This window comes from Leguminivora glycinivorella, chromosome 15 (assembly GCF_023078275.1).
Source record: "Leguminivora glycinivorella isolate SPB_JAAS2020 chromosome 15, LegGlyc_1.1, whole genome shotgun sequence".
Lineage (NCBI taxonomy): Eukaryota > Metazoa > Arthropoda > Insecta > Lepidoptera > Tortricidae > Leguminivora > Leguminivora glycinivorella.
In genome coordinates this window covers 7,921,192-8,209,549 of record NC_062985.1, presented here as the reverse complement: position 1 = coordinate 8,209,549, position 288,358 = coordinate 7,921,192, and the positions used below count along the sequence as shown (strand labels likewise).

At 36.5% G+C, this 288,358-nt stretch overlaps 1 protein-coding gene across 1 annotated transcript; it reads left to right on the top strand.

Annotated features, from left to right (window-relative positions):
* The first annotated feature begins 136,405 nt into the window (after nt 1-136,405).
* LOC125234182 lies at nt 136,406-258,631 on the top strand. The gene is made up of 3 exons (XM_048140389.1): nt 136,406-136,535; nt 253,080-253,755; nt 258,577-258,631. Exons 1-3 carry the CDS (start codon nt 136,406-136,408, stop codon nt 258,629-258,631), a joined length of 861 nt encoding a protein of 286 aa, XP_047996346.1.
* The last annotated feature ends 29,727 nt before the right edge of the window (nt 258,632-288,358 follow it).

Here is a 288,358-nt window from a genome sequence, read left to right as displayed (position 1 = left end):
CTGAGTCCCATTTCTCAAAACTGAAAGTTACAAGTTACAAGCGGAAGTCTCTTTCCAACTTGTCATATTAGACATTGAAAACCACTTGTAAATTGTAACTTGTAGCTTCGAGAAATGGGCCCCTGGTACACTGTGCGCAGTATATGCTGATAGGCAGCCTCTGAAGGAGGTATGTTCTCCAATTGTCGATCTTTTCTGGTACCTAAAGAGATAGGTACTTCGACCACTCATTCACCGTTGCGCAACGACTTGGTCTGAAACAATATGTGCATTATCATTTTAGATTCTACAACTATCAAATTACAACTTTTTGGTGGATCACGTAACCTTCAGTATTACCCACTTACGTTACGTATCATACAAAATTATGGCACGTATTTAACCGGGCGACTGAATAACCATAGAAATGGGTATCAAAAATAATAGTTTGGCGACTAAAATGGGGCCTCAAAAATAACTTCCCGTTTAATATTTTAGTTGCCCGGTTAATTATATGCCCAAAATTATTACAAACTTTAGTAGAATCTGATTTGCCTCTGATATTGCTCCATCTTGTAATAGTTTGACACCTTGGGTGGCCTGGCTAAGCTACAAAGCGAAAAGAAAAAGTTTCTAGATTAGACATAGTATGGGATAGGTACGATAAACGCAGCTTGAAACGATCAACAAGGGAGAAACATGGCCACCCAAGGCTTCAAACTATTACGAGATGGAGCAATATCATAGATAGGCTAATCAGATTCTACTAAAGTTTGTAATTATTTTGTATGATAGGTAAGTGTGTAATAGTGAAGGTTAGGTACGTGATCCACCAAAATGTTGTAATTTGATAGTTGCAGAATCTGTTTAAATAAAATGACAATGCACATATTGTTTCAGATCAAGGGTCCTTACGCAACAGTGAATGAGTGCCGGAAGAACCTCTTTACTAGAAAAGATCGACACTTGGAGAACATACCTCCTTCCGAGGCTGCCTTACTTCATCATATACTGCCATTTGTCTAAGACTGGGGCTAAAGACATGCCAACCACACCCTTGTTGCCGACGCTTTAGGACACCACGGACTCCACTGCCAGTCTAGTGCTGGCCGAATTTTGTGACACGCTGCACTTAACGATTTAATCCGCAAGGCTCTCGGCACATCGAACATACCGACAACCCTCGAACCTGTCGGCTTGTCAGCAGCAGACGGTAAGCGGCCTGATGGTTGCTCGCTTTTGCCTTGGTTTCTGGGACGACCCTTGGCGTGGGGCGTGACCTGTGTGGATACCTTGGCTCCGTCCAACGTCTAACGCTCGACCCAGAAACCAGGGACTGCTACTGCAAAACGCCCAGTTTAAACGCGCAAATATGCATTTTTAAAAAACAACTACATATTTGCGGCAATTGCATTTGAAACATTTGGACCATGGTCATCAGACACCAAGCAGTTCGTGAAGAAAGTTTCCACCAAACTTGTCTTGGTGTTTGGTGACATACGCATAGGCTTTTACATCATATTTTTTATTTAAAGAAAAAGCAAACAGTTGACATTTTTGTTGACTTGAGTTTGCAAATCATAAATGAATATTTTTTTTTTAATTTACCATTTAATTATAATTATAGTACCAAAAATAAATTCTTTGTTATTAATTTACTCGAAAACTATATCAAACATGACCTAATAGCAAAACGGGGTCTAATAGAGTTTTTAAAATAGAGGCATTTTAAAATTACGCTCGCGGCGTCCCGACGCCGCGCGTCTTAAAGTAATTTTTTTGTGGAACTTAACGTTTGTAAATGTGGATAAAAGTTATATTTTTTATAATCTATATTAAATAAGCTTTCATATCATATTTTTTATTTATAGAAAAAGCAAACAGTTTGTCATTTATGATGACTTGAATTTGTAAATCATGGATGAAAATTTCATTTTTTTTATTTTATTTTATTTTATTTACCATTAAATTATAATTTTAGTACTAAAAACGAATTCTACGTTATTGATTTACTCGAAAACGATACCAAACATGACCTATTAACTAAACAGGTTAAGTTAGAATTTTTCAAACCAAGCCGGGTGAAGCGGTACTTTGACCCCCCCTCCCGGGCCCCAGGGGGGAGGCTCCCGAAGGCTCCCGATCTTAATCGGCTTATTTTGATATAAGGAACAACTGTGCCAAGTTTCATGCTTTGGTCAAAAAATTTTAGGTTTTGCAATAAACTCCCCAACTATTTTACGTCAAATATTAAGAAATGGATCGGATATGTGAGTGTCAAAAACGAGGTTTCTGTCAAATAATAGGCAATTTGACTGTAAGTACTTAAAATAAAATATTTTATACCATGCATGAAATAAAGCATCAGATACTTAATTATAAGAAAAACAGCAACAGAAGTTATTTTTACTCCAATTTCAATTTTATAAATCAGATAGAAATATTTAAAGTAAATCAGTTGACCGTGACGTCACTCAATTCGATTTCATATTAATTCCACATTAGCAAGTCGTTTTGACAGTTCTTAAAAAGAAGCTGATTTGACTAGGAGGCAAGTAGCCTATTGTCAATTTTGTCCGTGACTTGACTGTCGGTATCAATGTGACAAATCTGATCAACTGTGAGATTCTTAGATTAGAACATTTGTACAAATGACTGTTTGTATCATTTTTCAAAAACATTACCTCCAATGTTTTAAAAGCAGTCTAAGTAGGCATAGCTGATCAAACAACCTCTTCAGAAGAAATTCAGTAACTATCATAATCACAGTAGGTACAGATTAACAAATCTATGTACATTCAGAAAAGTTATTCAGGCTGTCAGACTACTTTTGGTGCTTTATTTCATTTGTTCTGTCAATTTGATATCAGGCATTTTCAGTTACCTTTCAAATACACAAAATATCAGAGAAGACTTTATACAGGGTGTAACAAAAATGGTGGTGATCCGTTTAAGGGCGTATTCAGTATCGTATTCTCATCAGGAAAAAGTAGGATAAAAATTTTTTTTCGCAAAAAAATTTTTTAACTTTGTATGGAGATTCGACCGATTCGCGCGGCCCGGCTCATACAAAAGTGAAAATTTTTTTTAGCGAAAAAAAAATTTTCTACTTTTTCCTGGTAAGAATACGATACTGAGTACGCCCTTAAACGGATCACCACCATTTTTGTTACACTCTGTATTACTTTAATAGCGTCAGAACAACCTGAATTGTAAACGATTCCGGTAGTCCCGTCTGCGCAAGGGTTAAAAGTGAACGTCGTAATTTCATAGAAGTTTGATGTTTAAAATAAGAAATGTCTGTGAAAATATCTGCCAACTTAGCTTGGAAAGTCTCAGCTCTAGTATTTGATTTATCAATTTATCTTGCACCTACAAACCATTATATTACGTGAACCCTCAGCGAAGCCGCTACACACTGATAAGAATGCATTAGTGGTGTGCGGCGTATCACTTTTTCTATTACACGCCCTGGCGTTTGTGCGGTGACACGAACAGCGAGTACTGTGGAGTAGCCTTGTTATTACTTTCATACCAAACTTGCCACAAATTGATAAGAATGACAATAATGCTAAGTGACTGAGGTGAGCGGCATGACTTTTTCTCTAACATTTACACGAAGACACATTTGACGCGTGTACATACAGTGTAATGAATGAAATGAATGAAATTATTTCCGTAAATACATTCCATAGATTATTATTAATATTAACATAATAAATAAATAAATTTAAAATTAAAATTACAATTAATAAAACTAAAATTAATTAATCTAGTAGGACCTGCAGTTAATGCGTAGTTAATACTAAATGCTAAAGTTACAAGCCGTTAAGTATGCATTAGAAGTACATTACGGGCAGTGTATCACTTTTTCTATTAGATACATGCCCTCGCAATGTCTGCTGAAACAAACAGCGTGAAATTATAGGGCCGCTATGATATTGTTTATGATATATTTTTCCTAATAACATGTGATGCCTATAAAATAACAAGAATTGATTTTTAATTAATATTACAATTTTATAATTTAAGCTTTCTATAATATATAATTTAAGCTGAAAGTATTACCTACCAAGTATGATTTCACAGAATAAATAATTGTTATGCGAATAAAAGGAAATTCAATCGTACAGGTATAGTTTTCCGTATGCCATTCGTTTCGAAAAGTATAGAAACAATTTCAAGAGACAAATAAATAGTTATTGACATTTTCAAAGTATTAATCAAGTTACTATCTAATATAGGTAATAAAATAAATACGAAGGGAGAATGCGTTAAAAAAATGTTGATTTTCTTAAATATTTTTTAAGAAAATCAACATTTCTTTAACGCATTCAATAATATATTTTTTTCTTTTCCACACAACGACTCCACGCATTCCCCAGTGGGCAGTGTGAGGCCATCCGCGCAGAAGATTGTGCAAGCGTTTTGTGTGGCCACAGACCGAGACATATACATATTTATGAGAACACTTTAATATACAATTTCTATGTATTATCTCTTGTAATGCAGGAAGTACCTCCATGATTGTCTTAACGGTCACCAACTTGGAGATTTTGGTGATATCACCTAATTGCTATTCTTTTTTTTATTTCAAATTTGAAAGGCTTGTTTACATCGGATGCCGCGTTTTAATTTATTGTTTAGTTTTATGAGCATGACGTAGGAATTTCTATTGTTCTTTATGTTTCTGCTAATTTTATACACGATTCTGCTAGTTAATATTTTGGAACCTGAGAGTTCCTAACATTTTAGTGCTAGTAGGTAAGGTACTTAGTATAGTTTTTCTTTTAGATCACTAACTGTAGTGTGAGTGTCAGCAACCTAAACGTAGTAGTAATGTATAATAAGATCAATGAAATCTATTTGGAGACTTTTAGACAGGTATTTACAGTTTAAATCAATATAACGAATGTAATATACGTGTGTATATGTAGGTAGGTTATGAGATACCTAAGTACCTACTTTTTGAAAAATCGATGTCCCATTTTTATTTTTGACGCGCAATGTAAAAAGCTATGTAAAGTTGAAATCGATTTAATTAATATCTTATTTATCGTCTGGTACCTACACATTGGGAACGTCACTTAGACGACACACGTACCTATTTATGATATGACAAGATCCATGATACGGCGGCCACGCCTTAAGAAGTTAGTGTCACGAGTTATCAACATAAGTAATCAAAAAAAGTCCAGTAAAAGCTTCACACCGCCTCTCACCTTAAAATCTCACTTCCATCATAAAAACCGATGACTTGACACAACAATTAAACCTTAGCCATTATATTAAGTAACAGTCATCGGACCGACAAAGTGTTTGATTTGACAGCCGATTCCTTCCAAACTAATTAATAAGCAGATACAGCCACTTAAGATAAGTAAAAATATTTTCATCCCGAAACTGCACCGGATATAGATCGTATCGACATGACAAAGCGTGGCGCCAAGAAAGTTCTTATTACGCCCCTAGCAAATACAACTGTAACTTCATAGCTTTACAGACTAATTTTCAATCTACATATTCACAATCCATGGCATTGTGACTAACCGGGAGCCCTTCCAATCTTATTACAAGCAGTACTAAGTCTAAATTGGGAGAATTTAATAGTTTATATCGATGAAGAAGCTTCGTAAGCTATGTCACAGTGACAGTCAAACTTGAGTTCAATTTTACTTGTTCATAAAATTGAATTTTGTATGAGTTTGTATTTGAAGTGCTACAATAATCTATGGGTGCTTCCTAAAAGCCATCGAGTGCAGGTGTATGACTACAGTCTCCAAAAATAAATGGATTGGTCATTGTTAGATAAAATCATGCTTTTGAGACATAAACTTTTAATCTAAGAACGTTACTTAAAATGCACTTGAAGTACTTGAGAGACTTTAAAGTAAAGTTAGCTGTTAAAGAAACTGTGACAAGAATCGTTTAGTAATCGTTTGTAATGTGCTCCTAGTTCGCACTAGTATGTTAAACACCTTGCAGAATATTATGTCTGAACGCTGTTAAAAACCATGTTAATTAGGCAATTTTCTTAAGAATGTCATTCATTACTTTTAAGTAGTGACGGTGACATTTATTATAGTTATTGTAATGAAATGACAAAAAATAATGGAATGAGACATACTCGTAAAGATGATATGTATTAATGTTGTCACTTATAGTGTTATTGCCTAGTTCGTAAAAATAAAAACTCCCCGTTTTTATTGCCAAAGGTGTATGAAAACCTGGCAATGATGACGCACGTGGGTAGTTTTTTAATACATTACAATCATACATTATATACGTCGGTGCAAACACACAAACGGAATACGTGACCTGACAGTGTCTAATGGACGCCTCCAACTCTAGAAGTGTTATCAAAGCTGCAGACCTTAACAATTTTACCACAGTTTTTTGAATTTAGATCCTTTAGTTACTCAATAAAAGTTCAAAATAAATTCCAGAACATGTACAAAAAATTGTACACGACGACTGAGGAGGTTAAGGATGTACCAGGGTCATCTTACACAATTCAATGTAGAAAAGCCTACAAAAAGAGTAAGTAGAGTATCCTTCGTGAACGAATAACAGAGAGTGACCTTAATTAAAGAGCCGGGTATAATCGGCGTTTGCGGGCAGATTGGAGATTACCCGCGCGATCGGGCGGTAATGTCGTGTCAATCAAGGGCTAAGGACAGAACTGCTAAGGGCCGGTAAGTATTAGGGGCTTTATTTTACATGAGCATTTAGTCAAGCGCTATTTCTGCATATTTTTAGTTAGAAATGATGTGGTTTGTATTACTTTTTACATAGTTATAAGATTTTTATTAATTTACTGTAAATATTACCACGTTAGTAACACAGATACTCACTAGGTGTCGCTACGTGACAACAGATGGTGTTTTTTTTACGCACTAGTACGAGAAGTGGTTCATTATATGCCAGGTCGAAACTTCGAAGGCTCATCTGTACTGAAAAACGCGTACGATACACGTGCTAAAAGGAAATTCGTAACTCGTGTCGATTTAAAACACTCCCTTCGGTCGTGTTTTAATTTATCGCCACTCGTTTCGAACTTCCTTTTTTACGCACTTGTATCGTAATGTACTATTTCAGTACAGATGGTGTTTTTTACGCACTAGTGCGAGATTGTTCATTATATGTCAGGTCGAAACTTCGGCCGGCCATCTGTACTGAAAAACGTAAGAAAAGGAAATTCGTAACCCTTTCACTTCATTTTAATATAAGCACTAAATGCTCTGTAACACGCAAAATTTAAAGATATTTCTTAACATTTTTAATTCATCAACGCCAATTCCATTAATTGATATGTATTTAAACTGCACCGACTCACTTTTTATATATATTTAAACGTTACAGTAAATAAGCTGTTTGCAAATAACTTGTCGTCCCTTAATGAAGGCGATGTCAATTAATTTCTAATTTACGTCAATAAAATAAATTTGCCACCGACAGTTTAATTAAACGCTCACCTGCTCATTATCCTATGACAAGTACTTAAAGTCACATTTTAGAGGATCGTAAAGGGTTATACGGTAAATTGACTAGGGGACTACAAGATGCAAATCATGCACTGGAAAACGTCAACTTAAGACGCTACAGGAGCGAAAATGATAAAATGGAAAGGAGCCCCCCTTTCAATTTGGAAATTTTAGTTAAATATACTAGTGTTATTAACTAGATTTATCGAAAAAAAATTGTCCATTCAGAACAACTCAGTTAAAAGATATAGCGAAAAAAATCATTAAAATCTAGGTTCCACTCTCGAGAGCTGCTGTTTTCTCCTTCAAAACTTAATCAATCGTAAGGAAATTTGAGAATTGGCTAATTGTTACCAATTTTGAATAAGTACCACACCTTTTTTTGCACCATAATCAATAAAGCCGTTTTTGGAAATTTTTGATGGGTCTTTAAAAATAATAATATCAAAAAAATCAAAACGGTCCGACACAGATAAAATTAATAATAAATCTGTGTTGAAAAAATCATTGCTCTATCTTCAAAAACCAGGGAGGAAATAGTCGAGAACGTTTGTATGGAGAATTGACCCCTACCGTATCGTCTTAAGGCTGATTTACACGGTGCGAGAACTCGAGAGGTTCATTTCAATAATAGCACATTTGATCAGGGGGGTTACCGTGACGTACTAAAGACGTTCAGTTTAGGTTGAGAGAAAGGGACACAGCTATAGCAGTTACATAGCTCCGTCCCTCTCTCTCAATCTAAACTGAACGGCTTTAGCACGTCATGGTAACCCCCCAGCAAGCAGAACTGGGCGTAACGTCAACAGTTATCAAACTGAATGAGATTTCGCGCGTCGTGGAAATGGGCCTTTAGTCTTTTAAATATTGTACCTACTAGGTACAAATGTAGTGCGAAGATTTGCCTTCCTATTATTACGGAAACGTACGAACGTGTCATGCTATTTCAGTGATTCTCAGTACAAGATGTACTGACATTGACTGAACTAGCATGACAAAATACGAACGTTTCCAGTAAACTACGAAGGAAACCCTTTTCGCACTACATCTGTAAAATTGTCACGCAATTTTTCATCATCTGTCTACCCGACTTATTTAAAATGACTTTCTGTGCTTTTGTCGTTGTATGGTTGTCATCTTGGCTAGACCTCTGGTAAAGGTACACGTGAAGGCAGCTTGTCGGTCCGATTCTTACTTGTGCTATTTAGGATTTGGATCGGACTTGTCTGTGAATAATGTGACACGTACGAAAGATGAAACGTACCATCTTTAACCCAACCTACACCGAGAGAAATTTGCATTGTGAATTTAACAAGTTCGATTTGTTGCGGTTTATCCGTTTGAATCAGCCAAACGCATGTTTAAAACAATATGTGTCAGGTTGTTTTTATAAAATCAACTTGTTGATTCAAATATATTGCCGATTCAAATGACAAGTAGCTTGTTGTTTGAACCAAAGAGCACGTAGGCGCTATTTTAACCAAAAAAACTTGTTGAACGAACATGAAAACTGGTTGTATTTTCTCTCAGTGTACGGACGTATTACCCGTGACACTCGTTGTGAGAGACCGCCCTTAACTTCGCTATGTTATCTAAGCAATCGCGATGGAACGCAATTTCTCGGTGTCGGGTAAAGGGCAAGGCTGCTCGCCTTTTACTCGCCGCTGGACTCTGTGAGATTCAAATTCTATGATAAATGAATTCACAACGAATTATAATGAAGTACTATTGTAAAAACGGTCTGTTGTAACTAACGTACAACTAGGTGTATTTATTGCCTGTGAAGTACCTAATTTAAAATTATAATTATGATAAAAAAATGGGATAACAAAGCCAGGGTCTGGGGTCAACGCAAACTGGCAATGATTTCGACCAATCGACCTGTAATGTATGCTAAGAAAAGTACCTACCGAATCAGAGGAAATGGCCATCTCATCTTTCAAAATATTTGCCAAGAATTTTCAGAGATCAATACGCGTGTAAGATAGAGAGGGCAATGTCCCAGCAGTGCGACACAACCGGCTAACAAAGAAAATAAATATTTAAATTACCGCACAACAGGATAGAAAATAAAATAAACCAATAGGAGCTACAAACTCTTCTGTTTTCAAAACAATTCTCACAAAACATTCAAGTTAAAAGTTGTAAAGTTTGATACGTATTCGAGACTTGGTTCCGGCGGCGCCATATATCACGTCGTACGGGGCTCCAGGTGCTCATTTGTTCAGTATTCAGGTCATTTCCACTGATGTATTGTTCCGACGGTCTACATGTTTGTTTCTATCTGAATGTAGGTATCAAGGTGCAGGGAGTTCATTGCATGGAGAAATTATGAATGACTTCATATTGATTTAAACTAACACGATCTTCACTCATATTATTAAATTAAAACGGGACTTAATCGCGTAAAACTTACGTTTTATATTTAACCCGACGTTTCGGACATGACATTACAGTTCAGTTTTTAAAATTAAATGGCTTCAGTCCATTGGGACTATTTCGCCAGTGTCAAGGTGATATGAGCTAATTATTAGTAATTTTTGTACGGTAAGTACGACATTGTACGGTGAGTTAGCACTTGTAAATTGATAGCTAGATTTTACAAGAGCACGTGGACTACCGGCCGTTTACGACAAAGAAAAGGCTAAACGCGTTTCGAGAACAATTCTTCATCAGCTTCTCACTACAACATTAGTTTACTGCATAATAAGCTATCAATATTACACTTTAAACATCATTAATGAGTAAAAGAAAAATAAATTATTCACGACACGAAACCGCTAAGATGGCGTCCCAACCGGAAGTCACACATGACATTACGTCCGTGGTCACGGGTAGACTGGCTGGGAGTTGTATCAACATCTTCTAGCTGTACGAGTTTTTCGAACTACCCGCACTTGATTGTCATCAGTCACTTTTACGCTAGGGTTGCCACTCTGCCTACATACAACACTCACGACATCCGATGGTATGAGACGGGAAGTTTTCTCACGTTTACACTTGCTAATCACTGGATTCCACGAAGATGAAATCCCTTGCCCTTCATTTTGATTGAAATTACGATGTTTCCTGATTTCAATCGCTTCACGTACTTTCCTGCTATAGTAAAGACGTTCAGTTGAAAGGACTTTGGGATTATGCAGTTCAATCCAGTGGTTCGGTCCTGACTCTAGCAAATGCTCGGCAACCGCAGACTTATTTATTTGTCGTATCAAAATGAAGGGCAAGGGATTTCATCTTCGTGGAATCCAGTGATTAGCAAGTGTAAACGTGAGAAAACTTCCCGTCTCATACCATCGGATGTCGTGAGTGTTGTATGTGGGCAGAGTGGCAACCCTAGCGTAAAAGTGACTGATGACAATCAAGTGCGGGTAGTTCGAAAAACTCGTACAGCTAGAAGATGTTGATACAACTCCCAGCCAGTCTACCCGTGACCACGGACGTAATATCATGTCCGAAACGTCGGGTTAAATATAAAACGTAAGTTTTACGCGATTAAGTCCCGTTTTAATTTAATAATATGAATGACTTCATTGATAAATTCGCCATGCACTTTAAGTCTCATTCGTAGAACATTTAAAAGTTTATGTACTACAGGAAAAAGCCAACCAGAAAAAGGAGCAGAAATTCAAAGGAAAGCAGTATTTAAATGATACTTTGTTGCACTTTTTGTCATGTTTTTGAATCTGAACTAACTATGTTTTAACGCAATGGTTCCCAGTTTCATATAAAGACGATTACTGATCCTAAAAACGATAAAAAATCGATAAACTTGTCATCTAAAGTAGGTATATTGAGCGGTAGTTTAGATAACCTTTTGCATTCTTGTGCACCATTTTTATATACTACCTTACCTACTTCTGGACTAAGGTTATCCCCATTTACATCCAATCATTCCAATTAACAACAAAAATAACAAATAACAAAGGAATTATTAAGATCCTTCCAGACCGCCAAATCAATAGCGGTCCGAACACCGAGAGACCAGCCAAATCCGATACTCCATAATAATAAATTAGGCACTTACCACACCGACCGGCATCAACGTCGCGTGGCACGTGACGTGCCCTGCGTAATATCTGCGACAGGCAGGGAAAATCATGTGTAAGAAACAATTGCATCTATACTATACATAATAATTATATTTCCCGTAGTGTGGTGACGGGTTAAGGATTTTACCACCCTCTTTCCGTTGGTGTCGACTAGGAGAAGACTCGACTGTGTTCTATGATAGAAAGCAACTGTGGGATGTTGATGCCATTGTGGCGTGGAATGGGCTAGCACCTGCAATATCACGTTTCGTTATCTTTCAACCTTATAATTGCTAAGAGTCTTTGAAATTGCTTTGAGTGTTTTTGGATCTTGAGCAGTTTCATGTGCCATACCCTTTTTAAGAATACAGGCGTGAGATTAAGTATGTTTGTCTGTTTATTTTCATTACTAAGAGAACACTGTGAACCATCACCTAGTCCACTTCATCTTCACTTCAGCTATATACTCGTATTCTCTCCCAAGGCGTATTTTTGCAGCCTGATGTAGGCTACCATCCATGCTGTAGGCCAGGAGACATGTAACTAACCATCGTTATTTTTTTGTTGTAAATGTTGTAATATTTGCGTTTGTACTTCAAAGCCAAAGGAGGATACTTTAAAGACGATTCGATTTATTTAGTCAATAATTATCAAGGTTTCACATTTTAATTCATTCGTGTAAGGACAGAAAAATAGTTATACAAACGTTTGTCAACGTATTTTTGGGCCACCCTGTATAAGGACACTGTGAACAGTGTGAACTGCCACCTGTCGACTTGATCAGATAGTGTTTATTAAATGGAACTGCTTTATATCGTGAAGTGTCCAATGTCGACATTGTGTAATCTGTCGATAAGCCGTTATTATGCAGCGGCATCATTAGGTTTGATAGGATAGGTCTTTTGATTGCCACTTGCGGTGGAAAACAATGTTAGTTTTAGTGTTTTTCCAGGGGGTTATCTACACATGAACTACACATTGACTATAGCAAAGACATATGTATAATCGATCCTCTTTGGTAGTAGATATGAACCACTAAGTAACTTTTACATAAAAGTGAAAAGGATAAAATTCGATTTGAAGAAAATTAGTCAGAATCCAACCAAAAAACGTTGTCGTAATGAATTTTCGTACAATATTCTTGGCCTAAACCTCGAATATGACCCACCTTGACTGATCCAAAAGCGTTTTCTTAAAGGCTGGTGTTAGTGTCACGCGGACCGTCCGCGCGGAGCGATCTGCGCGACCAATTTGTATGAAGTTGATGTTGCCGTGCGCGCCACTCTAAAACGCTCCCTGAAATTAGTCCAGTGCGGATCGCTCCGCGCGGTCGGCCAAATAAAGAAAAAACACTAATTAATAAATAAAAATGTTTATAACTCATGAAATACTTTTGTAGGATTAGGAGCGCGGCACAAATTCGACACTTCCAAATCTTATAAGCACTGATAAGAACAGTAGTTAATCAAAAATACGACTTTCCCTGAAACAAACAATGGGCCAAGATAAAAACCAACAAAACATTATGCAAATCTCATGACAAATAACCCGGGTCCATTTGCATAACAAAATCTCGGTTTTAAACAATACTACATTATAAAACTGTAACCGTATCAGCACTTGCGACGGGATCGGGGACGAGTTAGTGATAAAGACTGGTTATGTCAATCTCAATTCCATTTTACAATTTTATTATTAGACGCAGTACCCGTAAGGAGACATCTCGCTCGTAAGTACCTATTCGAGTTTTTTTTGGCAACCAAAACTAATTTAGAGTTATTTGCTGTCGCCCCGATTAGGTAAAGTCCTAATTACACTCTTACATTACATTACGTCAATTATTAGCTCTAATAAGATATGAACCGGATACTACAGTATCACAAATGACGTTTTTGTTTGAGGAAGTGAAACTTATTTGGCTTTCAGGACATTTCCGTCAAAAAAGATTAACCTTTCATTTTTATTAATCGGCTTTTTCTACTAACAAATTCGTGAGTGTGTCTAGTAAAACGTCCCACTTTGTCGGTTACCATTAAGGCGAGATTTAGAGAATGCGGCTTTATAGCAATCGAGAAAGTGGGACGTTTTCCCGTGCACACTCACATTTGTTTGACCAGCAGGCTATATTTATCTCAATCGCACTATTATGCTGCCATGAGCTGCATATCATACAAAGTGTATACGCGAATATGTCATTGGTCTATAGCGCCATTGACAGCTACAGAAAAGTGTACATACCAGTAGGTAGGTATCAACCCGGAAAAGTATATACACAATTATCAAGTCAACGTAGTGACAGGCCTTATTCTCTATCGTTCTCTCGCCGGAATCAACGAAATCTAAAATGTCGTAAGGCCGTGAGAATCGCGCGTTGCCTCACAGAGAAAAAAACGTCCGATAATTCACTTTGGCCCTATTAAGAGACGAGTAAGCCATTTGTAAAATTGTCCGCTCGAGGCTGGACAGTTATGAAATTGGACGATTGCGTCACTCGGACACTTTTTGACGACCTCTCTAATTTGGGACCGATTTAGTGCGACATATTGTAAAAGGGAAAGGCGACAGTGTGATGGGAATTTGTGTCACATGCTGTTTAAAAAAAGAACTTTCAACTGAGCGTCGGGTCGCACAGAATGTTCTTTCAATTTAATAAAATGCCGATAAAAACTTGATTCTGTTAAGACAGGGATATAAATTGTTTGAAGTAATCAAACTGCAATATGTAAGCAATGTATATGAAACAAAACAAATGAAAGTCAAAAAAGAACGCCATGAAAGTAATTTGATAGTTCAAATCAGCCAGTCACATTTTCAAAAACAAATGACATGTGAATCACGAACGAGATCGCATTCCAAATCCAAATAACAGGTGATCAAATAAAATTGGATATCATCAGACTACAGCAATCTTAACTGCCATTTTTTCTACCTTAAGCCTTTGGATTAAGTTTTATAATAGGTTAATGAATGTCAATGATAAGATTGGATCGAAATGTCGTCTTATGAGATGGTAATAGGTGATTGTATTTTTTTTTACTGTGCATTGCATGGCGCCAGTAACTTTGTTACCATGTGGTAAGTGCTATTTTTACTGGAATAATATAGGTATTATTGTGGGTACTGGAATTTGTTGATAATTGTGATACGGATAGTTCAATAGGTTGACTGACAGATTGATAACTAGTATGATTTTATTTGGATGATCATTTATAGGATTCTTGGCGTTTATTATTTTTAAAACGTGAAACAAAATGTACAATTGATCTGTTAATCGCCATCATCAACATTGTGCTAAAGTATACAGTAGGTATACGTAGTCTACCCACTTTTCTACGATCAAATACGTCATAGTAAGTGTATTATATAGCGAACTTGATCTTAGAAAACGGAGTGGCACTACAAAAACCCTAAACAAAATAGTATGTAATTTGGTAAATGACTTGGCAATAACTCGCTCTTCTGCTTAGATATCAGATATTGCGATGATTCTGTAGCGGCATTGTACTAATATTATGAAATAAGTTTACCAAACCATATTATAACCGCATTACATCAAATTGCAATGTCACCGCTTTTGAAACTGAATTTGTACGACCAGCGGTGTCGAGCAAACTGTACCGTCCGATTAGATTAAATGAAAATAGGCAGATTCGTGTCTGGCTTTATTAATCATGAATTGTTTAGAATGCATTCATTACTTGCTTACTTAATAAGAGTTTTCAGAATCAGCGGGCAGACTGTATAACGATATATTTTAGGGTTTGTTCCAGGAATCTATCAAACAGTCTGCTGCGGCGGTAGAACAAAAGGCTCCGCTATCGTGGCGGCTATGCCTACTGCCATAGAGTCTTACGCCGTGTTTTGCGTGGGCGACGGTCGCCGTCACGTCTCATACTTCCATATCGATAAGGTTTGATTTCGTATGCGTCGCATCGCCGTCGCGCGACCATCGCGCGACCGTCGCCCACGCAAGCCACGGCGTTATTTATGGCAGGGAAATTTATTTTATGTTCTTTAAAATAAAATATTATATTTCATACGGTAAAGTCCGACTGTTCATTTTGAATGCGGACCACCGTATCTTTTATTAGCTTTATTCCATACTTCCATGGAAAAACATAAGGCTTACATTGCAGTGTTGGCCCGCTAAAACCATGCAACCTATATGGTCGCATGTACTATGTACTTGATTCAGGCTTGCAAAAGGTAATGTTTGGTTGTTATTTTGAGAATTTTTTATCGTCTGCTTTTTCATTCTATCGGTGCAATTTTGCGGCGACGGACACACAAAAGGATTTTAGGTACTACTTGACACTCTCGACACGCTCATCTAATACTACCGTATCTACCTTACTTCTTTATTCGGTCTTCCATACTACCACGGAAGAGCTATTCAATATGCAGCATAAGACATTGTCTCGGTGCAATCTTGCGGCGGCGGCCCCACAAAAGGGTCCACTGTTTATTTGCGGCCCATACGATACTTGCGGTTTCGGGAAATTGCTGCGGCATGTAAGTAATTTTCTAAGTCGGACCGGCGACCGTTTTCTAAAGGATTCTGCGGGGGTTAAGATTAGCTGGAAGTGGAGTGATAGGTGTTTTATGGTAAAAATAGTTTTTTTTTTTTACTGTATTCCCGTTCCATCACCGGACAACCAGGCGCGGGGAGCGGTTTCACCCTTACGTTTTCGTCCTGCCTTTCATCCGCACGAAGAGGTTTGCCTCTTCTTTCCTAATGCGAACTGCTAAGGAATGGAACATGCTCCCCTCGTCTGTATTCCCGGGCGAATACAATCTGGGTGTGTTCAAGTCAAGAGTGAATAGGCTATTACTGAACCAGTGAGCTACAACCTCGGCCTTGTCGTCACTTTCCATCAGGTGCGACTAAGGTCAATCACTGGCCAGTTTATAATAAAAAAATAAAATAAAAAAACGCCCCTGATGAGGAACAACAGGATATAATCATCATCGTCATCATCATAATATTGTCATCATCATAATTAAAACTGGATTTAGAATTAATATAAAACTTGTCAACGCAATTAGAATAAGATGTTTTGCAGTGTCATACAATACATCACAGCTGGACACAATCATGACCAAGATTTTTATCTCCATGATGACTACTTTAAAAATATATTGCCAATAAAAGCTTCATCATAATTATTAAATGAATGTCTTAGCCTTAACACAATTAAAAAAAAACGGATAAAATACAGTCAATCAATTGGAACCCTAAGCCACCCTACAACCATGTCAAAATGACAAGAAGTAAGAGATTTCATACCATCTGATTTATAACGTCATCGGTTCCAATTGGTTGACTGTACAGTTCAGTACTGTACCTTTTGCAAACTGAATAAGTACATGTTCGTTATTTGTTGCTGTCATTTGCGTCGTAATCGTTCTTTTTTATTTCAGCCTTGTTTTGAACCAAAAGTGTTTAAAATCTGGTTCTTCAATAAAACCTAACTCCTTTTACCCCATCCTATAACCCGTCCAAATGAAATTCCCCAAGCCTGCTGACTCGGGCGACCCCGGCCAACTCCAGGAGCGTCGGGGATAGCTTTTTCATCGTTATTTTCTGATCGTTGAGGTTAGATTAGACTCTTAGAGGTTTCGTAATTCTATTACAGTCGCCATTTCGATATTGGCTTGGCTCGGAGCACGTAATGTTTAAGTAGCGTGGTTTGTTAGGAGGGCATTCACACCTGATGATGCTGATTATACTCAATTTGTGCCTGGGTATGTGTTTCAATTCCTATTCTGTTTTCTTATAGATGCCCAATAGGGTCTCGGAAAAGGTAGCTGAGATTTGGCTGATAATTATATAGGTACGTATTAAGATTTAATGTCATGCTTATTATCTCATGTCTTCGTTAGTGCGTTTTCACATTATTTGATCCGATATCGGATGTAGGACCGATATCCCATACATTACAGGCGCCATCTTGGATTTTTTCGATTGGAATCCTTCCGACATCCGATATCGGATCGGATAATGTGAAAACGGACTTACCTACTTACGTCCATAACATAAAAAAACTTAGATATTATTATGGTATTGCCAAAACCTCTCTTCAAGTACAGCACTTTTCTTGTTACGGATCCAAATCTCATCTTGAAAATTGAACCGATTTTTTTCGAATGGCGTCCACTCAACGAGTCAACATATGTAGGGTATGACTGCATAAGTATGACACCAATCATTCCAATTAACCTTTTTCTACCGAACAGGAAACCGGTTTTCTTAGAAAATTAAGAAGGATAATATATTGGTTCATGGTTGATAGGTTTTTCCGATATAAGACGGACGGGCAATTATGTTTTGCAAATCGTGACGGGAGTCAAATGAGTTTGTATTAATGGCAAATCAATTATACGCTTACTATAGTATTATGTTAAAATAGATCTGGCAAGTTGTTAAGTTAAGGCTTGACAAATTAAATAAATATTTTATTCACGACGTGGAAGTATAGACTACTTAAACGAAGGCATTTTTAGGGTTCCGTAGTTAACTAGGAACCCTTATAGTTTCGCCATGTATGTCTGTCCGTCCGTCCGTCCGCGGATAATCTCAGTGACCGTTTCATATTTTTGGAAATAATCGCTTCTAAAGTAAAAAAAAAATGTGTCCCCCCCTCTAACTTTTGAACCATAAGTTTAAAAAATATGAAAAAAATCACAAAAATAGAACTTTATAAAGACTTCCTAGGAAAATTGTTTTGAACTTGATAGGTTCAGTAGTTTTTGAGAAAAATACGGAAAACTACGGAACCCTACACTGAGCGTGGCCCGACACTTTATAAACGCCATCGGCCGTTTGAAACGCCAAACCGTACGCTTCCTATAGATAAAAGCCATCGTGGTCCTCTAAAGGTCAACATTGGCGTCTACACTTCGTACCAAGTTACCAGCAATGACGCTAAGGTCAGACCTCGCGCACGACATTAAATAGGGGACCGTCCGTAGCGTTTGCATAATAGGAAATAAGTAGGTATTTTAAGCTCTGCTTCAAATTCTGTTATTTCAACTTCAGAGGTTAGGATATCGATACATTTTTTTTTTCAATAATAAAAATTCACTTTAAATGAGAAATCAGCATTATCTTTCTTAATTCAAACAATTTTTTTCTTCATTTCATGTCAGACACATACAAAACTGGTTAAATCACTTTTACATTTGCCACCTCTATGCAATTATAAGCCGTGTCCAAAATCACACGGCACGAAGGTCAGCACCCATGATGTCACATCGTACATGATGTTAGTGATTTCTCACGATGAGTTCGTGACCTAACTGGACTTGACAGTTTGTAGGAAGCCTTCCTTGTCTAAGGTATAGTCAGGTTGAACTGAAAGTTACTTACATTAGGAATGGAGTACCTATCTATGTTACCCAAAAATTGTAAGACCATTTTAATATGTACAACTTACATAAACCGTGTCCAAAATACACGATGTCACATCGTACATGATGTTAGTGATTTTTCACGATGAGTTCGTGACCTAACTGGACTTGCCAGTTTATTCGAAGCCTTCCTTGTCTAAGATATAGTCAGGTTGAACTGAAAGTTACTTACATTAGGAATGGAGTACCTATCTATGTTACCCAAAAATTGTAACCCCATTTTAATATGTGCAACTTACATAAACCGTGTCCAAAATACACGATGTCACATCGTACATGATGTTAGTGATTTCTCACGATGAGTTCGTGACCTAAGTGGACTTGACAGTTTGTAGGAAGCCTTCCTTGTCTAAGGTATAGTCAGGTTGAACTGAAAGTTACTTACATTAGGAATGGAGCACCTATCTATGTTACCCAAAAATTGTAACCCCATTTTAATATGTGCAATATACATAAAGCGTGTCAAAAATTCATGATGTCACATCGTACATGATGTTAGTGATTTCTCACGATGAGTTCGTAACTTAACTGGACTTGACAGTTTATAGGTAGCGCCGGTCTTGTCTAATGGATAGGTAGAATTCACATAGATATAAGAATGTTGACGTCACCCAGATACAATAATGTGACTGCGTTTTACCTTTTCCGTATCTGTACTGGTTACAAAATCCATGAGTTCGTGACCTAACTGGACTTGGCAGTTTATGTTGGGAAGCACGGAAGCGGAAATCTTATCTAATTGTAAGTATAGGTAGAACTGCCATACATATGTTACTGTAAAAGCCCGAAGAATGGTAAAACCTAGGATTTACCTGTAATACCTGGGTTTTATCGATGCCTGTCGGTAAAAGCCCGAAATGTCAAATAATTATAGTAATCAGTTAGACAGTCTGCAGTCAGCTATAAAATCACAAATGATTGATGAGTCAGCTATTAAATCAAAATTTGTATAGTTACATTCTAAAAAAATCGAAAACCATCTAAAAAGTTGTATAGTAGACCCAACAACATTTTATTAAAAGTACTACTAATTTAAAATGTTAAGCTCATCATGCACATTTTTATCACGATTCTCTAATGGTACATCATAATAATTTAACAACAGGGCCCATAGACAAGTGGTCAATCGCTCACTTCGTGGCAAACGACACGCTCGTCACTCTATCGCTCTTTTATATATAAGTGCAAACTTGCAAAGACAGTTGGGTATCGTTCCCCACGGAACATTAGCGATTGCCGACTTATCAACAACGGCCCTACTGACCTATCCAAATTCACAATCGCTATCGCTTCGACAACGAAATGCATTATGTCCTTTCTAATACTAAATTGAAAAAAAAATCTTCTACCTACCTATATTAACGCGACAGACATTTTTTTTGCGTTTCTTCCGCCAAGTGTAAGTGATTGGCTACTTGTCTATGGTCTTTGGTGATTTATCACAGACTTTGGCTCGCGGCGACGATGTCATGGCGATAGACCCTCTACCATAAAGAATTGGTGTCAAGATCACTTATAACTATTTATAGACTCTTCATTACGTTTCTAATCAGATTCGTGGGCCCATTTATCTATTTTGGGTTTAACAGTTACAATTCGTTAAAGTTTATTGTAAAGCGTTTGTTTGGAAAATTATTTTACCAATATTTTATTTTATCAAAAGATTTGTAAAGTCATTGAACCACAGTTATTTATTTTTTTATTTAAACTTTTAACCTTAGTTTATTACTATTTACTTTTCTACTGCTATTTAAATTTTAGGTGTAATTCTTCACAAAAAATTAGGCTAACCCCAAACTAAATGTAAAAAATGTTATCAAATTTAAGTGTAACTGTGTTACATAATACATTGTTGGCTCTTATTTCGACAAAACCAAAGATGGTATCAACAAAAGCCAAAGAATTGGGTAATGCAATTTCCAAATAAATGAACCTCTTTGTTACAAGTCCGTCCATCGCATTAGACTATGTCAAATCTAATTGAAGAGCTTGTACCTATTTTGACCCCGTCAAAGAAAAATTTTCGTCAAGATTTTATCTCTAAAACATGACATCTCGAATCAAACTACAAGTATTGTCTAAAGGCCTCACCGCTCGTTTTAACCTACCACATATGACATAATGGGTCTGCCAGACTAAGCAATACCAAACTTTATTTCAAAACACTAAGGTTATTGTTATCGGTAGCGTTATGTTTGTGAAATCGGCGTCAGAATAGTAGCCATTATCTGAGAGAACATACGTTCGGAAATGGTAGAAAAAAGGCCGAAATATGATTAATAGGGCGGCGCTGGCGCAGTCGTGTGTGATTCTCTCGTTTGACAGATTGTCTCGGCTCTCTGACCTGAGCGCCCCGCGGAGGCACTGATGACGATGCTCCGAACACTTTTTTTACCGATATCGATAATTTTGTAATAATATTTTTCAATACGGTTCGATTTTTTAACAGGAGAATATACTCTGTTGTGCACAAAATAAATACACTGATTTCTAAAAATCTAAACCATGCCAGTTTTAACATCAATTGTAGACAGTTAGTGGGTTACTTTTACATTTATCTAGTCACAGGTAACTGTCAGTCATGCGCCCTTTTCATTTTTAATTAGGTGCCCTTACAAAGTTACTTGTGCCATTTCATTTATTTATCATTACAAGTGTTACAATAGGGTGCTAAATAATGCATTAAGAACTGTCAATTAGAAGGTACTTAAGATTAATTTTAACATATCTTTACGTGTTAGTAAATTATCAACGAGACATGATACTAATGTACAACTTCACTTAAATTGACGTATAACTAATGTCCATCCTGTCAATGAATTTAAAAGACGTTTACTAGACAGGTGATAAGTAAACTTGAGCTACTTTGTTAATGTCATGCTCGCATTGTCTTAGTCACATTATTACTTAAACATCTTTAATAGCGAATTTACATAACCAGTCTCTAAGGTAAACATCTTTTATTACAACGTTGAGTCGAGTAACTGGCACCTCTCTGTGACACTTACTTGACCTACTGTTAGACAGAACTTATTCAAAGTATGCTTCGGGATATAAGCTATTCGGTAAGACTAATGAAATTATTGGTTAATTTAAAGCCCAATAATGCATGTATCGAGTGACAAATTATCGAGTACATTTTTAATACAATAAATATTCCAATATGAATGTGCATCGCATTATTTTTTGAAGCATTTTTATCGATACTTACATCTCCATAAGTTCATCACTAGTCGCCGGTGAACTTAGATTACTCTCAGCACGAGACGGTCCCGCGTCCGCGCTCGTTCGCAACGCTTTGACATCCCGACATCTACCACCACACTACGTTTTCATACCACATCACCGTCTCACCACGCAACAAGGTTCAAAGAACAAGTTCCGAGTAGTATTCGATGCATTTGTATTTCAGTACGTCATACGTTGATAGACGGCTTGCCCAGGTCGGTGTGAGAGCGTAACTTTTTTTCTTCACTCGAATGCAATATGAAGATATTGAACGATTATTTTTCATCAACATTTATTTTGTTTTTAAAACGCATTACGTTTTGACATCAAATAAAATGTGTTCTGAAGCGACAGCCCGTGATGTTTACGTTTATCATTTAAATTAAGTGAAGTCATTTTTCGTGTCTTTGTATTTATATGGCACCACTCGACGCAACATACGTAGGTATACAAGAAAGTGACCCAGTGGTTAGCTCTAAATATTTTACTTAATTTGCTTTCATAGCATTCTATTCATAATTTTGAGGGACCTTATGGCAGCATAGAAACAAAATTATTTTTTATTACTTGTAGAATTTTATGCCTATTTAGAGTTACATAAACGTTGATGATAAGACGATAAATTCGTATTCGTAAATAGGAGGCTTTATTTATACGAGCAACTTTATCCGTCTGTGTACAGCACGGCAATTTTTCACGCGTCATTTATTTCATATGACAGTTGACAGTTGGACATTGACAGAGACAGTCGCTGCCAGAGTTGCTGGAAAACCGTATCGGAATGTATGAGTACAAGCGGTATTCGACTTTTTTGGTGACCGCTTGTAATATGGTATACGAGCTAAGGGAATGTGCCTTAATTTATATTTGTGTTTGAGACATAGAAATCTCATATTATTTGCCATGCTGGCTAACTATTATTTGTTACTCAAGCAGAGCCTTATAAATCTAGACCATAAATTCGTAAGAACCAATTAATCACCCCTGTAAAGACGACAAATTGCAGTTCTCTGCCTTAAACGCCTGTCTCAATCTAATCTAATCAGGATTACACATAGGCTAGGTCAGCACATACCTAACTACTTTTTCTGCAAAATGCATGGTGTATTGTTTTATTATCATTTCACAGGTCATCATCTTCCTTCGACTTCCAACGCTAAGGGTAACTAGGCCTTATTGGGATTAGTCCGGTTTCCTTACGAAAAGCGACGAAAAGCGACTGGCAAATATCAAATGACATTTCGAACATAAGTTCCGAAAAACTCATTGGTCACGGCACGGCATGAGCCTGGATTCGATCCCGTGACCTTTGGATTGAAAGTCGAACGCTCTTACCGCTAGGCCACCAGCGCTCCAGTATCATTTCACAGGTATTTCCTGCAATCTAGACCTACCACTAACCTAAGCAGCAAAAATCAATCAATCTATCCATCATCCCTGTAAACACCATTAAAAAGGCACTTAATTCCCCGGCATTATACATCAATCTGATCGGGATGAGGCGCACGTATTGGTTAATGAAGTGCCGCTGTGACCCGCTTAATGATGCGATTGACAGTACAGTGGGGGCCCCGTCACACCGCGATTGTTTCTGGACTGGGCGCTGGGCCATGAAAGCAGCGGGTATACAATGTATGAAGTAAAACTAGTATTGGTGTAGGTTTAAATCAATTTTTTCAGTAGTATTTAGTGAGTTTCATGTGCTCTGACTATTTCTCTATATTCCCTTTCGGGAAATACAGACTTGAATTTCTGTAGGTATGTGTGTGAGTATTGGTGAACTTATTTTTTGATAATAAATGTCTGAAACTTCGAAATATTAATTAAAATTCGAACATTTGCAGAAAATAATGTCTGTAATAGGAAACATTTAACATAAAACATAGTCCGAAAACGCGATAGTAGTATGTAACCCTTTTTTTAAATTTGTGCACTTATATAGGTTTACAAAAAAACTAAAAGTAAAATAACTATTATAAATCGCTAGTGGCGTGGCCCTATCGGACGTTGTATTTAAATCGCTACGTGTCTGTCCTGGAAGACAGTTTGATGATAATGGCGCCTCGCTGAAGGCTGTATATCGCTCCAGAATACTGGACCTGTGGGAACCAGCTATCTAGCTAGAGTTATTATACTCGTATTATTAATACTATTTAAAACTCTGCTAAAGAAATACCTAAATATTATGTTAAATACCAAAATTTTTCCTTAGAAATTTGGCTATTAAAGTTATTTTAAGTTTTAGAAAGAATATATGGTTCTCATATAATCTTAACGTTGTCTAAATTATATGAAATAAGAAACTGACTGACTGACATATCAACGCACAGTCGAAGCCGCTGGTCCTAGAAATTCCAAGTTTGGCACGTTAACCCACCATTTTATATGGAATTTGACAGATGACATTGACAGCCCACTAGTCCTGAGTGGTTGGTGCAAGTGAGCCTAAAAGGTTAAGGCTAGATTCTTAAAGAAGCCGGATTCAACTTCACTACTCAAATGAATCAAACAATTTTGTCGCACATTCTATAGACAGGAGGTAATCAATCAGCTACTAGAAAATAACTGAGAACAATACAAAAATAAACAAATCTACAAATGATAAATGATTCATAGCCAGTGACCGCAACCTTGAAAATAAAGTAAATGCAATTTAAATTTAATTTCAAGCAACAATAAATTAGGACCAAATAAATTGAGTGTTGTCGGTTCCATAGTAATTTGTCAAATTTAATCACTGGGAACTTTTGAGCACGGTGTTTGGGCAGCAACATAATAATCTACTTTGACTATTTATTGTATGATAGAAAACTGGTGTATTTCTTACAATTTTTGACTTATTTTATTAGTATTTGACTTATCTATATTTATCGTGATATCTTTAAAATAGGGCCCTCGTATTTTTAAGTCCAGATGTCCTAGACAAAAAAGCTCTTTCTTATACAAGAAAATGTATATCTGACAAACAATACGAAACCTATAGGAGATATTGAATACAATGATTGTGGTATTTCAGGTATAGGGATAAAGTTTCCGTGCCAGAAAAATAGTTGCCCTCCCGAAATTCTCATACGACCTCACATGACCATTTTAGTGAATATCCAAAAACCGGCTTTCAGAAACTGTTCTCAGTCTAACCGCGGGGACGTTTGATATTTTTTTGTTCCATCCAATTTAAAAACTAATTACGGGCCAACGATGACTAGGCTCCCATAACTGAGCACCCCACAAAGAATATAATTTCGTCATGTTAGCAAGATGTGACAAAAAAGGATGATTAATGGTGGTCATTCCACAAAAGACCTGTCACGGCATCTTTATTTGTAAGTCACAGATTAAATAAATTCGGTTTGCACGATTGTCGAGCTTCGGATACTGCGTTAGGTGCAAAGGGTTATTTATTTGTTGTGATTGTTTGAATACTGTTTAATTTTTAGCCATGACCTTTTCGGTCGTGATTCTAGCGAGCATCGGTCGTGACATCTAAATAGGAGTTCCGATCCGATCGTACGAAGCGTAAGCGAATTAAAAGCTCCGTTGAACTAGTATAAGCAGTCGTCGAGTTGGCGTAGTTATTGTGTATTTTGAGGTTATTTTAGGTTGGTTCTTTTGATAGCTAATTCTCGATAGCAAAAATAATGCAGAGCGTTCTGAGGTCGCAATCAATGACGGAAGTCGCTCGGACCGAATGACGGAAAACGTGCATTGAAACGTTTTCAATGATAGCCGCCTAATGGGCACGATTCGGTGCATGCCGATTTATCATCATTGATTTCTGAAGGTGTGAGAATATTTTAGATAAGCGTGGAATTTTAATCGGAAGTAGGTGTAAATTGTTTGTTCAACGTTATATTTATGACGTGATGTAATGTTGTGACGTACAGATGTCAACTGCAACCAAGTTGCAAGTTGCTGGCACTATGTGTATGTATTTCCTTTATAATGACGAGTAACGAAATTAATAAAAATATTGCGCATGCGACTGCAAATGTCATAAGTTGCATTTTATTGATAAATCCAGTGACGGCAACAAAAACAAAGCATAATGTAACATTGACACCCGAAATATGATTCTTATACCAAAGTACATGAACTGAATAAGAAAGAGGCTTTACTTTGGGGTAAATAGTTTTTACTTATAAAGGGTAAATAGTTTGGGGTAAATAGATGTTTCGCCTTTCGCAACAGGGTTGAAATACCTCACCTTGAATTCTAATCTAGTCATCCTTTTCAATAGAAACTCTAAGCCTGAACCAGTCTAGTTATGTCTTCTGTCTCCTATAATTATTACCGACGACTTTTTTGCCTATAGAGACATTAATTGCTACATATTTGAATAGATAAGACGGCGGGCGATGATAATTATTGCCAATCAGTGGGAGGCATCGCGCTCTGTATAGACAAGGTGCCGCGGCAAGTCATAATCTTTTTTTGGATTGACAAGATGTTATAGTTAAAACAATAGAACATGGAGGTAACTAAGGAACTAAGGAGGCTAAAAGCTTTAGAAAATTGTAATTTTTGCTTCGTAATTTTTCGGTAGACTTTAATTGATTGAAAAAAAAACATTCAAATTAATGATTTGAATAATTTATGTCTAAAATATCTGGGTTATATTGTTTAGGAAATTCACAAGAAAATCGCAAAGGCTAAACTTATCATGACTACGTACACGTAGGTATGTAGGTATAATGTGTAGTGTAACTGGTTGAGCTGTCCATGTAAACGCTTGACAGTCATATAGGTAATTAATTGGACACTCGTGCACAGTTATGAAATCAGGGGTTCTAAACTTTCAATTCACTGATTTCCACATATGTATTTAATTAATTTCGAGGCGAGGATCCCCAATTTAGGGATGTTCGTTTAAAATTATGACTATTTATTTGCGATATAGAGCCATGTCACGTGAAGATTCTCAACGTTAACCAGGTGCTCCCACACTGGCTGTTATATAACATGGTGTGACAGGGACAGCATGATGGTGCGAGCTAAATGTCACATAGCTTTTCTTTACCAATAGCCTCCAAGAAAAGGTATTTTTTATGTTTCCAGATTCAAATGAAAACTTCGGTAATTATTAATTACGCCACCATTGGCCACCTCTGACTTAACATCTTAACATGCTAATGTTTGTCACGTTACGGAAAATCACGGACATTTCCCACAAGTATAAAACACCCATTGGATCACAATGACATCAGCGGTCAAGGCTAGGTGCATCCTCTTCATGTTTTTGCGATCTTATCAGTGTTGATTTGACAATTGTCGGCAAAAAATTAAGTAAGTACTTAACGTTGTGTTATTGGCGTGTGAGCTTGTATTGAATATGATTTGTTCTTTTCATATTAGTTGGTTTTGCTATTTGTGGACTTCGAAACGTTTGGGTTTTTACCTTGTAGGGTTGTTTGATCCTACTAAGAACCCTACACAGGGCTTGACACTGGCGGAGTTGAGTTGGTTTTGCTATTTAAGTGCCTGGTCACCCATTGCAGTAGTTCCGATTTGTCCAACGATACGAGTATTAGACTTATATTTTTTTTCAATTAGTGTGCTATTGAGTAACAGTAGGCAATAGTTATTTGTTATACAAGGGTGCAAAGTTGTATTTTAACGCCGAGTGTGGAATTGAAAAACGAGCAAGTGAAAGGATCCTATAGTTGAACCACGAGCGAAGCGAGTGGTTCGAGAATAGAATCCTGAACTTGCGAGTTTTTTAACACACGAGAAGTAAAATACGTTTGCACCCGAGTGTAACACAAAACTTTTCCCCTCACTATAGCGAGGAAAGTAAAACACAAAAAAACGCGGTTATCACTGCTTTCAGTAGTTCCACAGGTGGTAAAACATAGTCATCACTAGATTCACTCATTTTTATCAATTTTAAAGCAGTAAAAATGGCTATATTCAAGATCAAATTACTTTATCCACTAGTGGATAAAATGCGTTTTTACCCGCTGGTATTAAAGGACAAAACACGTGTTTCCGAGCTAGTGAGGGGAAAAATTAATGTCTATTTTCTGTCACTACCCACATTTTAAGGTATCTTGAGATCGAGTGTTGATTTGTGGACGTTTAACTATCTCAACAACTTCTCAGCGATGCTTTTCTTCATAGCGCAAGCTATTTAGACGCAGACGTCGCCAACACTCAAAAGACACTACAGCTAAAAGGAAAAATTCCCTCGATTTTTAAACTATGGTGTCGTCGGTAGCTTTCGGGACTTCATCGACTCCCTACTACTTATGTCGTTCCATTACCTTTTCTCTGGGGGGCCACCATGAAGTGCTAAAGCCGTTCAGTTTGGGTTGAGAGAGAGGGATGGAGCTATGGAACTGCTATAGCTTTGTCCCTTTCTCTCAACCTAAACTGAACGGCTTTAGCACTTCATGGTAACCCCCCAGCTCTCTACTAATTATGATAGGTGATGTCACAACATGCAACTGCATCGTCGAGTTTTAAGTTTTTTAAATTTTTTTGTCACTATAAGTACTTATACTATTAGTTTGTAAAGTGCCTCCGGGTTAACGAGCCTTAAATTAAATGCCTTGAAGTTGATATTTCATTTTATAATCCCGGTAAGGGCATTTATTAGTGTGATGAGCACAGATATTTGTTCCTGAGTCATGGATGTTTTTTATGTATATAAGTATTTATATATTATATATATCGTTGTCTGAGTACCCACAACACAAGCCTTCTTGAGCTTACCGTGGGCCTCAGTCAATCTGTGTAAGAATGTCCTATAATATTTATTTATAATATTTATTTTATTTATTTATTTATCTTATTGTTAAGCACAATAGTTTAACTCCCTTATTCATAAACGTACTCTAAGTTTTAAAGCCGATAAAGTTCGTTTGTCCCTTTCTATCACACCAATACGTCGGAAAGGGACAAACGAACTTTATCGGCTTGATAACTTTAGTGAACGTTTATGAATAAGGCGGTAAATCTTTAAATATCTACTGATCCACTTCTCAACCACTTATTGAGCGGCCGAGACAATCGCGGATCACCCGCGACAGTTGACTTTACCCAGTCATGGTTTGTCAATTACGGGCACTGTGCGATGCTATCTCGCGACAAAAAAGACGCCAGTGTGATGGCGGCTTTATTTTATTATTATTTTTTTATTATAAAAGTACATCCACATCATAGGTCATGCGTCTTTCGTTCCGAAGGTCGCGGGTTCGAACCCCGGCTCGCACCAATGAGTTTTTCGGAATTTATGTGCGGAATGTCATTTGAAATTTGCCAGTCGCTTTTCGGTGAAGGAAAACATCGTAAGGAAACCAGACTAATTCCAATAAGGACTAGTTTACCCTTCGGGTTGGAGGGTCAGATGGCAGTCGCTTTCGTAATCTTGGGATTAGTTGTCAAAGCGGACCCCAGGCTCTCATGAGCCGTGGCAAAATGCCGGGATAACGCAAGGAGGATGATGATCCACATCATAGGTATAAATTATAAATTACATAACAAATATTCATATTATATGGTATTAAGTATAATATGTTTGATGACCAGTCTGGCTTAGCGTGTAGTGACCCTGCCTGCTACGCCGCGGTCCTGGGTTCGAATCTCGGCAAGTGCATTTATTTGTGTGATGAGCACAAATAACTATCTGTTCCTGAGTCATGGATGTTTTCTATGTATATAAGTATTATATATATCGTTGTCTGAGTACCTGCAACACAAGCCATCTTGAGCTTACCGTGTTAACTCAGTCAGACTGTCCTATAATATTTATTTATTTATGTATATCATTAAGTGCTTAATACCTGTTATTCTTAATACTGTTACGGAGTACATAAAATTATGTCATAATTATAATGCAGCGAGCTCCAACTAATACTAATACTATTACGGCTTTATTGTCAATCCAGGGAGGATATAATTATATGAGGGCTATTTTTGTACTAAAAGGCGTCTACTATATATCTTATGATTATCATTTTTATAGGTTTGTAACTTTGTAATGCATTTTTTATGGGTCTCAGTTCCCTAAAAATATGTGCTGTATCATACATTTTATTGTTGTCTCAGTACCAACACCACAAGCCTTCATGAGCTACTGCTGTGGTAAGAATAATCTTCTTTGCATGGTACTGAATTTAAAGATTTCCTTAAGATCTTTCATATTTATATGTTTAAACAATTGAAACATAGCTTACTTACCCAGTCATGGTTTGTCAATTACGGGCATTGTGCGATGCCATCGCGCGACAAAAAACGACACCAGTGTGGAGCCAGCATTATGTTTTAGAAATGCGTAAAATGTTTAAATAGAATAGAATAGAACAGAATTTTATTGTATAACTATCTATTCTATTTTATTGTTGAATAGAATTTTATTGTAAATAATAATAAATAAATAAATATTATAGGACATTCTTACACAGATTGACTGAGGCCCACGGTAAGCTCATGAAGGCTTGTGTTGTGGGTACTCAAACAACGATATATATAATATATACATAGAAAACATCCATGACTCAGGAACAAATATCTGTGCTCATCACACAAATAAATGCCCTTACCGGGATTCGAACCCGGGACCGCGGCGCAGCAGGCAGGGTCACTACCGACTGCGCCAGACCGGTCGTCAAAATATAACGTGCCTAGTGTATTCGTTATAGTTAAATTGCATAGAGACATTATGAATGAATTCATTGATTTTTGCATGTCCTTTTGCAGTTAGTAAATGTCATAACGAATTGTATGATTCACTTGGTGTAAATTGAATCAGCGGTTTGTGTATAATTTGTCCCCGTTGCAGAACTTTTGGAGGTGACAAAAACTGAGTTTTGATAAAGAAAAAATCTAGAGGAAAATCAATACTTTAAACTTAACACTTTCGAAACCGGGCTCTACGCGGCGCTACGACATTTTCGCTACATACGGGGAAACCCATGTAATCGGCTACGCTTCTACGAGCGGTGTGCCCGACAGTCGGGTTCTTGGTAGCGAAAGTGTTAATACCAACTGACATGTGATACTTGAAACATGCACGACAAAATCTTTGGGTATGGGTATTTACCCGTTGATACTGTCGACTTTATAGTTATGTTTTCAAGGAAAAATAATTCAATTAAATCTGTTTTATTTATTTATTCGTATGGCTTAATTTTTCAGTCGTTTACAAAGGTATTCTAAGGTTCTAGATCCATTGTATTACGTCATTATGCAGGGTGAACAAGTCCGGTGAAGGGTTTCCACTGTATTTGCTGATAGGGCAGTGCTGAACGATGTGCTCGATGTCCTGCGCGGGAGCCTTTATTATTAAATCTGATTGTAATGGTATTACCCTTTTTTTTTTAATTAACTGTCGTGTTAATGATGAAAGGCCCTCGCTAGGAATACGGGCGACCATTCACCTTGATGCTGTGGTACATTACTCTTTAGGTGTTATTGAACTTTTTTAGACTATTGATAATTTTGTTGATATGTTTTGTGAACGATTCTTTTGTAATGGGTTTCATATGATTACCTATTGAGATTCTTGTTAGGTGTACACTAAACATTTAATGATAGATTTTTAAAGAGCGCAGTAACATAATTTAAGTCCAATTTGATTTTGCCAGTTTGAATTTAAGCGTCTTTTCAGTAACAAGCTACCTAATTTAAGTGTTCAGATAGTTATGATAACTCCGTCCGTATACTAACTTCTGCTAAATGGTCAACGACCTTAAAGGTCTCAGAGAACGTGTACTAAACAGCTGCCGCTCGATGACGTCACATCACGACGATAATCAGAGACCTAGTGACAGTTCCCTGACTTATAGCCACGATCGTAGACTGGTGACTAAGTGGGAAACGCTAAAGATTAGCTCATGTTGTACAGTCACTATCAGATATATCTAAGCGGCCAAGGTGATCACAAATATCTAATCATGCCTTTATTCCTAAGGCGATTCAGATATTTTGCGCGCCCCGGTCGCTCAGATATATATGATGGTGACTCTACACGATTCGTAGTGATCTGGAATTTAATGAGTCAATGTACTGTTCTGGGAACTGTTGGGTTGACGTAGTAAGATATCTTTGATCTAGCTAGACCAAGGACTAGTAATGATATGAGCAATTGATAACCGTACTTCGACAAATGTAAAACTTAACGAAACACTATTATATCGGGATGATATTATGTATATGATACGAAAAGTAACGTGATTATAATAGTTCCTGTTGGAGTGATGGCAGGTGAACTAAAATTTTGACAGAATGGTGGCCGCTTTCGGATGTAAGAAGCGCCGTTGCATCCATTGGCTCGTTGGGTGGATTGGCATGGACAGGCATTCGAAAGACTGCGGGCATCCCTGGATGAGACTAGCCCAGGACCGGGATAAGTGACGTACACGAAGGGAGGCCTATGCTCAGCAGTTGCCGGTTAACGGCTGAAATGATGATCATGCCACGATTACGAAGATTTCTCAAATCATTAAGTCTATGGCTATGCAGGCAAGATGCCGATTATTAAAGATCCAATTAGAAATTCAACTGGCGCTAGTTAATACGAAAGAGCGACAGAGAAAGATATGCTTATAGAGCATGAACGTTTGACATCTTGCTTACGTGCCATGCAAACGCGCGTTTCGGAATCAAATTAATATAATATACATTTAGATGCACTAACGATTGCTATCTTAGGTAACTATGCCACCTGCAAACATTTTCATTAAAATAATTGGAGAACAAATGGCAACAAATGTCAACGAGTATTATGGTGAATGGATTTGCTTGATTAGGTACATATTAATTATAAGGGCGCCGACAAATCAGCGTTTGTCTATTTCTTGCACCTGTTAAGCTCTAATTGATATGTGTTTGGCCCAAAGGTTAGAAGAGAATGCTTTCTGGCATTAAGTGCGCCTTTTATACATTTTTTACTGAGCAATAAAGTTTAAATACCTAAATAAAGTCACTAATAATTGATAAATGTTTATTGATTTCGACTACTCAAGGGCTAAAGTAATTAATTCACTACCAATCATTATTTCCATGCATGCAGTTACATTGCGTACGCGTGCATTTTCACGCAATTTATTTTAGTTGAACACGCCCATACTAGTTCAATGTAATCGCAACAAATTGTCCCGGTCAATCAATGAATTAGCGGAAAAGAAGAATTATCTTCATCATTTTTGTTTTAATAAGAACTGCTTGAAATAACGAAACTGCAATTATGTACCAATTAAAGGTTTATACTGCCCTGCTATTTAAGCCGAGTGGCGCTACCTCAAAACCAAATGATTTTGAAAATGGAACTGTCAGCTAGCAAAGAGGATCGAGTATTATAGAGAGTTACTGTCGAAGTAAAATGTGTAATCACAACCTCATCAGTTTTGACAATTTGGCCCACATCCTTAGCTTGATATGTGTTAAAATGTCAAAAATTAATATTAGCGCCATCTAGCTGAGCGTACCCCAAAAGTGTAATGCCATCTAGGCCACCGTACCTTTTTCTGTATGGTACTGTGGTACGATTTTTTCTTAGACTTTATCTGTCTATACGGAGTTATATATGTCTTTGGTACAAGTTAGCTATTTTTGTTTGAGATAGCGCTTTTCGGCTGAGGATATTTAGGATGGCCAACAGGACCGCGCCGTCCATTTGAACGATCCAAATAGGCCCTCTTGACTGCCCGATCCTGACCCATGTACAGTCAACCAATTTGAATTAGGCATATAATTAACCGGGCAACTAAAATATTAAACGGGAAGTTAAGTCGGGCATACAATAATATAATTTGGTTGTGTTTTAATATTGTGGCGACAAAAAAATATATGAGCCTCAAATATTAAGCATCATTATTATTGAAAAAACGGCAGCAAATTTCAAGCGACAAAAATATTTCCGAGGAACATTAAACAATACTTTGGCGACTAAAATAATTCCCAATTATTATTGGCACCTAGTATTGTAAAGCGTAAGATTTTTAATATTTGTAGTCATATAGATGTTAGCACCTAAATAATTATACTTAGCTCATCGTTTAAAGTAGTATTTAAATTGCGAAGGCAACTAAAAAAATTAATGGGAAGTATGTTTTTTTAAAAACACATATAAAATCGTTTTTTTTTTATGAAAACGGGTTGATGATGAAATGAAATACAGTCCCAGAGGCACCGTTAGGTACGACGACGAGCGAAGCGAGGAGGAGTGTTAGGTATCTTGCATCCCCAACACACAAGACTCATTATCAAAACAGAAATAGGAAGAAGATGGACAACTTTTTACTGCCTAAATATTATGCAAACAAAAATGGTAATACTCTTAATTTAGAAGATTATTTTGCTCATTAACATTATGCCAGCATTAGATTCGATATTATAAAATCTGCGGAACGATTTATGAAAAGGTATATTCTGAGTAAGGTTTTCCTGCCAAAAAAATGAATCTTTCAGAGTGATGTTAAGACTGCGTAAGACCGGCCTTAGATTCGATAGAGTAAACGTCATGAAAAGTTAAATTCATTGTATAGAGTCGAAGTTGCCAACACTCCCAAACACCTACAGTACCGGTCAAAAGTTTGAGTTCACCCTTTGATTTCGGTACAAATGAGTACTTTTGTACGATAATTATCTTCGGTTTGGTAGTCGAAATATGTTTTCAACTTATATTTATTGTTTTGTGGAGATTTGTTTTACTAGTTAGACACAATTCACGTACCTTTCTTTCACTAAAATCTAATAAACATGCATGACGGCAAAATGTTAGTTATATTTATGGCCTTGCCTTTGCCACTAATTGAGACACATCTTTACACGAAACACAGTTTTAGCCAGATAATATAGGCCAAATAATTATTTAGCCTAAGATTTGAGGGAAACAGATGTTAAAAAATATACTTAAATTGTTTACGAAACAAATTTTGACGTCTGAACTACAAAAAACTATCTCTCTAAAGCAGTCAATTGTACTGAAAACAAGGAGTGAACTTAAATTTTTGACCGGTACTGTAATTTCTTACCCATAAGTATAATATTTTGTCGACCATTATATTTTATAAGAATTCTTTTTTTTATTAAAATGACAGCTCAGGTGATGAGTGCCGATGTATAAATTTTAAATGTACTTTTTATGTTAATTTGCTATATAAATATTTTAAAAGAACTGTATATTTTATATTAATAGATAGCCGTTTTCCGATTAAACTGTATCTCTTAAATTGTTTCCAATATAATAATTCAGTTGCCAAATAAATAGTTGGTACTCGCGTCTGAATAAACCGTAGCCGTAATGACATTAAAATGCCACCTCATATTGAAATAATTTGAGGCCCCATTTTAGTCGCCAAACTATTATTTTTGATACCCATTTCTATGGTTATTTAGTCGCCCGGTTAAATACGTGCCTTTGAATTATAGGCCACTGTAGAACCTTTGCACAGTAAACGTCAATGTGACTTCTTATGGCAAATAGAACACGGTTTAAATGAGACAGGGTTCTAGAGTGGCCTAAGATTCAAATTTGTTTGTTGACTGTACCTACTATACCTGTATACCTATGTGCTAAAATAGTAATCATCGATAGAGCAATCGCAGCGGTAACATAAGGCTATGTCGCCAATTAGCCGGTATTGACTCAGCCGAAACCGAGCTCCCACCATTTGCATAATAACACCTTGCTCGTACGCAGGTGTTCGGTCTGGCGGACGAGCGGTAGCGGATCTGGCCCCGTAGCCGAATGGCATTTCTACGACGCGAAACGAAAACGAAACGCCGCGAAAGGAAGTCCGGCTCTGTCGCGCCAATACGCAAGAGCGATAGAGATAGAGTATACGCACACTGGGTATGGTTCCGTAGCTATCTATCTCTATCGCTCGTGCGTATTGGCGCGACAGAGGCCGACTGCGTTTCTATCGGCGTCTGGCGTCGACGTTTGCCATTCGGCTACGCTGGCTGCTATGTGTAACGTACATTACAAAATATTCTAGAAGATTCTGTAAACTTCTAACAGTTCTAACTTAATCTCGATAGCTTGGAAACTTTTATTTTAAGTTATTTGACACCAGACACTGATGGATACACATTTAAAATTATATCAATACTTTATTTATAAGTAACTTCTATATGGCCAATAATGTGTCGTGTCAATAAGACAGGGTTCTAGAGTGGCCTATATTTAAAAAAGACTGATCAACGGTAAAGGGCGATTTAATATGAATCTGTACAATAAAAGTTAGCGAAGATTATAACGGTGACAGTACAGATGATTTAGTGCTATTGATTTTGTCTCATGGCCACCCTATCGGCCTAAGTGGATTTTTTTCTCTAAGTCGAATCTCTTCATTTTCGGACAAAGGGAACTTAATATTCCTAGTCACATTACATGTCAGACAAAGTGATCGGATCACGCAGCCGAAGTTATTAAAAATTAAAAACATTTTTATATTTCCTCCCGCGGACGCTCCGGCTGTGGAATGAGCTCGGTATTCCATCGAGGTGTGGAACTGCCGAGGTATTCCCGATGAACTACAATATGGGGTTCTTCAAAAAAGGAGTATACAAGTTTCTAATGGGTCGGCAACGCGCATGTGACACCCCTTGAGTTGCAGGCGCGTACATAGGTTACGGTGACCGCTTTCCATCAGGCGGACCGTATACCTGTTTGCCACCGACGTGGTATAAAATTATCTTCAATCGCTATATTCGATGTCTTGGACAGCATCTGACTAATTTCGTCCGTAGTTTCCCTCCACGATAGCCGAAATATTCAAAGTGCGAGACTGATCGTCCGATAGCGTTTTATTGTTACCAATGTTATTGTACGGTTCCTGTGAAATAATTTATTTACAACTGCTTAAATAATAGCCAGTTTCCGTGAAGACAGTTAGTGACCCTGCCTATAAAAGGCCTTCTATTTTAAAGGTTAAAATGTTCGAAAGATTTGGTTTAAAATAGGGAAAATACAATTACATTTATCACTTTTGTAGGGTTTTGGCTGCGCTAGATTGTAGATCTAGGTAGACAGAAACAACATCCTATAGGATTTTTAACGCTGGGAATCGAGCCAGGTTAATTACTGTCCTTACTCCCACAGCTATAGGCTGTGAAGAAGAGATCACCCAAACAGGGCAGGCAACCCTTTCAGGACCCGTTTGCATTCAGACTATAACGAAACCGATATTGCTGCATGGATTTTTGACATTTGTGGCAGCAACGCAGTCAACAGCGATAAGACGCAGAAATGCTGTGACCACAGTGAAAATGACACCTGACAGTGACACTGACAATTTTGTGCCTATTTCTGGATTGATAACAGGTGATGAATGGCGAAGTGTCACTGTCGGGCCACAATTGTTAATGTGATGAAACAGGCCACTGGTGTAGATTTAATGCGATACTAATATGTATAGATAGGTAGGTAAGTATTCTACATAAGTAACTTCAGTATACATGTCTTTTCATATTAGCTGCCACTATTGCGTCGTTACACTTCAGGACAATGCCACACCGTCTCGCCCCGTTTATATCGTTTCTACACCGTCATTAAACACAGCGGTACATAATTATACATATAGCGTGGACATAACGCGTAACAGCGTATCGTCACCGTGTGTCGAAATGGACACTGGTCGTTAAATCTTGCCGGTCTGTTACCACCGTAGCGGCACCTATAACTGGACTGTGATGGGCGCATTCGTATCTGTCGAGGTGAGGGCTTTTATATTCTACGACTTATGCGCGCCTGGTACAATTACTTATGACCGCATTTGAACAATGCTGCTGATGTTCGTATCGTACGCATCGGACGCATCGCATCGCATTCGTGCACTGAGGTTGCGGTGCGTACGCGTCTACTTGTGTCCATAGAATAGGTACCTACTAACTAAATGCGATGCGTACGATGCGGGTCGGTGAACGCTTACTTTTGGATGATACTACGATACGATAACGATGGGCCATTTTTTTTTCAAAGTTGTCCACCCCACTTTTTTTGTAACAAGGGTATTTTTACGCGATTAATACTCAGAATCGCGAGCTCTTTCGATCCTGAGAGGAGAAAAAAAAATGTCCCAAGATTTCCATACATTTTTTTGAACCTTCCATTCCGTTACCTCCATACAAAATGTATGAAAAAATGGTAACGGAATGGGAAAAAAACCTTGGGACACTTTTTTCTTCTATTAGAATTGAAAGAGCTCGCAATTCTGAGTAGAAACCACATAAAAATTTCCAAATCCAAACAAAAAGTGGGGTGGAAAACTTTGAAAATAATTTTTAAGAAAAAAAAAACCGCCTTCCTTTGGGGTTCTGGTGATAAATACTTTCAAATGTTGGATTATGTTATCAATTCGTCTGTATATTTTTTAATGTTTGTTATTCGATATCTCCGTCATTTCTGAACCAATTTTGAAATTTGGATGATTCTGAAGTACTTACAGATGAGAATGATTATCAGAACGGAACTCTAACCAGGGGCGGCTCACTCTTCATCAGCAGTTCCACTGCACCAAATGTCACTGTTCTGGACGTAAGTGCATACTGTTCTTAAAAAAATACCAAAGTCACTATAAGTGTGCCGTTCAGATTTGAGGAGTTCCGTTCTGACCATCATCAGCAGTTCCACTGCACCAAATGTCACTGTTCTGGACGTAAGTGCATGCTGTTCTTATAAAAATACCAAAGTCACTATAAGTGTGCCGTTCAGATTTGAGGAGTTCCATTCTGACCATCATCAGGAGTTCCACTGCACCAAATGTCACTGTTCCGTACGTAAATGCATGCTGTTCCTTTAAAAACACAAAAATCACCATATGTATGCCTTTCAGATTTGAGGAGTTCCCTCGATTTCTCCAGGATCCCACCACCAGAACTGGGTTCTGAGAAAAATGGGACCAATCTGTATGCATATACATTCAATCAAAAAAAAATTTTCAAAATCGGTCCAGTAACGACGGAGATATCGAGGAACAAAGAAACAAAAAAAAAACAAAACAGACGAATTGAGAACCCCTTCCCTTGAGATTTGGAAGGCGGTTAAAAATGGCCATATATCAGTGTCGAAAATGTCATTTTTAAACCTAAAACGTCTATTTGACATTGACAGATAGGTATCATATTTCTGTGACATCTTATAGGCTAGGTACGCAGTACCTACTACGCGGCTGGACGCAAGCGGTCAGCCACACAGGGGTTGAAATGAAACTGCACGCGGCTAGCCGCTTAGTGCGTAATAGCCTTTTTATACTCCACTTTGCTTGACCAAGAACCTTCTGAGACACGAAATCGTACAGTCTAAAAACCTCAGTAATTACCAGTGTTAAGATCGTCGGCGCATGCGTCTTCGCCATCAATAACAAATTAGTTTTGTTACCATTTCAATACAATACACTTTTTCTTATCTCCACAACCCTTTAAGAATGACGGAAGTATCATTCAAATTCTCACTCTTAAGTCCTTTTGAAATGAGTAGCTCCAATAAATTATATCTACCAAACAATAAATGTTATTTTTCATGGAGTCTTCACTAGGGGCAGTGTTGTGGAAATGTTTTGAGGTCCAATTAGAACTGGGTTTTGAATGTCATTTGTGTGAGTCTCTGTACAGTAGATGTTGATAATTTAGTAACATTCACATCAGGTTTCATTATTTCTTTTGGCGTTAATGACATCAATGGATCAATCTCATTTTAAGAGTCTTGTATAGATGGGTAACCAAGATAGAGGTATGTATGTAGAATATGTTTAAAGCTGAGTTAGCTTTCCAATGATTTTGTATGAGGTTTATTTTTTGGATTGCAGTATATGGAAAAGTTCAGAAAATCCTGTCCCACCGAAGTTTCGTTTTTGGTTTCAGAATCCATCGTCAGTCGAAATCATGAGAGGCACTGAGGACAACCGAACTTTATGTGAATAATGAAAATGAAAAATGAAAAATATTTATTTCAGATAAGTAGGTATAAAACTAAACTTTAGTATTACATTTGTACGGACTACAGTTTATGTTAATATCTAACTTATCTCAAAGTGAAATGCAACCAATGGTTTCATTGGTCCCCGAACTAGGCAGGCCTGTATCGCGGAGGCCAGTTCTATAGGTGGTACAGTAGGCCTAGCACATGATGGCCGCGGGAGTATGTCGCCGCGAGGTAGATGACACGTCTTTGTCTAATTGTATTAATGACATAAGGACAGGTAGTCTATCTCACGGCGACATACTCCCGCGGCCATCATGTGCTAGGCCTGCAGATAAGATAGGGTCGGTCGGTTGTTACACTTGTTACATTACATTTTAGTCAATACAGTCGTTTACTATTATTTAACTTAAGCATTTATTAAAATTTTACATGTTAAAAGAAAACTATAGTAATATATTAATATAAAAATTTAAAGTACCAAACCTACTTCAAATTTTAGCTGGAGACTGATTACTTTGCATATACTTACGCAAAAGGTTAAGGAATGAAATTCTTAAACAAAAACATTATTAAAAACATGCGATAACCAACGTGAGAACTCCATTTCAGTGATTTACTTTAGCAACTCCTCTGTTTCGTCATACGAAAGTCCGGTCAGCCAGTTTTTCAAAAGCTGTTTCACCTCATGAACTGAGCTATCCTTAATATGACATTTTTTTACTACCCTGTTATAAATAAAACTTGAGATGTAGGGGTCAAAACGACCAGCAAAAGCACTGTTTATTTCGGGCATTTGTGTACGATACACTATATGTAATATGCTAGTGCTGACAAACTGGTGTAACTTGTTACTTGACAGACTTTCAGTTCTTATCTAAGTAACCACAGTAAAGTTGTAACCGTACACACATTACAGATAAACTTTAAATCATTTTCCCGTAAGATTTTATACGAGTACAACAACTCACCTTCATTGCAGTATTTCACCTGTCTGCCATCGAATAAGGAAGCCTAAACTCAAGGGGCAGAAACAATTAGTTTATTAACACGCTTTTATTAGGTCGTCGTGTATGTAACTAACTATGTAATGGAATCTGCGGAGGCTAATTTAACCATCTTCCAGGAGTCGTAGCGTAATGAAAATTGGCAGCTATATGTAGTTCCGATGACAATACAATAATATGGTACTGTTGAGCTGATCTGATGATGGAGTCGGAAGATATGAACTGGAACTACATGATGGAACATCGTATCATAGCCGTTTTTGGGTTTCTTAGAAAAGTCTTGTAATGAACTTTGACTACAATTAGGTTTCAAGGTCTGATGATGAAGCCGAAAGATATGAACTGGAACTACATGATGGAACATCGTATCATAGCTGTTTTTGGGTTTCTTAGAAAAGTCTTGTAATGAACTTTGACTACGATTAGGTTTCAAGGTCTGATGATGGAGCCGGAAGATATGAACTGGAACTACATGATGGAACATCGTATCATAGCTGTTTTTGGGCTTCTTAGGAAAGTCTTGTAATGAACTTTGACTACAATTAGGTTTCAGGGTCTGATGATGGAGCCGGAAGATATGAACTGGAACTACATGATGGAACATCGTATCATAGCTGTTTTTGGGCTTCTTAGAAAAGTCTTGTAATGAACTTTGACTACGATTAGGTTTCAAGGTCTGATGATGGAGCCGGAAGATATGAACTGGAACTACATGATGGAACATAGTATCATAGCTGTTTTTGGGCTTCTTAGAAAAGTCTTGTAATGAACTTTGACTACGATTAGGTTTCAAGGTCTGATGATAGAGCCGGAAGATATGAACTGGAACTACATGATGGAACATCGTATCATAGCTGTTTTTGGGCTTCTTAGAAAAGCCTTGTAATGAACTATGACTACGATTAGGTTTCAAGGCCTGATGATGGTGCCGGACGATATGAACAGAAAAAGGGGGGTGGGGGGTGGGGCTCGAGGGGGAAGCATGAAAGAAAGATCAACGTAGTATTTAAAATAAGTTGGGTTAGCGTTTTCTTGTGACCTTTCAGAGCAAACAAAGGGGGGCTCGGGGGGCGAAGCCCCCCGCATAAAAGAAAGATCAACGTAGTATTTAGAATAAGTTGGGTTAGCGTTTTCTTGTGACCTTTAAGAGCAAACGAAGGGGGGCTCGGGGGGCGAAGCCCCCCGCATGAAAGAAAGATCAACGTAGTATTTCAGATAAGTTGGGTTAGCGTCTTCTTGTGACCTTTAAGAGCAAACAAAGGGGGGATCAGGGGGCGAAAGAAAGATAAACGTTGTATTTAAAATAAGTTGGGTTAGGGTTTTCTTGTTACCCTTAAGAGTAACGAAAAGGGGGGCTCGGGGGGCGAAGCCCCCCGCATAAAAGAAAGATTAACGTAGTATTTAAAATAAGTTGGGTTAGCGTTTTCTTGTGACCTTTCAGAGCAAACAAAGGGGGGCTCGGGGGGCGAAGCCCCGCGCATGAAAGAAAGATCAACGTTGTATTTAAAATAAGTTGGTTTAGGGTTTTCTTGTGACCTTTCAGAGCAAACAAAGGGGGGCTCGGGGGGTCAAGCCCCGCGCATGAAAGAAAGATCAACGTAGTATTTAGAATAAGTTGGGTTAGCGTTTTCTTGTGACCTTTAAGAGCAAACAAAGGGGGGCTCGGGGGGCGAAGTCCCCCGCATGAAAGAAAGATAAACGTTGTATTTAAAATAAGTTGGGTTGAGGTTTTCCTGTTACCCTTAAGAGTAACGAAAAGAGGGGCTCGGGGGGCGAAGCCCCCCGCATAAAAGAAAGATAAACGTTGTATTTAAAATAAGTTGGGTTGAGGTTTTCCTGTTACCCTTAAGAGTAACGAAAAGAGGGGCTCGGGGGGCGAAGCCCCCCGCATAAAAGAAAGATTAACGTAGTATTTAAAATAAGTTAGGTTAGCGTTTTCTTCTGACCTTTCAGAGCAAACAAAGGGGGGCTCGGGGGGCGAAGCCCCCGCATGAAAGAAAGAACAACGTAGTATTTAGAATAAGTTGGGTTAAGGTTTTCTTGTGATCCTTAAGGGTAAAGAAAAGGGGGGCTCGCATAAAAGAAAGATAAACGTTGTATTTAAAATAAGTTGGGTTAGGGTTTTCTTGTTACCCTTAAGAGTAACGAAAAGGGGGGCTCGGGGGGCGAAGCCCCCGCATAAAAGAAAGGTTAACGTAGTATTTAGAATAAGTTGGGTTAGCGTTTTCTTGTGACCTTTAAGAGCAAACAAAGGGGGGCTCGGGGGGCGAAGCCGGGCATAAAAGAAAGATAAACGTTGTATTTAAAATAAGTTGGGTTAGGGTTTTCCTGTTACCCTTGAGAGTAACGAAAAGGGGGGCTCGTGGGGTGAAGCCCCCCGCATAAAAGAAAGATTAACGTAGTATTTAAAATAAGTTGGGTTAGCGTTTTCTTGTGACCTTTCAGAGCAAACAAAGGGGGGCTCGGGGGGCGAAGCCCCCGCATGAAAGAAAGAACAACGTAGTATTTAGAATAAGTTGGGTTAGCGTTTTCTTGTGACCTTTTAGAGCAAACAAAGGGGGGCTCGGGGGGCGAAGCCCCCGCATGAAAGAAAGATCAACGTTGTATTTAAAATAAGTTGGTTCAGGGTTTTCTTGTGACCTTTCAGAGCAAACAAAGGGGGGCTCGGGGGGCCAAGCCCCCCGCATGAAAGAAAGATCAACGTAGTATTTAAGATAAGTTAGGTTAGCGTTTTCTTGTGACCTTTAAGAGCAAACAAAGGGGGCTCGGGGGCGAAGCCGGGCATAAAAGAAAGATAAACGTAGTATTTAAAATAAGTTGGGTTAGCGTTTTCTTGTGACCTTTCAGAGCAAACAAAGGGGGCTCGGGGGCGAAGCCCCCGCATGAAAGAAAGAACAACGTAGTATTTAGAATAAGTTGGTTTAAGGTTTTCTTGTGATCCTTAAGGGTAAAGAAAAGGGGGGCTCGGGGGGCGAAGCCCCCCGCATAAAAGAAAGATAAACGTTGTATTTAAAATAAGTTGGGTTAGGGTTTTCTTGTTACCCTTAAGAGTAACGAAAAGGGGGGCTCGGGGGGCGAAGCCCCCGCATAAAAGAAAGATTAACGTAGTTTTTAAAATAAGTTGGGTTAGCGTTTTCTTGTGACCTTTAAGAGCAAACAAAGGGGGGCTCGGGGGGCGAAGCCCCCCGCATAAAAGAAAGATCAACGTTGTATTTAAAATAAGTTGGGTTAGCGTTTTCTTGTGACCTTTAAGAGCAAACAAAGGGGGGCTCGGGGGGCGAAGCCCCCGCATGAAAGAAAGATCAACGTTGTATTTAAAATAAGTTGGTTTAGGGTTTTCTTGTGACCTTTCAGAGCAAACAAAGGGGGAGTCGGGGGGTCAAGCCCCCCGCATGAAAGAAAGATCAACGTAGTATTTAGAATAAGTTGGGTTAGCGTTTTCTTGTGACCTTTAAGAGCAAACAAAGGGGGGCTCGGGGGGCGAAGCCCCCGCATGAAAGAAAGTTCAACGTAGTATTTAAGATAAGTTGGGTTAGCGTTTTCTTGTGACCTTTAAGAGCAAACAAAGGGGGGCTCGGGGGCGAAGCCCCCGCATAAAAGAAAGATAAACGTTGTATTTAAAATAAGTTGGATTAGGGTTTTCCTGTTACCCTTAAGAGTAACGAAAAGGGGGCTCGGGGGCGAAGCCCCCGCATAAAAGAAAGATTAACGTAGTATTTAAAATAAGTTGGGTTAGCGTTTTCTTGTGACCTTTCAGAGCAAGCAAAGGGGGCTCGGGGGCGAAGCCCCCGCATGAAAGAAAGAACAACGTAGTATTTAGAATAAGTTGGGTTAAGGTTTTCTTGTGATCCTTAAGGGTAAAGAAAAGGGGGCTCGGGGGCGAAGCCCCCTCATGAAAGAAAGATCAACGTAGTATTTAGAATAAGTTGGGTTAGCGTTTTCTTGTGACCTTTCAGAGCAAACAAAGGGGGGCTCGGGGGGCTAAGCCCCCCACATGAAAGAAAGAACAACGTAGTATGTAGAATAAGTTGGGTTAGCGTTTTCTTGTGACCTTTAAGAGCAAACAAAGGGGGGCTCGGGGGGCGAAGCCCCCGCATGAAAGAAAAATCAACGTAGTATTTAAGATAAGGGGGGCTCGTGGGGTGAAGCCCCCCGCATAAAAGAAAGATTAACGTAGTATTTAAAATAAGTTGGGTTAGCGTTTTCTTGTGACCTTTCAGAGCAAACAAAGGGGGGCTCGGGGGGCGAAGCCCCCGCATGAAAGAAAGATCAACGTCGTATTTAAAATAAGTTGGTTCAGGGTTTTCTTGTGACCTTTCAGAGCAAACAAAGGGGGGCTCGGGGGGCCAAGCCCCCCGCATGAAAGAAAGATCAACGTTGTATTTAAAATAAGTTGGGTTAGCGTTTTCTTGTGACCTTTAAGAGCAAACAAAGGGGGCTCGGGGGCGAAGCCCCCGCATGAAAGAAAGATCAACGTTGTATTTAAAATAAGTTGGTTTAGGGTTTTCTTGTGACCTTTCAGAGCAAACAAAGGGGGAGTCGGGGGTCAAGCCCCCGCATGAAAGAAAGATCAACGTAGTATTTAGAATAAGTTGGGTTAGCGTTTTCTTGTGACCTTTAAGAGCAAACAAAGGGGGGCTCGGGGGGCGAAGCCCCCGCATGAAAGAAAGATCAACGTAGTATTTAAGATAAGTTGGGTTAGCGTTTTCTTGTGACCTTTAAGAGCAAACAAAGGGGGGCTCGGGGGGCGAAGCCCCCGCATAAAAGAAAGATAAACGTTGTATTTAAAATAAGTTGGATTAGGGTTTTCCTGTTACCCTTAAGAGTAACGAAAAGGGGGCTCGGGGGCGAAGCCCCCGCATAAAAGAAAGATTAACGTAGTATTTAAAATAAGTTGGGTTAGCGTTTTCTTGTGACCTTTCAGAGCAAGCAAAGGGGGCTCGGGGGCGAAGCCCCCGCATGAAAGAAAGAACAACGTAGTATTTAGAATAAGTTGGGTTAAGGTTTTCTTGTGATCCTTAAGGGTAAAGAAAAGGGGGGCTCGGGGGGCGAAGCCCCCCGCATGAAAGAAAGATCAACGTAGTATTTAGAATAAGTTGGGTTAGCGTTTTCTTGTGACCTTTCAGAGCAAACAAAGGGGGGCTCGGGGGGCTAAGCCCCCCACATGAAAGAAAGAACAACGTAGTATGTAGAATAAGTTGGGTTAGCGTTTTCTTGTGACCTTTAAGAGCAAACAAAGGGGGGCTCGGGGGGCGAAGCCCCCCGCATGAAAGAAAAATCAACGTAGTATTTAAGATAAGTTGGGTTAGCGTTTTCTTGTGACCTTAAAGAGCAAACAAAGGGGGGCTCGGAGGGCGAAGCCCCCCGCATAAAAGAAAGATCAACGTTGTATTTAAAATAAGTTGGGTTAGCGTTTTCTTGTGATCTTTAAGAGCAAACAAAGGGGGGCTCGGGGGGCGAAGCCCTCCGCATGAAAGAAAGATCAACGTTGTATTTAGAATAAGTTGGGTTAGCGTTTTCTTGTGACCTTTAAGAGCAAACAAAGGGGGGCTCGGGGGCGAAGCCCCCCGCATGAAAGAAAAATCAACGTAGTATTTAAGATAAGTTGGGTTAGCGTTTTCTTGTGACCTTAAAGAGCAAACAAAGGGGGGCTCGGGGGGCGAAGCCCCCCGCATAAAAGAAAGATCAACGTTGTATTTAAAATAAGTTGGGTTAGCGTTTTCTTGTGATCTTTAAGAGCAAACAAAGGGGGGCTCGGGGGGCGAAGCCCTCCGCATGAAAGAAAGATCAACGTTGTATTTAAAATAAGTTGGTTTAGGGTTTTCTTGTGACCTTTCAGAGCAAACAAAAGGGGGCTCGGGGGGCCAAGCCCCCCGCATGAAAGAAAGATCAACGTAGTATTTAGAATAAGTTGGGTTAGCGTTTTCTTGTGACCTTTAAGAGCAAACAAAGGGGGGCTCGGGGGCGAAGCCCCCGCATGAAAGATAGATCAACGTAGTATTTAAGATAAGTTGGGTTAGCGTTTTTTTGTGACCTTTAAGAGCAAACAAAGGGGGCTCGGGGGGCGAAGCCTCCGCATAAAAGAAAGATCAACGTTGTATTTAAAATAAGTTGGGTAATGGTTTTCCTGTGACCCTTAAGAGCAAATAAAGGGGGCTCGGCAAAAAAGAAATACTTAAATTTTGTTTGAATTAGTTGAAATGTGACAATATTTTCTAATCGAGTCAAACAAAATCCCACTAGCTGAGAGCTTCAAAACAATGTATGGCGAAAGTATGTCTCTCTAATGTCTTCAAAAAGTCCGCGATGGCACATGACTATATTGTCTATCTTTTACGGATAACTTACTAGGTATAAACATTTTTATGATAATACCGTAATAAGAAGGTAGCCGCTAGTTATTATTAAGTAGCAATTAGCAATAAGTACACGTTAAGCCACAAATGGCATGTAAAATCCGCCTACTTGAAATAAATTTATGTATAAATGTTAAAAGTATTTCATTATTAATGACTAAAAAGTATAAAATAAATTAATAGTTTAAAAAACACTATAAAACACGCTTTTATAAATGCACGTAAAAGCCAAAAATAAATTATGGATCGTTCAAGTTGTCTCTATTTGTGAGCTGAAGTTTAAAAACTATGTGCTTTTAATTATAATATTTGATTGTAAAAGCGTGGGGCGCTGGAACAGGAAAGACTTTCTTGAAAACAAATACTAATCCGAACTTCCTGGCGAATGAAGTTGCATAAGAACATAACGTTTACATATGCCGCCTAAGGGTTACCAAAGAGAACCAAAGATATCTTGTCCACGAATAAGAACTCTGCATCCTGTCACTGTAGACACTTTCCCCATTTGTACTTTGATTACCGGAAAAAAGCGGCGTTCTAAGTGTCGGTGACTGTCGACTCTCCTCGCTACTAGCGCATATTTTGTCTGAGTTCGACAAACTGGTACCTACTTTGAACACTGACTTTTAATTGATTTGACTGTTTAATGTAGAACCTACTAGTGATGCTGCAACTCCAGTTAGCGCGTCAATCTGAGTAACCTCCTTCCCGTAACATAGCATAATTTGATTTACCAGCAAGTTATACAAAAAGTCTTTCCTGTTCCAGCGCCCCACGCTTTTACAATCAAATATTATAATTAAAAGCACATAGTTTTTAAACTTCAGCTCACAAATAGAGACAACTTGAACGATCCATAATTTATTTTTGGCTTTTACGTGCATTTATAAAAGCGTGTTTTATAGTGTTTTTTAAACTATTAATTTATTTTAGAGCTAAGTGCAGGGTTGAGCCGTCGCGTGGCATACGGCACTATATCACCCTGCCCATTTTTCACCGCTGTCTCCTGCGAGAATCGACCGCCCAGCTGAACTAGGTCTGTCCTGACATCAGAATTCTGATCGCTTAAAGCATGAACGAAAGATTAGATGCAGGTGATACAAACCTTCAAGCTACTAAAAGGAGTAAAGAGACAGTTTTTAGTGTCTCTCCCGTTCAGGTAAGATTGACTTCGTGAGCCATCTTTGACTGCTAGAGAGTCGAAATAGCTAGTAGTCGAAGTGGTTGCCTTGATCGGTCGGAAAGATCATACACGATCACATGTGGGAGTGCGATAAATCGACCCAGAGTTGTAACAAGGTACGAGTTTTAAGTAAGTCATATAAAATTATCCTAAAACGCAATGGAGAGAGTGACTCTTCCACACCGTACACTTTTCGATGTTGACTCGAGAGTTGAGGCATAGGTACGAGCACCTGAGCAGCTGAGGTGAGGCCTCCCTTTGCAGTGTATGTATGTGCCAATTCTAAAGGCATTAGATGATCTGATGTCGAAGAAACGGTCGCCCACGTCATCCTGGAATGCGAAGGAGTAGATACACAACGAGCGCGTCCAATCTTCAAAACGACGAGGTCACTCCGAGAATCCTGTGGAGACACCAGGAGGATCCTGCGCTTCTGGGCGGAGTTAGGCTGGCTAGACCCCTAGCCGGCCAACACAAGCACGCACAATGGCTTCTCTTTATGCGGCTAGGTGCGAAAATTGGAGCCCATAATCATAACCATATATAATCCGATGTCAGTCAACAATTACTCGTATTCCGTTCCATGATTCTATAAAAGTTTGTTTCAGATTTTGAAAAGCTTTTCCTGTGTAAGCATTTATAATAACTTCCAAAGTAGACACAGTTTAAAAGGAGGCCCAGGAGCTCCCAACAAACTGGTTTGATAATTCATAGCTTCAAGAGGTCGTTATTAGCGTCATGTCGTGATTTTAGTCGTCCGAGTCATTTTGCGTAATCCGTCGCGTCGTGATCTCGTTTTGCGAAATTACAGGGCAACTATGAGAGTGATATTTTACAACAATTAACATTTTAAAGGCACCCATCGATCGTCCTTTGTTGGGTGGTCATGGATGGTATCTTTACGACCTGGGTCTGTTGCAATAGTTTCTGAGCGATTGGTCTTAGAATAAAGGTTTGAGGTTTACCTGTTTATTACATTACTGGGTTAGTGTTTCAGGCCACAAATGATGATGATACAAACGTCTATGGGTGTTGTGTACAGAATTTCAAATGAAACACGTTTTATATGGATTTTAAGTTTGTGTGTGTTTAATTAATATCAAAAGAGAATTTTATATTCAATAAAAATAATATTTTAGGATATTTAAAAAGTTTAGATAGTTGTCAATTCCCAAAAACATTGCGTTTCAAATCAGCAGATGTCAAATTGAAACAACGTCAAATAAATTGCCGGTAACGGTTAGCCTGTCATTTTATTCCTAATTCAAATTAAATCTAACAAAAACGAACGGCCGATAAACTTTGACAAGTCAAATGTCAAAAAACGTCACGATCTCCGTCAGATCGGCGATGAACATCACGAAACGTCATCTGTCAACTTTAAATGTTTGCACGTCGAAAACACTTAACTCATCCATCAGTATAAAGCACCTGTCTTGTTCATTAAGCGAGTCACAAACGTTTGGCCAACATGCAAGATTTTTTAGCAATGTTTGGCATAATAAAGAAACCTACTTATAAACAATCCATCGGACGGCAACTGCCTGTCTGTTAAAAACTAAAGGTGACAGCGCAAAAGCAGAAACTGACTGTTGCCGTGCGGCGGACTGATTTTGAGCGGGCCTCTTAAGAGTTGATCGTGTGGATCTACGTCCGACTTTCGTTTGGGGGTCGTGGGTTCAAATCCTGATTCGTACCAATAGCATTTGACTGTCAGAGCTTTTCACGGTCTGACATCGACATACTAACTACCTATTACTAAATTTAAAATTCAGAGTCAACACGACGCGACGTGACCAAAAATGACTTCTGCTCAAGACAGTCGGAAGAAACGAAGACGACGACTAATTAATTCTTTTGACCATTAGTTTTTGTGCGAAGAATAAATAAAAAATAAAAGAACGACATCGTGATGAAACTGAATCCACGAGGAGTACTACGTTCTTTACCTGTCTCTAAAATGCATGGGGTCAGCTTGTGTCAATAATCACTATAATCAGCCCTCCTCATCATCAAATCCTCCAATTAATCCAATTTATATGTAATCTTTCTTTTCATACATACATACAATCACGCCTGTATTCCATAAAGGGGTAGGCAGAGCACATGAAACTACTAGAGTCTCAGTGCCACTCTTGGCAATTAAGGGGTTAAAAGAAAACGAAAATTGTGAGATTGCAGTGACAGGTTGCCAGCCTCTCGCCTACGCCACAATTTTAACCCAAATCCCACAGTCGACTTCTACGACACCCACAGGAAGACAGGGGGTGGTGACATTCTTAACCCGTCACCACACAGGCAATCTTTCTTTTCATGTTTATAAATTCATAGTATCGCATGCATACTTTGTATACAACTTTGAATAATGTTTATTTATGCAAGCAAATGTAACTGCAATGGCTCATTATAGTACTTCGTAGTAACCTTGACTTTTGCGCGGTCGTGAGGACAGAATCGCAGCCTAGATCCAACTGTTTATCTGAGAATGGCCGCAATTGTATGTATTTGACAATGACACTATTTTCAATAAATGTTTTTCGTGCTTCAGCATTTTGTGGCGTATTAGAATTCAGCAGCATCAGCTCTGATAGAAGTGAAAGTGCTATATTTTCTTCGATAAAAACATGACATGTAAGTATTGATCCATATTTGGAATAGTATATCAGTGATAATATGTAGATTTTTAAAAGCCTTGAACAGTAGGTACTTTCAAGAAATACAATGTATTATCCTTCAAAGTTGATGCTAGACTAGAAGTAATAATGCTCGTGATTCAACCAATCAAAGATACAATACAAAATACTGTTTTCAGTACAGATGGTGTGCTTTTTACGCACTAGTGCGAGAAGTGGTTCATTTCTTGTCAGGTCGAAACTTCGGAGGGCCATCTGTACTAAAAAACGTCGTACGATACACGTGCGAAAAGGAAATTCTTAACACGTGGTGATTAAAACACTCCCTTCGATCGTGTTTTAATATATCGCCACTCGTTTCGAACTTCCTTTTTTTTTCGCACTTGTATCGTAGGTAATGTACTATTATTTATTGCACACCTCAATACGGGAAATAACGTAATAGTAAGTATAAACAACAATTTAAGACGTAAAACAAGAGGCGGTCTTATCGCTAAAGAGCTATCTCTTCCAGACAACCTGGGCTTTTGTTCCAATATATTTACTGTCATCCGCCAGCCTAGCCGAAATGAAACACAGTCTGGCTCAGTTGCGCCCATACAGAAGCTATCGACGATAACGATAGGTATTCATAATGTGCATACGTGCATTTGGCTGCAGAGAAACCTGGCCTTAAACATAGAAACCCTTACATAGAAGTTTGTATACAAAGTGCTAAGCGAATAGTATAAATTATACTTCCTATCCAAATCCGAGACAACAAATATTATTTACTATGCAGCACACGGAATCGTACCGTCCAAAGTCACACATTTCAGAGATATAAAATTTAAAAAACAAGTTCTCGCCATGCATACCTACTACCTTCAACATAGCCCAGCGCCCTGCGGCGTAAACCCATCATTACATGTTTTTGTGTCGTCCGAGTCACACGTAATTTCGTCAAAATAAGTGTTCCTCTAAAAGTGTAAATGTTGTGAATTTATGAAGTTCGGTAAGTGATTTAATACCTACTTATGTACCTATAGTGCGCTAAATGGTGATTATAGAATTCAAACCATATTTGAACAACTGCCGACCGCCGTATAGTACCGGCGAGTTTAGTCTAGTTATCGGCGAGTGTATAATAGTTTCGTTTTTCATTCGATCGTAGCTACGAGCTAATGTGATTTTACACATTAACACACAATTGTACTATCATTTAAGTAGCTTGCCTCACTTGCCTATTGATAATTAGAACTAAGAAGTTAACGAAATACTAAACTTATTTGCGGTCATATTTGGTCATACGATAGGATTTTCTACGACTACCTTCTTTTTGAAACAAAAGGCTTTCGGTATGAATACTTAAGTTGCAGTAGGAAAGTAATACGATGTAGTGTTACCTTATTACTAGTATATGTGTTTAAGTAATACGTAAATCACAGATTACTAACAGTAATATGTAACTATTAAACTACCTACTGACAATCGATGTGATCTCTGACTTCAATATTTACGAATATGATTTTACTCGTATATATCGTAGGCGTATAGAACAGTATATTATACTTTAACAACATGTCTGATCTATAAACATATTTTTTCTGGTTGGTGATAAAGCGCCTTTTATAAAAAGTTTAAAAGAAAAACGCATCGTTATGTAAATTGTAACAACATTCAACAATATTTATAAGTCAAACGAGCAATAGTTGTAGCAATATTTACAATTACTGGAACCAATAATTAAACTATATTTTTTCTGTTGATTCATTCAATAATGTATTAATAAATATAATGACCGACTGCACATTGCCAGTAACTGATGCATTTATTTAAACAGGACGCGCTTGCACGATCTTACCTAAGGCGCCTTAACTAATACCGAATCCATGCATGGCACAAACAGCAACACCTTTAACTGACTATCGTTAGACTTTATGCCGTGGTAATAGGGATCACAAATGTGTTGACAGTGTTGCCTGTTGCTTGCTGTTGTATATAGTACGGGCCGTACTTCGATGCCGACGAAAGGATTTATGCGAACATTACGGGTTTCTAGCTCGGCATCATGATCACATCAAAATTTTTTCTATCAGTTTTGTGTGAAGACAAGTACCCTATGTGAGCAAGTCTCTTTTTGTAAGTAATTACCTACTATTTGGATGACATTGTGTCTATGTCCGGCAATTAAATCATTAAGAAATAAAAATAAAGACATTAGAACATTAGATATTGTTTGACATTGTTAAGACATTAGAGATTATAATTATAAGAGCTTATTGTAAATAAAGATTTACTTGTGTCAATAATAAATATTGTAAGCATGTCTTGAAATAGTACTCCGATAGTATAATAGCGTCAAGGATGATTGGTTGAGTATCGGGTAGAAAAGAAATAAAACCCTGATGAGTGATGAAAATTGAAATTACAATGTTGGGAAAAAAAAAAAAAAAAAAAAAAAAAAAAAACTTATAATAATAATAAAAATGTCGAGAAAGCTCCGCTAAATGCTTTGTAACTATATGTACCAAATTTTAATAGTGGCGTGGCTATTTTTCTCCACAAATAGTGTCGCGGGCTCCGCTAAATGCGTTGTAGCCATTTGTGAATGAATTGAATGAATTACTTTATTGCGATAAACATGGTATACATTAGTTGGTACATTACTATTTTTGAGTAGCAATACATGTTTAGCCAAAAATGGCATGCAAAATTATATCTGAACCTATAGTAAAATGCCCTTCTTTATTAGTAGCGTGACTATTTTTTCTCCACGAATTGTGTCGAGGGCTCCGCTAAATGCGTTGTAGCCATATGTGCCCCACTTTAATAGTGGCGTGGCTATTTTTTCTCCACAAATTGTGTCGAGTGCTCCGCTAAATGCGTTGTAGCTATATGTGCCCCACTTTAATAGTGTCGCGGCTATTTTTCTCAACAAATTGTGTCGAGGGCTCCGCTAAATGCGTTGTAGCTATATGTGCCCCACTTTAACAGTGTCGTGGCTATTTTTCTTCATGAATTGTGTCGAGGGCTCCGCTAAATGCGTTGTAGCTATATGTGCCCTACTTTAACAGTAACGTTGCTATCTTTGTTCACAATTTGTATCGAAGGCTCCGCTTAAGGCGTAGTAGCTGTTTGTGGCACATTTTAACAGTGATAGGCTATCCATTCAACTCAATTCAAAACCTTTAATGGCATAAACAAAACATGTCAAAAATACAAAAATAATAATACAATAAATAAGGAATTAAAATAATCTTAAACAACTTAGTCAAAAAATAATGATAAATTTAAATACTAACCATAATATATATATATAAAACACATAATATATATATATATAATATATATATATATATATATATATATAAAACACAAGAAATTAAAATAAAATGTTATCATTTTAAATTAAACTTACTATGTAATTCTCCACGAATGAAGTCAAGATCTCCGCTCTCTGACTGTTGAAACTTTGTGGGCTCCACTTTATAAATAAATAAAATAAACATTAATAGTGTGATCTTTGCTTCAAAACTGTATCGATGGCTCCACTTTTATAGATACATTTTATAGAGAACATTGTATTTATAGCGTTCTAGCTATATGCACATCAAGTCAACCTTAAAATGACTATATTTTCTCCACAAATTGTCTCAGGAGCTCTTCTTTCGTTCAAACTACATTGAGAATTCCGGTCTCACAGTGCATTGTCCACTATGTTTTTAAAATTGGTTTACGCTTCGGTGGATTCACGCTTCTGTCGCTACGTTCATCGGTCACTTCGCTCTTCGCTCGCAACTCCAACGTTCTTCGATTGCTTCTCTCCTCGCTGTATTCAATCTGTTTATTCTTCGGCCGCTCCGCTCCTTGGTCTCTCACAAATTAAAGATAGTAACATTACTCCGCTTTAAAAGCGTTAATGTTAATGAGATTTACATTATCTCGAGACTTGTTAATCAGATTTAATAGTGTTGTTATATAACTTATGTATGTAACCTACCTACTTAACGCACATTATACAGAAAGAATATAAGAACACTTTCGTCTAAGGATTGAACTAATGAACCAATGATTGAACAGTAAACAAAAATGTAAATCTTATTTTTCTTAAAATTGCTAATACTATTGCTCTGACAAGACATACAATATAATGTTGCTACACCATATGAGCATCATGCATACACTAAAATAATAAAATATACGCCGTATTAACCCTTCAGTCATAGCTCTATGACCTATACCACAGCCTATACCTACACAAATCACTTTACAATGCTTAGTACGTGTCATCATTAATTACTCGCTGTTATAATAGTTATAATGATGAAAATAAATAATCAAGGCGCAATAAATCCCTTTCAGGCGAGCAACGACTATACCTGTACGTTGCCACATACTCATTAACTACCTACATCCTACACTTTAATTAATATACCTCGATTGAAAGAGAAATCTAATACAATATTTAGAGCTCTAAACTATAGGGGAATTGTGGTACGGAAAACAGGGGCTGACTCTTGGGTGGTGCACATTATCTAGGCCTATATACCCGGGGCGTAAAATCGCCGATGGAAACTAATACACACAATATAGTTGTGAAGTTATGCAGAGTTATTGCAGCCGTGAACAGCTAGATTAATAAATCCAATTAGAAAATAAAGTTTCCAATGAAATTAATATTTAAATTTGAAATCCCTGATGACATACTGTCTCGCTTAATAACTCGAAAGTTTAAATAGTTATGATAGTTGATTGTATAACACAACTACCTATTTTCTTTCTTGTTAATTGTAGTTTTGTATCACAATACATAGTACAGCTTTACTGTAACGTTATTTTATTTTATTAGTATGTATGTTTGTTGTTTGTTAATTACTCCCTCAATTAATTAATAAAGGAAACTGTGGCAAGTGTGGAATAAGCAGAACTGTCTTCTGAAGGATTACCGGACAAACACACCTTTAAAAAACTTCTAATGCTTCAGGTTTTTGGTGTTCATGGGTGACAGCGATCTGTCTGCTCATTTGCCTTCTTTACAACTTTACAATCAGATGTTAAAATTGAATGTTGTATAGTTTGTCCTCAAAACATCGGCAATAATTACATAATACTTGTTTAAGTATTAAACTAGTAACTAGCTAAGTTTACTTCTTCCTTTTTAAGTATAGGAGCCTTTTTTGTTGGCATCTATATAAATTAATATAATACTTACCAGGTTACTTATGTTATATGAACAAAGTGATATGACGTTTTAAAACAATATTTAGAAAGTAGTATACTAAGGCATTGTATGGACTTACTTTTTAATTGCATAGTAATTGAATTTGACTTTTAATTCACCTTGGAATATAAATAAAACATTGTAACTGCGTATACTTATTGCTTGCATTGCCAATGCACAAAAGGGAATTTGTTGCTACGCATAATTTTACATGAGATTTCTTGTACATCAGAAAAACCTTAAATGAAAACTGATGAAACTATAATGACCTTGACTTTAAAACGTAATTAATACTAATTTAAAAACATTTCATTAAAAGCCAAAAAGCGCCGTTCTAAGACCTTAGAAATTGCAAACTAATCAGTGTTACCATAACCAGGGAATATCAAAAACATTCATAAGTTAAAGCTTAATATAATTATAACATTTTCAATAGGTTATTATATAAAATAATAGGAATAACTTAACTTTAAATAATAGGAATAACTTTTAATTTGCTTGATGACGTCATCATGACGTCACATCATCAGATACTTAATACCTACCATTAAGTAGGTACTCATACGAAACTTAACACTATATCATATTTTGATGTCCATACTTTATTTTATTTTCGCATTCAGTATTTGTATTGACATGCAAGGCTCTGAACATCTGCATAGTAAATAATATTTGTTGTCTCGGATTTGGATAGGAAGTATAATTAATAATCAAACGAACTTACCTGTGAAGTTTGATTACAATTATACGAGTATCCAAATCCGAGACAACAAAGTCCCGCCCCCCATCCCCGAAAATAACAATAAAATGGTTTCACGACACAAAAAGATCTACTCTAAAATAATGATGGGTTTACGCCGCAGGGCGCTGGGCTATGTTGAAGGTAGTAGGTATGCATGGCGAGAACTTGTTTTTTAAATTTTATATCTCTGAAATGTGTGACTTTGGACGGTACGATTCCGTGTGCTGCATAGTAAATAATATTTGTTGTCTCGGATTTGGATACTCGTATAATTGTAATCAAACTTCACAGGTAAGTTCGTTTGATTATTAAATATACCCTGTACCTATCGCTACTTAGTATTGCCTTTTCGCCAACGTGGCCAATATTGGCCCAAGCAGCCCAACCATCGGAACCAATTAAGCAATACAAACAAACCCTAACACGTCTTTAATCACCTGTTTTTTGGACATAAACGGACATAAATGGACATTAAAGAAGCCGCGCTACTAGACAAATGTCGCATAGTTGTACGTACGAATTTAATTATTATAATAGTCGGTGTTCTTTGAGGGCTGATCAAAGGCGCCGCGGTGAAATGTCACCACGGTCCGTCAATTAAGAGTTGTTGCGGTAATGCGTTATTGATATCGAACGTCGGTGAGGACGGGTTGGAATGAGCGTGGCTTATTTGTGGGGTGTGGTGCAAGTGTTAGCGGGTAGCGATTTTGTTAGAGGGCTGCTAGCTGGGAACAGTTGTCAATTAAGAGTTGTTGCGGTAATACGTTATTGATATCGAACGTCGGTGAGGACGGGTCGGAATGAGCGTGGCTTATTTGTGGGGTGTGGTGCAAATGTTAGCGAGCAGCGATTTTATTTTAGAACTGCAGCAATTTTGTCTGTCAAATAAGAGTGGTTGTGGTACGAGTAATGCACTATTTATATCGAACGTTAGCGAGGATGGATCGGAATGAGAGTGACGTATTTGTGGAGTGTGGTACAAGAGAAAGCGTACGTAAATTTGCTTTATCTTACGTAATTGAAGTATTTTTTTTTTTAAATTAAAGCTTTGAAATAATGTGGAAACTATCAAATTAAGATTTTTATTAAGATTTTTTTTTTCTCTTGTAAAATACCTATTTAAAAGTTTTCTTTAAGTCAACCATGGGCTAAACTGAACGTTCACTGCTGCATCTTGACCCTATGTTGCGCTTAACAAGTTTCTCTGCCACTGTAATCTGACTCCGTACAGTCAGCCGTCGTCGTAGATCCTCCTTCAACATGTATATCCAGAGGACATATTCCTAAATCGACTGTTTGGTATAATTGTAAATTGTTAATCTAATGATATTTAGATTATCATTAGTTACTATGAGTACATAATTTTGAAACCAATAGCTTTTCAGGATGCTCCTCAAATTTTTCCATAGATGACTCAAAATGAATGGGAATAGAAACCCATCTTGAGCACATTCACAGGACATTGATTAGCACCTTGTCACCTTAATTTAAAACTGTAGTGTCTGGTCTCCAGCGATTAATTATGAAATCACAAAACTCCCAGATTATTTCAACTGGTCTATTGCCATGACATTCTCAATAAGTATTGAGAATCGCTGGAGACCAGACACTACAGAAAAAACGTGCTATTTTTTTTTCTGAATCGCCACCGCTTATGATTTGTACCAACCTGCACATTCAGTCTTATATCGAGGAAACTGCTCAGTCGGCCTCTATTCTACAAATTACCCTAACTAATTGTCGAACGTCGAAGGCGGCAATATAAATAATTTGATTCGAATCGACTGGTATCCAAACCCGTTTGATGACATGAGATTTGAAAAAATATAGTTTTTTGGGCTACAATATGCATCACAGGGCTATACAAAGATTTGTTGAATTTCCGTTGCCTATTTAAGAGGCCGTCAATGTCAAAAAGTAGAAAATCGCAAAATTGGTAGTTTTCTACGTCTGGTTTTAGTCTCAGGATATACTTATTGATAAGATCAGTACTTGTTTTAAATTGCGCGTCTTCTTATCTACAAAATCAGTAGTTGACATCAAGGAAAAGTTACTCCCTGAATTAATTATGAGTGTTTTCCTGACGCTCGTTTAAGAAAACCCGCAAATAGTGGTCACGTCTGAGTTAGCTCATCTCAATTGTGTATGCTTTAGACTGCTAGAATTGATGTTGTCGCATTATTTATATCCTAAACTAAAAATTTAGTAGTTTACATGTGTAATATCATGCTACTAAAATACAGTAAATGGAAGTTAAACGAAATCAATTTCTGTCTGAAAATACTTCGAATCAAATGGCAATTACTTCGAAAACCTTTTAGGCAAACAAAAGGCTTTCTTGATCATTATAAACTTTAAGTATGTGTATGCAAAATAGTGTGTAATACAAATCAGGAAACACTTCCAATTTTAGATACATACTTACTTAAAGTTGTAACTAAAATGCGGTCGGCCCCTGTCGGCATCTTCATAAATTTGAATATGTACGACCGTGTTTTAGTTTTAAAATAATGTTATTTTATAAGCTAGATAACTGGACTACAGAATTATTACCTTTTCGTATTTTTCCTTACAAAGAGAACGAATAAAATCAATGTTGAATATAAACTTTCGTAAATTTTCCATACAAACGTCAAAACTGCGAACAGATTCTGTGGAGTCAGACGCTCGTTCGAGCTCGTTCGGAGCGGACGTGTCGCCAAATTTGCTCCAATGACATTTGTTTTTGACACTAGAAGTTGTATACGGATACGAAAAGATTGCCAGTGCTTTAAATGTGTTCAAAAGTAATAAGGTAAATAAATACGTGACATGTAAAAGAGTCTCAATTTAAAATTGTCTTCTTTTGTTGTTTACGACTTATTATTGTTGAAATATTCAAAAATATATGTTACTTTAATAGAATTATAAGCAAATTAGGTATTTTTTGTCTTCTAAACTTTATTAAAATGAAAAAGTTTTAAAATTAATTTTAACTCGTTGGACTTTATTTTCATTATACTGGTCACACTATTTAGTGTGTCAGTGTGTGTGACATTCTTCCGCGAAGAGACATTCAGTGTGGCGTGTGAAAAAACTAACAGAACTAATCATTATAATTATATTCTATAAACGATTATTTACGTAAATGGCGATTTTATTATAATAATACATTCTCTTATCACAAAATTGTTCTGTCAAGTAGTAATAAATGCTTTCGTTTGATATTTTTTTAAATAATTGATGTTTGTTTAGATTTTCTGTTCGAGTAATTATTTTATATTATATATCTCTGCTTTGACAGAAATGCATTAAAAAAGTAATACGTAGTGTATTACATTTTTAACCGACTTCAAAAAAGGAGGAGGTTCTCAATTCGACTGAATTTTTTTTTTTTTTTTTTTTTTTTTTTTTTGTATGTATGTTACTCGATATCTCCGAGAATCGTGGACCGATTTTCAAAATTTTTTTTTTGATCGAACGGGTATAACCCCGAGATGGTCCCATTGGCACCAAGTCAGGGTCTGATGATGGGATCTTGGAGAAATCGAGGGAACTCTTCAAATGTTATAGGCACATGTAATGTTTTTAGTGTATTTTTCAAAGGTACACCAGTATTTACGCCTGACGGTAGTAATTTTATGTGGCTGAGCTGATGATGGAAGGTCAACTCCTCAATGGTTAGGAGTTAAAGGATAATTCTTTCACTACTGTACATATATTCGGACTGATACATATAATATCACTAGGAACCACTAAAAATCAACAAATAAATTAACTTTTTAACAAAAAATAAAACCGCCTTCAAAAATAAGCGCGTTACAAAACACGGAGAAACTAAAAAGCAAAAAATAATAAACCTTTGAATTCAGATTTCTTATCGTATTGCAATAATCTAAACATCCAAATTATAAACAAATCAATTATTTTTGGAGTCGGTACCTGCCTGTGTATGGTTGGGTGGGGCAAACAGGCAATAGCAAGGCGACGAACAGGTCTGGTACCGACCACAAAAATAATTGATTTGTTTATAATTTGGATGTTTAGATTATTGCAATACGATAAGAAATCTGAATTCAAAGGTTTATTATTTTTTGCTTTTTAGTTTCTCCGTGTTTTGTAACGCGCTTATTTTTGAAGGCGGTTTTATTTTTTGTTAAAAAGTTAATTTTTCTTATGTCCAACATAATTTTTAAATAGTGTTTGCACACGATACACGTAACCTTAGATTCAGACAACTTTAACTAAATTTCGAAAATTATTATTTTAATTTTAATAAAATAGGCTTTATAATTAGAATAAATAAAGCACTTTTTTTTAGACCAGAGTTATACTCTGTCAAACAAGTCTGTCAGTAAATAAGAACAAAGAAAACTATATGCGTCCTTTTCTTTAGGGTGCTAGAGAAAAGGATACCTATAGTTTTATTTGTTCTTATTTACTGACAGACTTGTTGGACAGAATACATTTTGATTTTATATGGTGTTTGCACAAATAAATTTTGAAAAAGAATCGGAGTGAATTCGTGTGATATAGTAACACTAGATTGACACTGTTCGCAGTCTAAACACGCGGCAGCGTGTCAAGCCAAGTTCAAGTAACCGAACTGGCAGACAGCATCGTGTGTAATATTACACGAACCATTTGGAGCCTCTTTGGGCGCCCTCACAACTCAAAACTATTTCACATAAATGTCAAATTTGGCTCTTAAGTATATTGATATTTGCGACATACATAATTATTATGTGCATATATAACATTAGGTGAATATAAAGGAAACAATCTGAAACTGGTATTTCTTTATACCTTTAGTAGAATTTTTCACGTAACTGGTTCTATTAGGACATTTTACTTATACTTAGTGCCAGTAACGGGTCCATATCGGGTCGCATACCTATGTTTTAGTTATATCTTCCATGCGCATACCAACTTGCGGCATAATCATCAGTGCGCACTGCGCATACATATGGAAGATCATATTTTTTTAGCCCTAGTAATTAGTTTCATACTCAATAGATGTCATTTGGAAAATGCATGTGCGCGCTACTGTTTCAATATTCCATTGAGAGCCCACGTGACTCCCTTCCTTAATCAGCATAATTTACTCAAAATGCTGCATCGTCGTAAGCTTCATTTGGCTTGTCTACTCTTCGGAGTCTTGAAGTATAAATCGCCTGCATATCTTTTTAATAAGTTATCTTGTATTAAGCTTAGCGACCGCCGTCAATGTTGAATCCATTTGCTGACGCCACGCCACGCTTCGGCAGCTTTCTGAGGAAGTTATAAATACCAAAGTTCGAAGTGTTGGAATAACATTCCGCCGCCCTTGAGGAATCTGCAAAGTATTCACACTTTCAAAACAAAGCTTAAATAATACTTGCACAGCCACCAACTTAACCAGGAAACCTGTATACATGACACAAGTTGCCTGTAGATTACCTACTTATATTTCTACTTGCCACTTAGGTCAAGTTCCATTCGCATTATCTTAGCTCTTCTTGTAATTCTCGCCCTTTATGATTCTTCCTATAAATAAAATATAAATAAAATAAATATAAATATACATAAATATTATAGGACATTCTTAATACACAGAGTGACGGTAAGCTCAAGAAGGCTTGTGTTGTGGGTACTCAGACAACGATATATATAATATATAAATACTTATACGTGGAAACTGTATAAGTGGAATCGCAAGGGACCGGCTGTTTAGTTTCGCTTATCCAGGTTTTCCATTTATCCAGTTTTCCACTTAACCAGGTTCAAATAAAACGTTTTCTCACTTACAGAGGCTCTCGCTTATAGAGGTTGTCGGTGCTAGTAATGTCGCTTATAGAGGTCAAATGAATATGTATCTTTTATTTAATATGCATGTAGATATAAATAAACAAAAAATGGTTTTGTGATCCTGACTTCAAAAAGCAATACTGTAAATAACCTACAATACTGTTATACAAAACAATATTTTTCCTTTGTTTTGAAGTAACTTATACATAAAATCACTCCTAATATATTTTATTTATTCAAGAGAAACCAGTATGGTTGAATAAATCAATATACCGTAGCGATTGTACTTTAATGAAAAAATCAGATTTTTTTTAATTTATCCCGAAGAGATAAATACTTGATTGTGTGCTTAGGCATTGCTTATCCAACAGCACGGTACCGCACCGCAGATAAAACTAAACTGAACGATGTGTAATCTCAAACAAAATATATTATAGTTTAAACACAAACCATAATGTTAACGAAATAAACTACCCTCCTTGTGGCGGTTTATTGAAAAAAAAAATTATAACGCCAAGCTTTTCCACTCATAGAGGTTTCGGAGACGACTGCTTCCAGTTGCAGAGGTAAAAATAAGAAATGTACGAAAAAATGGATTCCGCTTATAGAGGTCCCAAAATTACTCTTATAGAGGTAATTCGGTCCTGAGGGACTGGGACCGAGAACTTGGGTCCACTTAAAGAGGTTTTCCACTTACCCAGGTTCCACTTATCCAGTTTCCACTGTAATACATAAATATACATAGAAAACATCCATGACTCAGGAACAAATATCTGTGCTCATCACACAAATAAATGCCCTTACCCGTATTCGAACCCGGGACCGCGGCGCAGCAGGCAGGGTCACTACCGACTGCCCTATGTAGCTATGCTGCTCCTATGTAGTTAAATGTATAATTTTGTGTGTAATTTGATAAAATCCATTTTAGTTTTGCAAGAATTTCACCACCTCCTTTCTTCCCGTGTGTGTTGTAGAAGTCGACTGTGGGATACGGGTGAAATTGTGGCGTAGGCGAGAGGCTGGCAACCTGTCACTGAAATATCACAATTTTCGTTTTCTTTCAACCCCTTTTTGCCAAGAGTGGCACTGAAATTTGAGGAGTTCATGTGCTCTGCCTACCCCTTTATGGGATACAGGCGTGATTGTATGTGTGAATGTGTGTACATAGTTTCGGTTGCTGGAAACCACTGGTCCCGTCTGGCTCAAAATAGAAGCTGGCACGAGATGGAGGAGGCCTTCGTCCAGAAATGAATGCTCCCCAATTAAAATTAGGTTTAAGCTTACTTATATTCTAAGTCTTAAATTAATATAAATTTTTATGGCTATTTTTATTTTTTATTTTATTTTTATGTGTGTATTAGTTTTGCAGTTCTTTCGACTTGTTTTGTTTGTCACGTTAATGCACGTAGCTACCGCATTACACTGTGGCGCAGCACGGGAAGCATGGTCGCGCGATAAATGATAAAACATCTGGCCGTCCCTATCGCACTTACTGATAGTGCGATAGGGACGGCCTGATATTTTATCGTCTATCGCGGGACCATGCTTCCCGTGCTGGTTGCAATGGCTGGTTTAATGTTCAGCCAAGCGGTGTCTGACTCGATATGATGGTACGATACAAGTGGTAATATTTTTAATACCAGTTTTAGGTTAAAAAGCCTATAGTACTATTTAGTATAATTAGTGTTTTTGTTTTTTTTTATATATAATGTAACTTGCTTCTATAATCTATATGCTTCTGTAATTTTCTATAATGTATGTTTTCTATAATTTTTGTGACCTATCGCGATTGTTTCACCGGATGGTCTGATCGGAAGATTAGACCATTAGCATCGTCTTCTTGTTTACGTCTTCTTATTGTAACGTTTATTTTGTGTGTGTGTGTTAACGAATGAATGCATAAGAAATAATATTTTATGTTATAAATTGTTATAAAAAAAATTGAGGACTGGCCATTGAACTGGGCACCCTTTAGATCTCAATGATTTTGTCGTTTACGTCAACATTATCAACAACCAAGGCATACTTATATAATATTGAACTTGGCTCACATTTCACATTAATGTTTTTGATGGGATTGTAACGTTACAACTGATCTTCAGTAAAACTATAGACCTGTCTTAAGTTCCTCTATGAGGGTCACTGACCTCTTCCAGTAAATTGCGGTAGTGTGCGAAAAGTATGTTGGTGAGTGTGACGTGCGTTAGTGTGTGTAAATGGGGTAATTTGACAGATACTGAATTTTTACCCATCGAACCGGCCTCTTAATTGGTAACCCTTTTCATAATAAAAATTCGATACGTATGAATAATACATACATACATACATACATACAATCACGCCTGTATCCCATATAGGGGTAGGCAGAACACATGAAACTACTAAAGTTTCAGTGCCACTCTTGGCAAATAAGGGGTTGAAAGAAAACGAAACTGTGACATTGCAGTGACAGGTTGCCAACCTCTCGTCTACACCACAATTTAACCCATATCCCATAGTCGCCTTCTACGACACCCACGGGAAGAAAGGGGGTGGTGAAATTCTTAATCCGTCACCACACAGGCAATAATATGATTTAGATAGTACAGCTTCGATTATAGATAGGGACATAACCATCACCTACATAACTTTAATAATCTTAAACTAGGTAATTAATATTCAGAGAGAAAAGATGGGACTACGTTGGTTTAAAAAAGTAGGAATCATAAAACATATAATTTCAATTAAAACAATACATTTATTACCATGACACAAAAATAGTACATCAATGGAAAAAGAAATAACAAAAACAAAATAAAAATATACCTAATATGCAAATTCGCTTAAGCTAAGTACAATTCCACTATTTTTCATAATCTAATGTAAATATTATTACATAATTAAAGGAACAGATTGCCAACAGGGTTAGCACATGATTGCCGCGAGAGTATGTCGCCGTGAGATAGACTACCCGTCCTTATGTAATTAATACAGTTAGAAGAAGACGTGTCATTTATCTCGCAGCGACATGCTCTCGCAGCAATCATGTGCTAGGCCCACAGCTGCGAATTTTTAGGTATATAAGGTATTTTTAGGTATTTTTAGGTATAATTTTTAGGTTTTTAGGTATTTTTAGGTAGGTAGGCGACATGCTCTCGCAGCAATCATGTGCTAGGCCCACAGCTGCGAATTTTTAGGTATATAAGGTATTTTTAGGTATTTTTAGGTACAATTTTTAGGTATAAGTCAACACCATGTAATGTTTTTATTTCGAGTTTATGGCACACTATAAAAATAATATACACATAGATGTAACGTACCGTACCGAAAGGCATTCTATATAAGTCAGTCATTATGCTATAAATTAAAGTATGTGCCTAATTTATATTCCTTTGATTGTTGTTTTCATATAATTGATGCCATTGATTACAAGTAGGTAATAAATATGTTTTTAGGGTTCCGTAGTCAACTAGGAACCCTTATAGTTTCGCCATGTCTGTCTGTCCGTCCGTCCGTCCGTCCGTCCGTCCGTCCGTCCGTCCGTCCGTCCGTCCGTCCGTCCGTCCGTCCGTCCGTCCGTCCGCGGATAATCTCAGTAACTGTTAGCACTAGAAAGCTGAAATTTGGTACCAATATGTATATCAATCACGCCAACAAAGTGCAAAAATAAGAAATCGAAAAAAATGTTTTATTAGGGTACCCCCCCTACATGTAAAGTGGGGGCTGATATTTTTTTTCATTCCAACCCCAACGTGTGATATATTGTTGGATAGGTATTAAAAAATGAATAAGGGTTTACTAAGATCGTTTTTTGATAATATTAATATTTTCGGAAATAATCACTCCTAAAGAAAAAAAAAGTGCGTCCCCCCCCTCTAACTTTTGAACCATATGTTTAAAAAATATGAAAAAAATCACGTAAGTAGAACTTTATAAATACTTTCTAGGAAAATTGTTTTGAACTTGATAGGTTCAGTAGTTTTTGAGAAAAATACGGAAAACTACGGAACCCTACACTGAGCGTGGCCCGACACGCTCTTGGCCGGTTTTTCCGAATGACTTATTTCCCTACAATAACGGTCCGCACTCCAATACTGCAAATCGGCGGAAGTGGTTAGGAAATTATATTTATCAATTACAGAATAGTATTTTCTAACACATAAAAAGCAACCTTGAGAATTTAAGGAAAGTTTTTTTAAACTACTGGCTACAGTCAAGAAATGGCCGGTTAGCCAAACTAGCAAATATGCAGATATTAAACTTCGATAGGTAATACTTACTCTACAATTATCCGATTTGTTTCATCCTTAACCTTGTGCCTACATTAAGAAAATTGGGAAGGTCTGGCTCTGGGCTCTTGCTCTTAAAGTATATCTAGAAACTAAAACGTTAAAAATAATAAATAACAATAAATAATAAATATTGGGGACACCTAAACTTACACAGATCAACTTAGCCCCAAACTAATAAGCAAAGCTTGTACTATGGGTGCTAAGCGACGATATACTTATTTAAATGGATAAATATATACATACTTATATACATAGAAAACATCCATGACTCAGGTACAAATATCTGTGCTCATCACACAAATAAATGCCCTTACCGGGATTCGAACCCACACAGATAGAAAATATCTCTTCAACCAAAGAAACCTATTTGAACCAAGAGATATCCAGTTTCCCATATCAGGAAGATTTTAATTACTTGATATAAAACATAAAATGTCTCGATGTTTATTACTTGCACTAACCATTTTATATCTTAACATGATTAGCAAAACAATCTTTTTTTAAAAACTTAATCATTTATTCCAAGAGCGTAAACGTTTTGTTCAGTGATAATTATTACTCAGAAGCAAATCAGCAAGTTCTTAAAAACAAGTATAATATTTCTTGGTTCTAAGTAATAAAATTGTTGTATTAAGAGTTATGACGGTTTTCGGTTAAGAGTTATGCATAATTAAAGTAAAAGTTAATGTTTCTTGGGGTGAAACAATTAGTTACTTACCAAATATAATTATGACCAAATATATACATTTTTCATTTTAAAAGTTCTGACGGTATTAGATGAAGATTTACGTGTTTGAAGTTAGATTTAATGTTTCTTGGGGTGAAACAGTAAGTATCTTAAACCAAATATACTTACTTCTTGGATGTAATTTATCTTATTTCATTTAAAATATATAATTTCTTGAAATGAAATTTTATATTTCTTAGATTGAGTAAATAATGTTTGTAACGGGGGTGCGCGCGGGGAGAGAAGGGAAAGCCGAAATGACGTGAGAGGTGTGTATTATGTTCAATAACCCGTACGTTACAAGCTTATAACTCAGAACGAAGACGAGTTCCCCAGCCAGTTAGAGAGAGAGAGAGAACTGGAGCGGAAGCACGTTTAGGATAGAAGAGCCACGGCCCGCCAGACCTTCCTCAAATTCTCAAGGATGAAACTTTGGGACAATGTAGAGTTCACATCGGCGTTTAATGTGTGCATATTTTCTAGTTCGGCCCATCGGCCAATTTTTTGCTATCAAGTGATGAAGGTGAAAAAAAAAAGTGCTTACTTTCCTTAAATTCTCAAGGCTGATTTTTATATATGTGTTAGAGCACGTTGTTAGAAATTGGTTATCATCAATGCCAGACCGTTTCCGTCGGCCATAACTTTTACCAGACGCGACAAAGTTGGCAAAAAACGACTCTTACTTACCTCATTTTCTCAAGCCTGATTTTGATATATGATACGCAGGGACCTATAACTAGACCGTTTGTAAGCAGCCAGACCAATCGGATGGACCCAACCATCCGCCAGACCGACTTAAAGTTTCGATATGAGCATTAGTAGAATTGAAATATTCCGGGTCTATAAAAGCTAAAAACTTGAATTTTCTACATTAAGCTACGTGTATATTGTATACTTGACGTAATAAGCGACTTTCAAAAATTTTACTTCTAAGGAAATAAAAAAAATGAAAGTTTATATGTGGTGCAAGATTAATTTTAAGCTATGTGTATTTTATTATAAATATAACTTTTACCAGACGCGACAAAGTTGGCAAAAAACGACTCTAACTTACCTCATTTTCTCAAGCCTGATTTTGATATATGATACGCAGGGACCTGTAACTAGACCATTTGTAAGCAGCCAGACCAATCGGATGGACCCAACCATCCGCCAGACCGACTTAAAGTTTCGATATGAGCATTAGTAGAATTGAAATATACCGGGTCTATAAAGCTAAAAACTTGAATTTTCTACATTAAGCTACGTGTATATTGTATACTTGACGTAATAAGCGACTTTCAAAAATTTTGCTTCTAAGGAAATAAAAAAAATGAAAGTTTATATGTGGTGCAAGATTAATTTTAAGCTATGTGTATTTTATTATAAATATAACTTTTACCAGACGCGACAAAGTTGGCAAAAAACGACTCTAACTTACCTCATTTTCTCAAGCCTGATTTTGGTATATGATACGCAGGGACCTGTAACCAGACCGTTTGTAAGCAGCCAGACCAATCGGATGGACCCAACCATCCGCCAGACCGACTTAAAGTTTCGATATGAGCATTAGTAGAATTGAAATATTCTGGGTCTATAAAAGCTAAAAACTTGAATTTTCTACATTAAGCTACGTGTATATTGTATACTTGACGTAATAAGCGACTTTCAAAAATTTTACTTCTAAGGAAATAAAAAAATGTAAGTTTATATGTGGTGCAAGACTAATTTTAAGCTATGAATTTTATTTACACTGCGTAACTACATGTGTATTTTATTATAAATAAAAGAAGAAAAGTAAATTAAACTTTTCGGTCGTCGAACAAGGTAGCTTAATGTAGAAAATTCAAGTTTTTAGCTTTTATAGACCCGGAATATTTCAATTCTACTAATGCTCATATCGAAACTTTAAGTCGGTCTGGCGGATGGTTGGGTCCATCCGATTGGTCTGGCTGCTTACAAACGGTCTGGTTACAGGTCCCTGCGTATCATACACCAAAATCAGGCTTGAGAAAATGAGGTAAGTTAGAGTCGTTTTTTGCCAACTTTGTCGCGTCTGGTAAAAGTTATATTTATAATAAAATACACATGTACTTACGCAGTGTAAATAAAATTCATAGCTTAAAATTAATCTTGCACCACATATAAACTTTCATTTTTTTATTTCCTTAGAAGTAAAATTTTTGAAAGTCGCTTATTACGTCAAGTATACAATATACACGTAGCTTAATGTAGAAAATTCAAGTTTTTAGCTTTTATAGACCCAGAATATTTCAATTCTACTAATGCTCATATCGAAACTTTAAGTCGGTCTGGCGGATGGTTGGGTCCATCCGATTGGTCTGGCTGCTTACAAACGGTCTGGTTACAGGTCCCTGCGTATCATATACCAAAATCAGGCTTGAGAAAATGAGGTAAGTTAGAGTCGTTTTTTGCCAACTTTGTCGCGTCTGGTAAAAGTTATATTTATAATAAAATACACATGTACTTACGCAGTGTAAATAAAATTCATAGCTTACAATTAATCTTGCACCACATATAAACTTTCATTTTTTTATTTCCTTAGAAGTAAAATTTTTGAAAGTCGCTTATTACGTCAAGTATACAATATACACGTAGCTTAATGTAGAAAATTCAAGTTTTTGGTTTTTATAGACCCGGAATATTTCAATTCTACGAATGCTCATATCGAAACTTTAAGTCGGTCTAGCGGATATTTGGGTCCATCCGATTGGTCTGGCTGCTTACAAACGGTCTAGTTACAGGTCCCTGCGTATCATATATCAAAATCAGGCTTGAGAAAATGAGGTAAGTTAGAGTCGTTTTTTGCCAACTTTGTCGCGTCTGGTAAAAGTTATGGCCGGCGGAAACGGTCTGGCATTGATGATAACCAATTTCTAACAACGTGCTCTAACACATATAAAAATCAGCCTTGAGAATTTAAGGAAAGTAAGCACTTTTTTTTTCACCTTCATCACTTGATAGCAAAAAATTGGCCGATGGGTCGAACTAGAAAATATGCACACATTAACCGCCGATATGAACTCTACATTGTCCCAAAGTTTCATCCTTGAGAATTTGAGGAAGGTCTGGCGGGCCTGGGCTCTGGGTCTATAATAGCGCGTAGTTCCCAGAGGGAAGCAGGGGGCTATTATGTCGGAATTTGTATTCCTATGATTCGATACATATCAAGTTCCAACCGGCGAGCCTAACCAAATCGGGAAAAATCTTAACACCGCGATGTACGAATTCTATGGGCTGGGGTCAGCGCCATCTAGCGGGTTTTTTGGTAACTAAACCGGTGTCGCCGCTCGGCGCGCGAACTAAATCTTGAAGCAAAACTTTATTATTTTTCGATCTAAACGTGTTGATTCTCAAATGGAACTTGTAGGCATTAAATCAAGAATTTGTGATATGAAGCCAAGAATGTAATAAATCTTGACCTAAGTCCGTGTTGATTTTTTATTTAAAACCTGCTCGAATTATGAATGAAGTCTATAAGCATCAAACCAAGAATTATTATAATCAAGCCAAGATTGTTCTAAACCTTGAAGTAAAACCTTGATATTTTTTGATTTGAACTTGTTGATTCTCAAATGGAGCTTGTAGACATTAAATCAAGAATTTGTGACACAAAGCCAAGAACTTAATAAATCTTGACATAAATCTGTGTTTATTTTTGTTTTAAGTTATTCTGGAACTTTGAATGGAGTTGCAAAGCATCAAATCAAGAACTATTAAAATCAAGCCAAGATTGAACTAAATCTTGACGTAAAACCGTGTATTTTTTTTATTTAAACTTTTATGTCTTGACTGTAGAACGTAAAAGTTAAATTAAGAAATTATGATTTCCTATTAAAAACGCAGAATTCTTGTAGTTAAATTGTGGTGAATCTTCTTTTAACAGGTTTTTATTTTTGCTTTGATAAAGGTTACTTGAACCAAAGACGTTTTTTAAGAACTAGCATATTCATACTAAAACTTCTTTGATTCAAATCTGTCCTATTTGTACCAAATGTATATAAAGTTACGACTGAACAATTTTGATTCTTCTTTGAAAAAGGAATATCCCTTTAGGTTAAGACCATGTTATTAGATGAAGAATTATATTATTCCTTTTAAATAACAGTGTTTGAGAGAGTTTTCCGTCTTAAATTAAAATATCTTTTCTATCTGTGCAGGACCGCGGCTTAGCAGGCAGGGTCACTACCGACTGAGCCAGACCGGTCGTCGAAAAAACTTTATGTTCCAATTTCCCCATGTTTGTCGTAACAAATGCCAGATGCAAATGAAACTGTCTTAAATTAGCGTTATTCCACAGGGCAGCACTGTCACTGCTTTTCAACTAAAAAATGTTACTTTTACAACGAACAATTTTAGATTCAAACTCTTCAAGTATGAAGTAAGGTTTAAATTTTAGTACAGTTTTAATAGACTTGAGACTTTGTTGGTTTGTAAGTTTGTTTAACAGCAATTAAAGCAGGTTCAGCGGAGTGAAAACAACAGACTCACGAGCCGTGACGTCACTGGAAAAACAACTGAATAGTGTTTTATCTTTAATTAAATCTGGAAGAAATTGTTAAAAGTAAGCACCTACTTAAAAAGTTAATGTTTATTTAGTGTGCAGAATTGAAAATATTAGATAGGTCCTAAGTAGGTAGGTAGTTATAGTGAGCTACAAAATTTTCATTGATAAATTGTTCATGCACTTTTGCAACATCAATGATCCGAGCCGTAGCATTATCTTCAATTAAAATATGGCTGATTTTTTGATTATTAATCATCCATATTTCTAGAGAATCTGCACAGACTGAAATACTGTGTCTTTTGATATAAAACAGTAAACAAATCACAAATATAAAGATCTAAAATACACTTGCTATTAGTGTGAAAATTGTTTTTTAATACGACAATATCACGACAGGGAACTTTTCGATATTAACTTTTCATTGAACATACTAAAAACAAAGATATCTACGTTTTTAGGGTTCCGTACCTTAAAACGGAACCCTTATAGCGTTCCCAATCATGCGTCTGTCTGTCCGTCTGTCACAGTCCATTTTCTCCAAAACTACTGAACCGATTAACTTGAAATTTGGCACACATCATGTTAACTTGTGATCCAAAGACCGACATGTAATTTTAATTAGGAAAATTTAATTATAGGGGCAGGGTATTAAGTATTTCAAAAATATTTTTTTAAACCATTTTTAGTTAAGGAATTTAAGAAAATAGGCAAAAATAAATACAAGTATTACTGGGACAATTGGGACATAATATGTAGGTACATAATTCCTTCCCATTCCCATTCCATTTTGTCCTGCGGAAAGCTCAAAAAAGCTAATGACATCGTAAACGCCATAAAATTATATTTGTTGCAAATTTATTTAATTTAAAACGTGTCCACTGACCATAACAGTGCAGTCCACGTAAGTCATTATACGGTCTCAATTAGTCCACTTTGGGCGCAGTGGCCATTATACTGATAACATCACAATACGAACCTGCAAACCATGAATGTCACTTTCGTCTTGTTAATTTGTGTAAAAGTTTAAATAATGTCTCAAAGAATTGGCTTCTATATAAGAATTATCGACTTATAGATGCTTAAAAACGTATTATACGAACTTTGAACGTATGTAGTTCTAACTTAGAACATAAACAAGAAGAGAAACTAACGTTGTTTATTTTTAAAGGAAAAATTGAAAAATTCATACCTCCGGCAGGCTTCAAACCTGCGACCTCTGGCCTTGCCGGGGCCTTCCTTTAATTTAAAAATATGTAATATCGCTCGCAGACGTTTCTGCATGATAAAAAACAAATTTAATGTTGTGTTGTTTGACATTTTGTGTTAAATGGAAAAATGCCAGGACAAAGTCAGGAAGAAGAAATGTGTTTTTTTTGCAATTAATACATTTAATTTAAAACGCGTCCACTGACCGTAACAATAAAGTCCACGTAAGTCATTATACGGTCTCAATTAGACCACTTTGGACGCAGTGGGCAACATTAGGCAGGCCACCATTATACAGATAACATCACAGGGGCTAATACAGTACCGTGAATGTCGCTTTCGCATTGTTAATTTGAGATACAATTTAAACAAAACAGCACTGCAGTGATATCCACACCACAGGTTTACGTTTTGAGTTATGTTTATCACTCCCCTTTCGATCAATATTTTGAAGAAATGTTACATGACAGATAAAATGTTTTACCCCTCACTACCTCGAACCTCGAAACACGTGTTTTATCCTTTAATGTCAGCGGGTAATAACGCATTTTATCCACTAGTGGGTAAAGTAATTTGACCTTGAATATAGTCAAATTATTTGCTTTAAAATTTATAAAAGTAGGTTAATCTAGTAATGAAGATGATTTACCACCTGTGGTGGAACTACTGGAAGCAGTGATAAACGCATTTTTTTGCGTTGTAGTTTCCTCGCTATAGTGAGGGGAAAAGTTTAGTGTTACACACGGGTGCAAATGTATTTTACTTCTCGTGTATTGAAAAACTCGCTAAGTTCAGGATTCTCTTCTCGAACTATAGAATCCTTTCACTTGCTCGTTTTTCAATTACACACTAAAATACAACTTTGCCCCCTTGTATAACAAATAACTATTATAGAAAGGGCTGAATTATCTCCAACAAATGAATGAGTGAAAGAAGTAGGTATATCTACAGATAGAAAACTGGTTCCGTACTCTTCTCTTACTCTTCTAAAAAATCTAAATATGGTCACTTTAATCTATATTAAGTATTCCTAATTCCAGTTTTCGCAACGCAAACATTGTCACCCTACAGCCCTACAGTAGGTATCCTATTAACGACAGACGTCCGGTGGCCACACGCGCGACTTCCGCGGACAAGTCTCACTTTATTGGGAATCCTAGATTCACTGAAACGTCGCGAGTGAATGAATGGTTTTACTGGGAACGACAGTTCTGAATGGTGAATGGGACTTGTCGTAAATGTCCACCTGAGAGACTTATTCATGAAGATATTGTGACTCGTTTTAATGAGGTCTTTTTACATGTCATAGCAGATTATATTTATGTGAAAGAATGTCACCCAAGAACGGAGTTACAGTTTTTGCTAAAAAATTACACTCTTATGGTATCTACTTGTGAAATTTCATAGTTACAGTCAACCAATTGGAACCCTATGTCACTGTAGAACTATGTCATAATGACGTTATAAATCAGATTGTAAGAAATGTCTTACTGCTTATCATTTTGACATGGTTGTAGATTGGCCTAGGGCACATCTCGGACACTGGCGATCAAATATATGAAAGAGGCGCGTTCCTAGCACACATTCTAAGCTCGTGTAGGTGAACGCGTACCTTGCTTGTATGAGTGAGATATGACAGGTCGACTGTTCGCGTTTTTGACAGGCGGTAACTGTGAGGTAACCGAGAGGGGGTGGGCGGCGCTTTCAGCGGGGAGCGGGAGTGGCCATACTGTACAATAGTACTCTTTATTATACTGTGCCTAGGGTTCCAATTGATTGACTGTATACTTATGTAACGGTCCGATTCTAACTTTTATTTCTTAGATACATCGAAAATTAGATCTAGGTACAGTCAACCAATTGGAACCCTGGGCCACTCTACAACCATGTCAAAATGACAAGCAGTAAGAGATTTCTTACAATCTGATTTATAACGTCACTATGACATAGTTCTACAGTGGCCTAATAGGGTTCCAAATGTTCCAATTGGTTGACTGTACAGTACTAATCGTATATGGTTAGTGTCAATGATGACATTTATTCAAACAAACCGTCACTTTTGACACTCTTTTATCCAATCTTTATTATCATATCCATCCTGAAAAATTTTTTTGAACAGGGTCATTCATACATATATAATGTAATGTGGTCGTTCTTTCGTTGTATTTTAAGTATGTTCATAGAAATATCGACTACAACCAACAAAACTAGTGCAAACGTATTGCAATTTGAATAATTATTCAATTAAATTCTACAAATGGCGGAATCAGAAGGTAATCTTCCTTCTAATTTGTCTGCCCTCGGAAAAACACAACCATGACAGATATTAATAACCCGGACATCGAAAGACAATCTCACTAAAACGATTTATCACTAAATAGTTTTACTCATCAGCAATTATCTCTAATTACACCCTAAACTTTCTGACACGTAACGTTTTGGAATGTTTGTCCATTTCAAATGTGGGCACAGAATACCAACTTATCGCTGCATATAAACATGGCGCCACTGTCTATGTGCAAACATAATATAGTAAGCCGCTAACATTAGTTACGATTTTAGCCGATAGCAGATAATTTTGGTTTCGGGAAGTCATATGCAAAGTTATTATTACATATGAGGGCGGCGCCACTGTCTTTATATTTAATCTACGTAAATACGAACTAAAGTTAGTTTTAGTTTTAGCCGTCGAAGTAAAATTTGGCTAGGGAAAGTCATTCATCACTCGGCGAGAGCAGACGTTGTACGAGATTCGAATTTGTATGTTTTAAACTTCCTTGTTTATGTTTGCTCTAGTCGCCGTTCGGATTCATATTCATAATAAAATAATATATTCAACGCGCATACTAGCTTATCTAATCTGTAAACTTATCGGACTATTCGTGAATATTTATCCCATCATAGTAAAATAAACTTCTTAGTGGTATTTAGAACAATCTTATTTTATAATTTTAGAGATAAGTTTTGAGGGTAAAACATGAAGGTAATTTTCTAGGCAAAGTGTTATGCTATAAGTATGTAGCTAGGATGAGTCAGTTTGAGAAAAAATCTCTATCACAGAACTTAAAGCAATTACTGCGATCGATGTGGAAAAAACCAAAACCCAACCAAACCAAATAAGTGTCACAGCTACCAAGAAATATCATTACAATTTACAATTTTGGTATCCAATTTGGGGGTAAACGAAATAAATATACCTCACTATGTTGAGAAGTAGGTAATGCCAAAAAAAATCTCAGCATGAGACCTCACAGTTTACATTACACCAAAATAATGTATCTGCCTTATCTCCCGCATTTACGTAAACAATACCAAATGACATATGTCAACCGTGTAAAAATAAGTAAACTTAACCGAGTTACAACATAGTTTATCCTTAGTGCGTTCTTAGTAGTTGGCGGCTTTTCAATTCGGCGGTATTACCGGCCACCCGAGCGTGAGAGTATGTGTTTGTTTACTTGAATTTTTTACAGCGGCCACGACACTAACCAGAGCAAGAAGTTATTACTAATACAAGCGAGATATTCTCTCTCGAATTTACCAGTGTAACTTGACCTGACTGTCCCTTACGACTTTAAGGAATCAGAGAAGCACGCGAACGTATGAAGCTGAAGTCTTCGACTTGCGTATGTTCAGAAGGTGATTGGAATAGCATACCAGAGCATGATTACCGCTTCATTCTAAAACGTCGTAACTCCTCAAGTTTTGTAAGAGTTTTCCATCGTTTTATTAAACAGGCTAATTATAGACGTTTTCTTAACACGTGAGGTCGTTGACGCTGTAAGTGTTTGATAGTGCTGGTTATAAGTATATCCGGTGTCCAGATCGGAATTTGACATGCGTCATTTGAATACTTTGAAATCGATGCGGTTGAAACAGATTGAAAATATTTTCATTGCAGATGACTCATTGAGGTTTCAGGAATTTCAAACAGGAAAAGTTATCAAAATCAGAACTCTTTTTACATGCAGATTTTTTAATGAGTAAGCAACTGGACGAAGATGAAGACAATTTAATAATTAGTCACATATGAATCATATGATCCAGTCTTTTTACTTGAGTGACACCTCATCTACTTGTGCAAAGTGGAGAACCATCACAATACATAACTATACGTATTTATTGATAGTTTTATCAAAATTATTTTATAATAAATAAAGAGTTTTTATGGACAAAGGCATGTTTTAGGTACTTATAAATATTCAATTATCCACACGGATGAAGATTCTTAAAAGTTATATGATAAAAGGTTAAATCGTCAACTTCAACAATGATCACAGAAAAATGCCGGTTTTGCCAAATAATTTTCACCTAGCAGTGTTAACAGCCATTTTTTGCTACGTCAATATGCGATTTCATGTTGCTAATCAAATTAGGTTAAATGTCTTAACTCGCCTCGCTTTCTTAACCGTGAACTATGTACTTCCAGTGCGGAAGGAAAACGGGTAACGTACGTAATTCGGTTCATGTCCGATGGGCACAGAAGAAAGCTGTTACATCGCTGCGTGCGGCGAAACTGTCCGTCAAGCACTGGCCATGTTATGTTTTAGGTACTTGTGATATGCGTGTTAGTAACTGGGAATATAGTCAAGAGTACAATTGTACTTTTGGCTGCTTTGAAGGCACTGGAGGCACTCTCTATTAACGCCAAAATGAAACGAATTCAAACCCCGGTACGACGAAAAAAAAATGCAATTGTCTCTCATCAGGAGAGAGATCAAGGGTCAGGAGGCGGTGATCTTGGACACGGTGCGCATAGTCCGACGGTTCCTCTCTGCAGCCCTAACCACCGGCAGTTTGGTACCTACCCCGCTGCTGGTGGCACCCTAGGTTAGGTTGCTGAAATTAGTTCCTTCGTGGAATTCGTAAATTACCATAGGACATAAGCAGAACGAAGACATCAGTATTATTTTGTCATTAACTAAATTACATACGTAAAACTTATGTCAGTTTGTTAAATCAAAGCCTAAATCTCAAACAAAAGCCCACAAACAATAGCCAATTTATTTGTCAAGAAAGTAGGTGATAGAAACATTACAGAATTAGACCGAGACGAATCTGATGTGTTGAACTCTGGACAAGAGATATAAGTGGCGAACAATGTTGTACCAACTAGGTAAGAGGAAAGGAAAACCGATGAAAAGATGAGTAGACTGTGTCAGTGAAGTAAACCAAAGTGGGAAGATAGGCAACAGAGAGGTATGTAAGACAAATATGTATTCATTGCCTAAGTGAATGGTGACAATTCTGTATCAACCCTACCTACCTACCCTACCCAAGCCTTGGAAAAGCTCAACCTTCACAAGCCGCTTTCCAAAAAACCTAAATACTCCGTATAATAAAATGATTTAAATTACCATTGTAGTTATTATGAAATAGTACGTTACGATACAAGTGCGTAAAAAAGGAAGTTCGAAACGAGTGGCGATAAATTAAAACACGACCGAAGGGAGTCTTTAAATTGACACGAGTTACGAATTTCGTTTTTTCACGTGTATCGTACGACGTTTTTCAGTACAGATGGTCCTCCGAAGTTTCGATCTGACATATAATGAACCACTTCTCGCACTAGTGTGTAAAAAAAAACACAATCTGTACTGTTGTTAAAAAAAAATGTTAGAGATTAACACAATTTCATCAATATAAAATGGCTACCAATCAACACAATGTGATGAGTCGACATGCAGCGATGTGACGATGTCACAGATGTCTTAATAAACACCCAAATAAAGTGTAAAATGTGTTAAACGTCCCATTACACGCCAACGAGCTAATTGACACCCAATTTAAACTGTCGTGTTGCCGGGGAGTACGAGGAACAGAAATGCGTAATTCGAAACAAATGACGTTGAAGCAAAGTATCCAATATTATGGAAGAAATTCTGTTTTTTTTGGTGATTTACCTACTTACTGTGATTTTGATTGGGTATACACGTATATAATTAGTGACTGCCGATATTTGGGATTTAAGTGTCAATTAATATTTGTTAACGATGAGTTTTCTCCTGAGTTTCATTTATTTTGTGCATAGTTTTCGTAGAGGTAATAAGTAGGTATCGTATCAGTGCATAATTAACTATTGTATGATATAACTATATGTAGTTGAATATGATTTGAATACCTACGATTCTGTCAAAAATCCCACTTTGTCGCTTATATCTTCTGCTTGTAGGAATCTTTTCTTTACAAATAACTTTTCCCCTCACTAGCTCGGAAACACGTGTTTTGTCCTTTAATACCAGCGGGTAAAAACGCATTTTATCCACTAGTGGGTAAAGTAATTTGACCTTGAATAAAGTCAAATTAACTGCTTTAAAATTGATATAAGTAGGTGAATCTAGTAATAAAGATGATTTACCACCTGTGGAACTACTGGAAGCAGTTATAAACTCATTTTTTGCGTTGTAGTTTCCTCGCTATAGTGAGGGGAAAAGTTTTGTGTTACACTCGGGTGCAAATGTATTTTTCCCCTCACTAGCTCGGAAACACGTGTTTTGTCCTTTAATACCAGCGGGTAAAAACGCATTTTATCCACTAGTGGGTAAAGTAATTTGACCTTGAATAAAGTCAAATTAACTGCTTTAAAATTGATAAAAGTAGGTGAATCTAGTAATAAAGATGATTTACCACCTGTGGAACTACTGGAAGCAGTGATAAACGCATTTTTTGCGTTGTAATTTCCTCGCTGTAGTGAGGGGAAAAGTTTTGTGTTACACTCGGGTGCAAATGTATTTTACTTCTCGTATGTTAAAAAGCTCGCAAGTTCAGGATTCTATTCTCGAACCACTCGCTTCGCTCGTGGTTCAACTATAGAATCCTTTCACTTGCTCGTTTTTCAATTCCACACTCGGCGTTAAAATACAACTTTGCCCCCTTGTATAACAAATAACTATTACTTCTCGTGTGTTAAAAAACTCGCAAGTTCAGGATTCTATTCTCGAACCACTCGCTTCGCTCGTGGTTCAACTATAGAATCCTTTCACTTGCTCGTTTTTCAATTCCACACTCGGCGTTAAAATACAACTTTGCCCCCTTGTATAACAAATAACTATAATCAAACCTTCTTAACGCAAGCGAAGCGAAAACCACTCAAATAAAATAAGTAGTGACGATGGTGGCCTATAAAGTTTTTTGATCGGTTGTTTTTCTAGGTTATCATTATTTAAAGTTTTAATGCCATGAACAAAACATGTAGGAGCAAATAGATTAAAAACAGCATTAAAACAGGAGTCAGCTGCAGTAATTACCCATGTAATTAACCAAACAAACGGGACGTCTTCTAACTACCCAAATAATCAGTACAATTTATTTTAAGCTCCAACATACGCCAAAACAATGACATGGGGGCCTATTCTATAATACAGATTTGATAAGAATTTCAGCTTATTTTGACAGGACCTGTGAATTTTGAATAACACAGCGTTATCTACCTTTTCACTAGATGGATGATGCCGCATGATTAGTCCATTAGAAATTGAATCAGTTGTTTCATATGGGATATCGCGAGAGATGCCTAAAAGCCTAGCTGTTAGGTATAAATACTTGACGTATTCATCGAAGTTGTTCAGTATTGATAGTTTGTTTGCAAGTCGCTAAGACCTATTTTGAAAAATAATTCGAGGAATGTGTTTTTACCGTATTTTTACTATTCAAAGTGATTTTTCTAAGTATAATTAGCTACAGACGTACAAAACTGACTAACATTACAAAAGAAACGTTGTCATAATTATCATCCTTTGATCGTCATATCAAAAAGAAATTGACATCGATAAACAAGACCAACCATAAATGATGGATGCTACAAAAAGTCGCGTGAGTATTTACATATACATGGGTACTTAATATTATTTTTTTAATTTTACGCTATCGTTTTCAACCAATGATTATCAAAACAAATAGAAAATAAGACACAAGTTCGTATCAAAATTAAATAAAAATTAAATCAAACAGAATCCACCTCTACGACTATAAAAAGTGTAACAATCCAGCAGCGATTGTCTTGCAGACTTGTCATTAAATCTAAATTGGTGGCAGTAAACGGGGATTCGTCTGGACTTTTACAACGGAACATGTGTTCCTGTCACCGCGGCAAACGACCTATCGTGGGTAGTGATGGGCTGTTCTCGAGAATTTTCGGAAACAAGAGAATATTGGGAGAAACTTCTCGAGAAATTTCTCTTGTAAAGAAATTTCCGAGAAACTGTTTTTAATAAACATATATTTAGGTTGTTTGTTTTTTGTGTGTTATGATATTAGTAATTAATATGTATTCGCAATATATTTGAGATCTTCCAAATACTATAAAGGCAAAATTCTCTTCGTTCTCGAGAAATTTCAGAGAAATTTTCTTGAAAGTGTTCTCCGGAGAAATTTCTTGGGTACATCACGGGGCATTGAATTGGTAAATATAAACAGTCAAGCAAATCTTAACACTAAAAAATGCGGCAAATTTGAAAAATGCAGATTTACCCGCGCAGAGCCCACAGAAAATTTTAATTACGCGCCTTTTTTAGTGTCACAATTTGCTTGACCGTCTATAGTTAATAAATAAAACAAATATTTATTGATTTTCATCAGGTTCATATAATATAAAAGTAAAAACAAATCAAACACATAAGTAAAAAATCTGATTTACAATGAAAACAAAAAAATAAAGGTAAACTTATAAACCTGTAGATAACAATAATTATAAGGGTTACATTTATATGCTTATATGTTAACTGACTACTGTTTTTTACACAAATTACCTTGCATTCAGTCTTACTTAAATATGTATACCTTCACGTTGCTAGAATAGTCAAATTAAAAATAGAAATCACAAAATCAAATCAACAGAGTCAAAGAATAGGCTAAGCAAGTACTTTAATTTAATACTAAGATACTTAACATGGGATTATTATAATAAGCGTAACGATTGAGAAAATTAACTTACATAATGAATGTAACAAAATCGACTAGAGGCTTACGACTCTCAAAAGTATTGGAATTTAAATGTAATAAATATATCAAAAATACAATCAACAAAATAGTAATTAAATAAATGTAAATAGTTTGTAAAATATAAATCAAGCTTATAATCCAATAAAATCAACTATGATTAAATAACACTAAGCAATCAACTTACGGCATAAAACCTATACTAGTTACAAATTATTTACGTCGAAATCTTCTGTTTCATTATCTTGATCTGTAACAGACCTAAAATCAATATCCTCTATTTCTGACATCTCTGAAGATAAATCCCAAGAAATTTCATCATCAAAATTGGGACTGTAGGTCACAAAACCGTCGCTACTGTTGCTGATATGAGATCTTGCATTTTCACCTTGCGGCGTCTGTACAGTTTTGTTCATCAACTTCCAGTTATGAGCAATGAAACAAAGTTTTGCTGCTCTTTCATTTTTTAACTTGTTACGTTTATTGGTGTGTATGCTCCCATACGTCGAAAAACTTTTTTCGACTGATGCTGATGTTGAGGGTATTGACAAGATTTTTCGTGCCGTTTTTGCTAATTCTGTTTTTGGGAATAGAGTCTCCCACCAAGAGATTGGATCGACGTCTCCTGCTATTTGCCAAACAAACGATCTCTCCCAAATTCCTTTGCGACATTTATAGTCTGATAGTTCTTGAATCAAAGTAGCGTCACATTGTGCAATAGTCATTATAGTGGAGCAGCCATCCAGATTTTCATCATGGCTCAGAGTACTACCCTGATTTCTTGGATCCAAAATAACGGCAGCAAGGTGGACTGGTTTCACACAATTTCCCTTTCTGGTTTGGAATTTGATTTTCAAATTGGCCAGGGCAAGGTCGTCAATAACATCTGCTGAATGTTCACTGTCCAACATGTCTTCTATTTCTCTGAGAGCTCGGTGCACTAAATGTATTGTACAGCTGTCGCCTTCTAAAATTGTTATCCATTTCACAATTGGTGTAAAGAATTTTATTTGTTTTTCGACATCTTGCCATGTATTCTCATTCAATATTTTTGTTCTGTGTTTTTGTAGATCTCTATTTTCTTCGTTGACGACCATTGTTTGCAATATACTTTTTGATTTCATAAAATTCTCTAAGCAATGTAAATAGCTGCCCCATCTTGTCTTAACCGGAAACAGCAACGACACGTTCAAAGATTTTTCGGCTGCAATTTTTTTAAACTCGGCACTGAAGATGTTCGAATGCAAAATAGATTTTACTGTCGCTACAACGGACGAGAAGGTTTCCTGAATGGCCTCTATTTTTAATACATCGCTTATCAGCAGATTCAAAGTATGAGCGAGGCATCCTACCCACGTGGTGTTTTCATATTGCTCATTTAGCAGTTTTCCGCATTTTTTCATATTGGCAGCGTTATCAGTAATAATGCCCAGAAACTTTTCGGATCCGATTTCGTTCATAGTTTGTCCTATTTTTTCAGACAAGTACTCTGCCGTGTCCCTGTTATTTCTTGTTTCAATCGACGAATGAAAATATGGCTTCGGTGTATAGATAATTATGTTGATAATAGAATCCTTTCTAACATTTGTCCAACCGTCTGCGGCTAAGTGCAAAACGTTAGCTTCTTCAATTTTTTCCGTAACTTTTTGTTTCACATCTGCATATTCTTCATCTAAAAGCACTGTTGACAATACTTTCCGTGAAGGTGGGTTGTAACCAGGCCTTAACAATTGAAGCGCCCGTTTCCATAAAGGGTGTTCTAAGATTGAAAGCGGCTGGCCAGTTACGTATATTGCTCTAGCTAATGCTTTATCCGCTTCTTTCTGTAACAATATACAAAATACACGTTATTCTCCATCCAAAATATTATTGACTTGTAGAACTGGCTTTAGTCATATTTTAAATCCAAATTATCACTAGTGTAGTAATTTACAACTCGTGTCAATTTGAAACAGTCTCTTTGGCCGTGTTTTAATTTACCACCACTCATTGCAAATTACTCATATTATCTACTTCTAGCACTTACCTTCTAAAATTATCTAATTGTTACATATAAGCTACTGAAAAAACATATATAAAAGCTTACCTCATTAAATGTGTTATCTGTCACGCTCTCAACCATTACGGGCTCATCAGAAACCACAGGCTGATTTATGATTTCAGGTCCTTTCTGTCGTAACTGTCGTTTTACTTCAACTGGACTTTTTTCGCAATTTATCATATGCCGCACAAATCTGGTGACATTTTTGCATGTATACACTGTAATGTTCTTCAATAAAACACTTGATGAGGTCTTCAACGATGTGTTTATTAATTGGAAAACTAACTTATTTTAATTATAATTAATACATTTCGTGAGGAGTGACATGTTATCTGTATGACGGTCTAGATCCAAGAGGCGGGGTAAGATGTCATGATTGACAGCTAGAGATTCTTAAGGGCGCGTTACACACCACGTCTTAAGGCGGATACACACTCTGCTACACCTTCCCCTTTTAAATTGAAATTTCTTTATCTTACAATGAAACAGAATGATTACTTATAATTCGTTATACAAAATTGCTGTTATACTTTCTAAATGAATAAAGTTAGCTCTATCTTATTAATACTACAGTTAAACATCTCTATACACAAATCAGTCTTCAAACAATTAAACAGAATTACTTTATTTCTATATATTTGTACTTTCACTATTTTCAGTCTCTATGGTAATATTTATAAATTGTTTCACAACATTGTAATATACTTTCTAAAATTAATAACGTTAACTATATTTTCTTAATACTACTAGTACATATGAATCACTTTTCTCCCCCTTTTACATTAAAAATAAAAATAACCATGAATGTTGCGCCTTCAGCCAACAGTACAGACTCCGGTGGAACACAAAGCTGCGCTACGCGACACGAGGTCGAATATGAAATGATGTTCGTGTGTATTCCACATTGTTCATATCTAAAATATTGTAAGACCTAAAGCCGTTACATTTACAAATCTTCCCTTTTAACCATATATTAGTATTAGGCTCTTTTTTAAACCACACATCTTGTCCCATATAAAAACTCTTTTTAAATTTACTCGTACTATTGTAATACTTAATGTTTCTATTAAGTGACTTTTGGAATTGATAGTCTACATTACTATTCAGCGTTGGCTCTAAATATTTATGATTAACAATAGCTTTAGTTTTAATATTCCTATTCATCATCAGCTGACTCGGGGAGAAACTTGTTCCCGAGACGGGTGATGCCCTGTACTGTAACAACGCTAACCTAAAGTCAGACTTATCTTCGTGACATTTTAATAACATTCTCTTGGCAATCTGTACCCCCATCTCTGCGAACCCGTTTGACTGAGCGTATCTAGGGCTAGAATATGTGAATGTGAAGCCCCACTCTCGAGCAAATTGCAGGCATTCTCTGGAGTCAAATGGCACATGGTCTGACACTACTTCGCTAGGGATGCCCCAATTACAAAAAACATCTGTCAGGCTATTGATTATACATTTGGCACTTTTATTCGATAATAATTTAATATCTAACCATTTAGAATAGTAATCATAAATTATTAAATAACTTTTACTCTTGAATTCCATTATATCAGTAGCTATTTTTTTAAAGGGTAATTTAGGTACTTCATGAGGCAATAAGGGCTCTTTCACATTATTTTTTTGATATGTCTGACATATAAAGCATCTTCTTACAAATGTATCCAAGTGTTCATCAATTTTTGGCCAATAGTACATATTCCTGGCAATTTGTTTCATTTTAGTTGTGCCGAGGTGCCCTTCATGTAATATTTTCATAAATTTTAAACGCAATGTGTTAGGTATTATTATTCTATGATTTAAAAACACTATGCCTTCGTCTACTGTTATTTCAGATCTTAATTTAAAGTAATATTGCAAATTATCTGACACATGCTTTTTGTCGGGCCATCCATTCTTAGTATATTCAATTAATTTGGATAATTCAATATCATTATTCGTTTCAGTAATTAATTCTTGTTTTTGCTCCGTAGTACACTGCAAGTGACTCGCGAGCCCTACGCAGTGAACCATTTCATTAATATATGGATCGTCTGAGTTATCACACTTAATATATGCACGAGATAATAAATCTGCTATGTACATGTATTTACCTTTCAAATATTTATATTCTATGTTGTATCTTAGTAATCTTAACTTCATTCGTTGGAGCCTAGGGGACGGTACTTCATGAATATGTTTTTTAAGCAAGGACTCTAGTGGTTTATGGTCATTTAATATTGTACATTTTTGTCCATATATGTAGTAGTGATATTTTTGAGTGGACCAGCACACACTAAGCAATTCTTTTTCGATTTGAGAAAAATTTTGTTCAGACGGAGTTAAGCTCCTTGATGCATAAGCCACTGGCTTTCCCTCTTGCATAAGGCAACATCCCAAACCATCCTTAGACGCATCACACTGTATTACTATAGGTATTTTATGATTAAAATTTTGTAAAGTAGGAGCTTCTGTTAATTTATTTTTAATATTTTTGAAAACATCTTCATGAATGTCCGTCCATAACCAGGTCACATCTTTTTTTAACAATAACTGGAGCGGTGATGCAATACTAGCCAAATTCGAAATAAACTTTCTTAGATAATTAACCATTCCGAGGAATATTTGCAACTCTTTTTTATTGGAGGGGCTCTTCATATTAGTAATGGCAAGAATCCTTTCCGGATCAATTTTCATGCCTTCCTCGGAAAAAATGTGTCCAAAGTATCTTACTTCTTTTAATTTGTACTGAAATTTCTTTTTATTGAAACGAACATTGTGTTCCTTGGCCCTTTCAAACACTTTGTTCAGTATTGCATCATGCTCTTCCTCTGTGACACCACATATTAATAAATCGTCACAGTACACAATTACACCTGGGATGTCACCAAAGGCAGTTTCACTGTACCTTTGAAAGACCTCCGGGGCTACCGAGATGCCAAAAGGACACCTTAGAAATTTATAACAACCAAATGGGCTGTTAAAAGTGCACAAATCGCTGGAATTTTCAGATAATTTAATATTATAGAACCCATCTGATAAGTCTAAAACTGAAAAGTATTTTTTGTTACACAATTTTGAAACTATTTCATCTAATGTTAGTATCAAGCGATGTTCTCTTATTAAAACTTTATTTAGATCTTTGGGGTCGAGACAAATCCTAAGCGAGCCATCTTTCTTTTCAACAATAACAAGGTTGCTTACGAAACTCCTAGGGTGTGCGACTTCAGCTATTACTTTGTGTTCCACCAGCGTCTTCAGTTTCTCAGCAAGGCGGCCCATCAATGCCTGCGGCACTCGTCGCGGGGGCCGAACTACTGGCTGGACTCCTGGCTGAATTCGCAACTCCAATGGCTCCTTAAACTCCCCGACACCCTGGAATAATTCACCATTCAAATTAACAATATTATCTTTGTTTGAGCACACGGCTCCATTCGTCACAGTATTAATTTCTTGTATTTTTAATAATCCTACTGTTACCAGGGACTTGAAACCCAAGATAGGACGGAAATTTTCTTTAATAATTACAAATTCAACATCAAAACTTTTTTCATCATTTTTAGAATATGTCTTTAAAGTAATGGTGCCCAGTGGGAAGATTTTGCCACCATTGTAGACCTCAATAACTGACCTTGTCTCAGACAACCTGTTTTGAATATCATCATTGACAATTAATTTGAGATCCCTTAATGACAGGACATTAATGCCTGCACCTGTATCACATTTAAATGATACCCTTTTATTTTCAACTCTTAATTTTTCCGTCCACTCATTCTTGGAAAAATCAATGGAATATACTAGTCATAATTCATGTATTTTATTATTAGTATTTGTGTCATTTGTGTTCATTTCATGAACTTGTTTGTTAGGCATATGGCACCCTACACTGAAATGGTTAAATTTCTTACATTTTGAGCACATTTTTCCGAAAGCTGGGCAATTCCTAGGTCCATGCTCAGTCTTACATTTTCTACATAGGTAAAAATTTTTGCTGTACTGATTAGTATTATTGAAAGTCCTATTATTGTTAGTATCAGAATACTTATCTTTGTTATCCGAAGACCGGTGCACTGTGTACTTCGCCTGTACTGCATGCACCTCCGGGTTCTTCAGTGTCTTCATGTGTTCTCTGGAGAGTTCAGCAGAGCGGCATATGTCTACCGCCTTTTCCATGGTCAGTTCTTTTACTTCGAGCAGCTTCTGCTGAGTCCGTTGGTCCTTGATTCCGATGACTATTCTGTCTCGCAGCATCCTGTCCTTTTCTTTGTAGTTACAATTTTCAGCAATTTTCCTGATGGCTGTGTAAAATGCATCAAACGTTTCTCCGTCTTCTTGGTCCCGTTTGTTGAAATTGTAGCTATTAATAACTTCGTTTTGTTTTGGCTTAAAATGTTCGTCAAATAATAGTATTATTTCTTCTAGCTTCGTTTTCTCTTCTGTTTGCAATACATTAAAATACAGTTCTTGCGCTTGTTGCCCGATGCAATTGAGGAGTATAGCCGCTTTTCTCGTTTCTGTCAGTCTTTCGAAGCCCGCAGCGAGTAGAAATATGCGGAAAGATTGTTTAAACCTTAACCATTGTGGCCAACAATTGCTGATGTCATCGAGGTTAAGGCCCTGCGGCATTTTATATTCCACCGCGCATGTCATGCTGTCTACCTCGGCTGCGTCCATTTTCGTAGTTTTCTTTTCGTTATCTTCGTCGTCTGACATTTTTAGTTTCGTACCTTAATATTTTCGTATTCATACAGGACGGTGTCCGCCATGTGACTTCGATCTTAATCGAATTTAATCTTCGTAATTGTTCTTCTCCGACTGCGCCATGTAATGTTCTTCAATAAAACACTTGATGAGGTCTTCAACGATGTGTTTATTAATTGGAAAACTAACTTATTTTAATTATAATTAATACATTTCGTGAGGAGTGACATGTTATCTGTATGACGGTCTAGATCCAAGAGGCGGGGTAAGATGTCATGATTGACAGCTAGAGATTCTTAAGGGCGCGTTACACACCACGTCTTAAGGCGGATACACACTCTGCTACATACACTGCATCACAGAATAAACAAACGTATTTGGTACGTCCATCGTCCGACAAAGTTCTAAAATACTCAAACACTTTATTTTTTTTCATTATGGTCACGTCACAACCATCCACTTTCTTAGCATTGATGACACTGAGAAGATAAAAGCCTTACCTCTTACCCTTTCCAACATCCTATTCAATAAATTACCAGAACGACAAAAATCGCACGTGCAAGTAAAACAATGGTGTCGTTTTAGATATTCTGATAAGAGTGATAAGCGTTAGCTGACCAGGTGCAGGAGCGTTTGGCGGTTTACTTTTGTTTTAAGAAATACCAGAGATAGTTTTATGACATGATCATAAATATTAAATTATGTGTTAAATATTTATAGTAATCATTTATTTCAAATGTAACATAGATAACTGATCGAAATTACTAATATTATATGAATGTCATATACTAATATAACTGTAAAATAGTTAATTACCCATTTTTTTACAAGATTATTTTAGTTTTTATTGCGTAGTTGGCCGTTTGACATGAATGGCAAATGTAGTCGAGAACAACTTTAAGAAAATTCTCGGGAATAAAAGTAAGATCTCTATTAAAATGTTTGTAATATTTAGTAGAAACCAACTTATCAAGCCAAAACCTATAAATAACATAACTTGAGACTACTTTAACGTCCAAACAATAATATTCAAAACGGCCAATATTATTTCTCAAATATACCAATCGGAAAATTTCTTCTAGAAATTCTTATAGAGAAATTTTTGGAGAAATTTCTCGGAAATTTCTCGAGAACAAAGAGAATTTGTCATTTGGAATCATCTAAATGAGTCTAAAACTATACGAATAGCTTTGAATCACTTAAGATAATGAATTAAAAAAATATAACTTTTAATTTTGTTTTAATTTTATGTACTTTCTTGGAAATTTCCACGTAAGAGAAATTTCTCGAGAATTAGTGAGAATTTCTAGGGGAAGGAATTCTCGAGAATGAGAAAATTCTCATCGGCACATCACTAATCGTGGGTAAAGCTGTGTCTCCACCTGGTAAGGGAACCAATGTAGTGTTTGAAAACATATTTAAATGGAAGGTAAAGACAAGACAAAAGACGCCACCCCAGTCCTTGCCTTTATTTCTAGGACCAACGAATTTCGGCTCGGCCTTGGGTGGAGTTATGGAGTGTCGCAGGGTCACTAAGCATTCGACCACGTACAAAGTTAGGACATGCCTGCTCCGGACTACTTAGCCGGCGTACCAGGGGACGTAATTTTTCGAGAAGTGACGTGCTCCAGTGCCGTAGCCGAATGGCATTTCTGCGACGTAAAACGAAAACGAAACGCCGTGACAGGTAGTCTGGCTCTGTCGCGCCAATACGCAAGAGCGATAGAGATAGATATCTACGAGCGTTTCGTTTCGTGAGCGTTTGTGCCATTCGGCTACGTACCCAGGGATGAGGAAGGATAGTTATAATCAAGTGGCCTATTTCACCACAGTGACATTGACACTTGAAATTGACAATTTTGTGCCAATTTTTGGGTCGATGCGTAAGATTGTTACTCAGCGTCAATATTTCCTTGTAGAACAGGCAGCAAACGGCGAAGTGTCACTGTCGGGCGACAATTGTCACTGTGGTGAAAAGGGCCACAGTACTTCTAGCACTTTGTCTATATCCAAAACAGATACCGTATACGGGCGATACACCTATTCCTAAAACACGTTTTGCATCAAAGCGTTTTAAAAACATAACTTACAGGTAATACAGGTTACAGGTTCAAATCAAGAGTGAACAGGCATCTTCTGGGCGAGCTCACTCCATCGTAGGCCACGTCTTTGCCTTTGGCTAGTCTGTGGTCAAGAGTAAGCCCATTTATAATAAAAAAAAAAAAAAATATTTTGTAAATATTTAACAAAGCACTACAGAATTCTTTCTAACTATAAAGTTGATTCTACGGACAGTTTAGCATAGCACCAATCATAAAAATAGGTTTATGACAGTATAGCGGTTGGATTTCTCGAAATGTCAAGAGGAATACTTTACAGCCGATCGTAAAATAAAACAATGGTGGAGCTTTGATTAGTAGATGGTAATAGAAAATGGTGTAGATCATGAAAGAATCAAGCGACTGCTTTTATAGACTGTGAACGTCATTACAATAGGTTTTTCCATTGTCTTGTAAATAAGTGTGACATGTAACGATACAATGTTATGAAAATAGAACTTACGAGTTATATATTTTAGTAAATAAATTGGATTTCTGGGCCATTTGATATCATTTTAGAGTCATTCTGAGATAATATTTCACCGGTGCGGTGTAATATTTGCCTGTGGGGTGACGGGTTAAGAATTTCACCACCCCCTTTCTTCCCGTGGGTGTCGTAGAAGGCGACTGTGGGATTGGGTTAAATTGTGGCGTAGGCGAGAGGCTGGCAACCTGTCACTGCAATGTCACAGTTTCGTTTTCTTTCAACCCCTATTTGCCAAGAGTGACAATGAAGCTTTAGTAGTTTCATGTGCTCTGCCTACCCCTTTATGGGATACAGGCGTGATTGTATGTATGTATTTCACCGGTTTGAATAAACGAAAGTGAGAAAGTGAATAATATTGATGATGATGTTATCATGGATGGCAGATATAAACGTGAAAAGGTCTAATTCTTGTCCATACACAAGTTTGCTGCATCCGAATAAAAATTTAAGGAATCAAACGATACCAAAAGACCAATACAGGGTGAAATAAAAAGGATCGTTCAAACTTTGCATAGTGACTTTTGAGATCATAATGAACAACTATTATTATGGGATCAATGCTGAAAACGCGAAAAAAAATTTGGCTGTTTCATACCTTTCGACTTAATTTCTGTAGAACAGTCAATCCTTTATTTTCGCGATTTCAGCATTGGTCCCATAATAAAAGTTGTTTTCCCCTCACTAGCTCGGAAACACGTGTTTTGTCCTTTAATATCAGCGGGTAAAAACGCATTTTATCCACTAGTGGGTAAAGTAATTTGACCTTGAATAAAGTCAAATTAACTGCTTTAAAATTGATAAAAGTAGGTGAATCTAGTAATAAACATGATACTGGAAGCTGTGATAAACGCATATTTTGCATTGTAGTTTCCTCGCTATAGTGAGGGGAAAAGTTTTGTGTCATTTTGTGTGACCTCAAAAGTCACTATGCAAAGTTTGAAATCCTTTTTATTTCACCGTGTATAAGCCACCCTTATTTACCATCAATTAATTCAAAAATACACTTTTAAAGTGAAAAACTCTACCTCAGATCCTACAGCATGTATTTTCATCACCTATTAACTCTTCCAGATGCAATATAAAGTCCCCCTTACTTCCCGACCACGGCCCGTTGTCACGCTGCCAACTATCCCGATCTGTCATTCGCCTCATTTGTTTACTAATTGCTTGGCGGCGGCATTAATGGATTTTGTCAATGGAATAGCTTGTCAGACCAAAAGTCATAAGCTTGAATTCAAAGCATCCCTACAGTGTTGTGAATGCTGTTTTAAGGGCACAAGGTTTAGTTTGATTTTCTTGGATCTTGCTTTATGCCTTTTTGTTTTAAATGTTGTAGCTGTCGCCAGTAAACGCCTCGTTTGATGTTTATTCCATGTTTACTTTGGACAAGACAAATTGCTTATAGGCATTAATGTGGACGTCGCGTTTTATTCGTTAACGTCATTTGATTAAATGCGTTGAATTTGTGTAGACGACGAAACGTTAATCTGAAATTGAATAGTTTGGGAAAAGTTGTAATATTCATAAGTGACTGTTATTTAATATTTATAAATTGTGTATATGATAAACTATTTCAGAAAGTTCTAATTACTATCAGTGTCGCCAATGTGAATAGCTAGATCTAATGAATCTACAGTATATTTCTGGTTAGTAGTTTAAGAATGAATGTTGTACCTATTTGTAAACCTAAGTTTAAACGCTACATCAAAGTGCCAAGTTACAAAGGTACTATTCATCAAATGTGGTTGCTTAACGTTCTATTTTCAGCGCATCCTTATCTAGTGACATATTCATATCTCATCTACTATTAAACACACTATTAAACATAGCTCATCTACTATTAAACGCTATATTTTCGGACCAATGTTTAATCAATGTTCCAACACCCTCCCGAAATCCCAAATTACTCAGGTACATTTCATCAAAGGTGTTTGTTTAAAGTTCTATTTTCGGCGCGTCGTCATCCAGTGACATCTGCGTCCGCGCAGTCTAAACAAACCTGTCCTCAATCGGGTTCTGGGAAACTTTTACACTTTTAACTTTTACTTTTTTCTCGGAGACACTTTGCTTTTTAGTATCGTGTGTCGTGGAAATAGTTAAAGTAAACAGCAACAATTGTTTTGTTAGTTTTGTCGGTAGTATAAAGTAATGTGACTGTTCAGTTTACAGCGCCATTTTCTATGTTATAAATAGTCAATCTTACTTTATTTAAATATAGACTACCTTTTAATACACTATTTGAAATAACAGCTAACAGAATTATGAACATTTATTTGGTTTAATTTCAATTACGAGTTGAATTAGTGTGAACGACAGAAAAATCGGGGAAGAAATCATAAGTAACTATGTACTATCTATCGAAAGCTTTATAACAGTTAAGAAATAGTAGTACAACATAAAATAAACATTACAAAACGATTGATTAGATGTCTTCCCACTTTTTCCACAATCTGGCAAGCGTTAACCCCTCAAAATGTTGGCGTTCTCCAGCATTCCTAGCGTCACATAAATATCGTCGAAGCCATCAATAAGCCGCCATTTGTACTACAAGACGTATTTGTTTCTACATCGCGTTCCACGGATATAATTAGAGGTGCAAGTGTTAAGCATCCTTCCTCGACACGGCTCGCTTGTTTGTTCGGTGGCGTCCCGACGACGTCGCCGGCGCCGCCTGTTCGATTTACACCGTCCACCTTCCAAATTATCTCATCTTCTTTCCCAATAACACTCTTAGTTAAACCATCGACCTTTAAACATAAAGTTTCTTTTAGGTTTTCGGAGAAATCGCCATTATTATCATCAGTTTCTGAGGTATTTTCAAAGACACGATCAGGAAATTAGACTTTGTTTACGTTACGTCAGAAGACATACTCCTTTGTTCCATTTGACAGTCACAGATGGTTGGTCCCGAACGACGCGGAGACGCCTCTGTCGCTAGACTCATGCGCACATGTTGACGCATGACTGCGACGCGCGAGGAAGGAAGAAACCGCATGTAGGACGCCAGGAACGTAAATCGCGGCTGAGTGACAAGTTAAACTTTATAGCGTTGTAAATTAGTAAATGTATAACGTACAAAAATAGAGCGCCTATTGGCATTGATAGCGATACCTAGCTGTAAAACGTGAGCTGTCGCAGGCGGCGGGTTGCGAAGGCAAAAGGATTATTTGTAGCATTTACACAAAGTGAGCAAACCACTGTGCTCACTATGTGCGCTTTCATTTGGCAACTTTGCTCCAAAAATATAATTTTTAAGCCAGTCAACTTAAATTTTAATTCAAAATCTTGGTCTTTCTTTAACACCTGATGCTGAAAAAGGGATGTTACAATGCATGTCCAATATAAATGTACTTACTATCCTATGGAATCGTGGTTTCCAAATATGAAGAACCTTTTAAAGCAATTATTTTTAAAAATATGTTTTCAAATTATATGTAGTGTTTTTCAATTTACTCATCAAAGATTCTTGCATAGATAGGTAAGAATCTACGTACCTACGTAGATTCTTACCTATCTATGTAAGAATCTTTACGGATTCGTATACGGATGTTGAATGATACAAGAAAAGATGTACTTACCTACAACCGATTTTCTTCGCCATATTTGTACCTAACTATATCGTCAATATGGAAATGCAATTCTTTAATGACGTGACGTGTATTAAAACTTTATATTTAATTATGGACTGCAAATTTTATAGCTACTCATTTTTCACTCATGTAAAGTAATATGACACGGTTGTGTTGTTTTAATGAACTTTTTTAATACTTCCTTGAATGCTTTCTTCCTAAGTACTTACTACATTAGATCTTAACTTCTATCCTCATGAAGATTTTTTCCGCATATTTATTTGTATTAACTTTCTTCAGCTGCAATTACGGCATTTTAATTATCCCATTCCTATGCGAAGTCTTAAACCACGGGTGTTTATGGAAGTTATTGATTGTAATTTCAGCATAATTTGATGCAGCACAAATTCAAGAATTATGTAGGTACAAAGATGATTCGTAAAATATATTTGTTTGAATCGAAGCAACAGGTACATCGTCAAACACCACTATACTAAAGACGATCAAGCAAATCTTGTCACCAAATAAAGGCGCGAAATTATGTTTTCTACTGAGGATATACCTGCGCCCCTACATTTTCAATATTTTTTAAGTGTTATGACTCGTCGATGATTTCGTTAACGTCAAGGTTTAGGAAGGCTCGCGCTTTTGAGAATCGGCCGGTGGACCCTGCATTTTTCAAATTTGACGTCTTTTATTAGTGACGAGTTGCTTGACCGTCTTTAACTTACCTTGTTTTAGATCCAGAATTAATTGACCCATTTATTTCTTCTTATTTATTTAATCCCCAAGCTATAAAGGTAAAATATTTGACTATTTAAGTATGAAAAGCCATTTAACATATCAGTGACTCGCGTTTCGCCTCGTACTAATGCAGAGCGATGAGTGATCCCAATTCGGTGTCGTCGTAAAAGAGACAGTCATGTTTATGAGTGTTTTGTTTTAGCTGGCGTGAATCAGATGGATGGTGGGGTATTTTTGGATCAATAATCTATGTTTATTTCTATGTTGACGTCAATTTAAAATATACGGGAGCTGCGGATTTGCAGTAATCGCTCTCTGATGCTTAAGTCAATGAAATAAAATTATATGTATAAGGATACATCGCTTGATGCCAAAGGGTGATGATATTAGGTATACAATGTAATTTTTCTTCAGCCCTTTGACCACGAAAGTGCTAATCGCCGGGATGTATTATAAAATTCATTATAGTAACCCGTTTTCATAGTTGTGTCACAGTATAATAAAGAGTACTATCGTACAGTATGGCCACTTCCGCTCCCCGCTGAAAGTGCCGCCCACCCCCTCTCGGTGACCTCACAGTTACCGCCTGTCAAAAACGCGAACAGTCGACCTGTCATATTTATGTCACTCATACAAGCATGGTACGCGTTCACCTACACGAGCTTAGAATGTGTGCTAGGAACGCGCCTCTTTCATATATTTGATCGCCAGTGTCCGAGATGTGGTTGTGTGTTTTGTTGTTTCGGACTGTGCAATGTACCCAGAATGCTAATTGGACTAAGTTGTAAGTTATCCATATCTTACAGGATGGATTTAGCAGCACAGGCCTATTTAATAAGGATATGATGTGTCTGGATAGCGGTGTGCTTCAGGGACTTTAACTAGGACCTCTAAGAGCGGAAAAGAAAGGTACTAAGTTTATCCAAAGAAAATTTCGTTGCTGCATAATTTTAGACCAGGGTACGAAGCCGAATGGCACAAACTCTGACGAAACGAAACGGTCGTAGATAATATCTATCTCTATCCCTCTTGCGTATTGGCGTGACAGAGCCAGACTACCTTTCGCGGTGTTTCGTTTTCGTTTCGCGTCGGAAAAATACCATTCGGCTACGGCACCAGATCAAAATGCTGGGTTTTATTTTTAAAGGTACTTCAATACTGTTGATGAAAAGTTGATTCATGGCGCGAATAAAAAAGACACAAGTCAAAGTGCGTTTTCACATTATCGCGATCCGATATCGGATGTCGGACCTATATCCTGGATCTTGGATTTTTTCCATTGAAATCCTTCCGACATCCGATATCGGATCGGATAATGTGAAAACGGGCAAAGGGGCAATTTTACTAGTTGTATATTGTTCACTTTTCACGTCTTTTCTTCAACGCAACAGAAAATCATCTGACGTCAAATTTAAAAATACTGCCTGGCCCTAATTTCAGTAACGACTCGCTTTTTATTGTTGTTTAGCTTGCCTGTGACACGGCGCTCGTTTCGCTTTACGACGCAATCAACTTTTTGTCAAAGACGTTTCGACGCACGACAAGCGCCCGCCATTACTCTATTTTCATAATTCAATTTTGATACATTCCATCTCACTGTCATAACAACTATTAAAACATTCTTACATGCCTAATGTTACACGTGTTCCTATCAAAAAAGTGTGAAAAACATATAAAAGTTGATCGTAAAATGTCTTCTAGTAAAAGTCACAAATAATATATACCGGAGATATTATTTGCTTTCCGTCGACTGGCATTGCCTTCGTCTTTATGTCGACTACTTAGGTATTAAAATCTCGAAATCTGTGTGTAAAGTGTTAGTTGTTGAAGTCTGGTATTTATTAGAAGATAAATAGTCTGTCGTCGGATGTCTTTTCGATCGTAACATATACAAAGTGACGGATCGAGTTGGAAATATCTTGAAAACCTTCAGCGGTCAAGATTTACAGGAACAGAGAGGAGCCGAGACGTTTTTATTAATCAGTCGACTTTCCGAAAGGAAATGCAGTTACCTAATAAAAATTATTACCGGTGTATATGTCGTTTTTATGTTCTAATAAATGTTTTCTTGACATTGTACAAATTGGAGACAAAATAACAAATCAAATTTTAAAGATATACCTAATAAAATATGGGAAGTGGAGCTAGTGTCGTTTTTACATTATCCGATCCGATATGTAGGAAGAATGTAAAAGGCAAAAATCACAGCATCACGGTCCTACAGCCGATATCGGATCGGATAATGTGAAAATGCACTTTTAAAGGTTGTCAATACTATGGACGCATTGAACTTAGAAAAAAAATTCCCCTCAATTTTACAACGCATCAGTACACCGTTTCAGTTTTCTATATTTTTATGACCTGTTAAAATCTCGTTTACGCTCAGCAATGATTTTTAAACCATCTCTGTTGTTTACTTGAAGCATCAAAGTGACCAGGGCCACACACGGCGCAAGTAACCATTGAGGCTGTTCTGAAGTTTATTTTTGGGAGCATTGTTACAATTTATAAGCGGTTTTGTAAAGGAAGTTATAGATACTTTGAAAGTACCTACCGCACAATAAAAAGTAGGAGTTTCAACCAAAAGATAAGGTAGTCTATTTATGTTGGACAATTTGTTTGAAGTTCGTGTTAATTCGTAATTTTATTAATTTCCTAAAAAAACGTATCCTCCTAAGTCCTTCTTCATATGATTTGATATAATATCCCTTATATTGATTTAGACTAACACGATTTGCACTCATAATTTTAGAACAAAACGGGACCAAATATTTGTAAGTGTTTACGCGATTAAGTCCCGTTTTGTTCTAAAATTATAATATCCCTTACTTTTCAGATGGAAAAACATGACTTCCTCGTCCGTGGGCACACCCAACCGCTACCAAAATAGTTTTACTGTCATATTCTATTTGTATCATAAGCGATACAGCGATTGATCAGTTGCTCTTTATGGGACCACCCAAACGTCAATTGCCTTGCCTAGATTACAAAATCTGAAACAGATATTTTACTGTTTAAACAACTAAGGTAGGCTTTTCTTAGTTACTTAGTGTGTATAAAAAAAGCTGGAAATTTTATAAAATGTAGGTGCACTAACTAGTTATCAGACAGGCTAGCTGGTTATCATAAAAAAATAAAATTTTACACCTTATTCTTTCTGTTGGCATATCAGATGTGTTTCAGTTTGTTTACTATTATATTCTATTAATTACAGTCACTTGCCTTACGTAGATCACGTAAGTTGAAACGTTTAATGTTACTTTGAGAAATAACACTCTCTAAAAATCAGGAAATTATTACGTTTAAAAAATCAGGCGTTAGCCGACGAGTTACAAAAAAATGGGAACAATAGTAAATATTTCACATAAAAAGTAGGCGCCACCATTAGTACATATAGTTATTAAAAAATCACCTTTATGATAATTTCTTATCTAGGTAACACATTATAGTCGTAACAACTTATCTTCTATGATTAACTTGCAGTTTGTGCTGGTGCTGGGCTTTGGTGGCAGAGCCTTCAGCCTTTTGTTTCGAATACTGGTGTATCTGCACCCATGTTATGTAATCTGCGACACAGTCGTTAAAATATAACAAGCGGGATATTTAGTCCACTCGCGCGTTATACGTTTCGGGTATATATTCTTCTAGTTATGGTAATTTCTTAATCCATGGTTAAAGTATCAGATTTCCTTCTATCAGTAGTTAATTCTTTCAGTTCAGTTTCAATTCAGTTGGTAAGTTACATCTAATATTCAGTTTATTTAAAACTAGCTTTATTCCACGGCATCGCTCGTGTTAGAAAGAGACAAAAAGTAACCTATGTCACTCTCCATCCCTCCAACTAAATAAATAATAATAAAAAATAAATATTATAGGACATTCTTACACAGATTGACTGAGGCCCACGGTAAGCTCAAGAAGGCTTGTGTTGTGGATACTCAGACAACGATATATATAATATATAAATACTTATATACATAGAAAATATCCGTGACTCAGGAACAAATATCTGTGCTCATCACACAAATAAATGCCCTTACCGGGATTCGAACCCGGGACCGCGGCGCAACAGGCATGGTCACTACCGACTACGCTAGACCGGTCGTCGAACCACTTGAAAAATCACGCCAATTCTTTGCTCCGTTTTTCTGTAAAAGACGGGCAAACAAACAGACACACACTTTTCCATTGATATTATTAGTATGGATAGACGAGTTTTTTGTAAGATCAGTAAAACATCTTTATTAGTATGTACATTGCAGGTTAGATTAGATGAGTAGGTAGGTAAGCAATAGTGATAACGACTACATAAAAAATGGCATTCTGTTTCTTAGTCCGTCAGTTAGATCGCCCAAAAATACTGAACACGTATTTTTCGCTTTTTCTAATTAATGAAAAAATACAAAGATATAGAGCATCAAAGTTCCGGAGTGGGGGCTTGTGACGTCACTTCTAAGTAAAAATTGTACCTAGGCGTGACGTCACGCGAAACTTCAACGCACTGTACCGTCATCATTATTCGTTTACGAGAAAAAAGAAAAACTACGTTTCTAAAATTCTTTGATAATCTAACTGACGAATAATTGTTTTTTTTAGTCATCTCGCCTATTACGCCCAAGTACCTACCTATGTAGTATTTTACTGCCATACCTAGATACTAAAATCAACGTATGTGTTAAGCTCAGAATATATCAGGGAATTAGTCAGTTATATACTGATAAAAAAAATCTTCAGAGCAGTAATATAATATGTAAATCGTTTATCTACAACCGCTAATCGATTAATCAAATGATAATTTCCATTTTCGAATTTCGAATGGTATTTTCCATTTTCGAATGGTATTTTATATCAAAGCTAGAAGTACCTACACAGTCTATCGTACTCGACCAATGCTTCAAAGAGATTTCCATGATACGGTATCAATCTGTCACTGTCAAGTGACATTTTTTTTTTAAACTAGTGGTGCATTTAGGATAGTTAATCTCCATACTTTTTGCTCCTACGTTACGAAAAGATTAGAAACTGTATAGTTATAATTTTTGTTTTTAATAAATTAAAAAAAAATAGTTTTCTGTTGTCTAAGTTAAGATATGAAGAAACATCCCACCGCACATAGGGGTATTTGACTAAAAATCAGGCCAAAATTATTTATATACATTTTTATAAGTAGTTCCATTGTGTCCAATATGCTATTTTAATTTATTTTATTTTTTCTTATTTGTATCGAGTAACGGCCAGCTTTTTTAGTGAAACTCCTATGTGCACCGTCAATACCGTCATCTGTCAAGCTGCGTGTATTACGCACGTGCCGTGCAAGTGCGGGTCAATGACCGGGCTAATTCGGCCTAATGCAATCTATTTCCGATGCCATTCGACAAGTGTATCGATGGGTTATCTAGTTTGATTAGGGGAGATGGAAGAATATTAAGCGCTCTATTAGGTACTCCAATGCATTTGATAAAAGTAAAAATTGTATTAGAATTGTTTTCATCTTCATACTTTTTATTTAATTCATTATTATCATTTATTTCAGGCAACTTTAGTCCATAGGTACATATATTCACAAATGTGAGTGTGTTTAGTAAAACGCCCCACTTTGTCGGTTACCATTAAGGCGAGATTTACTTGTATCTTTATATGAATAAACTGACAAAGCGGCTTTATAGCAAACGACAAAGTGGGACGTTTACCCGTGCGAACTCACAAATAAAGAAAATGACAACGAAAACTTAGGTATATCAAATTAAATTAAATTAAATCAAGGTTAGTCATTTAAATCAATTTCACTGAGCATTGGTTGATTAAACAATTCGATGACTCAATAATTCTAATAATTTAAAATAAAATACGACAAAAACGACATCTATTCATTAAATTTCGTACCTCCATACATCGTTGAATTTTCATTGGCTAAAATGTTTTACCGAGCTGTATGACACACTAGGGCAAGAAGAATGTTAATTGCGCTCTTTGAAACAACTCATAAAGAGGGGCAGAGGGACGGTTGAAAAGTATTTTCATTATAAATTTAATGTTTTTTTTTTTGATGTCGCAAATATAAGGCGAGCTTCAACATATGTAAGTAAGTACTTATACAAAAGTTTTGCGTATTTTTTGGGCTTGGGATAAACGGAAGAAATACTTTTGATATTATCAGTGTTATTTTTTAAATATAACTGTTGAAACTTTAAAATAACCTCAAAATTCCCTCAGGTTTCTCAAAGTTACTTCAAAGATCGATTGGAACTTTGATATTCCCACCTATTAACTTGGATATGATAGGTTTATGTTTGATGAATCTTATATTAGAAATCGAATCGGGCTATGACTTATTTTTGACTTGACTTACTTGACTTAATGTCCTGTGTCCCCTAGATGGGGCAGAGGGCATCCACAGTGCGTCGCCATCCCGAGCGGTTTTGAGCTTCGCGCTTTACTTCGCTTCAGGTCATCCTTATCGCCTTCGCTTCTGCAGTGATCGTCCTCCGCCAGGACTGCTTAGGGCGGGCACGTCTTCGCTTTCCTTGGGGATTCCAGTCTAGGGCTTGCCTCGGTATGTGGTCGGGGTCCCTTCGGAGCGTATGGCCAATCCAGTTCCATTTGCGGCGTTTGATCTGCTGGTTGACCGGCGTCTCACCGCAGCGTTCCCACAGAGCTGTGTTGGAGATTTTCTCGGGCCAGTATATTTCGAGAATGCGGCGAAGACAGCGGTTGACAAAGACCTGGATCCGTTGCGAGATGTCCTTAGTGACCTTCCACGTCTCACATCCGTACAGCAACACGGGTTTCACGTTGGACCGAAGCGAAGGTTGCTCTCGCCTTGGCGATCCTCGAAGCGATGTCCTCTTCGGTCCCTCCAGTTTCTGACACTACACTACCAAGGTACGTAAATTTGTGGACTGTCTCCACAGTTCCACACCCTCTGTGCCGATGAGCAACGGTACCGAACTGGTTGCTCTGCACCTCATGTCTTGGGTCTTCCTGGTGTTGATTTTGAGTCCCGTCTCCAAAGCCTCTCGCCGTAGGTCGTCCAATTTGGCTTGCATGTCGGCGCGTGTGTGGCTCAATAGGCATAGATCATCGGCATAGTCTAAATCTTCCAGCACGTTGGACAGCCCCCACTCTATGCCGCGGCGCTTTCTATTGGTCTTTAACCCTATATTTCTTTCTCGTTAGCCTCCAAGATCATTCATAGTTAAGAAATATTTTAAATATCAATAATTTTATCTTAATCTGATTCGATTTGAATAGGTCTATTCTCTTCTCTTAGTCTCATAATAAAAGTTTATATAGGTTCATTATGACCTCAAAAATCACTATGCAAAATTTGAACGATTTTTTATTTCACCCTATATATAATAAAAAGGTATAAGTAGCAGAGCAATTTTTGATCATACATAGAAATTCATTGAATTCACTGACAGTGACCTTCCAGTCGAACCAAATTTAGTATTAAAATGCACCACTGGGCAGTCAATGGTGAAGAAAAACCCTAAAAAGGAATTTCATAACTCAATAAAGTCGGGTAGGTATGGTGATACACACAATTACAAACAAAAACATACTGTTTACAAAATCAGTTATGATCTCTATAAGCAAAGTGATATGATTTAGTTTTGAATATGTTTTTATTAACGAGATTATAAAACTTTTAATTTGGTTAAGTTGTAAAAGGCTTTGACAGTTCGCGGTAAGGTCGGCGAAACGGTAGATCGGACGATTTTGATCTTTGAGATAGCCCGTTTTTGTCAAATGTCAACTTCTGTGGTCGCCTCCGTTTTTTAATTAAATGCCACACGCCTAGTTTCTTCTTCGATGGGTTTGCGAACGATTCGCGGAAAATGTTGGATTTGGGTTGCAAAATTAAGTACAAAAAGACTATAACTGTTTGATATTTTGTACTTTGTCGCTATCCGTCGATTTATATTTAGTCGCTGGGTCTATTTTTAGTTTGACCTTATCAAATTTCATACGCCAAATGGGTTACCTTTTCCGCGTATTCGTGGAACATCAGTGTAACTAATTTCTGATTAGTATACTTTGTTTATTTCCAGGGTTTTTGGAACCCTTGCTGGGACTGCATTATCTATCGGGGAATAAGAGACGAAATACATCTGGTGCCGTAGCCGAATGGCATCGTGTGGCCGAATGGCATCGTGTGGAATGGTTTCGTGAGCGTTTGTGCTATTCAGCTACGTACCCAGACATGACCCGGCTGCTTATTATTAACATTTTAGAAGGATTCAAGTGAAAAGGTGCAGATGAAATATATCAGCCAAGTGAACGAAAATGCGACTTCTGGGTCATAAAGAGAGTACTGTTAGCGATCTAACCTTTTTGTAACCTTAACATTCAAGAAGAATATGTCATTCAAGAAGAAAATAATATATTTTTTTGTTTGTCAATGTCAAATGTACTATTCTAAATATAATATATGTCTTAATTTTACAAAATGCTAATTTTATTACAATAATGCAATAATTAATACTAATAAGCAAGTTCATGCACCACAAGTCTACTACTGGCGTGAACAAGTACTAACTTAAATAATTGAAATAAGTAAGGAAATGCACCTATATTATAATACTCACTTACCTACCTACATACGACTGCGAGATAAGAGCTAACCATTTATGTTGGACATTCCTTATACATATTGTATATGTATCGTCATACGAGGAAATTTCCACGAAATTAGTAGTAGCGAGCATGAAGAAACGGATTTATTATGCAAGGCGAAGAGGAGATTTCAGGAAGTTATGATGATGAACCCACGCAGCGTTAGGATACACGCGTTCGTGATCCGCACCTGTCACAGTTACGCAAGCTCGCGTGCGGTAGTCGCGCGTTTTTGCCGCGGTTCCGTCCGCGGTGGCCGACGCGCCCGGTCGCGCGCATGCATTATGCAGTGCAAGTGCGGGCTTGTTGCGCTGAATTTTACGCTGCGTATAGAGACTCGGCGAATATTCGTGATGACGTCTCTTTTTCCCTTGGACAGCGAGAGATGGCAGTCATAAATATTCGACGAATCTCTAGGTGTTTGGATCTGGTCTTAAGTTTGTTCTTTTCGTCGCACGCCCTTGATATACTTAAGATTGAGAAGGTTTTTACTAGATAATTCAATGAGCGCTCATATGAACCAAGATTTATAGAACTAAGAACGTCAATTCTGTAATGGTGAACATGAGAGCGCTCTCATATCACCCGCTGTTCTATAATAATTTCAATATTTTTTACACTTTATTTCTAAGCTACCTACTTAATCGTGCATATTTTCAAACTTCAATAAACGTGAAATATTAGTTCTAAATACGATGTGGATACACTGAGAGAAAATACAACCAGTTTTCATGTTCTTTCAACAAGTTTTTTGGTTAAAATAGCGCCTACGTGCTCTTTGGTTCAAACAACAAGCTACTTGTCATTTGAATCGGCAATATATTTGAATCAACAGGTCGATTTTATAAAAACAACCTGACACATATTGTTTTAAACATATGTTTGGCTGATTCAAACGGATAAACCGCAGCAAGTCGAACTTGTTAAATTCACAATGCAAATTTTTCTCAGTGTATTATCGATCGGATAAGTCCCATATGATGACGTACGTTATTGTTTAATGTTACGGCATTTTATAACGGTATCAAAGCTGTGATAGTATTACTGCGCGGCGGTCGACCAGTACCTTCATAAAAAACAATTTACTAAAGATAAAAAAGACCATACCTACTACATATAATAATATCATGATTTCTAACACATAAAATAATAACTCTTGCGTTTTTATTTTTCTCTCGAATTTAATATTTTTAAATATTCGTCGCATAGAGTCGGCACTTGCTGTTGAAAGATACTCTTGAAGAAGTGCGGTTACTTGCGTGCGATCGGTCCACTGTAGCGGCAGGGTTGTCACCATGGATTACGTAATAGATAAATCAACTTTTCCTCGTCACTTGTTGTTATGGTTACCATCACATCTTGAAATATTGGCAATGGGTAACAATTTCAAACTTAGATTTCCATGACTCTTTATTTTATTACGAGAATGTAGTTTACCTATTTGTTTTACTGGTACTGAATTCAAATGATGATTTTGAATTATAAATACATATTTAATGACTGACGTTCATTTGCATTAAATTTCGTTTTCCAGTAACCTACTATTTTGCTCCGGTAGTAGCGAGTACTTATATAATTTTTTCAGCCTTTTCAACTTATAAAACAAATGAATAATTAGGTGGGCATTTTTAGGTATTTTTTACGCGATTAATACTTAGAATCGCGAGGTCTTTCGATCCTAATAGGAGAAAAAAATGTCCAAAGATTTCCATACATTTTTTCGAACCTTCCATTCCGACATAGAAAATGTATAAAAAAAATGGTAACGGAATGGGAAAAAACCTTGGGACACTTTTTTTCTCCTATTTGAATTGAAAGAGCTCGCGATGCTGAATGGAAACCACATAAAAAATTCCAAATTAAAAAAAAAGTGGGGTGGACACCTTTGAAAAAAAATGGCCCAGGTAACCTTGCAATTGCAATTTAGCTGGTGCGATGATGGGCAGCCCTAAGAGTTTTCCCGTCAATTGTCATAGACCGTGACAGAGCGCACGCGCCGCGCCGGCGCTCACCCTCAACGTCTGCAGTACAGTCAGCATCACAGCAGAGCTGATGAGAGTACGTACAGTCAGCATCAATAGTAGCGGGTGAAACAGACAATTTCCAACATCATCCGAGACAAATTCTTCAGTCTTCGTCGGAGTAGTGCTTATTCCTATATTAGATGGACCTGGACTGATGGATCCCATGCAGGTGAGGTGGTGGCGGTCGTAGACGAAAGGCCTTGTCTTATAGTTTAGATATTTCTTGATATTGAACAAACGCTAACGTTAAACAGTAAAATAAGGCAAGGCCATTTTATCAACGACTTTTAAATGTTGACGAACAATTATTAAACGCACCGTAAAGTTTTATATTTTTCACTTTGCAGTCAAGTATTAGGTAGGTACCTACCTACATTAAAATTAAAACTAACTCTCTCCTCTGCAATTACGGTTGATGGACTTGACACCAAACGGATCTCATAAAATAAAACTTAACTACATAGGATACTGCCACAAGAGCCGCTACCATGTTTCTATATACGTTAGTCGATGGCGTCAAACGTCAAGGAAAATGAATGTCTTTATATAATAATTATGGAAAAAGTGTATAACAGCGCCCCCAAACGGTTACTTTATGGAACCAAAAATTACATGCATTTTCTGTATCCTAAACTGTAATACTTATCTTAGTACTTAGCTTAGTATATAATTGTTATGTTAATTTTCTTCTGTGTGTTATCTATATTTTGTATTCGTTACCTGTCGTGATTGTTTCACTGGGTGGTTTAATCGGAACACCAGCTCTGGAAGTCGCAAGAAATAAGCTGAAATTAAACTATTTCGTGGCACCTTATGATTTTATGTGTTTTTGCTTGTAGGTAAGTTATAGCGGGACAAATCCCGACTGGGGGGGGCAATTGTAACTGATCCATTTTTTCCATTATTACACTATTAAGTTGAGTTCCACATGTATCCACAGAACACGTGTGCCATATAGAACTAGTGGACACTCTAATTAATAAAATAAACACTGTAAAACATGGTAAAAATGGATCAATTGCATTTGGCCCCCAGTCGAAATTGGCCCGCTGTATCTTACTTATGAGTTTCTTTTTTTTTTAAAGTCTGCGAATAAATGAAATCTATTCTATTCTAAAGCGTCAAAAGCTTATGGTAAAGGCTACGATGCCAGTTTTGATGACATCTGGTTACTGGCACTTCAATCAGAAGAGCTGTAAAACTTAGCACATAAAATAATAATCACCCGTATTCATTAACACTGGTATTTAAAAACAAGTGGGTAGCAAATAAACGCCGAATTTAAACTGGTCCTGGGTGGGTGGTCTTATTCAGAATTTAGATATTTAGTTACTGAACTAGTATTTTTTTTATTTTTTGGTATTCTTATATGTATCAGTACCAACACCGCCGTCATTTTAAAATTTATCAGAAATGAAACATACGAATTTTAAATGGTAATTGACTCACTTTAATTCGGTAATTTTATCAAAACAATGCTCAGAAACTCATTCGTTACTACCTAATTACTTATTCCATGAAATTTTATAAAAATAAAAGTAAAGTATGATTTGTCTCTTAAGACGACAATGAAAAACGAACCTTCAAATTACATTTGTTTAGTCTTCAAATTTCATTTGATTACATTTGTTTTTAGTTAATTAAACCAGGTTATTATAGATTTCAGTAAATTAGGTTTCTACATTAATAGGTGGTGACTGAAATATATTTCAAGGGTCATATTTAAGTACAGATATTTATACCTAAATTAAGAGCCATCATCGATGATTAAAACTAAAATCATACAACAGTTTTTTGCCCCGCTATTTATATCATTCTGTTCAATATTCATCAAAAAACCTTTGACCATTTTTCGAGCCGAATCCGCCATTTTATTAACCTTTATAGGGCTTTTTGTATGAAAGGGAGACATGAAAGGACCAATTGGCTAAGTAGCCTCTAAAGGGTCAATCGACCAAAGGGATCCGCGTATGTTTTCAATCAATTTCATTACTTTGATCTTGATATTAAAAACGATCTTTTATTTGATGATATTTTACCTAAAATACATTCTTTACGTATATCATAAATGCGAAAGTAACTATCTATCTGCCTGTCTCTCTACACGCAAAACACTGAACAAATTTACCTCGTTTAAATTCTGTGTGGAGTTACATAGTTTGAGAACCGGGAAAGTACAATGTTTTTATCAATCTTCATCATATCACCTAAACGATAGCTATTAAAGTAAAGTCACTAAGTAGGTACACGAATAGAAAATAATGTAAGAAGGGGGCTTCTTTTAATAAACGCACAGTTGAGAACTGCCAACTAAGTGCTGTGCTGAAGACGTAAAAATGACGGAAAGAGGTAACACATGTAAGTGGCCACTATAATATCAACTTGATAATGAAAATACAATCATACCATATACCTACCTATAGCAAACACAATTAAAATGCACACCTAATCGTAGCAATTTTCAGCACGACAGCCAACATCTAAACGCCGTAAGCACCATTTATATCAGAATATTTATCCGAATTATCCGCCATTTTGGATTCGCGCGACAGTGTGATGTCGCGTGCAGCAAGCCTGCAATTTCCGGCGTTGTCGTACTGACGAGTCGCGGACAGGAATATTCCCATAGCTAACTATTCCAGCAGTATATTTAGTAGTAGCGTAGCAGTAACTAAAACCCTTGGAACATATTACCAGTTTACCGGAAGATGCCAGCCTGCAATCGCAAAAGGTGACACAGTGGCGACACCTAAATATGTAGTCGTACCTAACAACTAAATAGCCTAGTATGTAATTAGTTGCCTTGAACCATAAAAGCAACGACAATAGCATAAACTTGGTAGGACTTGGAACTTTATCAGGAAAAACGTGGAAATGATAATTGGACTAGCGATTCTTAATGATGATGACGTAGAAATAAAGTACCACTCCTAGTTTGGCAATTTGAAAAAATAACTTTGATTTTGTAAGTATTTTCTTGCAATTAGTATTACAGATACTAAAATTTAAATTAAGTTTATTGATGAAATTCAGTAGCCAAGAGTAAAGTAATTATGCACAGTAACTTTATAAATCTAAAAGTGCTCCTAGCCTCACCAAAATAGATCAAAACCCTTCAAAAATTTACATATCCCTTTACGAGGCTCGAAAAATCGCGTGAACCCTCCAATATAAATAGTGGTCAATTTATTTGAAAGAATGACCGTCGTAAAAAGAGTAAGAAATTTGGCCGTTGCCGGTGGCACATGAGTTTTGTTATTCATAAAGGAAGGATATTTATGCGTTATCGTCAAAATATTTATTATTGTGTCCGGTAGCCCCTTAGCCTTTTGTGCGACGTACGAAAAAATTGGGGGTGTGAACGTGTAGGGATTGGTAGTCAATAGTTTGGGTGAAAATATCGATACAAACAAGTATATGAAAGAGACAAAGGAAAGGACAAGTGGCGTACTAGAAGAGAGGCCTATGCACAGCAGTGGGCGATAAAGGGCTGATATGATGATGATGATGATATGAAAGAGTGGCGACAATTTCTAGCTCAATATAATTTTCTTAGATCTTGAAAGCTTTAATGAAAATTTTATTTAAAAAATAAAGAAGTTCACAACAGTGCAACCAATTCAATCGCAAATCAAGGACTGATAATGTTATCGAGAACAAAGATATACATCAAGACCACAAAGAAAAAAATCGATGGTGGCACAACCGGATAGATCATTAAGATAGCTTAAGAGCCAGCATTAATTAGTGTCATTTCTGATATTTGGTGACGAAAACCACAATAGGTACATTTTAGACACTTCATTTCGGAACAAAAAAAATATAAGTGTAAAAGTTTAAATAACCAACACGAGTTGATGAGTTGGTCCAACGACCTTTCTGTTCAAACCAAACAAAAGTCTTTTCAATGACACGTTGTCAAGATAGAAGCAATAATCTTCACGCCCCATCCATGATCTGAAACAGAAACCACCTATAAGGCTATAGAAAAAAAGATGAGTATAGAAAATCTAATTCCAACACTTTATTGATATCGATACTTCACACTACCCCATCCCTAACCCCAGTTATGAAATATGTGATTCCTTAGCAGTCTTTTATGCATCTCTAGGGACGCACTGGTCAAGTGGGTTATCACACGCGCCCGCCGGCGAATGAAAAATTTATGTCTCAATACGCGCCTTGCATTACGCTAGGATTATGGATGGGGTAAGGAAATTCTTTGTTTTGTGGTCTTTGAGTTTCTTGGAGATTATGAAAATTTCCTATCAAGCGAAATTGAGTTTTCTGACTCAGGTTATCATATTGCCGTATCATGTAGATTTCCGATTGGTGATCAGAGTAAACATTTCGATGCTATCTTTAATATTATGTCTTGATCTTGATAAATTTAATATGATCCATTTATAAAGGACAAGACAAACGACTTGTTGTTTTAGCTAAGTAGCCAATAACAAGTTTCATCAATATATTTATGCAATTAAAAAGAGTATTTTATCCCGTTTTCCGGAACACAATTATCCGGAACATGGTATGTAAGTTGAGAAAGAATATATCAATCAAATGACACTTAGTGTAAATGAACAGCGAATATATTTCACCTACAAATTTCAAGAAGTGATGATAAAGCACTAAACGAACGTGATGAAAAAAAAACATGAAATACGCCGAGACAAAATGCAACAAATGAAATATCCATCAAGCTAAAAAGCAAAGTCACGAGAAATAGATCATCGGAATCAAAACTCAAAGTCAGATCTTTCGTCGCGAAGGCTTTCAAGAGATTGCTTTCTGAGACAACATTAATATTATCATTAGCAGTAGGAGTATGCGACAGAAGAATTGCAAGTCATGACACCGGCCAGAGTATCTTGGTCTGTATCGATAGCACTTGAGGTGACTGAAGCTCTAAAAGTGCATAAGAACTCTTTAAAGCAACAATGACTCAAGAAGATATAGAAGCTGCTTCAAATGTAGATTCTGTTGAAGCGATATATAACAATTTCTTTAATGTAATTGCTGCTGAAGTTAATGTGTTTTGGAATTAAGAAGGTGATGTCATACGTGTTGAGAGCTCAGTATATGCTGGTGGGATTAATAATAGAAGATACCAAGGGGCCACGTTGACATTTGACGTTGATTTACCATTGTCCCCTTTTGCCGACGTCACTGATCTCGATAGTAGTAATTATAGAGGGACGTCACTTTTGTCTATGCCGATCGTAATTGCTTTTCTATCAAATGGAGGGTAATGAAGTGCTTTTTGAAGTTCTGTTTTGATTTACTTTTTAAAGGCGTTTTGTCATTCTGTCTTTGTAAATGAGTAGGTAGTATTTTTATCAGTTGCATCATACCCAATACGGGATTATTTGAAATAAATTGAAAGTGCCGTAATTAAAATGTTTATCACACATTTTGTGCGTTCATTTAATTTTGTCGAGTTAGGCCGGTTTCACATTATCTGATCCGATATCGGATGTAGGACCGATATCCCATACATTGAAGCCGCCATCTTTGATTTTTGCCTTTGAAATCCTTCCGACTTCCGATATCGGATCGGATAATGTAAAAGCGCACTTTTACTGGTGTGAGAATATTAAAGCGCAGTTGCAGTATTTGTTTAATTTGTTACAAACAAAATTTTTGGACTACATAATTAAAAAACCATTTAGCGTAACAATGAAATTAATTCTTGTTATAGGATGTATTCTGTGCTATAGGTATTGTTTTAAAACGATAGGTTTTAATTTTCCTAGGTATAAGTATGATTACTATAATTATAGCTCTTAATATACTGTAGAAAACACGCCTTAAAGTGTGACTAACCTGAATTTTCAAAGTCGCTCTAGCATTTTTGAGCAAACTTATTTCAATTTTTTTTTTAACAACAAAAACTTCTTAAATACCGTCATAAGTATTTATGACATGGCATGTTAAGCACCCAAAATCCGCCATTTCTTAAGAAACATGTGAGTTTATTTAACACATTTACAGCGGATCCAAAATAAATAATGTCTTCAAAATATCCGATGTCACCTGTCACCGGCGACAGACTGTGATAACAACTTTATGCTGTTGTATAGTTACGTTTCACTCACAAAGACGAATACATTGCATCGTATTTTCATGAAATTAAAGGTAACTTTGTATAATTCTTCGCGTCATCATGTATGACACGGTCTATAGGTAATGAGGTATTCAATGTATTGGGTGGTCCTGACAATTGTGAGGCGATTGACAACTGTTGAATAAGCTAATTTTATTAAGGAGGAGGAAAAAAGGAGGTGTGAGTGCGACGCCCCGCCGTTAATGAAATAATCATGAGGTTGATGTACCAAATCATGAATGAATGATTTTTATATGAGTAGCTAATATGTAATACGTTTTAACAAAAAATGTTGTTCAAAACCTGAATCTCACAAATACTGGTGCAGATTCAATCCTGGTGATAAAGACAATTTCAAAAATTATTAGGAACTAAATTGTAATTTCCATTATATCACACGCATACAACTCAAAAAAACTTTTGACTAAAACTTGACTTCCAAACGTGGAACTGAAAATACGAGTATAGGACATTTTTTTTAAATGTTGGGTCTGAGTAGAACGAGCTAAAACACACCATTTGTGTGAATCAAGTTTTAAATTACGTTTAGTGAAAAATGTGAAAACACCCACTAATGTATGTGTATCTACCATTATCCTATATATTTATAGCCTAGAAAAATGGGCCTTGTAGGGTAGGGTAGGGCCTTTGATACAGAGAAATAATATCTAAACTAGATTTCTTCTATTTAAACTTCCGAATCCAATCGCATCAACGTAACTTACTCGTACATTGATCGATTGAGAAATGTACAATCAGTTGTCATCGTCAATTGTCAGTCACGGAAATAGGGTTCCTTCTCATAAAAATGGATTGTCACCCCGTCAATCTCGATTGTATTAATTTCCTCCCTATTAATACAGAAAGGTTTCAGAGCTAATATTTCATCCCCGAGTGCAAGGGTTGCCACAGGTGCTCAATCCATCAACGTCCCAAGTGACGTATGGGACAATCTTACCCTGATAAGCAAAAACGCCGTAACTCCACATATTTTATTATTACTTACGGCATTCTGGTTGACAGACCGCGCATGCAAAATGTGGCGGGTTTATATTGAGAGACAGGAGTGCAGTTTTTACAAGATTTCAATTTACTCGTGGGTATGTTGCTCAATTAACTACGTTGTGGGGATGAAAGGCAAGTCCTATGCCTTATTAAAGTATTTATATTCATGCTTTCTCCCTCCCCGTATTTTCCGCGTTTATAAAAAGTAAACATTTGTGTATATGTATATATTTTTTTCTTGTTTCTCGTTAGCTACTCGCGATAGACGTGAATGACCAGGCTTTCAAATTACAAATTAGTTTGGATACTTTATCAGCAGATGTGTAAGAATGTCTTATAATATTTATTTATTTCTTTAATACTTAGAGTGTAACTGTAACGGAATGTTCCGTAACTATATCTAATTTTCGCTTAATTTAATAATGTCGTCTCTTATTTTTCGTATTTAAAATCTATCGTAAAAAATATAGATTTTACTTGACAGCTATCATCAAAAATACGGCCTTTCAAGACCTCACGAGCAATCAAGCGCAATTGAATTCACGAGCATATCACATATCATTTATTCCCCCTAACTTTAAATTCTCCATATCAGCCTCAGCTTTGACAATTTACATCCCAAATAGAGAGGTGTCAAGTGGTCTATCAAAATTTCAAATAGACAGTGTAATGGGATTTTTGGGGTAACCGCCAAGGGTGTAAGTGCCTAAATTGATGCTGTCAAACGGGGCTTATCCAATTTGAGGATTAATCGGCGCCATTTCAAAGAAGCAGATGGACTTGGGAAAGTATTTAATAGGTTTTAATTGTTTCTAATAGGAGCTGTAACACTTTTAGGTATTTTGAATATCGTTAAGAATTTATTAGCGATTTTTTTTCCTTTGAACAGTTACGTGAAAGTTACTTCAGTTTTTGACAGTAACATTAAAATTGTGCTCAGATTTTTTTTTTGCATTGTATATTCGTTACATGCAAATTGTAGTAATTGTTGTATTGTGTGTTGTAGGTAATTAAAAGAAGCATTATACAAAAAAGTGAATATTTAACTTTGTCCTTCCTAGCATTTTAACTACCTACTATAAAACTAGTATTGCAACAATTGTATGTAACATTGTTATACGTTACCTAATATGGGGTCATAAAATACTACTAAATCAATTTATTGAGATTTCAAGTTTCTTTAATAAAATGCTTTGTCATCACTATTTCACTTACGTATTAATCATAATTCGCATTATATTATAGCATCACAAGTGATATTTTTATCCTGGTTCATTATTTTTAGTTCCGACATTTTGACCTCACAAAAACCCAATAACCGTCGCGTCGTGTCATCAAGCCCCGAACCAATTTACTCGATTGGCATTATTATGTATAATGACGTTCCAAAGACGGTCAAATCGAATTGTCATCGTATCGAATTATGCAATCTCAATGTCGTATCGGACATTAAAGTAAAAAGTCTTAAGGAACATTGAAACTAACCCCAAAAATATCACATGAATTTTATACACGTTCCAAAAAAAATAGCTACTTAGTCAATATTTGAATTTGTTGTAAATGTATGTCAGTTACGACATTTTGAACAAGGAATAAATCGATCGATTCGATTACACCGGGCGACAGATGTCTTCGAACGTGACGAATTTCGACTAACCAGAATGTAACTGACAGCTCTAACCCCCAAATAATTACACATTGTATTTGAAACTTTATTTTGTTAGTGTTAGAGTTGAGTGTTCGTGTGGGTTTGGTTTGATAGTTTTGGTTTTGGCTCCGTATTGGTAATCAGGCGGTGACCGCAAATTGTTGTCCCTCGATCAGACGTTGCCAGGAAATTACAATTTCGATTTTTATTTCACGACTTTGTGTAGTATATTTAAATTTGTACTATAATACCGGGCCACATTTTATTTACCAATAACTGCATACTTCAATGTCTAGCCTAACGACCGCAAAGCAGCAACAAGAACCTAGTTTGGTAAAAGTAACGAAAAAATCGATCAAATCCTCACATACAAGTCTTCGTATTTTTTACCTAGTCACATATTAGAGAGTAAAGTATAAATTATTTGTGATTGTGCAATCAACACAGGAGCAATCCTGCCGTGATAAATAATTAAACGGTACCTACTTACAGTTTTTGTATTTATTCGTTTTCATTTTGGCCTTAAATGTTGTTGGCCTTGTTAAACTTCCATAATACTATAATGTGGTGACAGCTGTAAAAACTCATACTTTGACAATCATTTTTAACCAATTTCCGCGAGGTTTTTATGATAAAGCAGTTCGTATCTGTATATTCGCCGTATACTGTACAAAGTATTGTTTTTGTGAATGTCATCCTGCGCAATGACGAGCGCGCCGCAAACGATCGCGGTTCGCTTTGTGTAGCGTAGCCGTTGAGAGCGGCGTAAGTGACAAGTGAACGCGTAGAACAACACACCTACAGCGTAGAGTAGCGGTGTACAAGGGGAGTGGAGACCTAACTTCATTTCTAGAACATAGCTACAGCATATTAGGCATTGCGCTGCAAACCATGAACGTTTCGCTTTATGTAGCGTAGACTTTGGAGCGAGCGGAGTAAGTGACAAGCGGACGCTGATTTATGTAATACAGTGTAACAGTTGTGACAAGTGGACGCGAAAAATAATATATGCAGAAGATATTTGCAGCGTAGCGACGAACAGGATGATCATAACGCTTAGTGTAGCACTGCAGTGACTTAAGAAACACCCAGAAGCATAAGCATAGAACATGTTGTTTGTTAAAATTGTTACTTTCTGAACAAATAAATGCTTAAAATCTGAATACTGCTCCTGAAATTGTGGCATGAACTGAAACTTTTTACCGTATGGCTCATTTTATTCTAATTAATTCCAATACACTAGCTACCAACTAATTCAATTCGAATCCATTCGTCCGGTAGCCGATTTATCAAAAAAAAACCTAATGACATCCCGCGGTACGCACAAAAGAGTCAAATCGACATTGAACCATTACTCACCGACATACCTCCCGGATGTCACATCACTATTTAAGCTAACGTTGCCGACCATTGTCGTCCCCCTAAAAAAAGAATTTAAAAAGAACACAAATGTATCTAAGATTTGGAATATCATCGGTGGATATATTTCATCTTGTCATAACATGGTGGGTCAAAGGAACGGATCAGAGCTTGATAAATTGCAGTTCAAATTTGGAATAATGTCTTTTTCACTATTCACCGCGGTGGAGTGATGACGGAACAAGATCTCATTCTAATGGGGTACTATTACATGTTAGTGAATGGTTGTAAGTGCTTAAGGATTTTCTATTACATACGCTATTTTGACAGGCGGTCAAATGACGTAAGTTTACTTACGATACGACTATATTTTATTCTTGGAAAATGCCAACTGTAGGTACATAGAATTGAGAGCAATCAACGTTTTCATTCACGCATTAAAAAAGGATATGGTATCATTTTGATGATACAATAAGATTTCATTATTTTATAAAAATATAAGCAGATACTTATGAAATTGTTCAGTGTATACTGTAGGCACATTATTTTAGGACAGGAATCAAATTCGGATATTATAACTTTGTAATGGTTTTGACACGACATTGACGATCATTTTCTACCATCTCACCTTACTACTTCTCATCCACCAATCAGCGTAAGCGACCTTCAAAAGCACTATCAAAAGTCAGATCGGAACCCACTACTCACAGTTTTGCATCCACCAAGTAACATAGTATTGCTAGCAGAATGCTATTACGTATGCGGCACCGCGACATAATATATTCGGTAGATACAGACTGAGAGCAGCAGACGAACTCAAAGATGTGCTGATACTGCTGATGTTCTGTAAGAAAACAAGAAGAATCAAAGAGAGACGTGTCGTGTGGGTGTTTTGTCGGAACAGTAACCTAAAGTTCCAACTTCAGGGAACAGGCCCCGTAGCCAAATGGCATTTCTGCGACGCGAAATGAAATCGAAACGCCGCAGATAGTTAGTCTGGCTCTGTCGCGGCAATACGCAAGAGCGATAGAGATAGATAGCTACGAAAGAGATATTATCGCGAGTGTTTCGTGAGCGTTTGTTCATTCGGCTACGCACACGGGGCTGAATGAACATGACAACAGCACGCCTGCTTCCGGAAGTGTCCCTACACTACATCTACAAATAACATCGTACACCAAAATGGAATCAAAGCTGTAACAAGTCTTTATATTTGAATCGGCCCAGGATTACGGTATCTGTATTCGACGCTTGTGAGTGATATATACAGGGTGAGCATTCGGCAACTTTTTCCGTTCCCGATGTCTGCCCCTCATTACGAGCCGCACATACATCATCGTCATTGGAACGCAAGTCATTGGGTCTGGACCACGGTGTGGCAGTGTGGAAACAGCTTTACTTTTCATACAATATTATGTTCAAGTGAATGATCAAAAATAGAACGATGCTTTGAAGTTTGGTGGGTCAATTGGATGAAATGGTAAAGGTGACCCAGATTTGAGTGTTTAAATCTCCTCCGATGCGCGGCATTTCTGATTTTTGACCTAAGTAATTGAACGAAAAAAATAAGGTCACTATTGTCCCGGATTTGTAAGTTCACATTTTTGACACATTTGTTTTGAAGTATGTTGCGATGTGGCTAAGACGTATCGTTTGCCAAATCTAACGATTAATTTCGAATTGGTTGAATCGATTAGGCCATATGTACAAGGAGGCGCTTAAACAAATATACGATTTCTATCAACTTGCTGAAATGTCATTTGAATCGAAAAGACAGACTCTGCCACAGCACTAGTTTAAAAATAAAAATGAATGATAAATGTCATAATAAGTAAATCCTGCGTGATAAATTAATATCGTAAAATACTCACTAACGAAGATCCGCAAAAATGTAACATGTGCTAGATTATGTTTAAAGTAAGCGAAATACTGTTTTTAAGTACTTGATTTTTTTAAATATTATTACATGATTTTATTTAAAATTTCATTAGGTTGCGCGAGTTTACGTATCGTGGACGCTGTCATGTGTCAAAAAGAGGTTCTTACAAATCTGGGACAATAAGTACCTATTTCTTGTGTTTACTGTGGTCACAATATTGACATTAATATTTTCTTACACATCAGCTAAGGGGGGAAGGAGGGTCGTTTAAAAATCTTGCTATCCAATTAATATACTCAAGTCAAGAAATGTACAAAACAACTACCAAGGCATTGTAAATGCAATGTATTATTTTTTTTTTTTTAATTTAATAACTAAAGAATGAGGACAAAACAAAGCCTCTTCCACACTAGTTACCGCAAATGACAACGGCAGTACCAAAGCGGTAGCTTTTACGGAATTACCATAACTATCACTGCGGTCTCTCTGCCGCGTAATTAAAAACTTGCCAAGAGTGAGCGTGTTTAGTGTTTTAGGGCTCTTTGGACTGAATGTTCCGTTTACAATAGATTCTTCATTTATAACATTTTACATAGATTATTTTCCTAAAATGGGAAAACAGTAGCTTTAGCAGAAAACCATGTAGGTATAGTGGACAGGAAAAATATTCAATTAGTATTAGTACCTTAGGTCAATTGAATATTTTTATTTCCAAATGAAGATTCAATACAAAATACAACGTTTTGTTAATATGGCCAAAACAAACCAAATTCAGTCTTTGGATTGGTATCATTCCATCTTCAACAATTCCGTTTTACAGGTTACAAAATTACAAGAAGTTTTTTATACACATAATATATTATTATCATAGTCGTAGTTATCGAATTAAAACCTATCTATAGATACGGCGCTCTCTGTTCCTCTAATTTTACCAAAATATTTAACATGAGCTTATTTATTGGCCCCTTCCGATGACTTTAAAGAGGTTTTTTTCTGCTATGCCTGCGACGGAACCCTAAAAATGACAATAATATAAGTTCGATCAAAAGTATCAAAACCACCACATCATCCTGTCATGAAATATGTATCTATTCGGAACAAATGTAAAGGGATAGCTGACAGGAGCTGATGACTGTTTGATGGTATTCTTAAGGTTTGAAGGCTTGTATTGAATGCCATTAGGCTCAGGTGCTTACGGGGAGCAGTGATACAGTCAAATATGAAACCAGTCTAATTGCTATAGGGATGTATGACTTTTGATCCTTAGGGTATATTATGTGGAAGACTCCTGTGTGTAATTTTCTCTTCAAAAAAATTAATAAAATTACATTTATTTTGGAAAGGGGTATAAACACTTATAAAGGCGACGTCACTCGATAAGAATGATCTAAGGTCTGATCTCTGATCTGTCTATCTGTCTGTTTAGTGGGATTATGGTAAGAAAATGGACTCAGTCTAAGTATAGCGTTAACACGAGTTTGCACTGACATAATTATTAGCGTATACTTTCTACTTTCTATCTGGCAAATCTGTTCAAGAAAAAAATGTGTGGATTTGTGACACTGTTAAGGCGCCCACGAACGTGTGACTGACAATCAGGCAAGGGTCTGTCATTTAGAAGTGCATAGTGACCGCGCCGAAAAATTGCCAGGCCGTTACGTAGTCGTCCAGCGGACTGAACTTGGCTTCAGTTTACTGCCCTGCTAGCCTAGAGGCGCTAAATAATTTTTAAAATGGAACTGTCAGCTGTAGATACTTAAGTATATTTTAGCTATGGATTTTTGTTTGAGATAGGATTTTTCGGGCAGTTTAGTTGTCTGAAGTGAGTCAAAAAAAGTTATCAATGGCACATCGGCATCAGCAACAACCACAGATCAATACAACAAGATGGCCCTTACAGGGCGACTCGCGGTCACCAAGCATACGACAAATCAGGTTTATAAAAGTTTGAACGCGTGCGACACCGATCAGTAGCGCCCAAGTATACGACCCGCTAACAGTGTCCGTGTCCGCTGGGGAAAAAATCTTAAATAATCAATTTTGGTTGCAAACAATGGTCTCTTACAGCATAAAGTGGTGTGGCAAGTCTTCTAACACTTCTACATGTAAAAAAGATGGAACAACATTCCACAGTTAAGTCAAATTAATTATTTTGTTGAATATTGTTTATTGTCCGCGGAGTTCATTTATACTGGTCAATATGGTTGTGCTGAGCGGCGCCGAGGCGCGTCCATCCCTCTTTACCGAGTTAACAATGTGATATGCTATCCCTTTCACGTAAACGACTAGGCATGGGGCCATGTTAGTTTATGTCTGTTGCGGGAACTTCGTACTGCCGTGTACCATGTGCTACCATTTTATGAAATATAAAAGAAAGCAGATTTGTAATAGTGAATAATTATCTAGAATCTGTAGAGTCTGTAGTGGTATTTAGTTCATTGATTAGTTTAGAATATTTAGTTGGTTATTTAACTTAGTAAACGTAAGTAAAAATGCACAGTTTAGTTATTAGTTACTAGAATGATTTTTATTGAGATGCTATCACAATTATCATCCTCCTTGCGTTATCCCGGCATCGGAATTCGCCACGGCTCATGGGAGCCTGGGGTCCGCTTTGGAAACTACTACCAAGATTTGGCGTAGGCACTAGTTTTATGAAAGCGACTGCCATCTGACCTTCCAACCCGAAGGGTAACTAGGCCTTATTATAATTTAATTATAATATTATAATTTTTTGCAAAACAAATTCACCACAGTACTGGTACCGGTACCATTGTCTATAATAGACATGTCCCATTCCCATCCCTACTGCTAATCATAAAGGCGCGCCATTATTTGAAACGACCAATGGCAGCACCGTGCGCGCCCGCCTCACCCCGCAAGGATTGGTGATTTGCGTCTCGAACAATATCGCTTGCATTTGGCTTCTAGTGGGGTGTTCTGTGGCAACAACACTTCTTTAGACATCCGAATGCAACGTTTACGTTTATGCATTTCACCTCGCTACTAATATACTTACGTGCCGTTATTCCATGTATTGTGTGACGTCCACACCTTTTAACGTGTCTTCACGTCACTCTGGTGCCATTAAGATCACTTGATGCGCCGATAACGAATCTGATTGGTATTGATATGTGCTTCCATCTAGGAGTTCATTAGGGACTGACTGACTGGAACAGAGAATGTATAGAGAGGATTTAAGTAAGAAAGATGTTTATACTTCAGGAGACATTTTTGATATTTGAACTTCTAAGAGATAGTTACTCGTAGCATCTAAAATACCTACATATCTTTCAAGCGCGCTGTAATAACAAAATGCTTTCCTACATTGTCTCGGTCGACTATTAATACTTGCATCAGGCTGCATTTGACCTGAGACTTTCTTATTTACAATAGGTAAGCAGTGGCCGATGTGTGCATACATTTTTTTTGTTCGTTCGTCTGAAAGTTGACGCTTACAGGCTCAAAGGAAACATATCTAACCGTCTAGACTTAAACCAGCCCGAATTGAGCAAGTGTTCTGCTGTTTCTTTTAATGTGCGTATTTAGTCAAACACCCAGTTGAACTCCGAACGGAGAAGCTTGCAAATCTTAAAGCTAGATTTTAGCTAGTTAGTAAATTCCATATGTGTAACCCTACGAGTTGGAAGCTCAGAAGGCAGTTGCTTTCGTAAAACTAGTGCCTACGCCAAATCTTGGAAGTAGTTGTCAAAGCGGACCACAGGCTCCCGTGAGCCGCGGCAATTGCCGGTATAACACAAGGATGGATGGAACACAAATTCCATATATAAATGTTGTCATGCAAGTATAACAGATTCTCCATAGGTTTTGTAGCCTCCGTCTGTGTCGCTAATGGCGCCGCACACGCCGGTCATCGCGATCAAACGCGCCGCCTCCCCGCTACCTCGGCAGCCGGTGAAAACTCTTTCAGTGACACAACCAAACTTTTATTGGAGGGAATATTCTATATTATGTATTCTATATTATGTATGTGTTTCGGAGAGTCAAAAGAGATGTGCTTCCAGTACCGCTTTTGTTTAAGTGTCGAAAACTGCAGAAAAACTTTTACGAACGGATCGTGGCAATTGTATATTGATTTAAGATTCATACTTAGTTAAGAAATGTTGAATAAAATTATTACATTTTAAGTTCCGTAAAAAGGCTACTTTTCTAACTTTTCTATTTGATACATTTTTGATATGTGTTTGAGGGTGCATTTTGGTTTTTAAGGCAATCAAATCTTATTTAAAGGTGGTGCAAAGTACTCATTATACGGTATGTATATTATACTTTTATGACCTACTTTAATTTTTGAATTCATGAAGACAGTAATTGAGCTCGAAACGTTTCTAAATTTACTGTAGGTAATTAGGTATATAATAGTCTCAAATATACTCAAATACGGTACATGTCATCTCTCGTCTACATTACCATAGATTTGACATCATTATTCACCCGCGACGACATTCATGACATGCAAATTTTATTCTACTTATATAAGCCCGTAGCAAAATGACTGACTGACAAGCAAAGGTTTAGACCACAGAGAGAATTCAAGCTAATAAAACCTTTTTGCATAGTGAAGAAGAACACACTGTAAGATTTTCGAGTTTAGCTTTATTAAAATTTGATGTTGACCTTCTGAACTGTGTGACAAGTTTTTTGATGGATTGGATGTTGCTTGGATGGTCGGTTTAGAAAATGAGTGTGCGTTTTTTGGGTTCTGCAGATTTTAGGATATTTTTTAAACAGGTCTCTTAGCGGTAGACATTTTAATCTCCTTCTATTCTTTTTTCCAATATCACTATTCCTTCAGCCTTTGAACAACTTAGAGTTTAAAAAGTCCATAACACGAGAGTCACAGTGCAAAGGATATTAGTTAAGGCTGCTTTCAAAAAAAACGTCAAAAGAATGTAAAATTGATAGTTTTAGTCGGTGAAATACTACACTTTCCGTTATCCAATAGATTTATTTAATTCAAGTTCCAGTTAGAGCATCTTATTATCTTGATTTTTATAAGACTGTATTTTTGAAAACTAACTCACTAAATTAATTATGAATTTTTCTCTAATGCATGTTTAGAAAAACGCACGTATAGAGCTGAGCTGAATCAGTCGATCTTATTTGTAAAATTTGGACAATTTTGAATATTAAAACGGGTAAATTTATAATTCGTATATCATGTACCACAATCATTTCAGACTAGATTTTTATTTTAAGTTTTTGAAAAAGAGTAAACTAGCCTAAGGCGAATTCAATTTTTTTCAGAAATTACCTAAAATTAAGTGACAATTTCTTTGAAAATCTACATCACATCGAAGTAAGTTTTGTACTAAATTAATCTGCAACGTTTACATAAATTGCTGTTATGCCTTAGTGATTATAAATTGCTATTATTGATTTTTGCCAATTTGATATATATTTATAAACTACTCGCAAAGCCCTTTAATTTGATACCACACCCCATATAACCATAATCGGTCGCCGTTCCTACGCAAATCCTCCTATTTTGTGTACACACAGGTCTTCGGGTCTCAATGCTTAGTCGCAGTACGGTCGACGTTTAGTCGCGGCGACCCAAATGGGGACGATTGGTAACAGGCACAAATGGTCACAGAAGTGACAGAAGTGTGCACTACGCGTGCACACATTGTTACCGTTTGGCGACTACTTTCCCAAAATCATTCGTTCATTTCATTCTTTTCAAATGGCGACTGTCAGAGACGTCAAAGTAAAAAAGAAATAAAATCATTTGACATTAAAATGTAATGGCGTAAGAATTTGTTAAAGATAAAATATTGTTTGCATTTGTAATATAATGTGGGCTAATTACCATGGCCAATTAAATTGCTCGAGTGATTTCATAAAATAAGTCTAAATTTATCAACGCGCCATCAATTTACCTCAGTTTAACCAGTAATAATATTATTGACTACTCGGTGTTTGCGTGTTATGTATATTGATTGGTGAAGTTTTAGTGCTCCGGTGCATATACTATACTGAAATAATAAAAATAATGCCTAGAAAACCAATAAAGTTGTTAAAATATGGATTAAGACGGTAATATTCCATGTAAAAAACAGTCGCCAAACGGTCACCAAACGGTCGACAAACGGTCGCAAAATGGTCGCAGCGCACACGCGTGACCGAAAGCAAAATGGCTTCTTGTATTAATTTTTTCCAGGTATCCTCAAACTTTATAAACAATTAAATATGCCGTCGTACTCAGTTGCCCTCACTAAAGAAGATTAAAAAAAATTGTAACGTGCGTACCGAGCTGCTGGGTTGTAAAGGATCGGGGATCATATTATTATGGTCTTCTATAGAGCAACTAGTATTTTGCGGCATTTCACAATTGACACTTGTTGAAGTAGTCGTCATTAATATTACTATCAACATTAATTTCAGCGATCTGTACTTCTTTTGTCAAGATTTTTGTATAAATAAGTGTCTACAAATTTGTAATGTTAAAGAGACATAAATAAAACGTAGTAGAGTAAATAATGTGTGTTTTTTGTAACCCAAACAAAATACTTGTAGATACGAGTGCGGAAAAGAGGAAAATCGATACGAGTAGCGATAAATTAATACACGAACGAAGGGAGTGTTTTAAATCGACACGAGTTGTGAATGTCCTTTTCGCACGTGTATCGTACGACGATTTTCAGTACCTAAATCTAAGCTAAGAGTTTCGACCAGACAAGAAAAGAATCATTGCTTGATTTGCTCGCACTACTGCGTTAAAAAAAGCAGCATCTGTACTGAAAAAAACTATCATTGCGCTACAGAAATTCTATTAATATCACAGTAAATACTCTATTTCATTTGATTCCTACTTTTATTGTGTAAAGCAACACTATACTTCATTTTTATCAATAAGAATTAAAAATTATATATTTAATACATTAAGTAACTATAAAGTGCTTATCTATTTGTATTATCATTCTGCACTTTTCTTAACTTTCCCACATTTCTATAAAATGTCGAAGAGTGCTTAAATGGTCGTCGTCGTTTATTATTATTTAATTCGCTCATATTTAAATGATTCAAAGCAACCAGTCCACAACTTCACAAGACAGTTTGAGAAACCTTCGTATTTCAGATTGTCATTTGCGGATACAGTGGTTTAGGAGCAGTTCGGTAATCAGACCTACACATGTGTGTACAAATTCTGTCAATGTCACTGTCAGAAACCGTTCTGACAGTGACAATGACAGCCACAAATTCGTCCACATGTTGTTACCGTTATGTGTGCAAACGTCGACTAATAAAGTGTCGTTAAAAGTCATTCTGACAGTGACATTGACAGCCACAAATTCGTACACATTTTGTTACCGTAACGAGTGCACACGACGACTACATTTTGTTATTGTATCAATACGGTCGCATTGTTTGCACGACGTTACCACGCGTTATGTCACATTTGACAGTTAGTTACTGATTTGAAGATTTTGCGACTGAAATGGTTGTATGGGACACGATATGATCGAGCGCTCGGTTGCGATTTCACTATTTTTAACACGAAAGCCCTCTTAAACGATTTGCTTGATTTCTGATAAGTTTTACGAGAAGTATATGTCTAATCATTTAGCTTGTCTACTATAACCAAGTTAATATTCTATTCTATTTAAATAAAGTTTCTTTATTAATACAAACATATCTACAGCAACAAAACAAACAATGACTTGTATATAGCACTTATAAATAAATAAATAAATATTGGGGACATCTTACACAGATCAACTTAGCCCCAAACTAAGCAAAACTTGTACTATGGGTGCTAAGCGACGATATACATACTTAAATAGATAAATACATGTTTATATATATACATAGAAAATATCCATGACAGGAACAAAAAAAATATCTGTGCTCATCAAACAAATGCCCTTACCGGGATTCGAACCCAGGACCGCGGCATAGCAGGCAGGGTCACTACCGACTGAGCCAGACCGGTCGTCACCGGTCACCATTAATACCTATAAATATTAACAAATAAAAAAATGCTCCCCAGATCATCTTCGGAGGTAATGGTGCCTAGTAGGCTGGCAGCGGTGCCTTAGTCCGTTTTCACACTATCCGATCCGATATCGGATGTCGGAAGGATTTCAATGGAAAAAATCCAAGATGGCGCCTGTAATTATGGGATGTCGGTCCGACATCCGATATCGGATCGGATAATGTGAAAACGGACTTATTGAATGGCCAGACTTATTCGCTGGCCAAAGTAGCTGCCAGCCCTCTGGTCACCGGATACGTCAACCATCAGGCGAGATATTTCATTAAATATTTTTATTTAAATAAAACAATATGTAACATTCTTGTATGTGGATTCAATCAAAGATGACTTATGACCACGGAATCCTAGATATCCTTACATAAATAATCCAATCACCAACTTTCGAAACTGTCAATACCGTCAAAGTTCACCTAGTAAACGTGTTTATTTTTTGTTGATAAAGCTTTCAACATACAATTATCTATTGGGCCATGCCGTATTTTATATTAATTAACATCCTTTGGTGTATACCTACATATAATTTCCTAAATGATATTTGTACTGTACAACTTTTGTGTTGTACAGTTTTTTTTTTTGCCACTCGCTGTCATAGTTTGTGGTCTTTTGGGTCGCTCTTGAAACCGCCCAGGTTTTATACTGCAGCAGTACTGTTAATACAGAGACTTATCGATAACATGGACTTGATTTTTTTGCAGCAATCAACTTGCCTTCACTACTGCAATAGTAACGTCGGGCTGCGGCTCTGCAGTAGTCATACATGTGCAGACTAAATGTAAACGCCACATACCTTACTCACATATATTTCAAATAAGTTCGCCCCTTGTTTGATTTTAAAAGTTGACCTATCATATATACCTATATCTATATCTACAGATTGTGCATAGTGCGCTGTGCACACTGCCCGGAGCAACACTCGCTTATTCACAAAGGCAGGTGTTGAATCGAGCGCGAATTTAATGGCCGTTGCCTTTCGCGCGTTCGCAGTGACCGATATGAAAATAAAATAAATATTTCGTATATTGGCTGGTACAATAAAGTTTTTGTATTCATTTGATATCTTTGCTAGTCAAAACTATTCGTTGATACAATTTAACAAGGACTATGTTCCACTCTCTTATATATTTTATTTAAATACTTATAAGGTATCCGGGAATTTAACTTTATTCAGTAATTTATTGATTGATATAGTTTCAGATAGTTCACACTAGACAGCCTACTATAGGATGGACAACCTGAGCTGAACTGTCTTTATAGCTGCGAAGGGCGTCGATAAACGATATACACGTTCAGGGCATTAAGGCATAGGATAGGAGAGTAGTTTTAAAGAGTGGTTACATTCAGATAGTTCACATAAGACTCGGTTCACTTATAGGACTGAAAACCTTGTCTGGACTGTCTTTAAAGTTGCGATGGCCGTCATTATATACCTACGCTTGAGGCATAAAAGCATGGGTATTTTTTGGAGAGTACACGTGACTTAAATAATTTCTTCTATTTAGCAACCTCATGTTGCCAGGTAGGATCGTAAAGGAGCTGGGGTGGTACACTCGTACTCACCAACGCTACATGATTTTCACGTTAAGAAGACACAATTAAATTGTTGTCGCTTCCCAGAAAATGACCAGGCCCCGTAGCCGAATGGCATTTCTGCGACGCGAAACGCCACCGAAAGGTCGCAAAAAGGTAGTCTGTCTCTGTCGCCCCAATACGCAAGATTAGAGCGATAGAGATAGATAGATACGAAAGAGATATCATCGAGAGCGTTTCGTAGGTTTTTTTAAACCATCCGTAGAGTAGTGACCAATCTGCAAACAAGTATGTATGTACTCTACCCCATCGCTTCTCACAAATGATACTCGTGCCATAATTATAAACGCATCAATCCTGCGCCCGAGGCACTGCGCGAGTAAACGGTCATTACAGGAATTTTAATATTTCTGCCGAGTGCCAAGTAACGAGCCGTGACAATTTTCATCGCTTGTTTTGTGAAATAAGAAAAGCAAGAGAAAGGACGTTGGCTTTGCTCCAGATTTTATTGGGACCGTCAAATCTATCGAAGTCAGTTTACTGTGAGAGGGATTATTTAAAGTTGTTGTCTACTCCTTCTAAGATAAGAAGAACTTGAACTTGAATTTTATTCGAAAGAAAACATGAAAAATTCCAAAAAAAATCACAAGAGTTACTATAGATACAGCTGGCCCTGTTTTACCTGCAAGTTTAGTTCAATTTAGACCACTACGTTATGACTGTTGGGGTCTTTACCTTACCGATTTGTGTGGTTCACGGTCACCATTCGAAAGAAAACATGAAAAATTCAAAAAAAAATCACAAGAGTTACTATAGATACAGCTGGCCCTGTTTTACCTGCAAGTTTAGTGCAATTTAGACCACTACGTTATGACTGTTGGGGTCTTTACCTTACCGATTTGTGTGGTTCACGGTCACCATTCGAAAGAAAACATGAAAAATTCAAAAAAAAATCACAAGAGTTACTATAGATACAGCTGGCCCTGTTTTACCTGCAAGTTTAGTGCAATTTAGACCACTACGTTATGACTGTTGGGGTCTTTACCTTACCACTTTGTGTGGACCGCAACGCAAGAAGTTTTTTACGTACCTAGTTCTCAAAATTTTAATTCCAAATGAGGAACACTCCAAAAACATATTTTCTATTATTATCATATAGCCGAGCGGTCCCACAAAAATGTTCGTGTTGGATGTATATTTTAAATAGCCGTCATTGGAAACGCACTAACGACTCCAATATTGGAATGAAAGTTACTTAAATGTACTTACCTCAAAGTCACGCATTAACTTTCACGTCGCTACACATATTAATTGGACCTGTACATCATTCACAATTTACACTAATCTTAACACTGCTAATGCTAAGTCCAGTTGGCAATACCTTAACACAACTATAACTTTGCTTTTTAACTAACTGATAACTTGCCACTTTGGATGTTACTCCCTTAAAATAAGGTTGTACTTTTTTTATTTGTATTTGTTCAAGTGCAAATCAATAAATAGGTGATCTCATAATAGAGACGTGACGTTAATTTTGATGAATGTATTGTATTATTTGTGTTGAAGTGTGACGGACTGATTCGACATGGTTCGATTCGAATTTGATAATTGTGTAACTAGTGTTTGTGGAAAGTGGACAAAAAATTAGAATTCATACTAGTAATACGAACTTGGCTTTGGTTGGACCGGCGAACTTGGTTCGGCCGGCGTATCATGCTTCCAATTTCAGAGGCAGCTTATGACATAGCATTATAAATAGCCCAAATAACATTTAAGTATTCGGAATACTCGTACCGCGTACATACTATACATACATTGTTGACGAACTTTGGTGTCGTCTTAACATACATTTATTACCAACGATAGTGTTAGTTTTCAGAAAATTTACCAATTATAACGTACACTATTTAATCCTTTAGTCCCAAAAAAGACCGCCTCGTAAGTCTTTTTGTATTTTTTTCTTGCACATAATTTTTTGGATTATAAGATAGCGATGAATTTTGAATTCACGATTTTTTTTAGTCTTACCCGTTAAAGGGTTAAATCTACTAGACGTATTTACGAATACAGATAAATATAACAAATGCGTTTAGAAAGTATATAATAGTTTAAATAAATTTTGTCAAAGTAACTCCAGGTCAGATATCTGAATTCCAATTCTTATCAAAGACATCAGTAGTGCTAGTAATATTACTATAATCTGTCAATTACATCTATCTTTACGATGTCATTACACTGTCCTAGATAGCGCCACCGAGCTATCAGTACACGTTCACAATAAATCGATTGAAAATTACTTTGACATTTCTACAAAGATATCTTACCAAACCTCCTATGTTATGCAAATCACTGATAGTAAAAACAACCTTAGATTCTTTGAACTACAGTTGAAATGCGAATGTGGTGATAAGGAGGGATAAGTAGTAGTGTGTGATAGTTCAAAATGTCACGCCTATTTTGCGACACGGGCGACTGGTATAGTTCAATGTTGTTCATTATTGAGGTTTTGAAATCGAGAGACTATTTTTGACGCGAAAGGTGTTGTATAGAATTCTATATTGTTAGAATGATGTAAAATTGTAGATTATCAATGAAATCATTCAATATTTTTTTTAAATACCACGTCGGTGGCAAACAGGTACACGGTCCGCCTGATGAAAAGCGATCACCGTAACCTACGGATGCCTGCAACTCAAGGGGTGTCACATGCGCGATGCCGACCCATTAGAAACGTGTATACTCCATTTTTGAAGTTCATCGTATATTTGTATTGTTCGTACATTTTTATGCCTGAAGGCGAGACGTACCAGATTGCTTCTAGTAGCTTACCTACGCTGTTAAACCTTCTACAGAATCCCAGTTTCTTGGAGTTTTTAATAATATTTGACATACAACACACAATCATATTCATTGGTATATAGGAAAAAAAATAAAAAATTGATAAATCATTGCCTCGGTGGAAATTCGAACTCGAGCTGCTGACACTGTTCTATTTACCTTCAGTTACCGAATTAACTACCAAATTAAGTAGACTGCGATTTTGATAGCCCCGACCGTGCGAGGGTTAAGTTTTTTTATTTATTTATTTATTTATTTAATCAAGTTAACGTCATATTTAGCTTAGCTGTCAAAAACAATGTCAACTTAGCTTGGCTCCGATCTTTCTATCTTACATACAGCTTTTAATTTCTTATTTACTTTTTATTTGTTTGTTTGTTTATTGATTCAACCAACTTACATTTACAGCATAGTGCTAAACATACATACATACATACATACATACAATCACGCCTGTTTCCCAGAGGGGTAGGCAGAGATCACGGATTTCCATTTACTACGATCAGTGCTAAACATGATAGTTATAGGTCATAACATCAATAACGAAATTCAACCATACTTAGCGTATAGTAATAGTTTTAGCAGACAGATATTAAGACATTAAGCGATCCTTAAAGTCAATTTATTAAATCACCGCCTACCAAAATTCTAATTGCATACGCTACCATGACCCATCTCTCAATGACACCTCTCGAAAACCAGACAAAAGAACAAAAGAACGCATTATATTACTTGCACAACCACGATTTTATTCACGCCGACTGCTTCATGTAATGACACGCACACATATATTTTCAAACGACCTAACTATCTAAGAAACTTAAAGGGACATAAGACCTTTTGAATGTGACCCGTCCATGTAATGACATGAACATATTTATCGTTCGAAACGACGTAACTATCTATGAAACTGTAGGTGAGATACTACCTTTTGGAAGTCACGCGTTCTCGCCTCATCTAATAGAGTCCAACCAAATCGCTTCTTACGACCACCATGTTAACCATATTGTTTCAAAGACCAAAATACAAACTTCAGCTGTTAGTTTTAGAGTTGAAAATAGGGTAAGTGTGGGAGTATGTCGTGATACACCACGCCTACTCTTGCTTGAACGGGGACAATTTTCTTTGATATTTTGAATGAGATTAAGGCCAAGTACAAATAAGTGTGAATAAACTAGTGCGTTGGAAAGTTCAAAACGTTTGGAAATGTGCATTGATTGAATGCTCCATCGATGTTAACACCTCAATTCACAACCATGAAAAAAATGAAAACTTTGCTTAGATATTTTAGTCAACACACACCGAATCATTCCCATTTTTTTATGGAACTTCCTCAAAGAACTTTCCCAAAAATTTCTACCTGATACAACATTTGCCGACCGCCGAGGTAATCTAGGATTTACCAAATCAATGTCGGTAAAAATAAACAACAAATATTAAACAACATAATATCTCTCACTTCGGGCTTTTACCAATCGAGATCGGTAAACCTAGGTTTTACCGTGGGTATTTCGGGATTTTACAGTGACATCTTGAGCAAACAAACCGTCTTGAGCTTACCGGAGGACTTATTCAATTTGTGTAAGAATGTCCTAGTATAATATTTATTTATGTATTTAATGCGAAAAAAATGTGACTCGCTAGGTAGGTGCTATGTCATGTCAGCCTGGCTATTTTTATCCGCTGTCAGTCCACCGAGTAAACCAAAATCTACAGATATTGCTGTCCAAAGCAAATGCTGCAGAGAGCCTGAGACAAAGGTTTGGGGGTTGGAAGAGGAAGTCGGCGAAGAGGCATATGTCATAAAGTAATTCTCAAGAGAGAGATAGAGACAGCACCTTGTTTGTTAACCTTGACAAAACGATGGAAGTCGAAACCTTGGCTCCAGTTCAATGCACGCTCATATCAAAAGTACACACTGTATACTTAACTATAATAACCGAAACATCCTAGCGTCAAAACTGGGTCTAATATTTTCGTCGGCACGTTTCGTCATGCGCGCGTAATGATACGAATTACCATAATTGCGAGGGGGGCGGGGCCAAATGACAATCACGAGGCGACCTAATGAACGGGTGCGCGGGCGCTTGGACGGGTGCTAGAGGGACGAGCGGCGGAACTATCGATATCGATAAAATAGTCAAAAGTGACAAAAATGATTGTTATTTCATATTACATGAAATGGTGGAGATTACCGTTGATATCCGCCATAAAAGGCGCTTAGGTATAACTTGAAAAGTGTCTCAGTAAAATAGTACTAAATGACAATCACTAGGAGACCCAAATAGGTGCGCAAGAGTATGTGTATAATGTGACAGGAGGGACTGTGAGACTATCGACATCTATAGAAAATTGCTGGCTGATGTTAAGCATATTGGGCTATGTATTCAAAACTGCCACAGAACTAAACTATATACGCATAGTCAAATGGTAGGTAATAAAAAATCCCCAGAACGCATAGAATCCTCGTGAGACCAGTAAAATTAACAAAAATTAAGAGTACTTTGATGACAATCTTACAAATCTCCATATAACTTGAAAAAACGTTCATTATCTTAAAAAAGAACGCCCCGTCATTAATATCTAGACTAGACAGCTCATCAGTAGTAGCCAGGTGGTAGCTTTCTTGAACTGTCTGATGTGTTATCTAATACTAGTTTGTGACATCAATTCAAAACAAAATCCTCGTTGACTTTTTTCATACCCATTTTTTCTTTGACGATTAACGTTCCTAACACTTCATTCAGTACACACGTCATGATCATTAAAACTGGACAGAACTTGCATCGATATCGACAACTTTCTCTACCGACCGGGCACATTACTACTTCAAGCTCATAGTGTCGTACGTCGAGTCATGCTCATTACATCTAAGTGTCGCCGTCCCTATGTCATTATGTCGTACATGCTTTTTATATACAGAATTTCCGGCTCATTAAAATATGTGTTTTGCTAGTTCAATTTCCGTTATGACATTTGTAATGTTAAGTTATTTGGATTGCGTGATGTTTTAATATTAATACCTTTTCAAAAAAGGTATTAACTTTTCCTGTGGAAAGATTTGGCGTAAACACTAGTTTTTACGAAAGCGACTGATATCTGATCTTCCAATCCGAAGGGTACCTAGGCCCTAATTGGGATGGTTTCAAATATATTTCCTACATATTTACCTATTTTTACATTATTATGTTTGCTTACTCTTCTTATAAAAATCTTAGATTACTTTGACTATGTTTTTACAATTGTACCTACAAATATACAATCTTGGGTTATCTGGGATCACATCACACTTCCTATCACGCAACGCATACTTTGGCATATTTGAAGCTAGTTCACTCTGCTATGAAAACGCTGTTTAGGCCTACTCCTCACTAACGCATCCGAAGCGGCGGCGTTTAGTTTACAGGCTGTTCGAATTGCGGTGACGCTATTTTCTATAGAGCTGACGTTGACCCTCAAAAGATGGCTCTGGTGTAGGGTGGCTTTTACTCTCATAATGATGTCAAATTAAAGTTTCCATTCCCCTGATTAGCTGTCACTGTTCCCAATGGATGCTACTGGGTACTAACTCTAAACATCATACGAGTATCTGTTTCGATTTCTATCAAATCATATTAGCCAAGAATGCTATTAAAACTTGAACAGTTACATGTGCTCTCTTAAAATATCACTAGAACTCATCTACGTCGTCCACATCTAACGTTATAGTCCTCAACCGTCATGTCATATAGAAAGTTTAGTTTAGTAGGGTAGTTTAGTATAGGGCTTTTACACGTCTAGGCTATCTATGAACAAGTTTAAAAGTAGCGTTTTTACGTAGACTGGTCACTCTGTTCTAAGCTGCACCGTGGTGATATTCTCAAGCCACAATGCTGGGAACAGTGCGTAAGTATAAGCTGCAATTGTAGCAGGTTCACGGTCTACGCAAATTGTAGCCTTCATCTGTGACTGCGGAACAAAGGGTGTGAAGACTTTAAAAAAGTCTTCGAACATGTGTCGTATTATTATGCGTTATGTGTTTGTCTTCTTCCTTTATTCTAATTGTTTTACAGCACACACCTATGGTGTTTTTTTGGCATACTTTCGCATAGTAAGGAAAAACCAAACTTAGTTTGCCTTCTGAGTTGGACGATCACAGTCGCTTTTGTAAAATTAGTACCTTCGCTATATTCTTGGGCTAGTTGCTAAAGTGGACCCACGGCTCTCTCATGAGCGGTGGCAAAGAAGAAATGCATTTGAAAAAAAAACGACACTAATTTTTAATAAAAATATAAGCCGCAGTCCTGGGTTCGAATCCGCGTAAAGGCATTTATTTGTGCGTTGTGTGATGAGCGCATATATTATATTTAGAAATAACGGATGTTTTCTGTTATGGTGTTGTCTGGGTGTCCACAACACAAACTGTTTTTGAGATTACCGTGGGACTTAATTAATCTGCGTAAAAATGTCCTATAATATTAATTTAATATATTTATATAAACATATTATCAAAAGAGCAACATAAACCAATTTTAGAAGAAGTAGCGGCCGCAATTTCCTCTTAACAATCCAAACATTACTTGGAACACGTTAGATTTACATCCCCTTCATAAAAACTGGCAAGAAAATTACCCAATTAAGACTCCAAGACAAACGCCAAAGTAATTTATGAGTTTCGGAGATACCTAGCAATTATTGACGGGAATCGAACCCGCGTTATGGTCTGTAATTGTGTGGAGACTCGTAATATTGTTTTATGGGGTTTTTAAATATTAATGATTGTCATTTCAACGACATCGGCGCTGTGATAGGCTAGTAGACATTCCTACACGTTGATCACGTAGACAACGTAGTAGTGATTGAATGCAGATAAACCACCTCTCCATACGATAAGGGATTGCCTCTGTCACGTAGATTAAGTATATATAAGATAATGTACTTTAGTATTGAGGGAGAGTTAGACTGGAGAGAGTTAGGAGTTAGGTTGGAGAGATTACATCTTTAGACCGGAACCGACTACAGTGTTTCCATCAACCCACTCCCAGGCTCTCAGCCTATTTCATGGCGACCGTGGACTTTGTGACACCGACCGTGACGTAGCTGTCTACGCGCTGTTGCTGCGAACACTTAAAAACATGGATGGCGAGGACGCAGATGACGACGCGGAAGACCAGCTGGACCAGTGTTTTTAAAAAAAAAAAGTTGAAATGGATCATCAAGTATCGCTGCGAGATTGGGCGTCATGGCTATGGAGAGTATGGAGCATACTGGAGGTTCAAGATGGCTGCAGGATTTGGCGCGGGGTTGGCGTAGGCACCGGCCAGGCGACTCGGCGAATGCAGCACAGCACGTCGAGCGCGAGCGGCAAAGAGGTGAAGTTTAGTTTTAATGTAATGTTTTTTTTATGGTTCTAATTACTTGTGTTTATTGTTAGGATTGTATGTTTTATTTTTTGTCTATTAATTTAATTTGATTGTTATTGGATATAAATATTACCTATAATGATAATTAATAGTATTTAGATGTGATGTAATTTGTAGTGTTAATATTACGTTCAAATAAGAAATAGCAGTATCGTTCTATAAATAAATATTATGTATTCATTTGTGCATACTCAAACCGATTCAGCAAGGTCGAAGACTGATGTAGTTTCGAGTAAGCAATAAAAAATGGGTGCATAATTTTCTAGGTCAGACGGACTGCATAATGTCAATGTTAAATTATGACATGACGTACGTATGGAAGTCAGTTAATTAAATAATAATATTATTTCGATGATTCGCTCATCAGATGAGTTTAACTGGACATGACAATTCAATAATTTGCCTTTGGTGTTTAACCAGCTCGAGGTATTATTAGAAATACACAAGATAAGATTTTCATTTTTTTTTAATGAATGTATATATATATCATTAATAATGATATTTGAATTGATATTATGAATATTTAGTTACTCTATAAGTAAATTACATAAATCAAGATTCTCCATGGACGAAGGCACGCCAAGACGTAGCGTCCCGAGACTTGGTTAGGATATGTATATTTTGTGAGAGAGTAAAAAAAAAAATATGAGCTCAAATAAAATGAGGGTACGTACCTACATAATATGTTATAAATGTTATAATTATTTTAAAGAGGATTTTACGCGCGCGAGAGACAAAATGGATTTATTTACCTAGGTGATCATAAAGAAAAGGACATGGACATACAATACCGATCGGGAATTGAGAATAATGGGTTTTGACCAAATGGTTTGAATAAACTGTAATACTAGCTATGACATCTTTATTTTTTTTTTGTTGTTAAAATCGTTATAAGTAGGTATATACTGGATTTGTTATGATAAGTTTTGTAACATGACTAATTGGCAGATTAATTTACTTATATAATAAAAGACGCTTACTTAAGGTTTTAGGTATTAGTAGAGCGGCGAGAGGGTCTCGGGAAAAGTTGATGTGACTGGAGAGTATACTGCTGACAAGTGGTATCGTTGTGATCGGTACACTTTACTGAGTACGAAATAATGACTTGTCACTTTCTCAGACTGTGGGGGGGTTAACTATGACGTCACAAAGATCGCGGTCCCGGGTTTAATTTTTTTGCCAATTTGTCTAGAACCCCTTATCCAATTTTGAAAAATGAGGTGTCGATTGAAAGCGTATAACATGCTGATTAAGATTTATTATATGTGAAAAGTATAGTTTTGTTAGTTATTTTTTAATTTACAATAATGCAAAAAATACGTTTTTTTTTACTCTCTTTTTTGATTTTTGTGACTCAAAAGGCAATGAAAACAGCCACTTAGCTAAAAAATATGTTATATAAATCATTTAACTACATTATTAAGCTATCTGTTGCTTTTTGAATTTCTACGATCGGATAATAAATGAGCAAACTACAACCACATACCTGTAGGCGGGGAGTACCGCTTGACACGCGTTCCCATACATTCGGCGTCTACCAAATTACACCTCGCGCAAAATTCGTTTCAAGCAGATATACCTCTAATCTTATTCATCGTAACCTATCAATATTGATATCATTTGAAAGCACAATTAAAGTACTTTAAAAAACAATGTCAATCATTTTTTTAAATCAATAATCGCCAGTCTGTGGTGGTTACAAAGGAAAAAAGTGGGTATGCAATTTGACTGGTTTCCTAGGTTTGATACCCTAGACGAGTTTAAAAGAGGAGGTAAAGGTGACATATGGGTTTTTCTCTGGCCTAAAAGCTACACAGAGGGTCAGGGGAGAAAAACTAGGGTTTAAGTTTAGTTTTAAGTTATTTTTCCTTTATTTGTTGATTTTATTGTGTTAAATTTTTTTGTAATTTTATCAAGGATACACGTTGGTTTCTTTTGCTAAAAGTTGCCTTTTTTATGAGAAATGTTATGAATTTTATGGCTTTTTCCGATAGAGACTAAAATTAACTTTCAAATAAGGCCACATAGTCATACTTTTACTTATATAATATTAAGGGTATGACTATGTATCAGTAGGCCACATAGTCATACTTTTACTTATATAATATTAAGGGTATGACTATGTATCAGTATGACTATGTGGCCTTATTTGAAAGTTAATTTTAGTCTCTATCGGAAAATGCCATGAAATTTATAACATTTCTCATAAAAAAGGGAATTTTCAGCAAAAGAAACCAATGTGTATCCTTGATAAAATTACAAAAAAATTAAACACAATAAAATCAACAAATAAAAGAAAAAATAACTTAAAACTAAACTTAAACCCTAGTTTTTTTCTCCCCTGACCCTCTGTATAGCTTTTAGGCCAGAGAACAACCCATATGTCACCTTTACCTCCCCTTTTAAACTCGTCTAGGGTATCAAACCTAGGAAACCAGTCAAATTGCATACCCACTTTTTTCTTTGTAACCACCACAGACTGGCGATTATTGATTTTATGAAAATGATTGACATTGTTTCTTAAAGTACTTTAATTGTACTTTCAAATGATACCAATATTGATAGGTTACGATGAATAAGATTAGAGGTATATCTGCTTGAAACGAATTTTGCGCGAGGTGTAATTTGGTAGACGCCGAATGTATGGGAACGCGTGTCAAGCGGTACTCCCCGCCTACAGGTATGTGGTTGTAGTTTGCTTATTTATTATCCGATCGTAGAAATTTAAAAAGCAACAGATAGCTTAATAATGTAGTTAAATGATTTATATAACATATTTTTTAGCTAAGTGGCCGTTTTCATTGCCTTTTTGAGTCACAAAAATCAAAAAAGAGAGTAAAAAAAAGTATTTTTTGCATTATTATTAATTAAAAAATAACTAACAAAACTATACTCTTCACATATAATAAATCTTAATCAGCATGTTATACGCTTTCAATCGACACCTCATTTTTCAAAATTGGATAAGGGGTTCTAGACAAATTGGCAAAAAATTGAAACCCGGGACCGCGATCTTTGTGACGTCATAGTTAACCCCCCCACAGTCTGAGAAAGTGACAAGTCATTATTTCGTACTCAGTAAAGTCTACCGATCACAACGATACCACTTGTCAGCAGTATACTCTCCAGTCACATCAACTTCAAAACTAGACGACTTTTTTCAATTCCGCCGCCTTACTATATGTGATGTAAGATGATGAGTTAGAATTCGTTAGTTAAAATATAAGTTTTAATCCTCTACAATGCAACTGCACTTGATACACTAGCCCCTGTGTCAACCGATAAGTGATCATTATTATAATCATTAGTATAATATTAGCTACTGTATATTCATAATTGGTTTTAAAATAGTTACCTGTAATTACGTAGTGAGTTTATAGTTGTTAAAATGTTATTGACTATGTATGGAATGTTAGTACTAATATAAGATTGTAAAGTGAAAAGTGTTTAGTGTATAAGCATAGGACTTAATTGTATTGCCTTTAGTTTCTTTCGGGGGGAGGGAACCCCTTACCTTTTCAGGGGAGGTGTGATAGGCTAGTAGACATTCCTACACGTTGATCACGTAGACAACGTAGTAGTGATTGAATGCAGATAAACCACCTCTCCATACGATAAGGGATTGCCTCTGTCACGTAGATTAAGTATATATAAGATAATGTACTTTAGTATTGAGGGAGAGTTAGACTGGAGAGAGTTAGGAGTTAGGTTGGAGAGATTACATCTTTAGACCGGAACCGACTACAGTGTTTCCATCAACCCACTCCCAGGCTCTCAGCCTATTTCAGCGCTTCGGAAAATGAGGTGCGTAATTTGCTTGTTTTTGTACTGAAGTTTACATACACGGTGTAACTGTCATTCTTTGGATCTGGTTCTTAAAGTACAATTGATACAAATAGGACGACTATGACAGGTCTTATTTTCACGGATTCGGATCAAATTCGGATCGGACGAAGTGCGAAACCGCTCTTAAAGTGATGACAGTTGAGAACTGACAATTTTTGGTAGGTACTGGCAGAACTGACATATCGCAATTAAATCTTTAGAAGCAATATTCCAATAGGTCCAGAAATCTATACTAATATTGTAAATGGGAAAGTATGTGTGTCTGTTTGTTTGTCCGTCTTTCACGGCAAAACGGAGCGACTAATTGGCGTGATTTTTTGAGTGGAGATAGTTGAAGGGATGGAGAGCGACATAGACTACTTTTGTCTCTTTGTAACGCGAGCGAACCCGCGAGCAAAAGCTAGTGTTTTATATCTTCACAAACGAGTTATCGATATCAGCGATAACCTTAAAACGACTTTCCGCCCGTATTTACCAAAATGGCTCGAAGCTTAACTTAATATCTGTCATTTGGCTTGATGCGATATTTTAATTAAACTTAAACGCTTAGGGTTTCTGCACATTATATCAAAGACAAAGATGTGCCTAAGCCAAAATTATCTCTAAAGATAATTGGCTAAACTTAAATAAAAAACTTTTCATTTGTGGGACTTATTCAGATATAAAAAAACCGGCCAAGAGCGTGTCGGGCCACGCTCTGTGTAGGGTTCCGTAGTTTTCCGTATTTTTCTCAAAAACTACTGAACCTATCAAGTTCAAAACAATTTTCCTAGAAAGTCTTTATAAAGTTCTACTTTTGTGATTTTTTCATATTTTTTAAACATATGGTTCAAAAGTTAGAGGGGGGGGACGCACTTTTTTTTCCTTTAGGAGCGATTATTTCCGAAAATATTAATATTATCAAAAAACGATCTTAGTAAACCCTTATTAATTTTTAAATACCTATCCAACAATATATCACATGTTGGGGTTGGAATGAAAAAATATCAGCCCCCACTTTACATGTAGGGGGGGTACCCTAATAAAACATTTTTTTCCATTTTTTATTTTTGCAATTTGTTGGCGTAATTAATATAGTATTGGTACCAAATTTCAGCTTTCTAGTGCTAACGGTTACTGAGATTATCCGCGGACGGACGGACGGACGGACGGACGGACGGACGGACGGACGGACGGACGGACGGACAGACAGACATGGCGAAACTATAAGGGTTCCTAGTTGACTACGGAACCCTAAAAATGAGACTAAAATTTATGTCAGGAATATCCGTATAAGTAATAATAAATATTTGTATCAGCTTTCGGATCGGAACCGAACTCACTGTTGTGAACGCATAATATAACGCACTGTTGACTTTAGCTTACTTTAGCTATTCGTTTTAAAAAATATATAAAAACTTATACAAATGGGACTGGGCCGGCCATGTTTGTCGCATGCACCCACAGAGGTGGGCAAAAATTGCCACGATTTGGGTGCCGCAAGACGGGCGAGGATCTGGCAGACCCAGGCGGAGATGGCGGGATGACCTGGACGCATATCACGACGACTGGCCCGAGATTGCTCAAGACCGTGACGGATGGAGATCCATGGGGGAGGCTTTTGCCCAGCAGTGGGGCACCATATAGGCTATTAATAAAATAATAATAACAAATGGTATGTGTCTACCCCCAGTTTTATATGTACATGCTAAGGTAAAATTTGTCTATAGACACATTTATGTATATTCTCGATTGTTCGTATCAGCAGGCGGGTCGGGCCCGAACTCGTCAAACTTGTGTAATTGAATCGGAACTACAGCGACAGCAGCTAACTCTCCGTTTGCTGCTCACTTAGGAACCGATAGAAGGACCAAGTATTTCCTTAAAAAAATAATGCTGTCGATTTAAAAAAAAAAATATTTGTCTTCAGCCGTTTATTTTACCAACATTATTTTACAGATTTATCCCCCATCTCCCCGTAACCGTACGACTCAAAAATGTGCTTATGGTATAAGGATCATCTGTGCATTGGCATGAAGAAAAAACCGGCCAAGAGCGTGTCGGGCCACGCTCAGTGTAGGGTTCCGTAGTTTTCCGTATTTTTCTCAAAAACTACTGGACCTATCAAGTTCAAAACAATTTTCCTAGAAAGTATTTATAAAGTTCTACTTTTGCGATTTTTTTCATAATTTTTAAACATATGGTTCAAAAGTTAGAGGGGGGGGGACGCACTTTTTTTCCTTTAGGAGCGATTATTTCCGAAAATATTAATATTATCAAAAAACAATCTTAAAAAACCCTTCTTCATTTTTAAATACCTATCCAACAATATAACACACGTTGGGGTTGGAATGAAAAAAAATATCAGCCCCCACTTTACATGTAGGGGGGGTACCCTAATAAAACATTTTTTTCCATTTTTTATTTTTGCACTTTGTTGGCGTGATTGATATACATATTGGTACCAAATTTCAGCTTTCTAGTGCTAACGGTTACTGAGATTATCCGCGGACGGACGGACGGACGGACGGACGGACGGACGGATGGACGGACGGACGGACGGACGGACGGACGGACAGACAGACATGGCGAAACTATAAGGGTTCCTAGTTGACTACGGAACCCTAAAAAGGAATGTTTTCATTTGTCCTGTCACGGTCGCTATGTGATGTGGTCGAATTGAATGAAATAAGTATAAAATGTATGTTGTTTAAAACGTCTATATTACAAATGCTACACAAATGGAGCATGCTAACGTAACTCTACATATAATTATATTATAAGCTCCTTACATCTCTGATAAATACGTACGTCCAAACAACGATGGATGGATCGTGTAGAAGAGGATATATGAGAAAGAAGTGAGTGAGCGAATATGACGAAAGATAGAGAGGAATGGAAGAGAAAGACGAGTTGTATCGACCCCACATAACGTGGGATAAGGGTAGGAAGAAAAAGAAGATAATATGTCACCTCTTACAGTTCTTAAGGGCGATCCAAACGTTTGGACGAAGTTGTTTAATCGCGCGATTAGGGCGCTCAGTGCCGCGCCGTGCCAGCCGCTACGATAGGCGATAATTAACGCCTATTTCATTCTTCACTCAAGTGTTCTATCGGAAATAACCATGAAAAAATACTAGGGCTCAAGGATTAATTCTAATATAATAACTAATCTCAAAAAATATAAATAGCTTAGGAAAAAAGATCCAAACGTCAAAAAACAGCATTTAATGGACTCTATATACTACTATTGACAGAAAGTTTATATTATATTGACAATTTCTTGTAGGTTGAATCAACCGATGTTCTTCTTGATTATAAAATTAAGTAAACTTGCAACTGCTTTGCGTGATAATTTTATTGATATATGATATATTGATATTTTCTTGACATAAATCGTGTAGATTTAATAATATTACGAACACACACCTCAACCAAAACGGGCTGATAAGATTATTGTTCCCGTTTCCACTGCCAGCGACTTGTTTTTTTTTCTGACAATTGTGATACATTATCAATTAAGAAATTTACAAAACGTTTAAGTAGACTGGACATACTTACATATTTAAGCGGCTCTTAGCATAATTGCAATTTTAGAGATTCTGGTTTATTTATCAAAGAAGTATATCTGTAAGAGCAACTTGATAAGAAAGATACACCTAAGTAAAGTAATCGAATCAAATCCGAATACAATTTATCTAAAAGATAATTTACCGTAACATTTTTACCTAATATTGATCTCAGCCCACGCAATCTGTAAATATACCTACGCACTGTTCACTCATATTTCACGACCCCCGTTCATGACTAAATAACGAAGAGATATAAACTTATGTCATAGATTGTTTGTCATGTCTAAGATCGAACTCGGGACCCCACGCACGCGGCAGCATTAGTCTTCATTTGGAAAACTTTAGGGACGTGATGAGGTCGACTGTTTTATCGATATTTCAATTGTGAATGTTTGCGACAAGGTGTAAGAATTCGTCATTATAATCCTTAGTTTGGCGTCCGGTCTGGCCTAGTCGATATCTCCTGCACGCTGTTTAGCAATTTGTCTGAAATAAATTGAAATTGAAAATTAGCATTGCTCAAGAAAACCGATAGGTATACCCTCAATATATATAATTATGTATTTATTTGTTGTAAACAAAACAAAAAGAAGAAAATTGAGAATGTTTACTCGTACATCGACATCGTCCTCGCCGATATTTACCCTCTATAAACGTACCTATACTGTATATTCTAACAAATTGGTAAGATGCATTGTCAAAGTACCTACATCCAAATGCAGTTTTTGTCAATACTTAAAAAAAATTAGGACAAATATATTGCACTTTTATTATAAATATGTACGGCATTTTGTATAAAAGTGTTTTAAGTATTTCGGTATGTTTCATATGTACTTTGTAACTCTAACACATTATCGATATCGATATAATAACCAAACCCTCACATCCCTAAACTTCTAAACAAAGAACATTGATATTAATTTCGTCTTCCCGTACGAAATCACGTCGCTATCTAATTATCCGGTATCGCGCGAACCGGTAAATATTAACCGGTACCGGAAAACATACCGGTATTATAAAATTTGCGACGTCTTTGCTCCCCGGGGAAATATGGGGCGTGTTTTTAAATGAAATAAGGAGGGTTAAATTAAATTAAGTATTTTGATGCATTGCTTAACACGGTAATTTTAAAGAGTTAAGAAATAAAATGACAGCTTTTATCGTCACCGCTTTTCCACGGAAAAAAATAATGCATTTTTAATACACAATTTACATGTAATTTATGTCATCAGTCTTGCCTTGCCAGTGTGGACTTGAGCCCAAAATGTTTGTTTATCTTGGTTTATATTTATAAATGTGGATGCTGTGGCTCCAATAGGAAGACATTGTTTTTTTTATTGGTGGCTGTTAACACTAAGTAACTAGTTTACTGTCAAATGAAATGTATGAACAAGCAGTAAACACAATTTACAGAGGTACGAATAAAATAAACCCTCGGAAGAAATATTTTTTTTTTGTATGAATAGGTAGACGTTTGACCACGATCACACCTGATGGTAAGTGATGATGCGGTCTACGGTGGAGCAAGCTTATACCTATGAGATACCTATTTACTCTAATCAGGCCCCCTTTTCCTTGTTTCGGATGAAGCTAAAAATATCCATAAGCATGTAAATCAGGTGACAGTTCAATATTTAAGTACCTTCTATCAGATCTGATCTGATCATGAAGACATTAGGTGACCATAAGATGTGATCGATGAAACAACGCAACCTCGTTTTGTTTCGAGGCTGTTAGAATTGTATCGATGGGTTTTTATTATTTTAATGCAGATAAAAATTACAGTCACCTATAACAGTTTATGTTATCAATCTAGAATTATTTCTTGAGTCAAAAATCCATACTTTTGATTCATTGTAACAGTCAAATTTTGGCAGATATACTTCAATTAGACTTATATTGACCGGGATATAGACCGTGATTACCTTTTTGATTTTTGTCGAGCTCCCGATATTTCGACGCAGTTGCATGCATCATGATCACGGAAAACTGACGAAGGCGGGTGGATGTTAAAGTTGCATAGACAGCGCGCGATCTACCCTCCTTCGCGCGCGTCGGCTGCGTTCACTTTCAGCGTTACCACTGGTCGCATTCACACTCGATGGTCTGTCCAAACACACTACACTCACAGTGTCACTACGTTTGTTCAATTCTGACTTCACCGGTTTTTTACACAAACAAATCACTGGATTCCATACATTAGATAGTTAGAAGCCATCCTCACGATTGAAATTTTTATATTTGTGAATCTCAATGGCTTCTCTTACCAATCTCGGTATGTAGTGGCGTTCCGTCGAAATTACCTTAGGACTATGCAACTTGAGCAATAGTCAATATAAGTCTAATGAAAATAACCGTGAATCATTCAAAACTCTTAGATATACTTCAAGTCAATACATTTCAATTCTTTGAAATTTCAGTCTACGGTTTGAACTTTTCTGCCTTATAATTACACTACTGTAACCACAGAGTGCTTGTAAATAGAAGAAAACCTTCACATTTCTAATACGAACCGCTAAACTAAAACCTCTAAGGCAACCAATTTCAAATGTAAATTTAATAATACCATGTCCCTTAGCAATTGAGTCAAACTCTTTCTAAACCGTTTTACACCAATAATTTCTACTTATTTACCAACATATTCTGGTCTCCTTCTACTAAGATTATTTTTTAAACGCGGGTTCGAGGAGACTGGTCATTTGATAAACGTTTTAAACGACCAGTTCTAAAAGACCTGCGTTTGTTTGTTAAAACTTAGTGTTAAGAGACCAAAATATTATGGGAAAATGATATATTTAAATGTAATAAAGTTAGTTCGGTAGCTATTACCATATTATCGTACTTAAGGGCATGTGTCATAGCCTCAGGAACATTTCTAAGATTAAGTTTGATTTTAAACTGGAGGTTTTTGGGAATCGTTTTATGTTAATTTTATTTGCCGGTATGTATGGGGTTGTCAAGTTAATAGGCCTTAATATTTTTTTATATATTTTACTTACTCGTAATTAAGGCCCATTCTATTTTTAGGACTCATATTGTAAGAGCCCAGGATACTCATTTTAATAATTCAGTTTTCAAAAATATATGAATTCATCTTTGAAAAAAATAGCTGAGACGTGTATTTTACATACTTATACGAGTTATACGTAATTTACGTTCACCCAATCAATTATAGATGTGTTTCAGTATTGTTTTTGTACCTACCTCTCTCTCTCTCCCACTACCTACCGCTCACGGTATTAAAATCCATGCATTTCAAAACATTAATATTGAATTACTCACGTTCGACTTAGCTCTAGTAGTGTACCATTAACAGCGTCTGGATTTCAATATTGAGGTTGTAGATTCAAACCGCCTCTTGTTTTACCTCTTAAGTTGTTGTTTATACTTACTATGTTGTTTCCTGTATTGAGGTGTAATGAGTATTTGTATTGTATTGTATTGTATTTCGGACCAAAGTTTTTCGGAATATACCTACCTACATACATCAGTTAACATTTACTAGTAGCTTATCGGTAAAGATATGCCGGATTAATTCAGTCACAGGTTCTCGTGACTCGTGGAAATAACCTAACCACAAAATTAAAATTATGAAAAAACCCCCGACCGCGACATAGTAGACCGATTTTCATGAAACATGGCTAAGAACACTCCCGACTAACTCAGCTTTCAGACAAAGAAAACTGAATCTAAATCGGTTTATCCGTTCAGGAGCTATGATGCCACAGACAGACACACACACAGACAGACAGACAAACAGACAGACAGACAGGCAGACAGACAGACTGACAGACGGACAGACAGACAGACAGACACGTCAAACTTATAACACCCCTTCGTTTTTGGGTCGGGGGCTAAAAACACGGGGCAAAGTAAGGAAAACGATGGACCTATTAGGTTTACAGAACAAAAAATACACACCAGGATTAAAGCGGAAATGGCCGGTATTTTTTTTAAACCACCTAAATTCAACCCGATCAGTATAATATTTACACTAGAAAAATTAAAAACGCAAAACACCCCCGACCTACCCTAACCGAAACAGATACTAGGTAATACCGGTATACCGGTACCAATGAACATCAAAGCCACAATCACCAAAGTAGCAATTAGCGGGTTAAAGTGGCGCCCCGGGCGCCAGAATTTGAATTTAGAACTCGGTACCAATTTAGTGCTGGCGACAGATACCGAAACTGGAAGGAGTGATCAAAGACGCAGGATATGGGAAATGCAGATGCAGCAAAAAAAAAACAAATTACAGGCAATCAAAAATACACTTATATGGTCTTTGTTTCTTCAAATGTGCAAGTTGTGAATGTTTCCAAAATGTTTTCATAAATCAGGAATATTAGATAACGAAAACTTTGATTTTAGAATTTGATATTTTAGATACAATTTTTAGATACAAATGTACCTAGGCAAGTAGATACTAGAACTTCCCTTTGAGGACGCATAAAATAATAATATCGCAATATAATCTGTACCTAGTTAATGTAATTAATCTTTTAGTAAGTTAAAAAACCACTTACGTGCAAAATTATGGGAACTTCGTAAGATATCTCACAGTTTAGACTACGAGTACATCGCCAAAGCATGTTAAAGTTACTTAACCTACAAGAATAAGTTTAATTATTAGTGTCGTGCGTAGGACATGTGTGCCTACTATGTATCATTTTGTTGATAATAAAATAGTACATTACGATACAAGTGCGTAAAAAAGGAAATTCGAAACGAGTGGCGACAAATTAAAACACGACCGAAGGGAGTGTTTTAAATCGACACGTGTATCGTACGACGTTTTTCAATACAGATGAGCCTTCGAAGTTTCGACCTGGCATATAATGAACCACTTCTCGCACTAGTGCGTAAAAAAAACACCATCTGTACTGAAAATAGATTTTATAATTTTTCAGTGTTCATAAAAATGGAATTTCCAAGATCTTATTCATCTGAGTATCACAATTGTACTGTACAGTCAGTCACAATATTAATACCGGGTCGCGTTCTCCCGAGGGGTTTCTAAATCATCCGTCCCTGTCGCTCCCTCGCGCGCGGCATAAGCGTGAGGATAGTGTGGATATGTCCTTTGTTAATTAATTTTTCCCCTCACTAGCTCGGAAACACGTGTTTTGTCCTTTAATAGCAGCGGGTAAAAACGCATTTTATCCACTAGTGGGTAAAGTAATTTGCCCTTGAATAAAGTCAAATTAACTGCTTTAAAATTGGTTAAAGTAGGTGAATCTAGTAATAAAGATGATTTACCACCTGTGGAACTACTGGAAGCAGTGATAAATGCATTTTTTGCATTGTAGTTTCCTCGCTATAGTGAGGGGAAAAGTTTTGTGTTACACTCGGGTGCAAATGTATCGTGTGTTAAAAAACTCGCAAGTTCAGGATTCTATTCTCGAACCACTCGCTTCGCTCGTGGTTCAACTATAGAATCCTTTCACTTGCTCGTTTTTCAATTCCACACTCGGCGTTAAAATACAACTTTGCCCCCTTGTATAACAAATAACTATTGTAATACTTACAATGGAATCTAAAATTACTTTATACCGATAGAAAAACAACCCTCGAGGATAAATTGTACTTAATACGCGTATAGAGGTACCTTCTGTAAAACTTCTTTTCGAAAAAATTTAACTAATTGAGACTGAATTTGGTAAGTACATAATATATATAAAATAAAATACATGTCTTTACATAAAAGAAGAATAGGGTTGTTCAAAAATCGTAGGAGTAGCACTGCACTGGTTGTCTCAAATACCTATTTACGAGTAATTCAGGGTCTGAGGGCCTAAGGGTACATCATGACTTCTACATGAATATATATATAGCTTTTGTATTACTTATAATTATCAAATTGTTTCAATTTTTTTTTTAATTTAGTGTTAACATCGATAAAAAAAATTGGGAACTATATTCGTATGGAGTAGCGACCACAGTCATGGCGTCGCTCTTTTGTTTTAATGTAATTGAAAATTATAAACTGAAATAAATGTCATATATAGACCGTCAACCAAATCTTGTCACTAGAAAAACGCGGCAAATTTGAAAAATCGCGGGCTAGCAACACTAGTTTTGAAAATCGGTGGAAGTTCGCGTGTCATTTGTATCTTATCTGTGGAAATCTCCGTCCTACCAAAAAGAGAAATAACTAGCACATATCCGTCCCTTTTTAATACATTATCTAATTCGTAAGGAAGGAGCGAGCCCCTTGAAAAAAAATATCTGTGGCTGTTCGACGTACATTGCTGGTTTTTGTTCGTTACATAGGGATACCATACTTTAGTTTGATGTACATTGCTACTGCCAAAATTTGGTTGACAGGCTATACAAAGAAAAACCGGCCAAGAGCGTGTCGGGCCACGCTCAGTGTAGGGTTCCGTAGTTTTCCGTATTTTTCTCAAAAACTACTGAACCTATCAAGTTCAAAACAATTTTCCTAGAAAGTCCTTATAAAGTTCTACTTTTTTGATTTTTTTCATATTTTTTAAACATATGGTTCAAAAGTTAGAGGGGGGGGGACGCACTTTTTTTTCGTTTAGAAGCGATTATTTCCGAAAATATTAATATTATCAAAAAACGATCTTAGTAAACCCTTATTCATTTTTAAATACCTATCCAAACATATATCACACGTTGGGGTTGGAATGAAAAAAAATATCAGCCCTCACTTTACATGTAGGGGGGGTACCCTAATAAAACATTTTTTTCCATTTTTTATTTTTGCACTTTGTTGGCGTGATTGATATACATATTGGTACCCAATTTCAGCTTTCTAGTGCTAACGGTTACTGAGATTATCCACGGACGGACGGACGGACGGACGGACGGACGGACGGACGGACGGACGGACGGACGGACGGACGGACGGACAGACAGACATGGCGAAACTATAAGGGTTCCTAGTTGACTACGGAACCCTAAAAATGACCAAGGCCTCCAAGTGTCCGATGCTGGATTCGAACCAGCGTACTCCGTTATAGCCACGGATGCTTAAACCACTCAGCCAACCGGTCACGGCGGCAAGTCTACTAAAAAAAAACACAGATTAAAATATTTCCTATGAAATAATTTAATTTGGTCTTAGAGTAATTGAAAATTGTTGGCGTATCCATACTAGTCTAGCACACCCGTAGCGCCTCCGGTTACATTCGCTTTACGGTGTAATTTTTCTTATGTTATTTATTTATTTATTACGAAGTGAGTGATCTATATCACGTCATATCTTACACCCTTGTAAATGGGCTGGCATTTATTCAACTCAGCCTCCCAAAATGGCTTAAGACCCTCGCTTCGCTCGTTGTCTTGAGACTTTTCTTTTACAATGACATTTAGTTTTGCAGTTAAAAGGTCATAAGAGTTTGATGGTAAGTAGTCGTTTTAGTTGTTTAGTCCTTGAGATGCTTATTCATATTGCTATAAAGGACATCATCTCAAAGGAACCAATTTAAGTTTCCGCTACATCTTAAAGACTGTAGCAACAATTTAATACTTTGTACAAGGTAATCATATAGGATATCAGATTATTAAATTTTTCACAGATACTCTAATTGACTGCAAGAAACATTAATCCTGCTTATCTCAAAATCAGATGGCTTGCAATGCGAGCTATTTTTAGTTACATTGCGAGCTGTTGAGGTTACATACAATTTTGCACAGCCATCAAATACCGCAATGTAATAAAACTCGTATGCGAGTTCTTGTACCATCTAATTGGGCCCTTATTCTTTTCTTTGTTATTCATCTGTTTTATTGGAGGAGTCTAGCAACTGTCAAGTTGTCTACTCTGCGTGCCAACTGTGTGTATTTTGTATTAGTGTGTGTTTTTGCTATTGTGTGTGTCCCACAGGCCACAGTGAGTTTTAACGGTCCACATAGGGGTCAATCCCTCTGGTTGTCTGTAAAACATACCTGCGAAGCAATAAGAACAACGAAGTCTCTTCTTTTGTCTTCTGGAAGCTGCACTGCTTTCATTGTTCCGTTTGATTGGCCGCCATTTATTTTTGAAAGAGTTCCAATTTCAAATGTGATTAATGACGGTTTCAAAATGGTCTAATTGTGTTTTGATCGGAGATAGGGCTTTTGAATTGAATGGGCGGCAAATGAGACAAAATATTAACTGAGTAGTGTTTACATTTTTTCTTTTTTTTTAAGACATTACATTATACATTACGTATACCTAAGTGTTTAATTATTGGTCAGCTGCATAATACATCTGTAGGGTCGATTTTTCATCTTTTGAGTAGGTTAGTTTGGTAAGTTAGAAGAGTTGAGATTGTTGTATGGAAAAGACATTATTTATTTATTTAAACTTTATTGCAAAAATTATCAATAATAAGTACAAATGGCGGACTTAACGCCTTAAGGCATTCTCTACCAGTCAACCATCGGGCAAAACAGAGATAGTTAGTTTGGTGCACAAGATTATAAAGCCCAAATACATAAAATACCACCCAAGCAAAATATGTATGTTATTGTAACTTCAGTCTTCCCAGTCTGTTTCTTTAGTAGTATATTTTCTATACCGATAGAAAATAATTATTCATAAAACACACATCAGTGCTTTTGTCTTTTACCTGTTGCCTTCGCATTTTTAAATGTCAAACAAAATTTCAATAAATGTAGGTTATCTATAATATTGAAGCAAAGGCAAAGATGTAGGATGTAGTTGCCTGGCTCCTCTAAAACTAGGTACTCATAAAACTTGTTACAACTAACTAAAAAACCGTGAAACACTTTAAAAACGGTATCCTTAAAAAATCACTACCGAATAATTTTGAACAACGTCCATTTTTTAAATCCTTTTTTCCCCTTTAGTCATTTTGGACAATAAGCTGACCGCAAATGTACCCGGCAGGTGATATATCACCCAAATAAACTCCACCCACCCTTCATACAATATTCATGAAACCAGGGGTCTTCTTAACTTGGTCACTTATCTGTGAAACGTTCCGTTTCATGCCAATTCATGTTTGAGACGATTAAAATGACGTATGTATATTTAAAGTTTCGGTTATTTTAGGCTGTTTAGAATAAGTGTTTTTTATGGTCATTTGATTGATAGTGGAGATCGTTATTGCTGCATCTGTCTAATTAGGTAGGTTTTAGTATGACAATGATGCAAGGAACTGTCAAAAAGTTGTTGGTAGATATACCCACGGAGTCTAGCCGCAGAGAGCACTCATGACTGAGGGCGGGTCTCCTAAATGACTCGAAACATGTCGCAACGCAATAGTCACGATATTATAACAACGTGAGTACTAACTCATACTCGTAATTCGCCTCCGCCATACAGAAGACCGCAGCCAAATAGCACTAGACCCTATTCATAGTGTTGTCACAGTATAGAAACTATCGTACAGTATGGCCACTCCCGCTCCCCGCTGAAAGTGCCGCCTACCCCCTCCCGGTTACCTCACAGTTACCGCCTGTCAAAAAAGCGAACAGTCAACCTGTCATATCTCACACAAGCATGGGACGCGTTCACCTATACGAGCTCAGAATGTGTGCTAGGAACGCGCCTCTTTCATATATTTGATCGCCAGTGTCCGAGGTGTTGTATTCGTGCCGGTGAGTAAGGCTGCCAGAGCTCAACGATGTGCGGTGCGCTGCGGTGTGCTGGTGACGGAAGGACTTACGGATTTGCCACACTCGTCATGGTCATTCCAAATGAACAACTCAAATGTTGCTAACGTATTTTTTTCTTGTAGGTATACACAATTCAATTATTACAATACAAACTGAAACAGATAAGTACCATACACTAAAGAAAAAGCGATCAAGCCCACTGGTGGCCAAGCCGGGAATCGAACCCGGGTCTCCAGCTATCGCGGCTCCAGCTATGACGTGTTCGACCGCTACACTACCCCGACCGCCGAGGTACCCGTCGAAATTTCTCTAGTGTATGTTGTTATCTCTGAAGGCTAGGCGCCTTTGACCAACTCTAAGGGCGAGCAATTTGTGCTTGCACCTCCTATATGAATCCTTTTGCAGGATTACGATATAGCGAGAGAGCTGGTGCTGCCATCTATCGATGTAGGGAACAAATCAAATTATTTTATTAAATATTTTTTTACAATACACTTCGTCTATGTAGTTGAATATTAAGTTATTTATATAGTTGTCTAGTTGTAGGTACACGACCATCAATTGCCTGAGATCGTATCAATGGCCTTCGTGAAGGCAGTTGTCGCGATGTCACGTCCATTGTTCATTTGCATGTACTCGCCAGCAGATATATCGGAGCGGGCAAAGCGCTCATAAATATCGCCACGCACTTTATCGCTTTAGTAATAGAGGCGTGTTCTGATATTTCTGAACACTTTGCCCGTTCAGATATTTTAGATGGCGGCTGTACTAATTATAGGACAAATTATGCCTTTGTTGTCTTCTCTATTTTTATCTTCATATAGTAGGTACAATGAAATATCATTCTTATTACTTTAGATATACTAGTTGTATAAAATTGATGAGCAGTAAATTATAAATTGGTTGGTTTTTGTGCAAACAATTTAAAACTTGCGGTTATAAAAGTTCAAAAACTCCTTTATAGTTTAAAAATAAGTGTGACAATCTATTTTGAAAACGGAAAATATATTTTTGTATCTGGAAAATCACCATATTAATTGGACGGTGTTATGGAATAGCGAACTAAGCGCCAAAATCCGAAAAAAAAGTTATGAATGCAGTTCGGATATAAATGTGATAATCTATAGTATTGATTATTTCTTTGTTGAAAAATCATGCTTACAGCCTTATTTTAAGGGGTAGAATCAAGCGACACGTTAAAATTTGTATGGCCCTGTGTACTAAGTCGTTACGTAAAAACGAATTGAACGCCAAATTTACTTTTACAAATTATTATAAGCGTATATTCTAAATCGCAAAATCGAGTTAAACGCCATAAAGATGTTATTAATTCGTTTTGGTTTAAAGTTTTGATGATTTATAAACGCAATATCGATTTAACCGCCCTATTGGTGTCGTTTAATTCGTTGTTACATATTTGAAATTGCAGGATATTTCGCTTAATGAGAACTAAGTATCAAGAGGTTTTGTTATATCATAATATCTTATGTGTGTAATCCTGGCTAGTACTAATGAATTATTATTAGTTACAATGCCAATTTTGCCATATATGCTGATTTTTTTGACATTTATTAAAAAAAGTTGATTGCAGAACAAAACTAAATTGTTAGACGGATTAGTCCTAATCATTGTGGAGGAAAACATTGTTGTTAATTTATTTACAATAGCACTATTTACTCAAATATATGGAATTTTATTTTATTCCAGTATTCACTTTACCTCTAACAATTTGCATTAAAGAATCAAGCGACAAAATATGTCTCATAGTACGCTACGGCGAAATAAATGAACCTCCTCGCAGTATTAGTTCAATAAAGAATCAAGCGGAAAAACGTTAATAACTTCGAAACTTAAATAGGTATGGTGTTATTTTTTTTATCAATTTAAATTATGAACACTTTTATAGGTTCAATGTCAAAATTAACTTTTTTGCTTTATAAATGAACTTACAACAACTGATTCAAATTTCAAATCTTTCTAGCTCATTTTCTCGATTTCAACTAACTGTCGCTTGATCGCTTATTCCATAACACTGTCCAATTTTGCATTCTTAATAGTTTAAAGTTTAACAAAATAAGGTTGTAAATAGCATAACTAGTAGTTTATGCTATTTTGATATGCAAATAAAAAAAATATGTCCTTTTGTAGTTTTATCAGGTTTGTGTGGTTAATAATTAATGGCGATTTTTGTCCTTTGTTAGTGTTAGATATGAATCTTTAATTGACAGCTGAAATGGCAATTTAATAGATTTAACATTGACATAATTAGAAGTAATGGTAATGTATTATTTTATGGGTTTTAGTGGAATTTATTTATTCATATTTGTCATTGATAAGTGCAATGCCTATTTGGGATATGTTCATGTCAAAAACAATGTTCAGACAAGGAAAAACGTCGAGAACTTAAATATGCGAATGTTTACATGTAGGTATAGTACCCGTGCGAAGCCGGGGCGGGTCGCTAGTAAACGATAAAAGGCAAAAAGTTTTAAAATGTTTAGTCTTCAGTCTCCTCTCTAAGGAGAGGAAAATGCAGTCACAGTGGATGGAAAATCCGCTTCTCCTCTGTTATATATACATACATACATACAATCACGCCTGTGTCCCATGAAGGGGTAGGCAGAGCACATGAAACTACTCAGGTTTCAGTGCCACTCTTGGCAAATAAGGGGTTAAAAGAAAACGAAACTGTGACATTGCAGTGATAGGTTGCCAGCCTCTCGCCTACGCCACAATATAACCCATATCCCACAGTCGCCTTCTACGACACCCACGGGAAGAAAGGGGGTGGTGAAATTCTTAACCCGTCACCACACGTCCACCACACGTCCACTGTAGTAAGTATACATAATAGGATTGGCACGTTGACTGCTTATTTCCACCCACATTGCAGTGAGATTGCAGTCAGTCCACCGGCCCTGAGACTTTTATAATAAAAACAATAACATAATTACATAGCAACTGTTTCTCCCGAAAAATCCCTAAAAACACGAATATTACTACTCTGTCTTCTGTCCGCCCATCTCGGGACATTATGACTTACACACTTATATTTTACGATCACCTTCACTCCTATCATATCAACTTTAAGGTTAAATATCATCTGGCTGGGTTGAAGGTAAGTTTGCAAGTTCCTATGAGTTTTTATGAGGAACGCCCATAGAATTGTCGGTCACTGGAATTAAGGCCTTCAGTTAGATGTCACGATGTTAGAAAGGTTTTTATTAATTTTATTTTTGTGTTGGTTTAGATTAAGTTTTTGTGTCCAATGCCATACAAGTATATGTGTAGGTTTACATTCTTCACAGTGACAAAGTTAAACTGTGTTATTATTATGATTCTATTACTAAATAATAAACAAAAGTTGTTTGTGGGAGGCAATTAAATGTATTTTTAAACAAATAATTTGGCGAACCTCTGTTATGCTTATTTTGTCTCATTTGAAGAAACTCAAATGTTTTATAACAAAACATTTTTAACGATTTAACGTTTTTTGCACAAGTAATAATTTTGTTCTAAAACTGTAGTCAACATATAACTTTATTTTCTAATTTTTATCACAGCGGTTGAGGTTTAAAAGTAACATTGTCACACACTGGACAGCCAGAAAATTATTAGGCGGAGTAAAAAACCACTTTCAAAAACAATGTCTCGTCAAAAATTAAAAAGGCTCCACAATATTCATGCCTTAGGTCAATTTAATTTAGTTGCCAGACGAAAAAAGTCGGTCCAACCAAACCTCATATGTGTGTCCCCGCCTATAACGTTCCCAAGAATCTATTTAAATCAGGGGTTCCATGATTAACTTTTTTGGAACCCTTGAGGGCCCGTAAATGAATTTCGCCATTGTCTTTGACATTATAAATGCCTTTGTTTTTGGTTTGAGTTATTGTGGACATTATGTTGGACGTTGGAAATGTTTAGGGTTTTATGTTGAAGATGTGGTGGGCGTGGCGTGAAGTCAAACTGAAGGTCGTGAGTTTAAATCCTACCAATGAATCTGGAGAAATTCTTGTGTAACATGTATGTTACTAGGTAGTATATATGTACATAGAACAGTATACTTACCAACTCTAGTAGCAATCTTGTCAGTAGAAGAGGCGGCAAAAATGTAGGTACTAGGTACATTAAACAACGAATCGGCTTACCAAGGGAAAATGTGTGAGATTAAAAAATCAACAACAACTGTTTTAATAAAACAAAAACTTTATTTCCACAAACAAAAGTTATTAACATTGAACACTTAGTAAACTGGCAACCCTTCCTAACGGTATAAAGTTTCCAAATTCAAAATATAAAACGGTATCAGCGGAAACCGCGTCACGTCCCGTGGATGTTTTGAAATTCGAACATAAATGTATTTACTCAAGAGAACATGTACCTTAAGTCTATTTCCTTGAAGTTTATATTGGCCGTGCAAGGTAATTATTCTTACTTTTAAAACGATTAATGTTTACAGGGGAGGCACGCGCGTTGGCGCCAAAGTCGACATCTTGTGACAATGTTGCCAACCTAGAAATAGATGCCACACATTGGTAGGAAGCGGATGCCCGTTGTTTTCGAACTGTTGGTTCCAGGTAGGAAGTATTTTAAGTTGCGCAATGGGCTACGGGAAATCTAGATATTTTAAGTATAATAGGTAAAATGCCTACTCTGATTAAGTATGGTGCAGTGAATCACAAACCTAACACTCACGCATAAAGCTGACCCCTCATAGGACCTTGAATTCCGTCTGGTATGGAACCCTGAATTAACATGTTGGGCTAGCCTGATGCTAAGCAAAACTCTATAACAGTTTAAACCTCCATTTGCCAAAAGTGTCATTCAGATGTTGCATTGTATTGAAAATGCATACTTTTATAATGATAATATAAATTACCAACATCTAATGGCCCTAGGATCGTGGGCTGATTTCAAGGTGACGTTTTAAAATAGTAAAAATTAAAAAAAAAGTGAAAATGTACTAAACAAAATTGTAACCATGTTTAAACGTTTAACGGTTAAAATGTGACAGGTAAGTGAGCTCCGTACGAAGAAAGTGGCGCCCTCGTTCAATTTTTGTTTTGCATTGTATATTTTTGTACCTCTAAATCGTTAATCGTCTTAAAGAAACTATAGTTGTTTTTAAATGTTACATTGCTGCGACTATCGCGCATATCTGGCGGCACATCTCGATTGCTGTATTAAGTCATAAAACTACGAATGCCTTGAGGAGGTTGCACTAAAATGGTATAGGAAACAGTTTACACGGGCAATGCGAAATATGTTATGAGAGTGACACAGGCGTTGGTAAATCATTTCGAGGTACAGACAGTTCTGCTCTGTTACTGTTATCATCAAAAGTAGAAAGTCTACGCATCAAAGGTACCCCTACCTACAATACTCGTATTTATAAAGAGCCCAATAGGAGAGTATCACATACGATAAATCGCGCCCAATGAGAGGCACCTAAACTTAACCAACCTTTTAACTGCTCAAAAATTGCAGTTATTGTTGATTATATTTTTGTTTCTTCATGTTTTCCTAACCAATTTATCTTAGGCTTACATAAAAAATGGTAAAATTCTTATAAACCTGCGAAATTATATGAAATTAAAGTATTACGAGTAGGAGTTATCGGCCTCCCGTAATATTAAAAAAAAACTAATTTTAGGTGTGAAAGTTTAACACCTAATTTAATAATAAGTCATATCAATTTTACTCTTCAAAATCGTGTGGTTCGACAATTTCAACGAACACAAAATCACCAGTAAAAAAACACTTTCACAACATCGACACATTATCTTCATAACACATAATGTCACATTATGAAACCGTTCCAACCCGCCCCACTCTCCCCTGAATTGCCCGTTATTAAGCTGGGAGCAGTAAAATTTGCATATAATGAAGACACCTCGATCATAATTGTCATAATTGCTGCTGTGACATGAATAACCACGGTTTCTTAGGCCTTTGTTTTATTAAGATTTACGTGTAAAAAAAAAAAAGTGGAAAAGCGGTGTCTATCCTATTATGTAGCATAAACTACATGCAAATTTCAATCCCATATCATCAACAAATCACCATACATAGAATACGTTTAAAAGCATAAATAAATCTTATATAAAAGGTTTTAAAAATATTTGGTGCTATACTATTTAGTGTTAGATTAGAAGATATAAATACATAAATAATAAATAAATATTGGGGACACCTTACACTGCAGAGCAACTTAGCCCCAAACTAAGCAAAGCTTGTACTATGGGTGCTAAGCGACGATATACATACTTAGATAGATCAATACATACTTATATACAAAGAAAACATCCATGACTCAGGAACAAATATCTGTGCTCATCACACAAATAAGTGCCCTTACCGGGATTCGAACCCAGGACCGCGGCTTAGCAGGCAGGGTCACTACCGACTGAGCCAGACCGGTCGTCATGTCATATGTACCTACAATAACCACCTTCTTTTAAGGAACGTGACATATCAGCGTTTAAGCTTGATGTTTACAAAGTAAATTATAAAAGTATTCCTTTCAAGACAATTTCAGAATAGGTACAGGTTCAGAATTTTTTTCTTCCAAAACATTTGATGTGTCAGGCGAATTGACACTAAAATGAAACTAATATAAGTAGGTATTATAAGTACTTAAGGCATTCCTAATATAATAAATAAATCGTGACACTTTAAAACTTGATTACGCAACGGTAGTGGTGTGCCATTAAGCGTCATCGATATCGGCGCGTCGTCAGTCAGTGACGCGATAGCTGGTGGCCATAAACTTGATAGCGACGAGACGCGTCACGCGATGGACGACGGTATTCTGGGATCGTCATAATTAGCAATTTTAGTGCGTTTTCACATTATCCGATCCGATATTGGATGTCGGACCGATATCCCATACATTACGGGCGCCATCTTAGATTTTTTCTATTGAAATCCTTCCGACATCCGATATCGGATCGGATAATGTGAAAACGGTCTTACGAGTATAAATCTGACAAACACAATTTATTGATCAAAACTAGACGAAATTATACCAATTTTAGTGCGTTTTCACATTATCCGATCCGATATTGGATGTCGGACCGATATCCCATACATTACGGGCGCCATCTTAGATTTTTTCTATTGAAATCCTTCCGACATCCGATATCGGATCGGATAATGTGAAAACGGTCTTACGAGTATAAATCTGACAAACACAATTTATTGATCAAAACTAGACGAAATTATACCAATCTGTGTGTTTAGAGTGGAAACAAGTTTTATCGTAAGAGTGTATATAACAATTTAAAAGCTTTAAAATTTTCTGGGAGTAGGTAAATATTTATGTTTATTGTATCCGAAATAAAACAGGAAGGTCAAACTATAGGTCCACATGTTCGCAAAAAATGTACGAGTACATGAACATCACAATTAATTTATTCTTAAATATGCAAATAACTCCTTTAATTAGCGTTATGCGAATTTTTTGTATGTCACAATACAAAAGTCTTTATTGTCTTACTTTTATTTAGGCAAGTTTCAGTGCAAATCCTGTAGTGTAGAGTCTGGCTAATGAAAGTTGATCCCGCAAAACCGGGACAATTTCAAAAAATGGGAGCTGGCAACACATTGATTACATGGATAATATTTTATTATTTCTAATTTACTTTCAGCACTTATTTTACTAATTTTTATGGTTTTATTCATTATTATTTATAGATTACCTATGCTGTTAACTTTTAACGAAATTCGTTAAAGTGACAGTTACATTGACAGATGACAATCGATGATATGACATCCAGACTTCCAGAGTTGCAGTTCAAAAAGATACTGGGATCAATTTTCATTAGCCAGTCTACCTACCTACCTATATGCTTCAAAATAAATAATGAGTACGAACAGTTGGTATTTATTCATTTTAAATTGTCTGTAAGTACATAAAAAGACGACCAAGGCTCATCAACTCATCATGCAATCATTGCATGCAGAGAATCGATTTCCGATTAAATATTAAGTCGATTCGAACCTTGAGGCGTCACGTCAAATACTTATGTCGTGTGACCTTACTACTGACACGGCTGTGAAGTTATATCATTCATCTTTTAATCCTTTTTAGATCCAATTAAAATTATTAACAACATATTGTTGAGATTAATTTGAACAAGGATTATAAAGGCTGCAAATGTGTTTTGAAATGTATAATGATTAAGCATAAGGTTTTTGTCATCTATTGCTAACATAACAACAAATCGTGAACTGATGACAAGACCCCGTAGCCGAATGGCATTTCTGCGAAACGAAACGCCGCAGAAATATAGTCTGGCTCTGTCGCGCTAATACGCAAGAGCGATAGCGATAGATAGCTACGAAAGAGATATTATCGTGAGCGGTTCGTGAGCGTTTGTGCATTCGGCTACGCACACTGTATGTAATTTATCATTTCTTTCTGTTAAAAAAATTACAAAAAAAAATGTTTGTTTTATCTTCATTTTGAAACTTTTACCACACTTTTGCGAAACAAAGCGAAGAAGGCAATTAAATACAAAAAAAACTACAGGTGTTATGTAAGGCACTGTTGTCAGCAGTCGGCAATTTGTAAATCTCTTATTTCCGTTTTATTTGCGACTTCGCGTTGATGTTTTTAACCCATAATAAAATATATAATAAATCGACTTAAATTAGTCATTCCAGAATAGTCCCCCGCCTACTCGATAACCACTAAATTATATCGACAAGTGTAACACCCTTATTTGCATTTAATTAGTTAGTACTTGTCGCCTGATAACTTGTGTCTGCGATACAAACATTTCATGTATAGAAAAGGACGGAAAGTGTTGGCAAGTGGGTTGAATTAGGCTGTTTTGGAAATGAGTGAAAGAGTCAGTAGCATGTTTTACATTGAGATAGTGGTGCATATTCTCACGACTTTGCGGGATTGACAGATATGTCCTGACTGCATTTGGTTTGGATACATAACGGCAGTATAGTAAATTAAAATAAATAAAAAGAATAAAAAAAATCATCATCATCGCGGCTCTTTACCGTCCACTTCTGCATACAGGACTCTTTCAGTGAGTCAATTGTCTCGTTCCTAAGCTAGTCTTATCTAGTAAACATATATATTATACGTACGTAACCATCATTCTCCTTGCGTTATCCCGGCATTTGCTGAGGATTATGGGAGCCTGGGGTCCGCTTTGACAACTAATTTTGGAATAGGCACTCGTTTTACGAAAGCGACTGCCATCTGACCTTCCAACTCGAAGAGTAACTAAGCCTTATTGGAATATTAGTCCGGTTTCCTCACGATGTTTTCTGTATACGTACCTACGAGTACTTAACCACTTTCATTTAATTTCAATGTTTTCAATATTCACAACACTAATATTTCATAAAAATGAAAACTTTTTTACCGGACTACTAAGTAAAAGATTCCGAAGCCACCGTCAAAACAACTAAAGTCTGAAAAGTAATGGCAGCCTGAGACAAAGCTCATCTGAATGGATACAAAAACCCGGAGCTAATTATCTGTAAGGGCTCTTAATTAGTCCCCATTGTGATCTGACAAGGACCGGCAATTTTCATACAACCTTCGTTTTGGGACACAGTGCTATGGCCTTTAGCAAACAAATTCTTTTGCAGTAACTCGTGATAGTAAATAATGATTACAATTCAGGCGTCTGACTCTTCTTTTCCAAAAATAGTAGGTACCTACTTACTTGCATAATATAATATCTATGGCACAGCGACCCAAAGTGCAATGGATCTTGGCCTCAGATACCAAAGATCACCATGCCATGCTTCACACTTTTATGAAGCATCGCGCGATCATTAGGTACAATCAAATTGATCCAGTTTGTCTAACTACTATGGAAGGGCCACTCGTAAATGCAACGCCCTACACTTTCTAAAGATGTTCTTTTTTTTCCATTTTTTTTTAGGCAAGACATCCAAAGAAGTTAAGAGGATACGGTAGCGAAAATGCTAAAATGGAAAGGAGCCCCCCTTTCAACTTGGGAATTTTAGTTAATTATACAAGTGTTATTAACTAGATTTATCGAAAAAAAATTGTCCATTAAGAACAACTCAGTCAAAAGATATTTCGAAAAAATCTTTAAAATCGAGGTTCCGCTCTCGACTCTTTCCTCCTTCAAAACTTAATCAATCGGAACGAAATTTGAGAATCTGAATAACAATGAAATAATCGATGTCGGACCGTTTAGCTTTTTTGGTTAATTGTTACCAATCTTGAGTAGGTATCACACCTTTCTTTGCGCCACAATGAAAAAGGCCGTTTTTGGAAATTTTTGATTGGCTCTAGAGTCTTTAAAAAGCAGAATATCAAAAAAATCAAAACGGTCCGACACAGATAAAAATAATAACAATCTGTGTTGAAAAAATCATTGCTCTGTCTTCAAAAACCAGGGAGGAAATAGTCGAGAGCGTTTGTATGGAGAATTGAGCCCTACCGTATCGTCTTAAATACCTGAAGAAATGATAGCAGGCAGGATTTTCAGTTTGGCGGCCGCTGTCTCGTTGAATTGACATTCAAAAGATTGCGGGTCGCTTCTGGCTGAGGACTGGGATAAGTAGCGTAGCGATAAACTGCGTGCATAGCCGAATGCACAAACGCTCACGAAACGCTCACGAAACAAAACGCTCGTAGATATCTATCTCTATCGCTCTTGTGAATTGGCGCGACGGAGCCAGACTACCTTTCGCGGCGTTTCGTTTTCGTTTCGCGTCGTAGAAATGCCATTCGGTTACGGGGCCTGGTACTTGAAGAGAGGTAGCTAAAGTAATCGATAGAAGACTTGTACTAGTATTATGATGATCGGCAGACACCAATTCTGAATAAATCTGCCGGCGTATTATGCTTCCAATTTTATCACTTATCTACGTGGATAAAGCATCCGTCACGCTTTGGCAAGTATGTTAGTGCGAAAGTGACAGATGTCTTATCCACTTGGATAAGTGATAAAATTTAAAGCATAATACGCCGGCTGGATGGGTTCTTATGCTAAATTTCTTACTCGTACATTTGAGAAATAAAAAGTTTTCCATCCTACTCATCCATAGGTCGCTCAAATGTTAAAGCAACAAATCAAAACAAGGCCTTAAAAAACGTTTAACTAAATCATCGTCCAAAACCGCTGGCCCTATAATTATAGGCTTCCACGGAACTAATCAACTCTCACTCGTTAAGGCTGGAAATTAAAGGGAGTTTAAATTAGATTAAGATTAAATTGACGACATTAAGTTTATACTTGGCTATTACAAGTTTTATAGGTGGCGTACCTACTAGTAATCGTTGCTTGTAGTGTTAGATTCCTGCAGAGATGTTACTGTTACGTGTGCGTTGCCGTTAATACGTTTTCACATTATCCAATCCGATAACAGATGTTAGGACTAATGTCTAAGACATAATAATATAATATAACCTACCGATGTATTACGGGCGCTATCTTTTTCATACGTAGAAACAATTTTTTACTTTTTCCGAAGGGCCGTAAAATTTTTACGTACCTAAGCAGGTTTATTACAATTATTATAAAACAAAAAATGAGGTTTACACACTTTCCATGACGATATCGAGTAGGTAACGTATAATATTCTGTGCTCATACTTAGTACTTACCAAAGATATATTGAATAGGGAAGATGCCGAACTCCGTAGTCACATTTACATGTTTGACTCATAAAACAATAGATGGCATTACTATACTCTCGTGACAAATAATATAGTTCAATTCGAACTCGCGTTAAGTAAGCCGTGTAGCGATGTACTGAGTTACATATCTTTCCCATTCAATATATCTTTGGTACTTACTTACTACTCCTTCCTTGTCGTATCCGACAAAGGCGACTTCATCAACAATATTGACCAGATAATGGAATGCTCTGATGTGGCTGCCAAACCCAACCTTGGTCTTAACGATTCGGTCACACGGTGTCGCACAGTGAAGCTTTAGGTACCTTACACTGTCGTGTGCTATGTGATAGTATCAAAGAGGATCGAATATTATAGAGAGTTACTGTCGAAGTAAAATGTGTAATCACAGTGCATAGACTGCCATCTTTTGACACAGGCTTAAAACTTTTGAACCTCAGTTTTGACAATTTGGCCCATATTCTTAGCTTGATATATGTTGAAATGTCAAATATTTATATTAGCGCCAGCTAACTGAGCGTACCCCAAAGGTGTAATGCCATCTAGGCTACCGTACCTTTTTCTGTATGGTACTGAGGTACGTTTTTTTCTTATTCTCTGTCTATACGGAGTTATATACGTCTTTGATAGTATCTAAACTGTTGCAGTGAACGTGTTAAACCTCTATAAACTTACAAACATTATCGCAGTGACACTTGTAAACCTCACGTGCACAGTTTCACGCATTTACAACTTCTTTCTTTCGACTTTTACAATTTACATTTGCTTAAAAGTATGAATTCAAGGTTGACAGATCCCTGATTTATCAATTTTTGAACGTGTATCTTACGTTTTAAGGTAGATTTTTATCTGACATGTGTCGCATTGATCACCTCCGAAAGAATTTGCATATTAGGAAGGCTCGGCACAACATTGGAGGGCACACTGAAAAGTCAAACCATATTTTATTTCTATGTATGAAGTATTTATTCTTATTTAGTTGATCTAATCCTTCTAACAGGTTGGTAACTATGAAATTATTGGAATGAGTCACCTATAAGAAACATTTTTTTTCACGTACGATATATCCTTTTTTGGGTCCTTTAATTAAAACATGACAAGTTTGATATTGAGTACGAATTGTCCTTTTATTTTCTTAACGGCAGTGTTCCTTATTCTTATCTGCGTGTATGCGATGCTGCGCGAAGATGTGCGCATCAATCAGTTAGCTACAGAGCTCTTCTTCAAGCAATGCGTTCCTGCGGACCTATTCACAGTAATATTATATAGCCTATCATGTCGGTGAGTCCTTTTTACACCTTTTGTGTTAGTGCTTAAGGGACTACCTACCCGATAAGCAATTTCACCTAGTGTGCCTTGGCCCTCTGTCTGGCCATTTCACCAAGCATGCAATTGTTAACCCTCCGTCTCGTTCCTTAGCTTCCTCTATTTATAGCGCCTCCGTATTGGAGTGGGCACCTGGGAAGCGGAAGCACTCAAAAGACGGACTGGCGTCATCTTTTGCAGGATGGCATGAAGAGGCATGACGAAGTCCGGCTTGATGACCTGAGGCGGAAAAGACTTCGGAATTCACAGGAACCATCAACAGTTTCGCGTTCCACTTGCGATCTCTGTGGCCGGTGCCGTGCTGCCATTGGACTTTACAGCCATAGGAAAAGATGCGCCGTACCTCCAATCTCTGTCTGTGAGAGACACTGCAAAAAAAATATCTGTTAAAGATGCTACGGCCAATGATTGGAGTGACTGAGCTTTTTGTTTATTATTCGCCTCGTAATTTCACCGATTAGTAGGCCCAGTAGGTAGTCCATCTGTTAGAAGTTATCTGTGCAGTTATCAAGTCACGTGACAAGATTGATAGATGACAAGTATATCTTTCGCTAAGTGCTTCGGATGCGGTATGCGGTCGGCATGCAAATGATGTTGTTAAGAGATTGTGTTAGTGTTAATATTCAGCTTTCATGTACAGAAGGGTCCTTATTACAAATACAAATAAAGCATAAGGACCTTATTAGGAATGAATGATCATATTTAGGTAATTTGATAGACATTTGTGAACTTATGAACTAGATTTCAAACGGGAAAAAACATGGTTACCCAAAAGTTATCAAAGTCCGTAAGAATTACATACATTTTTAAAAATATGTATAATATCCGTAGGTAAAAAATAATATTAAGTCAAAAGTAAATAAGGTCAGAATGAAATTTGACGATTTCGGTTTCATTTTTGCCATTAACATTAACTTAACATATTTGATCCATATTACATCAAATTTTTAAAAGAGCAAGTTTTTGACGTACATAAGTTCAAACCAGGCAGTTTATCAGCAAATTTCGCATACAAAATAATTTTTGAATTCAGTTATTTTAATGAATCTTGACCTTTTTAGGTAGGTATCAATTGTGGTCGCGCATTTGATATTCTACAGACAATTTTGCATTAGATCTCTACTTCTCTAATAACTAGCACTTAGTTTTACTCTAAAAGCTCTGCGGTGTATATCCGCTGAATTTAAGCTTGTAAATCCGAAGCTTTCAGCTGCGGTTACATCAGAAAGCATTGACTCTAAAATTTTCGGCAGAATGGAGTCTGGTTTGATCTGAAGTTTCGGTTGAAATTCTAGTGATGTGTTTTGCCGGAGGTGAATTCTTTTATTCACTTTTGGGCAAAATTACGGAATATTTTTTTGTGTTGCCGGTTTTAAATATTAAACCTACCCAATACCCATGGTAACTATCTTATGTGAATAAAGGTTTAATAATTAGTTATTCAGTATGGTCGCCACATTGTTTGAACAAATGAGAATGCACTAAAAAAGACTACTGACTATAAGTCCGCCGGACGGAGCATGTCAGTCCTTCGGTGCTGTCAGTTTTGACAAGTCGTCCGGTCGTTTACAGGCGCCTTTAAATTAGCTAATGTACCTAAACTAAGTAGGAAATGTGATAGAATTTAAATTTCTTAAAAAAATAGCAAGCACTCAGTCTGTGTTACTTATAGTTGGTAATGCATACTAATATTATAAATGGGAAAGTGTGTGTGTCTATTTGTTTGTCCGTCTTTCACGGCAAAACGGAGCGATGAAACGTGATTTTTTAAGTGGAGATAGTTGAAGGGATGGAGAGTGACATAGGCTACTTTTTGTCTCTTTCTAACTCGAGCAAAGCCGCGGTCAAAGCTAGTATTTATATAAAAGTTAAAGATTAGATTTTTAATGGTTTAAAAACCACGTTTACCCGTGCTATATCCGAACAGCACATACGCCGCACTTACCGGACGCGTAACTCAGCGTCGTTATCAAGTACCGCTATATCGGGATGAGTTGTCGTATGCAGGAGATATAATAGCCGATTGACCTAGAAGTGACATGTTGTATCATTATTGACGACCAGTTTGGCTCAGTCGGTAGGGACCCTGTTTGCTGAGCCGCGGTCCTGGGTTCGAATCCTGGTAAGGGCATTTTATTTGTAAGTCTGTGTAAGGCTGTCCTATAATATTAATAAAAAAATTATAACGTTCGTTTTAGAAGCATTTTCTTTCTCCCCCCCTCCCTCTCTCTCTCTCTCTCTCCCCCCCTCTCTCTCTCTCTCTCTCTCTCTCTCTCTCATTTCTGCGGCGTTTGGCGTCGCAAGACGGAGCCAGGGTGCGTAGCCGAATGGCACAAACGCTCACGAAACGCTCACAAAACGAAACGCTAGTAGATATCTATTTCTATCGCTCTTGCGTTATTGGCGCGACAGAGCCAGACTAGCTTTCGCGGCGTTTCGTTTTCGTTTCGCGTCGGAGAAATTCCATTCGGCTACGGGGCTTGATAAGAAGTAAACTAACGCCGTGGCTTGCGTGGGCGACGGTCGCGCGATGGTCGCGCGACGGCGATGCGACGCATACGAATTCAAACCTTATCGATATGGAAGTATGAGACGCGACGGCGACGGTCGCGCGACCGTCGCCCACGCAAGACACGGCGTAAGTGTGTCGTAGATAAGTCTTTGGATCCACTGCCATATGTTTTTTTTTTTTTTTTTTTTTAAATCTTTATTTATTTAGGAGCTTTTGTATTTTTGTAGGGCAAGGAAATACTCATCAATAGTGATCCTATAATTATGTTTATAGGAGTATTAATCGTGTGACCGCACTCGTGCATCTATTTATTTTTAATGCACCTACATGCGCTTCAACATATCTACAGCCAAGCTATCGACATCTATGATTACTTCCAGATAACTTTAAATTCTAAAATCTATAAGCCCTGTTTTTAAGTTGTTTTATCGAGGTACGCTAGTAGCTAAAGTGTGTGTTTTGTAAGTGACTTCATGAGCATGATTTATCTCTCCTTAATAGGCCGTTTTCACATTATCCGATCCGATATCGGATGTCGGAAGGATTTTAATGGAAAAAAATCCAAGATGGCGCCTGTAATGTATGGGATATCGGTCCTACATCCGTTATCGGATCGGATAATGTGAAAACGCACTTATAGCCACTTCCAGCATTCTCGATCGCACGCGCTTGCGCATATTTATTTATTTTTACCGAAATAGACCGACGGTCGCCGAGTGCGGTGGAATCCGGCACGTGGTTTATGTCTTAATGTAGTCGCAGTACTTGACTGGCAACATGGCCACTGAAATGTACGTGTGTAGTTACCAAAATACTTTACTCGATGGCATCACGAAAAATGTATGGGGATTTATATAGCGTCCTTAAACGGTTACTTACCAGATTTAAAAATATTTTAAGCGGGTTACTCACGTGTTAAGTCGATATAGCGTTCGACATGTTTCGATCCATTTTCGAGGATCTTTAGGTTACTTACCAGAACTAAACATTATACATACCTATATTCAGTTTTCCGACGTTTTCCTCTACAGGGTGGCTAGCCGAATGGCACAATCGCTCACGAAACGCTCACGAAACGAAGCGCTAGTAGATATCTATCTCTATCGCGCTTGCGTATTGGCGCGACAGAGCCAGCGGCGTATCACTTTCGTTTGGCGTCGGAGAAATGCCATTCGGCTACGGGGCCAGGTCACAATTCTCAAGCGATTCTCAATTTTGTGATCGTTGTCAAAAAAGAAATATATTTTCTCGATCCATTTATTGGATTTTTTGATTATGTATGTAGAATGTGAATAGCGCTTAAGTATTTTTTTATAAACCTGATCTCCGATGATACAAGGCTTGGTTGTCCCCGTGATCAAGGAGAAAAACACGATACGATTTGCCAAGATTTAAATTACCATGTTTAGGTTAATATCGTGAAAAATTGCTTATGTAGGATACATGCACGTTCGGATGTGAAACAGCGCCATCTAATTTTATCCACGATTTTTGGGTTATTTCAGAAAAATTTTTTTTTGTTTGTTTTGTTTTTCAGTACCGGTAAGTATAGGTATATCGTCCTTGGTAGAGGTATCTATGGTATCCAGTGGCTACTAGCCACGCTGCATTAATATACTTAGGTATGATGACCAAGTTTTGGTCACTGCGGGAACGGGGCGGCGCCGGCGCATTGTTTCATCGTTTCCGGACGTCATTTAAAAAAAAGCCATTTCGGTTCCAATGATTTATGCGCTCGTTACATTAAATTTGAAAATGTTTATTAGTTTAGTTTATTTGTGTTGGATGTTATAATGATTACAGTGTCAAAGAGTTTGGGAATTGTAACGTAAATGCATGTTCGCTCTTTTAGCACCTACCTATAAAGTAACTGTAAGTATTTTGAGTTACGAATCTCATTTGTCCTCAATGTCTCAATAAAGAACTCGTAGAGATCTAATTAAATTCCGAAATATAGTTATAAGTAGATATATTGCGAAAAGTATTACAATACAATACAATACAATACAAATACTCTTTATTGCACACCTCAATACACGAAACAACATAGCAAGTATAAACAACAACTTAAGAGGTAAAACAAGAGGCGGTCTTATCGCTAAAGAGCGATTTCTTCCAGAGAACCTAGCCTAATAGCCTTTACCTTATTAGCCTTATTACCTTCGTGTTGTTACGGAAACGTACAAAAGTGTCATGCTAATTAAATCAGTTTCAGTACAAGAAGTACTGACATTTTCTGAACTAGCATAACAAAAACATACTACGAAGGTTTCCGTAAAAACACGAAGGAACAATATTTCGCACTACATCAGCAGGTACGTTTATACACTGAGAGAAATTACAACCAATTTTCATGTTCGTTCAACAAGTTTTTTGGTTAAAATAGCGCCTACGTGCTCTTTGGTTCAAACAACAAGCTACTTATCATTTGAATCGGCAATATATTTGAATCAACAAGTCGATTTTATAAAAACAACCTGACACATATTGTTTTAAACATACGTTTGGCTGATTCAAACGGATAAACCGCAACAAGTCGAACTTGTCAAATTCACAATGCAAATTTCTCTCAGTGTAACAACGAGCTTCAACGGGCTGCAAGCTCGACGGAACTGATTGTTATACCCTGCAGGGCTAACATAATTGGCGCGACTGGCGACAGTATCTCGCCGCGACATAGGTCACACGTCTTTTTCTCTACTTGATCATGCGGTAATCATATGCTAGCCCTGCTGGTTACGCACTCGGTGGAGATGGAATGGCATGGAACACAGACGAGCTACCCGATTTTATCTTATATGCGTCAAATACTTGATACGATTTAAATAACGTGGTCAAAAATCTGCCTATTCAAACTAAAAAAATAAATAAATATGGTTGTACATTATGATATGTAGTCACTACGGACCAAAGGGAACAAACAAACACAAACAAACAACTGACAAAAGGGACAGAAGACACCATAGCGAAACGTCACAATCGGTTGCAAGCTTCCCTTGTCAGATGTGTGGCAAAATGTGTCGCTCTCGCATAGGTCTCTTTAGTCATTAAAAGCGATGTCTCTCGGACATTGCACCATAAATCGTCTGAAATAGACGCTAAGGCCAGTAGTAGTAGTACGGACCAAATCGTGAGTGACCCGTTTTTACATAAGTTTTCATATGTCACTGTCTCACGGAAGTTTTGTTATTAATATCGTCCGAAATAGTTATGATGACATATACCCGTGACACAAAAAGTTAACCTTAAAATGAGCAACAAAGGTGTTCGGCGCCAGTACGCCCCCCGCCGATCGACACGCATTTATACAGGAAGGTTTGAACATGGGCACGTTTTATTTAGTTGACGTTAAATGTAAAACTAAATAATGGAAGCTGGTACCTATAAACCCTAACGAGAGTTTTGGATGATTCACGGTTATTTTCATTAGACTTATGTTGACCGGGATATAGACCAAAAAAGTAATCACGGTCTACATCCCGGTCAATATAAGTCTAAGGAACCTGCTTTAGGGCACTATGGTACTTATAGTTTGTACCTATTAGGTAGGCTAGGTACGTTTCATAAAACTCTGGGTTTCTGTTACTTAAATCTGAAGGCTGTCAAAATTTGTAATTACAGCCACAGCGTTTTTTTACTTTACAATTACTTAAGACACTGACAACACCCATGACCTTGACGCTAGCGTACTTTGTCTATTTGTATGGGAGTAAGTGAGAGCGCGATGTCACTAAAAGAGGGCGGTTAGGTACGAAAAGTACGGAAAATATTAAAATAAAATAGAAAGATACCTACATTATTTGTGCAATATGTTTCGTTAGTGTTTTAGATATGTATATTTATGTTATAAACTGAAATAAATGTCATATACAAAGAAAAAATGACCAAGGCCTCCAAGTGTCCGATGCTATATTTATGTTATTGGAATTTTAATTAAAGACAACTAAGTGAACAATTGAACGACATAGAACCGTTTAATGATGAACTCGAGACCAATCATTAAATCGTGTATCGAGTTCGGCTATGTTCCTTGAAATATAATGAATAATAACACATAATTTACTTGCCTTACTAAAACTAATAGTTTGTCTTAAAAACCTGCGCAAGAAACATCAATTTTGCGCATTTGGGTGTTGTCAGCCCCTTAAAACACATTCTTCTAAGTAAACAATACAATGGAAAACAGCAACACACGGGAAGGCATTTCTCGAATCTATGCATGTGTCTGTACTGAATATACATATGGCAAATAATCTGAAGTTTAAAGATTTATTACTAGTACTTTTTTCAATTAGGTATACAGTTATTGTGAAATTATTATTAATTAAGATTGACATTATTTTATTAATATCCATAACCATCCAAAGGGGTAACGCCATAAGTATTTTGGGTACGTTTGCACCAGAAACGATAAGGAGCGGGGTTTAATAGTTAATTTGTAAATATTTATTTTAAGTTACCTTTTATTAAAATATTGTATTTTTTAATATTAAATAAATACATTTTATTTTATTAATTTAATGTTGTTTTAAATCAATATTGTCCATTTCACCATTAAATTTTGCTCTGATATTAAAAATAAGATGATGTACATATTGATGATTGGATAAATTTATACCAACAAAACTTTTGATAGCAAATAACAATGAAGTATCGAAACACAAATATTATGTATTGCTTTTTTATAAAATGAATCCCAACAAATAAAACACCCTGTATAACCAGATTACCCTTCATAATCCATATTTCGCGGCACTTTTTGTCTCTGATGAACAACCACACTGTCTGTGGTCCGTTTCGTTCCGGGTGACACCATCATAATCGACTTCATATAGATAATCGACTCCATATCGATCCATAATCGATTAAGGCCTTTTGAGCGAGCCGGTGCCTTTGTGTTTCTTTTTAAATTCAACCTGTTGGTACCTTCATCGAATTCAAAACCTTTTTCTAAGTGCTTAAGGTTTTATTTTAGTTTTTGCGGAATTTGAACTATGACTTTGTCACGCTGAGTTTACTAAGTTATTATTATCATTCGACGTGGTCTTTATAAAAGTAGAAATAAAGTTAAACTTACTTTGTTAGAGTGCCATTCTAAAATGGCGGTGTTTATGATATGTCGCCGATATTGTAAAGCAATTTTCGTAGTTCATTGTTGTAAAATGTTATCGCGAAATGAAATATTACGAAATTTTATTAGTTTTGTGGGAATTGTGTTAAATTGCTATGGAAGATACAAAGTTGTATGGAAATTAAATTTGATGATATAATGTTGTGTACCAATTTGACATATTTAGTATCATGTTAGTTATGTTAACTTACTAATATAATGAATGTCTTTAAACCATTAACGATCCAGATTAAAAATAAATGTGGTTACACAATTCAATAATATTATCAATAAAATTATATCGTTATAATTTTATTTATATTATAAAGGATGCAGAAGGATATGCAGACGTTACAGTTGGCCATGTAAAAAATACAATCCTAAGAAGTTACGATATTTACTATTCTATAGGTAATATAATTTAGAATGATTATACATTTATCTACATGCTACACCACAGGTATTATTCGCAATTTGAGAGAGATAGAAGTATCCAAATCGAAACCAACCCTACAGAATATCGAAATATTACTAAAATCGGCCTTCACAGGAGACTGTCATTAATAAAATAACAAATGTAGAAGTACAGCAAACACAACCATTAAGACACGAATTCTCATGTCATCGCGGGCACCTGACTAGGACAATTAGAAAAACACTGCCGAAATCACTCGTCATCTAAGATGAACTAGTGCGGGAGTTGAAGGTATTAGTGAGGGTTCCATTCATTTACTATTTTACATAAAAAACCACGCATTCACAAGCAAGGGAAAAATTATTCATTTTTGTGTTGGTACCCAATTACAAATCGATTTTGATTGTATTTTTGTAGATGCAGATGCATCAAAAGAAAAACAAACACGCCTTGATCCCTCCCTATCTACAATATGCGGATAGGTAGATAGGTATTTCTTTGGAAAAATATGAACACAGGACACAAAATACTTCTATTGTTCAGATTTTCTTAGGATAAATAAACCTAAGAACAAATTTCGACCTTTTCGAGTGTTTGTGTGTGAGTATGCAAAACCTGCACATAGTTTTCTCATAAATTGCTCTATGTTCTGGACTTTTTCCTTCCACCCACCTATAATTACAATGACCGCGGATCCCTTATCCTCACCAATATGCAGCAATATTGTCATCTCCACATTTGATTGTCACCGAAACCGTCCGTTAATGTCATCTGCCGGCGTATCATGCTTCTAATTTTATCACTTATCCACGCGGATAAGACTTCTGTCACGCTTTGGCAAGTATCTCAGTGTGAGAGTGACAGATGTCTTATCCACGTGGATAAGTGATAAAATTGGAAGCATGGTACGCCGGCAGAACGGCAAAACATACTTACACACCTGCGTATGCAAAAAATAGCAACCCTTTAGGCAAGGCTTTGATTTCTTCATGAAGTTCAAAAACAGTCCGCGGATTCCGAAAGACGTTGCCGGCTCATACCTCAATAATTGCTACAATATTGTCATCTCCACACTGTCGCTGAAACCGTCTGTCAAGTTGTCTGATGTGGTGGCCGGTTTGTATGTTATGAAGTAGCTATTCCTTTCCTTTAACATGCCTTAGTAGGTATCATATTAACAAAAAAATAGTTTCAGCCCTTAGTTACCAGTGGTAAAATAACTTACTGGCAAAACATTCTTATCTACATACCCCCCGCGATTGTTGAACAGTTTAGCAACAACATCTGCCTCATTTGAATTACTTACTTAGTCTTTTAGATGATAGTTTGTAAAAATTGCCCAGGGAACCCTAGGAAACCATCCTTTGACGTTGCCGGCTCACACCTCAATAATTGCTGCAATATTGTCATCCCCACACTGTCGCCGAAACCGTCGGTCATGTTGTCTGATGAGGCGGTCGCTTTGTGTGGTGGAGGCATTATGTTTTTTGGTGTGAAGTGTTGATACTGTGGGATATGTGACGGGCTGTCGAGACGTAACGAGTGGTAAGTGGACATTAGTTGTTTCGGAATGCCGACATAAATTGATTTAGGTTTTAATTTGTCTTTGATGTGATTTCGATAGTTAAAACGTAAGGCTCGACATTTCTAGATTCATTAATTTTATTTTCTCAAACATGGTATGAAATATTGATGTTATGTGCCTTATAATTGGCAGCGAAGTATGACGTTGCAGGTGCGGCTAGGACGATTGATAGATAATGGAATTTCATACAAACCATGCAGGCCAAGGCCGGCAAAGTCCTCTTTTTTAATTTCCAAACACAGATAATAGTGACATAACATCCAGGTATTTAGCCAATTAAAAAAAAACTATAAGGGGCTTTATAGACGTGCCGACTGCAACTGGTACGGGCCCTAGACAATATTTGATTTTGGGTGCGTTTTCATACAAAAAATTTTTTTTCGTTTTTTTTTTAATTTTTTGTTTTTTTATAGGCGTATACGGGGCATTAAAGGGGAACGAAAATTCGATTATTTTTGCGCTACGACGCACCGTTTAGGAGATACAGCCATCCAAAGTTACTATTTTCAGTAGACTTTATTTATTTCATACCATGTTTGAGAAAAGCACTATACATACCTCGGCGGGAAATGGGGTTGCCGGCCGAAGACATATAGACGGCCGAGCGAAGCGAGGCCGGATAGGTCTGAGGTCATTTGTCCCGGCCTCTGTAGTAATGTACTATAATGATTTGCGTTGCAAGTTCATGGGAAGCGGTGATGGTTTAGCATAAGGCAATACTACATCTAGCAGGATTTGATATCTCTTAATCCCAAAACGACATTTTTAATACTAGCAGACGTATAAGCATGATCGCGCAATTGATGTTTTATCACTTATCGCGCGACCACGCTTGCCTGCCAGATCGTATAGCTTTGGCATTGTTCGAATAGCAAGGTATAGGTACCTAATGTTTATTTGGGAAAGTAATAAAACAAAAGAAAATCAATCCCATATTCATATTATTATTTCATTGACCACCCAGCTATCAAAAGTCGTCGACCTATGAAAATAAACGCCACCCAACACCGCGTTTTAACGCCATCGCCGCGACAGTGACAAGCGACAAGCGACACGGATGTGACAAGTGACAAGTGACAGGGGCTAATTTAACCGACTAATGTACCGATTAAAACGATTCGCCTGTAATTCCATAAATGTACTGTATTTTGGTAGCTATAGTTTATTATATTTATTTATTTATTTAAACTTTATTGCACAGTAAAAATATACAGTTACAAAAGGCGAACTTAATGCTACATGGCATTCTCTACCAGTCAACCTTTAGGCCATAGTTTATTATACTGTATGATCACGTCCTTTTATCGATTTTTTTTTCACTCGTTTACCCCCCAAGCTGTCAGTTAAATGTCGACTCTCGATGCACACTATTGCTCATGCACGATCGAGATAACTGGGTTAAAAATTAAGTCTTACATCGGATGGGGTCGCTACGCCATTATTAAATAAATAATAAATAAATATATATTATAGGACATTCTTACACAGATTTATGAGGCCCACGGTAAGCTCAAGAAGGCTTGTGTTGTGGGTACTCAGACAACGATATATATATATAATATATAAATACTTATATAAATAGAAAACATCCATGACTCAGGAACAAATATCTGTGCTCATCACACAAATAAATGCCCTTACCGGGATTCGAACCCGGGACCGCGGCTTAGCAGCATTATTAAATTTAAGTGGTATATAATAATATCAGGTACCTATCACCATAGAGGAATAAGTAAGGGAAGAGTTGTAACTCCATCAGTAAATGCGAGTTATTTGTATAGGCATAGTTATAGTGACATCTAGCGACAGTCACGAGTCAACTAGCGTAAATTATTCAGTACTGCTACTTGTCAATAGATGTCGCGACGAACGAAAAGTCTAATGCTCACCAATTCTTAGCTAATATTACAATAGTATTTTCATTTAATTCATTTATTTATTTGACATTACATCTTCTTTAACATTACAAGTATTAATCAGTATTCTGTTTTCAATTCCTTGTGCTTGTAATATAAGTTGTAAACTGTTCTAATATTATTTTTTGGCAGACGAGACACAGTTGTCACCTAGTATCGAGTAGTGGTACTGATAATTCACGCAATTTGACGCGTGATTGACGCGTAATTGTCACTTAACTAGATGTCACTTAACTATGCCTGTACAAATAACCCGCATTTACTGATGTATAGACATACAACTCTTCCCTTTTACTTATTCCTCTATGCTACCACAGTGCACTGTAGTAACTAAGTATGTGGTATCAAAGTACATACATACATACATACATACATACATACAATCACGCCTGTATCCCATAAAGGGGTAGGCAGAACACATGAAACTACTAAAGCTTCAGTGCCACTCTTGGCAAATAAGGGGTTGAAAGAAAACGAAACTGTGACATAAAAAGGTACCAAAGGTAGGTATCAAAGTAGGTACCTAATATGGAGAGCGAATTGAATTGATATTTAGTATACTTTATTAGTAGGTATGTAAAATTCTCGACTAATCATTTTTTTTTCAATCCTTTGGCAGTTATTTCTTTAATGGTTGAATAAATAAGCAGTCATTAAAGTTAGACCAAGATGCCTAAGCAGGCAATGATTTTGGTAGACCCGTCTAGAGTTAGTAAACGTCAATTTTAACGAAGTCGTCGCTTAAAATAACATTAGGGCATTGGGTTGACAAAATCACTGCTACCATAGCTAGGTTTGACTCTAGTACCTAATAGTTTCGATAGAATCTGACAGTAGAGAAAATGTAGCAAAAAATATCTATTTTACCTTAGTAAATCACCTCTGTTTCCAATTTACGCGATTCGACACATTCCTGTCGCGTTTATTTTTTGTTCCACTCATTTTCGTCACTTTATCACATCGGCAAAGTTTCAAAACAAAAAAAAAAGTTTAATTTCGTCTTCAATTCTCACTATGCCAGTGCGATGACATTGCATAACAAAACCAACTTTTTATTTACTTGTGTTATGTGCTAACTACTATCAAAATAGGGTTCAAAATGAACAAATTCAACAGTAAATGGGATAATAGATCACAGTTGCATATTCGAAAAGCTTACAAACTTTTTCCTATGCTCGCTTACATCCCTAATCCCTTAGAAATAGGGTTCATTTACATGTAAATTTATGGTAAACAGTTAATAGATCGAATTCAAGGGTTTTTGCCAAGGACCGTTATTAAAAAAAAATAAAAAAGAGACAAAAGCGTGTCCTCACACGTCTGTGACGAAAAAAAGGGACGGCATGTTAATTTTGCATGAAATGACTTGGGCGCTTGACATGTCATGTTTTTTGGTTTTTATTATCTTTGGGATAGCAATCTAAAATGAAGTCTGTTAGACGCGCACCTGGCTCACTACACAACGTCACGACTACGTCATCGAGATACGTCACAGCGTCGCATCATCAACACTGCATCACGCCTGCGTATGCGCCGCACGTCACCATGATGTCACCCCGCGCCCGCGCATCGCATCTTCGATATTGGGCAATTGGTCCAACTGTGTTAATAAAACGGAAGTGCAAGCTCACTCTGAGCCTTTTTGACACCTAACATCGGGTCTTAGGACAACTCGTTAGATTAAGTTATAAATGTAATCTTTAATATTTTAATTAAATCTCGTATATCCGACGCAATCTTGTAATTTATCTCCTCCACTGCTGCCTCCCTATATAATTAGTCGGTTAAAAAGCTTTTGTGTTAGTGAAAAAGTTTCACCTTCACGATTAGGTACCTAATAGTAGTTACTGAAATTATATACAGACAGATACTAATATTAAAATAATTAGGTACTATGGTTATTTAATACAGAATCATATCACACCCAATTTAACAATATGTATACCTACCTTCTATTCTTTTTCACCATACCAACTGGTAAATGCTTATTTTGCTATTCGAAAACAGATAGCAAAATTGCATTTTATCCACAAGAGTGCAAAGGTAATTTCGTACAATTTTTTTTAACTTGATGTCTTAAACTGGTTAGTAGAATTAACCTATAAATGATGATTTTGAATTTTGAACCACTCGCTACGCTCGCGGTTCAATATTGGAATCTTTCGCTTGCTCGGGTATCAATATTGGCACGTGCGGTTAAACAACTACTTTGCTCCCTTGTAAAACAAATAACTAATGTGAAGTCAATTATTTCGCCTTCTAATTATTTAAACCCTGACACATAAACGACGGGGTGTTATAAGTTTGACGTGTCTGTCCTGTCTATCTGTCTGTTTGTCTGTCTGTCTGTGTGTGTGTCTGTCTGTGGCATCGTAGCTCCCGAACGGATGAACCGTTTTAGATTTAGTTTTTTTTCTCTGGAAGCTGAGTTAGTCGGAAGTGTTCTTATTTAGTTTAAAATCGTTGCACATTAAAATTTCTACGTTAGGTATACGAGGTCGATGTAGTCCCAGTAGATTAAATAGGTAGCTAGGGACAGATGTCATATATACCATAGATCAAGCAAACGTATCTATAATACTTAGCGTGTCAAATGAACTCAGTGAAATCCACTGAGTTGTCCGTCTTTACTCGCAGCTTGCAGCTTTCGGGCGTCAATTTTTGTAAGTTGAAGTCAACCAAAACATAAAAAATGCCTCGTTACGTGATATTCAATTGCAACAACACAAAAATTATGAACAATCAAGAGCCTGAGACATATTTAAAATTACAGGCAAGAATCAACTTCAGTACAAAATTTGACACGCTCGGCCCCTATACAAATATATGAATTTGTTTCTTCTATCTAAATTAAGTTCTGTGTAGCTAGGTATAATAAGGCAGGTACTTAGACCTAATTCTGCCGTCCTAAGGTAAAAGGCAGCTATTCGACAAAAGCTAGTTTTGAGATAATCGCAAAAAACCTTCTTTTTTGAATTTCTACAAAACGGATTAACTTTTTTCATTATTTCTTTTTGTATATAGTAGGTATAAGTGTTTACTTATTTTAGACATTATTTGTATGTTTGTACAGCGACTGGTTTTTTTTTAATTCGATAAAAGCCTTTTTGCATAGTATTAAGCTTCAAAAATGGTAGATATTACTAGTCAAGAAAGCGGTAAAACATGCTTTATACGGTGTTCTAATCTAGGATTTTCTCTTAAACTAGGCTATAACGCCGTATATAATCACATACTATCTTATTGCTTAGCAACAATGCCCATCTAGCACTCGAGATTCTAAGTTAAAGGCAGTATCGTAGTTATTCGGCCTTTTTAATTAGTATCCTAGTGAGTTTTCCAGATTTTCGACTGTACTGCTAGTCTAAAAGAACGCATACTATCAAAAAAATCGTATATACGGCTTTATAGATTAGTATATTTGGAAGAAATTGGAACAAAATGCAAATACGTCGTTTAAAAACGTATGTATTAAAGAAACAAGAAAACGCCATTCTGTCCCTATTTACTTAAAAAAAAACTAGATCTATCGATTCTTTATGGATAGTGATAAATATAATATAATAAACTTTTACAGTACACAATAATACCTGCTCTTTTAAATTAGTCAGTAAGTAGTCAATTATTAGTATCTAATCGTCATTTTTCCTCAAAGCCTAGATGATAAGAGTGCCGTCTGTATACTAAACATACGTGTACTAATTCGGAGTTTTGTGGAAACTTTCTTACGTTGCTAATGGAAACAAGTTAGTAAGTAATGATAAAAAAGGTCAATTTGTTATTTTGCTTTGAAAAAAGGTCAATTTTTATATCATATGTCATATGTCAATCTATCGCGTCACTTCTGAGAATTGGAGGCAAAATAAATTATAATTATGTAATTTTAATGCCAAGATGAGAGGTAGAACAACAACGGGTTTTAATTGTGACCAATCTATCTGCAAAGGATTTGGATGACTATGAAATTGGCCGCACAAGATGTGAGTTAGAAAGCAGTTTACACTACCTACTACCAAATGGTTTCGCATGAATTATACATACAGTTTAGAAGAATTTCATGGTCGCTCCAAAAACCTGGCTCTTTTCTATAAAAAAATTTAGAGAAAAAGATAATATAATTATTATGTGACGAACAGTTTGCAAACAAAAAACAATTTTACCAATTTCTATTAGAGATTGTGCGAATATGTAGCAATAGTTCAGTAAGCTAAAGAGCGTCATTCACTGCGGCTGGTTATATACATGAAACAATTACATCCAAAACGCATCCAAACTCAGGAATCTCCCGTCAAAACTCGAGCTCGGAAGTTAAACGACCAAGAGGTACCTTAACCTCTGATAGGGTTCAAATACCTACGATAAAATGACTTTTTGCGAAAAATTTGGGCAAAAAGTGGTTTGGCAAGCAATTTGTCCATTCGTTATTTGTTTAAGGAAACTTACATTCCTAGATTTACAAGAAGGAATGCCTTCATAAGCAGGTTCTGCTTAAGTATATGAAAGTACAGGGATCAAATATTCTTCTGGTCCGATTAAGCTGCTTTTCACTACGCTCGCCAAGTACCGGTCTGGTATCAAGAGAATGATGTCGAGTTTATTGCGAAAACATTAAATCCGTCGAACTACCCTGAAATGAATTAAGCTAAGAAACAGATAACATCGAGCAATTCAGAAATGACTGGATTAGTAACCATAAAAATCTTCAACAATGTTACAATACAAAAATTGCGATCCAAAAGTTTATAGAGAGTATCAAAATCAAAGTTAATCAAAATAATTAGTTATAAATTGAATTCGACTACAACAAAATAGTCATTTAATGGATTTTCTGGAAACAGTGGCAGATGACCCCGTAAGTTTATTATATAGGCCTAACTTTCACACGAACATGCCTATGCTTTTTGATACTGGTTATCAAAAATATGGTTATTTTCATATTCAATTTCCTATTATATTCATATTAATATTCCATGTTTGTAAAATAAAACATAGTTGAAAATGTAGACTACTGCCAATACTTCTCCTTCTTATTCCTCATACCCTTATCTCATTTTATGTGGGGTAGGTAGAACAGGTCTTCCTCTTTCATTCTCCTCTTTCGTCATCTCAACACTCATATCTTTCTCTCTAATATCCTATTTCACATAATCCATTCATCGTTGTTTGAATTTACCCCTCCCTCTCTATATCAACATTCAACTCTAACGTTCTCATTCATTAATTGCAAATTATTTACTTGTTTTACTGTAAATTAAACCAAAAAGGATAACGTTAAATACTTAAACCGTGGAATATTAATATACCTCATATAGTGTTTGCTGCAAAAAAAACTATATACGAACAACTTTCCCACCGCAAACTACGCTAAAAAGACGTATTTGCTTTCGAGTAATAATATCTGAAAATCGAGTTAAATGTTCGTATCTCGAATAAAAATGACAATAGAAATGATGTAGGAAATGTAAACAATAGTTATTATTGTTAAAACGTATCAAAAATGCAATCATTCAGTATTTTTCCTAACTTCGTTTGGTTTCGATCAATATTTCGCGCGAAAAAAGCCAGCTGCGCTCTCGTACTGTCAGCCACAAGCTGCGCCGGTGCTCGCAGCTCGTCACTGATGGCTTTTCCATAGCATAAAGTATCTTTCGGCTGGCGGGTGGATTGACAAAGGTTGGAGCATATACTGTTTTATAGGCTAGTTTGCAGCACTTTCACTCATTTTAAAAGTTTTTTTTACGTTTAATATGACACCCATACAAAATAAGAAGAACGTATAACACTTATTCGTTTTTATAGACTAATATTGTGTTGTAAAACAATCGAGCGATACTAGGCTTAAATGACGTATTTGACATTTTTTACAGAAAAAATGTATATACGCTTTTTTAGACTAGTATCAGTTTAAAAATTGATCAAAATCCTACGCTAAAACTACGTATAACGTCTTGTACGTATTTTTAGCCTAGTTTTTCACTTTTACGTACTTTTAGGCTAGTAATACTGGATAACATGTCAACCTAACCAGAGCGTAAAAAAACGTATATCTGCATATACGTTGATTTAGCTTAGTTTTGTTAAATAGCTGCTTTTTTGGCTAGGAAATCTTGGAAAATTAGTGCAAATACTGCCTTTTTAGAGAAATTTTCTCGGAAACTAAGAAACATATCGAAAAACGGAAAAAAGTGGTCGATGCAGCTTAACTTGTACATTACGAATATTACAATAAGTCAATTTCGGCAAAATGTCGAATAGCTGCCTTTTACCTTAGGACGGCAGTATTTGATGGGTAGGTACAACCTTCGATATCTGTATAAGTACCTACTTAGGGCAAGTTTTTTAAACCCTTACATAAATTGGACGTACCTAATGTGTCAATTGAACTTGTGGTCAATACGTACCTACCTAACAACATCAATCAGTCAGATGTGGATATTGTGGATCTAAACGTATGTATTTTTTAATGATTTCTTTTGTTCAATAAATAATTCTGACTAATCAGAAACCTTCTTTTTACAGTGTATCAGTCATAGGTACTTGGTACCTCTAACAGTGGCAGGTGAAAATTTCTTTTAGGCAACAATGAGCACAAAAGAAACCTATCTTCATATTAGGTACTTTACTAGTAATCAATTTTAGGCAAGCCGGTGGGAATCGGCTTGTATGAACCAGCCGCTGCTGCTACCTAAGTAGGTACTTATAGGTTTTTCTAATGGTAACTTTTACAGAACGGTACATATTCGCTAAACTATGTCTACTTATATAAATATATGCTGGCAAGCCGGTAGAAATCAAGTTTTCAACCGCCACAATAATAACAATTTAACAATTTGCTCTGAAAGTTGCCCCGTCACTGCCGCCCAATTCGACGCAGATGGTCCAACTCACCCCGCGGGATATTGAGATTCGAACTCACACGGATTTCGTAATGATTACATATCCGGGGACAGCCTTATTCTTTAAAAAAAAACTTAAAATGATAAACAAGACAAATATTTTATAAATAAAACCTCCTGGGATCCGGAAGTCATTTGTTTTGTTTTTGAAATTAGAACATTTAGGTATAAGTAGAACAACTTTAGAACGCTTTGCAACATAAACGTCCTTAATATACAAAATGTACTGAGGAGACGTTTTTTGAATTACCTATACATTCAGGCGGCGTGGCGGAGACGTCCGTTCCGCGCCGCACCGCAAGACATGCGTCTCATGAGTGTGGACTGTGGACGCTGCCTTAGGTACAAAGAGCGCGTGATCGCCAGACATTAGGGACAAATTCTTTCAATCCCAGGTAAAACTCATTTTTAGGGTTCCGTAGTCAACTAGGAACCCTTATAGTTTCGCCATGTCTGTCTGTCTGTCCGTCCGTCCGTCCGTCCGTCCGTCCGCGGATAATCTCAGTAACCGTAAGCATTAGAAAGCTGAAATTTGGTACAAGTATGTATATCAATCACGCCAACAAAGTGCAAAAATAAAAAATGGAAAAAAATGTTTTATTAGGGTACCCCCCCTACATGTAAAGTGGGGGCTGATTTTTTTTTTCATTTCAACCCCAACGTGTGATATTTTGTTGGATAGGTATTTAAAAATTAATAAGGGTTTACTAAGATCGTTTTTTGATAATATTTTCGGAAATAATCGCCCTTAAAGGAAAAAAAAGTGCGCCCCCCCCCCCTCTAACTTTTGAACCATATGTTTAAAAAATATGAAAAAAATCGCAAAAGTAGAACTTTATAAACACTTTCTAGGAAAATTGTTTTGAACTTGATAGGTTCAGTAGTTTTTGAGAAAAATATGGAAAACTACGGAACCCTACACTGAGCGTGGCCCGACACGCTCTTGGCCGGTTTTTTATAAATCATCCTCCTTGCGTTATCCCGGCATTTGCCACGGCTCATGGGAGCCTGGGGTCCGCTTTGACAACCAATCCCAAGATTTGGCGTAGGCACTAGTTTTTACGAAAGCGATATCCATCTGACCTTCCAACCCGAAGGGTAAACTAGACCTTATTGGAATTAGTCCGGTTTCCTTACGGTGTTTTCCTTCACCGAAAAGCGACTGGCAGATATCAAATGACATTTCGCACATAAATTCCGAAAAACTCATTGGTGCGAGCCGGGGTTCGAACCCGCGACCTCTGGATTGAAAGTCGCACGCCATTACCGCTGGGCTGCCAGCGTAATTTTTTTAATAATATTCCTGAATAACACGAGAGTTGGTGGTGTTAAAATTACGTACCTACCTACCTACTTACCTAAAAACAAGACAGCAAAAGTACTTAATGAATGACTAATTAGATAAGTACCTCTCTATTCTAATAGGTACCTAGGTATGTTCCGTGAATTTCCTAATTGGCATTAAAATCTAATAAGATTTCTTAAAAAGTTACGTAGGTACCTATCTATATAAGTATTTATGTTTATTTCTATCTTAAATATACACCAGAAAGTTACCAAATAAAGGAAAATACACAATTAAACAAAATTAAAATAAAAAAAAACCCCCGTCCGCGACAATAGTCGAATTTCGAACACTCCCGACTAACTCAGCTTTCAAACAAAACAAAAACTAAATCTAAATCGATACAACTAGGGAAAAAATAACTTTTTTATTGAATGTTTTTTGATTTGTTCTTTTCGACGGGTACCGCAGCGGGCGGGTGGTCTAGTGATGAAGACGTTAGCCGCGTAAACTGAAGACCCGGGTTCGATTCCCGGCTCGGCCCCCATTGGGCCTTGTCGTTTTTTCTTTCGTGTATGATATCTATTTAAATTTATAAATCGTCGGGGGTTAAAAAAATACATTAGGTAAAAGAGACAAAATAAAATCTGAATAATACTCTAAATAAAATTACAAACAATTCCCTTCAATCAATTAAACCATGGAAATTTAATATAATAAAAGTAACAAAAATAATAAACAGTAAATAAACCAATCCTAAAATAGAAAAATACAAATAAACTATTCCAGATTATCAACCAATGAGAATTTAAATCAGAAAAATAAAATAATAATTTTAATGCCAATTCGCACTTGAAATACACCTTTTTCCGTTAACACACGGTTCGTTTTAGCTTGCACGTCAAATCAAAGCCAACCATGTGACTAGGGCGTTGACCTGTCGCGTTGTCACCACGATGTCATTGGACGTTGGCGACGCTCCTGATTGGTCGACGGTGTCGCCTGCTGACGCCCGCGACATCCGTGATTGGTCCGCTTTGTCACACGATAGGCGGGGCTAGTTGTATTCTTATTTTAAAATGCAAGGAATGGAGTTTAGAAAAAGAAAAGTAGGCAACGAATTGGGTAGCGCGTTTGTTTTTTAAAGTTTGGTTTTAAATTCTAGTTCAAAGGATTAAAGTTGCCAGTGTCATGAGCAATTCCCGAATAGTTAGTAAATTTGGATCACGTCTCTGATTTTGATAAAAAATTGTAGGCTGATAGTGATAGAGTCCATGATGCTGAGCAAGAACTACTGGGTTTCCCAAAATGTCCTAGGTTGTTTGTATGAAACCTTCCTTTTTTGTTACCAGATTGCTATACATTTTCGGTAACAAAAAAGGAAAGTTTCATGCAAACAACCTAGGACATTTTGGGAAACCTATTAGTGGATCTTGCTCAGCATCATGGACTCTATCAGCGTATCAATTTTTATCGAAATCGGAGACGTGATCCAAATGTACAAACTATTCGGGAATTGCTGCATTAAAGCAACGATGTAAAAATAATTTGAATAACAAACCACCTAGTACAATAATTCGTTTTCGGTAGGTACCTATTAGGTGGTTTTAAATAAATAAATATTATAGGACATTGTTACTCAGATTGACTGAGTCCCACGGTAAGCTCAAGAAGGCTTGTGTTGCAGGTACTCAGACAACGATATATATAGATAAAGATAATATATAAAAACCTACATTGTAGTTTTAAACCTACATTGTTTTAAATAAATCTAGCTTAGTACTAACTGGAAACATAAGTTATTTTAAGATACTTTCATCTTTAATACTTACTGATGTCGATTGAGTTTAGGGCTTAGGCAAATGATTTTTTAATTAAATTAAAGAGATAGGTAGCTGGTAGATGCCTAACCTAAGTTTTTTTCAATTAAATACCTACCTACCTATTATTATTAGGTTAAGAACAATAAGGGCTTAATATGTTATTATATGTGTGAGAGTACCTAGGTAGATACATAGTGCCTTTTTACATTTAATATCTGTCTCCTTAATAATAATAGCAACATCACAGCAGCACCATATTTCCCAAACCCGAAAGTAGAGATGGGTAGGGGTGAGTAAATACTGAGTATTTACCCGTAATTTACTCAAAGCACCGAGTAAATACTCGTATTTACTCATTTGGGTGAGTAGAAACTGTTACCTAAAAATAATTTAAAAAATGAGATTTAAGTACTTAGTCGTATTTATTTTAACTGTGTGGACATGTTTAAATGATATTTATATTATTAGAAGCTTATGGGAGTCTTAGTTTGTCGAAAAAGAGGTAATCATTGTGAGAAAAAAATAGTGATAATGTTTAGTTAGCAGTTTTGTTTTAAAAAAGCAGGTATTTACAGTAAAAGTATGAGACTTAAATTAAATTGATGTTCTAGATAACGGCATGACGTTCGGAAGTGATTGTTAATGTGGCACTTACGACCTTTTATTAAGGGTTTTCTAAAGAAAACTCAAAAATGGTTCAGCTGATGACATTTAAAGTACTAGTTTTGTGTTTTGTATTATATGGGCAATCATTTGACGGTTTCTGGATATTTTTCCATCAACGAATTCGAAAGTTATAAAGGTATAAACATTATTTCGGCCTTAATTATCGTTTTATTCCAAAACTGTTCATATTATTAAAAAACTTTTTTAGAAACATTCAATTAATTTTTAAAGACCTATCAGATGATGTATAACACACTGGTAATTTCTGAATTTTATTTTTGTGAAAAATAGTTACATGTATGGAGAGCACGTCTTTAAAATAAAATTCATATAAATTTGATTACTTAACTTAGTAGCCGATATTAAAATACACCAATATTTCTAATTTGTATTTCCATTTCAGCACGCTAAATAGTTTATACCCACCAATTTGAGTAAAAACGAGTAAATACGGGTATTTTGAGTAAATACTGAGTATTTACTCGATATTTACTCTTGAGTATTTACTCACTACCCATCTCTACCCGAAAGCGGCTGGACGCAGCGAGGACGTCCTTGCGTCGCGCGCTGGTATTGATCCGGGCACGGCGCAGGACGGTTATTAGGTACATTTTGCTGTTTGTAGCTCGTGACATTGCTCCAAACATTCTTGAGAGACTTTTACTCGTAAAGGTTACACAAGACCTGGCGCAAATGCAACGATAAAGTGAATGAAAATGTCTTATCTCTTCTCAGCATATTTGCGTCCGCTGCTGAACATTATGCCTCTTTCATGGATTTCCATTCTGTTCTGTAAGCGGCGGTTCTGTGCCAGGTCGGCCGGTCGGCAGAAAATGTCTTATAGCAAAGACGTACCTACATTAGGTACAGATCTACCTCCTATCCTACATAATTACTTCGTAAAAGGGCATTTTCGCGAGAACAATCACTAAACATTTTTTTTTCTAAGGTAGGTAAATTTTATGTTTTTCCTACTCAGAATCAAAAATCAAAAAAATGGTCCCAAAATTTTTCTATTACTTTGCATGCCTACCAACATTCCACTTTGTAACCGCTGTTAGATACAAAGTGTTTGAGAAATGGTAACGAAGTGGAACATTTCAGACGCTTTTTTTTACCTAGTAGGATCGAAAGGGCTCGTGATTCTGAGTAGGAAAAACAATAAATTTACCTATTTTAAATAAATAAATAAATTAATAAATTTTGGAAAAAATAATCTTTTTTTAATCTTCGCGAATATACCCAAAAGACAAGTACCTAAAGTACCTACTAAACTAAACGCTATAGGTAGGTAGTACCTCCGTATTTCCAATTCGTCCCAGTTAACGTGATTTAATTAAGGAACTAATTGCGTATTAGGTACATCATTAAACTTGCATTAGGTACCTTCTTGATAGTTGATACCTAAATTCCTTAGTCGTCGAGCTTAACGCTGAAAATGGAGGTAGATCGGGTTACCTATTCACAGGTTGGTAAGGTCCTACTAATAAGGGTTAGATTTGAAATATCTCCGTCATATTACAGCAATTCCCGTCAACTTTGTACAATAATTAAGGGAAAAGTTAAATTTGTTTTTATTAATTCCTATTTTGTTACCAAGATTTTGTTGGTTAATTGAGATTTTATTAAGTTTTATTTCGTCATTAAGGTTCTCTAGTATCTATATTTTCTTAATTATAACAATTATCCTGTATATATCTTACGAAAGTCGAATTATATTACTAAATGTTGGTAACAAAATAGGATCAATTAAAATTTGCTGACTTGGCATTGTACAAAGTTGACGGGAATTGCTGATAGGTAAATAAAATTGAATAGGTAATCTATAATGACTATAAGTCTCATTTTAAATGTGATTTTAAAGTAAAGATGGGTACCTACCTGCTAGAATTACCTAATCAATTTAGGTACACCAATCACATTCAGACACAAGTACCTATCGTCAGTACTATTACCTATAGGTACCTAATACCTATTCGAACAATGCAATGTTGACAGCACGATATAGGTACCTACGGATCGGTTAGTAGGTACCTATTAATATTGAAGTCTTTGGTGGTGGTTGAAGTCACTGGTGCTACAAAAATGACCGACCTATATTTTCTTTAACATTTACGCTGTCCGTTAATGTATTTGAGAATGTCAAAAACTCACGTAGGTATAGTACCTAAAATTTGACGCGCTCTGTTCAAAATCACACAGGTTCATAATAAAAAAGGCTTACCGAAACGTTCTGCGCATCCTTAATTTCGTAACGTCTATGTCACGTGGTCACGGTCTTGCATGATGAAATTTAAGCAGGTACCTGCCTATAGGTACGGTCAACCAACTTCAATCTTAGGCCTCTCTAGAACCCTGAACCCTGTCTTATTGACACCGTGATGTAATATGTCATAGAAGTCACTTCGACGTTTACTGTGAAAAGGTTGTACAGTGTCTTCAAATTGGTCGACTGCACCTACTAGATACAGATATTTGTGGACAGGTCTTTCGATCTTATATTTATGTACTTACCAATCTGATGTCGAAATCATCGTAAACTGAAAACACGGGGTTTAATTAAGTGCAATCAGGACTCGATTACGTCCGCCATCAAAGGTGTCGTAAATCGCACCAGACGGTGGCAAATGCTTTAGTTCCAGTGCCATGGGCCTGAGAAACGGCGCCGGAGTCTAAACGTAGCTAAAATCCGTTTGGAATTCCCTGTAAGGTCTGACCGAGTGGGACCCACGGAACGCCATAGGTGGTGCAGGGGTTTGGGCAGACCAAAACGGAGATTAACGATGATGATACATTCTGTCCAAACTATTACGTACCTACTACAGAGTCAGCCTTCTCACTATCCCAACTCTAAAGGTTGGAAAGCTTGGTGTACCTAGGTACATACCTACCTAACTACCTTACCTAGCCTCGTAAGGCCCACCATAGTTAGTTTTCCTATTTTGAATTTGAATCTCGTTCTATAAGTAAATTGGTACGAATTTCGTTTGTTTCAAAAATCAATGAGTCAATGGAAATTCTATTTTATTTGGTTCACGAAAGATTCAAATTAGATTGCAACAATATGTACATAATGTACATTGGGCCTTACGAGGCTAGATATAGCTTTCTTAAGGGCATTTTCAAAATTTGGGACACCCAATCCTAGCGTAAGTTGTTAACAAAAATTAACTCACTGTCAGTTTTGTGACGACAATTAAGCATAAAATCTGTCTAAAAATTTAATTTTTTCACATTCTGAATGTAAATTATCGCTCAAAGTTTATGTAATTAACACAAAAACAATATTTTTATAGAAATTTCATGCTAAATTATCGTCACAAAACTGACAGTGAGTTAATTTTTGTTAACAACTTACGCTAATTGAGGGGTGCCAAATTCTGAAAATGACCTTAAAACGTTCTGTGTTTAAGTTTGCTAAAAGAAAATGTTGAAGGTTCCTAGGTTTGGAAGTAGTTAAATACGAGTACATAGGTAGGTATTAGGTAGGTCGGTAGGTACCTATAGGTATTCATGAGACTGCAATAATAATAAAATTGAGACTGTTGAGTGCATAAAGTGCAGTGACGGGTGTCCAATGCGTTAGTTCCTTCGTGCGGTGGCACATTAAGTTTTATTAATCTCTCAATGCGTAAATACATAGGTAGATAGGTACCTATTTTAGAATATGCCCATATGTAGGTAGGTTTCTAGCAATAGTAAAACATTTTACTGATGTATAAGAAAAACACATAAAACAGAAATTATCCCCGGATCTTCTAAGAACAACAAAGCAAAAAATGTCTAATAGGTCCAAAAACTAAATTTTCAGTACAGATGATGTTTTTTTTACGCACTAGTGCGAGAAGTGGTTCATTATATGAACTTGAATTCAGAAAAGTAGAATTTTTAATTTAGTTACCATTTTTGTTACAAAGACACACTAATTACTACTGTTAATTAAACAGCTAAAAATAGACACACAGCAAGTCTGACTGGGAACAAAATCAATATGAAGGATATTGATTTTTACCAGGAGTTCAGGAACAATAGGTTATTAACAAGGCAGATGCGCGCGCGCCACCTGAGCGGAACGCGGGTAAATCATAACGTAACGCACACAGCTGTGCCCCTAGGGTGTTATGGACGATGTAAACTGGTCACCTGTTTTTTGATAATGGCATATAAAAATATCATTATTTAACATATATATTATATATAACTCCACTATACCCACTAAATAAAAAATAGGCACCGTATCTATGCATTTTTGATAGGTAGCTATTTGCAGCATGGTTCAAATCTCGCAGAAGAGATTCTATAAAAGCTCCTAGCCTCCCATACTATAATAAGTAAGTAGGTACTTATTTAAGGGATTTAACGAAAAAAAATATGAAAAGAGGTATCATCGACTTTCCATAGATACAAACGTAGTCCTGGTTTTGCTCCCTGGAATCCCTGGATGTTACTATTATGGAAAATAAAATTGTCACTAAAAAGGCAGCAAATTTTAAAATAATAGGGGTTAAGGTATATCGTCTCATAGACAATTTGAATTTCGCGCCTATTTATAGTGACAACACCATAGATAAGTATCCAATTTAAGCAGAGCCTATGCCCCTTTGATTTTTTTAATAAGTGTTTTGTAATTATTGTAAACATTAAGATCGAAAACCGTTTTCATATTGAATGCGCCTAAATTGATAATCAAAAAGGATTTCCTTCCCACATCACTCCTAAACATCATTAGTTTACCTAATTCACAACCACAAAAGGCGATGACGCAACCCCACAATAGACCCCGTTATCCACATTAATAATATTATTCCCCCAATACCAACTATTCCCCACTTTTCCATTTTTTGTGCTTGTAACACCGAATTTCGAATGTCACGCCTCGTTCGCGCGGGAAAATAAACGACGCTCCTTTTTCAAACGAGGTTCCATTTTTTAAAAAAACGTTCCGTTACACTTTTATTTATTAAGGATGCGTTTCGTTCGACGCATTGTGTTTTTTGTTTATTTTGTCGTCAGAATACCGGACATAATCGAATTTTTGACATACAATATGGGATGAAATTGGTTCCTTTGTTGTTCCTTTTATGGTGGGAGTTATTAAAGATCTCGATTTAAATCGATGACAAACACATGCCGTTCGATTATTATTTAAATGGCGTATTAATTGATTTTTGTTTTCTTGTTGCTTTTGTTACTTTTACATGACAAGTGCATGGCATGATTTAAAAATAAATGAAAACTTCAGTGACTACAGTTACACTCCCGCTTCACTAAAATAATTGATAAACAAATAATAGCATTAACTATCACCTTTCGTTTCTTTTAATAGGGAAGGTCAAGGTCAGGTCTTTTGTACATGTTTGGTACTATTATATATTCTATGTATTTTGTTATAACCGTTGTTTTTTATTATGTGGCCATGTTTTCAGCATCTTGCGAGTAAAGTATAGGTAGATAAGTGTCATTATGTATTGTGTGATGACTGTGTGTCTTCATTTGGGAGATTCTCGGCAGAGACAAAGGTCCAATATACTGCTGAAACAAAAGAATACTAGATAAGTAATTAATAACAACACTGTGATGCTAGAGGAATTAAATTTTAGTGATGATGTCGTCTGCACTAGTTATTATTTCATGTGACTTGTAAGTCAGACACTTGTGAATTGTAAGAGGCATACTTAATTTATCAGCCGTTGTTCGAACTTCTTAGTAGGTAATATTTGTACAACAGTAAATTCGCGAGAACTCGCTTACTCATTACTAAGCGCCATCTTCCGACAATTCTGGCAACTGTCATCAGCTCTGCGAAACGTTTATCGATGGCTATCTTTGTACCACGAGCAAACCACATTTTACATAAGTACAAAACCCAAACTTAAGCTATTACGTTACAGTTCAAATTACTTTGATTAATGTTGGAGAGATACGAGATTTATATAATTATTTTGTTATCTTGATCACGGCGATGTATCGGACGCGACTTGACAGTGCTTCATTCAAATTTGGAATTGATTTTGAGTTTTTCTTTTATTGTGGCCAGTGCGTAACCCCTTTATGGAATGGGCACATTTCTTTACTTTGGTGCATACGTTTACTATGTAAATGACGGTAGACTCATAGAATATTTTGACTCTTTCATAATATAGGGGGTACACTCTATGTCAAATGCTCAGTGACTCCATACTTTGCAAATTATGGTTCTCTATTTCAGTGACGTGATATTTTATCACTGCAGATACACATATTTCTATATTAAAAGCATAATTAAATTATAACTACGCTCTATAAATCAACACTGTCAGCAGTCTTTAATGTAAATATAATTATTATATAAATATAAATATATAAATATTATTATAGGACATTCTTACACAGATTGACTGAGCCCCACGGTAAGCTCAAGAAGGCTTGTGTTGTGGGTACTCAGACAACGATATATATAATATACAAATACTTATATACATAGAAAACATCCATGACTCAGGAACAAATATCTGTGCTCATCACACAAATAAATGCCCTTACCGGGATTCGAACCCGAGACCGCGGCGTAGCAGGCAGGGTCACTACCGACTGCGCCAAACCGGTCGTCAAAATACACATGTAAATTAGATATGTAAATATACATAAATTAAATGATGCTGAATTGAGCTTATAGAGTTTTTCAATTTAAATAAATGTAAACATCATAGTATGTACCTATGTGTGTGTAATCAGATTTTAAGTAGGAACATATGTAGGTACCTCCCGTATAAAATCTGCTTCAATTTCTTTATCACAACCTTGCATCAACATACGTTTACATGGCAATTTTCAACTCAAATTTCAGCTATCATTATTTTATTATCATGTACACCAACATGTACCTACTCAAAAATTACGCAACGTAGCCGTGTCGTCACAAACAGTTTCCAAACTAACACGATCAGATAACGCAAAACGTGCCCACTTAATAATTGAATTCAATATCTGGCTAATTTATAGTGTCTTCACTAAGCGAGATAAAATCTGGACCTTGGTAATTTTCATACAATATCAACACAAGCAAATATCTACCTTGAACTGAAGAGTTCAAGTTCTGTATAAGTTTAGACTGTATGTGGCTGTTTTGTTTTTAATTCGTTTTGAAAAGAACTTTAGAACGATGAATTCGAAATTCAATTTTCGTCTTTCGAACGCACGCGATGGTCATTTGTTTTAAGATGTAAATCTTTGTGCTTAAAGTTGTTAATGGTTTAACAGAAGTTTTTTCTTTTTAAATTATTGTTTGTGATAGGATTTGGCCAGTACAATAGGTAAGGTTGTGACCTTAGTGATGTTTTTAGATAATGTTTTGTCGCTTCTGCTGGCAATACATTTGTTCTTTTGTTATTTATTTCGTAATCGTAGATGTGCTCTTAAAGTTTTAAGTTTATGTAATGTGATGGTATTAAGATTGAGTGTTTAGATAAAAAGGAAACAACAGTAGCTATTATGCCTAAGTATTTTATATGATTCTGTTTTGCTGTCACTGAATCACTTGATGACAGAATACGTTAATGAAGAAGAATTAAGTAAAGTAAATATAATACAGGTTTTTTTAAAATAATTAATCTTTAGAATACCTATTTGTATCTAATTTCCACAAAAATGGTCCATGTCGATTTTTTTGAGAGAAAATTTTAAGCTTTGAAATTTTATTGAAACAAAACAAATTAAAATAAATATCTACTTATGGCTCAAGCAGCCATCGTGACCCCTTTATAATTAAAACAGCTCTCATCTTCCAAAATTAAAGTTTAAATGCCAACTGTACATAATATAGCTAAAAAAGGGTTAATAAAAGGGTATGCGAGGGTGTATGTATGTATGAAAGTTATGAAACGCTTTGCATGACGCTCAAGTTTGTGGGAGCTTGCTAATTTAACCCTCTGTTACAGCAATAAAGTGACACTAGAAAAGTCTTAAATTTAAATTTTAGATGTGTCGATATAGCGGATATTCAAGTTTTTAATAGGTTGGCAACGCGCATGTTGGCACTCCTTGAGTTGCAGGCGTCCATAGTTTACGGTGACTGCTTTCCATCAGGCGGACCGTATGCTTGTTTGCCACCGACGTAGTACAAAAAAAATCGCTATGTCACTTTTTTGTCACTAGACATGCTTTTGCTTTTGTAGAGTCGTCATCAGTCATCAAACACGGTCTAGAGACCGTGACAAATATCGGAACATGCCGCTTTTGTCAAGATGATAGATCGTCTTGACAAAAGCGGCATGTTCCGATATTTCTGAGAGGTTTGGCAGGTCTCAGGCACTTGGGTACGTGGGGTCGCTGTTCCCCAACAGCTCGCCACAAGCTGCCCTGACTGATTATTGTACCTGTTGCACTATCACCCAGGGCTCCACGGAAGACCAGCGCTATGGCACCATCGGTGCCAGAGCACATGCTGAGTGGTGTCCTCTTTCAACCACAAACCAAACCCCATGTAACTGATTTTGTACTGTTTAGTATGTAAGTATCATATTATTTTTCTTTTTGGTTGTAATAAATACCTTTTCTTTCTTTCTTTCTTTCTGATTGCACTGGTAAAACCAGTGAGCGATGGGGTCGTCAGGTCGTCACATCCCTAAGCCATTTTTTTCTTATTATTAGTAAATTACCTGTGTGGTCATGGGTTAAGAATTTCACCACCCCCTTTCTTCCCGTGGGTGTCGTAGAAGGCGACTATGGGATATGGGTTAAATTGTGGCGTAGGCGAGAGGCTGGCAACCTGTCACTGCAATGTCACAGTTTCGTTGTCTTTCAACCCCTTATTTGCCAAGAGTGGCACTGAAGCTTTAGTAGTTTCATGTGCTCTGTCTACCCCTTTATGGGATACAGGCGTGATTGTATGTATGTAGGTATGTATGTATGTATTAGTAAAGTAAATTATATCTGCTCTCACTTCCAGTTCCCAAATATCTTTGTTAACCCTTCAACCCCGCTAATAAAGGCCGTTCTGCACGCGCTTCTTTTTGTCGGCCGATGTTTGGCGACGCTAAGTGGACAAAATGGCGGATCCCACAGAACATTAATTAAAAATGACCTTTTTAATCTACACGGAGAGTTTCATTATTGCCATTCATTTTGTACCTAATTGAATTTTGGAACATAGACAATACATAGAGGTACGTAGGTATTTATAAAGGATAGCGATAAATATATTTACGACTCAAAAACAACCATTTCACCAATGTACGCCTAAACACCGGGTTAAGTATACTGACTTACCCCCTTATTCATAAACGTACTTTAAAGTTATCAAGCCGATAAAGTTCGTTTGTCCTTTTCTATCACACCAATATGTCGGAAAGAGACAAACGAACTTTATCGGCTTGATAACTTTAGTGTACGTTTATGAATAAAGGGGGTTATTCTAGTCGTCATGTCATTTCATGCTAATTTATAAAAAGTAAATATAATATTAACATTTTGAAGAACCCCCGACCGTGACATAGTAGACCAATTTTCATGAAACATGGCTAAGAACACTCCCGACTTTCAGACAAAAAAAAAACTAAATCTAAATCGGTTCATCCGTTCGGGAGCTACGATGCCACAGACAGACGCACACACAGACAGACAGACAAATAGACAGATAGACAGACAGACACGTCAAACTTATAATAAAATCGTTTTTGCGTCGGGGGTTAAAAATAGCTAGGTATCTATAATTAATAATAAAAACTGTCATATTTAAATTATTTAAAGCACTATAAAAGTAAGTACATATTCAATACCTAAGTGTCACAGTTAAATATTGCCCTCCAAAACTGACCACATTTAGCCCTTATTCCCTTGCAAAAATGCCTACAAAAGTCCAATCAACTCAGTGCCAAGTAAATGGGCAGTTTACAAACAATTACGTCCAATTTCATGCATATTTTACGCGCATCTGCATAATTGCGCCGACAGGACGCGCCCGCGGGCGACACTCGATGACACTTATTTACTTTAAATTGTCACGTGAGAGGTTTTTGTCGCGCACTTAAGAGGATAAATGACACTTTAAACCATTACTTAATATGTGAAGCAACCATACCTTACCATACCTTAATATGTGAAGTAAGCTAAAGACCATAAGATTAAATTACCATTTTAGCAGAAGGAATAGTGTCGGGATCGGGACTCGCGATGACAGTTATATACCTAATACCTTGAATTGTCTCATGAGAGGTTTTTGTCGCGCTATTACGAGTATATAAATGACACTTTTAACAGTTTTAACTGAGTCGATTATATAGTATGATATAAATCGGTATTTTAAATAAATAAGTAGGTACCACAACTTAAGATCGTTATTTTAGCAGAGTTAGGTACGTAAACAATGTCGGGATGACAATACTCGCTCGCGGGCGACACACGGTGACACGTATTTTACCTAATTGTCAAGTGAATGTTTATGGTCGCTCTTAGATAATTCAAACAATATATGTATACAAACGTATTTAGCCTAAATAGTGAAGCGAACAGGCTTTACTAAGTAAATTATATTCACTAAGTACCTATCGCAGCCACAATCGGTAACCAGTGTTTGTAATTTCCTGACAAAATGGCACTTTTAGCAAAAAATTATATCACGCGACATGAAGCGCCCGCGGGCGACAGACGATGACACTTATTTACCTTAAATTGTCGATTGGGCAAGCTTTGTCGCTCTCATCGTGAATTTAAATAGCCTTGTTATTTGACCTAATTATGTCATGTTGGTTTAAGTTTGAATTATAAATGTGGACGGTTTTTTATCGTGCATGATGTTTTGTGCTTTATAATGCTTAATTTTCATTTGATTAAACCCTGCTCCTTATCGTTTCTGGTTCAAAAGTATAAATATATAAATATATATAAATCAGTATGTATAATATACAGGTGTAGCTTATTTTAGTTTAATATGATATCACAAATAGATAATGCTTTTTATCAATAGGTAAATAATATATAACATATGTATAATTCACCTCGTTAATGCAACCTAGTCAGCAGTCACTGGCTAATCAATGATCATAGTAACTTATCAAAAACCGCGAGTTAAAAGCACGACCTATATGGATATATGTATAGTTAAAATGACATAAAAATAGGTATTAGTATAAGCAAGATTAACATGTGATGATGGCAAAATCCACCTCGGAAAAATGACCGAGAAGTGAAAGCCAACTTAAAAAAAAAACATGTGATGACATTATTATGCAGACAGGTGTCACCCGTGGACGACAGAAAATGACAGTAAATAGTTATTAAAGTGTCTTGTGAAATTGCAGGGAATCAATTTCACTTATTACTTGACATTTAAAGGCAAATTGATGGACACTCCAGTTTTCTAAAAGTATATACAGTAGGTAGTTTACTACTTTTTTATAAGCGTAGGTAATGCCGGCATTTTGCCAACAAATATTAGGTTAGGATTTGGCGTAAGGCACCTAGTTTTAGAAAAGTAAAATGGAGTGGATGCGATGAATTCAAGTGTGGCAAATTTAATAAAATGAGTAAATTGTTTAATCTATACATTGTTAATTTGAAATAAAACAATGTTCATTTGTTTGATTTTAGCAAATTATACCTTTATTTAGGAAACAATTTCTCGATGGAAGATATAGGACGTACCGTACCTAATTTAATTATGTTTTTGGATATTGCGGCTATTGTTGCTGACTGTATCATTAATTATTGTTTGATCCAGTCTATATATTTGCAATTAAGCTAAATGTAACTGGAAAATTAACTCGTGAACAACCAATGACCAAATTACGTGTGCGTGTTCGTAATTTATAAATGGATAAAAAAACAAGTCCAATTCGAAAAAGTTGATAATATCCGAAATTATCGAATGTAATTCGATTTAAGTTGACATTGTCATCGCTTACCGAACAAAGGAGAGTACAAAGTTTTGAGTGACTCCAATGGGCAAGGCTACTTACAAGCTCCATTATAATTTTGTACTCATTATAACTAGGTACATGTAGGTAAAGCAAGAAACAAACACAAAATTGAACTAACTACAAATAGATTTGTTTACCAACTTTTCCATGTAACTTTTTTGACGTGCAGAATAAACTACTCTACCTTACTCTAATACGTGTCTTGGATTGTGTCTACTATCGTTATATTATTTTCAACGACGGTAGGTATAGCATTCGCGTCATCTATCAGTGTTGCAGACTAATATTGCGAAGTCACTATGTCTTTGTTGATAGCCCTCACTTGATTGTCAACAGAGGGGTCATATTGCACTGGTAAACTTGATGAACTTGAGAACTATACTTACCCTAGCTCTCGTAGCCAATAGGAATCGCGTACCAATGTGAACGCAATGCGGTTTTCGATTGACAATTAGTGGTTGAAAACATGTTGCGACGTTTTTTCACTCTGAGAATACGCGCCATTGTCACTTATCACCTTATCGACTCGACAAGCGATATAAATTGTGCTACTGCGAGCGACAAAATGTCTTATGTGACGTTAACGGCGTTCGGTTTTCCGAGAAAGTGACATTTGTCGATCTGCGGTCGCAGGCGCATGTCGCTCCAGAATATGTCACTTTAATGGAAGCACGTTTTATGTAATAATTATAGTTATTTCGGTAAATTAAAGTGTAATCGCAAGTAAATTCCGCTGGGTTCAAGCCACTAAGCTTTTGTGATATATTTTTTTAATAAAGCAACTATTTTTTTATTAAATTGATACCTATGCCATAATTTAGTGAGGTAGATTAGACTACTGTATTTAGTTTTATTTTATTATTTACATCATTTTAGTCCTGTAAGAGAGACTGACGATTTTGGTGTTTTTTCGTGACTTTCATTTCACTATCATAATCTATAGGTAATATAATTGTATGCTTCAATTCGTAATTCGTAAGTTTCGTAACGTATGCCTGTAAGATATGCTTTTACTAGCTTTTACCCGCGGCTTCGCCCGCGTAATAAAAGTATTCTTATTGAAACGTTTACAAAAAATAAGATTTTCATTTGGATCCGTAGGTTTCTTTGTAGGTACATCTGTCCGCGATTATTTCGATTAAGGTAAAGCGGGGCAATTCTCGACTGGAGGGCCATTGTAACTGATCTATTTGCTGTACGGTCCGGTTTTGGCTGACTGTACCTTACACATATTAATATTGTTTTAAAAGAAATTCTTGCAATGATTGTAGAATTGTTACACAGCGACCACAGCGTAGGTGCGAATATGTATGTATTTTACCTATATAAATATTTATACTGGGGAAACTTCATACAACCCACATAGCCAGTATCTCGACGCTATGGTCGGTAGGGTAAAAAGTACTTCCTTACATTATCGCTTACAATTTTTTCCATTTTGCTTATACTTATTGCAAACGTAAACATATAAAAGGCAAGCAAACAACGATCTTCTTACAGCACATTGAATGTAATAGTTTACGGATGCAGGATACTCGCCGATACCTACTTACTAATACCTTCCCACTGGGCCACCTGCATTTTACACTGCCTAAATATCGATTGCCGACCGATTATTCCGACCCCAATCCCTATTCTTATCCCCGTCCCTATCTCTATCTTTGTCCCCGTCCCCGTTCCGTCCCTGTCCCCGTCCCTCCCCTATCCCTATCCCCGTCCCCGTCCCCGTCCCCTATTTTTATCCCTATTTCTATCCCTATCCCTATCCCGATCCCGATCCCGATCCCGATCCCGATCCCGATCCCTATCCCAATCCCAATCCCAATGCCTATCCCTAACCCTATCCCTATCCATATCCCTATCCCTATCCCTATCCCAATCCCAATTCCAATCCCTATCCCTATCCCTATCCCTATCCCTATCCCTATCCCTAACCCTATCCCTATCCCTATCCCTATCCCTATCCCAATCCCAATCCCAATGCCTATGCCTATCCCTATCCATATCCCTATCCCTATCCCTATCCCTATCCCTATCCCTATCCCTATCCCAATCCCAATCCCTATCCCTATCCCTATCCATATCCCTATCCCTATCCCTATCCCTATCCCTATCCCTATCCCTATCCCTATCCCTATCCCTATCCCAATCCCAATCCCAATCCCTATCCCTATCCCTATCCCTATCCCTATCCCTAACCCTATCCCGTTCCTGTCCCTGTCCCTGTCCCTGACCCTGTCCCTGTCTCTGTCCCTGTCCCTGTCCCTGTCCCTGTCCCTGTCCCTGTCCCTGTCCCTGTCCCTGTCCCTGTCCCTGTCCCTGGCCCTGTCCCTGTCCTTGCCCCTGTCAAATTATCATGCTAGGAGGTGAACTTTGAAAAATCCTTTCTTAGTGCTCCTCTAAGGAACTTCCGTGTCAATTTGAAATCTCTTGAACCAGAAGTAAAGATAAAAACTAAAGCTATACTTATGGCTATTTTGGATATTTTAACCCCATTGCACAATAACAGGAGAGAAAATTTCTTTTCCACCTCATTAGATTTAAAAATCGTTGTATTTATCGTGATCAGCGACCCGATAAACCATAAAAACGATACCCATATTGTGTTTTTGACTTTACCCCCTTTGCACCCCTTTAGGGGTCAAATTTTCAAAAAACCTGAAACATGTATTTAGTCATATGTCTTTAGGAATCCTCCTGTGAAGTTTCGAATAAAATATTCGAACTAATCTTGTTTCCCCATACAAACTTTGAACCCCCATTTCACCCTTTTAAGAGGAGAATTTTGAAAAATCCTTTCTTAGTGCTCCTCTACGCCATATAAGGAACCTATGTGCCAAATTTGAAATCTCTAGGACCAGCGGTTTCGGCTGTGTGTTGATATGTCAATCAGTCAGTCAATATCTTCTTTTATATATTTAAACCCCATTGCACCACAACAGGGGAGAAGGTATTTCACTTCCGCCTCGTTAGATTTTAAAAAACGTTGTATTTATCGTGATCAGCGACCCGATAAACCATAAAAATGATACCCATATTGATTTTTTGACTTTATCACCCCCTTTTCACCCTTTTAGGGGTTAAATTTTCAAAAAACCTGAAACACGTATTCAGTCATATGTCTTAAGGAATCTTCCTGTGAAGTTTCGAATAAAATAGTCAAACTAATCTTGTTTCCCCATACAAACTTTGAACCCCCATTTGACCTCCTTAGGAGGTGAATTTTGGAAAATCCTTTCTTAGTGCTCCTCTACACTATATAAGGAACCTACGTGCCAAATTTGAAATCTCTAGGACCAGCGGTTTCGGCTGTGCGTTGATATGTCAGTCAGTCAGTCAGCTTCTTCTTTTATATATTTAGATTTATTCTGGGCCTAAATGTGTGACGAAATTGGCATCTGTTTCTCTGAACAGACCTTGTTCGGAATCGTAGAATGTATTGGGTCCCATACATTTCACGACTTTATTTCCGACTCTACTAATGAATTCTGATATTAATTCCGACCATGCCACTTCTATCAAAACTAAGTCCTTGTACACATGCGTACACCACCGCCAGAAGGCGGAGTTCACACGTCGGCGACATCGCGACACCGTCGATTAATCACTGTCGCGCGTCAAATAGTCGCCGTTTGTCGCGACAAATTACTGTATTGTGCCCTAAATTGCCTCGCCCCCATGCAGTGGTGGCCAACCTTTTCACACAAACCGTTTTTACGTGTTTTTAGGGATTCTTCGAACCGAGGATCGAGCAGGATTATAAGGACCTTAGGAGTGAGAAGTTGGAGGAAAGCCACGTATAGATCGGACTGGAGAAGCTTGCTGGCCCATGGTATGTTATTAATTACCTGTAGGTACTTAATTGTGTACTATCATCATCAATATTCAATCCTTTGTATAAATAAACGGGCAATTCATATCATAAACAAATTAGCTCTAACAATAATCTCTAAAATCTTGAGAAATTCCAATGAAATTCTATATATTAAAATTCTATAAAATGAACCTCGTTTTATTGTTATTGTCCATTTATTTTTAAACATGTGATATTTGTACATACATACATACAATCACGCCTGTATCCCATAAAGGGGTAGGCAGAGCACATGAAACTACTAAAGCTTCAGGGCCACTCTTGGCAAATAAGGGGTTAAAAGAAAACGAAACTGTGGTGTGATATTTGTAATAAAACATTAATGTTATATACACATAAATTAAAGCCTATATTCCCTAAACGGCGTAGGCAGAGCACATTAAACTATTCAAGATTAAGTGCCACGGCCATAATTAATGACAATTATAATAATTTATGACATATTATAATGTAAGTTATCGATGAACTAAATATCGGAAGAAAAATATCTAGGTATATTGATGACGATTCAATGTTACGGTATCTTCAAGCTGATTTAATGATGAACAATGCAGGCGGCCAAAGGAATATTGCAAAAGCAACCTAATAAAATTATGATTGGTTTTTGTTAGCATTTTCTCAATGAGTTCTTTCCTTAAAAACTCTAATAGAACGATTACCTTGCCAGGCTATTTTTAATTTTTTATCATTGCTCAATAATAACCTCAGTACCTATTTGACAATATGTGGGTAAGGTGCTTAGGGCCGCTTTTATGTATCCTTGATTTGGACCTGGTGCAATATGTAGTTCAAGTCAAATTATTGTTACCCACGTTTGATGTGGTTACTTCAAGGTTTAGTTTGAAAGTTTGACTGTTAAAATTATTAACAATGTACAAAAACGTAATCACTTTATATAGATAAGTAAATATTTAAACAATATAAGACAGGTCGACTGTTCGCATTTTTGACAGGCGGTAACTGTGAGGTAACCTAGAGAGAGTGGGCGGCACTTTCAGCGGGGAGCCGGAGTGACCATACTGTTCGATAGTACTATTATACTGTGCTGACAGTGTGACATAATTTAATTTCATAGCTATGTAAACATTTCATAAAATCGTAACTTACTGAAATTTCATAATTATTTGGCATCGTTAAGTCACACATCACAGTTAACTAATAAGAAATGCCTCAATATCAGGCTTGAAAGTCAATACAGCTTATTATTATCGAATTTCACTGAAATGTAATATGAGGACCGCTGGTTTACAACCTCTGCCCTAATGTATGGCAGTTTGGAGTTTCCCAAGTTTTGTCACATTCGCACGCTACTAAGTCACGATGTTAAGGGTTTTTCAGAAACTTTCGTGAATCCTGACAAAGTTTTTACGATGGTGGTTTCGGTGACGATCTTGCTGCACATAAAATTCCATGACTACGAAAAAACTACTGTGATACCTATCTTAAGCTTAGGTAGAAAACACAGCAGTTTATAAAGTGTAATTTATTTACTGTAATATACCGAACTATTAACTGGGTGAATCAACTTTTCTTTGCCAGCAAAATTTCGCATATTTCGACTACATGTGGTCAGAAAATTTAATTGGGATTTAGTCTAATTAATGTATACTTATTATATTAAAGACAAATATACTAGCTACGCAATACAACATGTAATTATAGGATTACCTATTTTATAACTTTGTTTCGAGCAGTGACCCAGTGGACATAGCTGTCCCTCATTTTTTGTATGAAAAAAGTGTCTCTTCCACTGGGTCACATATTGTTTTAATTAAAAATGAATCGTTTTTAAATTTTTCCCTAATTGGTATACGTGAAATAAGGATCTTTATTCACGATGGTAAGGTTAAAAATCACAAAAGTAGACCTAATAATAAGTAAGGATAAGATTTGAAAGAAATAAAGAATAATAGTAAGGATAATTCTTGCAAAAAGCAAGAAAAAGTTGATTCACTCAACTGACGTAATTATTGTACTATAATATTTTGTATGTAGGGTAGACCGGGGACAACTGAAACAATTTATACTTAATCGCTTGTAGCATTTTAATTTGAATAGTTAGGAAGATAAGAAAGTTATTTTTAAGAAGGAAATTTATTAGGCTTTTAAACAAAATTAGTTTTAAAGGTATGTTGTCCATGGTTATCTTGTATTATGAAATTAAAGAGGAAGCGGTAGAGTGATTCAATTGACCCCACATGGTTGTCAATTGAAACACTGTGCTAGGTCATTTGAAACACCCCTTATAAATTTGGGAAACATAAAGAAATGTTTTTATTCATATCTTTATTAATGACTGCCGTGTTACAGAAACAGACCACCAAAAGATCACTTTTGTAGAAGAAACTATACAATAATTATCAGCGCCTGAAGATTCTTTCAATATCTTGACATAAGAAACGTATGTAAAATAATAAATACTTGACTTTTAATATTCTTTGTTTCGGTAACTTCTTACATATAAATTTAACGTTTTGGTTATTATGAAACAGTAAGATATAATTCTATGGAATAGTCATAAAAAAATATTAATGTGTTTCATACAAAAGTGGGTGTTCCAATTATAACCTTGTTTCAATCATAACCAGTCCGTAGAACAACGGTGTGCAGTGTATGTAGACATTTTTGAAGATCTGTTGGTCACATTCTTCTGTTTTCAGGCCAGAGTTAAACGTAGATATTGCTACTTTCATTAGTGGAATTTGCACGCTGTTATACTTACAAAAAACAGAACCCCATTGCATTGACAGTTGGTTTACTTGTGGGGACAATTAAAACACACCCAAGTAACAATTTCTGGTCCTATAGTGGTCGAGAGCACCAAATTAAATCACATTAAATGGTCCTATAAATAGTCTATATTGGTACTGTAGAGCCGATTTGGCGCAATTATGCAGCCATTTAGTGATATAATAGGGCTATAGCAGTATCATCCGTGACGTTTAAGGTCTATAATGGTGATGTGATGATGACTATTGTGCTAATTTGTTGACATAGAGGACACAGTAACGCTATTATAGTATCAATTTATGCTATAGTAGCATTTGAGATTCCGTTATACAGGTTTTTTGTTCTGTAATAGCAGTTGCCGTCCCTTTTAATGCGAATGAATGAAATTTCTAAAATAATTTAATGTGTAATATTTAACAAAAACTGTTCTAAACGAGGAACTTTATGAAAAGTGGCGTGTGAACTTGTGAAGTTTAGTGTCAATCAAAATAATTTGGATTTCGTATAATTCCATCATTACTGCAAAAAGGTATGCGATGGAAATTTTACCGTTAAAAGAATATTAGTTTAATGGAGTATTTTAAGTGCGCCCTCGATTTATACCTGTTTTGAATAAAATAAATAAATATAATTTAATACAATAAAATTATTGGCACCATAGTTTCTACTATGAAACCAAGAAGTAAAACATACGCTTTTATAGTTCGACTATGTCACTTATCATACGCATTCACTGCCATAATCCCGCCATTGTGAATTTAATTAGGGTTGCATGAGACTTTAACTATGATCCAGTTTAACTTATGAGTTCTTTATATAGAAAACAATACTTGTTTTCAATGTTTTACTATAGAAAGATCTTCTAAACAGTTTTTTTTTATAAAACATATAGTAAACTCAGCTATAACGCTATTGTGTTTTAAAAGAGATACCGAAACCATTATTCCACAGTTCTGTGATATAAAAGAGTAATTGTGACGTATACGGCGATGAGATATAAAAGGCATTAGACGACCGACTATTAACGCTTTTCAAAGCTATATAAACGTATCCTGAAAACTTCATTATACAGCAAAATAGCTCTATAATCGTATTCATATCACTACTACAGTGTTAAATACTGTAGCAGTGTTTTCCAAAGCCACTATATCCCAAAATAGTGGTATAGTTAGGTTTTAATTTCTGTTAAAATACGACTACTAAAAATACTATAAGCGGCTTGTTGGGAACCTTAATAGCGCAAATTGATAGCATAACAGTGATTCCTAACACTATTATACAATAATATTGTTCTTTAGTAGGCTATTTGATCCTGTTATAGACCAGGCCTATAGCGGCTCTATAAAATAGTGATATAAACGTTTACATCACTTCCTAATAACACCTTTTAGCTGTATAACACAACAACTATAGCGGCTTGTCGGGAACCTTAATAGCGCAAATTGCTTGCATAACAGTGATTTCTAACACCATTATATAATAATATTGTTATATAGTAGTCATATTTGATCCTGTTATAGACCAGGCCTATAGGGGCTCTATAAAATGGTGATATAAACGTTTACATCACTTCCTAATAACACCTTTTAGCTGTATAACGCAACAACTATAGCGGCTTGTCGGGAACCTTAATAGCGCAAATTGATTGCATAACAGTGATTTCTAACACCATTATATAATAATATTGTTCTATAGTAGTCATATTTGATCCTGTTATAGACCAGGCCTATAGCAGCTTTATAAAATGGTTATATAAACGTTTACATCACTTCCTAATAACACCTTTTAGCTGTATAACGCAACAACTATAGCGGCTTGTCGGGAACCTTAATAGCGCAAATTGATTGCATAGCAGTGATTCCTAACACCATTATACAATAATATAGATCTATAGTAGTCATATTTGATCCTGTTATAGACCAGGCCTATAGGGGCTCTATAAAATGGTGATATAAACGTTTACATCACTTCCTAATAACACCTTTTAGCGGTATAAGCTTATAGAGCTAAAAGGTGTTACTGGAGGCTTTTATACGACAAGCGGTCACGCCGAAAACCTTTATACGACATCTATAGTAGCTTTTGGCGTCGAAAACCAAAATTATAGCACTAAAATGTTACTTGGGCAGGGACGTTTGAAACGTTTCAATCGTCCACAAGGACGTTGTTTCTATTGTCCCCACAACCCACAACACATGTTTGATTTCAAAGTCAATTATTTACCAATTAACGACACTCCATCACTGTTTCATGGCACTTAAAATATTATAGAATCCACACTCATATCACTTAGCGAATTAAAATTTTCATACTACACGGGTACACAAAATTAGACAAAAATATACGAAAGCACCAATAGTTACTTTTTGGGTCGAAAATTTTCATCGGCTCCCTGTCACTGCCACGTCACTCGCGTGCCCGATCATTATTGGTTCAAACTTGCAAAATGGTCGACCTCGTATCGTGAGTATTGGGTATTCCACGTAGGTATTGTAGTTTTCGAGAAATTTGACTTGTTTCAACCGTAACGTGTTTCTATTGTCCCCGGTCTACCCTACCTATCGTAAGAGCCATTCTCAAATGAACAATATTATTGTTGTTACATCGAAACTTTAATGCGATGTTTTCAATTAATAAGTAGGTACAGTCACCAAAAAATATCTATACAAGACCTACATAATTTTGGCACCTAAATACATCCGTCAAATCAGTATTATGTACTTATAATAAATTGCTTCACAGCACTCAAGCTGTCATAGCCACCATACCAAACTACAAGCTACCAAACAATAAATAAAAACTACCTATTGTTAGCTATTACAAACATAAGTACGTTTTAATCCATACTTATATCCCTAAATAATACATACTTTAACTCGCACAAAACTACTGTCACTTCATACTCTGTTATTAGCCTCTCAACCCTTTGGATCAAAAAATACACCCACTTTTAATTCAGCTGACAGTTGACATAAAGGGGCATTATAGGGTTAACAAAGGGCTGCGACAGACGAAGGGTTAATTGCTATGGGTGTATGTAAAGATGGCGGGTGAACGGTTGGAAAAAATGATTACTACTTCAATTTTGTATGTATGGGTTGATTTTGAATAAAATATGACGTTGAGTATTATTTGGCGTCATCTATGGAGTCAAACTGAGTTAACTCAGGGTTTTTCTAGAACGTACAGACAGCCAAAAATTGTAATTTTGACGTTCAACATCTCAGCGCAGCTTTAGAAGAAAACCGATTTAAAGTTGGAACAAATCGCTATTGAGTTGGGTCCGTGTCGCTCTGAAGGTGCGACTGAGGAACGATATTCCCTTAAAGGGATAAGCTCGCCTTTGTACATAACCGTTATAATTATTCTCTGTACATGTAATTTGTTCTGTACAATAAAGTGTTTACTACTACTACTACTACTACTACTATTTTAGCAAAATGTTATAGTAACTAAGGTATATAATATTAGACAACCGGTACCTTACAACGATTATCGTACGTACCTGATACGTATCTGTATCTTTTGTCAATGATCTAAATAAAGTACTTGTTCAGATATTTTTGAACACCTCAGACGCTTTGATATATCTAGCCACTATGCAACGGATGATTAAAGTCGTTCGGGCACGTCACGATGCTGGGTAACTAATGACAGCAGAGCAGTCACGCAAACATACCTACTCTTACTTACTACTTACCTATTATTTGCCTATTGTATATACATACTCACACGAAGGGCACTCCTTACGCGTTAAAGAAAAGCATTTCGCGTTTAGTCACAGAACCAATAAAGAAATTGTTATTATTTTTCATATCGTACAATTTTTGAGATCGTAAATGACCAAACTTAACATTGAGCCTTTGTTTTAAATCATAGATAGCCCTTCGACACAACATTCCTACTCATAGTATCTACGGTTACAAACTCTCAAAATTTCATCACTTTTGAATCCATTATCCTAAACCAACGCACACTATTGCGACGACATTTACCCCTTCCAACACACACAGCTATATCTCTTTTTATGTATACTCCATCATTTCTATAAGGCGTATCTCAGGGAGTCACACTAGGCTCTTAAGTCCTTTTAGTAAACGAAAAGAGTATAATAGGAAGCCATCGTCTCAGCAAAATTTCGGATGACTAAATACGAATCCTTGCTCAAATAATAAGGGTTGCGACCCCATCTATGCAAACATCTCAATTACCGCAGTTATTAATTCAGGGGCGGTTGTTAATCAAGCCTGATTCGCAAACATGACGAGGAGTCATCGGTCCTTTGTTGGGTTTCATATTGAAATATGTTTACTAAAATATAAGGAAAATATTAAAATGTGCTTACAGTTATAAGTACAAGGTTTTACAGTTCTATATTTTTTGCTTATTTTATAAACACCCCATTTATGACCTTTAAATTTACTAACCACATAAAAGTGTGTGAAAGTCCTCGTTTTTTCGTTGTTCACTAAAAACGACAATTGTGAGGTTTAGAAAATAACTTACAATGAAATTTTTAATATATTTATTTTTATTCGTTAATTAGGCACCGGACTAAATCCAATAAGTCGTTGTTACCCTTCGGATTGGAAGGTCAAATGGCAGTCGCTTTTGTAAAACTAATGTCTACGCACCTTGAGCGAAAAATGTAGGGATAAGTATGAATTAGACACCAAAAAAAAAATTCAGAATAGCGGAAAAAACATTTCACTAAAGTGTAGAAATCCTCTGGCGACTGAAAATATTTCACAACTACCTACAACCTATTTTACCTAATTTCTAAAGACACCGGTATCACATCTGCCAGCTGTCGTTTCTCACGGCCCACCCTAAGCCTATCAGCTACCTAGGCAGTTTAGGTCTTATCGGTGATTTTGGGGGTAGACCCCCAACGGGGTAGCCTACCATAGCATACCATAAATACGGGGGTGCCTTAGAAGGCACCCCCGTATTTAGTGTCTACATAAGTAAAGTTGCCAGGTCATATTGGAATTTGTTTGCAGATATCAGGAAGTTTTGTTTACGATGAATACACGCATAAGGGGAATTTATCTCCTACTTAATCAAGGACTTAAAAATGTCTTTGAATGACTGTCTTTCTAATACTAACGTTGATATGCAATTATGGTTAACTACGGACATCAATTTGATTTGTAATACCTTGGAAGTCAAAAGGAAGGCAGAAGACCTGCAGGCACTCATGGAAGTTGCTCCACCGACAGAAGTCCAACTCTTAAATGATTGATAATGATGATGAAACTTATTATGTATACCAAGAAAATACATGAAAAAATAATTGTAATAAAAACTAGTTTAAGCTCCGAAACTATCCTCCTGATATAACTACACATCTAAATATTCTGGTTTACCCAATCCAGACGAATCGTGTATTCGTACCTAACTCTGAACTTAAAATTCAGACAGCACTGTCGTTTCTTTAAGTATTTCCAGTCATTCTAAAATGAGGAAGTTCATGGAGCCAAAATCTAAAATCACAATATTTACCCCAAATACGTTTAACGTGCTGTAAATAAACCCCCTATCAACACAGCTTAAAACCAAAGGTATCGTGAATCTTAAAGGAGTAATAATAAATGATGTTATCGTCCCCTGATAACCCCCTCATTTCCAAAATATTTTGTCTCCTTTCCTTATATAACTTGATCCTCTACAACCTAATGAAATAACCTAACAAGAGCTCAAGAATATATTGGTTGTCTTTAAATTATGGATCGTGTCTTTCACGAAGACGCGTGTCTTGTTTGCTTTTGACATAAAATTAAAGGTTACATTTGTCAATTGGAGCGTCATCGTGATTAAAACGATCTATGTATATGATAAATAACATTGCTTTGGCTGCGTCACCCTCAATTTGCAAAACAAATTAGCGGGCTCCTTGACAACCGACTGAGTGCCGACATGTTTATAAATATAGCGAAATACCGTTGGATACTGTTTTTATTGAACAGTTTTATGAGAAATGAAACAACAGGTATCTTATATCTTTTACACAGAGACGGGAATCATGTTTATAAAGAGCTAAGATAGACAAACAAAATTACAAGGAGTATTTTGAATGCCACAAAAGATTTGTCATACAAAACATATTAGTTAAAACAGGTTTTAGAAACATTTTTATTTGGCATAAATACTGATCGTGTCATTTAATCGATAAACAATTTCTTTTTGATGATAACTTTTGAATTTGACCTCGATATTTCGGGAAGCATATTTGTTATTATCAGAACAGTTGGTAATCTGCAGCTTCTTATATGTTAACTTGAAAAAAAAAAACATTATAGGTCCTAAGTCCGTACCTTGCGGAACGCCGCAGAAAAACTGCAACTCCATTTTTTCACCGTTCACCCTTTCACCCTCGCTCATTAGTCCTGCCGCATGCATGCATAATTTAGACGCAGCTCTGCGCCCGCCCTAACGAGCTAGCACAAATTGCTGACAGATTATCACATTACCTATTAGACCTGGTTCTATCGGCTAGAATTGCCCGAGTTCAATTAGCTTTACATCAGGCGGGCCGTATGCTTGTTTGCCACCGACGTAGTATAAAAAAAAGAGTTATCATATGTATAGTACTTTCGATACAATTTGATATATTCCTACAATTATACATTCTGGCGTTAGGAATAATTTAATATGGGGAATTACCTAGAATAATATTGAGTTGCAAATTGCTACACCTGTTACTGTAATTTGGTAATGGTTTATTTGCAAACCATGGTGCAAATTGAATTCTTATAATACGAGTATGTAGATTATAAGCGATTACATTGAATATTATAAAATGCTTAATATTAAAATTAAACAGTACGATATTTAGGAGTATTCTGATATTTTTTTGAAACTGAATTTAGGAAAACATTATAATCATTACTAGTAGATTATAATCATAATATAAAATTTAGAAGCTAAACAAATGCGAAAAACATGATAAAAACATACAAAAATATAAGCAAATAGCAGGTTAAGTGGTTTAATAAGCAAGAAGTGCTTAAGAAATGAAGTTAGTTACTTCTAAATTAGTTGGCATATCTCCGACAAAAGCCAGTAGGTGGTCTTGCGTCAAAACCGCACTGATTTTAAACGCGCCAACCATAAACATAGGTTACCGACTTACCACCCTTTTATGCCTAACGTTGAACATATTGTTATTACTGAAGATCTGTAAAAGCCTCGACAAACACCCGACGGTGGTCCCACTGTATTTAAACATAAAGGATACATTAGTCGTTTAAAAAAAAAAATTAAAAACGATCTTCGTCAAACGTTAATGCTTTGGAGTTCAGACGTTTCTCAATTTCAAATTTCGAAAGTCACTCGTTCGAAATCTTCACCCAACTCAACTTTATCTACCATTGCGTTTTGAGCGCTATTCTAAAATGTTTTGGTTGGAATTTGATTGACATGTTATTGGACTTAAGACTTATATATTTGTTTAAGTGGATGTATTAAGGCTCGCACACACTTGGCGGCATCTTTGGACTACAGTTGTGTGTGCTAGTGATTAGTAAGTACGAACCTCCGCAGCGCGGCGCTTGGTAAGGATGCTCACTGTTTGTTTTAAGGTTCTAATGACATTTCACCGTGCCATCATGTGTCTAGGCATTTATCGATGTTCAAACATCTCCCTTTACTGACTTCGAAGCTTGATGACTACTCAAAGCGGGTAAGTACACTTTGCGAGAAAACTCCATAATGAGGTTGTGCTCTTAACAATTCTGGATTATGATATCATTGATGTTCTTGCAAAAGAGAATTTGAATTTAAAATTGACTACTTTTATGATGAGGAGTGTCAGGTAGTAACTTAATTACATTAAAATGACCCTTTGCTTCCTTGCACGTTCATTTGTGGTTAGTGCATCTAGTGTATGATTTTGAATGTAATTCAAACATTTTAACGAATATTTAATTAGAATAAGGTGATACTGTTGATACGAGCAGGTGCATGCATATTTTCAAAGTTGAAAAGTTCATAACTTTTCTTTGCTAAAATGCACGTAAATAATAATATAATGGTGGAAATATATACAGAGTATTAGTGCATTGACTCATAATATATGGCATGCAAATCATAAATATACCTACCTAAATTAAAACATTCATATTTACAAAACTATTTACACCATATTTACACGTAAATTAAATTAAGTAAATTAGAATATAAGGTCAAGTAGGTTTTGAATAATCATTATCGTAAAAGTCATTGCTTAATATAAAATATCCTTCATTGAATAAATTTAAGTTATTTATAATATTCGTCCTTTAAGTTAGCGTTGTCGTATTAGAGTTGCCACTGATAATTATAAGTATTATAACAGCATAACTTTAAAGTTTAATTTCTGATATTGCTTACCTGTCTCGTGAGAATTTTAGAGCTCAAAGACATCCCAAGTAACAATGAGTCACATTAATGGCCCTGCAAAAAGGGGCCCATTCCCACCGGCGTCCTAAGTTGTTGTGTCCACGGTAAAGGACAAACATTGACGCGGAGCCCGGTAGCTTTTAAACGCGCTCGCTAATAGTGTCCCAGAAACACCGACTTTTTGTGGCGGTGGGCGACTTTCCGACGGGGTCAAAATTCATAACTTTAAATACAGTTTTAGTTGTTTACCTATACAGTTTTAGTTGTTACAATTTTTTGTAATTACACCTATTTAGGAAAAATCGTACTCGTGTGGCATCGGTCGTATTTGTAAGATTATTAGAGTATGTTTGACCGCTATGACTGAGTGTATTTTAAATAGGTTTATCAACTGCCATAATATTTTTATTAAGGTACGGTTTTAATTTTATGTTTGTAATCATCCGTAGATGCTTTTTTATTTTTATTATTGGAGCATTCGCACAATTATAAATAATGTATATAAGTAAGTAACTTATTGTCAACATCATTGGATACTTTTACGTTTTCAAAAATAAAATACAATTTTCGTCCATTTCTGTTGTCTGTCGCACATTCGACATGACAGTGTGAAAATGCGGTGAATTCCTTCTGTCCTAAAATCCACGTCGTCACTAAATACACTACATATTGACATATCGAACCCCGGTAGCCATGCGTGCTAACAGAGCCTTTACAAAAAGGCCGACAGTGTTTTACTATCTACTTTTTACGTTACTTTTTTTGATAAAAAAGGAAAGATATGAAGTGTTGGATCATAAAATAACTCATATCGGAGATAATTGAAATATTTTTAATACTTTCAGTGTCTTGCTTTTACCTGGAAAACGTTTGATAGTGCGAATTTGTGACGAAAAACATCACTTACTTAGTAGGTATTAAAGAATACTACACATTCAATATGCTGTGGGGAGAAGATATAAGTAGGTACATTTTAAGCTGAAGCTATTACTAGTAGGCATGTAATAAATACTACCAAAATGAAAAAAAAAAAAAACAATGAATGTGAATCTCGACACAACTAATTATAAGTAACACGTCGTTTTGTTATATTTATGGCCTATTCAGCCTGTTAACACACTGTTAAGTTCGCTCGTCATTTCTCATGATTCTATATTGATATCAAAAACAATGTTGTTTTTACGCTTCGAACAACAACAACAACTTCAAATTGAACTTTATAGGGAGGCAAAAAGGTGAGCAGTTATTTTTTTAATGTGAGACGTGTTTGTTAACATACATAGATAATTTTAACAAATAACAAAATTATAAGAAATAGTATTTTGATTCTTCTGTTGAACACTTAAAAGCTTAAATAATGAATATTGGTAAGTATTTGAATAGTAAAATAGTTTTGTTACTTGTATGTGATTTTAGTTACAATTTGCCTATGATGTTTTAAAGCTCAATATCGTTTAAAATTTAGTTTTAGTTGCATAGTTTTATAGTGTAACTGGACATTTTAATTAGTTTTCTCATGTTTTAACAATTTTAACGGACGCGTGTCTTGTTAGATTTTTAATAATGGTTGGTTTCTGGAATTGAAACATTAACTTTAAGAGGTTATTATGATGTTGAGGTTTTAATGAAATTTTAAAAGGTTTTTGTGTATAGTATAGATGATAAATCAAATAAATGCATACGGATTAAGTTGTTAACTATATTTAGTTCAATGTTTATATTAATTTGAAATATTAATTAATTTAGTTACACCTTAAAAGTATGCTTTAATTATTTGAATTGGATACGATTAGCCATTTGTTTGAGATGAAAACGTAAATAAGAACTTTAAAACGAATTAGTTACTAAAATCCCGTTCGATATTATTTAGGCAAAGCTAATAAATAATGAACTTCCTTGGGTACAAGCATATGGTCATCATACAAGTAAATGCTTTTACTGGGAATCAAACCCAGAAAGGTTAACATGGATATAGATACAGACTAAACCAGACTCCTATCCAACCATTATACATTATTTATCTGTAAAACGGCCCAAGGTGTAATTCCCACACTCAACTCGTTCGTCTATTAATTTATATTTCAACTAAAACCCCAACAAGGAAAAAAGGCAAAGATTTAATTAAATCTGACCCGAATCTCAATACAAAGTCGTCAACAATTTATAGTCCCCAATCGACTTACCGACGAAATACAGCGACACATAAAACCCTTCTCGATTTCAGGAACTCGCGTCTCAATCCAACTGAATTTTCTAAAAAGTCTTATGTTAGTAACAATTTCATTTTGACTTAAGCCCTTTTGTAAGTGACTGACTCAATCTGCCTTTTACGGTTCTGCTTTTTGTCATCGCGGTCTCTTCCAATAAAAACATTAGCTCATTTTAGTGCAGTTACCTCTTAAACTAAACTAGTTTTGTAAATGAAACCTTATAGGATTGTAATAAAAGTGATGGTGAATGTATATCGGCACTTGAAATGTTAAAGTGAATCACTTTGACGCATAAAAGTCACGAATTAAAAAGGACAACACCAGACAAAGAAGCCATTTTGCATTGAGATGCGACAGTATTCCTTGTGGTGCCGCTTATAGTGTTGAGAAAATATAGAAGCGGCAATTAAATGTTAGTCAGTCTTCCTCGTCCAGGATTGAAGGAGTCGTAATGAACACATCTCCAACTCCCCCATCTTAAAATAGCTGAAGTGGATGTTACGTATGCATCAGAGCCCTTAGCTTTGCCTTGTCCAAGCTCAAACGAGGACAAACCAAGGCAGCGGTGACGCAATACTGCCAAAGATTTAAACGCCTACGGGTAACCTGAAGACGATATCCTGGACAGGGCGAAGTGGAAGGAAAAAACAATTCACAGAATAGGACAATCAGGGAAGCAGATTCACAATAAGGGGAAAAGGCTTAAAGGATGGCGATGAGAATTCAGTTTCTTCTGTGTTCGGTCCTGATGTCTCAACAGTGTTCAATTGTTCATACATCCCATTGTAAGGATTAAGGTTGCATCTGAAGCAGGCACTAGCATCAAAGTCACAGTGCAAAAAATAATGAACTTCAGTAGGAACAGAAAAATAATAGAATTCAATCTGAAAGAGGCTAAGTCAAAGTTTGCCTTTTCAGTGATTGAATCCAGAATAACCAAAATGGTTTACCTGTTAAAGATACCAACATTGCCGAGTCTATTCATCCCAAAGCTGTAGAAACGCATTCTTTGTGCAGTGTAAATTCGGGCAGTGTCGTTTTAACACTGCGCCGCTAATTGGGCACTCGCCGCGATCCCGCCGCCGAGGCGCGCGGCACATAGCTCTTAATCTACTGCGTTTGTGCTTTTTATCCGCAGTGTAAAGTGTGGTGGACAATCCAATCTTTAGCCTATGTGCTGTTTTTGTGCCTCAGAATTTTTACAAGTGTAGGACAACCCAGCGGACTTGGCTCTTAATCTAGGCCTACTTGCTTCTTTAGTGCTTGCAAAAAATTGTTTTATCCAGCAGAAAACATGACCCTTGGCGCTTAATCAACTGACTTTTGTGCTACCTACTTGTTCTTGAATAATTTCTAAGTGTGGTCCTATTCAGAAGAAAGTATTACTCAGTAACACTTGACGAGAGGAGTGGAAATCCGGACAAAATCATTTGTCCTTTTCTATATACGTCGGAAAGGGACAAACAATTATTGGCTACTTAACTATTAACTTTAGTAAACGCGTATCACTAAAAGTGATTAATTTTTAACTATTGTGCATAAATAAATAGCCTATGCTTTGTACAAAGTACGACGACAATGAATACCCACAAACCAAAACTGCAAATATTGCCATAATAACCACATTAAATCTATTATTACTAGCACTTAGAGTAACCAAGTTAACAAGCACATCATTCTTTGCGACAATTTGACAACAATAACTTCAATAGATACAAAGCCTTTTGATTTTCTTCTATACAAATCCTAATCTTATTTAGTATCCATAAGGTAGCATTTTAAATATGGTAGAATTAGGTATTTTACGCAAGAAAATTAGCACAAATCTTTTTGTGAAGTGATAATTCGTTGGGTACTGAAAGTGCTCTGTGTCGTGTTGTAAGTCTCTATTGTCATGTGTCAAATGTTTGGTTAGTATAGATAGAGGAATCACGATCGGTACAACTTATAGATTTAGGTTGAATTTTTAACCGCCTTCCAAATCTCAAGGGAAGGGGTTATCAATTCGTCTTCTTCTTTTTTTTTAGATTGAATGTATATGCATACAGATTGGTCCCATTTTTCTCAGAACCCAGTTCTGATGATGGGATCCTGGAGAAATCGACGGAACTCCTCAAATCTGAAAGGCATACATATGGTGATTTTTGTATTTTAAAGGAACAGCATGCATTTACGTACGGAACAGTGACATTTGGTGCAGTGGAACTCCTGATGATGGTCAAAATGGAACTCCTCAAATCTGAACGGCACACTTATAGTGACTTTGGTATTTTTATAAGAACAGCATGCACTTACGTCCAGAACAGTGACATTTGGTGCAGTGGAACTGCTGATGATGGTCAGAATGGAACTCCTCAAATCTGAACGGCACACTGATAGTGACTTTGGTACTTTTATAAGAACAGCATGCACTTACGTCCAGAACAGTGACATTTGGTGCAGTGGAACTGCTGATAAAGAGTGAGCCGCCCCTGGTTAGAGTTCCGTTCTGATAATCATTCTCATCTGTAAGTACTTCAGAATCATCCAAATTTCAAAATTGGTTCAGAAATGACGGAGATATCGAATAACAAACATTAAAAAATATAGGTACAGACGAATTGATAACATAATCCAACATTTGAAAGTATTTATCACCAGAACCCCAAAGGAAGGCGGTTTTTTTTTCTTAAAAATTATTGTTTGAATGTTCGTTTATTAAGTACTAGCTTTTGCCCGCGACTTCGCTCGCGTTAAACTCGAAAATTGCGGAATGCTCCATACAAAGTTGTACCCATTTTAAAGAAGGGCGGGGTTAGAAAGAGACAAAAAGTAGCCTATGTCACTCTCCATTCCTTCAACTACATCCACTTAAAAAATCACGTCAATTGCTTGCTCCGTTTTGCCGTGAAAGACGGACAAACAAACAGACACACACACTTTCCCATTTATAATATTAGTATGGATCTAACAGCTGTTTCATGTAAAATCAAACCAAATTTCTAAATCTCCCTCTAGATACTTACTTAACTACTCTACGAGCCCTGACTTCACACATTCCAGCTTTTTTTTTTTAATTTATTTCTAATAACAATACAAAGATGCTACTACAATTTCGCCAAACCAAAGTTTAGCGGCGAGGTTTTGCACTCTTTATAAGTAACTAAACTAATCGACCTAAGTCAAAATATTTTCAGATTGAAGAACTACAAGATAGCAACATAAATATATTTGAAATTACATTAGTCTGGAATGTGCTGAAGTAAACAAACAAAGAATATTATATTCATGTAAAATCCGCCATATCCGTCTCGATCAAACGCTTTATCATCAAAAATCTATTATTATGGCCCCTCACACCGTTCTACAAAGGCCTACCATACTTCCATCATGTACTGACTGTATTATTTTTATTCACAAAGTTCAAGCGAATATGTGTCTCAAGGAACCATAAAGAGTATAACTTTAAGTGAATTTCTTCATCCTGGTATTTACCACTGCTCGCAAACAAATCGGTAAATAATCCCAAGATTTGAGTTGGTATGTACTTAAATTCGTTTTATTTTAAAAAGAACGACCAGTGCCACCTGTCCTAGTGTAGGTACAACTCAATAGGAAAACTCCTCATAGAAATATTTAAAAATCAGTCAGCGCAAAATGGTGAGCGGTAGGATCCGGATTTTGAATCTGCGAAAAAACTGAAAAGTTGAAAATCGCGCTCTCTTACTTCCAAGCTACTAACTCTCTCCATACTTTAAGCACAGCCAATGTCTTAGAAAATGGTGATCTCACATAATCTTGGTTTATTTAACGAGCGTTCGCCAAGCGGTTGGAAGACATCCTTTCCACACCATAAGAGCGACAACTATCAGTTTAGCCTAATCTTCCAATTTTCCCCAGTCAAATATAGCTCCAACGCCATATAATCCAAAGTCTATTTTAACGTAAATTTAGCGTAATATGTATTGAGACTGTTGCCAAGGGAGGAACGGCCAAATTAAAGTGGTTATGGTGTGTAGTAGGAATTGTCACGCGATACGTGAATTATAGGAGGCCCGATAGTTGAATCGTTGTGTCTTCTATCTCAAGTGGAGGTAATTTTGATTAAAAGAGGTCTCGTGTTTTGGTAAACGTTTGCTTTCTTACTTTTTAGGGTTCCGTATTAGGTACCATAAAAGTTAAAAGACGTAAGTATCTAAATTTTTTTTTATTTATTTAATTTTTAAAGGACTTACATACACACATCTTTTTGCTGTGTATTTAACACAGCAAAAGGGAGTGTACAAGTTTCTAGGTCGGCAACGCGCATGATACCCATTGAGTTGCACGCGTCCATAGGTTACGGTGACCGCTTTCCATCAGGCGGACAGTATGCTTGTTTGCCACCGACGTAGTATTAAAAAAAACATGGTACAAACGGGTCGAAATTTTCATCATGACGAGCAGTTTCACCGAAATAACGCCACATGTTAGCAAAACACCTTACAACACGACGCTACCGCATAATCGAGCTAGAACAAGAAAGGTCGGAATTTTTAGACCATTTTTTAGGAGCTAAATACATTAAAAATTCAAGATTACTCGACACTTTCCACAGATATTGACAAATCGGCTTGACCCGTCTCGGTCTACAGTGGATCCTGATCCTTTAAACTAAATAGGTAGGTACGTGAGTGATCTGCTTTAATCATTTAATATGTCTGTACCTCATGATATTTAATTAGATTTTTAAAATCATCACTTTCGTCACAACCATTAATGATCTCTCAAGTTTCACATCGAAATCGGATGAAGAATTTAAAACTTCGGCACCCAAAACGACCCATTTTCATTTCCAACATGGCCCTATCATATACCTCATCACATAACCCCGACATGTCGAAAAAATCAATCGCCACCCTTCTAATCAACCCTCGTAATGAAATCTGGGGCGCCATCAAGGGATTAAAAATAATGTGAGCCCTCATTGGGCGGCGTAATGAGAATATTTGACAAATCTGGGGTCCGCTCTGTTATGGATGATAAAGTTTTGTGTTTTACCGAAAGGGTAGGTACTCTTTTTGTGTATGTATGTTTCATATGATAGGACAGCATAGGCAGGCAGACCAATTTTCATAGCGTTATTTTTAATAGGTCGTATTTAAAGAAAGAGAGTATAGAAATTTCACGAGTAAGTATTTTAAATATAATTATTGCTTACAATATTAATAATTACGTGTCAATTTCATGTCATTTTAGGAAGTAGTTTATTTCTATTGGATCAGGTTTAAAATCCCAAGCAAATAGTAAGTTGACGTCCTTTAGCTTTAATAACAATAAGCTAGCTAGTAGGAGAACATTCCCAAAATTATCAAACAAATCTGATAAATATCATACAACTTTCCACTTACAAAAAAAAAATATTTAAAGAAAGAGAGAATAGAAATTTCACGAGTATTTTAAATATAATTATTGCTTACAATATTAATAATTACGTGTCAATTTCATGTCATTTTAGGAAGTAGTTTATTTCTATTGGATCAGGTTTAAAATCCCAAGCAAATAGTAAGTTGACGTCCTTTAGCTTTAATAACAATAAGCTAGCTAGTAGGAGAACATTCCCAAAATTATCAAACAAATCTGATAAATATCATACAACTTTCCACTTACAAAAAAAAACTTCAAAGATATATCTACTATTGTTTAGGACTTTAAATGTAAGAAAGTTTGACAATAAACTTTCATAATTCCGAGAACATTTCCATAAAAGATATGGTATCTAATTCGATTCTTTTTAGAATAAATCTTGTAGGTACATTTATTGTAGTACCATCGCTGAAATAAAAAAAAATGCTGTTCCATACATTCCGACTGACGTAATGCCGCTCAATTCTATGGAACTATCAATTCTTTTTCACGATTTCATCAAATCCCGTAGTAAAAGTTGCCCATTACGACCTCAAAAGTCGCTATGCAAAATATGGCTGGTCCTTTTTTACTTGTATTTGGCTCCGTTGGTATAACGATGTCTCAACCGATGTCCCGGGTACATTGTCCCCGTTTAAAAATGTCCCCCGAATCACGTGACCCCAACCGTTGCTGCGTGAACAAAAACGGCTAATTGGTAAATAAGGGTGATTGCTATTTACTACAGGAGCACTTAAAAATGCCTGTTCCTTGGGGATTCCTCTTTGATTGCACTTTTTGTACGAATTTGTTTGGAGGGAGACGGTATTCTATACCCGATTTACGCAGGACCTTACTGTCCTTTAAAAATTACAGTAGGTACTTATTGGTACATTTACATAATGCTATGGAAATATATTTGATAGTCTATTTAGTCCCTAAGGTCCCATTTTGTTTTCCACTATGTATAAAAGAGCCCGTAGACCAAAAGTATGGGCTCTTATTCGCAAAAAATGCCGAATAACTGACATGTAGTCTGGCGAAATGGTAATCAGTGGGCACTAGATTTGCTTGTAACTTATAGGTACGAATAATCTAATCTAATCTGTACAAGCGACACAATTTGCTATTAACCTAGCTACTCCCTTGGAAACTCCGTATATTTATGAACGCAATAGTTATTTTTGTAAACATGAAAATATAAGTACTGACCTATTTTAGTTTTTAATGCCAACCTAATAAATATATCCATGGACAAATCTAGTACCAAGCATTAAACCGTAAAACATTCAGTATGTCAATATAAATGTATTTCTTGGACGAGTTACAAGTCAATTGCTGCTTCGTTTAGAGTAAAATGAATCTTGAACATTAGTCAGGAAGGATTAAATTACGATGATTCGCGATGTAAGGTATGGACGGTAATCCAGGATCACTCAAGACACGATCGGAGATTTCAAATATGCTGAGCATATATTGCTGGAGCTGTTAAAACTGTTTTAAAACTAAGTAGCTTTGCTAGGGCAGTAGGTACCTACCTATTTCTCATTTTAAATATAGGTAGTTAGTAGAGACTTTTAATAAAATGCTATAAAATATTTTCAAAATAATAGGAAACTTGACTGTAGCTAAAAAAAATATTTTATACTATGCATGAAATAAAGCATCAGATTATTAAATCCAATTTCTATTGCATTTCAGTGTGCAATTTATTTCAAATACGGAATACACATTAAATTAAACAGAACCACACATACCGTGTAGTTAGTAGAGATAATTTAACTTAATTTATTTATTTATTATTTCGGACAACAATGGTTAGTACTTATACATTATTGAAAATTTTAAAGCTAATTGTTAGTATAACATAAAACAAAAAGTAGACAACACAACAAATACAGCAATAGGTACACATTACAGCAATAAACCACTCACCTAGTGGCGGTCATAAATAAATATGTAATTGCAATTGTGAGATAAGAAAGTGACTGTATTGCTACCGCTAATGTCAAAATCGATGTCGCCTAGATTTTTGACATATCAAATAATATATATTTGGCTGCAATAATGTCAAGCTCTAATACTGCTTTAGTAATGCTATACGGTGCGGTCTTTCCGACAAAATGTATTCTTTTTTTCCGTTAGCTTTATATCAGTCCAGTACACTGACGAACAGTAACAACAAGTCTCCCTTTATCTCATATTCTTTCCTATTCCTGTTTTGACCAGTTCCCTCCCTTTGTTTTTTAAGGGGCATTCCCAATTTTCCACGCTGTTTTTCCGATCTGGGCCGGTCTACATTGTCCGGTAAGCATAACAGTAATTTTACTGTGTTTGCACCTACTTTGTGATGTTTTGTAGGAGCTCCAGCTCTATATTATATCAGTACAGTGACGCACAGCAAAAAGATTAGGGCGCGACGTCCCGCGACTAAGCCGCGGTATATTTAACCGGCGCCGACGTTACATCACGTCGTAAACTTTATTGGTTATGGCAACAACTGGCTATAGATTGGCGTACTCGTCATCATAATCATCAGCCTAAAGTCGTCCAATGCTGGACAAAGACCTCCAGCAATAATATTTTGACCAAATCGTCGGTCCATCTTGTCAGGGGCTACCGTCGCTGCGTCATTCGATTGTGATGGTCTACATTGTCCGGCAGGCTTAAAAGGAATTTAACTGTGTTTGTACAATTTGTACATACTTTGTGAAGTTTTGTGGTATCTTCAGCTTTATATTATTCCAGTACAGTGACGCACAGCAATAAGATTAAGGCGCGACGTCCCGCGACTGAGCCGCGGTATATTTAACCGGCGCCGACGTTACATCACGTCGTAAACGTTATTGGGGGGTTATGGCTTCGGCTGGCTAGAGATTGTGTACTTTGTAGTTATAGGTGTCAAGTCAAATTAGTGACCAATTTGCTAAAGTTTCCACGAGGAATTCTTATTGAAGTGGAATTTCTTATGTGATTTTTCTCAGTGTTGCCAAGTCGAATTTTGAAAAAAAAATAATAATTATAGACTGATGCCAGGAATATGTGAATTTTTGAAGTGAAACTCTTGAACTGGCCGTATTTCATGAGTTTAAGTTTGTTTTTTCAATAATTTGAGCAATTTAGCAATGTAAAATATTTAAAAGAGTAAAAAGATGACAGCATGTTTTTAAGGTTATGTTACGAAATTTCACTTGTTCCTTGCGGAGGGACTCCACGCATTATTTTTTTTATTGTTAGGATAGTGTGGGCCTTTCCGCGTCACGTCGGCTGGCGGCAGTAGTCTATTGTGGCGAAAATGGCCCTGTATTTTAAATATCCTTACTTATGCCCGTGGAGTCCAAGAAGTTCCAGATTATTAAGCTTCTAGCGATGCAATATTTGTCCGCAAACTATAATCCATCCTACTCGAAATGGCTTGCTATACTTTGGATGAGTTCCTTGATACCTACGGGTCATTGACTGGATCGTGTACGTGTAATGTAATATGTCGACGACAACAACGTACAAGGCGACATCTGCGATTTTTTTTTGTAGCAGATAGCACCTTGTATGTTAGTGGGTAAGGTGCAATTTTCTGAAAAAAATAATTGCAGGTTGTACCCTATACGTTGTTGTCGTCGATGTGTGTCTTAATGATTTGTATTAAGTATTAGCATTACCAGTTAGAATACCTAATGTGAAATGTGTTTTTTTTTCTAAATAATCATTGTATGTAATTGACGTGTAAATATTTTACCAATAAACATCTATCTATCTATCTATCTATCTATATGAGGTGTAAGGTATTGTAACCTCACAGGGTTGCATTGCAATACATCGACCAATAGCAATGTCTGATGTTGTAACAGTTCGTGCCTTCATGTTGACGCGAGATGAGCATTTCTCTAACTTAGTATCAGTTTGTTTCTCACTTGGTTTAGCCACTGAAAAAATTTGATACAATGCAGATTTGTGAACTGTCGATTATAAATAATTAGACCATTTCACGCTGGCGAACTCACGGGCAAAAGCTACCAGACGAAAAGAATAGTGCCGCCAGTCAATGCTTTCTTTAGGGTAATAGGAACTTTTCACGACACGTCATTTTCGAAAGCATTATATTAAAACTATATAACTATTACATACATAAAGCTGCCAAAACCAGCGCACAGCTTAAAGTAAATACATGGAGCAGTAATCGCCCCCTCGTATTGACAAAGTGCACTTTAGCTCTAGGATTACAAAATGGCAGTGTGCCCGAAAACCAAACTATACAGTGCTACTAATGCTGCCGGTCTGGACACAAGCACGGAAAATTAACCTTTATTAAAGGGAAATATGGAGTAACACGGCGTTGTAAAACTGTCAAATGCTATAATTGTTGCGTTTGGACACATACACTGGACTATAAGTCCTATGTGGGTAGTGTAAGGACCAGTGTAGTTTTGGAGGGCTAATTGGAATATATTTGAATAGATGGCGCTGTATAGTGGATGGACGTATTGACAAGTGCACTTTGGCACGGGATTATGAAATTCAACGGCCGCGTGTTTTTATGTCGGGGTTGACTATTATTGATTTTTTTCATTACTGTTTGTGTTAAACAGAGATATCCACAAAGGATGCTACATAAGTTACTCAACGTTTTTTTATTTACTGCAAAAATGTGTACTTTTTATAGGTCGGTACTTGAAATAGACGAATTAACTGAACGCAACTAAAATGTTGGTTGAAAACATTTTTCGTTTACAACTTCCAGCCTAGATAAGGTGACAACTGTCAATCATTTGAGTTACGACAGCGAAACGATTTATAACTCTATCAGCATGTAAGTACCTATTATATACTCATAACTTTTCTGTATGAGTTTTACAGTGACAGTTGCGTGTCATTCATTCGATTAGCATGTAGCTACGCGGCCTCTGCGTACTTCTGTAAATAAAACAAAAAATCGAACTCACTATTAATAATTAATGACTATATTTTGCATAACGTCATCCACTAATGCGACGATAGTAAATTTAATTCCCGGCCCCTTATGTAGTCCCAGAGGGTGCGTAGGATTCGGTTTCAATTATACGAGAATCGAACCGGTTATAATGGCCGGATTATGAATGTGTATGAATGGCAGTTTTTAATAAGAGGGCTTTAGTGCTGACAGAATACTATGATTTTAGTTGTGGGGTTCATCATTTGATTTTATCATGGCTGGAGCGACGCTTGGAAGTTGCAGAATAGTCTCAAAAGTGCAGGAGTATATTGGAATTATATTGTTATACTTTCGTGAGACATATTATTCAAATATTTCATTAATACAATGTAAAAAGGTAAACAATATTCGTTACATTTTTAAAATTGGCATAGACCTAGACTCATGTCATGACATTTATGACATGACATGCCTCAACGGGATAAAAATGTTTTAATTATGCAATACAATAGTAAAATAATTGACTAGACTAGTGATTGTGGATATTAAGGACTTTAAATGTCGTTTCAATATTTCACAGGTCAGTACCTATCGTTATTTTAAAGTAGTTTACCATGTTATTCAAATAATACTTGTAGTATTAAAAATAAACCTTTATTTTACAGAGCAACGCAAGACGTTTCCTTATATAATAATAATAATAATAAATAACCACCACCAATAATAACCACCGGCAGCTTGGGCCCTGCCCCGCTGCTGGCGGCACCCTAGGTTAGGTTTTTTATAATGTGTTTATATGTGTTTTATATTGTTTTGTAAGTGGTTTTGTATTTTACTTTTATATTCATATTATAAACAGCCTAGCCTAAGACTTGAAAGAAATAAAGAGAAAAATAATAATAATAAAATACTTTATTGCACACTACAGAACAAAAAGAAACATAATTCAGAACAAATACAACGTGGTAGGTAACAACAGGCGGTCTTATCGCTAAAACAGCGGTCTCTTACAGACAACCTTCAGATAGTCGAGTGGCGATCGGAATAAAATTTACGGGTGGTGCAAAAAAGAATAACAGAAGGCTAGTACCTAAATGTACAATATAATAAAATACATATACTACAAATATAAAAACTATGATAGACTACATATACTAATAAATACAACAATATATGAGATATAACTATGGAGACCATTTCAACGACATGAAATTTCTTGGAAAACAGAAAGTTTATGAAGTAGACAAATAATGATCCTTCAACATTAAATAAAACCACATTAAATAAAACATTAATTAAACTTATATATTACCTGTCTATTACTTACTTATTGCCTGTGTGGTGACGGGTTAAGAATTTCACCACCCCCTTTCTTCCCGTGGGTGTCGTAGAAGGCGACTATGGGATATGGGTTATTTGTGGCGTAGGCGAGAGGCTGGCAACCTGTCACTGCAATGTCACAGTTTCGTTTTCTTTCAACCCCTTATTTGCCAAGAGTGGCACTGAAGCTTTAGTAGTTTCATGTGTTCTGCCTACCCCTTTATGGGATACAGGCGTGATTGTATGTATGTTGTATGTATGTATGTAAACTTATATATAAATAATCTTATACATATTTTGGAAGGTTTTGGACATTATTAATTTAAGTACAAGAATGTATGCGTAAGTATCCTTTTTTTAAGTTTTTGTTTGTGACGAATGGCAAGATCCTTGGACTCACAACAAATATAGATGGTGAAACTATAGAGTTCCCAGTTGATAAACTTCTCAGCTAACGGGATCTCAAAATTCTATTCAATCGAAAATTATTTTGAATAGATTCTTTTAAGCAAGAACGTTTTAATACTGAACTGACAAAGCCTATACAAAAGAGCGTAACTCTGAAATGTACCTATGGGCCTTTTAGGCTCAAAACTAGATGACGCTGTTCGCAGCCTGGAAGTGGCCAAAATCATATTTTTCCCAAATATTTTTGCATGTTTTTATTTTTTGTAAGAACAAATGACATATTTCTTTATTTGAAAATCATGATAATACACATTTTGCATGTAGGCATCATCAGTGTAGTTATGATAGTATTTAATAGGTGGCGCTAAAAAACCGAGGTACGATTCTTACTTAGTATGAAGTATGTAAATCCTATACAAATCATCCTTGCTTTTAAGTTTGCAGTCAAACGAAAAGAACACAATCAGGAGTAACCCAAATTACACAATGCTTAATTTTTTTTATAACGAAAGGAAGAAAATATTGTATTTAAATATGGATGCAACGTAATGAACTATGCAAATACTGTAGCTACTGCCTACTGCTAGCCTAACGACTTGTACTGGTAGACAAATACGAAATTTTACTACCTCATCATCATCCTCCTTGCGTTATCCCAGCATTTGCCGCGGCTCATGAGAGCCTGGGGTCCGCTGTGACAACTAGTCCCAAGATTTGGCGTAGGCACTAGTTTTACGAAAGCGACTGCCATCTGACCTTCCAACCCAAAGGGTAACTAGGCCTTATTGAAATTAGTCCGGTTTCCTCACGATGTTTTCCTTCACCGAAAAGCGACTGGCAAATAAATATCAAATGACATTTCGCACATAAGTCCCGAAAAACTCTTACTACTTATTAAGAAAATTTTCCTTAAGTTTGATGTAGGTAAACTAGATTTTCACTGAACCAAAACCTAAAAAAAAATATTCGTTCGTTCCTTTGGTTTCGGCCAAACGGAAAGGAAATCCAAACCTTCGTCCAAGAGATGTTTAAATGCCGAATGAAATCGAAATATAAAACTTTTTTAGTTTTTTATAAGTAGTACAAAAGAAAAATATTTATTTTTTTAGTTTTTTATAGTACAACATAAATACGATTAAACATGTATCCTGGCAATTTTTTTTATACCACAAGGTGGCAAACAGGTTTACAGTCCGCCTGATGGAAAGTGGTCACCGTAACCCATGGACGCCTGCAACTCAAGGGGTGAATTTCAACTAAGTAAATAAATTAACATTTTGTATAGGTAACTTAACTTTTTTTTTTACCCTGGATTTCTTTACAAAAGTACCAGATTAATCTTAAAAGGAATATTAGGTTGAAAGCGTTGCTCTGTTGTCGGTACGTTAATGCGACTTTTGAACAAAAAGGTCCGTTGTTCGTAAAAGTCATTATTATAATGAGATTCGCCATTTGGCCCGACTTAGCCCAAGTTCGTAGCTTAAGAGTATACCTATACATAATACATAAATATTTGTTTATGTCGTTAATATGAAAATTTTGCTTTTTTTCTTAAACTGATAACTAATATTTTTTCTTTAAACTGGCGAGGAAACAATACATCACAATTAAGTAAATAGGTTATAATGTACATTCATTTTATTTAACTCGAATTAGCCTAGCAGTATGGAACCCACGAATTTTGGCGTGGGCAAATGTGTCGCTTAACTTCAAACTTGGGTGTCCATTCTGCTATACCTAAGGTTGATTATCTTTCAGATCATAATATATTTTTTTATACATATAATCAACCTTAAAGTAGAATGGATTTACCCAAGTTTGAAGTTAAGCGACACAAATAACTTTTTAATGTCATCTTCATCTGATGAACATGAGCCAAATACCAAATCTTACGAAAGTGTACTAATAAAAATTACATATATCTAAAGGTTCAATACCTAATTTATCAATTACTAGCTTTTGCCCGCGGCTTCGCTCGCGTTAGTAAGAGACAAAAAGTAGCCTAATGTTACTCTCCATCCCTTCAACTATTTTTAACCGCCTTCCAAATCTCAAAGGAAGGGGTTATTACACTGGTCAAAAAGAGAAATAAAAAAACAAAGTGTGATGTAAAGCTGCATTTTTGGTATGTTATTTGGGGTCCTTGGGGGAATGTAGGACTATATTTTGCAAGCAAAAAAATGGTGTGCTAACTTCGTAATTTAAAAAAAAAAGTAAAAAAATCAGACTTTTTTTGGTATTTGCCGTTTTATTAAAAAACTATGCATTTTTGGTCAAAAGTTGCTTTGTAATGTTGAAAGCGCATTAAATTACAAACAGTTTGACATATTTTGTATCAATGTCCGTCAAATATTTTTTGAGATATGAAGCGTCAAAAAAAGAACATTTTTCCCCTTTCTATGAAAATATTCATTTTGCTAATATTTTGAGACAGATATCAGCAAAACAACTCAGGCTATTACATAAATTGTTAAATAAAAATGTAGAAAATTTCACTAGCTTTCATTTAAGCCCAAAAGTGTGCCAGTTATTTAAAATAGGATTATATCGTAAGTCTAGTATAACTGGATCAGAAATAATCGGTGGATGGTAATGGCCAAATGGGATAGTTTACATATATTTACAGGTGTAGCGGAGAATGAATTATGATTATTTGGGGGCTGTTCAAGTATTACTCAGACACATATTTGCGTATATCAAATCAACATTTATTTAGTTAGTTAAGTTTACGGTCAAAAAGACCTCAGGATCGACGCTTGGCGGAAAAAAATATTTACGAGTAGAAAACCCTCATTAATTGAATCAGATTGTTCCGAAATTGTTCTTGTACGGACTGGTTTTTAAAGCATATCACTGAGGGTCAATAACATCGATGCAATCTCACGAGCGTTGTCGTTTGTCGTGGACGTGCCCGAATCATAGTATTCTCCGTTTAACGAAATATCAGTACATAGACTACATAGTATGTGTTGTATTGCACGCGCAGGTCTCTCACCGCCGCGCAGGTGTAGTCGGACCATAACTCGACAGTATACACTGAGGAACAGCTGTCTTTTTGCGCTGTCACTAGTTTTGCGCTGTCACTACATTTGGCGAATCTTCTAGCCAACAGGTTTGCCCTTACTGCGGTGGCTCGCCTCTGCCTTTCTATGTCCTCCTGGTCTTTTAAACTGGACAAGATGTGACCAAGATATCTGACTTCGTGTACTCTCCGCAATTGAACTCCATCAAGCAAAAGAGGTGGTACATGTGTGGGCATATGTGCTGCCTCCATGAGCATAAATTCAGACTTGTCCGGATTGTATCTCCATGTTATTCTGGCTGGCGTATCTCTCGCATTCTGCAAGTGTCTTACGCATAGCTCCCACAGATGGTGCTAGTAGGACCATATATTATCGTCTGCATATGCGATGTGATTTATCATTTGCCCATTGATGGAGCAGCCAACCTCGGTACTGGTCAAAGCCTGCGACAGCCCATCCATGTACACGCTGAAGAGAGCCGGAGACATACTGCCTCCTTGTCTCACGCCACAGTTTAGCCCGCTGGCTGTGGACAGAGTTGACTTCCATCTTACTACGTTCTTCTGCTGGGAATACCACTTCTCCAGTATCTTAATAATTGGCGTGGGCGCTTTCCGTTCCCGTAGTTTATTCCACAGCAATCGGTGGTCAAATACAACTCAAGTGGACTTTCTATCACTACAGGAGTTGTGCCATCAAGATGCAGAACCAGGACCCTCAAAAAGGAAAAAGTAAAATGTAACTAATTCTGTTTTATTTTTCTAATTTAGGCCACTAGGTGAGTGTTTTATTGTTGTATTATTGTGTCGACTTTTTGTATATGTTATACTAACAGGTAGTTTTTAAAATATCCAATAATGTATAAGTACTAACCATTATGGGCCCTTTGTTGTCTGATATAATAAATAAATTAAATTAAATTAAATTAATTTACTAAACTTCAAAATTTTACTGTATTTTATTTCTTCATTAGTAATAGTCAAATCGATGCAAAGTTAGCTTAGACAATTTTATCAGATAAACGGATATCAAAGAAAGTAAGATCGAATAGATAACACTTTCAACCTAAAACTTTTAGCGTAAACTAATACCTTAACCAATCTACCAGACTCTTGGCTTCTCTATTTATAGATTTTTTTTTTGTTTACCAAAGTAACTATTCTTCTTACTGACTTTTACTTGCACTAAAACTAAAGCAAAATAAATTTATACAATGTTGTATTGCAATATATATCATATCATGAAGTATTTTGCAGATATTTGTCCAAAAATGTTGGCAAAACGCTACATTTTATAAATGCGTCAAAAATTAACCTTTTTTGACGCTTCATATCTCGAAAACTATTTGACGGACATTGATAAAAAAGATGTCAAACTGTTTGAAATTTAATGCGCTTTCAACATTACACAGCAACTTTTGACCAAAAACGCATAGTTTTTTAATAAAAAAATAAAAACCAAAAAAAGTCCGATTTTTTTACTTTTTTTTTTAAATTACGAAGTTAGCACACTTTTTTTTTGCTTGCAAAACATAGTCTTACATTCCCCCAAGGACTCCAAATAACATACCAAAAATCCAGCTTTACATCACACTTTGTTTTTTTAGCCGATTTTCATGTAAGATTTGACCGGTGTATATCATGTCGTCTGTATGTTTTTTTTTTTTATAATGTTTGTTCCTCGATATCTCCGTCGTTACTAGACCGATTTTGAAAATTTTTTTTTGATTGAATGTATATGCATACAGATTGGTCCCATTTTTCTCAGAACCCAGTTCTGATGATGGGATCCTGGAGAAATCGAGGGAACTCCTCAAATCTGAAAGGCATACATATGGTGATTTTTGTGTTTTTAAAGGAACAGCATGCATTTACGTACGGAACAGTGACATTAGGTGCAGTGGAACTCCTGATGATGGTCAGAATGGAACTCCTCAAATCTGAACGGCACACTTATAGTGACTTTGGTATTTTTATAAGAACAGCATGCACTTACGTCCAGAACAGTGATATTTGGTGCAGTGGAATTGCTGATGATGGTCAGAACGGAACTCCTCAAATCTGAACGGCACACTTATAGTGACTTTGGTATTTTTATAAGAACAGCATGCACTTACGTCCAGAACAGTGACATTTGGTGCAGTGGAACTGCTGATGAAGAGTGAGCCGCCCCAGGTTAGAGTTCCGTTCTGATAATCATTCTCATTTTTAAGTACTTCAGAATCATCCAGATTTCAAAATTGGTTCAGAAATGACGGAGATATCGAATAACAAACATTAAAAAATATACAGACGAATTGATAACATAATCCAACATTTGAAAGTATTTATCACCAGAACCCCAAAGGAAGGCCGTTTTTTTTTCTTAAAAATTATTACTTAAAAAATCACATCAATTTGTCGCTCCGTTTTGCTGCGAAAGACGGACAAACAAACGGACACACAGACTTTCCCATGTATAATATTAGTAAGTTAGGATTAAGTAGATATACTCGTGTCTTTAATAGGAAAATTTCATTTCAATTTATACAGCAGTGGCGTAGCGTCGATACAACTCGATTCCCCACGGGTTCCCTAAAATTGTCCAGTTTCTTTAGAAGTCTATAGGTACAAATCAGTTCCCGAAAGTCCTCCAGCTTTACCTATGAAAATTTTCACGCCACGCCACAGTGTGTGGTTCACTTAAACAGTATTTATTCAAAGAAGTTGATTGCCAATTTATCCCAAAGTATGACTTAAACTAAATTCATATAAATAATTTGTGAATTCAAATAATTCAGGGGCATCTTTATAAAAAGAACACGAATTCCTTGATAACTGAGGGTTCGAATATTAAATTTATTAGCTGTGCAAAATTCATTTCGTTCCATTTTACCCTTCTGAATTTTAACCCTACTAAATACTTGAAAGTCTTGAAGAGATTCTTAATAAATGCACATAGATAATTAGATATGACAACTTTTCGTTTCATAAGATAATAAAATATATATGATTAATAAAATATATCGTAACACAATAGTTAATAAAAATGTGGACACTGATTTGATTTACAACGCGTGTAATAAAACTACTTATAGTCATCCCGACGTTTCGAATCGTTTGTGGTCAGCGGGTGGCTGGTTTTTGGTTTTTTTTTAATTAATTTATTATGTCATAAGGAAGGAAACTTACAGTTATGTTTTGTACTTATCTGCCAAACTGCACAGCAGTTTGTTGGCAGGAAACTTATTCTACCCTTCACCATTTATGTTGGAAAACGTATTTTTTTTTTATTAGGTTTCACCAACAGTGGCAACAATAACTTAATATAAAGAAACAAAAATTTTACAGCTTAATTGTGATTAAGTCACAAATTATAGGTGAACACAGCATGCATTAAAAAATCTACTCTATAAACAGGTACTTTTAAGTCTCGGAAAAAAATCTAATACTACTGTTATTGAAAAGTTTTTAGTTCATTTGAAGTTTAATATTTATTTTTTTACTTGTTCATACAAAATCGAGTGACATTTGGCTTTGCTGGGCTATAAGGGCTTGACAAAACATTAAAAAAAGAGACATCTGTAAACATGCATAAATTAAAATAAGAACCATTGCCAACCCAACCCCACTTAACCCTAAAACGCTACATTTTAATATAACCCAAACATTAATGAGGCGGGCATTGTGTACCTCCATTATGATTTTAGCGGGATAATGCACGGGAAATGACTGCAAAAGAAATTTAACAGCCGTGAAAGGGTTAACTGGGACCCGGAGGATGTAACCTTTTTTGCCGTGTATTGATATTAATGCTTGTTTTTGACAAAATTGCGAGATTGCGGGCCGCGGACGTTTAGACCGGTTTAAGCGATGGTGTTACGATTATGACGGTCATTTCCTGGTGCCTTTTTCTTATTTATTTTTATTTTTTATAGTCAATGCGGAAAGTGTAGTATACGTGCGGATAAGTACGAGCTGGCTGAGAGTAGCTAGCTTTTTCGTTTGAGTATGTTTAGAGTACATGCGGAATTTTTTTTTTTTTTTAAACCCCGACCGCGACATAGTAGACCGATTTTCATGAAACATAGCTATGAACACTCCCGACTAACTCAGCTTTCAGACAAAAATAAACTACAATAAATCTAAATTGGTTCATCCGTTCGGGAGCTACGATGCCACAGATAGACACACACACAGACACACACATAGACAGACAGACAGACAGACAGACAGACAGACAGACAGACAGACAGACAGACAGACAGACAGACAGACAAACAGGCAGACAGACAGACACGTCAAATTTATAACACCCCATCGTTTTTGCGTCAGAGGTCAAAAAGAACAGAGGCGACAAAAAAATGGTTACATTAATAGGGTAAACTTGTCTATTTCGTACCACCTAAGAAATTATGTGTGTTATTTAGATTTCTAGAAATATAACAAATTAAAGTCTTATTAAACATTTGATCAGTTGATTTTTCGTTATTAATTCAGTAACCTACGATGATAACTAATTAAAGTACTACTACTGCGTTGCGGATTTAAGAATATCTATACATAAATGTATATGGTCTCTGAATAAATAACTTTATATCACTAATTAAACTAAAACATAAATGCTTTTGAGAAAAACACCGTTTCATTTAATAATGTGGAATAAAATCGATTTACGTCTTATAGTCATTTTAGTCTTATAAGCTTATAACGAACTTATTCATTATTTTCTGATGTACATTGTTAGTAAAAATTGTGGTTTATTCATTCTAATCTAATTAATTTAGATGGTCTGCATTAAAAATATGTGAAGGGTAACAAATGGTCAATCTTCGGCCCGTAACACGTGTGTAACAAGGGTCAAAGTCGTGCTGTCAATGTCATAATAAAACTTTCTACTCACGAACTACTGAATACCTATCGAAATTACTAGCTTGTGCCCGCGACTTTTCCCGCATATAAGTCGTTAAGCCCCAACCTCCCCGTTTTCCCCGGGGTTTTGTGATAGATTTTTAAAAGTTCATATGTTAAATCCTAAGGACATAATAAAACTTAAATACAGTGGTACAATTTCGTCTGGCGGGTTAACAATGTAAAACTATTATTTATCATTATTATTTTGCATTAATTTAAAATTGGACTACCTACTTAATTTGGACTAAACCAACCGACAAAGTAATGTAGAAGTAATTCAAATTCTTTGCTTTGATACCAAAAATGGCGTTCATATTGATGGTGTATTTTTTATTTAATTTGTTATCTTTGTGGATTTTTGCTTCTGCTATCAAGTTGCCAATACTTATAAGTATACCTAATGTAATGTCACACAGAAATACCATCTACTATTGTGATGGTAGGTTAAACGAAGCGGAATGGTAATATGGTTTCGTTCTGTAAATGCCTGCAAGGTTTTTTAACAGAGCGTTACCAAAGTGCAACTTGTCATGTCAAAATGGCAATCGAAACTAGTTTTTGATTATAATTGATGACTCAACGCCCGTCAAATAAAGAGGCAATAAATATTATTTCGCCGAGTCAAAAGTCGTACGCAAATATTTTGCAAGCTAGTCAATCTTAGTCATAATTTGATAGGACAGGTTATCTGAAAGTCTAGACAAACTGTCATACATATTTTAGATAGGTCTTTAATATGATTAGGTATGTTAAAATATCTGTTTGTACAGTCAGCAGCAGAAGTGCCGTAGCGGGCAAGGTGTTCAAAATGAACTTGACATGATCTTATTTTTAAGACAATAAGAGCGTGTTAGGATCATTGTGAACACCTTGCCCGCTACGGCACTTCTGCTGCTAAATGTACATTGAAATTCCTTTATATTTGGTGTCACAGCAATCTAAAATAAATAAATAAAATCTAAAAAATCAACTAATATTTGAAAATTATGGAAAACAAATGTAATAATAGTAGTAGTCTGCGCTAACTTGATCATGCGTCTTTAAATGTATATCATCTGTGTAGTATCATTTATTTTCGCTATTTTTCTATATTTTATTATTAATTTAAATAAAAAAACCGGCCAAGAGCGTGTCGGGCCACGTTCAGTGTAGGGTTCCGTAGTTTTCCGTATTTTTCTCAAAAACTACTGAACCTATCAAGTTCAAAATAATTTTCCTAGAAAGTCTTTATAACGTTCTACTCTTGTGATTTTTTTCATATTTTTTAAACACATGGTTCAAAAGTTAGAGGGGGGGGGACGCACTCTTTTTTCCTTTAGGAGCGATTATTTCCGAAAATATTAATATTATCAAAAAACAATCTTAGGAAACCCTTATTCATTTTTAAATACCTATCCAACAATATATCACACGTTGGGGTTGGAATAAAAAAAAATATCAGCCCCCACTTTACATGTAGGGGGGGGTACCCTAATAGAACATTTTTTTCCATTTTTTATTTTTGCACTTTGTTGGCGTGGTTGATATACATATTAGTACCAAAATTTTAGCTTTCTAGTGCTTACGGTTACTGAGATTATCCGCGGACGGACGGACGGACAGACAGACATGGCGAAACTATAAGGGTTCCTAGTTGACTACGGAACCCTAAAAATGACACCGAGAGAAAGACACCTTCTATGAGTAATACCATCAGCTACCAACAATGTCGCCATATAAGGATTAGGTACTAATTAATTAAACTTAAATTAATACCAGTATTGAACAAACCTAACATCCAAAGCCTTTAAGTCCATCAAATTCCATGCACCTCATTCAGGTTGAGGCAACAGACACATCGCCCCCGTTGCTTACCGTAGCATAGTTACCATATCAATAAAACAAAAAAGAGAAGCACTTTAATGTAAAGCTAGTAAAGTATATGACATTCTGCTTCTAAAGTAGCGATACCGGCGCATTCGATATTTCATATCAAATTCACACGATCGCGTCTGAGCATCTGTCACGACTCGATCTACGCAACTTGTTCTCTGTGGCTACGAAACGAGCGAGGCAAGTTGTTTTAGAAGTATCTATTACTTATTTTAAAAATTACAAGTGAAGCCAAATCAAAAATCCAGCCGGCGTATATATTATGGTTTTGTCACGTATCGTTTATTGCGGTTATAGTGAAGCCGGTTTTGAAAGAATAAGAATTAGGTATGTAATCGGTAAACGGCAGAGATCTGACAAAAATTCCTAATGCGCTTTCTGATAACAAAAACCGGCCAAGAGCGTGTCGGGCCACGCTCAGTGTAGGGTTCCGTAGTTTTCCGTATTTTTCTCAAAAACTACTGAACCTATCAAGTTCAAAACAATTTTCCAAGAAAGTCTTTATAAAGTTCTACTTTTATGATTTTGTTCATATTTTTTAAACACATGGTTCAAAATGTAGAGGGGGGAGCACACTTTTTTTCCTTTAGGAGCGATTATTTCCGAAAATATCAATATTATCAAAAAACGATTTTAGTAAACCCTTATTCATTTTTAAATACCTATCCAACAATATGTTATCACACGTTGGGGTTAAAATGAAAAAAAAAAATCAGTCCCCACTTTACATGTAGGTACCCTAAAACAAAGCATTTTTTTCCACTTTTTATTTTACCACTTTGTCGGCGTGATTGATATACATATTGGTACCAAATTTCAGCTTTCTAGTGCTAACGGTCACTGAGATTATCCGCGGACGGACGGACGGACGGACAGACAGAGAGACAGACATGGCGAAACTATAAGGGTTCCTAGTTGACTACGGAACCCTAAAAACCATACCTATATGTTTTATTAAGAAGCGTGGTTAATTTCAATAAACCGTACATCATTGATACTATTATTCTGATCGACAATTACTTAAATGACATTGTCATTACTTTATTATTTATAGACAACAAAACAAACAATGACTTATATATGTATAGAACTTATACTAAACATCTTAAATATATATACAACTTGAAACTACACAAATTAATTTTAATAAGAATAATTTATATTTACAAATAAGAAATGCTCCCCAGATCATCTTCGGAGGTGATGGTGCCCAGTAGGTAGGCTGGGAGCGTTGCCTTATTGAATGGCCAGACTTATTCGCAGGCCAAAGTAGCTGCCAGCCCTCTGGTCACCGGATACGTCAACCAGGCGTTGAGATACTTCATTTAATATTTATTGTGATTGTCATAATTTCACAATTATAAGTTTTTTTTATAACTAAATTATGAAATACATTTGTTTTTTTAATAATTTAACCTTACACCTGGGGGCCGATTTTTGAGTCTCACGCGTTCGAATTCAGAAAATTGTCACTGAAAATAATAAGCAAGTCACCGTTTTCTTCAACCGGTATTTTAGTGACAAAATCCCGTAGGTATGCGAGATTCAAAAATCGCCCCCCTGTTTACAAACTTGTTTTATATTACCTATAGGTACATCTTATTTTTATGCTATCGAGCTATACCGAGGCTAGGTACTTATTTCTTACTTTTGACATAAAAAATTCAGGAAGCGAATTTATCTTAAAACTATCTAATTATTATGCAAAGGATTAAAAGTCAGATCTCAAACCGACTGAATGTTCACCCAACTAACAAAAATTAGTCTTATAGTGGCTTATAATGCCAAAAATAGTACTCTTATAATAACCTTGTAAACCCTTTACAAGAGGGCATTTGGGCACACCTTATAAGGCCAAAAACCTTATATCCCCCTTGTAGTTGCTATATTATTAGCTTTCTTATCTTGTACGTGCTTTATTAAGGCATGCAATAAGAAAGTTAACCTTATAATGGCAAGAAAAATGCTTTTAAAAGGCTAATGTACTAATAAGAATCATATTTAAAGCTTTAATAAAGGCAATTATACTTGTAAGAATCATATTCAAAGCTTTAATAAGGGCAATAGCTCTTGTACACGTTTTGTGATCATCAGATACAAGGGAGTAAAACTCATAACGGCGAAACAGGATGCTGTTTTAAAAGTTTATTGTGCTTTTCGTAGTGATTTATGTGTACATCATCATCAAGTCATCCATTTTGCAAGTTAGTAAACGGTAAGTTAACTTTTACATATTACAATTATTTGCTTATTTATTATGAAAACTGTGTGGGAATCCAATTTCATGGTGAAATGTGATATAAAATGTGTTGTATTATTAATGCGCCCTTGTATTTCAACGGTTTTGTACTAAAAATGCGGTTAATTAATTTTGACATGTCTTGAGCAAGGCTGTTATAAGAGTAAAAGCAGTAAGCACATCATTTACAAATACTCTATAAGAGTAAAAACTTTATAATAGCCACCGGTGTTACTTATGATTCGCCATTTTATATATCTTTAGGGTTCCTTCTCACAATTAGTGAAATCTTGAACCTTACCATCTAGTTAAATATTTGTAACGGATACCAGTTAAAAATTCATAACGTTATCGTTAGAGAGCAGATTTCAGGTAGCGATTTAAATATTAATATGAATATGACTCGCATACAATATTTATTATTTTTTCTACACACGAAAAAATGTATGGGAACATAAAAGTAAAACCCTTTTTGGATGCTTTTGTGAATATTGGGCAAAAATTATAATGATAATAAATAAAAATAAAAAAAATATTTATTTATACTTATTTCTTTAATATTTCTTCTGCGCATTGCACAGTAAAAACTTCTATTATGACTCAAAGAATATAAAAATGAAAATAATTCGCTTCTTATATATATTTAAATTGAAAGTCCATTATTTAGAATAAAATACTTTTTTTTAAATGTAGTTTGTTGAAAAAATAACATTAATTTAATCTAATTATTCAGTGAAGCTTGTGGTGTGCGATGTAGGTAATAATAATAGATTATAAACCACATGACATGTATTAAAAAATTGCACTAGTCATATCCATATTAATATTTAAATCGCTACCTGAAATCCGCTGTCTATATAGTTATCATGTACTTGGCGCAAACCTTTGAAATTGCATTTTTGTTCGAAAGACCGTTCTTTTTAAACCGGTATTTTGGGGAACGCTTTGATAAAGGTTTGGTTCGATTAACCGGAATAGAACAAAATAAAACCGTGTAGTCCGCAGCATGTCAGGTAATACTGATATTTTCAATATTTCATTAGGAAGTTATACCTAGAATTTTCAATTTAAAACAAACTTGTGCTTCGGAATATTTAATCTTCTGGTGCCTTATTTTATTACTTCCTATTGATTTATTGTAAATGCTGAGTCAAATACTCTATTTTGATATTTATTATTATGGTTATTGTTACAGAATCTGTGGATGAGATACAAAGTCAGCCGTTTTTAGTGACGTGAAGATGACAACTCTTCTCCTCCTCTTAGTAAGTAAGTGCTATTGAAAACCACAGACGATTTCAGTACCGCCATCACAATGGACTTTGTGTCGATAACTATAAACAGCCTAGCCTAAGACTTCAAATAATTTTTTTTTTATTACAGATGAACTACAAAACGGCACATATTCTGATGGAGAAAATCAGTCACAATCATTACTTACACCCAAAAATAAGCCCGGAGTGGTGGATCAAAAAACATGCAAAATCGAAGAGGACGCAGGAAATAGTTTAGGTTGTAAGAAAATCACACCAAGCAAAGATGGCGCTGATAATTCAAAACAAGAAAACGAAAATCAATATATCTTTTGTGAATTTGATAAAGACCTCGATAAAAGAAACTACTTATTATTTTGGAAATTTACTGATAGGTTAATTACAATTTCTACCACCGTGTAGGCGCTCTGAAGAATATATTAATATTTAGAAGTATGTAGACTCATTGAAACAGCAACATCGTGAGCAATAGAACTGAAAATATTAATCTTATAAAGTTACTTGTATCGGTTTGGTTTCGTTGCACATAAATAAATATCTTAAAAACAGTGAGTTTGTCTTTATTTGTCTTCAATTTTAATCTGTCTTAGTCCCAAAAGGACTACATATAAAATCGGTTTCTTCTTAAAATAGCCGAACATTGTATTCACTTATTCAGATCGTCCAACATGCACAATGATAATCCGCAATAAAAGATTTTTTTTTATTTCAGACCAAAGTCCATAAAGTAAGGAATACAATTTTGGAACTTATTCTAATAAAGTTAATCTTAAAAATTAATATTAGTAGGTACTGATGGATAAAAAAACTAAGTGCCTTGGTAATAGTCTCTTATACGCTCAGTTATGTATAATTGGCCACCTCCGAGTGCATGCTAGTCTGGTATAACCGGTGGACACTCTATTTAATAATGTAAACATTGTAAAACATGGAAACAATGGACCAGTTACATTTGCCCTCCAGTCGAGATCTGCCCCGCGGCCCCGCTGTATATACCTTAACATTTTTCACCGCAGAGCTACAGACACCTTAAATAAGAACAAAAAATATAATTATTAAGCTAAATCCAAACTCAATTCATCATTTAACGATATACCTGTCACTGCTGCTTGCCTGCATATTCTTATAATTATTCCATAATGGCATCCTCTACGGAACCACTAATCGATAAGTTGGGATCAGATTGTTCACATTCGCTGGATTTTCAAAATGACGAATCAAGTTTTATAAAAACTTTTAATACGACACTTTCAAGAATAATGCCTTTATAATTATTGTATAAGAGAAAATGTATTGCTTTAATTCTTTTAAACACTTTATAAAATGCTATAATTTGTTTGCTGGATAGACGTTTTATAATATGCTCCTATGAGGCATAAAGCATCATAGTTATCTTATGCATTACTTTTATAAGAATAATTGGCCATAACAAAAGCTTTTATAGTGCTTTGAATATTATACAGCGAAAAGGCATTTTAAATGGCTTCTATAAGAATACATATTTTTAAACCCTTATTGCAGTCATATAAATTGGACTTATTAACGTGTACATGGCCAAGTTATAAGAGTAAATGTACTATTGGCCAAATCCTCTTATAATGAGCTACTATAAGAGTAAATATTTTTAAACCCTTATTGCAGTCATATAAATTGGACTTATTAACGTGTACATGGCCAAGTTATAAGAGTAAATGTACTATTGGCCAAATCCTCTTATAATGAGCTACTATAAGAGTAAATATTTTTAAACCCTTATTGCAGTCATATAAATTTGACTTATTAACGTGTACATGGCCAAATTATAAGAGTAAATGTACTATTAGGCCAAATTCTCTTATAATGAGCCGCTATAAGGAACTCTGGCATAATGAATGCTATTTTAAAACTACTATGAGTGTTTAGCCCTTATAGATTGATTTTATAAGGATATTTTGTTTGTTGGGGCATCAACGCCAAGCTACAAGCTACTGTTGAAATTTTGCCGTCCAGTCTCTCGCAGCAAACCGCTAATTTTCTGGCCCGCACCACTAACTCGCTTCACTAAATGTGCTCATTATTTTCATGTCTAATTTTGGCTCACGACTAACCGTACTTTCTTTTCCTATTGATTATTAATCATTTTAATCGCTCCTTCGGTAATTATAACGTACTGTTTAATTGAGTTATTTATTTCGCTAACAAAATTCGGATTTTGTTATTAATCAATATTTATTACAGAGTCAATCAATCTATAAGCTTTAATTACCAAGTGAATTACTGGTAAAACAATCTGGGGTACATTTGAATATTTATAACAATTTATTGCGATAGGTAGCAAGATAAAGTATGTAAAATTGTTGGTTACGTACCATTTATGTCTCTTTGGAATTCATTACTTTAGTTAATCGTAGACATGATTTATTTTTATGACGAATGAACTTTCGTTTTGAGTTTGACTGTTTGTTGGGTACATTACTGAATACACTAAATATTTGGAACCTTAATATGGTTTAGTTGTAAAAGACTCATCAGAATGCATAATATGTACGCCGTGAATAATAGAAACAAAGGCTTTTGTTTAACAGATTACGGCAAAAACCAAAAAACCATCTCAGAAAATTCATACTATAGTAGGTATCTATTTTAGGCGCTTATGAAATGGCTTTCAGATAAGAAAATCTAAGTGACAAAAGACAAGATAACAAACATAAAAATCTGCTAATTCCTATTTGTTTTGGTTTTACGATATTATTCTGATGTAGGTAGTACCTACATGCTACATGCATAATATGTACCTACTAGGTACATATTATGCATTCTGATGAGTCTTTTACAACTAAACCATATTAAGGTTCCAAATATTTAGTGTATTCAGTAATGTACCCAACAAACAGTCAAAACGAAAGTTCATTCGTCATAAAAATAAATCATGTCTACGATTAACTAAAGTAATGAATTCCAAAGAGACATAAATGGTACGTAACCAACAATTTTACATACTTTATCTTGCTACCTATCGCAATAAATTGTTTATTATACCTACCTAACCATTATTTTGGTCGGGGTTATTTACTACTTTTCTTATTTATCTTTTTATACTTAAATAGAATTATCAAGTTTACTAACGACAGAAATTCAAAACATGCAATCGAAGTAAAGGACTTGAAAACTCTAAAAGTTATAAATATTTATAATACTATGAAAACAATAGATCAATTCTGCCAAATAAGTACATCATATTATTTTCTGTACGTCATTATGAACTATATATAACAACGCAGGCGTCCATATAGATCTTGTCTATAATAACTGGGTACGAAACCGGTGGTGTTCGATCAATTATAGCACGTATGTAGCTTCGGCAGTTCGGCACGTAACTTACCGAATGTCTGAAGATACAAACTTATGCCCGATTATACTGAAAGACAGTATTAAAGATGATATAAGAAAAGAAATAGGCATGTCATAGCTAGGATTCCTGGCCCAGGAGATGAAGTGAGACTTTCTATAGAAATTGAAACATCGTCCCGTCACGTGCCATTCCATCGTGAGTCTTTATAAAAATAGTTTTTTTGATTTTTCATCTTTATAAACTTAATAAGTATCAAACAGGAGTCTGCAGAATGGATCAATTCAACGTCTCTAGTGCCTCTAAAAAGTTCTTGACGTTCAAAATAACCCTACTCGTTAACCTAATCATCAAGGAGTAATTCTTGATTCTCAAAAATAACAGTTTAGGGGCAATTTTTAATGATAACTCCAATCATATTATGTACAACCTATACACAGAACTGCATACGATAGAATACCCAAGTACAGATTCCGATGTTTGCCTCGATTCGCTGCCTCTCCAAACTTAGATCCACGCACCTAATATCATCATTAATGATTACAGACTAATGCCCAATGATTAATGCTCGCTTTATTGTCTTTAACGAGAGATATCGGCCACGATTTCTTAATTCCGTAATTAGATGATGCAAGGATGAGTGATTGAGGCTATCCGATGTGATTTACCGTCGGATGTGGCCTGGTTTCGGCGATTTTGAGGATGAAGGGTCACGTGTGAGTAATTTATTAGGCTTAATTAGGCAGAACGATGGCACAAGGCTTCAGGTCAAGCAGAAGACTGATTGATTCAACCACGAAGTTTGGACCTGTTAGGATTTGTTCACCTCCACTTTGGCTACCTACTAAGAATGGGAGAGAATCGGGCTGCCAAGAGGGCGTATCTGGAAATACCAACTGATGGCCGCCCGGTGATACCGCTGGAAAGACAGTGTGATGGCGGATCTGTGTCAGCTACAAGCCGATAATTGGCAAGAAGCTGGGCAGGATCGGGATAAGTGGCGTGCTCTCGTTTTGGAGGCCAAGATCCTCTTTGGATCACAGAGCCATAATAGTTAGTTAGAATTTGTTACTCCACAGCGTGAACGTCATGAAAAAAAAAATGAACAACGCTCTCAAACGATTAAAATCGCTGTCAATAGAGCTTGTCAACAATAGCACAATCTTATTATTTTAATGGTTGAGGATCATAATGTCAGATGAATTGATTAAATAACACATGGATTTAGCCAGTATCTGATGAGTTAGAATGGCTATTAAAGAAATTTTGACTACAAGGTTTGTTTACATTGTTCACAAATTCTATTGTCGGCGACTTTACTTACTTTTCCGTCCCGTGTCGTTAAATAAGTAAAAAAGTGATAATAGAATGCTCTAGAAAGACTCCTGCGATATCAAGTTTTCATGCAAACGTATAGACCTTCTCAGGATATTGAAAATATTTTGACCAAGTAATAATTTATTCGAATCATGAAAATATCTGTTTATGTTTATATTTTTAATATAATCATTATTTTCAAGATTGAGCGTAAAGATCTCTTTAACGCAACAATGTTGTATCGGAATCGCTATAAAAATTTACGATGTCTACTTACAAGACACTGAATCACGACAGAGAGTTATTTGAGATAACGTAGACCAGTTATTTTTTGATAGGATTTGTATTGAGCAAAATAAAAATATTTTGAACTACAAGTATGATGGTATCTAAGTCGTATGTGCGTAGTGTTTTTTTTAATGGTCCGTGCAAAAACGTACAAAACAGACATATTTTTACACTTTCCTACCTCTTTTTGAAGCCAGTCAATCGCGTAACATGTCATTTGAGCTCCATAAACGTTACCTCAAGTCGCCCTCGTTTACTGGTCGTTACCTCATTTTATTTTCACCATTTTGCACCACTGCAATTTGAGGTAGATTTATTTGTTTTAGTTTAGTTTTATTTGTAAGAACGTGGGATTTTTAGTGTCCTTTTCGCAATTTCCTTGCGAGAGTAGTAATATTATTAAGTTTAACGCTTTCACTTATTTATTTTATTGAACTAGCTTTTGCCCGCGGCTTCACTCGCGTCAAATTCGAAAGTTGCAGAAGGCTCCATACAAACTTCCACCCCCCCATTTTAGAAAAGTGGGGGGGGGGGGGTACGAAAGAGACAAAAATTAGCCAATGTCACTGTCCATCCCTTCAACTATCTCCATTTAAAAAATAACGTCAATTCGTCGCTCCGTTTGCCGTGAAAGACGGACAAACAAACAGACACACACACTCTCCCATTTAATATTAGTATGGATAATGAAGATGTTACTCGTATTTACATAACTATAGTAATATAAGTAGGTACTTACTTGGTTATGAACTAAAGTTAATAAAATTAATCTTTTTTTTAGACTTAATCTTGCTCATTTGTTAATAATATTAAAATTAGGTTGAATCCAACGGACCCATGGGTCTCGACGCAGAACGGAATAAAACTATATTCGGCATGGAGACGTGTTTTCGGCTGCCTCTGCAGCAGCTACCCTACACTATCGTACACGTACAGTATGGCCAGTCCTGCTCCCCGCTGAAAGTGCCGCCCACCCCCTCTCGGTTACCTCACAGTTACCGCCTGTCAAAAACGCGAACAGTCGACCTGTCATATTTCACTCATACAAGCATAGTACGCGTTCACCTACACGAGCTTAGACTGTGTGCTAGGAACGCGCCTCTCACATATGGTCGCCAGTGTCCGAGGTGTGGTGGAGATGTGACGGGGCTAGCGTGTCAACACAGATTGATTGCGTCCCACACTAACACCCGCTCCATATTTAACAGTAGTCACATATATTTATACATCTAAATTAGTATAATATCTGTACAACTAAAGAAGAAGAAATAAAAAAGGGGTTAAGAATTTCACCACCCCCTTTCTTCCCGTGGGTGTCGTAGAAGGCGACAGTGGGATGGGTTAAATTGTGGCGTAGGCGAGAGGCTGGCAACCTATCACTGCAATGTCACAGTTTCGTTTTCTTTCAACCCCTTATTTGCCAAGAGTGGCACTGAAACTTGAGTAGTTTCAAGTGCTCTGCCTACCCCTTCATGGGATACAGGCGTGATTGTATGTATGTATGTATGTATGTATGTACAACTAAATAGTCGTCCATCAACAGGCAGATGTGATCAGAGTACGGCGAGGGTTGACCGTCAACCCACATCAAATTTTCAGCTACATTTATAACCATTTGTATTATATATGATTATCCTCCTTGCTTCGCTCTCCTCAGTGCTGAGGATTGTGACCTCCTACGTAGATCACTTTTTTTTTTAAATTATAAATGGGCTTACTCTTGGCCACAGACTAGCCAAAGGCAAAGACGTGGCCTACGATGGAGTGAGCTTGCCCAGAAGATGTCTGCTCACTCTTGATTTGAAGGTTGCCGGGTTATATGAGCTCGGAAATATAGCCGCCGGCAAGGAATTCCACTCCTTGGCAGTGCGCATAAGAAAAGAAGAAGCAAAGCGCTTCGTGTGAATTCGCGGAATATCCACCAAGTAAGGATGGAAACGGCCGTGCGTCTAAGAGTCCGATGGTAGAATGGGGACGGTGGAATAAACTAGCTCATGACTCCGGATGACAGATTTCCAGACCTTTCGATCCCTTGCGACTTTTAAGGCATCATCGACCTTGACGAAAAGCGATTTGCTAATTTGTTCCTATCTCTTTGGATTTGGTTCTTTCCTCATTTTCCTGCATATGTATATAAATATAAGTATAACTAAATAGTCGTCCATCAGCAGGCAGATGTGATGAGAGTAGAGCGAGGGTTGACCGTCAACCCACATCAAACTTTCAGCTGCGCGAGCCCGCACATAAATCAGGGTGGGCGTGAGTGTACTCGCGATCGAAACTGTTTCGAAAGAGTTAACAAAAGTGGAAGGATTAGTTAAGGTAACAGTCCAATCACTGTTAACCGACTGAGCTACCGAAGCTTGGTTAACTTCGCAACCTGTTGCAAGTTTCCCTTGTCAGCTATGTGGCAAAGTGTATGTCACTCTCGCAAAGGTCTGTTTAGCCACCAAAAGCGATGTCTCTCGGACATTGCACCATAAATCGTCTTAAATAGACGCGGACTGCTGTTCGAATCTTGATTGAAGCGGCCACCTGCATTTTCTTTTTATCAATAAACAAATATAGTTTGCACATGTGTTTGCATGGTTTAAATTGGATAGGTTTATATCTATAAATAATTTCATGTAGTTAAGAATAGAACATTAGACATTATGGATTATTTTGAGACTTGACTGCATATTATTGCTGTGGAATTGTGGAAATAAAAAATGAAAATAAATAAATCAGTAAGTAAGTACAGTCAATTGAAACCTTAGACCACTCTACAACCATGTCAAAATAACAAGCAGTAAGAGATTTCTTACAATCTGATTTATAACGTCACTATGAAATAGTCCTACAGTGGCCTAGGGTTCCAATTGGTTGACTATACCTACATGATATGAAAATAAACAATGGCATTATATATAGAATATTTTCTCAAATCGATTACCCGAAACTTTCGCACACAACAGTCCCTAGCAAATTTTCCCGCTCGCTCAAACCTACTATCTTCACGCTCACCCACACAATCACACTTACTTTTCTCACCCATACACCCTACTGCGTCGAGTGAAGGTTTACTTCTGTTCTGGCACGGGTTTTGTCCTACTACCCTGGTTTGGAGGGATTTGTGAGTGACCTATATAGAGGGGAAAGAAATCAGGGGTCGTAATCCTGGATAGATAAGCCGGCCATTGTTTTGAAAGAAACAATTGTCTTTTGGATGGCTGGAAAAACTTTTCTGTTTTTTAGTTATTCTGAATTAAACATCTGCAAATGTGTAGGTAGCAGTGGCGGAGCGTCGATACAACTCAATTCCCAACGGGTTCCCTATAATTCTCTAGTATCTGTAGAAGTCCATACAAAACAGAAATTCCAAAAACCCCTCCGGCTTTACCAACGAAAATTTTCACGCCCCGCCACTGGTAGGTAGATAACCATTCTGCCATTGTTATTTATGAATTATGTTCCTACTTATGTGCCAATGTTTTAGGCCTAATAACTCATTAACATGCGCGGATCCAGGGGGGGTCATGGGGGTCAAACTACCTATGAATAAGCCTTTTGTTTGTCCAAATCGTACCTAATATGGTGACCGAATGGTATACCTACAACTTGTAAAAATCATTTTTTTAAATAAAAAGAACCACAGTTACCTAATTGACGGCTGCCAATAGAATACTGATAGGTACACTATTTTACTGCAAAATCACAGTTCTCTATACTTAATACTTACCATTCACAATAAAGCGCCTCTCGTTAAAAAACAAAAATGGCTCTTAAAACTGTCTACACGCCGCGATGTAAAAGAGCAACACTAATAAAGCGTGTATCACACGACTCCATAATATAAACGGCTGACAGGACCCTAGGCTAAAAGCCAAGCATCTGCCGCATCCTGTCTGTGTTTTTTTTTTTCATTTAAATTTCGAAGAGAAATAAAACTGAATCATTGATAGCCAGTAATCGCTGTCGACTGTCGTGGTAAAATTTTAGTGAGGATTTGTTTTAGCATTTCAAGTTTCAGTTTTCTTGTAATTATTGTATGAATGCATTTACATACAATAATTAAATTAATACAAATGTCCATACACAGCTATATATCTATTGGTTTTTAGTACCTTTGCTAAAAATGGTTTTAATTACATACACACAAAAAATAGTCTAGATTAGACGTTTTGGTACCTAGAGTAGAGGTATATTTACTAAAATGTACGGATAAGAATTGACAAGATATTGTTTATATTTTTAGGCCTAAGTAAGGTACATATTTTAATAAGAACACTAAGTAATCCAAGTCTGCAAACCTTATGACTAATGAACACTCACCCTTTTCACGCACTTATTAGCATTTAAGTTGACACTAATGAGACTATCGACTTTAATATTATCACCATTTAGTATTTTTACATGTATTTAATAACTTACAATATCACTTTGTGAAAATTTAAATTAACCAACTTGTAATGCCACTTCTAACCACTCAAGACGACAAGACAACTCAAATATCTCAGACCAAGTGCCCCTAAGGTCTGAGATACGAAATATTATAAGAACTTAATAAAAGCATATTCAAAATGGCGAACAATAAAATCAAGATGGTGGCTTGGGTGCTTGCAATGTAAGGGTTATAAAGCTTTTATTTAATCGTGACAAAAAGACGGGCTTTATTATGCATGTTGTAAAGTCTGTGATGAAAGTAATGAACATTTGCGATAAAAAATATGTTTAAACGTGAAAGTTGAGTTTAATGCGTGGCAGTTAACGTTTTCTTGGTAATTGTGTTATTAACACATTATAAGATGACGAATGATTATCGACGTGAAATATTTCGCGTTTTGTATGTCTTATATTACATTGTAACAAAGGCCGCGTTTATTTATAGCCAAGTACTTTTTTTTTTTCAATTAAAAAAAAATGTTTTACACTGATTTAAACTTTCACGATTATTACACATCATTATTTTTACATGTGGTACGTCGTCTTTCGTGAAGGACTCTCGTCACTTTATAGACATCCTCAAAGAAGTAACGCTGGAACCAGATGAGATAATGGTGAGTTTTGATGTGGAGTCACTTTTCACCAATGTTCCCGTTAAAGAATGTCTAGAAGTTGTCAGAAGGAAACTGAGCGATAGTGGCATGTCGGAGACAATAATGGTGCTGCTGAGGAACTGCTTGGAAGGGAGCTACTTTTTGTATCGCGGAAAACATTACCTCCAGATTGATGGGGTTGCCATGGGTAGTCCTGTGGCACCGGTTCTGGCAAACATCTGGATGGAGCATATCGAGGCCAGTGTAGATCTGCAGCCTTGGGCAGTGAAGTTGTGGAAGCGATATGTGGATGATGTTTTCTGTATTATGAAGGGTGGTAAGCAGGAGGTGGAGCAACTTCTCCAATATCTTAATTCTATTCATCCAAGGACTAAGTTTACGTACGAATTAGAATCACAGCGCAGTTTGCCATTCTTAGACGTGAAAGTGATTGGTCGAATGGACGGAACCCTAACTCACACTGTTTACAGAAAGCCTACGCACACTGACAGGTATTTGAATGCCCTTTCTCACCACCACCCGCGCCACCTGCAGTCAGTTGTCTCATCGCTGGTGAATAGAGCGTATGATCTGTGTGACCCTGAATATTTGAAGGATGAGTTGTCACATATTCAGGAGGTGCTTAGAAGGAACGGGTACAAGAATAAAAAGTGGCAACCTAGACGGAAGGCAAGGGGGAAACGTCCTGAGGTGTCCAGACAACCGGCATTTCTGCCGTATGTTAAAGGTGTGACGGATAAGGTTGGTACAGTACTTGGAAAGTACTCTATAAAGACGGTGTACACGCCATTATCCAAAGTTGCAGGAAGCCTAAGATCACCTAAGGACGTTATACCGTTTCAATCACCTGGCGTTTATAAAATTGATTGCAGTTGTGGTAGCTCCTACATTGGAGAAACTAAGCGCACCATAGAAGAAAGGGTAAAGGAGCACATCGCGGCTGTGAAAAATCGTCAGGTCAACAAGTCTGCCGTGGCTGAACATTTGTTAGAGTCAGGGCCAAACCACTGGATCGAACTACATGACCCTAAAGTCCTTTCCACGGAACGCCATTTCTACAGTAGAAAAGTGCGTGAAGCCATTGAAATCAAAAAACATCGCAATTTCAATCGGGACGAAGGTTTTAGGATCTCATCCACATGGAATCCTGTCATTAATAAGTGTAAGCCGAAAATAATATCGACAGTCGTTAAATCAAATATCGTCAGTGTTGTATGTCGACAGAGTAACATCCCTAGTGCGCAAACAGTTCAAGTTGATAATCAAAACCAAGTGCGGGTAGTTCGAAAAACTCGCGCGGCTGTCAGAAGGTGTTGATGTCATTTCAAGCCAGTCTTCTCCGAGACCACGGGGACAACGCCGTCCTTGAAACGTTGGAGGTCAGTTTAATATGTAGTTATACGCGATTAAGTCCCGATTTTAAAAAAAAAAATAATGAAAAAATGTTTTGTTTTATTCCACGAAACTCAGAATTAGAAATGTATATTCCCTTTTTTTCTATTTTTCTCCATTCCCAAAAACATGTAAATAAAACTAGGCTTCAGAAAAAACTGATAAATTAAAAAAAAACGAATTAAAGTATAATAATATAAGTAGGCACCTTAAAATAAAATAATCTGTTTAGATACCTACTTATTTCATGAAAGTCTCAGAAAAATAGTTGTAGGTATTTGTAATGCAGCATTACGAGATCATATTACTTTTAAATTTTGCTGATTACTAGAATTACTAGAATTTTCCCAGTCAAACACTAGAAACATTCAAAGCAACACACGACATTGTATCAGCCGTCTGTCCCCGTGACCGGCAAAAGCCCTTAAAAAACAACATAGAACGTCTTTTTTACCCCTGGGGATCGAACAGCTGCGCTTTTATACAACAATGATACGGCCATGCCATGCCCCGGGCAATCCGCACACTGGGCTATACGACCAAATTTAAAACACAAAATCACGCCTTACAAAACATACAAATGTTGGGGCTTTTCGATTCGGTCGGGTAGTAACCGATTGCGTATATACAGGGTCCCCTTTTGTTGAAAGTCACGCTTGATTTGGGGCGAAATTGTGTCCTTTTTGTTGTTTCATTCTACGTTATGAGTGTAAAAATTGTCGGATGCTTTGTTATCGCTCACAACGGGCTTTCGAAATTGTTGCATCGGTTATGGATTAAAATTTGTATCGCTTGTAATGTAAATATTGTGTTGGCAATTTGATGCGTATGTCAAATTTTGATGCTCTCGTAGTTTTGAATAATGTATGATATTTATCTCAAACTGAAATTGTGTTTTTATTTTGTACTGAAAATACTATTCTGACATACAGTCGTTTTCATATAATGTACCTAATACTACACAATTCATAGGTACTTATAAGTATAGTCATCATTGTCAGTATTGTCACTGACACAAACCCGTGACAACTGAACAAAAACCCGCATTTATCCCACGGCACATAAAGGTGACACTTTCAAATGAGTTCCACTGGAATCGTGGCTCCTGATTGGTCGGAGCTTGGTGACAAATGGGGACAGCACGGACCAATCAGAACGCTGAGCGGGATAATGTCCCTTAAACGATGTCATTTCGCTGCGGTGACATTATTGTGTTTTTTGTCCGCGTAGGTGCTTTGTGTGCGTAATGTGTATCTACTATTGTGTGGACTGTGTAAGTACCTACTGTAGGTAGGTATGTGACGGTATACTATGTATATAATATGGTTGTCTCTGCTTTAGGAAAAGTACCTAGTTATACATTTTAAAAGTAGGTACTTAACTACATTTTATTGTCATAAAATGACAACATTTTCTATATTGTAAGTATCGTTATTATACCTACCTAGTCAACTTATCGCGCTTTTTTTCAAAGAAAAGCCAGGATTTTTCAAAAAAGTTAAAGAATTAAAAAAAAAATATTCTGTTTCTTGTGCTCAATAGGGGTCCCTATTGAGCATCTTAGGTATAATTCCTATGGAGAAAAGGAACACTTGAGCAGGAAAAGTTACTAAATAAGTGATAAGTATTTTTTTTATTACTTAATTGGGTGGGCAATGTTGCCCTACCTGTTTTGATCATTTCCATATTATTATAGAACTCACCTAATAATTTTACATAGGGTTGTCACTTTTAAGAAAACCTGTTACAATAATTTATTGATCAAAAACACGATTTTCCTTGCAAAGTTGGTTGTAAAAATAAAGTAAACCGCTTATTTTGTTTACTAATACCGTTATTACAAGTTTAGTACAGGCATTATAAACCGATTTACATGGTCGTACGCTATCACGCAACGATCGTAGTTTAGATACGGCCTCGCACTCAATTTCGTCCTTTAAGTAGGTTGTTGGGTTCAAGTAGGTTTGAGGTACACCTCGGACACCGGCGATCATTACCGACCACCGACCATTAGTATATGAAAGAGCGCGTCCCTAGCACACAGTCTATTAAGCTCGTGTAGGTGAACGCGTACTATGCTTGTATTAGTGAAATAAGACAGGTCGACTGTTCGCGTTTTTGACAGGCGGTAACTGTGAGGTAACCGAAAGGGGGTGGGGTGGGGTTTGATTCGCACAACCGACGTATGAACCCATGATTTTTGATCAGTGATCACCATCCATATTAAAATAATACACATCAATGTGTCAGCAGCAACTATCCGAACACTGTTTTCCTTTTTTTTTACTAATCAATCAATCAATCAATCAATTTATTTTGCAATAATAATGGTTTGATTACAGATATTATTCAAAGTGAAGGTACTCCATTAGCCATTCTTCATAGCATGCAAAATATTCACAACTATTTACATATGTACAAATCTTAACTAAACCATGATATTTCTACCTTTCTAAATGAAACATACCTACTACCAACAATCATTACATTAATATTAAATGATTTTACATTAATTAATTAAAAATTAAATAATACATTACATTAAATAAAATAAAAAAAAGTCAAAATTACATTACATTAAATACAATTAATTCAAGCCGAAGATACGTTGCATTAAATTGATTATAGGTTAATTAATTAAAAATCACTTAATTTATAAAATGAGCACTCTCCAAGCCACTGGCGCAACGTTCTGTTAAACTGACAGTCGGGCACGTCTAATTACAGGAAAAAAATACAATTACTATTAAGAACTAGGTATCTTAAAATAAACTAACAAATTAAACTAAATAAGTAAACCTAAATGTATCTAAACTTAAATAAACAGTATAATTTTAACTTCTGATTAGCAGAAACGTCTGCAATCGATGCCGTTAGGCTTAGAATAAATTTAAAAGTGGAAAATGTCTGCCTTGGGTGAGACTTGAACTCACGGCCTCTGGATCGATACTCCAGCGCTCTGCCAACTGAGCCACCAAGACTTCAACCAAGCCAGCGAAATTTTCCACTACTAAGGTCAATGGGACCCGTAGCGACATCTACCGTAAGAGTGTTAAACTTCTTAAACGGCAACCACTTCCACTCCACTCCACTTCCACTTTTAAATTTAAACAGTATAATAACAAATATTGAGAAATTGCATTTTCCTATTTTGGGTATGCTCCTACTATACCCCAAACTCACACAAACTAAAATAGAAACCCCCGACCGACCCTTAGCTATAATTACGCGTAAAGATGACAGATAAGCGGGTGTCATTTGTTACACAACTCACGAACCCGATCGTGTCCTGATACAATGTTACACCCTATTCATTCAAACAGCTAATTTCCATATAATTTTCTACGAAGTTATGACGTTTTAGAATTGTGTTTTGTTATAAATCAACGCGTTTTGTAAATTAATAGTTTATTGAATTTGTGATACGCTTGGGGCAAAGTGTTGAGAGGTTTGAAATGTATTTGGTTAAATTGTAGGCTTTCTTGAGTAAAAATTGAAGTGGATACATAGATGTGACTCCACCCTACAGAGAGCTTAGGCATGGATGTAATGATAGAAAGTTACCAATATTACAAAATTTTTAATGAAGTAAATGCACTTTCTTTTATGGGGAAAGGGATGCTGTGAAATATGTTATTTCCAATGTTAAAGTTATCTTTGTAACTTGTTGTTGTTGTTGAATGTCCTAAGGCACCCCATAGGTGCACAAGATCCTTCCACGCTTTTCTATCTTGAGCCACCGCCTTGGCCTCGTTCCAGCTCAGTCCATATTCCCTCAGCTCGTTCTCAACACTCCGCCTCCAGGTGTGTACGGGGAGTTTGCGGGCCCGCTTTCCTCCTTGAGGCCGCCACTCAAACGCGATACTGGCTCCTCTTCGAACCCTGTACCTGAACTTTATTAACTTATTCAAACGTAGAGCAATCAGATGGGACACACGATGACACGATTTATGTCATTTTCACTAAGTAGGTTTTTGCGGGGAGGGTCACTTCAAATTTATAACTATATTTATAAGTTAACGTATGCCAACCTCAGTCCAATAAATACATATGGTTGGTTTCAGCACGACTAATTTGTACGAAGTTGATGTTGTCCGCTTTACTCTAAACGCTCCGTGAACAATATTTACATATTTAGTCGAGTGAGGATCGCTCCGCGCGGTCGGTCCGCGTGACACTAACCCGCCTATGACCATTATAGCCACGTTTTTTTAGCAAAGGGTTAAACTCTTAGGCAACTCTACACATGAAGCCATAAATGTACTATTCAGTCACAAGATACGATATTTCAAAAAGCCCCGTGTAACCCCAGGTTTCATGATTCACGAAAAGCCTCCCCTGAACTCGGCGCGATAGCGATCGGGTTGCCGCAAGCGATCGCTATCTCAATCGCCCGCGATTGTCGCTGCGATATCGCGTGTAACCTAGAAGGGTTTCAGTGTGTGGTTTATGATTCATTAAACACATCGTAAAACTATAACTGTCCAGGCCTCGTAGCCGAATGGCATTTCTGCGACACGATACGCCGCAGAAATGTAGTCTGTCTCTGTCGCGCCAATACGCAAGAACGATAGAGATAGGTAGCTACGAAAGAGATATTATCGTGAGCGTTTCCTGAGCGTTTGTGCATTCGGCTACGCACACTGGATTTTATTCATAGATAGATTAGATAGATAGATAGATAGATAGATAGATAGATAGATAGATAGATAGATAGATAGATAGATAGATAGATAGATAGATAGATAGATAGATAGATAGATAGATAGATAGATAGATAGATAGATAGATAGATAGATAGATAGATAGATAGATAGATAGATAGATAGATAGATAGATAGATAGATAGATAGATAGATAGATAGATAGATAGATAGATAGATAGATAGATAGATAGATAGATAGATAGATAGATAGATAGATAGATAGATAGATAGATAGATAGATAGATAGATAGATAGATAGATAGATAGATAGATAGATAGATAGATAGATAGATAGATAGATAGATAGATAGATAGATAGATAGATAGATAGATAGATAGATAGATAGATAGATAGATAGATAGATAGATAGGTAGATAGATAGATAGATAGATAGATAGATAGATAGATAGATAGATAGATAGATAGATAGATAGATAGATAGATAGATAGATAGATAGATAGATAGATAGATAGATAGATAGATAGATAGATAGATAGATAGATAGATAGATAGATAGATAGATAGAATACTCTTTATTGGCACACCTCAGCAAAAGATACAGTGGAGACAAAAAGAGTAGGTAGGTGCTTCGCTAATTTCCAACACACAGATTGAATAAACATACACATATAAGAGGATATAAAAAGACTTACATAAACGTACTTAAATAGTAATATACAACAAGCCAGATATATATATCTACTACTACTACTACTACTACTACTAATTTTGGTTTGTTACTATAGTAACAAACCAAAATTATACAGCAATCATACCAACCACAGAGTAAAAATAGCAATACTAAGGGAGAGATAGGTAATGTTCTTTAAGCATTTTTTTAAAAACAGACAGAGATTGAGCCCGTCTAATGCTCGGAGGTAGAGAGTTAGAGAGTCGAACAGCTTTGAAGGTAAAAGAGGAGTTGTGAAATTTTGAAGAAGAAAATGGGACAGACAGAGGTAGACTGCTGAATATATCGAGCCATTATTGCTTTAAATCACATAATTTGTCATTATTACCAAGCTTTATTGCTTAACAGCTGCCAGATACATAATTGCCTATGTACAACGAAACGAACTACATACCTACACTTGTCACCAACGCCACACCGTCTCACATACCCATCCCATTGCCACGACATATGGCCAGCGTATACAGCATAAACAAATGCCATGCACATGTCTCGACAGCCAGTGACAAGGTCTCACACAACCAGTATCACAAGACCTCAGGGTATCGGTCGATTGTCTCTTGTCATACCATGCGTCACTCTCGCACTTACATACATGTTAGAACGTGACAGAATATAGTGATAATCCTTGAGAACTATAGTATTGGTGGAAGAAAGGAAGGGGCTAAAGTTCTAGTTATAAAAGTTGAGGATAGTGATAATAAACGTCAGATGTGTTAAATGCGACAGTGGTACAATTGTTTATTTGTTCAATATGAACATAATATTATTAAGTGTATGTATTTTTGTTGAAGTGCCATGGTGTTAGTATTTTTCTGTTGCAATAATTTGTTAATATTTACAGATACAAAAGAGTTCTTTTTTTGTTTTGCAGTCACATTATAGTTACAAATAGGGTAAAGCCGGGCATGTTGATCATATTTTTTTTTAGTTCAACTTTTTTTAATATCAAAACAGTTATCTTGGAAAAAGTGAATCTACCTACTCAAGTCAAAATAATAAATGCAATGCAATACGTCATCAGACAAAATGTTCTCTCAGAAATGTTAGAAATTAGGAACAGATAAATTCTCCGGGATTTATTCTTCGGGGAGTGTGCTCAAGAACTACACGAGCTTATTCCACCGTCCCCATTCTACCATCGGACTCTTAGACGCACGGCCGGTTTCCATCCTTACTTGGTAGATATTCCGCGAATTCGCACGAAGCGCTTTGCCTCTTCTTTTCTTATGCGCACTGCCAAGGAGTGGAATTCCTTGCCGGCAGCTATATTTCCGAGCTCATATAACCCGGCAACCTTCAAATCAAGAGTGAACAGGCATCTTCTGGGCGAGCTCACTCCATCGTAGGCCACGTCTTTGCCTTTGGCTAGTCTGTGGCCACAAGAGTAAGTCCATTTATAAAAAAAAATCTGTCGTAAAGAGCTTAAGTAGGCAATAAAAATGTCCTCTTTCTGCAAAATTATTTTTGACCGGGAATCACATTTCACGGCACTTTCATAATAACCCTCTTACGAACAAATCCCCGTTTCCCATATTAATATTCCATTTTCAGTTTTACACCCATAAATATGGTTTATACGGCAAAGGCTTGATAGTATCCCCGGCACGCGAAGGCTCGCACTTTGTATACAACTTCCGGCACACCACTTCCGGTCAACGGGACCGGAAGTGAGGCGTTCTCACTCTATGTCAACTTAAGTACTTGTTGTGATTAGGTGGGATTTATGGGTTTGGGGGTAATTACGTCTTTATAATCGCTAAGGGGCGTGTGGGGTGAGACGGATTATTTATTAGTGAAAATTACTGGGTACTTACTTATTAGCTCACTTCTGAAAAGAGTGGGGTGAGGTATGTTGAATACCTAATTGGTATGTTTTAATATATTTTTTTAATAAAACTGAAAAGTCAATATAAGGTTTTTATTGCTGAATTTCACTGCCATGAAGTAGTTGTGATTATGAATAGGTTGGTTTTCAGGTACATAGGTACCTAGTGTACTACGGTAAGGTCTGATATTTCTTTACTTTACTTTAGTTTTCTAACTTGGAAAGATTGTGACGTTTCAGACAAAGAACTTTTACATATTACATATATACATACTTTTACATATTAAGTATGTAAAAAAAACAACCTATGTATTTACAAGTCTTACAACGATAAAAATGATATCTCCACATAACAAAATGTTTCATGAACATTCAGCATGACGAATAATAGTTGCGGATAAAAAGCTCACTAGTTACTCTATATTTTTTCCAAATAAATAGGTACATACATATGTACTATCAGCTGCACGGCGAATTTATCAATAAATTCATTCACAATTTCTCCATATACTTTTGCAGCTGATATACATTGTACAGGGGAAAAAACTTGAATATTTTTGTTCAATAGTGTTTTCCACAATTTAATTCTTCTCAAGTCGTAGGTACTTAGAATAAACTCATGATAAATTCGCCATATACTTTCGCAGCTCACTGTACCTAGGTATATAATTTTTCTTTTTTCTTATATTGTGTACTCAGTACTCACAGACACAGTTGTACTACCAGCATAAATAAGTTATGATTTCTGTACCTTGTCACTTTAACGTCGTGTTTGAAATGTCATACAAAATTGTCATACGATTAAGAGCGACAAGGTACAAAAATCATCATTTATGCCGGTGACTGTACCTACCGTAACTTGTTAAAAAAAGCATCCGTGAGATTTAAACACCGAAACTGAGTGTATACAAGCATTTAGTGAGCACATGATGTCGATCATTAGTACCGGGTAAACAGACATGGCCTATTTCATTATGGCGTCGTGATGGACCAGTTTGTCAATGTTAGACAATACAAACATGGGACTTGGAGTTGGGACTGGTTTGGTGTTTTAAATGTGATTTTGGGAATGAGACAATTTTTTTATCATCGTCTATGGTTGTTGCGATAAGTAGTTATTTTTGAAATGAATGCTTAGACAGTAAAGCGTGTAAGGTACAGCGGGACAAATCTCGACTGGGGGGATTATAACTAATACATTTCCATTATTACACTACAATGTGAGTTCTACATGTATCCACTGAACACGTCTACCATATATAACCGGTGGACACTCTAATTAATAATACAAACATTGTAAAACATGAACAAAATGGACCAGTTACATTTGCCCCCCAGTCGAGATTTGTCTCGCTGTACCTTACTTAAATACATTCAGGTACGCTCATATCCCCTTTCACTTAGGTACAGCGTGCGTGGTCAACACAGAACAAGTCACCCGTTGAGAGGGTTGTAGTACCTAAGTATTTAAAATTTCTTCATTATGTTGGCAGATACTTAATTCAAAGCTATCGAAAGTACCTCGTTTTTGATATTTTAAGAGATCATTGTAGTAGTACGTCTCAAACTGACTAAAATAAGTGTGTTCGAGAGACTTTTAATAACATTTGTTTTGATTTAAAATCTCATTTTAAAGTTTACGCAACCGAACGTCAATTACAGCAATATTAGCGTACGTAGATTGAAGCAAACGTTAAATTTGTATAAATTATACAAAATGTAAAACTCCTATTTTTCAAAGTTGCAATTTTTTTCTTTTTTTTTTAATACACTGTGTTTTTATAATATGCTCGTGTTACAGAAAACACATGGGTGCGTAGCCAAATGACACAAACGCTCACGAAACGAAACGCTCTATCTCTATCGCTCTTGCGTATCGGCGCGACAGAGCTAGACTACCATTCGCGGCGTTTCGTTGTCGTTTCGCGTCGCAGAAATGGCATTCGGCTACGGGGCCTGGTATAAGTAGTTAGACATAAAGCACCTACTCTGTAACAAAGAGATATATAACTCCGTACAGACAGATAAAGTCTAAGAAAAAAACGTACCTCATTACCATACAGAAAAAGGTACGGTGGCCTAGATGGCATTACACCTTTGGGGTACGCTCAGCTAGATGGCGCTACTATTAATATTTGTCATTTTAACATATATCGAGCTAAGAATATTGACCAAATTGTCAAAACTGAGGTTCAAAAGTTTTAAGCTTGTGTCAAGAGATGGCAGTCTACGCACTGTGATTACACATTTTATTTCGACAGTAACTCTCTATAATACTCGATCCTCTTTGCTCTGTAAGAAATAGGTAATATTCTTGGACAGAAATATTATTTAGATACTTAAAGTAGGTTTTATGTGATTGCTTGACTAATTAAAGTCATTAAATATGTTTATGAAATGTGAATGAAACGATCACACGATCATTTTAATGCCTAATTTCGCATTTATTGCTGAAATTATGATTATATGAGACATAAAAATAACATAAATACCTGAAGCATAGTTACATAAACTTCTATTAAGGTGCGAGAATCATTAGGTACTTGATTCTGACATTGTAGTTTATTACCGACATACCTACTTTATCTCATTAATGTCAAGTTGCATGCATCATGATCAAGTACCTCTAGTAACTGCGTCGAAATATCTGGAGCTCGACAAAAATCAAAAAGGTAATCACGGTCTGTTTTATACTTTTACAAATAATTCCAAGGTAAGTCAAGTGGCGGTAAATAAATGAAAAATTGTGTATGGAAAACGTGTTACAAAAATATAATTTGCGCTCAATAATAAGCAAGAATCACAATCAAATATAAATGACATTGAAGTACCTACAGCATTAACAAAAAATAAAACCGCCTTCAAAAATAAGCGCGTTACAAAACACGGAGAAACTAAAAAGCAAAAAATAATAAACCTTTGACTTCCTTATCGTATTGCAATAATCTCCGTATCCAAATTATAAACAAATCAATTATTTTTGTAGTCGGTACCAGACCTGTTCGTTGCCTTGCTATTGCCTGTTTGCCCCCACCCAACCATACCCAGGCTGGCCACGACTCCAAACATAATTGATTTGTTTATAATTTGGATGTTTAGATTATTGCAATACGATAAGAAATTTGAATTCAAAAGTTTATAATTTTTTGCTTTTTAGTTTCTCCGTGTTTTGTAAGGCGCTTATTTTTGAAGGCGGTTTTATTTTTTGTTTAAAAGTTTATTTATTTGTTGATTTTTAGTGGTTACTATTGATATTATATGTATCAGTCCGAAAATAGAATTATATGTCACTTTTTGTAAATAATAATTATAATATTTAATTCCAATGAGAAAATGTACAATAAATTAAATTATACTTAAACTAGATAAATATTTTTGTAAATTGTATATAAATATGTGAATGTAAAACCTGACAATGTATAATCAATACTGAATAAAGAATATGAATATGAATATGAATATATATGTACAGTAGTGAAAGAATTATCCTTTAACTCCTAACCATTGAGGAGTTGACTTTCCATCATTAGCTCAGCCACATAAAATTATTACCATCAGGCGTAAATACTGGTGTACCTTTGAAAAATACACTAAAATCATTACATGTGCCTATAACATTTGAAGAGTTCCCTCGATTTCTCCAAGATCCCATCATCAGACCCCGACTTGGTGCCAATGGGACCATGTCGGGGTTATACCCGTTCAATCAAAAAAAAAATTTTGAAAATCGGTCCACGATTCTCGGAGATATCGAGTAACATACATACAAAAAAAAAACATTCAGTCGGATTGAGAACCTCCTCCGTTTTTTTGAAGTCGGCTAAAAAGTGACTAAGTGTGTGACCAAGACCCAATTCAAAAATCTTACTAGGCAACATTGATAATACGCAATGGAGTCTTTCTTAGTGCGTTTTCACATTATCCGATCCGATATCGAATGTCGGAAGGATTTCAAAGGCAAAAATCAAAGATGGCGGCTTCAATGTATGGGATATCGGTCCTACATCCGATATCGGATCGGATAATGTGAAAACGCACTTATGCATACATAGGGCACAGCACACTATTCTAGATAATCCATGTAACATCATTAACCAGGATACAATCGTATTGACGTCATTATCAACATGGGAACGTCGTCACCCTGTGTCCTGACAACATAAACAATCACGATGTATATTAATGTATGACAAACCACAGTGAGTACAGACAAGTGACAACAGCCTTCCTTGGCCGACGGCGGAATCGATTTTTTATGCCATGCCATTCTATAGTTACCGGTCTATTTACTTTATTAGGTACACCAAACAGATTTCGTACAAAATCTTGATAACAATTAAATCTTATGCTAAGTGGCTTAAAACTAGCACGAGATCCAAAACAAGTGTACTCAGCATGTTTTACAATTCAGCGGAAACAATCTCATCAATCGGTCTAGTTCGGACTACGTTAAAAAAGTCGACTGCCTAGTATTTGTGACTTTGAATTCCTAAAGGGTCTCTGCGCTACATGTATGTGCACCATATACCTAAAGGTTTCAGTGATAGACTCCACCAAATAGGTACCTACCTACCCTTTTTGCATGCAAAGTCACCACTCTTATGGTTGTTACAGGCAAAGATGATGTAACTCTGATAATGTAACTCCGTTTAGACGGATAAAGTCTAACAAAAAAACGTACCTCAAAGCCATAGATAAAAAGGTACGGTGGCTAGTAGATGGCGTTACACCTTTGGGGAATGCTCGGCTAGAGGGCGCTAATATTAATATTTGACATTTTAATACATAATTATGCTAAGAATACCTATGTGCCAAATTGTCAAAACTGAGGTTCAAAAATTCTAAGCTTGTGTCGAGAGATGGCATTTTACTTTGACAGTAACTCTCTATAATACCAGGGACGGCTCACTCCGCGATTCTATCGCCGCGCTACAAGTACATGCCGGCGGCCGCGAGTTCGCGGCCCATTCAGAGGTGACGACCTTCGCGCGGCGCATTAGAATTCAATGTCGGCTGCTCACGTGCGGTCCGTTTGTTAATGTAGGTAAGAATTTAGAATGGCGGCATTTTGTGAACATCAAAGGAGTGAGCCTTCTGTACTTGTACTATTATATATTCTGTGATAGATAATACTCGAACCTCTTTGCTATAGCTAATCGGGATAGGTCTATATGATATCATGAATAGAATCGTCTTGACGTCACCATGCCGCGGGAACGTCGTCGCTAGTGTCCTGACAGCATAAATAATCACGATGTATGATAATGTATGACAAGGCACATAGCTATGTGTAAAAAAGTGTAATGTCACGATCACTTTTTGTCTTATACCAAAAGTACAGGTTGATTCACCATTTTGTAAGTCTATGTACTTGTTTGACTATTGTACATTATTTGAACGCGACAATTATAACATTAAATATTCGCTTGTGATTGTGATGGACTGTTTCAGCCATGGATGTCATTTATGTGTGTATATTTTTGAGTTAAGGAACGGGATTCATGCATCTTTTGTTAAGCAATTCTCAGCAATAGACACTTAAGTACCTAGTTTTAGTAAAAGCAAACAGAAAATGTGCGTACCACATTACAAATACATGCTTATGACTGTTTCAAGTGTGACTTTTTGTTTTTAGTAACGTCACTTTTGATTCAGGCATATTATACCGGATATTCATTCTTACATCGTAACTAGAGCTCGTTTCACCTATACATAATGTGCCTATTTTAAAGTTCGTATGACGCCATGTATCTCAAATTCCAGTATAATATATGTCGCAATGCATTCGAACGTAGGTACCTACGAACTTACCTACAAATATGACTTGTTCCTAACATAAAATCATATGACAGACAACTAGCATGATCCATGACGTCACGTGGGAACCGAATCCCGCCCGTCATCGCGTCAATGTCCTGCCGACATAAACAATCACTGTCACACGAACAGTTATGTTAATGTAATGACGAAGCACATACCATACAAGATGGAATGGAACTCAGTGACTTGCTGCGCTGGCGCCATTCTATTACGCTTTTGCGTGAATATATGGTACTTACTTAAAAGTTTGTAAAGGTAACAAGCGAAATATTTGTGGTTCAAAAAGTGGAACCTTGGCGCGTTTCAAGGCCGCAAGGCAAACCGATTTCACCCCCAAGGGAAATACATTTTTTTACAAAAGCCAATCAGGGAATTATGGCAGAGTTAGCACATGATTGGTGCGAGATTATATCTCCGCGAGATCATTATATGTAATTATAAGAATTAGAAATTATTGATTGATTATTAGAATTAGAAGAAGTTAGAAAAAGACGCGTAATATCTATTTATGTCGCGGCGAGAGTGCAGGGTTTGTAGTCGGGATTATCAATTGGCTTAGAAGCTTGTCTTAGGTAGGGTATCCACCGAGGCAGTTAGATACCACTTAGGTCTATATTTATCGACGTACTATTATCTCCAGCTAACTGTTTGTTTAAATTAATCCGCTGTCATCGCGCTTATGTTGTAATATCTATATTGCACGAGATCCTATGTTTGGATTGGGTTTGGCACCGGCCCACGTAGCCTCAGATGAAAGTCATCCGCTGACTCACAAGTCACCAAGACAGGCAAGACATGCCACAGTCGATAGTCAAACAGTACGTTTTACCAGATTTAAACGAAGAATTATAATAACGGTTTATTTTGTTCTTGTAAAGTTTGGCTGTGGTCATTTGAGTCATTTCTGACGAGAACCGATGTATTTTTTTCCAAATAAAGAAAAATGGCGATTAGGTGCCTAAAACTTTTTTAAATTCCCTTTCCGTCAAATCAGAAAAGTACCTACTTGATACTAAAAATTTTAACTCCTAGGATTTATTTACTCGATTCAAAAACTAAGCGAGAAAAGATTGGAGTGAGAGTGATTTGAACTACTTCAAATCGGTTAGCGAGCCTTCTACATCGGAGACCACTTATTTGGTTTGATTTTCTTCGATTTTATCCATCACTACATCTAGGTACGGTACCATTGAAGCGATTCGGTTGAAGACGGATCTGTCTACACAGAACCGACAAGAGTGACGGTCTTGTGTCGGAGACCGAGTCTTATTTTGGTAATTTTGGTAGCAACTGAGTAGGTGACTAACCTAAGTGAACTGCTAGACAGTCCCAATGTCATCTTGAGAATGATAACGTCCGCCATTGCTACACTGTGCGGGACCACATTCCCCTTACCACCATCATACATTGGTAACTATTTAGGTTAAGTACTTAAGCGCAAATATTTGGAACCTTTTGTGGCCCTTTCACAAGGAACCATTATAACGGCTATGAAAGACCAAACAAAGGCTAATCACCAAAAAGGGTGGGATGCCCTGGTAGGTCTGAAGCATTCAAAGGTCTTTATGCAGAGGGTAGACTCTGGATGGAGAAAAAAGCTAGGGAAGCTAAGCAAAAGACAACTCCAAATTATAACGGGGGTGTTCACCGGCCATTACGGGGTCAAAGGAATTTTGGCCAAGATGGGACACGCTGACAACACTGATTGTCGCATGTGTGGCGAAGAGGAAGAGACCGTCAGACATCTAATGTGTGAATGTCACGCCCTCGCCACACAAAGAATGAAGAACTTTGGAGAAGGCTACCTGGTACCAAAGGACTTCAGAGAGCTACCCATGAGCCTCATCATCCGATACGTGGAGATGGTCGAGAAGCTCCTGAATAGCTGAAGGATCTTAGGATCGTAGGGGGTAATTGCACAAAAGATCCCGATGGGTCGAAGTGTATCTGTAAGGGCCCCCGCAGATTTAAGATAAGATAAGATAAGCGTAAATATTTCGATTTATATGTATCCTACTAACCCCTGTAATTTATTATATTAGCTTATAAGTATATAGAGGTAGGTACTACCAAAATAGGTGTCACTTTGTTACATGAAATAAAATGATAGAAATAGTCGTACTGTTTATATTTCCACCGTGGCAGTAATGTCGCAAGTGATATACCGGCGTTGGCGCGTCGTGGGAGGTATTGTCCTAATTAACGCCTTTTCCAATCTAACACGCTGTAAAACGATCGTAAATGTCCCTAGATCTGTAGGGTGGGTGTACGTAGATACTAATATACTGTAGGTGCCAGTCAAATTCTGGTCGGCTCCTATTCGTTATCTAGGTTCACAACTGGTGCTGCTCTCACTGAGAATAGAGATGACAAGTAGGTATATGAATATGGAAAAGTGGTTGTCAATTATGCTAATTATTAAATAAAATCCTAGTTGTGTAAAACTACATATTACGACCTCGCGTGAGGGGCCCATTTCTCGAAGCTATTTACAAGTAACAATTTACAAGTGGTAGTCAATGTCTAATATGATAAGTTCCAAAGAGACTTCCGCTTGTAACTTGTAACTTTCAGTTTTGAGAAATGGGCCCCTAGGGTGTCTTTATAAAGAATTGAATTATGAGATCATGAATTAATATGATGTACTTTCAGATACCAATGTACTTAGACTATTTGACTAATTTGCGACTAACTTGCGTTCACATACGTCTGAAATATGTTGCCTGTCCAAACTAAAACTGCGCCGATTAGTAATCAGCTCGCAGCGACCTCGCGTGTTGTGAACATCCTCGATTTATGGCCCTTATCTACTAATGTGATGTACTTGCAGATATGCATTTAGATCATTCGCTGTGATTTCGCGCACCTTCGTTTCGTTTCCAAGTTACGTCACGTTGCAAATTGTATTACATTTGGGTTTAAGACCTGCCGATTGTGTGAATGTTTACCAAATAGATTAAAAATAAACATAATACACTTTTTAATTAAGCAATTAAGGTAATGTGGGCGAAGATTAAAGGTTTTTTCCTGAGGGGTACGATGAAAAATGGTCCGTATAGTGAAGCACGACGGGCGGGTTTCTATCTTAACCTGCCAGAAGTACCCTTCATCCATCCCCCGTCCCGTCCATGACATCCGTCGTCGGGACATCCCGTCCATGTCCCGGGTTCGAATCCCGGTAAGGGCATTTATTTGTGTGATGAGCACAGATATTTGTTCGTGAGTCATGGACGTTTTCTATGTATATAAGTATTTGTATATTATATATGTATATCGTTGTCTGGGTACCCACAACACAAGCCTTCTTGAGCTTACCGTGGGGCTCAGTCAATCTGTGTAAGAATGTCCTATAATATTTATTTATTTAATTATCTTACCTTACAAATTTATGTGATCACAATAATTGAAGGTACCTATTTCATGCTGAAAAGTAGACATGCGTTGTCACAATCATGATTTTCTATCATAATAATATATGTAGGTCACAAACGAGTAAGTGAATCGCCTGAGGTAAATCGATTACCGTCGCCAATGGACACCGCCACAACGGTAACTAGCGTTTGCCATCACTCATGGACAATACAAGAAGAGTTGTAAGTGCGTTACCGACATTTTAGATGCGAATACGCTCTTTGAGATATTGATGGCGATTTTACAAAACCTTAAGATAAAACGCACCTGCACTTGAAATTAAAAATTGAAAAAGCCGTCGTATAAAACTAGCCACCTTTAATTAAGGATTAAAAATCCCACAATTCTGGTAGCCTCAACGTCTCAATTAAACAGTTTGGTGTCATAAAGGTCCCGGCCTCGTTACTGTCGTTTTACAGCCCCTAATGGCCGTTCCGAGAAGTTGACAGTCACAATAAATGCATAAAACTCTTAATTGTTGCTATAAAACTTATACTTACCTACGACATTCATCTCAATATATAAATCGCATCAAAAACATCGCAAGTCACCATTTTCTGTAACTCGAAGTCGACCGTAGACTTCAGTGTCTAGAGTTGACTTTGACTGAATTTAAAACCGAGTACAGTCTTTGACAGATTTTATTGTAAAGGGATAGAGTTTGTTTTACTTTACTTGCCATACGTCAATTATATTTCAGTAACAAAGCCAATCAATTTGTAATTTCGATCGGTTGCCAATGATGGAAGAATTAAAGGCTCAGGGTGCCAGTTTACGTAGTATGTAATTTGCTGTCTCCGTATTGTTTCCTTTTGGGATGTCTAAAATATCTAATCCTATTAAAATGCATAATTCATGCGCTATGACTTCCATTTTTCCCACTCTCCATTTTTTAACCCCCGACGCAAAAGCGACGGGGTGTTATTGTAAGTTTGACGTGTCCGTCTGTGTCTGTCTGTCTGTCTGTCTGTTTGTCTGTCTGTCTGTGTGTGTCTGTCTGTGGCATCGTAGCTCCCGAACGGATGAACCGATTTAGATTTAGTTTTTATTGTTTGAAAGCTGAGTTAGTAGGGAGTGTTCTTAGCCACATTTCATGAAAATCGGACCACTAGTCGCGGTCGGGTTTTTTTTCAAAATTTTAATGTCACTTCACGTTAGACAATAGACATTTTTTTGAGCGCAGGCGTCTAGTCCGCGCTAAGGACTATATAGACGCCTGCGCTCAAAAAATTCTGCTGTAAGACTTGTCCAGACATCGACACTAGTGGGTAGTGAGTACACTAGTTTAGTGTGGCTCTTAAAGAGTTGTATGAGGTCAAATCACACTGGTCACTGGTGTCATGATCCATGTGCTCGCGCAAGTCTCGCAACCGATGACAAGAGCTATTTAGGGGAGCTCGTTAGTGTGACAACTTGGATTTAGGGCAGAAGAGATCAGAGTCTGCCGAAGTTTATGGATTTGAGATTGATGTAGGCTACTGTGTTATTTTCTTCGTGTGAAAATACGATGTATTTCCAGGATGATGTAATGGATTAATCGCTCGCTGGTTTAATTAAACTTTCACAAGTTTTGTTTTCTTTATGACTGTCCCAACTTCATCTTAATTGTACCTACTTATTATATGTTCTCTCTACATTATTATAAATTCAACGTGAAATTAAGTGTTCAAAAGTTATAATGGGTAAATGCTTAGGTCGGTTGTATAATAAGATTCATAAATAAAATTTAATATTAATATGTCCAAGAGCTTCTTTCAAACATGACAAAGACATACTTGCATACCTACATATATCGGTAGAAAGATCTAGTCAACGTTGAAAATATTGAATCGGCGTATTGAAAAATATAACCCAATATAACCTCGTGCATCTACTTATATCATTTGAGATTTAAAAATTTATTATTTATCCAGATTTTACGGAAGCATTTTAAAACTTGACAACTTGTATGTATCGATGAAACGTTACACGAAAGAAGCAGCGTCTGTTCAGCCTTTACATCTAAAGTTATTAATAATCTGTTTGTATATAATAATTGGAACCGTCACACCATTCCCATCTATTTGTTCACATGAAGGACCACCCGCGCGGTAAACGCGCGTTTTATGGCCTCGATAATAAACGCTGTTTACACGTGGTCGCTTCATGTTGTCAACTGACCATGTTACAATATGGACGCGAGTCTTGGTCGGACCAGAGTCTAGATACAGTTAAAAAACTCCTAGAAAAACGGTCGGCCACGGTCACAATCTCTCGCTTCCACAACAAACTCTTTATGTCTCTTTACATAACATGACTCCCATATAAGTGCAACAAGAGACGAGATGATTCGATCGCCACACGATCGCTACCAAAAATGAGCGATTAAACTTTTGTTTACAAGTCCTGGTATTTACAAATCCTGGGACACCCAGTAAATTGACCTCAATGGATATAGAGAGGATGTAGGCAAAGATTCCAAGATGCAATTTTGCAAAAATGACCATCGTTGGAAGCACGACTGAACGTCTAGCAACCATCAAAAAGGAATCAATTTGGCGAGTTGTGGAAGTTCGTCGACCAATTCTTTGATTCTGCGAGGAAGGTTAAAGGTTAAAATGTTGATGAAAATGATGGTTAAACCTTAAACCAACTTGAATGAAGTTTGATATGGAAAGATGTAGTTTGAAGCCTGGAAAAGGTCATAGGTAAGTAGAAAGTACTAGATACAATGGAGCGCGCGAGCTTGGCTATCAAGTTACCATTTGGAATATCACCCATACAGTGTGCTTACACCGCCTGGTCGTTTGTCTCCTATCGCATAAAAAAAGAGCAACCTCCGAATTTTACCTTCAGGAGTTTAATTATTGCAGGGTTTAATGTCGTCTCTTTAGCAGATATAACTATTATACCTATAGGTACAAGCAGCCTATAGGTAGCAGGTACCTACAATAGTTATATCTGCTAAAGAGAGAAGGTACAATAGGATTACAAATTACAATACCTACAAGTCATAAGGAATAATAATATTATATTCAATTATGTAATATAATATAGACAGCACGGCACATGATGAGCTGTAGCCAGCCATGAAATCTGCATCAAAAATATCTATACATTTATCCTCTTAACACAACGGAGTAAAGTCCAAAAGTGCAGAAATATCTTAGACCTGCACAATACAGCACCTAGCGATATGATCGCGCACCCATACGTTGACATGCTTCAGAGCAATGCTCTTTATACTTAGTCTTACAACTTTACTTTTACCGTCTTCTACAAACTTAGACTCTTCTAAATAAGTCTTATTATCATTTGAGTCAGGATCTTCTTTAAATGGTTTAAAGATATTAGCTTCAAATGAAAATGTACTCGATCTCCTGAGTCGTTAAGTTTTAAATATAGTAGCATTACGATCAACACAGTATCTGATGCAAAGAAGCAGTTTTAATGCGGACACTACATACTTTAATACCATAAAGATATGGTTTATTTTAGTGGTTTATAAAGGCAAATGGTTAAAGATAGTTGCGCTTTCGGCCCACAAGTCCCCGGGAGCATATGTGACGTGTGTTGCATAAACGCTCTTTGTTTTGTCTCGTACTTTGTCGTGGTAATGTAGCTTGGGTTGTGGTAAATAGAAAAGTTGAGCCTTTGTGAAGCCGACTGTACCCGTGAATTCCTCATTAGATTCGTATTGACTTCTGTTAGAGACTGTAGTTAGCTACATACAATAAAAAAATCCTTCTAAATCAATAGCAAATAGGCAAAAAACCTACACATTTTTTTAGACCAAGTGGAAAAAAAATCCTAGATAAATATCAATGTATCTTCTAGATAATATTTGTCTTTCCAGTTATTCTTACACCTATTTTATTATAGGATTATGAATATTATGATACATATACTTAGTGACTTGACAGCCTGATAAAGGCAATGGATCACATAGTGGCGGTAATTTTATCATGTCGGTAAAACCATACCTAATATTATTATATAATATTATAAGGATGCAGGTCGTATTTTATCGACTAATTATCGTAAAATTAGCTTTGATAATTAAATGCTTAACTTAGTACATCTTGTCCATCTTATGCCGATGGGCATATGGTATAGAAAATTCTACGTACTGCTTATTAAATGAAGCCAGTATTATGTTTTAATTTTAATGTACGCTTTAAATCGTATAACCTATTTAGTGAGTACCTCTCTCTGTGCGTCCGGCGCAGAGACAGTGGCTGGGGGTTCAACTGTCCAGTCAGATACCCTGTAATTACGAATAAAACGGATTTCACTCCGGATTTCACGGATTTTTCTCTCGTATTCTATTCCGGTAGGTAACAGCCATGCACTTTATAAACTTAAATATGTCACATATAAAAAATAACCTTTCCAACGATACCCCACTCAGTAACTTGAAATTTACAGTTTGCCCCCTTTCAACCTATTTTCTAAATTAAAATTAATATATTTAAAAAAATTATACTTTCTATTTGTAGAGGTTTACAATGTTCACGACTATTCCAAATTTCAAGTTGATAGGATTAGTAGTTCTCGAATATTTAGGAATGTGACAGATGTTCGAAAGTCGCACCATAAGGGTTCCTGTTGTACCTTTTTGGTACGGAACCCTAAAAATAACCTAACCTCAAAATTTCCCCAACCTAAAATAGACCGAAGGTGGCGATAAATTAAAACACGACCGAAGGGAGTGTTTTAAATCGACACGAGTTACGAATTTCCTTTTCGCACGTGTATCGTACGACGTTTTTCAGTACAGATGAGCCTCCGAAGTTTCGACCTGCCATAATAATGAACCACTTCTCGCACTAGTGCGTAAAAAAACACCATCTGTACTGAAAAAAAATTTAAAGATGATATCATGACCTCTTTCATCATGAAATAAGTTATAATACCTTGCTTAGATTGATATAATGTATTAATAAATTTAACCGCTTGTTTCACATCACAATGTTTAACGCTCTGCGTGAGAAATATTTACATTTTTTTATGCATGAGCTTGTTCTTTGAACCTCAAAATTTTAATCCTCAAAAAACCCCCGCCATAGTGGACTGATTTTCATAAAACATGACTAAGAACACTCCCGACTAATTCAGCTTTCAAACAAATCGGTTCATCCGTTCGAAAGCTACGATAACGATGTCACAGACAGACAGCAGACACGTCAAACTTATAACAACCCGTTGTTTTTGCGTCGGGGTTTAAATAATACCAAGTTCATAAAAGTCTAAAGTAGGTAAAAGTTGGTAATACAGCAAGGCTGCGAAGGAAGACGAAATTATGACTTAAATGTGTCGATGGTTCCAAAAAGGACATGGCAACTTTGGAGAGCTGGTGTCGCATCAGCTGTGTCGATAGTTCAGATTGTTATTACAACAGCTCCTTAAGAAGAAGAAGATGCCTTGAACATTGAACACCTACTTTTCACAAGAACACTACATTACAAGTAGTTGTCAAAGCGGACTACAGGCTCTCACGAGCCGTGGCGAATGCATACCGGGATAACTCAAGGAGTATGATGACTACATTTAGAGGAACTCGTTTAAGTTTTTCTGTTACTTCAAAACCTTAATTCTCCGACGCCGACAAATCAATCACTCATATACACTACCACATAAATTAAGTATAATCCTTTACGGTTAAGATCAAACATCTAAAACTCAATTTAGACCGCCAGCTAGTCCGATCATAAATAGCATCGAAGTGTTATTTCCGGCTTAGCCCAAAATCGACCAACTATTAGTAGAAAAACAGCTCAAACGCCAGTTATTGATTTAAATGGGCTTAGAAAATGTGGTCCCCGTCTAGCTTTTAACATAGCCAGTTGAAAAGTTGAACTTTAGTGTGTTCATGCTTGCGATTAACATTTTTTTAAGTTTGTACATCAAGTCACTGATCTCTGATAACAATATAATCATTAGAATTTTGTAGAAATCCAAGTGCCATACTTAACTAGGTGCTTCTCCATATACCTACCCAAATTCACATTGCATAATTCTAAGTAAGTACGTACACGTGAAATAAAATTATGGAAACGCATTACGTATAAATATTATAAGATAAATAAATACAATAATAAAATACTTACATGGAAGAGTAACAGAGAGGCAAAAAGCGTTTCATTGTCGTAGCGATAGCCTTGTCTAGGCCGACTGGGAATAAAATAACTAACCAGATATACGAGACCTAGGCATTTACAATAAAAGCCCGGACCTTGTGGAAAATCTGGCCCTGCAAGGAATTCGGCGGAGGCAGCGCGCAGCGGTATTCAAGCGGTAAGACTGGTAGATTTAGTCATATTAGTTGTTGACAACGATCATCTATAAATGAGATATTGTTGTATTGTAACCTTCTAAGCTACTACACATAATGTCACTTACCGCTTTTCAAATATAGTTAAGAATATGGTTATTGGGTTGTTAGTAAAGATAAATACGATGATGGGCCGCGATGGCTCCATTAAATGTATTTGGTAGCTTGTCTGTCAAGGTGTCACATTTGTTGTGCGGTGTAAAACTTAGGTGATAGCGGAATCTTCATAATGCCTACTTAATAAATTACAGATAATATCTGTAATTTATTAAGTAGGCATTATGAAGATTATGTCTAACTTACACATACATAACATACATATTATGTCTAAATAATATTCGTGAAATTTGGATCGTTCTGTATTAATTACATTCAAAATCTGTCCGTTCCACTCTCAAATAATTTGGTTACAGAGAAGACCAAGAAAGATCGAAATATTATGGATTAACTTTGGAATAAAGTGTGTGTAAAAAGAGTATGTAAGGTCGGTTATAGAATGTCGCAAATCCCAAACTTGTGTTATGGCTCTACCGATGTTGTCGATGATTCCACCAACGTCAACGTTTAAGAAGGCATGACTAGCACGAGCTTTATCTTCATAAAGCTCGTGCTAGTCATGCCTTCTTAATTGCTTAATTGCTAGTCATGCCTTCTTCTTCTTCTTAATTGTCTTCACAATTGCCGTAAACTCTAAAGTTCTTTAAAACATGTTAAACTTCTCTAAGTGTTTTAATTATTAGTTTAGTACTTCATATTAATAAACTAAAGCTTAATATCTTATTTTACAAAGAAAAAAAAGTCTATGATGTGGCTATTGAAATGTGTACAGTCGCCATTAGATAGGTATTATCAGCTGAAAAAGTGCATAGCGGATTTATAAATGAATTCATTCATCATTTCTCCATGCACTTTTGCAGCTGATAGTACATCAAAGCGGGCTAGGTGCTCACAAATATCGGAACACGCAATTGCATAACGCTTAATTAACGCTTTGATAATTATCAAAGCGCTAATTATTATCAGATGGCGACGGCACCTACTTTATAAATTTTGTATATCCCGGCTGGTGAGAAAAATGTTGAAGAACGCTAATCGCCTATAACTTACCAACAAAATGCTAGACACGAAGCTGCGCCCGCGCCTCATCCGGAACCCGTAAACAACTTTTACCGACGCCGAATCGTGTCTACGAGTGACGTTACACTTTAACCTGTTGCTATACTATTCTATATTAGTCTTAGTCTTAGTCTTAGTTTTTTTTTTTTTTTTTTTTTTTAATACCTATGTACATGTGACGTGTAAAAGTGCCCCTGTGGCCTATTTGCTGAATAAATTATTTTGATTTGTGATTTTGATTTTTTGATTTTTAAAATAGTAGGTACCCACTGATTTGGTAAAGCAGGGTCACCAGTTCGTACGTATTGTGGTGTTGAAATATTTTTGTTTTACTAGCCTGATTTAGTGGTCTGTGTCCCATTGCCGAGGAACCGCTTTCCCTCGCTTCTATTCTATCGTATTCTGTTTATATACTTCATTTTTAATAAACGACGCGGGTACAACTAGGGTTTCCCCAAACCTATTGAGGCGGAATCCGCTCTAGCCGATAAAAATCGCCCTTTAGTATGAAGACGCTTATACCTCTGCCACACTATGGTCCTCGCGCTGCCCTTCGCGCTGCTCCTCGCGCTGCCCTTCGCGCTGCTCCTCGCGCTGTCGAGATGTTGCCCTCTTCTGCCACTCACTGTCCTACTCGCGCGAAAATCGCACTAGGTTGTTGCCGGCCCTTTGACTCGCGCCAAAAAACCGACAAAATAGGGAACGGTGGGCATGACGAGGAGCATGACGGGCGGCATGACGAGTAGCGCGGCCACACTATGCCTCTGCTTACTTCCCTCGCTACTTCCCACGACGCTCCCTGGCAGAGGTATTGGGCGTCATCGTCGCTCAACGCAGCTGTACGCAGTTCATACTAACGAGCGATTTTTGGTCGGCGAAAAGCGATTTGGCGTCAGTATGTTTGGGGAGATCATTACAGCGCAAAATAGGTCGGCAATTAGGATCCGGGATTAGTTTCACCATTTGGAAAGTTCTGTGATACTTACTTACTTGGCTGGCGCGATAACCCAAAATGTGTTTTGGCCTCCAACACAAGAGCACGCCACTTTGCTCGGTCTTGAGCGGTATCGCGCCAGCTTTCGCCGACGCCGAGCTCACGGAGGTCAACCTCCACTCTATCCGCCCAACGATATTTTGGGTGACCAGCAGGACGGCGTCCATTCGGTCTTCCCAAGTAGGCTCTTTTGACTGCCCGATCTTCACTCATCCTTTCAAGGTGACCTAGTCAACGGAGACGATGCGCTTTGGTTTCACCTATTATATTTGGCTCGGCTACTAGTTCTTCAATTTCGGAAAAACGAAACGAAAACGGAGAAGTTTAGAAAGATAATTTAAAAATAAATACCTACATATCTATCACTGTTAAAATGTTCAAGTAGGTATACTGCAAAGAGAAGCCACAGTTAAACAATCAGTCTTTGCAACTTGCACAACTAACTGTGCCTGGCATGGGGAAGCTGATGATAAGTTACGGGGCCATAAATATGACAATTGTTGGTCTAACACGGGTCAGGCGTAGCTTGTCAGGACACAGAGCTAAGTATATAATAGTGATTGAGGAAGCCCATGCTTAGCTGAGTATGCTATCAACCATTTTAACAAGACCTGCAGGGTGATCGGTTTGCTGTTATACGAATATGATATTTATACTGGCCATTAGCTATCATTTGGAACAAAATTTTTGTGAATAACGTATCTGATAAGCTATGAGTTCAGGTTTGGTGCTAGTAACAGCGAAGAAATGCAATAATTATTCTGTACGGATATGATAGACTTCTTTTTCAATGTAACACAGCGTACCCTAGTGTGAATCAGTAATTACCTACCTAATAATCACAGACAATTTTGACGAAATTAATAGTTCACGTAGATTCTAGGGTCCTCTATCCACCATCTACCGCTTTACAATACGAGTATCACATTGCGTCGTCGTCAGATTGCTTACTACATAGAGGTATACTGATGTGGATTTTTTTTTCGACGATGGTGACGTCTAGACTTCGTATATCATTGACGCTGAGGGCAGACGTCGCGTATCTATACCACAACACGAATCGATGACGCCAGACGCCGCAAAAATACAGTTTAGCTCTGTCGCGCCAATAAGCAAGAGCGATAGAGATAGATTACATTTCTGTGGCGTTTGGCGTCGCTTAGCGGTTTTAAGGGCGCTGTATATTAGTAAGCGCCAAACGTGTGCGTTTATTCCAGAAAATTCAGTGTCGCTGCCGTTCTTCTACCCACTAATCGCTGCCACTGAGCTCAACCTGCTTGTACTGTATGGCATTCTATACCCGTCGTCGCCTACGCAACGTATTTATGACGACCGTCGCGATTTATAGTATTCGTATCGGTAGCGAGCAATTAGTTCGTATATTGTGTCGTTTGTTTACTGTGATTGGTGCTATAATTTATAATATGCTCGTTAGTAAGTATATGGTGATTTAAAATGTGTATAAAATATTCACATAAGCATAAATACATACGCAGGTATAAGTACTATTACTTTTATTAATTAAATGAACTGTTGATTGATTGAAAGAACAACGCGTTGGAGACTAAAAATCCTGCAGGGGTAAGATGGACTGCCGTCTAATGCCTGTCATTTGTCACCATGTCTGTCACGTTCTAACCGCATGTAAGTATTGTAAGTGCGATAGTGACGCATGATAGTGACAAAAACACGACCATGATATGGCCACTGAACTTTTGCTGTAATACCTCGATGGACCGGACATATTTTGTATTTTACGTTTAGGCCTAAAATTACAGTTTTAGTAACATCTTTTAAAACAAACCCAGTAAACGAAAATCCAAAAACCGTTATACAATATCCCAAATAATTTTCCATAAAAGCATAAAAATTCACACATAATAAAGATATAATCCGGGAAATAAAAAGTTTCCTCCCGTCATTGTCACTTTGTTACCAAACAAAAGCCTTGATTGATAGCCAGGGGTGCCAACACAACTCCCCGTCACTTCCGGTTGATACTTTTTTCACTTTTCGCGTTTCCGTTGTCAGCTGTCACGGAAACACGACGGTTTTCTGAAATTGAATTTTTAGTTTCAGCTTTTTTGTACGCATAGTGTGGGTGAAGGTTTTTTGGTTATGTTTGGGGCAGTGAAATAGAATCTCACTTAGCTTTCAAAATATGAATAATTAGGCATGAGATATGATTATGTCTTGCACCAACCACTTAACTCAGGGTTACAGGGGCTGTCATCTGTCAAATTCCATACAAAATGGTCGGTTAACCCTTCGTTTTCGTTGGTGCAAGTGGCCCTTATTATCATAAATAAGTGTGAAGTTTTAATTCCCATGAACATATTTATTTAATTAATATAAGAAAATAAGACTAAAGTTCAAAGCTAGCTAATAAATATCTAACAGGCCCTTGAGGCATTGTACCAAGGATGCTGGCGACATCTCCTCGCTTTATCGCAATGCTGATACGTTGAGCGAGGAAGTCGCCAGCTCTTTGGTCAATGTTATTACCTCAACCAGAAGCTTCGCGATTTCAGTGAGAAACTTAGGGTTGGGTTTAGGTAGTCATACACATCTTTTACTATGGGTCCTTCTTTAAGAGCTAAATATGAGTCAAAGATTTTTTGTTCGGTTCTCGTTTGTTTCTTTTCTTTTAGTTAATATTTTGATTACCTATACGATTTTGACTCTTGGAGACCCTATACATCTCTAAGGATAATTAGATTAAGTATACATGTTATCTTTAGTTGTGACATTTAGAGTCATTTGCATCTATAAAGTAATTTTAGATTTCTTTTTTGTATTTGTACTTTTCTATTCCCAGTATTTATTTTCTATCTTAGGCTAGGCTGTTTATAATATGGATATAAAAGTAAAATACAAAAACACATACAAAACAATATAAAAAAAACATATAAACACATTATAAAAAACCTAACCTAGGGTGCCGCCAGCAGCGGGCAGGGCCCAAGCTGCCGGTGGTTAGGGCTGCAGAGAGAGGAACCGTCGGACTATCCGCGCCGTGTCCAAGATCACCGCCTTCTGCATCTGGCCCTTGATCCAGCCACCTAGCGAGAGTCTCTTAAGATGTTGGTCGAGACTCTTCGCTATGAGACCGTTCGCTGAAACGACTATCGGAACAATGATCGTTGAATCAACATCCCACATGGCGGTTATCTCGTGAGCCAAGTCTAGGTACTTACTGGACTTGTCCTTCTCGGCTTTCACGAGATTCTCATCATGGGGGATGGTGATGTCAACGAGCACTGCCCGGCGTTGCAGTCGATCTATTATCACAATGTCAGGCTTATTGGCTACAATAGTCCTGTCAGTGATAATAGATCGATCCCAATAGAGCGTGGCACGACCATTTTCAAGAACTGGCGCAGGTAAGTACTTGTAGTACGGTACTTCGCGGTCCACAAGGCCGTATTGAAGAGCAAGTTGCTGGTGAATAATCCTGGCTACGAGATTATGTCTGTGCAAGTACTCGCCGTTAGCAAGATGAGAACAACCGGAAATGATATGCCTGGTGACTCTCCGGGACGGCGGCATGCCCGACAAATGTCGACCGTACCGTCCTTCAGGATATATTTCCGGTAGTTGTTCGTCATCATAACTTCGTCCGCAATTGCACAGGCAAAACCCTCGGTTTCTCCGAAGAGGTCCCCGAATCGTAACCAGTTCACCGATGCGAGCAGGTCTACATCGGGTCCCGTGAGGGCCTTGTAGAACCGCCCGTGTAGCTGCTTGCTCTCCCATATCGCCTTTTCTATATTATTATGTGTAGTTTTTAGTTGAATATCGACATTTAGAGACCTTATACATCTCTAATCATTGTAGTAGTAATACTTTAGTTAGAACTTAGAATAAGTATTATCAATTGTAATTTCAGTTCAACTTGTATATTGACGTGTAAAAGTGCCCTGTGGCCTATTAGCTGAATAAATGATTTGTAATAATTTGTAAAAGTAAAAAGGTCAATATGGTTAAGTGTGTTATACGAGTATCAAAAGTATGAAGTGACGTACAAACAGCTGTGACAGTGAGTAAAAAAATGTCAAACACCGTATTAGGCACCGTAGTTTTTTGTCAATACTTTGAACCAGTTTTCCTTCAATACACTAACAACCAGTGCACAATGTAATACAAATATAACTCATTTAAATTAGGCACATGTAGACAATAACTCGTGCCTTTACCGCACAAAATCACAAACACCAAAGGATCCGACACACATGATAATCAGAGCGTCACTTCCAATACTTTACCACTAACTAAAGAACTCAACATTTGCGTATTCCTTTAAACTAAGACTCTTTCGTTTTACGATGAAATGTAGCTTATGGCGGTTGGCGCTTACGCTATTTTTGGAGACGCCTCAATTCAGTGCGACATGAAAATAGAGTTAAAATAAAATTAAACTAAATATTTTCCTCAAGATATTTTTCCCATGTTTAAGCGTATACGTACGACAATATTAATGTGATAGTTATGAAGAAAATGGCGCCTCCATTTTTTTATTTTATGTCCCAATATAGAAACTTATGTTATGTAGCAATGTAAGCGCCTAAAGCCTTAAGATACATTAAGTAAACGCCTTAGACTGAAACTAGAAGAAGTTCAAGTTATACTGGCAGGCGGTTGCGTGAACAAAATTAGTAGTGAACTAATGATTTCAAAAGAATGGATAGGGCAATTCATATAATTGCCACTGAACTCGTTTAGTGTCTTGGAGATATGTTACAACGCGATTGGTTGATGAATTCGCCGGCATAGATAGGCCTGGCTCGTATTCGTTCACAGCTGTACAGAATTAGCAAATTGATTTAAAAGTACAAGATAATTAATTCATTGTAAACCAAATAATAACAGTGCTTCAGTGTCGAAATGTGTTGTCTCTTTCTACTGATTTGTTTGCGGTTGTCAAAAATCAAATAGCTACTACATAATTATATCGTCTGAGAGAGTGTACGCAAAAGCAAGCCAAGATGTGTCAAACCTTGATAAATGTAGGCAATTAACAAATACTCGTAGCAGAATGTCGAGATTAAACGATACAGATATATCATAAGACGTGTGTACATTTATGAAGGCCCACTTGCACCAACCACTTAACTTAGGGTTAATGGGCTGTCATCTGTCAAATTCCATATAAAATGGTGGGTTAACTCTCGGGTTAACCCTCCATTTTTGTTGGTGCAAGTTGCCCTGAGACTTTAGTGTTCTGTACGCGACAACTGACCCCAGCGTCAATCTTTGTACGAAGTTCAGACACCTGGGAACCACTTTTTGAATTTCGAATGTTAGAATTCGCCATTCGAATTTCGCCAGTCTGGGGAAAACGGCGGAAAAAAAATACGAAATAGCACGGCTAGTAATTTTAAATGTAGTGGTAATGACCACTCGTTTCAATCGGTTCCATTCGGTTAGTAGTGGAGATACTATTGAACATTTACGAAATCGAATGTCCGCACTTACTGCAGTAAATAATAAGCCGAATTTTTCTATTACTAAGCATTGTGAAGTGGAATACGATGCCTTTAAGCTGATGGTGTTCATAGGTGACCATAGTCTACTAACATTCCCGTTTTAGCTTTTAGTCGACAGAAATCTTGACAAAAGTAGGCTCAGGGACTTCCTAAATTACTATAAATATGCTACAAATTTAATTAAATCAGTCGTTTCAAACATGCATAAACACTAATAGATATTTTATTTTATAAACTACGTAGTAAATCTTTGTCTAAATAGTTCTCGACATTGTATAAATCGTTTTCCTCAAAAACGATTTATATCAAACTAAAAACCTTGGAATTTGTAAACGACCCCAAAAATCCTACAAACTTCGCGCAATCCACGTCACTTCCCTAGGTGACTGGCAATCCGAGGGCATAACAGGAAAACCCGGAAAAAAGCGTGTTCCTCTCAAGATATCAATTTAGAGGAAATTACAGGCTAATCTGTCACATCAAGATACGCCGGGGGCAAGTAATCCGGTCTCCCCTATTTTTTCCCGGACCTTTTTTTCGAGGGGACAATCTTGTTAATTTATCAACTGCTTGTTGAGCGTTTAAGCGATTTTTGACGTGATTGTACGTAATGCCGTGGAAATGTTTCGTGGTCATTTCGAGAAGGGTTTTTCGTGAGTTTCATATTTTGGTTTAAGGAAAATTAAATTGTTTATATCATGCAGTCAGTATTTCAAACACTTATTATACTTGACACAATGATAATTATAGGTATTCTAAATATATCATTGATTTTTGTTTCGTTTTAGAACACCTACGTACTGTTGGCGAACTCAATGCCCTCAGGCATTTTCTACAGATAACCATAGGACGAAACAGTAATTCTCGAAATGGAGTTCCCTGGTTGTAAATATAAAATTAAATAGTGACAACTTGTCTTAAGTTAATAAAATTAAATTACTTTACACTTGCGCTTAAATATCTTAATTCCCCAAACACGCACAGAAATGAAAAACATAACGATCTTATTAAAATCCCAAAAGCAACAGCTCACTCCCCAAAAATAATTCCGTCTTTCAACAACGGCCGTTTAAAAAGACAAAGTATCACTTCTGAACGTCCCCTTGCCAAATCTCTTACCATAGATCCCCCGGGATTGCACTTTTTTTTTCTTTTTTTCTTTTTTACGAGTCGCGGGATTAGTACACGCTAGCCGATGTAATTGGTTCATTGTTCCTGGCCGGTATTTAATGATTGGCCTTTTCGCCATTCTTTTGTTTTGTTGGCATTGTTGTTCTTTTTTCGATTTTTAAGTAGCGGATTTGGTTTGGTGGAGTAATTGTATTGGTCCCTTGCAGTGAACCTTAGTACGTACCTGTGTTAAAAATGTATATACATATTGTACATGTACGACACATACGGACACTGCTAAACGCTACTTGAATTATAAGAGAGTTATTGTCAACTGAATTTGTTAAATTAGACTTTATAATATTCATAAGTTGCTTATACTGAATATTTTTAGATTAAAGATGATGTGCACTGAGAGACAAGAGACAAACATATATATAGAGAAGTACCTACATCCTACATATGGGAAAATATAATGTTTTTTGTAGAATAAAGAATACCTACTAAAAAGTAAATGAGTAAGTATACTTACTTATGCCACGGAAAGCAAAATCTTTTAACAAATAAATAAGCTTCTATAAAACTGCCGCTATTGATAATTAATTCCATCGAAGCCTCCAAAGCCATGTCAAAGTATTATAAAACATTATTAGACATTAAAATTTAACAACTCCCTCGCACAATTTGCTTTAAAGCCTATCATTAATAATTATTTGTTGCTCGGCAAACAGTAAAAGCGTAATAAAATCATAAATTCCGATCGGCCGGACTAATCAGCTTATACGAGCTTAAAATGTAAAGTTCGCTAAATGAGAAAGTCTTCAATGTGACGGTAGGGACTTACTTAGTATTTGTAATGTCAGACAGAGGGCACCAAGGTAGGAGAATAATAAAATGCTAAGAAAATCTGCCCACGAATCCACGCATCGCAACAGAAGGTTAATAAGTTTTTTTTGCAAAAATGTCATTTTTGGCACAAGCTTTTATCGCCGACTTTTCCTTCAAAAGTCGTCTACTGCTCTCCGAGACGTTTTTAAAAACCCCTTACTCGATGGGGATAGGACGTTTCATAACAGAGTGCCTATGACCACAGGTTTCTGCTTCATCATCAGATCAGCTCCATGATACCATAATACTGCATTGTCACGTGATTTACATATCTATGCTAAATTTCAGCTCAATCGGAAACCGGGAAGTGGGCCTTTAGCTTCTACATTTTGACCCAAACTAACATACTTAAACAAGGCAAGTTAAAAATAAAAGCTTGTAATTTCACGTAGGATTTTAATGTATTCATTTTGTATGTTTTTTGCCTTTTGTAGTTTTGTATGTAAGTGTTTGCGGCAGGCCTTCTGATCGTGTATTAGTAAGGAGGACCTCGGTGTTCTAGTTAAGACTAAATTGATAGGTACTAGTTTAGGTCAGCGAGATTTTGGATATACGACGTGGTATTTTTGGGACGATAACGAATGCGAATAATATATGTGTGTGTTTAGTAAAACGTCCCACTTTGTCGGTTACCATTAAGGCGAACTTGTATCTTTATATGAACATGACAAAGCGGCTTTATAGCAATCGACAAAGTGGGACTTTTTCCGTGCACACTCACATATTTTCACAAGAAAAAGATGTTGAGTGTGCGCGCGATGATACTTGGTAACTAGTAGGTTGAATATGAATACTTTAAAAAAGGGATGACTTTTTTGTTACCCATTGGACAAGCCATAATAACTATTTGAACGTTTAAACAACATGCATTATCGAGTTCTCGCCCACACTATACAATCAGCGACCTTCTATGGGCACATCTGCCGGCCCACCTCCAAAACGGTTACACAACAATGTAACATTGCTTTGCTTAAAATGTAGAGGGAGTACCATAAGACGGTTATTACGTTCTGTGGTTATTACCTATACAGTTTTTTACGAACGTTTAATAAAATATAGATTTGGTTACAGACGAGTTTGATTTTGATTTGACGACCGGTCTGGCTCAGCTGCAATGGTAGTGACCCTGCCTGTTAAGCCGCGGTCCTGGGTTCGAATCCCGGTAAGGGCATTTATTCGTGTGATGAGCACAGATATTTGTTCCTGAGTCATGGATGTTTTCTATGTACATATTTATCTATTTAAGTATCCATATCGTCGCTTAGCACCCATAGTACAAGCATTGCTTAGTTTGGGGCTAAGTTGATCTGTGTAAGGTGTCCCCAATATTTATTTATTTATTCACTTTCAAGCGAAGCTCTCCAGATCTGTGGGCCTAGCATACTATTAGCGTGATAGCTTATCACGTTAACCAGTGCGTTCTATTCGCACCTACAGAGAGTGACGTGATAGTATGCTTGCCCGCCTGCAAACTCATAGAA

Excerpts from the sequence above, each read along its gene's own strand:
- LOC125234182 (XM_048140389.1), top strand. The coding sequence starts at position 136,406 with ATGGCTATGGAGAGTATGGAGCATACTGGAGGTTCAAGATGGCTGCAG. Across the intron at positions 136,536-253,079 it reads CGAGCGCGAGCGGCAAAGAG|ACATCCTCAAAGAAGTAACG; the intron begins GTGAAGTTTAGT and ends GTCACTTTATAG. Across the intron at positions 253,756-258,576 it reads GAGGTGCTTAGAAGGAACGG|CACGACTAATTTGTACGAAG; the intron begins GTACAAGAATAA and ends GGTTGGTTTCAG.